Genomic DNA, 264,952 nt, shown 5'->3' with positions numbered 1-264,952 from the left:
CACCCCATCTCATGGTCCAGGTAGGCATTTTCCCATGAATTGCAAGATAAATTGTTCCTTGCCCCCTGCTGCCTTTTGTAACACTGGGATTTGAGAATAGCGTCTGATTTCCAAATACCTGCCAAAATCACAAAGCTGTTATGTGATAAATTGGCTTTTATACAGAAAGTATATTTTATACAAGGAAAATGTATGTTGCAAAATAATTTATGAAAAAGTGAAACTGTAATGTAGAAATGCAATATGGTTTTATTCCTCTGCAAATAAAATCTAACGTCAAGTTCCTTTGTCTTTTTGTAATTTGTAGCACATACTGAAATCTTGGTAGGTTTTGCCATATATTATGTGCATTACATTACATCCATGCTACTGGAGGTGGCACATATTATAGCCATGTCTTCCACTGATCCCGGGGCGAGGACACATGTATGTATTATTGAGGCTCCAGTTACTCCTTGCACCTGTTCTGCTGTCTTATTTATTGCTGTACAGTGGTACCTCGGGTTACATATGCTTCAGGTTACATACGCTTCAGGTTACAGACTCCGCTAACCCAGAAATCATAGAATCATAGAGTTGGAATAGACCACAAGGGCCATTGAGTCCAACCCCCTGCCAAGCAGGAATAGTGCTTCAGGTTGAGAACTTTGCTTCAGGATGAGAATAGATATTGTGTGGCGGTGGCGTAGCAGCAGTGGGAGGCCCCATTAGCTAAAGTGGTGCTTCAGGTTAAGAACAGTTTCAGGTTAAGAACGGACCTCCGGAACGAGTTAAGTACTTAACCCGAGGTACCACTGTACTGTCAAATTAGGGGTGCCAACAATTCATTTGCTGTTAGAATGGGAACATGATAAGGCAGTGTGCCCCTTTGAGGCAACATGAATCCTGGCCCACATGAATCCTAGTCCAAGCGAACATAATTCTGAGCCGTCTTATCTGAAGAGTCACAGATCCCTGTGATGTGGATCTGCTGGAAGGTGCCACAACTGAGCTGAATCCATTCCCTTCTGAGGTTGTGCCAGGGCGCTGACAACCTAGGAAAGACAGATTGCAAATCAAAGAGGAGCATAATTTAGCATCCTAAGATGTGTAGTTCCTCCTTGAACAAAGCACACACTCTCCCCAAACATCCCTCACCCGTATGAAATCCGAGCAATCCAAGCCGAGCCGCTTCTTGCTGAAAATAATTGTCACGACAAACACAATGGATGCTGTATTAATCAAAACTTGGTTCGAAATGAAATGAAATAGGCAGCCCTTGCCAAAACTCCCCATAAAAGTTCAGTTTCAGCACAAAGCTTTCATTCATTGCAGTCGGTGGAACCCCTGGCTATAGAACTGCCTGTGGGGGAAAGACTGTGTGGCAAAGTCTTTGACATGTTCCTTTTCTCCACTTCTAGAGCTGCTTCCTTGTTCCTCGTTCCTTTGCTGCAGACGTTATACCTACTGTGTGTGTGCGCAAATCCCACTAACCGCTGATTAAGCTGTTTGTTTGCGAGTTGAAAGGTTTAAGCTGAGTAATGTTTCCTTGACCTCGCGCGGTATTTGAGACGTAAGTCTCATGCGAGGCTGGAGGGAAGGAGACGGGGAAGATTAAGTGCTGGAATGGCGCTTTGCTGGGTGTTTTTCAAACTTCTTGGAAAGGAAACAAGTGACTGAAGGGCTACGTGAAATGCACGGAATTTGTTGCAGATGATTGATGCTAAACCCCATGTTTTCTGCAGAGTAATCCCAACATGATTTGTGTATAACATACCGTGTAAAATACTTAGAACATTAAAAGAGAGAGAGAAGCAATGTAGAGAAATTTGAAGCACGCCATGTTTAGTGAACAAAAGGTGAAGAAAGGGCTGCATTCAGAGGAGTAGATTATCATAGATTCATAGAGTTTGAAGGGACCCCAAGGGTCATCTAGTCCAACCCCCCCCCAGATTGTGGCAGCATGGTGTAGCAGTGGTTGGAGTGTTGGGCTGGGACCCAGGAGACCTGGGGGTGAGCAAGCCAGTGTGGTGTAGTGGTTAAGAGCGGTAGTCTCGTAATCTGGGGAACCGGGTTCGCGTCTCCGCTCCTCCACATGCAGCTGCTGGGTGACCTTGGGCCAATCACACTTCTTTGAAGTCTCTCAGCCCCACTCACCTCACAGAGTGTTTGTTGTGGAGGAGGAAGGGAAAGGAGAATGTTAGCCGCTTTGAGACTCCTTAAAGGGAGTGAAAGGCGGGATATCAAATCCAAACTCTTCTTCTCCAGCCTGAGGACAGCAATCCATTCTGGGCAGCCTTCTGAGGGCCACATGCTAGAGGTCGATGGGGCCAGAAGTAGTTGTGGGTAGAGAAGTGAATGGAGATTGTATTTTTATACAGTACAGTAGGCTAGTTTCTTTACACTTGCCTCTCTATCCTCCATTCAGACTTGGAAGAGGCATTATCAGAGTTCAGGTTCATATTCCAGCCAGGAAAAAACATTCAGGGAAGATATGAAACAAGGCCAGTATGGAGTGTGTGACATGGGGAAAGTCCCAAGGGCCATACAAGGAAACCAGGAGGGCCACATTTGTCTTCCAGGCTTGAGGTTCCACACCCTTGAAGGATTGCCAGGTTCCACACTCAACCATGGAGTTTACTGGCTGACTTTGGGATAGTCATTATCTCCCAGGCTAACATACCTCACAGGGTTGTTGTGAGGATAAAATGGAAGAGGGAAGAGCCAAGTATGCTGCCTGGAAAATCCTTGAAGGTAAGGTGGTATGCAGATGTATTCATTAATATTAATATGTGATTTCTTTAGTTTCCAATGGACAGTGGAGCCAAAGAGACAGAAATGAGCGCATTTGCACTACAAATTTAAACTGGTTTTGAAATTGCTTAATCCTCATAGTTTTTACCCCACCTACCCTGAACTCTGTGAACTGTCATTTGGGAAGTTTGCTAATTGACAAAAAAAGGAAAGAGAGAGAGAGATTTAAATCATGTAGGAGTTGCCATTCCTTCCTTAACAGATATTTCTTATCAACACACTTCCTCTTTCCAGTTAAATGTTAAGACCCTAAAGGGATATGTATCAAAGGTTAAAAAAAAAAAAGGCAGTTGAGTATTCTACTTGTAAACTAGAGGAGAAATAAACAATGTTCACTAATCAGTCAAAGTTAATCACTTTAAACACTGCAGCTATAAGCACTCACTGCAAAGTATGTCCCAGTAAGGCATATCTTCTGAGTATACTGCCTTAAAATAAGACAGCAATTCCCATTGTTTTCAGTTAAATTCCGGCATTAACACTGACACTGAAATAAATGAGATATAAAAGTGTTTTAACAGGGACGCGGGTGGCGCTGTGGGCTAAAGCCTCAACGCCTAGGGCTTGCCGATTGAAAGGTCGGCGGTTCGAATCCCCGCGGCGGGGTGCGCTCCCGCTGCTCGGTCCCAGCACCTGCCCACCTAGCAGTTCGAAAGCACCCCCGGGGGCAAGTAGATAAATAGGTACCGCTTACCAGCGGGAAGGTAAACGGCGTTCCGTGTGCGGCTCTGGCTCGCCAGAGCAGCGATGTCACGCTGGCCACGTGACCCGGAAGTGTCCCCGGACAGCGCTGGCCCCCGGCCAATAGATGTGAGATGGGCGCACAAACCCCACAGTCTGTCAAGACTGGCCCGTTCGGGCAGGGGTACCTTTACCTTTACCTTTTAAAAGTGTTTTAAGTTTGTATCTTGCCCAGTATCCTTCAACATTGGTACATAGTTCGTTTCTCATTACTTAGATAACACAATAGCTGGCAGTGCCAAGAATAACAGACCTCAGAAGGAGATGTTAAACAAACATGGAAGAAGTCGCAGCAATTGCTCACTAATGATATGTGACTGCAGGATATTGTCATTCCTTTCTGACATGCTCTCTCCCTTATATACTACCAGACAACGAAGCTAGTTGCAATATGTGCTAGGTAGATAGGGAAATAAATGAATGTGGCAAACCCACATAATCTCTGTTGCTATCTTTTAGACTGACTCTGCGCTATGTAGTTGGTGAGATGGGGCTAGGTTCACCACAATCCTATATATTCGCAGCTCTTAATTTTTGCTTAGCCGATCTGATTCTTATTTTTCTGCAGGCCCATAAATTTGCACAATGTCTGGTCACATGACACAAAGATCACTATTACTTGAATTAAGGATTGTAATGTGTGGGGTGGGCAGGTAATTCTTTCTGTGGTAACATGGAATTTTCATACGGCTGTAAACTTGGCTCCGGGTCATCAAAAACAACCCTGTTAAAACATCAAAGTACATTAAACCAGATGGAGAGAGAGTTCTCAAGAATGAGAAGGCGCCAAAGGGCTTTGCAGTGAAGATGGTTAAAAAATCAGTAAGGATGCAGTGCTAAGACTGGGTAAGCAAGGCCTGACTCTTCAAGGTGCTGGGTTCAATCTACCGCAGCGCCTAGCGGATCAGGGCCTTTGGATGTTGCTGAGGGGAGCAGGGCCCGTAAGCGTCAGCCCAGCTCTGCAAGGCGTTGGGTGAAACCCACCCCAGCGCTAGCCGAGCGGGGTCATCTGGTGCTGCTGACTTGCACCTAGTAAATAACATAAGTGTCTACTCAAAAGAAAGCCGCAGTGAGTTCAGTGGGCCTTACTCCCAGGTAAGGGTGTGTGGGGCCACAGTGTTTTATCTAGGCGGCCAGAGCTCCTCCAGATGACAAGATGTTTTTGCACCTAGTCAATGAGGACCACTTGCTTTTTAAATTTCTCCCATGTATACAGAACCCCCCATGCACCTTTTGGACTGTGTCTGTAGGTTTCCCCCTCTGTGTCAAATAACTGGGGTCAAATAAGTGTTGTTTACTTTTTATAATACATGGAAGATGGATCTCCCTCGGAAGGTTCTGGACTCTTCTTCCTTAAATGTTTTTTTGCAGAGGTTGGATGGCCATCTCTCAGGGATGTTTTAGCATTTCATTATGTCCCTGTCATTTTATGTACAGTGGTGCCTCGCAAGACGAAAAGAATCCGTTCTGTGATTCTCTTCGTCTAGCGGTTTTTTCGTCTTGCGAAGCAAGCCCATTGACGGATTAGCGGATTAGCGCTTTTAGCGTCTTATCTGCTGATCGGATCAGCTGATAAGCGGCTTAGCAGCTTAGAAAAAGGGGGGGAAGGAAAAAAAACCAGCAGGAACTCGCAAGACATTGTCGTCTTGCAAAGCAAGCCCATAGGAAATTCGTTTTGCGAAGCACCTCCAAAACGGAAAACTCTTTCGTCTAGCGAGTTTTCCATCTTGCGAGGCATTCGTCTTGCGGGGCACCACTGTAATTGTATTTTGTATAAATTATAAAAATTACAAATAAAACATGTTCTACTTACAAACAAAACATTCAAATAGCTACCTTTCTACCAGCAGGATGGGGGGGGGGCAGGGGCATGGATGTAGTCAGGATTTTTGCTGGGGGGAAGGCTTTTGTTAGGGAGGGGAGAACCTCAGATTTGTATTGATTTTTACTTATTGGGGGGGCAGTTGCCCCCCTGGCTACGCCCATGGGGGGGCACAGGAAGGAAACAAGGTTGGAAGGGGTCCACAGTAGGAAAAACGTTGGGAAGCACTGCTGTAAACTAGCTAGGGAATTAATTAACATTCCACTGGCTTTTGAAGATGCAGATGTTTACCCAAATGTTCCCTTGATCTCTCAACCTGAGTCTCCTGTTTTAATTGCTGTGTTTGCTTTAATGGGATTGTTTTATCGCTTATTTAAAGCAGCGATGTTCCTATTCCAGTGCTATTAGGGGATTGTTTTCTTTTGTATTTTAATTATGGAGGTTTGTGTTTTAATGTGTGTGTAACTGGTTTTTCATACTCCGTTAAACTAATTAGAAGCCTATTTTGTCATCAAGCTGCATATCCATTAATTTATTAATTCATTCATAATTAATAATGATTTAATTGGCTGAGCTGGATTTTGGGGCAACTCCCTAGATGATGGGCGAAGGTGGGGCAGCCATCACAAGCTATCTAATCTATCCACTCAAGGCATTGTGCACACAAATGGAAGTCTAGGACCAATCTCGGATCCCCCTCCCCACTCCCGTGTTGAATTTATAAATGCCAGGGTTCTGAGATCATGGAATTTTAGAAATGGAAAGGTCCCTGAGGGTCATCTAGTCCAACCAAGATGTCACACATTAAAAACTTCCCTGAACAGGGCTGCTTTAAAATGTCTTCTGAATGTCAGGTGGTTGTTTATCTCTTTGACATCTGATGGGAGGGCATTCCACAGGACGGGTGCCACTACCAAAAAGACCCTCTGCCTGGTTCCCTGTAGCTTTGCTTCTCGCAATGAGGGAACCGACAGAAGGCCCTCGGCGCTGGACCTCAGCATCCGGGCAGAACGATGGGGGTGGAGATGCTCCTTCAGGTATACTGGGCCGAGGCCGTTTAGGGCTTTAAAGGTCAACAGCAACACTTTGAATTGTGCTCGGAAATGTACTGGGAGCCAATGTAGGTCTTTCAAGATCGGTGTTATGTGGTCTCGGTGGCCGCTCGCAGTCACCAGTCTAGCTGCCGCATTCTGGATTAGTTGTAGTTTCCGGGTCACCTTCAAAGGTAGCCCCACGTAGAGCGCAGTGGTCCAAGCAGGAGATACCGTATTTTTTGCTCTATAAGACTCACTTTTTCCCCTCCTAAAAAGTAAGGGGAAATGTGTGTGCGTCTTATGGAGCGAATGCAGGCTGCACAGCTATCCCAGAAGCCAGAACAGCAAGAGGGATTGCTGCTTTCACTGCACAGTGATCCCTCTTGCTGTTCTGGCTTCAGAGATTCAGAATATATTTTTTCTTGTTTTCCTCCTCCCAAAAACTAGGTGCGTCTTGTGGTCTGGTGCGTCTTATGGAGCGAAAAATACGGTAACTAGAGCAATGCAGGAATCTCAACTAGATCATACATGACAGATGGCCATCCAACCTCTGGTTAAAAACCTCCAAGAAAGGAGAGTCCACCATGTCTCGTGAGAGTTTGTTCCATTACTGAACAGCTCTTACTGTCAGAAAGTTCTTCCTAGCAACTGTTATTCAGAAGCGATGCTAGAGGCATAACATATGTAGTTATCAGGGTAGTGGCCTGGATTGGAAGCTATGACTGCATGCACTGATTCCTGAAAGCTGTTCCAGCTCTGATACTGAACTATTGCCATGTTTTCCTTAGCAAATCTTCCCTCAAAAATGGATACAGGCCAGTGGCACATATCTTTATAAAATTCAACATCTGAAAGCTTTTGTTCCTTGGATTCCTGGCTCATGCACAATCAGTTTGTAACTGGAGAAAAGAATGGTTAAAAGTGCTGCGCAGATCTTTTTCACGCCTATAAAAGGTGCCCCAAATTAGCCTGAATTTAGTTAGCTTCCCTGGAGTCTCTGCAGACAATGACTAAGGCTCAGGCTTCCTTTCTCAGCAGTTGGATGGTGCAAGCGTTTCGAGGTTGCATTTGCCCGGCATCCTCCTTCCTTAAAGACATATGTCTGGTTGTGCAATTCAGACTTCCACTGTACAGTCTGATGGTATTAAGTGACAGGTTGTTGAAATTTATAGCTGAAACACACAGTTTAGAATTTCCGGTCTCATATTGCAATGCCTTTCTCCACACTCTTATCGTAATGGAGGGAAAGAAGAAACATTTGAGAGGATGGAAGAAAGAATAGTTTTTAAAAATAAGACAGACCAAACTGGGGAAAGGTTATGTGAATGTGAGGGATGATTGCAACAGGGATAATTACTCTCTTGAGATTGCATAAACTCCTCTGCTGAACTTTTATGCTAGTGGGCGGCCTGCCTGCAGCAGAAAGGCCACAAATGGCTCTGTCCTGTTGCCCTCCAGAACTTGCTGAACTGCAGCTCCCATCATACCTGGGCATGGGCCATGCTTGCAGAGGCTGATGGGAGTTGGAGTCCCACAACAACTAAAGGGCCACAAGGTGCCCACCGCTGGCTAAGCTGTTATGTACTGAAGTTCTCACCCTGGGCCAGCAGGGGGATACTGTAGATAGTTTTCACTCAGGTCCACATATGCAAATACAGTGGTACCTCGCAAGACGAATGCCTCGCAAGACGAAAAACGCGCAAGACGAAAGAGTTTTCCGTTTTTTGAGTCGTTCCGCAAGACGAATTTCCCTATGGGCTTGCTTCGCAAGACAAAACGTCTTGCGAGTTCTTGCGAGTTTGTTTCCTTTTTCTTAAAGCCACTAAGCCGTTAACAGCCGCTAAGCCGCTAAGCTGTTAATAGCCGCTAAGCTGTTAATAGCCGCTAAGCTGCTAAGCCATTAATAGCCGCTAAGCCGCTAATAGCCGTGCTTCGCAAGACAAAAAAAACGAAAGACGAAGAGACTCGCGGAACAGATTAATTTCGTCTTGCGAGGCACCACTGTAAGGGATTGAAAGTGACATTCAGTGATTGGATAGTCACAGAAAATGGTTCCTGTTGCGTTCTTTTTTTTTTTTTAAAGATATTTATTGAAAATTTTTAAGATATAACAAAAAAAGGAGAAATAAACATACAAAATGAAAAACAGTTAAAAACACACATTAATTTTCAATAACATAACTTCCATACACTTATTTCCTCAGACCTCCTCATACCTCCCTTCTTTGTATTCCAGTTTGATTTGTTAGTTCAGCAAATCCTTACCATTAAACTTTTACCCATTTGTGAAACTTCCCCCCCCCCCCTTATCTCTTAAAGCATTACAGCTGGAAACCGCTTAGTTTCTATCCAACATCCTTCTAACATTCATTAATTTTACAATGTTTCTGTAAATAGTCTTTGAATTTCTTCCAGTCTTCTTTCACCGACTCTTCTCCCTGGTCTCGGATTCTGCCAGTCATTTCTGCCAATTCCATGTAGTCAATCATCTTCATCTGCCATTCTTCCAGAGTGGGTAGATCTTGTGTCTTCCAATACTTTGCAATAAGTATTCTTGCTGCTGTTGTTGCATATGGTTCCTGTTGCGTTCTAGTGGAGCTCTATATAAGCAGGCTGGCTGAACCCTTCAGTTCAGTTCTGTTCTGGCCTGTGAATAAACAAGAGCTGTTTGAAGAATTGCTGTGTCGTCTGATATGTTCACCCACAACTTAATATAGGCAATGGCAATATATGGCATGTCTGTAAAGGAGCCTTTGGCATAGAGTTAAATCTCATACTCTAGTGACATTATCTCGTACATTAGATTTATGATGTGGCACACCTGCCAAAATATTTGCCACCACTGATTTAGATGATTTTCTGCAGCCAGGGCAATAACGTATAAACCCATTCTCCTTTGAATTGTAAAGATATTCTCCCAGACGTCTCCCACCTCACAAGAGAGGCCAGAGAAGACAGTGCCAATCACTCGAGATCTGGAGGGCCTGGAACAAGACCACCAGTATGGGTCCCCATCCCTCCTTGCTGCAGGAGGCTTTTGTCAGTGGACCCCCTTTTGGCACATGGGCCCCTGGCTGATGACCAATCATGCCAACCCTAGCGCCAACCTGTCTTGACAATTTGGCCCAGACCAATGTTTAAAACTGAGATTTTTCAGGTATTAGGTAGGTGCAAAAATGCATTAAACAGGAATCCAGGCTCTTTGGACATTTGGCAATGACATCCAAGTTCTTTTCAATATCTGGAAGACTTGTCACAGCCAAGAATACTGGCTGGAAGACATGTGGGAGGGAGAGACATGGAGGAGCCTTACATCATTGGTCCATGTAGCTCAGTATTGTCTCCACTGAGTGGTAATTGTAGCTCTGTGAGTGGTAAGCTACAGTTCCCATGATTCTTTGGGAGACGCTTTAAATGCATGGTGCGCCTGTGAAGTAAAATGTGGATTAATTTGCTTTTGTACTATGTTATTCCCATAAAATGCAAATAAACCTCATTTTCAATTAACTTTTTGTCTGCCTTCTCTGCTTCCAATAGCCAGTTTTACCACATAAGCCATTTCCCATACTTAAACTAGCCATGAATCAGGAGATGGTGGGATGGCCTTTTCCCATTTTTTGACACAGTCATAAAGAAGGGGAGGAATGGCATCATTCCAAGGCACCGAAAGGTCATTCTCTTTTGGGATCATTCCCCATGGCATCAATTTAAAAGAATGGGAATTAGGCTTGGGTGGATATTAGGAAGGGGTGCTATATAGCAAGAGGAGTCTGTGTCATTCAGAATAATGGGCACTGTATATAAAAAAACAACAACCCAGCCATATCGAAACGCTTGACTACAATGAGTCAAAGAGAATAAATATACTGACTGTACAGAGTTCTAATGAATATTCAGCTAAGCAGAAGTCAGTCTTCAGTACAATGCCCAGATCAGCTCAGATATTAGGCTAGAGATCTAATAGGGAGGGTCGCAAAGACCCACGCATAAAAGGAACAAAAAAGAAATTAAAATACAGTGGTACCTCGGGTTAAGAACTTAATTCATTCTGGAGGCCCGTTCTTAACCTGAAGCTGTTCTTAACCTGAAGCACCACTTTAGGTAATGGGGCCTCCTGCTGCCGCTGCGCCGTCAGAGCACGATTTCTGTTCTCATCCTGAAGCAAAGTTCTTAACCCGAGGTACTATTTCTGGGTTAGGGGAGTCTGTAACCTGAAGCGTCTGTAACCTGAAGCGTCTGTAACCCGAGGTACCACTGTAGATGTCTTTTGCACACTCGTCACAATAATACTTAGCATTTATGCAGCACTTCTGAGCGTTCAAAGCTAGCTCTTATGAATATGTTCCCCTGGACACTGGTTGTGGGAAACCACAGGAGGGAAGAGTACTGTTGCACTCAGGACCTGCTTGCAGGCTTCCCACAGGCATCTGGTTGGCCACTGTGAGAACAGGATGCTGGACTAGATGGGCCACTGGGCTGTTCTTACATTCTTTCTTCATATGCATTGTCTTGTAACCTATGCAACACTCCTTTAAGGTAAAGGTAAAGTCCAGTCGCGAACGACTCTGGGGTTGCGACGCTTATCTCGCTTTACTGGCTGGGGGAGCCGACGTTTGTCCGCAGACAGTTTTTCCAGGTCATGTGGCCAGCATGACTACGCCGCTTCTGGCAAAACCAGAGCAGCACATGGAAACACCGTTTACCTTCCCACCAGAGCGGTACCTATTTATCTACTTGCACTGGCGTGCTTTCAAACTGCTAGGTTGGCAGGAGCTGGGATCGAGCAACAGGAGCTCACCCTGTCACGGGGATTCGAACTGCTGACCTTCTGATCGGCAAGCCCTAGGCTCAGTGGTTTAGACCACAGCATTGCAGATGGGAGGACTGAGGTTGCATGAAAAGCTCTGACTCACTCTTTTAAGATTACCATTTGGAGAAACAGCAGTGGGATGGAAATACTGACCCCACCCTGATAACAGGTGCCCCACTGGACCCATCCCCCTTAACGTGCATGTGTCTAGCATGGGAATCTGCAAGGGGGCATGCAGCTACACGTGGAGCACATTTAGCTAGGCGTGTTTACATGTCTTCTCTTTGCAGATGTTCATGGTCAATTTGTGGGCATTGAGGGCACGGGCTCAGCAGGGTGTGTATTTTGGGCACCAGGGCCAGCAAAGTTGGCTCACACCTTTTCCTCAAACAGAAGTAAACAGGGATAGAAAAGCTGCCCTAAAGCCACCTAGTAAGTTCGTGACAGATGTAAGATTTGAAGTGAGGACTTCCTTCCTCACAATTCACTCTCTTAACCACTACGCTACCTTTGATTCAGAAAGCGAAGATAGAATAGTTACTGAGTAAGTGAACTGGAGGCACAGGCACAGAGTTGTGCCCAACATTGCGGGGGTGGCACGTGACGACTGTTGCACCAGGAGAGGCTGACTAGGCCTCCTCCCAACATTTGTGTGCCAGGCTGTGTTGGTCGGCCCAGGGTGACTTCCCGTCAGGCTGCATGGCGTCCAAAGATGACAGAGTAACACCCCATCAGACCATACAGTGTCCGGAGATGCGATGTCATGTCAGGGCGACATCCCACCAGGCCTCCTCTCCCTCCTCAAGATTGGGGGGGGGGAGGGTTGAGCCCTGTATGATAGGACATGGTGGGGCTGTAGAGGCCTCAGCCCCATAGAGTTGGTGTGCTTGACTAGAGGAAAGTGAAGCTAACTCATATTACCCTTTGCTTTTATGAATGATCTAGGCCACAAGTTTAGTCCATGTGATGCCCTCCCATCACCCCTAGTCAGGATGGCCAGTGGTCAAGGCTGATGGGAGTTGCAGTCCAGCAATATCTGAAGGATATGGAAGGAACACTGAACGAATAAAGATTGGCTTGCATCACTTTTGACCCACTGCACATCACAGTCTACTGGTATCACTGCAATGCATCATCGTTTTCCACTGTCGCACAGGTCACACAGATATATTTCATAGCAGCAACTTTAACACACGCACACACGTATGTTATGGCTTCAACACCAGTTGTGCTGTCTGCTGATGGTCTTCTCAGCCTCTTCTCAGGAATGTTTTTCTCACTCTTATCTTCAACACAAGCTCCAAGGTCTCACACAGACTGTTACTTTGGTTCATCAAAATTCCACAGCCTCACACGGAGTTGGACTTTTCCATTGCTGTATTCCATTTGGGCTTAGGAGGCCTAGATTAACAGAACCAATCACAATTGCATGACATCCTTTTAAAACCATGTGTAGCCATGTGGCCATCAAACATCAACAATAAAAACATCAGCAGTAAAAACAACACCAGATATGTCACATATACACACTGGACTCTCTGAAAAAGGAATTATTAATTGTCTTCTGTGTGAACAAGTTCTTCCTGTCATTGCATGTGTCACCACTAAACATGGTTAAATTGCTTCCTGAAAGGTGGGTTACCTATTCAGCACTGGCAATGCTTTCCGTAAAATGACCAGTGGCTACATTTGCAGCGCAGAGGTTGACTGACTCTGCAGAGAATGTTGCAGAGCAAATATAAGCAGCGCTGTGGTTCTGGGTTGTGGCCAGGCTGATGTCATTTCTGCTAAAGACAACAATGGAAGCTTAGAAACCGCCTGACGATAGCTGCACAGCCACAAAGACTGGGTGGCTGTGAGGAAAGGGAGACACATCATTGCAGCACTTAAATTGTGTGCTGAAATTTTCTACCATAAAAGGATCTCACGTACAGTGGTGCCTCGCAAGACGAAAAGAATTTGTTCCGCGAGTCTTTTCGTCTTGTGATGTTTTTCGTCTTGCGAAGCACGGTCCGTCGCAACTGTGCCTCTTCAAGCGGCTTAAAAAAAAAAAAGCGCAAGACATTTTCGTCTTGCGAAGCAAGCCCATAGGGAAATTTGTCTAGCGAAGCAACGCAAAACCGAAAAACCCTTTCGTCTAGCGAGTTTTTCGTCTTGCGAGGCATTCGTCTTGCGGGGCACCACTGTATGGGTGTTAACCAAGACACATTTGTTCCCTGCTATATTAGGGAATGTGCATCATTATTCATATATATTTGCATTAGTTTTCTGATCAAGTACAAATGGGAAAATTCTGTAACCTCTCACATCACATTCTGGGCTTCCCCCCGATACAATAATACAGAGACATGGGGCACATTCACATTTGAAACACATGACTTTCCCCAAAGAGTCATGGGAACTGTAGTTTGCTAAGGGTGCTGGGAATTGAATATTTGTGAGGGGAGACTGTAGTCCAAAACATCTGAAGGACACTGAGTTGTGGGAAATTTAAATGGTAGCTCCTAGACCCCCCACTGGGAGCCACCTAGTATTGCAGGGGAAGCACTAGAAAAATGGCTAAATAATTCGAGGGTAGGCGTTAACTGTGGGACCTGCTAGTTTCTGACAGCTACTAAAGATACTATTAATGGCTACAGGCCACAATGTCAGTGACTACTAGGCATGATGGCTCTGTTCTACCTCCCCATAGGCCTCTGACTACCAGTTGCTGGAAATCGAAAACGGGGAGAGTGTTGTTGCACTCAGGCCCTGCTAATGTCTTCCTACAAGTATCTGACTGGCCACAATGAGAACAAGATGTTCTTAAGGATAGAGCATGCTGATACTGGGCTTCCTAGTGAGCAGTCTAGAACTGTTCGTGCTAAGCCCTTAGACTAGAAAGGAATAGGTGCTTTCAACATCCCTCTCTTTGAAACTGATAGGCAATAGGGAGCTTCTGGACTTCACAGGCCTTGTATAAATGCTATAAGGCCAACTTTTTTTTGCTTTTTTGCTGGCCAAAAGGATCAGGCAGTCCTTATCAGCTCTGCTGTATATTTCATGCTAAACAAAACACAGTTTTCTGCTTATTTATCAATAAAGAATTGTAGCAGTGCCACAGAAATCCTTTTGTTTCCTTCCATCCCAATATTTTCTGAATACAGTCATTTGTTCATGGATGATGATGATTCTCTGTAGAAACAGACTTGCTCTGCTTCAATTGCCCTTCAGTTCCAGGAATCCTTCTCACAGCATAGCTGTGGCTGTCACTGCACAAACACTTTGAAAACGGGGAAAACATCTGACCAAAAAATGTAAAGTGCCTGTGGATTAAGTGCTGTTAAAAATCCATTTCCCCACTGCTGAGCTAGTTAACTGGAGCAGACAGGAAGCTCTTCCAAGTCTGAAATAATAAACAAAATAATAAAGAAGTAATAAGCGCTGCTGAGAAGGAATGTAAATAATTTGATTGTGCCAATTGTCATATAGGTGGAATGAAGCGAAAGGAAGAAAGAGATCACGGTGTCAAAGGGGGTTGCAATCCTGAGCACAATTACATTCCTGAAATTCTGAAAATCCCAACAGGATTCCAACTTCATTTTCATTCATTCATTCATTTATTATATTTCTATGCCGCTTTTCACCCACGTGAGTCTCAAAACGTCTTACATACAATAAATAAGAACATCACAATTGCAACATAAATCATACAAAATAATTATCAAATCATCAGTACAGTGGTACCTCGGGTTACATATGCTTCAGGTTACAGACTCCGCTAACCCAGAAATAGTGCTTCAGGTAAAGAACTTTGCTTCAGGATAAGTACAGAAATCGTGCTCCGGCACTGCGGCAGCAGCAGGAGGCCCCATTAGCTAAAGTGGTGCTTCAGGTTAAGAACAGTTTCAGGTTAAGAATGGACCTCCAGAACGAATTAAGTACTTAACCCGAGGTACCACTGTAAAACAGTCACTTTCTATAAAACACTATTAACAAAACAACTTTTTAAAAATAGCCTTAAACAGCACAACTACAAGAAAAGTCATACTGTCAAAACAACATGCAGGATTGTGGTCCAGGTTAGGATACTTCAAATGTTGGAAAGCTTTCATTTTCAAAACTTAAGTCAGGATCTAATGGAGCTCATGTGCTGGAGCTCATGTGCTGGTCGTGTGTTGCAACTACAGCCCCTTGTGCTTACCTTTAAAAGCAGCTTCAGAAATAGGCAGGCGACTCTCCAGTGTGGGATTCAATGTGATGCCAAGGAGTGCAGGCCAAAGGGGGTCATTCCCGCTTCCTCCACTCAAATGTTGGAAGATTCAGGACAGACAAAAGGAAGCATGGTATACAATTCACATGGTACAGTGGTACCTCTAGTTACAAACTTAATTCGTTCCGGAGGTCCGTTCTTAACCTGAAACTGTTCTTAACTAGAGGCGTACTTTCGCTAATGGGACCTCTTGCTGCCGCTGCGCCAGCGGCACACGATTTCCGTTCTCATCCTGGGGCAAAGTTCTCAACTCGAGGTAACTCTTCTAGGTTAGCGGAGTTTGTAACCTGAAGTGTTTGTAACTTGAGGCGTTTGTAACTCAAAGTACCACTGTATAGAGTTCTCTCGCATTAGAGGCCACCAATGTGGGTAGCTTTAAAAGAGAATTCGACACATTCATGGAACATAAGGCTATTCATAGCTCCTAACCTTGGAAGATATGTTCTACCCTCCATGGTTGGAGGCCATATGTTTCTGAATGCTAGTTGCTGGAGACCACACAAGGGGAAAGTGCTGTTGTTCTCAGGTGCTGCTTTGGTGTTGTTCCTAACCTTCTTGTAAGCTTCCTAGGTGTATGTCACGGCCACTGATGGGAAATGTGAAGAGGGCTCAAATAATGGACTGGGTCAGAGGTGGGAAACCTCAGGCCTAGAGACCCACCCACCCTTCTCTGTGTCTTCCATGGCTGGAATGTGTCCCTTGAACTGTGAAAATGCCTCTTGCTTTCTGGTGTGTGTGTGTGTGTGTGTGTGTGTGTGTGTGTGTGTGTGTGTAAGTAAACCTCTGGCTTTTTGTGGCTAGAATGTAGCCTACTGAAGGCCTTCTTGGTAGTTGTGCCCTCCCTGTAGAACACCCCCCCCATCAAGATGTCAAGGAGATAAAAAACTATGTGACTTTTAGAAGACATCCGAAAGCAGCCCTGTATAGTGAAGTTTTTAATGTTTGATGCATGCTTTACTGTGTAGTAGATGTAGTAGTAGGGACGCAGGTGGCGCTGTGCGTTAAACCACAGAGCCTAGGACTTGCCGGTCAGAAGGTCGTGGTTCGAATCCCCGCGATGGGGTGAGCTCCCGTTGCTCGGTCCCTGCTCCTGCCCACCTAGCAGTTCGAAAGCACGGCAAAGTGCAAGTAGATAAATAGGTACCGCTCTGGTGGGAAGGTAAACGGCGTTTCCGTGCGCTGCTCTGGTTCGCCAGAAGCAGCTTAGTCATGCTGGCCACATGACCCGGAAGCTGTCTGCGGACAAACGCTGGCTCCCTTGGCCAATAAAGCGAGATGAGCGCCGCAACCCCAGAGTCGGTCACAACTGGACCTAATGGTCAGGGGTCCCTTTACTTTTATCTTTAGTTGTAGTAGTAGTAGTAGTAGTAATAATAATAATAATAATAATTTATACCCTGCCCATCTGGCTGGGTTTATTTTGGGGCAAGCTGCCCAGAGTTGCTGGGACAACCAAGTTAGATGAGCGGGGTACACATAATAAAATTATTATTATTACTATTACTACTACTACTCTACAAAGAGGCACATCCATAGCTCTGCCCACTTTTTCCCTGGCATCACTCACCACTGGCCTGTGGCTCCCATTAGGTTGCCTTTTCATCACATCCAGAAGGACTCACTGAAACTAATTCGGGGGGGGGGGGGGACTTTGAATCTTGTCTGTATACGCATTGGAGTCAAACTGGCAGGCCTCTCCACCTTCTGCAATTCTAACTGAACCAAGCATAAATATTTGAGTCTTTGCCACCACACCTCAGTGATATTTAAGTTAAATGGCTAGGGGAAACTGACAAAAAAAAATGGTTGCAAAATGAAAGATGATCTCATGTTTTTTTTGAAAAGGATTCTACAAGGAGAGAATATAAATTTCAGGAAACATACAGTACATGAGAAAAATTTTGCTTGTTCTTTGCTTCTGGATGACCTTTAGAAACACTGTATACTTTGGAACATTAATAAAACAATTATTATAAAGAGTTTCAGAGTGTTGCAATATGGGTCATATTTTACTGCATCAATTTTGTATGTTGCTTCCTGCTGCCCCTTGCTTTGGAAAAACATTGCTCTCTGCATAATTTCCCCGTTAACAACAAATACACTAATATTCTCTATTGTATGTCTCACATGATTTATTAGCCCATGGAAATAAAATAAACATGAGTATACCAGCCACTGTTTAGCAATCTAAGTCATTTGTGACCCATCAACACATTTAAAAGGAAAGAGAAAGAGAATCACTTCAGCTTTACAAAAGCTTCCTTACCAACTTGGTTGTCTAAAGGTAATACCTGCTTGTCATAGGCAAGTGGCTATTTACAAGCCACTTCCCCCCTCAGTGTATTTCAAAGTCTTGTTTACCTTGCAAACAGGGGTCTGGAGAGCCACACTAGGGTAAAATGCTTGGGTGTGTTGAAGTTTCAGAAGGAAAGCAATGATAGGGAAAGAATTAAGCCCTCCCCTCCCATTCCTTCTCTGATGCAAAGCACCTTCAGGGGCAATTAACATCGAACTGCAATTGTCATGTGTGGTTTTCACCAGGTCTATGTCCAAAGAACGTATTTGCTCACAGCAGCTACCATGCCTCACTGTCTCCTGTTCCCCTGTTTCCCAGCCCTACATTCTCCTTATGCTGTATCCATCCTTTCCCTTGAGGTGTGGAGGCAGCTTGCCTAGTGGTGCGTGTAGGAAGAAGAAGAAGAAGAAGAAGAAGAAGAAGAAGAAGAAGAAGAGGAGGAGGAGGAGGAGGAGTTTGGATTTGATATCCTGCTTTATCACTATCCGAAGGAGTCTCAAAGCGGCTAACATTCTCCTTTCCCCTTCTCTCCCACAACAAACACTCTGTGAGGTGAGTGGGGCTGAGAGACTTCAGAGAAGTGTGATTAGCCCAAGGTCACCCAGCAGCTGCATGTGGAGGAGCGGAGATGCGAACCCGGTTCCCCAGATTACGAGACTACCACTCTTAACCACTACACCACACTGGCTCTCAGGCTGAAATTTCTCAGAAGATAATTTTCTCAGAATTGTCTTTTTTGGCCTCTTCCCAATGCTTGGAGAATTCTGCTTTCCCAGAGAATATTCAGTGAAGACCATCAGCATAATCACTATTTCGCCATCTGCAACTGAGATGGAGAATTTTTGGGGCCACTTTCACCCAGCCCTAACATACCGAAATACAGTAAAACATTACATCTTACTGAAGAGAGATTGCTGGTCAGGCATGGTTCTCCACTGCCCTTTCCCCCTGGAATTGTACAGTTATTCAGATGGTGATGATGACTATGATTAGTCAGTCTTGAACAGGTGCTTCCCATCACCATGTTCCCTTATTTAGGCCATGTTCTTAGAAGGCCAGAAACTTACTATTTTATATCAAAGAGGTTCATTCCTGGAAGCCAGCCAAAATCTTAGAAGTATCAAGCATAACAAAGACAGGAAGCAGACAGCTCAAGCGCCAAAAATTCCAAAGCTTGCCAAGATATGCATTTGAATGTGTGTGTTTCTTGGGGGTGGTGAGGAAGGAATGGAAGAAGAGAGTACTACAGACAGCAAGGTAAAATCAGCCTTAAGTATTGAGTACAGAAAGGTCATTCTCAACAGATGTTTAAACTGCTTTTGAAAAGAAGAAGTGGTAAACGAAAGTGTATCCAGGTGTTCTGGGTTTTGCATTTCCAGATTGGGTTTGTATAATGAAATATAAAAAGAATAGTGGCTGAATTATTTTAGTGTTTGTGACCGAGCTCGTATACTCAAAGTGGGCTATGTGTTTGCATTAGCTCTTAGCTCTTGCCTTGTTAACTTGGTTTATTGTACCTTTTGGACTTACACCAGAGAGATGTAGATCATGGGTGTACCCAGTATTGTCTTTTGGGAAAGAAAACATGGAGGCTGCATTCTATCCATGCAAAACCCAGAGGTTTCTACATTCCTCACCCCACCCCATTCTTTACCCAGGCAAGCTTGAAGCGCTATCACAGTTCAAAGACACATTTCAGCCAGTGCTCAGAGAGGGTGTGGAGCAGGGTGAAAGAGGGTATGTGTGGTCTGGAAGGAGTCTTGAGAGCTGGAGAAAGAAAGAGGCCTGCAGGTCTGCATTCAGCATGTGGGCTGGAGGTTCCCTATCCCTAGTTGCTGATTTACCTACTGCTTTTGGAATTTTAACAAAAGAAAATGAAAAGCTAGCAGTTGCTCAGTTCTTTCTCCAGCACTGGGAAGAACACACAGGTCCTTTGTGAGGAGCTCAGCAGAGGCTAAATTGTTCATCTAGTGCTTGGAAGGCCTGCTGCTCAAAATCCTATAGGCACATAGGACTCTGCCCTATAATAGTCCATCTAGTTCAGTATTGTCTACGCTGACTGGGAGTGACTCTCCAGGATACTGAGGATATTGTGGTGGGATCTGCCTGGCCTGCCCTCACTATTAAACACTGTGTGTTCAGGTGAATGTCTGAACACAGCTTGTGAAACCAGCTGATGAGTAAAAAGATTGGCAGTGAAAGTCCATGTCTTTAAGCTCTGTGAAGGGTTGGTAAACCAACTTCTACTCTCTTTAACTGATGCCGTTTCCCCTTCTTGCCTTAGGACCATGTATGACCACAGCAGATCAAGAAAACAAAGACCTTAGGCATCAGTTAAAGCTAGAATTACTTAAGTATCTCCAGTTTTAACCAGATGCTGGAAGTTTACTAATGATGTAGCCATTGGCACCTCCAGCAGGAGAGTGCGCCAGGACACTACTACAAAGAAGGCCCTGTCTTATGTCTCCTCGTAATGTACCATATCCCCTGTCAATCTCAGAGCCTAGACTACTCTATATAGCAACAGGTGTTCTGGACAAGTACCTGGGTCATTCAAAACTTTGTAAGTCAGAACTATTGCATTGACTTGGGCCTGATGAGGTATAAGCAGCCGGGGCCAATCCCACAGAATAGGTGTCACATTCTTTCATGCAGAAGTATCTGTCAGTACTCTGGTGATGGCATTCTGCCCTAGATGCAGTTTCTGGACCATCTTAAAGAGAAGCCCCATTTAGAGTGCACCACAGTAATCAAGACATAAGTTGGAGTCCAACAACATCTGGAGGACATTGGCTTTAGAAGGCTGTTGGTCTTAGGGGGTGAGTTGAGGTACAACAGAATGCCTAACCTTCACAACCTCATGATGTTTTTCTGAAGATAAATAACTCCCATGTAATGCTGCTTTGAACTTCTTGTAGGAAAGATGTAATAAACACAACCAAAAAATCTTATTCATGATTATTTTTTTCAAGTGAGTTGGGTAACCCTTTCTCAAGACTTCATTTATTAAATTCTTTGAAAGTTCATAAAGGAGAATGAAGGGATTGTGAATTGCTTCCAGTTCCATAAATTTGGTTGTTGACAGAATGTAGAATATAGCAGGATTAAGAGTGTCACCTTTTGGAGAAAAGTACAGCTTAATATTATATAGGGTAGTGATTTAATTTATCTCACTGTCAGATTTCTTTTACAGTGAGTGTGAGGTATGGGGATTTCAATAAAACCAGAAAGCATACAATATTTTATGGAAACCTGTTTCCTTGGCTGAGCCCACATCAGTGCAAACTCAGCATATGAAACGTATGTGTACACCAGACTTTCTTTTGAAAAAATATCCTGTGGGAGCCCACATCAGCAAATATTTGAAGGAGCTGATGCATTTGCCAAGATTTAATGACTCGCATGTGTGGCTAGTGGCATGTGTGTCTAATGTATCACTGCTGTTTATTGTATGGCTTTTGATATATATAATGTCAGAATAAGAACAGGAAGAGCTGGTGTGATGTTTATTTCAGATAGCTCAGTAACTAAAATGCAATCTCCCTTGAATGAAGGGCCCTTTTGAATAGGAACATCGGAAGCTGCCCTATACTGAATCCACTCAATATCGTCCACACTGAGTGGCTGTGGCTCTCCAGAGTTTCAGATGGAGGCCTCTTCTCGCCCTACCTGGACATTCCAGGAATTGAACCTCAGACCTCCTGCATGCAAACCAATTGCTAATACACTGAACTAACAGCACTTCTCCTCTGAATACCCCTGAGGAACCCAGTTCCTCCAGAGAATGAGACCAAACTCTTATCAAGTGGGGATGCAGGGCTGCTGTATCCCAGAAACTCAACAACAGAGAACCCCTGTTACGGAGACCAGTGAGACAGTCTGATCTGTATGCTCCTATATGACACCAGGGAGGTCACAAGACCCACTTTGGTCTATTGTGAAAAGGCTTCCTTGCAAATCTGGCTGCTTCTCTCCTTTGGCACACCTCACATTCCAGATTCAGGAACTACTGTCAGCTTGAGTACAAGGCACTTGTAAAAGGTCTTCAGTTGCAAATCTCTTAACAGAAATGTTTTCTGTTGAACATGTATTTCAATCTTCAAGGTTGCCAGTACAGTGGTACCTTGGGTTAAGAACTTAATTTGTTCCAGAGGTCCATTCTTAACTTGAAACTGTTCTTAACCTGAGGTACCACTTTAGCTAATGGAGCTTCTCGCTGCTGCCGCGGCGCAATTTCTGTTCTCACCCTGAAGCCAAGTTCTTAACCCGAGGTACTATTTCTGGGTTAGCGGAGTATGTAACCTGAAGCGTCTGTAACCCAAGGTACCACTGTATTAGGTTTGACTTACCAAAATTGCCACCTCAGCCTCATAGGCAACTGTGACACACATTTTCTTCTTTCCAGTCATTGATCTTCACAGCTTCCCAGAGGTAAAAAGTGGTTTCAAGAGAAGGCAGAACAGCTCAGAGCAGCCTATGAGCCAAGCCCAACTAACCAACATGATTTTATTAGCTCTGATTTTTAATTTGAACCTGCTTCAAAAGTAGAAAGTAGTTCTCAACTGCTCTGGTAGAGGCACCCTGTGAAACAGAACCAGCATATTTATTGCTATTTTCTGTGGAGCTAAAACAGTTTACCAAAGCTTTTTAGAGGTAAATTTAATAAATGCTTGAAAATAAAACAAAACAAAATATCCTGATGCACCGAATTAGATATTGGGCATTTGGACAACAATGGATATTTGAGTGTGGGTTTCCACTTTAGTTATATTTTTGAACCAGAATTAAGCTGTAGAACTATAGCAGAGACCAGGAACCTGTAGTCCTCTAGATGTTACTGAGATACAACTCCCACCAGTCCTAACCATTGGCTGTGCTGGCTGCAGCTGATGGAAGCTGGAGCCCAACATCTGGAGGACCACAAGATTCCCCACCCCCGAACTAAAGGAGAATACTTTCCATATTATGTCCCATATGGTACGCAAAATCAATCAATCAATCAATCAATCAATCCAGAAACATTCCAGAACTGTTGCTGTTAAAATCCCTATATAAGTTGAAGAGCAAAGGCCATTTGAATATTCATTTCCAATATTATTGACTGAATTTCTGCCTGTCTCCCTCTTACTAGTCCCAGTATCTAAACCCTGGCTAGAAAGATAATATACAGGTTGTCTTCATCAGAGCAATTTAGGTAACCTTACAGCATGACTCACCCCACAGGCTAGTCCTAATAGCTGCAGAGGAATTTGAATCCAAGATGTTTTATTCATTGCACCATGACTGCAAAGCAAACAGATTGGCTTATTTACAGGCTATCTTTGTTAGCATGAAGAGAAACTGAGGTGGCAATCCTATACATAGGGTGGGAGTTATTTCCGAGCCAACAGGCACAGGACTGTATGGTAATCAATTTATTATTTGAATATCAAAGTGTCACCAAGACAGTTTATAAGACACAAGCCAGGCTTAGCTTAGAAAATTTTCCCTTACAAAACAATTAAAGGCTGTCCAAACCAGGCTGGAGGTGGTAAGGAGCATGAAAGCTATTCCTATGACTAGCATGTCACTTTGATTCTGAGAAATCCAGTGATAACCGGGCTCCTGAATCTGGGGCGGATCTGTCTATTTTGGTTCTGTCCATATCTCATTTTTCCAATCTTAACTTTTGTGTTGGATTGTGATTTTCTTCTATTGAAAAAAAGTTTGTCAGGATTTTAATATATGTTCCTCCTAATCTGCACATTTTTGTATGAATTCTTGCCTAATATTTGTTGGATTCTATTTTCATTAATATATACATTTTATGTACTTTCCCTGCAATATACACATTTTTGCACACCTTATCCTCCTGAACAACTGCATCACAAAATTAAGAAATGTGCAAATTTCAAAGGACAGCTATGTTTCAGTTTGTATATTGTTACAGGAAGTGAACGTTATTGAATTTCTCCCCCAACTTTATCCAGCCCCTCATGTAGCCCATCATCTAACTATTTGCATGCCTCTTTTGGTGTGACAAGAACAGTGCATTCCTCAGACCTTTGATTGTCTCAAAAACTATTGCTTCTTGATTAATAATAATAATAATAATAATAATAATAATAATAATTCAACTTATACACCACCCTGTACCCAGAGATCTCAGGGAGGTTCACAACAAGACCAAAACATATAAAATCAAACCAAAAGCAGTAACCCAAAAACTCCCCCCTCAATGCTTCTGCTATGTGAGCATGGCCTGCTATAATTTACGGTGCAGAGAAAAGCTCCCTGACAACTGTTTTCAATCTTTTCCTCCTTTTACCTTGCCATCTGCATCTAGTTGAAAGCCTTTCTGCAAGGTAACATTTATGTGTGCAGGCTGAGCTTGTCTTCTTAGCCCATAACTTTTGACCCACCACGATGGCATCTCGCCATCTTTTTCCCCTGTGATAATGGAAAGTTCTTATCTATCTATGTTTCATCCATGGATAACCAAAAACATGCCAATGGAGAGAGAGAGAGAAGGAGTAAGCCGAGCTACTTTGAAGCTATGTTATGTGGCTGGGATAGATTAGGGCTTTGCGGTATCTGGTCTTTGCATGACTACATGGTGGAAAAGACACAAACAGCAGGCAAAACCAGAAGAAAGAAACTCTTCAACTGCCCTTGAGATGCAAACCACCCAAATGGTAGGAACAGGGATAGCTTGCTTATGTGGCAGACAGTATGGTGATAGTGCTCATCTGATCTCCCAGCAGTGGACTTACAGCTGATTACCCTAGTAGTGGGTGGGGTGAAGCAGCAGGGAGGCCAATGCTATGTAAACACACCAGCAAGAGTGCTGTCATGGTTTTGCCAGTGTGTTTGCCAAACTCCCCATAGCCTCATTCCTCCGGCTCTCCTTTGTGGTAAGCATCAGTGACTCAATTGTCAGGAGGTCAATGGAGTGCTACCATCCCACCATGCCATCTGCTATTGGCAGCAATACTGTGCAAACCTGGGAGCAAGCTCAATGGATCCTAACTTCTAAGTAAGCTTAGATAGGTGAGATGGTATATCACAGATCTTCTTTTTCTCTCTCTTTCTTTCTTTCTTTCTTTCTTTATTGAATTTATTTATTTATTTGGTTTTTCAAATTAAAGTTTTACAATCACATATCCAACATACAACACAGAAACAAGATTCCAAAGAATCTGGACTTCCCTCCTCCCCTTTGTGGGTCCTATTGTGAATCGTTTCCTCCTGCATCTTTTATGATAATCCAAATCTTTCACATATCCATTATGCCCACAATTCACCATTAAACTACAAGTGTTATTCCAATCCTATAACAATTTTAGCTGTTTACAATGGTTTTTGAGATAAATTTCCCCCATTCCTTAAATTTTGGACTTCCTGATTTCTGATTCTTCTGGTCATTTTAGCCATTTTGGCATAATCCATCAATTTAATCAGCCATTCTTCTCTGGTAGGGGCTTTATCTTCTTTCCATCTCTGGGCCAATAACATCCATGCAGCTGTGGTAACATACATAAATAGTCTTTTCTGCTCCCTTGGGATTTCGGCACCTAGAATTCCTAAAAGAAAGACTTCTGGGTTTTTTAAGAAAAAGTTACTTTCAACATTTTTTTCAACTCATGTATCATTTCCCAAAATTATTTTACTACCTTACATTTCCCGGATCTTGTTCCTACTTTAGCTCAAGCCAAGGAGACATGCAAACTGTTCTAAAATGATGGAACAGAAGACAGGAGTGTAGAGCAAAGTTTATCTGACACTGTGTAATTCTGCCTGCAACCAATCTCAACATGGCTGCTGTTCAAGGTCTCTCATTTCTGGTGGTGTTTTCTAAAACTGCTCCCCCCGCCCCACTGCACTCACTCATGGAACACTTGGTTCCCACTTGCCATTACATTTCGGCATCTAAAGAAAATATTTCTCTTCAGAATCAAGAAAGTCTCTTCCAGCTTTGTGGTCAAGGTCTTTTTGGAAACACATGGAGACAGTTTTGGTTTTCTCCTCTGTTTGTTTAAAAGGTTTTATGTAAGTGAGCCAGGTCTTTAATTTGAGGCCACACAGCTTCTATAACATCGCTCTATTCACATGTAACTCTGGGGCTGGAGTTCAGTAGAAGAGGTTTTGCTTCAGGCGGCAGATTCTGGAGGCAGCAGAGAGCTGTAGCAACAAGAAGTTGGAAGGAGAGAGCTGTGTAGGTCGTATGTCCTGCCCCCCTATGCTAGCTTGCTGTCCTCAGGTGCAGAGGAAGACACTATTCTATGCTCAGTGTTAGAGTAAGATTCAACTGCCAGTCTAGTCAGTTTTTGTACATGGTTGGAGGGAGGCGCCATCTTTCACTTGCCCTCTGGAAGCAAAATGCTTTGAGTGATTCTCTAGCAACTCTCAGGTATGAAGTTCAGCATTTGCTCTTGTTGTGCATTTTTTTTTTACCTCAGAAAGAGTGCATAGTGTGCTTCAGGGCTGCAGCAGTTTTTTACCTCAGAAAGAGTGAACAGTGTGCTACAGAGCTGCAGCATAATTGTTTCCTAGAATGCTGTTTGAGAGGGAAGAGGTTTGGTAGCTGACATCACTTTTCTGGGGAGTGGGGGTTAATAAAAGAAACCTGCCTCTGCCATAGCAAATGTCTGTTTTCTCTGAACCATCATAAAAAGCTTCTTTTGGGGGGAGGATGACAGCTCTTCAGAAATTGTGCCCCCTGTTTCTCAGTGGACTGAAACAACCTGCTCCAAATTCAGTCCAAATATTTGTTTCAGTCACATTCAAGACAATGCTATGCAGTTAGTGTATTAAAATCTGCTACCTGGAACAGCCGAGAGTGCCAGTTTGTAAATTCACCATTTTGTGATTATTATTGAGAAGAAGCCCATGCCACTCACCTGCCAGAACTGTAAAGTTCAGTGTGCCAATGAAGAAACCATGCGGGTTTGCATCTGTTTCTGCCCAGTGTAAACATCCCTTTGCCTTGAGACTTTATCTCCCTCTTATATTACACATTTTAACATAATGACTAAATTTGCCACTTTTTTGACATTCTTTCACATTTGCAGCAGGACAGGCATTTATGGTTTTGGCTGATGCCAGTTTTATAGGAGGCATGGAAACCTTTTTATGCCTGTACTTTTTGACAGTGCTAAATCTAAGGCTGGCAATCTTTTAGCTGTTATAAAATGCATTTTCATTGTAGGGAATTCATTTATTTCTCTACTGCTGCCAGACTTTCTCAGTTGTTTTGTAACCACATCCTCCCCCTGCATATATATTCTGTGTGCACTCCAGAGTGAAATCTGCCTCCCTCAGTAATCTGGCTCTGAGTCTGCTTGACTTGATGCCACACATTATGCCAGAGTAGTCAATATGGTGCTGCCCAGATGTTGTTGAACTACGACGACCATCATTTAAAAGATTATTGAGTTCATTATCTGAGGCCCTTCTTCATGTGCCCCCTCCCCTTGAGGTCCAGGGTGGGTGGGGGCACTCGACGACACAAGAACGGGCCTTTTCTGTAGTGGCTCCCATTTGTGGAATGCTCTCCCCATGAAGGTTCACTTGGCTCCTTCATTGTATATTTTTAGGTGTCTGGCAAAAATGTTCCTCTTCAGCCAGGCCTTTGGTTGATTAATATTCTACAGCTTTTAAAATGTGTCTGTGGGAAGAAGGGGGGGGGTATTGCTTTGCTGTTTTTGCTTTAATTATTTACTTGTGTTTTTATCTTGTATTTTATTCTGTGAACTGCCCTGATATAGTGTGTTCAGGTAATTGCCTGGGTGAGGGGCCATTGGGAGAGAACAAAGGAAGGCTGATGGGCTATTAAGAAAACAAAGGAAAGGGGGCTCTGTGCTGGATAACAAATGGGTGGGGCTCCTTTTCCAGCTCTTAGATAGAGGTAGAAGGGCAAAGCTGGAGGTGCGGGCAGAGATTGCTGTGATGTGACCTGGAGGAAAAAAGCTGGAGGTTGGGAAGGCAGAGAGAGTGAGCGAGAGGCTAATTTCTGCTTGAATCCAAGGCTGTGGCTATGGGAGAAGCAGGACCTTCTTGGGGTGTTAATGCTGTGAAGCCCTCCATCACAGGCTCAGGTGTAAATAATACGTGTAAATAAACCATAAAGACACCATAGTCTCCACTGTGCTTCATTTTCAAAAGGAATCACTAGCCCTAGGTAAGTGCCTCATACCCCTGGAATCTTGCACTGCACAGAGATTGCAGTGGCATGGAACAGTATGTTGAATCGTGTAAATGGGGAGATGGGTGTTGCATTATTTTTGTAGATGGTATAGCAGTGTGGTACAGTGTGCAACTTCCGTTTTAATTCAACTTCCATTTCCACCTCCTTGTGGAAGAGCAATGTTCCATTCGTGCTAGTCGTGATGGCTATATATTATCTCCAGTATCAGAAATTTTATGCTTCTGACTATCAATTGATGCAAAACAATAATTGGACAGTACTTTTGCTTGTGGATCTCCTCTAAGCATCTGGTTGGCCTCTGTGGGAACATAATGTGGGACTAGATGGGCCTTTGATCTGATACAGCAGGACTCTTTTATGTTCTTTCACTTAACTTTTGTGATCAAAAGGGTGCTAGCACGGAAAGAACTCCAAAAAACAGTGAATGAATTGCTCAGCTCATATATCTTTGATGCATGTGAAAATAAAACACCAACTTATTCTATTATCTATTTTGTCAAAGGGTGAGATCACAAAAGGAGCTTGCATTTCACTAACCTGCCAGTGTTGGGAAATACTATGTAAAATAGATAGGCAAAGTGTGTCATTAATAATGCTGTATTATCATGCCCATCTGTCTTTAGTTTTGGAACCAAAGTGCTGTGTTACAGCAGCTGCTTTCCATTTTTCTCTAATAATTACTGTGATTAGATGATTTAATGTGGTACTGCATTTAACATTCCTGGTAGTAACACTGACTCTGATATCTGCTTATAAATATAGAATACTGAAGAGCAGAATAAGAAAGCATAGAACAAAGGATCTATAAACTCACATTAACGCAAGTCTGGTTATGATAAAGAGGTGCACTTTTCCTGAATATGTATCTCCTCCCAATATGTAGTTTATCTTCAACTAAGATACTGGGTAGTCTTTATTGCAGAAAGCTGTAAAGCTTTCAAATTGCAGGCTGGTGTGGTTCCAGATGGGCATTTGTTGTGGGATTGGTGCTGTTCAGCAAAATGCCAGCCCAGGGAAAAACAGATAAGTTAAAAAACAAAACAAAAGCAAAGCCTGTTGCTAGTGAACCGTTTGTAATATCTCAAGTCAACAACATGTTTACAATATTATGCTCTTGTCTAGAAGCACCCCGTGTTGGCAAAAGCATCAAATTTAAGACAATTGTTTAATTAAGACAGTTGCTAAGGCTGGAGCACATGTCATGTTAATTCTTAATGACTGCAATAAGTCCATAAGTCAATTCAAGCAACATTTCCAAATGGCTCTGAGTTGAAAGGCAGGACTATAGAGAAGGATCAACGTAGATAATACTGAGCCAATGATTTGACACTGAACACAACCAATTAACCACATCTTCTGTTCCATTCTAGGCCAAGTATCAGTCAGGTTCCATTGTGCGAAATATTCTTTTGGAGTACACTGGAAATCGCTGCTACTTCCAATTCAGAAAACAGCTGTTACATATGACACATGTAACGTTCTGAACTTTTGGTATGAAAAATAAAGTTGCAGGATATGGTGCAGGCAGGACAACCATCCTGTTTTACCCAGATCTGGCCAGAATAGCAAGAGTTGATTTCGCATGCCTTTGGAATGCTGCCAGACTGTTCAATGATATTCATGAATCATCTGTCTCACTAGCTGTCTGTTTCACTGCGCATAGCTGAAATTAATTAGATAAAAGATGAATGTTTTAAAAGAAATTAACTGATTGTATCACACCCTTGATATATCTAATCACTTCATTTCAAATATATTTTTATAGTATTTTCATACCACTCTTCTTGGAAAACTACTGGGGCTGCAGTGCCTTTATGCCATTTAGTGCTTAACAGCTCTAGGGTTCAGCTGGATCAGACACACACACCATTCTCTGTCTTCTATCCAGGCAACCAATAAGTATTATCAGAGTTCAAGCCAGGGCCAGCCCAATACATTTTGGCACCTTAGGCAAACCACAAAACGGCACCTCCCTCCCTGTTAGGGAAGAAGGGGTGAGTGTAGATAATCAGAAAGATCAGGAACAAATGGGGAATAAAAATCTACCACCCCTGTGGATCCTGCTGCCTGAGGCTGTCACCTCACCTTGCCTCTTGGGTGGGCTGGCCCCAAGTAAAGGACACATTCTAGCTAGGCAAACACACTCATGGAGGTTATAAAGTAAGGCTATTGGGGGGTGACCTGGGGAGAGTCCCAAGGGACCACACTTAGCCCCTGGGCCCGAGGTCTCGCAATCCTGGGGGAAGTTTGCCCATAGCTACTCTGTTAAGAGCCTCACTCTCTCTCCCATGTTCATATCTTTATCTGTAAAATAGCAATAAAATTCACTTACCTTGCAGGGCAGGTGCGGAATGATAGAGATAAGATCATAAGGCATTTCACACATCGGAAGTACTATAAAGAAATATATATAATGAAGTGCCACTGGGGATGGACAACAACCAGGGGAGGAAATTACAGCCCCAGTGAAAAGTTTATTTACATTTTTTTCCTGTTTAATCAAGTACAGATCTCATATTATGCATGCTCAGGACTCCTTTGGGAGCAGTTCCAGCTAAGGTTCATTGGAAAAGGGGGGGGGGTGTATTGTAGCAAAAGATAATATAATCAGGCTTAGACTCACTGAAGGAGAACTGTAAAAGTTTGGAGAAATGGCAAGCCGTAAGTCAGGGCAGCTGGCTTCACTAAAAGCAGCAGCTATTCATCCACCCTTGCCCTAAGAAGCAACTGAGTTATTTCAGTATGACTCGTAAAATAAATACAAATGTACCAGACACACAGTATTATTCCTAATTTAAAAATGGCACAATGCATAAATAAAAAGTAGCTATTTCAGACTGGGCTTTCTCCTACCCCCACTTTCCTTCCTTTAAAAAAAAGAAAATCTCTTGTTGGTTTAACCATACACTAGAATTATTGGACAGGAGAAATTGGAAAGAATGTTCTGGATCTATGTCTGATTAGTTAAAATAGAAGACTGGGTCACATAGACATACTCTTGGGATCCCAAAACGGTGCCGCCAAAAGCAGCTTTTTCCTGGTGTTCCAGCCCAAGACAGGGCTGGGAAAACCAGCTTTCCAAATGAGCGGCAATGCTTTGTTGGCACAGTTGTTCCTCTGCTTGAAATAAAGAAAAATACTTATGCCATGTAGATAATCCCATAATTATGGTACCATTTACAGTATGAGTTACATTCTTTGACCCTTGTGCAAATTCTGTTGGAGGAATGTTAAATGTTGGCAATCAAACTCAGTGTTGCCACGATCCAAAAACATATTGGCAACTGCAGCAATTTTCTCTTCCTGCTATGCATATATGAGTGTAAGTTGCATTTGAACTCCACAATAAACCATGGTTCATTATAATGGAAATAAACCTAGGTAAGCCTAGGTCTTTCATCCTCCGCACTCTTCCTACCTACAATGTGGTCACACGGACTTTGGAATCTTTCACTTCTGCTTTTGATTAACTGTACCCTGTTGCCTTGTCTGAACCTGACAAGCTGTGGTTAATCATAACTATGGTTTGTTTGAAACAAACCTACTTCACGATTACACGAGTAAGGCTTGAATTCCTAGCTGCCTTGATGAATATTTGTGACCAAGAAATATCCATGCAGTTCATCCCTAGATCATTCTTAGGTTGACTCTGCCTAATTTGGAATTCTCAAGGATCAGTAGCTATAAACATTATCATGGGAACATTTTATTTACATTGTGTAAAAATGTGACCTCAGAATCACTGCAACCATCAGCCTTACTGATTTGAAATGGCATTTCCCTGACAACAGTTTTCATGATAACCACTTGTTCAAAGTGCAGCCAAATGACAATGTCAGCATTCAACTATGTCCAATGCAGTAATGGAAAAGTAACAATATAGGGGCTATATCTGTATTTATGAGAATGAGTCAGCCTAAGCATCACCTTAGCGAAGTGTTTCTCAAACAGTGGGGCAAGACCCACCAACGGGTCTTGGGCCACTTTCAGTACCACAGCCTGCACTGTCCCCTAGTCATACTATAGGATAGGCCAATGCCAACACTGGCGTATTTAGTTAAGGTGGCCTTTAGATCTATTACCAGCTACCATGTTAAGAGCAACTGAAGTTGGAGGAGGAGGAGGAGGCCATTCAGAGCAGAGAGCAAGATGGGTGAACAGTAGGCCTGGAATTTACAGTTGTGATTAGAATTTACAGCTGCGGCGCCCTCCCATCAGATGTCAAGGAAATAAACAACTACCGGTATCTAACTTTTAGAAGACCTCTGAAGGCAGCCCTGTTTAGGGAAGTTTCTAATGTTTGATGTTTTATTTTATTTTTAATATTTTGTTGGAAGCTGCCCAGAGTGGCTGGGGAAACCCAGCCAGATGCGTGGGGTATTATTAATAATAATAATTAATTACTAATGCATATGCTACATTGTGCCCTACACAATGGTTAAGACAGTCTTGACATCTGTTCCTTCTTCCTAATAAGGAAGGGAAAACTCCTAGCAAGCAGGAGAGGACTACACCCATCCTTAGTTCTCTCTAAAATATAATTTGTAACATAATGCATACAATAGTTATTATACTTAGCAATGTACAGACAGACATTGTTGCTGTCTGCCTTTAATTAGGGAATTTGTTTCCCCCTGAAGACTCACCAAAGCCTGAGTTTGAACATCTTCTGGAAATGATGTAAGGCATCATTCAGTCTGGTTTTCACTTTCTAGAGACAGGGAGTGTGTTATTGTGATTTTTATGACTGACATATTGTTACCCACCGAAATATTTGTGATGGGGTGGTGTAACAGGTTGTAAATAAAATAAATGAATCATATAAAACATTAGTTCTCATATATCTATTTCAACTGACTATTCTTTTAAAGCCAACATTTAAAATGTTCCTGGCTCCCATCCATTGTGGGAGGGTCCCTAGCAGAGCTCTTCTGGGCTAAACATATTCCAGAAAATTCTCACAGATACTGTTTTGAGGCATGTGAGAATTTGTTTGTTGCTATCTGCTTATTCCTTGGTAATTGTTAAAGGGGCGTTTATCTCCTGTTCTCACCCATGTCCTTTCCTAAAATGAAAACAATCCACCTTCATTCTCCATCAATACAATTCTGTACATTTTGCACTAGTTAATATGTGAATGCTCAGCTGCAGCTTATTACACTTTTCCTTTTCCTTGGCACACAATTCTCTTTACAGTTCTTGTAGCTACAGCCGTCTCCAATTTTTCCTTCCATGCATATAATCTGAGGCTGGTTGCCATGGACCTGCATCTCAGGCCAAGCTTTGTTCTGGGAAGAAGCCACACCCTAATCTCTTCCTAAAACTGATTTTAGGACATTTACGTACTTACCATTTGCTTCCCATGCTGATTGCTTCCCCCACTTATACAGTTATTAGGGTTGCAAGTTTTACTCATTTGAATCCTGTTTACTCAGCAGTAAATTAAATGCAGCTTATTCAAAAAGAAAAATGAAAAGTATGCACAGGACTGCAGGATGTCAAGGACTGGCAGGGCTCTGACAAGTGTGTGACAGGTTAGGGGGCTGAAGGCTGACCCAGGAGAGGGGCCAGTGATTTATGGGTTTTATTGCCACTTGAGAGGCAGGAGCCAGGGGGAAAGGGAAGGGTCTGAGCAATCAGAGACAAAGGTGGGGACACAGAATGTGTCAGAAGCAGACGAAAAGTCTATTCAGGCAAGGGGTGGGCTGGTCGAATCCCCACCATACGCAGCCCACAGCCCACTGTCTCCTAGAACCACGAGGGGCTTCATGCAGGAAAAGTCTCATTGGACCGGGGGGGGGGGAGCCCAGGGCGTGTGGGGAGGCTGCACCCAACAGCCTCACCAGGCACAAACCTGGAAAAGTTAACACCAGCTATGTAGATTCTAGAAGCATGTGCACATTTGTATCCTTAGGAGCTGCTGTAAGTGTGTACTTTCATTAATAAAGAACTAACTAACTATTGGCCATTTGCCTTCCTTAGCTGGGTGTGCACAGGACAGAGCCTTTCTCAGCTAAACTTTTAAATGCAGATTTGGTCCTGATACAACATAGTGGCTTTGAGGGTGTGGAATATGTCAGACAACTAAGAACATAATAATTTTCCTGGTATGTATGTATATGTATGTATGCATGCCTGTATGTATATTTGTTTGTTTGTTTTCCACCCATTACCACAAGGGCCCAAGGCAGGTTACAACAATTTTAAAATCCAATATAAAAATAGTTAAAACAATCAAGACAATAAGGTGGGTTCTAAAATATAGACTCAGGTGTCAAAGGCAGTTGATATAAAGGTGCCTCTTCAGCATATAATGAAAGCTACTCAATGAAGGGGCCTGTTGTAAGTTCTATAGATCTGTCATGGAGAGGTTGGTGAGATGATAAGGAGGAATGGAAAGAGTTTGAAGAATTGGAAGAGACTGGCCCAGGGAGAGAACCTGGGACTCCAAGAGGAGTCTGACCTCAGACGCTGCAAGGATCCCAGAAAAGCAGAACATTCCTTTTCTCCCATGAGAGCGCAGCAGCCATTTTGGGTGCTGTGTTCTTGAGCAATTTTATGCAGAGAACTTGCCCTGGAATAAGCACATTTGGGGGGCTATGGTCTCAAATGGTACCCAAAAACATGAGTTTTCAGGCACCATGAGACCACAGCCCCCCTCAAGTGCTTTATTTAGGACTGCATGCAGTTTTGGGAACTGGGAGAGCACGGCCCCGAAAAAGCATGTATTTTGGCCTCCGTGATCTCATACGTGTCAGGCGACGTATGCAGGAACACAGACGGGAAGACGTGCATCCTGGTTTGGGGACTCAACATGTTGGAGGATATGTGACTTGGGGAGAGTCACAGAGGATTGGGAGATAGAGTTCAGGAAGTGCCTACTGGCTTGCCAGAGGACAGGCCCACTTGTACGATATTGAACAACTGTGGAAGTGGCTCTGGCACCTTCCCCTGTCAATGAAGAGCCTCCCTCTTCATAGAGGCACCCGGGGATAGGTCTGGCTATGAGCTGGCCGAGTCATCTCTGCCTCCATCTGAAAGGATGTAGAGATGACAGTGCCCGTGTCAGTTGACCATGCATGCCCAACCACTATGGAGGAGTTCCCATTTGCTTGACTAGTCTTGAGGCTCATAAGTCAATCATGCGAAAAAGCTGTGCTTGCTCTACTCTTTGAAGGGAGAGTGCAGGGGGCCTGTCAAGTGTTGAATCAACATCTTAGCTAAGCATATTTTACCTGTTTGTACACATGCTGGGATGCTTACCGACTTCATCAATAAAACTTTGAAATCCTCCAGTTGTGGTAATGGTTCAAATTCTGAGTCCTAGTGGGTGTGCCAGGACAGTGCCAGGTGCCCCCCTGTAGAGAAGGAATGCTGCTACAGATAATTCCCTTTCCCTTCAAATGAATGCGGACAATGGAACTACCAAGGAGCCCCCCCCCCCCGCCAATCTAAACACACAAGTGTCTGAAGGGAATGAGACTTTTTTCAGATAATTAGGGCCCAAGTCATATGCAATAACCATGAATTGGGCCCCCAAACAAACAGGCAACCAATGCAGCTGTTTCAAAACAGGATTTTGTGAGTTCTAAACGGAACCCCTGCAAAGTAATTTGCCTGCTGCATTCTGGCAAAATCTTCTTGAGTCATCACACATCCTTTTTCAGACTGACTGAGTGCAGAAATAGGATATAGAGGTTCCTCAAAAATCCAGATGGCATAGCTGCGAGCAATACAGTGTCTTTCAAGTGGTCAATAGGTGACAGATGTCAGACAATATTATAGATTTCTCAAGGGAACATCTTTTTTCTTTTTCCTTTTAAAATGATGCCAGGAATAATACCCTTCCCTTGCTGGAAAATGGTGATGACACAAGATTATAAAAAGGTATGGGAATCCAGATATTTATAGGGAGAGGATATAAGGAAGCAGACTTTCTCTCCCAGCACCCTGACTTTTGAAATTCCTTGTGAAAAAAGCTTATATTTTAATTTTTCCATTATTCTATTGATCAGTCTTTTAGGAAAACTTCTATTATTATTTTATTGATCAGTCTTTTAGGAAAACTTCTCAAGACTATTGGCATGATACCTATACGTAGGTGCACATGAAATGGCAAAAAAAACTTTTAGGACTGATAGGTGTATGCATTCTACTCTTTTTCTATAATGTCATCTGTCTCTTCCTGCTGTACTGTGAATATGCTTTGGATATGGTGATGACATTAAGTTCTCTGGAGAGAGGGTCAGTGGATGCTGGGGGTAAGGGGGACTTAGGTTTTTTTAGTTCTCTGAATACTGTAAGGTGATATTATGTATTTTTTGTTTGTTTGTTTTCTGAATCTCTCTCTCTCTATATATATGGAGAAGAAAAACACCATCAACTGCTCTCCCCCCTCCCAAATCCCTCATGACCATGCCAGCCAACCCCCAAACTCTTTTTTTAAGCAAAAATTTCAAATAATTAAAAAATAAGTTAGGGAGATGGTGAAAGCAAAAGTTATTTTGTGGGGTTTAGTACGTGCACAGAAGATTCCTGTTTGGCACCTGTCATGTCCAAATGGTCTGACTCAGTGTAAGACAACTTCCTATAGTCCTATGTGCCTAAGTAGGGTCAGCTGACACTAGTAAAAGGTGCTTTGAGGCCACCTGGAGCTCAAGCCTAGAAGCACCCCTACATTTCAAGCCTACTCCTTTAAGGGGGAATAAAACCTCTTTCAAAGCAAGTCGAACACCACCTAACTGGGCAGAGAAGCCATTTATAAATTGTACTTCTGTGTATGATTGGCCCTCATCCAGTCCATGACCATTAGTTTTACTAAATACTTCCTTCATAGTTCCCCTACCACAGAGCGTTGCCGCTTTGGCCACCAGCTACATACAGTAGCTACTCATTTTGGTTTAGATGTGGTAAGTCGGGAAATGTTGTCATGCTTCCCTTAAAAACCCTTTTCTTATAGGCCTGCATTTGTCAAACGTATAAAATAGCAAATCTGCCATGGTCTAATTATAGTAGCTTGTAGCATTTGCCAATGGTTTGCTCAGTCTTCCCCATTCGGTAAGCTAGGAAATAACTCTTGTAACCATGGGTTTCTTCCCAATGGAAAACATTGCTTTTCTTCTGGAAACTATTATTGCTGTGAGCAGAGTGCCAGTAAGATTCCATGGCTTTTATCCTAAAGTCCGGGGCTTAATTTGAGTGAGGGCTCACCAAGGTTCATTCTCAGGCTCCCTTTGAAATGCTGAGTCCCAGGCGACAACATAAAAAGTATCTGCTTTGAGCTTCCATTTATGCAGTGGTGCCACCAGGGAAGAAGCCCAGATCCCCACTTGGTGAAATGAGTCAGAGGTCTTCAAGCAGGGCTGGCTTATCACACTATGAAAGAATACACACACTACCATCTAAAATAGGAGAGAGGCAACGCCAGGCCAGAACATGATGTTTTGCTAGTCTTTTGTTTTGTCTTCCTTCCCTAGTTTTTGGACCCAGAAGTATCTGGCTGGCTAATGTTGGAAACAGTATTCTGAAGGAAGTAGCTGAATCCTTGATCCAATCTTGTGGGGCTCGTCTTATGTCCCCGTATACTCAGAGTAAAACCAAGCACGCAACACTTTCAGAGGTTTCGTCACAAGAAATTCAGCAGCTGCAAAGGCTTCAGATTACAAAGTTCCACAATCACCCTAAAGCTTCAGGGCTAATGTCTGGGAGGATCTCTTAATTCCTTGCTATGTATGTAATTCTCCCTTTTATCTAGTATACAATTATGGGTCTTCCTGCGGAAAAAGAGAATCATCCACTCTTCAGCACAACCCTACTGTGGAGTTGTGAAGTTACAGCACCAATGAGATTAGATGCCAGAAGAAGACGAAAACGTTCTCAAAGCATTTCTACACATGCATGCAGGCAAAATTAACTAAGGGTTTAATTTTTATTGTATCATTCCACGCTCCCCTTCATTCCAACACTTTTGACTTCTACTAGCCTTTGGCTTGTGGAGAACCATGTGGAAATGGTGGAAAGAGGAATACATTTGGCAAGCCTCAAAAATGACCATGGCTCCTAGGAGCTTCCCTCCCTGATCCAAGGGAGGTCAACAAGGGATCAATATCAGCTTCAATGTGGAGCTGATTTTCACCAGGACTGCAGCACAAAGGGAAAGGCCTTTTCCATTTTATTGAAATAGTTTATTTTTTAATTAAGTAGCATATAAATCTTGCTATTTTTTTTTAAAGTGTCATAGAAAGACCCATTCCTACTTTTTGCGTGACCTTTTCAAGACAGCCACTGCAGATTTTAGGTATTGAGGATATTTTCATAAGAGGGGATTCTGAAAGATCCAAATCCCAACTTATGGATACTTACAAAATTAAAAACGCTGGTGTGTTTTTAGAGCATCTGTGGCAATTGGGAGACTTTAACAATATTTTGATTACAAGAAGCACTTAGAGATTCAGTGACCACAGAATGTCATCCCTGAACGTTAGAAGGAGAAGCCCAACAAACGTTAGTCACCAATGCAGCTGAAAGAGCTATTTGCATCTCAGTGGCACCATAATAATTACCTTGCCAATTTGTTTAATGCTTAGAACTGGGTGTACCTCACAATCTTGATTAAAGCTGAGTGCAGATAATGGATTAATCAGCATAAGGGAGCTTAATGGAAATGGCCTCGGGAGAGCACCAGGCACTGTGTGTCTTTTCATGCACAGTGGCCTAACACTGCCCTGTCTGTGTCTCACCATGCGTCATGCATATCTATGTCACACGCAGCAATGTCACATCCCCCCCTTGCTCACACCCACGCAGACAGGTGCATTGTTATGGGGCACAGGCAGGTTAAATACTTTCCCCCCAGGGTCACATTATGCATGAATGCCACCCTGAATCATAATCACAGCCACAAACTCTACTCTTGTTCTGTTAATTACAAGCTGGGTTTTCTTTCCTGCCTTGCCTAAATATTACAGCACAGTGTTGTTGCCAGTGTTAGTCCACTTCAGAGAACACCCGTTGAAAGTAATGGGCATATGAGGCACACTCATTTAATTTATTAATTTATGAAAATATAGGCATATGCCACTGAATCATAAAAATATATCAAAGCAGTTTACAACATTCAAAAGATTAAAAAAACCCATACAATAAAAGTGTAAAAATTTAAAAACAGTTGAAAAGCAAAAAAGTTTTAATAGGTTTAAGTCTGAGTAAAAATTGGATTACAACTCAGCTTTTAAAAGGGCAAAATGTCTGAAATGGATTGGCTCAGTTCATTAAATGTTCCAGTTAATATGAATCTTAACCTTTCACATACCGTGCAAATAAGGGTTTCTAGAACTCTGTGTCAATATTTTATAAAAAAATTCCTTCCAGTAGCACCTTAAAGACCAACTAAGTTAGTTCTTGGTATGAGCTTTCGTGTGCATGCACACTTCTTCAGATACATGTGTGTATCTGAAGAAGTGTGCATGCACACGAAAGCTCATACCAAGAACTACGGTAACTTAGTTGGTCTTTAAGGTGCTACTGGAAGGAATTTTTTTATTTTGACTATGGCAGACCAACACGGCTACCTATCTGTAATCAATATTTTATGTTTACATGGGTAGCAGCACCAGGGGAGGCTGGTGCATTAGGTTGAAGTGGGCACTGCCCTACCTACCAACCTCAGTCTGCCCTTAGCCAGCTCCCACCTGCCTGCTGTCTTTCTTACTACCAGCCAGGGGTTGTCTCTGCCTGACATTGCCTTTAGTTCTGTCTCCTGTTGGTCTCCCTGTCTTATCAGTCCCAATGGGTACCTGCCACCGTTGAGCAGCTCCTGTGACAGGTTTTTCTCTTCCCACTTGTATCATTTAGGGTTGCATACAATGCTTGTCCTACGCAGCACAGACCCATTGAAATTAATCACGATGACTGACTTCTTTCCATTAATTTAAATGGGCCTACTCCAAGTAAAACTTAGGACACATTCCCACCGTACGTTTAAATCACTGTGATGCCACTTTAAATAGTCATGGCTCCCCTAACAACTCTCAGCATCCTTCACAAACTACAGCCCCCCTAATTCTGGGGGGGGGCTTTAGTTTGTTAAGGGTGCTGAGAGTTGGTAAAGGTAAAGGGACCCCTGACCATTAGGTCCAGTCGTGGCTGACTCTGGGGTTGCAGCGCTCATCTCGCTTTATTGGCTGAGGGAGCCGGCGTACAGCTTCCGGGTCATGTGGCCAGCAGGACTAAGCCGCTTCTGGCGAACCAGAGCAGCACACGGAAACGCCGTTTACCTTCCTGCCAGAGCAGTACCTATTTATCTACTTGTACTTTGACGTGCTTTCGAACTGTTAGGTTGGCAGGAGCTGGGACCGAGCAACGGGAGCTCACCCTGTCATGGGGATTCAAACTGCTCACCTTCTGATTGGCAAGTCGTAGGCTCTGTGGTTTAACCCACAGCGCCACCCGTGCCCCTCTGAGAGTTGTTAGGGGGATCCTATTGCCCTCAAGGAGCTACAATTCCCAGAGTTTCCTGAGAAAAAAGATGGACTTAAACTATATTAGAAAGTTCTTCCTAATGTTTAGTTGGATTCTCCTGTTTAGTAAGTTGAATCTATTGGTTTGGGTCCTACCATCTGCAGCAGCAGAAAACAAGCTTGCTCCACCTTCCATGTGACAGCCCTTCAGATATTTGAAGATAGTCTTCCCCCAACCATTCCTAAGAAGGCTTGATTTTCAGACCCTTTGCCAATTTGGTTGTTCTCCTTTGTACACATTCCCACTTGAGGCCCTCCACCGAGCATGTGGCCCTGGCAAATGCCCACCTTGCCAACCTCAATGGCCATCCTTATGTTCTCAAAACTCTTATTTTACAGAGCATCGCTTAAGAAACAGGAAAAACCTAAGTAGCTCAGATAACAACCTTGCCTCAGTGCCAATTTAAAGTAGGCGTATTTTTGTTTGTATGTTTGTTAATGGGCAGAGAGTGAAAAGTATACGAGAAAAAAAATCAAGAGGAGAGAATAATGCAGAGGAAAAACAGGAAGATTTAGTTCACATTTTTTTGCTAAACATTGCACAAAAAAGCAACTGTGGAAGGAAATGGATTTCTTCTCTCTGTGTTATCTGTTTATATATGAAACAGTGTGAACATTTGTGACCTAGTGTCAGGGGAGGAAATGTCCATGATCTTGAGTATACGCTCCTAAGTTATTCTTGATTCTGCCAGTTCTAAAACTATAACAAACAGAACAAGGAGGAAAAATAAATCCAGGCGAAAGAAAATTCAGAGAAACCCATCATCCTCCCATTTCACACAGAACCGTAGGACTCAATCTGCAATTTGGCTAAAGGCAGGCACTGGGTGAATAATGAACATGTTAACAAGGAATGAATCATTCATTTGATGAAAAAATGTCTATATTGATTGGATAAATTATTCACAATGAATAATTCACCCATTACCTTAGTTGAAGCCCAGGGCCATTGCAGCAAAAGACTGTTTCAGAAAACTCATTTCTCAAGTCAATGTAAACGAAATAACCTTTTCATCTAATTATTATGCATCTAATACAACAGCTATTGGCTGCCTGGTACATCCCTGATGTTTTGGACTACAACTCCCATTAGCCCAACCAGCATGATCATGGCTGCGGCTAGAGTAAACCAAGGCTCTGTCCTACTGGCTGGTGAAAATGGGCCAGCCAAAGTAAGAAATCAGAATGCAGAAACATTGAGGGTTTTTTTTGAGGGGGGGGGATTATTGTCTAATGTTCCTCTAAGAAACCGGGCCAGATCCTGGTGATCCTAATCAAAGTCTCAAGAGCAAATTCTGCATATTTCACAGGCCACAAGCTACTTTCAAATCCCACCTGCACAACAGCAGTAGCATCACTGAAAGACCAGGGAAGAGTCAAACAATTGGTTAAATAACATAAGAACAACTTCCTGGATCAAGCAAATGGCCCATCTAGTCCCAGCATTCTGTTGTCACAGTGACCACTCAGGTGACTATATGGGAAGCCTGCAAGCAGGACCTGCTATCAGGCTTTGGGGAAGTGGCTTCCTCTTTCCCTTTGGCCGTGGATAAGCAGAACAAAGCAAAAATAGTCTCTTACCATTTAAAGAGATTTTAATGATCACAGCGAAAGAACAAAGAGTCCATTCTTAGAGTAAAGGTGCTCCCAATTAAGGTTAACACCCACTTCCCCCAAGTCACCTTCATCACTTCCTTGTCTTGCAACCTGATCTCGCAACCACTGTGCCTTCCGTGCAGCTACCTTATCTAATCTCCTGGACCTTGGACTGAGTAGCTGGACACTTTCCAGCAAACCAGAGTGTTGTTGTTTAGTTGTGTCCGACTCTTCGTGACCCCATGGACCAGAGCACGCCAGGCACTCCTGTCTTCCACTGCCTCCTACAGTTTGGTCAGGCTCATGTTTGTAGCTTCGAGAACACCGTTCCACCATCTTGTCCTCTGTCGTCCCCTTCTCCTTGTGCCCTCCATCTTTCCCAACATCAGGGTCTTTTCCAGGGAGTCTTCTCTTCTCATGAGGTGGCCAAAGTATTGGAGCCTCCACTTCACGATCTGCCCTTCCAGTGAGCACTCAGGGCTGATTTCCTTAAGAATTGATACGTTTGATCTTCTTTCAGTCCATGGGACTCTCAAGAGTCTCCTCCAGCACCATAATTCAAAAGCATCAATTCTTCGGCGATCAGCCTTCTTTATGGTCCAGCTCTCACTTCTATACATCACTACTGGGAAAACCATGGCTTTAACTATACGGACCTTTGTTGGCAAGGTGATGTCTCTGCTTTTTAGGATGCTGTCTAGGTTTGCCATCTCCTTTCTCCCAAGGAGCAGGAGTCTTTTAATTTCGTGGCTGCTTTGACCATCTGCAGTGATCATGGAGCCCAAAAAAGTAAAATCTCTCACTGCCTCCATTTCTTCCCCTTCTATTTGCCAGGAGGTGATGGGACCAGTAGCCATGATCTTCATTTTTTTGATGTTGAGTTTCAGACCATATTTTGCGCTCACCTCTTTCACCCTCATTAAAAGGTTCTTTAATTCCGCCTCACTTTCTGCCATCAAGGTTGTGTCACCTGCATATCTGAGGTTGTTGATATTTCTTCCGGCGATCTTAATTCCGGCTTGGGATTCATCCAGTCCAGCTTTTCGCATGATGAATTCTGCATATAAGTTAAATAACCAGGGAGACAGTATACAGCCTTGCCGTACTCCTTTCCCAATTTTGAACCAATCAGTTGTTCCATATCCAGTTCTAACTGTAACTTCTTGTCCCACATAGAGATTTCTCAGGAGATAGATGAGGTGATCAGGCACTCCCATTTCTTTAAGAACTTGCCATAGTTTGCTGTGGTCGACACAGTCAAAGGCATTTGCATAGTCAATGAAGCAGAAGTAGATGTCTTTCTGGAACTCTCTAGCTTTCTCCATAATCCAGTGCATGTTTGCAATTTGGTCTCTGGTTCCTCTGCCCCTTCGAAATCCAGCTTGCACTTCTGGGAGTTCTCGGTCCACAAACTGCTTAAGCCTGCCTTGTAGAATTTTAAGCATAACCTTGCTAGCATGTGAAATGAGTGCAATTGTGCGGTAGTTGGCGCATTCTTTGGCACTGCCCTTCTTTGGGATAGGGATGTAGACTGATCTTCTCCAATCCTCTGGCCACTGCTGAGTTTTCCAAATTTGCTGGCATATTGAGTGTAGCACCTTGACAGCATCATCGTTTAAAATTTTAAATAGTTCAGCTGGAATATCATCACTTCCACTGGCCAGAGTACCAGTGGTATGTTAACATACCGGAGTATGTTAACTCTATTTCTCCTGGTTCTTCTTCTCCTAGCTGTTTACCACCCAATTCTTCCCAACTTTTTTCTTCTGAACTATGTCCCTCTGCGAACCAGTGTTCCAAATCTATACTGTCCCACTGTTTCTGGGAATATTCAGGATCCTGACCAGGAGCAGGGGGAGGGGGAGGTTCCCACCATTCCTCATCTGTGCAGCCCGCCTCAGCACAATCCCTGATATCTGAGCACAACAGCACTGACCCTCCCTGTGGTTCCCAGGAACTGGTATTCAGAAGCATTACTGCCCCCAACCACAGAGGAAGAGCATTGTTGTCATGGCCAGTTACCATTGACAGCTTTATTCTCACTGATTTGTCCAATCCTCCTTTAAAGCCTTCCAAGTTGGTGGCCATCACTGCCTCCTGTAGGAGCCAGCTCATTATCTTATGATAATGAAATCGTATAGTTAAACGTTCCAAATATCTGGTATATTTTTACGTTTAACCTTTACATGCGTAAGAGTTCCCAACTTACAGCATGGCTAACATTACAGACTGTGATCTGAAAAGCTTCCGGGGATGTATTTTAGAAATATTTAATATAGCACTGGGAGACAAGTTGCAATTCCGCACAGCTGAAAGGTGTTTTTTTTTTTTTTGTCACAGAGATCAATCTCAGTAGATGGGACTAAGCAGGAGACATTGAAAGAACCAACCCTAAAAGCTGCAGGGTGTCTCCCGAGATCAATGCCCAGGCCTCTAAGTGCTGTCTATGATACTTTCAGCAGATGGTAGAAACAGGTCAGCATTTTGAGAGGAAGAAAGGGTGGGGAAATAAGATCAATAATACGCATTTGACTGCTAAATGCAAGAAATGCCATCCAGTGTAGAGTTTGTGATTTTCTACCCTCGGAAAGAATTTCAATCTCATCCCTTCATTCAACTCAGAGGCTCTGATGGTTCTGTGTGGCCGCAACTCCAGTTTCCTGTTTATGCAGTGCGACTCGTTTCAATGAATCAGCATTTCATCCACTGTTTATTAGACTCAAGAGAATTACACAGCATGCGGCTTCTTTGGACATAATGTTTTTCACTAGCTGCTGGATGTGACCTGTTCCCCTCCCCCCTTAGGGGTTCATTCTGACCCTATGTTTGCTGCAGTTCTTAAGACAGATATTTTATATCTGCATGGGATGCTTTGTCAGGAGCTCACGTTGCATAAAAGCCTTGCTTGGCAGAAGTGTAGCATGGGGCCCCAAATGGAATACCAATTACCACACTGGCATCGCTCTCCTAACCCTACTTTAAGATAGCTTTCAAAGTGGTTCACTCATAAATCTCTTATCCGGCTGCAATCTCTGACTTCACCCAAAGGCTATCCACACAACATTTTATAGATTAGCTGATCTCATGGCTAGATCACCTGAGACCCTTCTTAGTGATCTAACCATCTGCCTGAGTCACATGATAGTTTTGTAAGTCATCCTTGCATGACTGCATCATGCAGTGTTAGCTTTCCCCACACTTGTTTTAGATAGAGGGAAAGAAAAGATAAAAATATTGTGCTATGAGTAACTGGGAGAGAAGTTAAGAAAGTATAGTACTACTCAGACTACCCTGGAGAGGGGAATTGTTTAATTTGCTATTAAAAATATACAATCCCTCATCTCTTCCGACCAGTGGCATAGCGTGGGTTGTCAGCACCCGGGGCAAGGCAAGTAATTCGCGCCCCCTAACCCGTGGATTTGCGCCCCCTAACCCTAACCCCCAGATGTTGCGCCCGGTGCAGCCGCCCCCTGCACCCCCCACGCTATGCCACTGCTTCCGACCAAAGGCTTTTAAATGCATAGTGCTGCATTATGTCCATAACTCAGACAGAAATCCTATGTACACTTAACTGTGAGTAAGCCCCATTGAACACAATGCAACTAGTGAGTAAACATGAAAGAATCACACTGTCATTCTTTGACCCTGTCGTGTCAAGCTGTTGCCTGTAATCTTGCCAGGTCCTGTAATACAAGATAGTTGTGGTGAAACAGAAAACAAAACAAGTGGATGCTGTAATGTAGTGACCAATTCTGAAGTACATCCCGTTTTGTTTGTCACAGCCATGCCGCCTCACAACCACACGCCTTCTGAGGTTATACAACGTTCTAAGATTGTACAATATAATAAACTTATAATTATACAGCAACAGTAATTAAGGATGCATTGCAATAATCAATGTACATCCCTATGTGTTGCCTTTCAGCTAGATTTACTATGGGCAAATGATTTGGAGTGCTCCAATATCTTATTTTGGAATGACTTAACTTCTGCTTCCCCTGAAGTTTCATTGAATGTGACAGAACTTGCACACCATTCTCCTGAAAGTGAAACACCTTCAGGTATCTAAAGGGCTGTCACATGGAATTCTCCTGTTCTGGAGGGTAGGACCTAAACCACTGGTTTCAAGTTACAAGAAAGGAGATTCCAACTAAACATTGGGAAGAACTTTTTGACAGTAAGAGCTGTTCAACAATGGAACGGACTTCCTTGGGAGGTGGTAGAGTCTCTTTCCTTGGAGGTTGATAAGCAGAGATGGGATGGCCATCTGTCATGGATGCTTCACTTGAGATTCTCGTCTTGCAGGGGGCTGGACTAAATGACCCTCAGGATCCCTTCCAACACTACACTTCTATTATTCTATCTTTGAAATCAGTTTCATCTATGTATTAGCCAGGGCACTGTATAGGGGGTAACTTAATATGGTGGGTGGCCACCATGGATGGGAGCTGAGCTTGACTCCTCTTCAAAAGCAGCACTGACACCTACCACTAAAAAGTCTGGCTGGGAGGGTGGTGAATGACCGTGCAGGCTTGTCTGCCCTTTAAGGGGTCCTTCTAATCCCCTGGGGCCCTTGGCAAATACCTAATCTGGCCAACAGCTGGCACCAGGCCTGCTCTCAGCACAAAATATTGGGCTCATTCACATGGTTGACGAAAGACTGCAGTTTGAGATGTAGCAGTCTTGACATTTGTGGAATCAGTCTGTACTTGGAAATTCTAGCATCCAAAGGAAAGTAGTTGCCTTGCTTCCAACACATTAGGGACATTCTTCAGCTGGAAAGGCAGCAGTGCCGCAGCTGTGAAGCTCATCTATTGTTTCCCTGTAAAAAAAGAAAAGAAAGAAGTAGTGAATACTTCTGTTCTGAACCAGCAATTCCTCATCAAAAAGAAAAGGGCAGTCAAAGTTAGTAACAGTTTTAATATTGCTTTGATATTAGTTATACTTTCTACTGTGATCTGCATATGCAAAAGCATTGGCAAAATTACTGGTAGATAGACCTGGGACTTGGAATGCCTCAGGCAGGGCTGGCTTCTGTTAAACTAACCAAACTTTTCATTTAGCAAATTCCCCACTGAGTTCAGTGGGACTTACTCCCAGATAATAATAGTAAGGTAAAGGAAAGGTACCCCTTCCCGAACGGGCCAGTCTTGACAGACTCTGGGGTTTGTGCGCCCATCTCACATCTATTGGCCGGGGGCCAGCGCTGTCCGAAGACACTTCCGGGTCACGTGGCCAGCGTGACAACGCTGCTCTGGCGAGCCAGAGCCGCACACGGAACGCCGTTTACCTTCCCGCTGGTAAGCGGTACCTATTTATCTACTTGCCCCCGGGGGTGCTTTCGAACTGCTAGGTGGGCAGGCGCTGGGACCGAGCAGCGGGAGCGCACCCCGCCGCGGGGATTCGAACCGCCGACCTCTCGATCGGCAAGCCCTAGGCGCTGAGGCTTTAGCCCACAGCGATAATAATAGTACTGTATCCTTAAAGCACAATCCTGGCTACTTCTACTGAAAAGTAACTCCAATTGTTTGCTAAGTATTGCAGCCTGAGGCTGCAGTTCTAACCCAATTCCCTAGGAGTAAACCACAGTGAATTCAGTGGGATTTACTTCCAAATAGACATGGTTAGGATTGCAGCCTAAGTAAATCATAAATCTTGACCCATGGGATTGTCTCCCAAACCTAAAATATTTGTTAGGTTCTTTATTTATGTAAAACACTGAAGAAACCGACAACGCTTTCTTTTGAAAAGAGAAAAGAAAAAACCAGGATGCAATCTATCGCTTAAATTATGTCATCATAAAAAAAACCCCACAGTGTTAACAGGAATGTACGAAGGCAAAGATAAAGGTTTAGTGATTTAAAAGATTAATCTAGTTCTTCTAAGTATTGCAATTTTTCCTTCCTGATTCTATAATCCTACATGGAATAGATCCTCTTTTTACATTCTTTTTGATATCACAAAGAACTCATTGTAGTGCAATATTTATATTCTCCCGAGAAGGTGAAAGCAAATCCTATTGTCTTTTAATGTTATCTCCAAGTGCAACAGAACTGTAATGAATTAATGTGCAGGAAAGGCAGGAAAGTGGTTATTGATTGGTAGTCATCAGGCACAGACTGTCCTGTAGTTTTATTACTTAGCATGAGTAGAGAACCTCTTTTCTGTCTCTCTGATATTGCAGATATATGTACCTCATTTCCATGAGAGAACAGGGAGCATGGGATTTCATACCTGCAAATGATGCTGTACTTAAAAGTCTTTCCAAAGCATGCTTCCTAAAGGAAGTAAGTTTTGTGTCTGCAGTATAACCATAGTGGTCACACTTTATTTATTGTTAGAACCCTAAAGTCCATTAGTTGGAGCCAGGTGTAAATTAAGGGGTGTGTGCAGACAAATACAGAATTAAGGAATATGCATCTCTGAGCATTGTTTTTACATCAGAACTGAATGTGCACCATGTTTCATTTCAACAACATTCCTTAGGTCAGGGCCTTGTTTGTTTGTTTTTGCTGTTATAATCAGTGGTGTAGCTGAAGTTGGATCTAGGCAGCCCTATCATTAGGTAGAATGTGCCAGCTGCCTCAGGCATCAGATGCTAGGGGGCGGGGAAGTGTTGAAAGGCAGAGCTGTGTATGCTAGCTTGATTTCTCAGATATGGTGCAGGATGATGCCCCATCACCTGCCTTGAACTATGGTTCCACTGCCAGGCTTCTGAAGGGTGAGGCCATCATATTTTCTTTTTCCTTAGGTGGTACAGTGATTTGGAGTAGCCTTGGGGCTGAGGTATAGAACCCCCAAGCCCAGAGCCCCATCAGTTGGCTGTCCAGAGAGCAACAGATGATGGGGCAGTGACAAACAGATCCACCTCCAGCATTTGAGGGCATGGGCCTTCGATGCTGATATTGGTCACTGCAGCATTCTTTCTTACTTACTGAAAAATACAAAACAAAACACCTTCAGTGGCATGCACATAGTTCCATGTGGTGATCTTACGATCTTTTTACTTTAAACATATATTATCCTCCCCTACCACAAAATGGTGTCCGGGCAGTGAAACTAACTGGCAGCTGGTGCAATTCTTGCAGTACTGGGGTAACATGATGGTGATATTTGGTTCTAGTGAGCAGTCAACTGGGAGTCAGAAACCATTGCCAATCTACTGCAAGTCACCCCCAGATCTACCTTCTGTCTGCCTTGGAATATGGGAACAGATGGAACAAATATCAAATGCATACAAGCATGTTCAGCTTGTCAAGCACCCAACCTACTATGTTTACTTATATCACCCCATAGTCAGCATCACTGTGGCTTCCACAGAGATTTGTAAGGAGCAGTTTTATACGATTGTCCGACTTTTCCCATCAGCATTTGAATATAGGATATCAAAAACCAATACAGATTGATGGAAGCTGTGAAATGTTTAGTGCTTAAAAAAACCCCTGCATATTCCTACACTAGTGGAGGTCAGCCCAGTAAAAAGCTGGGTCCTTGCCTACTTTAAATTATATCCTGTTTTTATTTTGTGGGACCACCAACACCAAAGTGTTATTTGTCAAAACGTATTTGGGGAATATTTTTATGGCGTTGCTGAGATTTTAACACACACTGAGGCTCACCAGAAGCTGGGCACAAATGACTACATTAGATATTACATAGTAAATATGAGATTCCCAACAGCAGTTTTGCAGGTGGGTGGTGTTTGTTGCAGGGGATTGTCGCTCAGTTCTATTAAGATCAATGTATACCTGTACAATCCCAACCCCATTTACTTGGGAGTATGCCCTGCTGAAATCAACAGCAAGCACTTCTGAGCAGATGTGGTTTGGATTGCACTGTAACATACAAGGTGTGACCGGAAAGTTTGATGAATGGTCACAGAAATCAGAATATTTGAACATACATACCTTACAGGCCTTCAAAGTAGCCCCCCTCTGATACAATGCACTGTTGACAATGTTCGTAGAACTGTTGGAAACTTCTGGAAAAGTCCTCTTTTCGTACTGCTTTCAGTTGCCTCATCACAGCAGCTTGGACGTGTAATTTCCGTTTTGGAAAAAGAAAGAAATCCATTGAGGCCAGATCGGGAGAATAAGGAGGGTGGGACAACTCAGTAACCTCAGTAACAATTTCATGCAGAATATGCCATTCTTCCGCCATCATTCGGATGGACAAATGCTAATCCCGCATCAATATCTCACAAACTCTGTTGACATTTGCTGCCGTTCTGCTCATTGACGGCCTGCCAGACCGAGTCATCTTTGATGCTTTGCCGCCCGTCATGGAAATGCTTAAACCACTCATACACTGTCTTTCGAGTTACAGCTTCATCTTTGTACACAGTTATGAGCATTTTGTGGGTCTCCAATGTCGATTGCATGTTCAAATATTTCTTGCTGTCCGATTTCTGTGACCATTCATCAAACTTTCTGGTCACACCTTGTATTTAAGTCCCATTGATTTAAATGAGTTTTAGCCTCCCCCAGCTTTTATTGGATTGCCCACCATTGGCATTAAAGTGTTCTTGAGTTTTACTGTGGCTCATATAATTTCTGAAGCATGAAATGCTGACCATGAATCAGGATGAGGAATGGAATCATTACTTTGGCACAGCAGGACCCCCATAAAGACACCAGAAACATCTCTATTGTTTCATTACATAAACCTGAACTCCCATGCAAACCCCATTAAAATGTAGTCTATAAAAGCAATATAAACATGGGCACACTCGAAGTTTTGAAACCTTCCCATAAGGCTGTGCTGTACATACTAATGCACTACAAAACTATATGACTTTGGCACAGGAATGAGGGCTCGGCTGATGTCTACATAGTGAAATCTCAGCAAGTTGGTGTTATTGCAAACACTTCCACAGCCTTGGCTGAAAAATGTGTGAGGCCTGCGATGATTGCTTTGGTAGAGCACATACACACTTGTCTAACCTCAACTAATTAACACAGCAAAGTATTTAAACTGTGATTCTGGATCAACTTTATTTGTTGCACTGCAAAGCCCCAAAATTTTCAGAGCAAACTGCTGCAATCAAAGTGTTGAGTTTTCTGTTTCATGTGGGAGGTTGAATTTGGAGAGGCGCCAACAGCAGGAATGCAGGAAACCAGACAGTGTGTTGTAAGAGTTGCTCTTTACTGCAAGGTTAGTGCTAACAAGGTTCCTGGTGCATGAGTAATCACAGGAGAACACAAAACCTCGTGTTCTCTTTAGTCATCAGAAAGTGTCAGCACAATGAAAAGATGTCTTAACAAAGGTCAGCTGTAAGAGGCTTTAAGCGAACCACTGTAAAGTCACGTGCCCTGCTAGTTACATGAATCAGGGAGTGTTCAGATGGTTCTTAGAAGTCTGCCCTGGAAGGTCTCCAGCTTGCCAGGCATTTTTGTATCTTTGCTCCATTTCCCACAGGCTCCGACTTTCCACAACTTCCAAGTATAACTCTTTCCATTTAATATTAGCTGAACTCTTTTTTTAGGTTTGGCTACTTCACCATTCCAAGAGATCAAGCTGGGTAACAATGCATTTAAAATAAAACAAGGAGCAGACAATATTGCTATGGCTCAATCAAAACTACAATGAAACTGCAACCTTCCACTTGGGAGAGCTCTCAGAGTGGAACCATCTGTTTAATGACAACAGTTCAAAATAATTAAGGTTGCAATCCTAAGCACATTGATTTGGGAGTAAGCTCCAGTAGGGTTTACTGTTGGACCAACATACATAGGATTCAGCATTTCATTTTGTCCCACTAGTGCCATAAGACTTGAATGGAAAACAGGATTTTTGTGTGCATTTTATTGCTACCAGACAGGCACACCAACTCCTTGGTGCCCTAGTCCCCTCAATATTTTAAATAGGGGGGGGGACAAGACACCCACAAAGTGCTGAGGTAGCATGAGCACATGTCCCAGTGATGGCATGTGGCCCCAGGTACCCACAGTCATAAGGGCAAGCTGTGGCTGCTGCTACCAGATACGGAGATGTCAAATTAAAGCACAAAGTGCGAAAAATTACAAAAACAAAAAAGACCAAAACAAACACAGCAATTTTGCCACTGCCGAAAAACAACCAGAAACTCCCAAAAGACAAAATCTGGAGTGAGCAAATGCTGCTCATTAACTTCTAGTTCACTGGCCATTGCTGCTGTGATGTCACAGATGTCCAAAGATCAGAGTTACTTTGGCTATAGTGCCAGCGTGGTGTAGTGGTTAAGAGCAGTGGACTTGTAATCTGGTGAACCAGGTTCGCTTCCCCGCTTCTCCACATGCAGCTGCTGGGTGACCTTGGGCTAGTCACACTTCTTTGAAGTCTCTCAGCCTCACTCACCTCACAGAACGTTTGTTGTGCGGGAGGAAGGGAAAGGAGATTATTAGCCGCTTTGAGACTCCTTAAGGGGAGTGAAAGGTGGGATATCAAATCCAAACTCTTCTTCTTCTTCTTCTTCTTCTTCTTCTTCTTCTTCTTCTTCTTCTTCTGTGTTTTAAATGTGCCCATCCATTTGAAGGAGGATGTTCCAAGATAAGACAGGGCAAAATGTGAGAATGATAACCGGTCTGGGGGGTATTTATTTATTTTTTTGTCTTGTGGATTTGTTATTTACCGATGAAAGTTCTTTAATTCTGATGTGCAGGGAGTTCAATTCCACTTGGTCACTATCTCCTGCCACCCCGATTACATTAGAATAAAGATGTCTTCAGGGGTGTTCACATGTTACATCCAACCATCATACAATCTGTGTACCTGTGTATACTGACATCTGAGCTGTGCACTTGTAGTTATTCACATGTAACCTTTACCAAATGTACAGTTTGCATACCTATGTACCCACCAGCTGATCTGTGAAAATCAACAAGCATATTCTCTTACACACGAACACTCATACATCTGTACAGATTGTACCTGTGTTCAGTGTAATGTGTGAATGAGTCTTCTGAAAGACTCAAGGGCTTGCTATAGCATTGTAGCAGGTCAGTCCACTAAAAAGATATAAACACAACTGTCTGAAATCCAGTCTGTCCCCTACCATAAGCTGTGGAAACAGCACAACCATGCACTGAATTCAGCAAAGCAAATCGTATAGGCACACTTCAGTGTACTTAAGAAGCCACATCCGTTCTTAGCACGGTACAGTGGTACCTCGGGTTAAGAACTTAATTTGTTCTGGAGGTCCATTCTTAGCCTGAAACTGTTCTTAACCTGAGGCACCACTTTAGCTAATCGGGCCTGCCGCTGCTGCAGCGCGATTTCTGTTCTCATCCTGAAGCAAAGTCCTTAACCCGAGGTACTATTTCTGGGTTAGTGGAGTCTGTAACCTGAAGCATCTGTAACCTGAAGCATTTGTAACCTGAGGTACCACTGTATCATTCAGTGTTTAGGGAGAGAAGCAGCTCAACATGAAAAGTTACCCATTTCCCATTAAAAGAAACAAGAAGTTCCGAGCAACAGTTAACTTGTGGTCACTGGCAATGGAAAACATTCCATTGAAAACAGTAACAAGTTGCGGAATGCAACCATATGAACAGTTATCCCTAAGCTAAGTTACATGTTCACTCCCCTTCCCTTGGGTTTTTAAAATCTGACTATCATCCTAAATTTGCTGGGAAGATCCAGTGACAACACTTACTAAAATGAAAGCCAGTGTGTTACTCAGTGCCCCATATGCATACATAACTCATGGAACAATCTATTTGCTTGGCCTTTATCACAAGGAAAGTTCAAAGGAGAGTGGGGGAAAGCCCTGAGTTTTTATGCAGAGGGAATGCTGCTAAAGTCCCTTCAAACCTGTTCTTCAGGCCTCTTTCACTGTGTCTGCAGATCTCATGGAAGGAATCTCTTTTCAGCTAAAAATAATGTGTTCCCACTTAAAGGACGGTGTAAACATGTCTGTCCTGGACACTGGAGAACGAAGCAGAGGTTCTGAGGAATACTTGAGGAATACTGACCCTCAACGCTGCATAATTGTATACCAGTTTTAAAGAATTGTCATTTAAGGACTGGTTGTCTTTGTATCAGAATCTTTTCAGAGAACTTTTTCTCACAACTCAGTTAAATTATGAATTTTGCTTCCACAAGATGTAGAAGACAAATTCATTAATGGATATGAGCCACAACTGCTATGCTCTACCCCACTGTCAGAGGCAATATTACTGTATACCAGTTGCTATGAATCCTAAGTGGGGAAGAGAGCTGTTGCTCTAAAGTTGCATGTGGCTTGCCCATAGGTATCTGACTAGTCAATTTGAGAAGAGGATGCTCAACAAGATAGGCCTTTGGTCTGATCAAGCAGGGCTCTTATGTTTATTTTAGTCTGGCCTATGTTTTATTATGCTTAAGGTTAAAGGGTTTTAGTGGCAGTTAATGCTGCTGCTACTACTGATGCCTTTACTAGCTTTGGTTGTTGATCTTATGATGTTTTTATAATGTTGAGTTGTGCCCAAAATGATGGCATATAAAATGGCTGTTATAAATAAAAATATACAGAGGTTGATTTGTGCACCATCTTCACACATCACAGCAACTTTGGCCTGCTCTGTGTAATGGCAGGCCTGCTAAACATCTGAAAGACATGCACTCCTAGTAAACTAGATTGCCCCATAATCTGTTGGGGGGGGGGAGCAAGACTAAAGCTTTGGAGTCCGCACATCAGTTTAGCATTAGAAGTTAATTTTCTTCACCTTTTCCCTGTATCCGTGATGAATCCATGAAAAACAGTGATGAAATACAAACATAATATACGTTGGATAAGTGTCCAATAAAAGAGCCAGAAGCTGAAGGATTGTTGCATAAGGAATTAAAGAACCTTCCTCGGCAAATATAAAATCCACAAGACCAAAGAAAAATGCCCCCCCCCCAACCTAGTATGCATGTCTGAGCATGGTAGGTTCAAAGGCTGTGCTTCATCCTCAGCTTGTTGGTCACGGGACAAATTCCTAGTAGTCCAGGTATCCTATGTACAGTAGGATGCATAATGTCACATAGATTTGTTTCAGGATACTCTAGAATGGTTTGAAAGTGAAAATATGATAATGCACAATGTACACATATGTACGGAAGTACTCACATTATTTCTTTACTTTAAATCATCAGACTTAGTAGGTAACCCTTGTGTGATTAGATGGGGAATTTGTCTTGTGACTGCATTTTTTTTCTTCCTTGGTTAAAACCAGGAAATGAAACAAAAAAACAGCGAAACCAGGAAGACTAGTGCCATGGAACAACTACTATCTCATCTTACAGCAAAACTTACAAGCTTGACTTTTGTTATGTCAACATGATGAATTGCCATTACTCACTCTCTCTCTCCCTCTCCCCTTCACACAACATGCACATACATAAAAAATGTAGTTAATAAGAGAAAGAACCTGGTAAATTTTCTTGTATGGGTGATATTGTTCCCACACCTGTGCTACTAGAGTTGCAAAGTTCCATATTAGCAGTTGCTTTAAAGCTGGAAGTAAGCTTGTCCTATGAATGCATGGTCCCACACAACCACAAGGATTTTTGTTTTCTTTTTTGTTTGCAGCAGATCTACTTTTAAAACTGATTAAAGGAGTTGCTGGTGTTTGTTTGTTTGTTTCAGTACAAGTGGTTGTTATTTAAGGAACTAAAATCCAAAGCCCCTTTGGCTTGCAGAAGCAGTTGGGTCCTTCTGTGGATTAGTTAATTACATTAAAAGGAAACAGACCTATAGGATAAAGACAGTATTTCAAAATTATTGTTATTTGACTTAAGAAATTACAATTAGGGGAACTATTTTAAAAAAATAATAATTGTGGGGCTTAGGTAAGTCCTTAGGCACACTACAATGCCGCTGCTGATATTGCAGATGGCCAAGGCATATTATGCCACAAAGCACACTCCTACAGAGGCAGTTTTAGGATAGTGTGACTGGTTTGGTCGCACTGGCAAATTGTGATTTGCAAGTTTCAGTTGACAATGCAACACCAGGTTTATGACCAAATAAATCAGCTGCCATGCTAAGCAATTCTCACAAACAATACATACATACAAATATGAGCCACTGATCCTCTATTCTTATCCCACTGATATACTTCAGTATTCTTTTATTAGATAAGTGGTCCAAAGTTTCTATTCAAAGACATGTTACAGTGAAATATTTTACGTTGTCATGTTAAGAAAGGAAATACAGCAGTGCTGATTTCTTACTTGTAGATTTAAGATTCTGGTACAAATAATAAATAGTATTTTTAATCAGCACAAAGTCTAAAATGATTTTAAATCCTGGGTTTTTTCCAGCCAAAATTTATCATAATACCTAGGTGTGCAAGTTACATGACAAGTTATTTTTCAGTCACTGTGAGGTTTGAAATCAGGCCCTATCAGAGGTGCCAACCCTTCATTCAATCAGTCATAGAAATGTGGTTTACTAGAAAATAATAATAATGAAAAACTGTAATTCTAAAGGCACAAAATCGCATAGCTGCTCTAACAGGAATTTGTAAACAGAGAATTGGCTGAATTTAAAAATTCATACCGAAGAGAATTTTAAAAAGGCATCTGAAGCAGGCTTTTATCTAACCAACTTCCTTAAAGACCCAAAAGGTTTTGAGGTCTACAGCATATTATGCACTAAAATACCGTATTTCAAAAAAGCAGTAAGGCAAATAGTATAATCATTATTTCAAAAACATTACAATGGTAGTGTAGGCATTTTGAGTATAACTTAGTTACAATGTGTAGTACAGTTCTCCACTATATAGGCATAATTATGTCCTCCTTAGGCAATTTTAGGTTCAGTTGGACTCCAGAACAGATTACAAAATCATCCTTGTACACCATCCCAAAAGGTGTCAAGAGATACTTGAGAGTGGAGTTTGTATCCGTTGTTCATTCCATCCACAAGCTTAGAAATATCCATTATTTAAAGTCCAAGAATTAATCATATTAAACACTGTCATACTTGTGAAGAGCTTCTTCTAACTTCTGTGTCACTTTTTGGAAAAAAAGTATTTGCTGTTGTAAGAAATGCTGCATTTGTGATTTGAAGTCTCTCACTCGAATTTTGTGAAAATGGTGAATTTCTGCCAGGGTGGCAAAAGAAATAATGTTACAACGATCCTGAATGCCATCGGCTTTCTGAACCTCCATCTTCCCTTCTTCTACATGCCGCTTACTTTCCTTCACTTTGGTAAGGGCTCCTGCATAATGAACAAAAAAGATATACTGGAATTAAAAGATGACTGGAACAAGTCTAATTAAAAGCTATACTGCTAATTACGCTTGCTGTTCACAGTCTAAAGAATTCTGAAATTGTTCCTATATTCTATGACATAATAAAACCTTTGCTTAAGAGATTTTCTCTGCAATACTTCATAGTATAACCAGTGTGCGTTCTGCATGTAGCACCAAAGTGCTTACCATACCTAGACATGGTTTTGAAATCTTTTTTTTAAAAGATCAATTGTAAGCTGCCTTGGGCTGAAATATTTACCTTACCCTACAAGTCATCTTACAATTGTTTGCTGTAAGCAAACTCCACCTAGAATATGCATTTCAGATCACCAGTACTATGTACCATACTTACATCACTTTGCTGCAAAATACAAGAGATGACTGAACTCAAGGGTGATCATAGCTTTTCTTCTGCATGATTACAGGTTAATAGTTGATGACATTATCCTAAGGTAACACCTTTAACATATATATATTACATTTTCACATTCAGGGGTAAACAAGAAGTGAAAAGTGAAGAAGAGCTCCTGATTGTTAATTCAGCTCTGTTCATTTCATGAAAAGTAATATTATAAACACGTTTAATGAAGATATGTGAATTCTGGAGTGCTCAGTGTGGCCACAGAAAGTGAGCAAAGAAGTGAGACTACTATTCCCGCAATTCTGTGTTTCTGTAAGACTTTCAGCCCAACAAGCCTGAATTTATAGCCACTGCTCAAGTAAATAAGACAGATCCAATTTTACAAACTTCTAGATTCCAGTTGTAATTTCACAGCAATCTAAGCAATTAAAAGGCAAAATCAGACTTTAGAATTGTCTCCATAACTTACATACAGCTCTCCTTGTAAAACTTTCAGATAAAAAAGGCATAAAAGAGGTTAAATGTTCAACACATTGCAAACATATTTTTGTTTGTTGCAACGGAATTTGTACATTTCCAAATGGTGTACACTTCCCAAAGTTCTGCCCAGGCGTGGCTCAAGTTTTCTTTTCAGCACCTTGGGTGGGAAAAGACACAGGCAACCTCCTATCAACAGTGTCCCAGAAGGTTGTATATCCTCACAGAGAATTGTGGAGAATGCTGACAGCATCGGATACGCTGAGGTCAGGGGGAGAGACCATTGCGGCAAATACCCCTTGAAATGGGGACCCCTAAGCAACTATCTACCTCTATGGTCAAGTAAGTCCCATACTAAAACTTTTGTTTTCTTTTTGTACAGTAAGTAGCTACAGTAGGATTTTAACTGGCAGCTCTATACAAGGATGATTTGGCCAGCTTGGTTCAAAAAGGATGCAGCTGCTACCAGATTGGCCTAAGCCACTTCCTGAAAACATGTGAGAACCACATGCACACCAAATCCAGTTTTAGAGCACTTATTTTAAAGCTTTTAGAATCCTTTCCGCACCAATTTATCTGCTGAAGAACTCTTCCAAATTGCAAGGGATTCTAGAGCATGTTCTCCTATGCACAGTGAGTTCAAAGTACATTGACAATTCTCAAGAGTGCTTTTGGAAAACACACTCAATACTCCCCTAGGGGTATGCATAAAAGGGAAAAAACAATTATGGTGGAAAGTTGCTTTCCAGGGAACTTTGCCATTATTGATTTTCTCACTGAAAAGCCTAAACTTGGAAGGAACCCTAGGGTCCTGAGGTACCAGAACAGTCTGAAAACTACTGCCTTACTGGAATGATAGGACCAAAACATAAATCTAATGAATGAATGAATGAAGAAATGAATAAATGAACTGGCTAGGTCTGGCAAACAAAGAAGAGTCCTAAATCTGTAAGGTATATTCAAAAAAAGCAAACAGACAATGGATGAATGGGTTAGATATCACTTGCATATTTTCCATTACCACTTCTGAGTCACACTGAGTCACAGAGAACTCACAGGATCTTTAGCGAGACATTACTGAGAGATGTATAATTTTGAGTCACTTGACTGCTTTAGTTGCACATTTTCAAAACAATTGTGGATCAGAACTTCAAAATCCGATTAACACAAAAGGTGAGCCATCTCCCTGAATAAAAATGTTTGTTTAACTAGTAAAACAGATTTAGGCTAAGTTTGACGTACATACAACATCTGGTTGTTGTCAGACAAAGAGTAAGCCTTATTTGTTTTGAACTTTTTTCATTTTAAGTAGTAGACATGCATTTCCAATTATTTATGCACAATATGCACAAGTAATGAGAGAATACTTCAGCTAGGATAAACAATGCAAGCTTATGGCCATACGTACCCTGCACTGGCACACAGAATGAATAAAACTTACCAACTGAAACAATGAGGATTTTATCAGAACTCTACCAACTAACTTAAGCCTGCGATAGCTTTCCATCATGGATCGTGGACCACCTGCTTGCAAAAAGTGAGGCTACATGATGTATACACAGCCAAGACTCAGCTATATGATCATAGTAGAGCTATAGTGAAGCTTCTACAAGCACAAGAAGAAATGATGCAATTGGCTAAAAATGCCTTCTCTTGGCCTCATGACATTCCTGTTTCCCCTTGGCTGTTGCAAGCAGTGTTCTGTTTTAAGTATTTCAAGATGTATTATTCTTAACAGCAGCTCTCTTTTTAAATAAATAAAAACTAACATCTTTTCTTGTTTTCTGGCTTACTTGCTCCTGTAAATAATACTTCTAATAGTTTTCAGACCTGGATAAGGCTTGGCTGTATTGCTGTAGGAGCTAAAAATGTTTTGGCTGGCTTTTCATCAGAAACGTAAAAACAAAAGTCCTAATAAATATACTGTAGCAGTGCCATGCCAACTGACAGTGGATCTGAAGGAGGAACTAACAGAATCATTAAATGAGCTTTTGAACTTGCAAATAAAATTGCTATATTTTAAAAATACATAAATCAAGAATGTTAGTATATTTCCTGTAGGCTGGTTGAGGTGACATAACCTGGTTACCAGCACTTACAGGCTGGAGAGTACTATTTCTGTGTACTATAAACTCTCTACCAATCCCAGCAAAAACTTTCTTATGGCAGTCAAGAGTAGAAACAAATATATGTTTTGGCCCCAAAATGATCTGCTTCATAAATCTGATTTTAACATCACTAGATGCAAATCACAAACTGCAGGACTCTTAATGGATTACAGAGTACGACACCTGCCTCAAGGAACAATTTGAAGAGGACTCTGTGCAATTCTGTTTGTCCTCCATCAGGCATGGAAGTCACTGAATGTTAAAAAATATATAGTAAAGAGTTTCTCTTCCTGAATTCTAAATCAAACTATGTAAAAGCAAAATGCAGGTGCATGTATAGGCACACCAGCTGAAGATATGTACTAATCTTACCTCAAGTTATGAATACTTACTTATTAAAAATTTAAAAACAATAATTATTTGATGGAGAACCCCCACTAGTAAGAATCTCTAATCTATATAGTGGAGTAGGCTAGATACAACAGGTCAGGATTTGGACAAAACAGTGGTAGGCAACCTGTGCCCCTCCAAATGTTGGATTTCATCTCCCATTTGCCCTAGTCAGCATGGTTAAGGATCAAGGATGATGGGAGCTGTAGTCCAGCAACACCTGGAAAGCCACAGGTTCCTCTTCCCTGCTGTGCAGCAATTTTATATGACAAACTTTAAAATCCTAGGTCAAAGCAGGCAAAATTAGCCACCTTCATTTAGAATCTTTAAACATTCCTTTAAACCAAAGGAAGAACATTTATGGCTTTAGATTAAAAACACTGAATACTGCTATACAAATCACACACTTTACTTAATGCAGAAATACAGTTAACACAATTGGAAATGGAATCAAAGCTGTGAAGTCAAATTTTCATTTACCTAATATTAAAGGGGTTAAGATCAAAGACCAAATCACTTTGAAATCACACTTCCAGTTAGCCACTACACTGTGAAAAAAATATGCTAAAAGTGAAAGTCACTAATGGTCTACCACAGCCTTCCCCAACCTGGTCCCCTCCAGTTGTTGGGAGTACAACTTTTGTCATCTGTGACAATTTGACATTCCAGCTGGTGCTGATGGAGGTTAGAATCCAACAACATCTAGAAGGCACCAGGCTGGGGAATGCCCATTCACCCACACAACAATTCAGATGCTGCACTTAGTATTATTGAATAGAAAATTCTGGTGCTTCTGCAGTATCCTAGCCAGCTGAATCATAAAGAGCAATAGTCCTATTGTGTTCACTGAGACTATCCATGCCAACTTACAGAACATTATGACTCATACAGGTTTTGTGGCAAGATGGTTACCTTAACTCAAAACAAGTAGGCTTATAAAAATGAAGTTGCAGCTCAACATTAGCTTTTCCCTTCCTTCCTTCCTTCCTTTTTTTTTTTAAAGGAATGGGAATTGGGAAGTTTCACAAGGATATCATTAATGACAGTGGATGACACCCAACTGTGCTGGACCACTTGCGGAGCAGATTTGCTTGCACTACAGGAGTTCCCCTTCCCCACCCACTATGTGATCTAGGTTTGGGGGACCCTGTAGCAGGGATATAGGTGGGGATGGGAGCAGCTGGGAAGGGAAGAGAGGAGGGTTAAGTCATGCTGAATCTACTCATACAATGTACTTTATCATCCTAACTTTACAGCATTTTTAGAGTCACTCATTCATAAAAGCTGAAATGGAAGTGAAAAGTCATAGAATAGTTATCAACCTCTATTTGCTACAATGTTATTTTTTCTTAGAGATTTTTATTTTCCCCCTTTAAAACACAAATACCCTTCTTTCTTATTCAGCAAATTTTAAAATATAAAAAACTCAGAGTGACACATTGCAAATTCTACTATAGTGGACAGTTTAGACTGCCATGGGCATATGCAGCAGTGTAAGGGAGCTAGTGTAAAAAAACCCTGTGTTTCTATTTTAACTTTTGGAACAAACACCATCCTAAATTTTTTATCCTGTCAATGCAAGTTTTTAAATGTACAGTGGTGCCCCGCAAGACGAATGCCTCGCAAGATGAAAAACTCACTAGACGAAAGGGTTTTTCGGTTTTGCGTTGCTTCGCTAGACGAATTTCCCTATGGACTTGCTTTGCAAGACGAAAACGTCTTGCGCTTTTTTCTTAACGCCGCTTGAAGAGGCGCAGTTGCGACGGACCGTGCTTCGCAGGACGAAAAACATCGTAAGACGAAAAGACTCGCGGAACGAATTATTTTCGTCTTGCGAGGCACCACTGTACAGGCTTGAGAATGGAAAGCTAAAATCAGTGGGGGGTGCTGCTATTTGGGGTATCCACCAAGTTGCTTTTATTGTAGCACTTCTACTTCAGAACCCTTTCATCACAGAATTCAGAAAGTACTCCTTAAAACCCATGAGAGTTCAAAGATCAGTGTGCATAGTCTGTATTTATTATAGAATGTACAGTGGTGCCTCGCAAGACGAAATTAATCCGTTCCGCGAGTCTCTTCGTCTAGCGGTTTTTTCGTCTTGTGAAGCAACCCTATTAGTGGTTTAGCGGATTAGCGCTATTAGCGGTTTAGCGGCTATTAGCGGTTTAGCGGCTATTAAAGGCTTAGCGGATTAGCGGCTAAAAGGCTATTAGCGGCTTAGAAAAAGGGGGGGGAGCGAAAAAAAATCGGAACACTCGCAAGACGTTTTCGTCTTGCAAAGCAAGCCCATAGGGAAAATCGTCTTGCGAAGCAGCTCAAAAACGGAAAACCCTTTCGTCTAGCGGGTTTTCCGTCTTGTGAGGCATTCGTCTTGCGGGGCACCACTGTAGTCTGGTTTGAGAATAATTTGACCAATAGTGTACACACACCAGTAGGAGTTTTTCTTTACTTCCCCCAGTACCAAATACCCCAAAGGGCATTGTCACTGGTGTGCCTGTATACAGTATCCCCACCCTTGCCCCAAGATCCTTTTTAAACTGCTCTTGTGCAATCCCCAACTGCTTTCTGAGCTTTTACAGAGCAGTTATGACATCAGTTTCTGTGTGTGCTCACTCCTCTAGGTACTGGCCACCAACCTGAGCTTTCAGGCTGCAAAGAAAATAATGGTCTTTGATGTTACAAAGTAGGGGCCAGATTACTTGCTCCTTAAAGAAAGCCATTCAGTATAAGTGCTTTTGTAGTTTGTTTTGTCTCCTGCTGACTGCAATTAGTGTGGGACACATTATCTGCATAAATCTGAAGGCAGATGTAGAACAACAGCCTTGCATCAAACAAAACTCGAGTTTGCAGTCAGGTTCTGTCGATGAAAATTCAGATCAGAGGTTTCCACTTTTGTGCTGAAACCTGATCCATGAAATTCATTATCTTTCAACTCTGGCAAAATGTCACACTGATTTGAACTTTTTAAATTATCAGTTGCTTCAACATATGTTCCAGCTTTAGTAACAGACAGTTAAGAATTTGGCTGACAGGTTGTTGTTTTTTAAACAGACATGCACTAGGAATTGTAAATGTATTTCCTAATAAAGTTGTAGGCGGTGGTTTCTGGCTGAAATAAGGAAACACTTTCATGTTACCACTTATGAAGAAACCCCTTTCCTTCACTGCAATACCATCACACATCCTAGTCCACTACTTACAAAACTACACTCCATGCAAGAACAGGTACAAATGCTTAAGGAACCTGACTCGTAGTTACGCAGAAAGAAACAATGCCTGTGGGAAACAATCATTAGGAACTTCAGCTATTTCAAAATTAACACACAAGGCTTTCGTAGGCCCAGTAGCAGAAATGTACTTATTCAACTGGACTTGCAGCTTGTTTCACCCTAGTGGATTGTGATGGGCAACCTGTTAATCCTTTTGTGCTTTTATGCTTTCCATGTGTGGTGGTGCAAACTGAATTTACAGCCTCTCTAGTTGGCAAAGCAGAGCTGGGAAAAATTTCTGCCTAAATCCCTAGAGAGCCAGTTTGAAACCAAACACCAGTCTAAGTTAACAGTGCTTAGTGCAAATTGATTGAAATCATTATCAAGGTACTCATCATGTTTAGATTTCCATGTTTTTCAATGTTCAAACTACTGCAACTGACTTACAAGGTGAAAAATCTAACAATTTCCCTCAATGCAAATTACAGTGGTGCCTCGCAAGACGAAAAGAATCTGTTCTGTGATTCTCTTCGTCTAGCGGTTTTTTCGTCTTGCGAAGCAAGCCCATTGACGGATTAGCAAATTAGCGCTATTAGCGGCTTTTAGCGGCTTATCTGCTGATCGGATCAGCTGATAAGTGGCTTAGCGGCTTAGAAAAAGGGGGGGGAAGGAAAAAAACCAGCAGGAACTCGCAAGACATTGTCGTCTTGCGAAGCAAGCCCATAGGAAATTCGTTTTGCGAAGCACCTCCAAAACGGAAAACTCTTTCGTCTAGCGAGTTTTCCGTCTTGCGAGGCATTCGTCTTGTGGGGCACCACTGTATTTTGGTACATAATAAAAACTCACAAAAACAAACATTTCAGGAGTTCATGCCTGCTTTAATTGACCATATGTGAGCTGCTCTGGAAGCTTTTTTGGCTCAAGAGCGGGGCATAAATGCTCTAAATAAATAATTTATTATTATTATTATTTATTGAATTTATATATCTCCTACACCTGGGGGTCTCAGGGTCTCATTATGAGTGACTTAGGTGACAAACCAAGATTTATCATGAGAGTAACTTCACTTAACTTACTTCTGAGTACACATGCATACTATTGTGCAGTTGAGAAATTTACCAGACTTTGGGAAAGTGTTTCACCCCAATACATCAAATGTTACTGGATACTTTCTTGCGAAATGTTAGAACAGTATTTTCCCCCAGCTTTTTCACTACACACAAAAGGACCAATGCATCATTCTCAAAAGTTTGTAAATTTTAGTTTAGCTTTCTAGCCAGCCCTGATATATGCTTGTCAGTGACCCCTGTGTTTATGTCAGAGAACTTGGAGGACAGGAGCTATGGCACAAAATCAATGAGAGCCATATTTGTGTGCCTTCTGCCTGATACAAAATAGATGAGAGATCCATCTTCCACTCCCCACCCTCCCCCAGTTGGTAAAGAGAAGAGTAGGAGGGTCCACACATGTGGCACTGCGGATGGGAATTCATCCTTGCTGTGTGGGTATATGGAAGGCTGCTCACTTCCATTAATAACATTGCAGGGGTGGGGTGGGGAGTGGAATGAAAAGGAAGTTCTCAGAAATATTTTCACACAGGCAATGCATCACTTTTGGCAAGCTAAAACCCTGAGAGAATGTTTCATTGGTCTAAACTACATTACAGTGCTAAGAATGGGCTTTAAATCAACTTTAGTCTTTAATGGAGTTTGTATCTGTATGAATGGGCTACCAGGATAACTGGAAGAGAAACTAGCACATTATCTATTAACCTTTAAGATGCCTCCTATTGTGCTGTCATGTATGTGAGCAAGCATGGCTTGCTTCTCAATTCTATACAAAATTTCATCAACGATTTGATAAACTATGCTAACTTAAAATAGATTATTACCATATTCCATTTTCAGCAACCACATAAACACTTTCACCCACACCACAGCTTGCATTTAAAAATTCATTTAAAGCTGTTTACTTGCTTAACTAACTATACTGATACACCCTGTGACCAGTCACAATTATTGCAGATGTAAGTGAGGGTCGTAAGTGAAGCTCCTGGATACCTGGTGTTATTTCCTTTAACCCTCACAACTTTAACAAAAAAACGGTCTAGCTGTCATGTCCCCTAAACTATGGACAGAGATGCTCACAACAGCATCTTAATGCACAGATACATATGGAAAAGGGTGATCCTTCAACCTTGCTCCTAAGTGTAAAATGTTTCACAGGTCAAAACTTGTACAGTACTTTGAATTGCACTAGAAACAGACTGGAGTATAGTGGCATAGCACTGGCCTAAAATGCTCATAATGCCCAATCCATTAGTGAGCTACCAGCCACATTTGTACAGGCAGCAACCATTTTGCACGTGTTCAATTGGCACATGACTGGGTCATTTTGGACCTGGAAAATGGTGTAACAGGAGTGGGGCATAATGGGGGGGGGGGCTTATGCATGCTCTGCAGACATGCGCAAGGGCCAGGAACTCTACCCCGGTTGCCTGTACTAAGTGCAGGTTCTGTATTGTCTTCAAAGGCAGCTCCACATATGAGTAGTGCATTAGAGTAGTGCAACTTGGAGGTCACAAGAGCACTGAGGCCATGCTATCTCTGAACAAAGAGGGTTGCAGCTGGCATACCAGCCTAAGTTGGTAAAACTTAAAAGCAACTTGCACTTCTAATGACAAATTTGGATCAAGCAGCACCTGTAAGTGACAAACCTGTCCCTTCAGGAGACATGGGACCACATATAGCACAGGGTGAACACTGCTCCCCTATTTGGTGACTGACTCAATTCAATTGTGATGTCCTAGACATGGTAGATGCCAGCAATTTTATCCTTGATTTGTTTTTTTTTAGGTTGTGCTAAGTTTGCAAACACATCACAGTGGACCTCCAAGAGTTTAACATCGTCAGATGGGCAGAATGCCCCCCACCATCCCAAAAAACTCCAACAGACAGTAATGTGAGGATATATAACAGTGTTAGAAAAGAACTGCTTCTTTGCTGTCATCACAGACACCGAGTAGACTTAATAATGAGCTCTAACACTGTAGATTCACTTCAAGTCTTCTACCATTTGCACTCTAGCCATCTTCCTACTTGTTTCACTGCTCCAAGGAATACCAAGGAGCTTACTGAGTTCTGCCCAACATAAGTACTATTGCTAATAATAGTTATTATGTGGTCATGAAAGGCTCTACTGATTTTATTACAGGTTGTATTTATTTTATATTTACACACTACCCTTCTTTTAGAAGGGCACAGGGCAGTGTATATAGGTTTAATCCATTTTATCCTCACAACAACCCTGCAAGGGATTTACTCAAAGTCAATAAGTAAATTCAAATCTGAGCAGAGCTCTCAGCCTCTCATCTCCAACTCCAGAGCATTATCCACTATATACACTCCATTTTGATAAACAGCAGATGGCTTATATACTTAGAAAATGAAACAAATATTTTTGAGAAATTGTTTAAGCAGTAGCATGCTATGTAAGGATTTGAGTGAAACACTGTAAAATGCTGACAAATTATTGAGGAAGTGGGTCAGACATGCATCATCTGTGACTCAGCAAGCCAAATGTAGGTCGCCAGGCATGTATACTAGCCTAGCAAGATCTCAATAAACCTCCTGTGGGTTTGGACTCAAACAGGGCCTTCTCAAACACCTGGCAGGTCACTAAACATGACCAGTAGGTTGTGCTTAGTTTGAACGGGCACATTATCTTGAGATAATGTCAGCAGAAAACTCTGCGGTGGGTTTACATCTAGGCTGATTTACAGTATTTAGGCACACAAGTAATACATGTAAGGTGGCCAAGGAACAGCTTGATAATATCTGCACTACAACTACTTCCATTTTTAACTGGCTTAGTGCCTGCCAACACGAATCCATGGCACACATTAATTCTACTCAAATGGGCTGACTTACAAGCCAATCTTTTCAAGAGCTGGCAGGTATCCATTATTGCTTTTTCCTTCATAAGACAAACCCTTACCCCTATCCATGTAAAATAACTTGTATTTAAATCAATAATCCAGCTACAATTACCGCCCCAAGCGAAAGCACTTAAATGATAGTGAAAATGATAGTATGTTTTCATATTTTAAATGTTTTCTGAATTATGATGATAGTGCGAATGAATAGCATCCACCATGTCCTTTCTTGTAGCACGATTGTAAAGGCACACAGCAATCACATTGTCCCTGAAGGCGCAGGCAGCATTTCAAATGAGTTTGAAGAATGGCACTGTAATGCAATACATAGCCTATAACCTGATAGAAGCAGGTATTCCTTCAAATGGCAATTTTTGAAAAGTTGTCTATATAAAGATTAATAATCATTAAGAATCATGAAGCACTTGCATGTTCATGGTCCAACTTGCATTTTGCTGCAACTACTGTGAGAAATTAGTGTTCAAATGTGAAACGTAGGTTAATAGTATTCTCAGAGTGTCATTATCTTTTATCATCCATCATTTACACAATTGGAAAACCTTGTACTATAATCCATTGACAAAACAAGTCAACCTCTATTAAGATCAACAGCATTGATTACAATGTATTTGGCATTAATATATAAATGCAACCATGAGAGCATTTATCAATACACTACCATCAAATGCTGAAAAGGTTTATTAGCAATGTATTTATAGGCTCCTAGCATGTAATACTCAAGTTACAGTTGATTTCAAGAACAACTGTATATTCCTGGAAGACCAACCTCAACAGCTTTGAATGTCATGTGAAAATTCCCACCTCTCTTTTCACTGTGTTTTGTTATATTAAGTTTTTCTATCTGGATGAAAAATAGTCCTGACTGGAGTGATAACCAAAAAGGATGACATTTTTATCCTTGGCCCTTGATATGTGGAACACATTAACTGATTAGAGCTGCACAGAGAAATTAGACACCAAGGTGATGAACACACTGTCAAGAATGGGTACTAACTTCACAGCTGTATCTGCACAGAGGAAGTCAAACCTCATCACATAGCTCTGAATTGTATTAGATTGTATTGTATTAGATTTCATTTATGTAAACTGGCCTAAAATCTAAAATAGAGAAACATTAGATCAGTAGAAAACCAGGTGCAAGGAAACAAAGAGAATCCTACATGCCTTTGAAGAAAATCCACCCCAGAAATGTTAGCTACTTATGTACTAGATGGCTGTACATCTTTGACCAAATCTTACAAAGTGGTTATGGGAACAAAGCCCAAGCATCCAAATCTTACAGGGACTGAGAACCTGCAGCCCTGCAGCTTGTTGTTCAACTCCCAATTCACATCAGCAGTACTCAGCAGGGCCAATGGTTAGGAGTGGTGCAAGTTGCAGCTGAACAATGTTTGGAGGGTCACAGGCTCCTCATCCCTAATGTGAACCTTAAATCCAGACAGAGCAGAGAGTGTATTTGTTTTTTCTTAAAAGCTCCTTTGTGATACACATTAATGTTCATTTAATTAATGATCCAAACAACTCATATGTGGCTTGAAATTAATTAAAGTGTTCTGTGGCTGAATTCGCCTTGCTAAAAAACCCTGAAGCTACTCACAAGGTACACAGTAAGCAATGGTCTCTCTGACACAATTAAACAAGTATACTCTTTTAAAATACTGCTCAGTACCTCACTACACTCCTGTTTTACAAACAAAACACAAATCCTGAGTATGATAGGCAAGTAGAGTTTCCCGCTTGGGGGAGCAGGGTAGGGTAATAACATACCATTAAGGGTTTGAAACAAGCTTCCTTATATGCAGCACTTCCTTAATAACTTGAGTCCATAAATCCTAGCAGAAGAGTCTAACTTCTGAGGCAGAATTGTCTCCAGTGTTTTACCAAAATAAGCATATTGTGCCACCTTAAAGACTAACTATTTTATGCTGCCATAGTCTTTAATAAATTTATAGCCCAATCCTATAATGCTTACTCAGAAGTACTGAAGCTTATGCCCAGTAGGTGTGCAAAGGACTGTGGCCTAAAATCAAATCTAGAACCAAATTTGACATGAGGTTATCTTCAATAACTTGGCCCATTATATATACATATTGGTACAAAGAGGAGAAAAAGGCAAACACTGGGGGGCAAAAGGCAATGTAATCCTGATGGCAGAACCTATGACATTTCCATACAAAGGTCAAGTGTATACTGTACAAGATTAGCACAGTGACCATTCATTATTCGTCTTTGAGGTGCTACAGGACTGTTTAGTTTTGATGCAACAAACTAACAAGGATATTATACTCCTCTGGAACATTTTACTACAATAACTCAGAAGTCTAACTTCTATTATACAAATTTAATTGGGTGAAAGAGGTAAGCTGATATAGTTAAAACTACATTACCTTTCTGGACATGGATTATGTCTGGGAAATTGGCCAGATGTCCTTGATACAGAGCTAACAAATCCATCACTGGATCGAGGTCCTGTCTGGGTTGCTCTGCAAAGAGTTCACCAATAGCATCATAAGCTTCCCCAGTGAAGGCAATGGCCTGATTGAGGCCAACTGAAAAAGCCTGCTGGTCCATCTCAAAGGCTTGGCTGAGGCCCTTGAAGGAATGCCCCACTTTCTGGTACTCCTTCTTGAAGCCAGTAACCTGCTTGCGAGCAAACTCATTGACTGTCTGGTTCAGCTGAATGGTGCTGTCATCCATCTTCTTGGTGAAGCTCTTGAAGCCATCAACTTTACTTTCCACCTCCTGCAGGTCCAGAGCAGCAGGACCACCAGCAGGCACACTAATTGTGAGGAAGAAGTTAGCGCCCACCATCTCGTCCTTCTCAGCCTTCCGCTTGCCCTGCTTCCAGGCCTTCTCATCGGTGCTCGGGCAGGTGAGGAAATGCTGGAAGGCATCGCACTGCGCAAGCACCGGGTGGCTACACATATGGTCCATCCACCAAGCCAGGCCTTTGCGGCGTTTGGAGATGAAGTCCTCCTCAAAGCGCCCCGTGGCCTGCTTCTCTGGCAGATGCGGCACCGAGATGACCGGAAACTTCTCCACCAGGCGCCCATAGAGCCAGTCAAAGTGCTTGTAGCGCCGGTGCACCTGCTGCCCAGTGTGGCTTGGCACCAGCTTGTAGGCGATGTAGCTCTTCATGCCCTTGAATTTGGTCTGCTTGGTGGGGTCTTCGATGGAGCACTGGAAAGGGTAAGGGTTCTCCTGCCACTCAGGCCCGTAGGTGCCCAGCACCACGCACAGCTTGTCGCCATCCTTCACAAAACCCGACGCCTCTCCGAGCACGAAGGCCTCGCCACCGGATTTCACAAAAGTGGAGAAGCGGTTCAAGTTGCGGCTCACCGTGGCCGAGCTCTTGGCGCCACCAGCGGCCGGGTGGTGCAGGTGAGCACCGGGCTGACTGCCCCGGGAGCTCAGCGACAGGTCGGAGCGGGTGGAGAGGCGGTACCTGCCAGAGGAGCCACCGGGGCCTCCGACCCCCATCCCTGCATTTTCGTAGTCCGGGTACGAGCTGCCCAGGACGCCCGGCTCGTCCGCCACCGTCGAGCTGTCGTCCCAGTCGTCGTCCCAGTCGTCATCGCTGCCTTGGCTGGTCTGATAGGAGGACCCTCCGTAGGAGGGAGGCACCGCTTGGAAGGAAGAGAAGCCCGACGTGGCCGGTGGAGGAGGCAGCAGCTGGAAGGGCTCTGCCGGCGGAGGGAGCTGCTGGTGTTGCTGCTGCTGGTGGTGATGGTGGTGCTGCTGCTGCTGCTGGGCCGGCGGAGGGTTGCTGAAGGCTGTGGCGGGCGACGTCGCCGCCGCCACCACCGCCGCCAGGGGCTCGAAGCCTCCGCCGGGGACATTGGCGTAGCGGGCCGGGGCCGGCACGGGCAGAGGCGCGGGGGGCTCGGCCACGGGCGCTCGGATGACCTGCACGTAGGAGGCCGGGAAGAGGCCCCGGTCTCCGCGGCTGTTGACCCCCTCGAACCAGCCCTCGATCTCCTGGTCGCTGCACAGGCTCAGCACCTCGTGCTCCCGCAGGGAGATCTCGCCCGGGTTCTCCGACTTGAAGTCGTACAGCGCGCGGGCCCGCAGCAGCGCCATGGTCCCGCCGCCGCCCAGCCGGGGATGGGGGACGCGGGCGGGCCGCCCCACAGCGCCGCCAACCAAACGCAGCTCACGCCCCCCCCCAACCCCCAGGTCCTGCCCGCCCACTCGGCTGGCGGCGCTGCTCCCTTCGCCTGGAGGCAGCAGCGTCTCCTCCGCCTCGCCCGCCGGGACCCTTTTATTCTCCTCACGATTCGCCCCTGCGAGTTCTCTGCCTCTCTCTCTGGGACGCGGCGGCGGGAGCGCCTCCCTTTCTTTCCCAGGCCGTGTCGGCTGCTGCCCTCCCTCAGCGACTGAAGGAGGGACGAGGCAGCCCCGTCACTGGTATCGCCAGCAGCTGGAGTCCCCGCTTCACCTCGTCCGAGTCGGCCGGCTGGGCGGAGGGGTGTGCGCGAGAAAGGCAGAGGGAGGGAGGGAGGGAGGGAGAGGAGTGCGCGCGCGCCCGCGTGTTTGTGTGAGTGCGTGCGTGCGTGTGTGTGTAGAAGGGGCCGGGCCCGGGGGATTGTCCCACGTCGCCAGTTTTGCTAATCCAGAGCCGAGAGGCAAGGACTGGGGAGCCGAGCGCAGAGCCTCCGCCCCCATCGATTGGGCCGGGGGCGAAGAGGGAGGGGGCGGGCTGCCGTTTGGGGGTTGTGCTTCCCGTGGCCCCCGCCTGCCCTCTGGCGTTTGCCTTGGGAGAAGCCGCTGCATTCGAAAGGCTTGAGGGAAGGAGAGCGCGCGCGAGAGAGGGAAGAAGGCGGGAAACTGAGGAGATATTTACTTCAGGAAAAGTGCCGAGAGACCTAAATTAGGCGGGTAAAAAGAACAAAAACAACAACAACTCACCAACATGAGCTACGACCCTGAGTAGGGAATGGCACACACGCACCCCCCCCAATCCCCCACAACATAGTTCAGTTTACTTACGGGTAAATTTAGGATTGGGTTATTTGGCTGAAATTCAGAGTTGCGCAGTCCCACTGAGCACAGTAGCATTCCCTCGGCAGTAAACACTCGCAGGATTGGTTTGCAACTATTATTATTATTAATATTTGCAGCGTTACATTCAAATTGCTATTTAAATCAATATGCTTACAGTTTCACATTGCTTTATAGAAAATTAGGACAGAAATGATTTATTTAACTAGTTACTGGAGTTATGGTATGCTATACGTGTTATTAAGCTACAATTTTTGAAATGATGTTTAAAAACAAACAATTATAATCTCCAAAACAGCAGAACCTTTACTGAGGGAGGATAGTCTATTAGGTTGGTCCTATAACCTCGGTTCCCCCCCAGCTGCCTTCTTACTTATAACCATCTTCGTGGGTCTCCCTGTCTGATAGTTTCCTTCTTGTCTCAGGTTGCCTTTCTCGAACTCAGTAGCGAGAAGGATAGGTAAAGGTAAAGGGACCCCTGACCATTAGGTCCAGTCGTGACCGACTCTGGGGTTGCGGCGCTCATCTCGCTTTATTGGCCAAGGGAGCCGGCCTACAGCTTCCTGGTCATGTGGCCAGCATGACTAAGCCGCTTCTGGCGAACCAGAGCAGCGCACGGAAACGCTGTTTACCTTCCCGCTGGAGCGGTACCTATTTATCTACTTGCACTTTGACTTGCTTTCGAACTGCTAGGTTGGCAGGAGCAGGGACCAAGCAACGGGAGCTCACCCCATTGCGGGGATTCGAACTGCCGACCTTCTGATCGGCAAGTCCTAGGCTCAGTGTTTTAACCCACAGCGTCACCCGCGTCCTCTAGTGAGAAGGATAGACAGAGACAAAACTAGAATTAGTTGGCTGTGCCCTTCATGGCATCTGGCCCCACCTTCCACTGGTCTCTGTGCTTTCCATCCTCCTAGACCCAAAAGGCACCAGCCACCACTGTGAGTAGTGGGCATTCCGCTACGAAGAATGCCTTGACTTTCATGGCTACTGGCTACACTTCAGATGACGGGGGAGAAAGATGCTCAAGATGGGTGAAAAGATAGATCTGGGACAAGACAGCCCATTAGGAGACTGCAACTCCTTTAGGGCTGTAAAGATCAAAAACAGCACTTGAATTGGGTTGGAAAACCCACTAGGAGCCAATGAAACTGACACAATGCTGTCATGTTATGCTTGAAGTAGTAAGCTTCTATTAAATATTCTTGGTGCTGCATTCAGAACTAGTTTAGCCTGTGAATGCTTTTCAAAGGCAGTCCCCCACAGAGCACACAGAAATAGTCTGAATTGGATGTTATTAAAATGTGAGTGAAAATGCGCATATCATTGCTAACCAAGAAAAGTTTCAGCTATCATCACAGACCTAAACTGGTAAAAGACACCAGATGCCCCTGGCAGTTGAATATTCACAGACAGCATTAGAGCCAAGACTACCTTCATTCTATGAACCCAATCAGGCTGTAACCTACTCCTAGATCAGGTGATTCCCCAATCATAAACACCTCTCTTATCCATATTAAGTTTCACTCTATTTGCCACCATCCCTAAATCACTGATCACAACCTTAGTTCTAGTTACAGGTAGGTAGCAGACCAACACAACCTTAGGCTCAAGACACTAAGTGCAACCCAAGGTGTGATGGCCAGGAGAAGTGGAACTAGGTGTAGATGACACTTTACTCCAGATTTCCTAGGTGACTTCTCAGTGGTTTCATGTAGCTGCTAAATAGCATGTGGACACAACGGATCTGCTCAGAATTGGGACCCACCTTTAGCCCAAACATGAATTTGAGTATGCAGTTCTTAATTGTTTACAATATATGTGTATGGTGGTAGCTGCAGAATGTTTTTGTAGTCTAAAGCCTCTGAGGCTGCCTAACCTTCAAGTACCCAGGGGGTTGTGGTGCATCCTAACTGCTTGTTCTGTATAGTCCCTGCCCAAAGCTAAATCACCAGTTGTGACAATATAAATCGAATACAAAAAATCAGAAATTGTGACGAAGAAGATAGAAATTCAGACCATCAAGACTATGAGTGGGATCTGGGGAAAATACCAATCACATAAACCAACATAATAGAAAAAAACTTCTTATTTTTCTATATCTAGGCTTGTATATGGGCAAGCTTGAAGCCACACTGAGCCTCATTTCTGCATCCTACAAATGACTGAATAGGAGGAATTTCCTTAGTTGTCTTGCAAGCATGTGCTTCCCATAGGCCAACATAGGACATAACCAGGATTTCTCATGCACTTTCCCCCACTCTCCAGGCAAAACATGAACTCCCACTTCCAGGTAGGAATTGTTTTCTGTTACTTACTAAGTCTCTTCCAAAGTACAGGCAGCAACCATTTTGTGCACATACAATTGATGTTTGACCGCCAATGTGCGGGTTTTTTTAGACCAGGAAGAGGGTGGGATGGGTAGAAAATGTTTGCAGAATATCTGAAGAATCATGTTAAACAGATTAAAATGTCAGCAGGGCTGGAGTAAATTTAGCGGTTTAAAGTAAAGATATAATGAAGAGGAAGGAGAATAAAACATGGAATAACCAGAATATGCAGTTGTAATGGGTAAATATATAGAGCCATGGAAAGGGGGAGGGGAGTAGATGATTATGATTGTATGAGTAAATTGAATGGAATGTGAAAAAAATTAATGAAAAATGTGTGTGTGTGTGTGTGTGTGTCAGTAACGAAACTCATGCAAAATTGTCGCATCTCTAGTTTAATGCTGTACCATTAAATCTGAAGCATGGTTGGGAGCATGCCATCATGACACTGACCTTGGTGGCATATAATATGGCACCTATATGTATTTATTTGGTTTGTATCACTCTGTTCTTCCTCCACAGGAGGTCAGGACTTCTTATAAGTGTCAGCTGCTTTCAAACTACTCTCTGGGCTGTACTGTTACCTCTATTTACAAAATAAAAGAAAAAGGAACTAGAAAAAGTTCAGTTTCAGTTCCCTAGTGGCTTGTAGTGTTCAGGTGTTCTAAAGGATTTCTTGATTCATTCTATTTTAGTAAATCTACTGGATTGCATTCTTTAATTTCATTTTATAGATACTTTGTCTGAATAAAGCCTGCAGGTTAAGATTTTTGTACAGTGGATGCTTGGGTTGTGATCTGTGCGGGATGCAGGTTCGCAACCCGCAGCGATGCGTCTTCACACGCACGGGTTGCGATTCGGAGCTTCTGTGCATGTGCGACCGCCAAAACCTGGAAGTAACCTGTTCAGGTACTTCTGGGTTTTGGCAGTCTGCAACCTGAAGCGTCTGTAACCCGAGGTATGACTGTATTTGTTTTTTGTTTTTTTGAATGTTGAAATGTAAATATCTTTATTGTTTTTAAATAAATACATTTATGCCAGGAAAGCAAACAAACCAACATACAATCAAATATACAAACTATAAATTGACAAACAGACAGAAGCAATATATGAAACAACACAATTCGTATAACTAACATCCTTTGTACTCCCAATGATGTGAACAATTGTAAAACTTGTAAAACAATAAATTAAAAATGACTTCCAATTAGTCCCGCTGTACTTTATCTGTTGATTATCTTATACCGCACAGTTACCGGTACATATTTCTTATGTAGAGATTTTTGTATTTGTTTACAATTTCTTTTTGTAATGCAAAAATAATTTTGACACTGTTATTAGTATAAGACATTTAATTTGTATTGTATTTTGGAATTTTTATTTTGTTCATCCTCAAAACTCTGATCTCATATACTCTTCCATTTTTGTAGTAAGTATATCATTGGTTTCCGTGTGCTGCGCTGGTGCTGGCTCGCCAGCTGCAGCTTTGTCACGCTGGCCACGTGACCCAGAAGTGTCTTCGGACGGCGCCGGCTCACGGACTCTAGAGCGAGATGAGCACGCAACCCTAGAGTCGGACACAACTGGCCCGTACGGGCAGGGGTACCTTTACCTTTACCTTTATAACATTGGTCACTGTTTCCATATGGCAATGCAGTATGTCCAACTTCAGTTCTTGTCTAAAAGGTGGGGATCAGAATGTATGCATAACCAGGATAAAAAAGGGGACAGAATGTATACATGACGAAAAACAGTAGTAGAAATTATAGAAATTATAATTGGTTGTGGAGCACAGGAGAATATGTCTGTATTTGAGGATGATTACTGGCAGTAAGGCAGAAGCAACAGCTTGGTTTTACTATCAAGTCTAAGACTCTGCGGTGGGAGAGTGCTTTCTGATTTTGTGCACTTGTACGGTTCCAAGGGTGCCAATGTGGTGGCAACTCTCCTGATTTAGTCTGGATGTACACACTTAGAGTCAGTGTAGTGAAGAGGTTAGTGATGGGTTTAGACTAGGTTCAAATCCCATATCAGCCACAAATCATGTTGAGTTGCGTGAGCTAGCTACCATCTCTCATCCTAATCCACCGCAGAAGATTGTTGTGAGGATGAAATGGAGGGGAAGTTGTATGCCACCCTACCTCATTAATACTGTGTTGTACTGTGTAAACGGTACAACATAACAGTTTCAGAATAGACCTCTGTATGTAATAGACCTGGCTGTGTGTAGATACATAGTTATACTCTGGTTTTTCCCCCACCAATGTAAATATTGACCACCTTAGAAAAATGTTAGAGGGTAAAGCTGCAGAAATAACTTTGTGGATTGGAAGGATTGGGTTGGAAGGATACTGAAAATGGGCTTTGAGTTTGCACTCTGTCCATAATATAAATATATAAATAGACTTCACTGATATGTTAAAAAGCTATATATATATATATATATATATATATATATATATATATATATATATGCAGGTTTTGGTGTCTTCGGGTGTCTTCCCGTGTAAGAGTCGGGGTGTCTGTGCGACGTTTCGACGAGGTCTCACTCGTCATCTTCAGGCTGGTGCTTTCGGCTTCTTGTTACTGGAACAGAGCAGAGTCTGGTGTTTGAGTTCCTATAAATACTGTTGAGGGGTGTGGTGTATAGCCTCCAACGTTCTGGGCAGAGAGGAAGTTCCTAGATTAGTGTGCCTTTTCTTCTTTTGTTCCTTAATTACTTGAGGGATATCTTGGGTGATTTCATGAGTGATATTCTGAATATCACTGGGTGGGTCATTAAGTGTAGATTAGTTGCTAAAGCTTTCGTGTCTTGACCTCTTGAGCTTGTGAAGAGTTTTTCTGAGAAGATGGCTGTGCTGCATTTAGTTGTGCTCTGGCTTGGCTTCGTGTATAGGGGCGAGCTGTGGTTTTGTGCCTTGTGTCAGCCAGATCTGTGTAGGGATTGCAGGGGGGTGCAGCATCCGGAGGTGCCACTATAGTTTGGCTACTGGATGGAGTCTGTAATATGTCTGTGGAGAGGGTCTGGGTTTGGGTCTGGTGTGGTTGATTGGTGACGGCGTTCTGTGTGCCTCTGGTTCTGGTGTCGGTTTTTGTGGGGAGGGCTAATTTCCAGATGTCTGGCAGGCGGGACGTGTCGTCACGCTTGTTCATGTTGTGAGGGTGTTTCTCTATCTCGATGGCTTCCATGATTATTCTCTTGTGGTGATGTTTTCCAATAATTTATATATATATAAATTATTGGAAAACCTCAGTAACACCAGTGATATAAAAAACCTCAGTAACACCAGTGATATAAACTTGACTGGTCATGTGTTTTATATGACCTTGTCATGTGTATTTGCTGTTGTTGTCAGAGCACTCTCATGAGTTTTTTGCTCCAGGGGAAAAATACTGTAATTAATGGGCTGCCTGGAAACATATAAGCAAGTAGCAGGCTGAACAGGGGAACACTTGTTAATTTTGGGAATTTTGTTCTGTGTTCAGCAGTGCTCTGAAAGTTGTGTGAGTCTCAGCCAGATATTTGGTGCAAGGAGAGCTTTAAAATTATGGAATACATACAAAGTGTTTCTAAGGAAAGTCTCCAGTACAGTACACCACACATAAAGTTCAAAGTGTTAAAATCAACACAATATATTCCATCTGTTTAAAATAAAAATCTTTAAGCTGCAACTCTCAGCCTTCATACTTAGAACTATGGCATTGAAATCAGTGGAATGTAGTTCTGATAAATACTTAACATATTGCTAGGTGATTTGCGGAGCAAAGGACATTGTCCATTCTTCAGTGTTCATTTTAAAACACCATGAAATGAGTAAGAGGTGATAAAAGGTAGGTGCAATAGGTGAGGGAAGGCAAAGGTCAGTGCAACAACAACATAAAAGGTACAAGTGGGACCTACTTCTGTTCAGTTAACCATGCTTTTTTCTAGGCTGTTCCACTCCATTTCCCTTCCCAGTTTTACTGCCCCCCCACCCACCATTCCATTGAACGTGCTCATTCCAGACTGGGATTTTTTTTGTTTTCCCTCTCCCCTAAAGTTTTGTGCATTTCTGCAAATCATGGGTTCCAGCAAATCTGCTGATATAACTCCCTCTTCTGTCTGGGTGGTAGTATTCTGCCATTCACCCCTGAGCTTCCGAAGTAGCAGGGCTGTTAACAAGATGATACCATGAAATATTGATTCAATTTGCGATTAGCAGTGAGATATTTAAACCTATTTCTTTTATACAGAACACAAAAGAAATGTTTTTAATGGATGTTCCCAACGAGGTGTAAAGGCCTTTGTGAGTAGATGAAATAAACATTTAGTTGTGGTAGCCAGACTCAGGGTAAATTCAGATTTGTATGTTCATTGCTCAGAGTGGAACTAAACTTTATGTTATTGACATTTTTAGTTCTTGTGTAGATAATAAATAACTTGGGGGCAGCAGCTGGTGATAAACCAGCATGGGACTATAATGAAGGGGGATTTAACTCATTGTTTGTGCTTTAACAAAAAATTGGAGCTCCCCTCCCCCAGAAAGAAACCTGTTTATAATGCTACACAGGACCACGACATGGGCAGAGTTAAAGATCCTCTTTCTCAGGACTGGCCAAATACACTTTACTGCCTGAAGCAAAGTAGCAAATGCTACCCCCCCGCCCCGCCTCCCACCAAATTAAGGAACAGAGCATCCAAGTCAGGCTAGTTATTTGGGAACCTGAGGCAGATAATCCAATAAGCATCTCTTCCCCTCCTTGACAGCAAAAATACAGTAATAATAAAGCTCCTGAGCCAAGACACTATGATTCATTATTTCTCTTACAGGATGGCCCTTGGTTTGTAGCCACTAGCTACACTTGTGTGCTACAGTCTTTGCTAATACTGTTCCCTTTCCCCGTGTTTTCTCCACTTCACATCTAGTATGTTGCTGGGGGTGTAGGAAAAACAAGAATAAATTGAAACATCACTTTATTTACCCGCTTGGAACTTGAAGAGAAATGAACAACCCAAAAGTTGTGTGTGGCTCCCAAGTCGCAGGATAGCTACTACCAATCTGCTATACCTCTGAATTAATGGAATCAAATAATTCATCTACAATATTTCAGTTTTGTGATAGGGTAATATGTTGTTGTTGGTTAATATTCTGTGATAGGCTACTGTGATAGATGGAGTGTGTGTGTGTGTGTGTGTGTGTGTGTGTGTGTGTGTGTGTGTGTTGGACTAGATCAGTTGGGGAAACCATGACTCTTGTGCAACTGCCTTAATTACTAACCAGTGTCCATTTTTATGGAGCTGGAGCTGGAGTTCCTGCCTGACTCTTATCAGTGATCTGGACATAGACTTGGGGGCTGCAGGGGCACCAGATGGGGAACCATATCAGGGTCAGAGCCAGAGCTGACTGCTGAAGATAATGAGACCATTGCATCTGAGGCTGTTGGAAAACAGCCGCCAGAAAAACCTCCCAGATCACTGGATCTATAGGGCTAGAGCCCAGCCCTGCACAGCCACCTTTCCCTGAAAAGCCAGGTGTCTCCCACCATATATCACCACTCCAGCAGTTTAGGGAGTGCACCAGAAGAAAGGCTCTGATACACAGGGAGAGTGCCCGTCTTCATGCAAGAGGATTGGCCCTTAAGGCTCCGGAGTTCTCTACAGGGTGGTGGAGTCTGGAGGAAGTAGTCCGAATACAAAGGCCTCAGGCTACTTCCAGCCCTTGTTGGAATGAATTGCTTACTCTGAGCTATCTGTGGTTTGGGTGCTTAGCCTTGCTGCTCACCCCCATCCTTGCTGTGTTCTCTGTGGGATTTGGCATCAAACAAGTATGAAACAGCTCCTCATCCCTGGACTAGATGAATTCAAAGGAAGTAGTGCTACTTAAAAAGAGCATGATTTAAACTTCCAGGAGAAACAAAGTATACTTTCAGTATATTATGAATTGGCTTTCTTTGTTTTAAATTATTTTATTTAGCTCTAATTGTATCAGTATTTCATACAGAACTTTAGAAACTAATGTACGTAATGCCACTAGGGGGCACCAAACGTTTTAGAAAATCAAGCTACCAGGCTAAAAGCAGAGAAAATATATACTGCACCGTAATACATGGTCTTTCAGCAATCAGTGAAAATAAATGCTGAAATATATTTGATCACCAGTAATTTTTTATCTTATATACATTTGAATAGAACTTGGATTTGGGGGTTCAGCTGAACATGAAAGTCTTGATTTTGAGAAATAGCTATAGCTATCCTTGTAACTTTTAACTTTCAGTTCTTGTGAAATTTATTCTTTGTGTAAAGAAATGGCTCTATCCTGGTGATACTGCATGTATTGGATATAGAGGCAGGGAACTCAAAACCTCACATGCTCCTCTGCACTACTGCTATTTCTTTTTGCTTCTGCTGGCACTTGATCTTGCAGTTGTAGTGGATAGCCAGAGGAAAATGTCAATGCAGTGTGCAGCAGTTATAAAAGCAATAAATTCTATGTTAGGGATAATCAAGAAATGGATTGAAAATTAAGCTGCCAGAATTATAATACCATTATACAGATCTGTGGTGCAACCATACTTTGAATACTGTATTCAATTCTGGTTGCAAGTGGAGATGTGAAGGAGCAGGAAAAAAGAACAGAAAAACCGAGAAATTACCCCCAATTTTTCAGTTTCTTTCCCTGAGCCTTCTTCATATGCCACCACACCTCATAAAGGATATTGCAAGTCTTGAAAAGGTCAGCCAAAATGATCATGTGATGGGAACAACTTCCCCATAAGAAAAGATTACAATATTTGGAGGTCTTGAGCTTAGAAAAATGGTGACTAAAATGGAACATGATAGAGGTTTATAAAATTACTGATGGTGTGGAGAATGTGGATCAATAGACTTTTCTCCCTCTAATAATACTAGAACAAGGGACATCCAATAAATTTAAATGTTGGAAGATTCAGACAAAAGGAAGCATTTCTTCACACGGCACATATTTAAACTGTGAAATGCCCTCTTACAAGATGTAGTGATGAACACCAATTTGTATGCCAGGGAAGAGGAGTAGCACCAGCCCACTCCTGTCTGTCCCTGCAGAAGCAGGGCAACTTGCTTTCCATGGTGAAATCCCACTGATACACACATGTAACATGAAGTCTAATAGTCTAGGCATGTGAGGAAGTATCGCTTTGAGACTGGTGCAAACAACTCCAACAGCCAATTTTAAGAGATTTTATTAAAAGGGTTAAGAAGGCAAAAGGGAATGGATGTATGGGACGGCATGTTCCCATTTCACCACATGAGGCCCTGCGCTCCCCCCCCCCCACTGCTGAAGCATCCCTTACCTAGGTTGTGCAGTGGTGGCATGAAGTGGTGATGATGCTAGCAGGTTCTGGTGAGCTCTCATGAGATCTTGTCTGAAACCAGTGCTGCTGGGGACCTACAAGGGTGCTGCCTTGGGGGTTTCTGCTGCCCGAGGCAGCTGCTTCACCCCACCTCATGGGTGGGCTGGCACTGGGTGTATGAAAATAAACAAACATTTCAATTCTACCTATCCTAATATTACTACTTACAAACAGTGTTTCTTCATGGACAATGTAGTATCTTGGGTGGTCAAATGGAGGTTGAGGGACAAGGAAGCTCCCATTGATGCCAATGGAAATGCATCTCTAAGTTTCTTGAACCTTTTAAAAAAATGCAAACAGCAGCTGCAGGGCAGGGTAGGGGCAGACAGGCTCAGGATTACAGGGAGAGGGTCAACACTTTCCTCCTTGTTGTGGTCCCTTTGAAAATCATTGCCCAAAGCAATGGGAGGAGGGAAAGCTGCAATTTGCATCAGGTGCTATTTAGCCCTGAAAACCCTTCTGAGCCAGACTCATCTTTGACATGTCAGAAATGAAGTTATGAAACTATTCAATAAAATACATTTTTACGGATTGTATGCCACCTTGAGTACTGTAATATGAAAAGGCAGTTTACCAGTGAAAAGCAAAATACTATTTTGCAGACTTAGTGCTGACACACACACAGATCATTCCTGAGTTCATTATAAATAATAACTCAAAGTATAGTTTTCACTGTATTTTATGAGAGGTGATTTGCTTTGCTCTAACCATATGCTTTAGAATTTTGAAAGAGTAACAACAGAACATTTCCCTGGAAACCAGAGTTACCGGTTCTGCAGATATTTTGAACTTGGATAAGTAATTTCTGTTGAGAGTTGATACCATGTGTGGTTTTGAGATGAGGAGGGTTTAAAAAAGTGGAAGTACATCAGCATTTCTCATCGTACAGTTCTTCTAAGACAGAAAAGGTAAGTTGTCCAGTTATCCAGATGAAATACAGATTCTAATGTGATGAAAAAAAGAGGGTAGTTTATTTGACTGAATATGAAAGTAGTCAGGGCTTATTTTCAGCTGGAACTCACTTCTGGCACCTCTCAGGTGGGTGCCATTGCCATTATAAGTGAACAAGAGAGACGTTCATGATGAGTTCCAGCATCTCTTTTTCTTAAAAAAAAGAAAGAAAGCACTGAAAGTAGTAATACAGTTAACTTTCTAGCTTAGAAATCTAAGTGAAAAAGAACTTTGTCATGGACTGGTTAGATGCAGAGGAATGATGGGAGAAACCAGCTGGGGAACCAACAAGCGAAGAAGGCTCAGAGCTTGGCAGTGGTGGAGGAAGCCGCTTGGGTGCCTGGGGCAGCATGAGCTACCCATAGGGGCAGGGCGCACCGCGGGGCCTCCGGAGTCTGCCTCCTCCCCCCACTCAGCCGCCCTACAGCTGGGGGGAGGAAGGCAACGGGTGGACCGTTCGCGCAGCACGGAGCCTGCACTTGCCCAAGCCACCGCGTCTCTCCCAGGACAGTGATGGTGGGACAATGATGAGTGATCATAGGGAGAAGTGGTAGAAGACTGGGTAGAGGAGGTGTCAGAAAGCAAAGAGGTAACAGCACTTATAGACCTGGGAAAGTCTGGGGCAGAGAGAAGTCCAGAATCAGAGGCAGAAACTGAAGCAAGGAAGGAGGAAGGTCAAGAGGCAGAGATGGGTCAGGCTGGTGAAGAAATATGGTTCATTTACACGTATTTACACCTGAGTTGAAGGATGGAGTACATCTATCTTGTTGTTGCCCTCATAGTTTCAGCAAGCTTGGGCCCAGAGCAGAAGACTGCCATGCTCCCCAGTCTGTGTGTACAGCCTCTCCCAGCCAGCTCCACATGGAGTTCTGTCTGCCCCCCTTTCCAAAACGCCTTTTTTAAAGGCAAGTTTTCCTTCAGCCTACACTACCACCCACTGCCCACATGGAACTCTCCCTCCCAGGTTACATAATCAAACACTGAAATCCTAAATATGCCCTTTGTCTCTGCTCATCATCCCCTCATGGGAGGAGGGGCTCACGCTCGCACAGGGTAACTGTTTGTGTCAATTGCCCATTACTTTCCTTGTACTACATGATGGTTTTTCTCCCCAGGCAGTTCCAGGCCAGGAAACTGATTCAGTCTGAATTTTTACACTGCTAAGTTGTCTCACACCTGGGTGAAGACTTCAAGTATTTAGTAATCTTCTACATTTACTAAGTCTAGAAATTAAGGGAGGAGGAATCTGGTACCCAGGACTTCTAGGGGAATCTGTCCCCCAATTCACAACAATATGTTATTAAGTGCATTTCTGCTCACAATGAAGCGTTATATGTGATTACATTAAAGCTAACAGTAATTGTGTGTGTTGTGGGGGGGGGGAGTCCACCACTAATCTATAGTTTTGTTGTAAACAAACCTATGTTGATACATCTGTTCTTCCCACTAGTATTCCTTTCATATTTTTTTTCCTGATAAAACACAGTGCGAGAACATACTAGCACATGTCAGAAGGGAATGGTACTATGAGGGAGGTAACACATTGTACATATTAAAATTTTGCTACCTCTGTTGCTAAATTGCTTCATTTGTACGATTGCTATTAAGCAAATTCTTACCACATTCTAAGATTTAAGTTGCATCAATCACTTTCTCTGGGGAACTGCGAGCAGCTGATCTTTCTTAAATGTGAATGAGGTACTGTTTAAAGCTTTTTTAAAATAATGATTGTATAGCTGTGAAATATGTCAGCTGATTTACTTTCATTATCTAAGAATTACAAGCCAAAATGACTGATGAAATACATTTAAAGTCACTTCCTTTCCCATGCTAATCAGATTAATATGTGAATTTTGCAGATAACACTAGCTTCAGTTCCAAGAATCAGAACTGTGAAAAGGCTTGATTTACTCAAAAAACTGTTGTGAAGTATCTTTCAGTTCAAAGTGCTAAACTCATTGATTCAAATACTTAAGTCTTGTATGCAAATAATTTTGTTTGATTTCTATGAATAGATGTCTACTTAAGTGAGTGGAAGATGGAGAAACAAAACGAAAAACATCTTCTTCTAAGTTATCCACCTTCAGGTTTTTATTCTACCAATGTAGATTTTGGTGTCAGGTTCTCTTTGCCACTCTGCCCCCACTTTCTCCAAGCCAAAAAAGGCCTTCCCTTGGGAAAAAGGGAGATAGGGGTAACAGATGACAGGAGGCAAGGCTCTCAATAGTTGTGAATAAAATGTGAAACTTTAATTAGGTTAAGTACACAATGTTATGTCTTTTAATTTGAAGGGAAACCTCATGTGATCTACTTCATGCTGAACTTAAAATAGAAGTGCCTTGTAAACATTTTGCTCACTGGGTGGTTTTGGCTATCTAATCTTGCTGTGGATAAGGTTTGAAGGATGATACTTTTGGATGGGGAGCATTATTGTTCATTGGCCTTAAGAACTTTAAAAGAAAATATTTTCAAATTGCTTAGTATAACATGCAGAAAAAATATACTGCCAGGAACAGTTTTTGTGATTGCTTATAAATATAAGCTGCTTAGGAAGTTTAATATGGCTTGATGACATCTGCTTTGCAATGTATACAATGGCATCCATGGGCCCAGGCACTTGAAGAAAGCAAACAGATACTTTCAAAAGACTATCACTGTGTCAGACTGTGCCTTAAACTATGTATGTCATGCAGTGATATGGAACTCATAAAATCTCACAGTACTACTTATGAGCAATAGTGGTGCTTTTTGCAGACCTCTCATAACTGTGTCTCATCAGATTAGAAAGTGTCACGTGTAGCACTTATACTGTAATACAGGCACATCCAACTCTCAAGAGACTGTGATCTACTCCCAGTATTAAAAAACTGACAGTGATCTACCCATTGTCATTGGAGGGAGGAGGAGTGTGTGTGGGGTGAGTGGATTGCCCAGAGTTGTTGAGGTTTTTTTGGATTAAAAAAAGGTAAAGGGACCCCTGACCATTAGGTCCAGTCATAGCCGACTCTCGGTTGTGGCGCTCATCTTGCTTTATTGGCCGAGGGAGCTGGCGTACAACTTCCGGGTCATGTGGCCAGCATGACTATGCCACTTCTGGCGAACCAGAGCAGTGCATGGAAATGCCGTTTACCTTCCCGCTGGAGCGGTAATACTAATACTAATACTAATAATACTAATACTACTACTACTACTACTACTACTACTAATAATAATAATAATAATAATTTATTATTTATAGCCCGCCCATCTGACTGAGTTTCCCCAGCCACTCTGGGCGGCTCCCAATCAAGTGTTAAAAACAGTACAGCATTAAATATTAAAAACTTCCCTGAAGCCTTCAGATGTCTTTTAAAGATAGGATAGCTGCTTATTTCCTTCACATCTGAAGGGAGGGTGCCTATTTATCTACTTGCCTTTTGACGTGGATTGCACAGGGTTTTTTAGCTCTCCCCCCCCCGTAACTTTATGTACACGACAAGGATCCCACGATCTACCAGGATCAGCCGGGGATCTACTGGTAGAGTGTGACCTACTGGTTGGACATTCCTGCTGTAATATATCAACCCTTGGAAATCCAGTTGCAGATATTTCATAAAATGTTTTGAGATTATCATTTAATATTGGTCCCCCCAAACTGTAATGACTTATGGAAATACATAAAGAGAAACAAAGAGGGATAAAAAAATGCCAACTCTGATTTAATCCAGATTTTTCCTTTCTGAAGAAAATATTTTTTTTTTTTTAAAAAAAAGTTTGCTCCCAACTACCCATTTGTGATCTCTCAACAACCTGTTAAGATTAACCTGCAGATCAAGCCCCTGCTTGGAAGCACTATAGTATTCTCTACTGTTTCTTGTTGTTGTTACTCTTAAGTTACTCAGTTGCTTTCCCCATTTTGTATGGTTCCAGATGCATGTTTGCCTTCATAAATTTTGAGCAATTTGCAGATCTTAAACTTAAAATTAACCTGATCCAGCTAATGATACACAAAGAAAGAGGTGTTTATATATGCATCATCCTGCTGGGAGTGTAAAAGGCTGCTGAGCTGGAGACAGAATAGAATTTCAAGGCAGCAATCAGTTTGCAACTGTGGTTCATTCCAAGCATGCTTCCAAATCAGTGACAATACTGATCACCTCATAGATATGGGGATGTAGTCTTGGGGGCTGGTTTAGGCACTCCTTTCTCCTTCCCATCCCCCCAATTAAGTCCTCCAACTGTGCATGTAGCTGATGGCAAGAGCTGATTTGGCATTCTTTTGCATCAACAGTCTTAGTCCAGGTAATGTAATAAAATTAAAAAGCATCTAGATAAATTGCAACAATATTTTATCTTTTAATGTTTCCAAATGACAGGTGCCCGTAATGAGAGCCTGTATTTAGCTTGGCTCTTTCTCCTTTGAATTCCTTTACTATTCATAGCTCAGCAGTCATACTTATTTTAACTACACTTGAAAGGAGCAGACTTACTTACACAGCTGCTGTTCTCCCAAAAGCAGAATGTTGAAGTATTTAGAAGAGCATATATAACAAATCTTTGCTTTGGAGAAAAAACACTTTGAAGATCAATTGTTCAATACTACAATACAGTATATTAATATATCTGGGACTGAGAATTTATTGTTCAGTTTAGAAATTGATTTACCTCTTCAGGAGTAGGAGTTGTTATAGTTGCTATAGGGCAAACTTTAAAGAGAGGTCCACCTGTCTGGTTGGTTTACTTATACACAAATTACTTCTTCGGATCATGGCCACAGTGCTAATAATGCAGCAGTTTCCAGCATGAAAATCCTATTTCAATAAAAAGTATGCTCTAGGCTTAAATCTTTTGCCTCTTGAATACAAGTGCCTTAAGATTCCAAATGCAGCTTCCTGTTTCTGCTCTTCTTTAGTAAAACCTTCCCTTTACACATTCTTTTGCATCCATCTTGTACATCTTTTCAAGCCTTCATGCTGTTCTGTCAGATAGCCTTGTTATGAATGTCCGTACATCAGCAGCTGTTGGGAGCAAATACTGTCTTTCACATCAAACAATCAAACTGGGTAAAATATGCAAAGGCATGTCTTTATCTTCATTGTAAATGCAGTTCTGCATGCAGAGCACCACAGTACATAATTGCTTAAGCTATAGTAGGAACAATATTGTCTCACCAGTAACAAAAAGTCTATAATTCATTTCTTGTTCAGGGTCTTAGTTTCAATAACCAAAATGCCATCATGGCAGAAAAGAGCATTCAGATCTTTTGTTTCAACTCTGTCTGGCAATTTGTATTGTCTAGTAAAGCTTCTGGCTATAAAGCCATGTTCATCCATCCTGGGTCCATGCTGAGCTTTGATCAGGAGCCAGCCTTCAAAGGTTTGAATGATAACATCTTCAGGACGGAACTGCACAACATCTAGTAAGACTTGAAATTTAGGCTTTTCTTCATCTGTATGGTTCTGCTCTTTTTCAGCAGTACTCTTGACTGTATGTATATTCTTTGTCTGAGTGGCTGAGGCTGGGCCTGGCAAGGCGTACAGAGAGTGGTTTAGTTTGCACGCATCCAAATCTTGATCAGCAAAATGCTCCTGATAACGTATTGGAGTTTCCACCCAATGCCGTATAACTACTCCTTCCATTGCTGAAACAATGTTGATAAAGCCGCTGCTTTGTTTTGTTCAACTGGAACAGAACAGTCTTGAACAGAGTAGTGTACCCTTTCCAGTTGAACACTCACTTACATACTAGTTTATCAGTTGAGATAGTGTATTATTTTTAGCTCTGGCAGAGCTTATTGCTTCACTGGGTGTGACTCAAATCCAGAGGCATGCTGCATCTTTTGACAAGCTGACAATTGACCACTATTTATAGGACTTGCGCTTGAGCTGCTTTGAAGGTTGTCGTTTTCATTAGTTGGCATTTGTATGGCATTATTCTACACTTTCTCTTTTTTGTTATGATTCAGGGTACATCAGTATATTGTGGTATATGCCCCCCCTATTTATTCTTATTTCTTTTAAAACTATACTGTTACAGTGAATGCAAGTTGTTTATGCTGTTGCATCATGAGCAATAAGTTGATTTCTCTGGATGTTTTCTTCAAGTACAAAGCTTGAATCTGTTTATTGAATGGGTGTATAACATTGCCACTGGAGGTTCAAGTGACCTTGATGATGTGGAGTGCCTCTTTCCAGCTCCATCTGATTTGCTAGCTACACCCTCTTTTGGATAGAGGTTTCCTGGTCACTGTAATTTATTATCTTGTAACTTTCAGACTGGAGTATTATAACATGCTTTACATGGGGCTGCCCTTGAAGATGACTTGGAAACTTCAACTGGTCCAAAATTCAGCAGTCAGGTTATTGAGTTTCCATTTAAACTTGCATAACCCCTGTTTTTTAAAAAAAGATATACCCGTTGCTCTTTGCTTCTGGGCCCAATTAGTGTTATAGATAAAAAGCTAAAGGACCTCTGGATGGTTAGGTCCTATCAAAGGTTACTATGGGGTGTGGCACTCATCTTGCTTTTCAGGCTGAGGGAGCCGGCGTTTATCCACAGACAGCTTTCCAGGTCATGTGGCCAGCATGACTAAACTGCTACTGGCGCACGGAGGATTGTGTTATAATCCTAAATAAAATAGGACCCAAATATCTGAAAGATTGTTTCCTTCCCTGCAGAATTTCTCATGTGTTAGAATTGGCAGTGGAGGCTCTCTTAGTAATTCCACCACCCTCCGAAATCTGGGGGCAGCCTAGGAGAGGACGTTCTCTATGGCAGCCCCTAAGTTGTAGAATTTCCTCCGCACAGAGGTGCACTTGGCACCTTTGTTATATAGTTTTCATCGTATGCTTGACCCTGGCCTTTGGCAGCTGAGATATATATTTTAAGATCCATACTACTTTCTTGAATGTAATTCAGTTTAACTGTTTTAACATTCTATTTATAAATAGTTATAACCCATCAGTCCATTGGTATCAGCAGGGAAATTGGTGAGTTCTTTTAGCCCTAGGAGGTGAAGAGAAGAATCTGTAGATCCACTGAGGCTACCTGGGTCTCAAGCACTACAGGGGAAGCCAAGATTCCAATAATTTGGGGGGTGGATAGGTTTTCATCACTAAATGCAAGACTAGAAATACAAAGATAATTTATTTTGCTTCTTATGGTCATTAGGATGATGAAGGAGATCTGAAAGGACCTGAAATCCTGCTCTTGTCCTTTGCCAGTCTTCCAGAGCCTTCTTCCTGGCTTCTGAGATTTTGCCAGGTATTTCTACTACATTGGGGGGGGGGGGGAGAGAATAAAATAAAAACCCAAACGAAAAAAACATGCTTGCTAGATTGTATCCTTGCTATCCTCACATTAAAGAACCATGCAATTTATAAAGCTGTGTTCAGGAGATAACAGTGTGTTAATTGCATAGAGGCTTTACTCCAGCTCCTTTGCTCTCAGTACATAGATAGTTTGAACTTAAAAGGCCTGGTGAACCAAAGGAATTTTTACATTCTTATAAAGAAATGGAAAATATTTTCTGTTAACCATTATTTGTTAAATTACCCTGGCGAAGATTTTTGTCACGTCAGTTACCTGGGCTATCAAATGTCACAATCTTATAAAAAGAAGTCCCTTTTGAAAATGTCTGTTAACATTATTACTTACATTAGCTCAGTTAACCGTAGCTTCACAAAAACTGAGAGGTGCCTTTATAAACAAACTGGGAGACTGGTTTTATTCTACAGATACACTGAAATGCATGATATGATTTCTGAGTCATATCAGCAATGTATTAAATCTTATTTTACTTATTGTAGCGGCCGGTATTTTGGTGTGAGAAAAACACAGATTTTTTTTTACTCCAGCCAGCTGAAAATGTGACAGCCCCTTCCAGTGACATAGGCAATCTGCAGCGCTACTTGGCTGCTTTTTTCACTTCTTATATTTGTTGTTGAGGCAGGGACACCTTTGTTTTTGTTTTTTTTTAAAGTAATATTTATTAACATATCATAAACAATCAAAAACTTCAAAGTTTAAACATAGAATACAAAAACCCAAAAAACTACAAAAATGAGAAAATACAAAACAAAACACATAGAAGTACACAATAGAGAACAGTTAACAGAATAGAGAAAAAAGAAGAAAAAACACCAAAAAACAAAACAGAAAAAGATTAGTATTTTCATATCTTATACTTCATTCACTAGTTTCTTGACCTCCTCACACCTCCCTTTTTGTATTCCAGTTCAGATATTTAGTTCAGCAAATCCTTACCCTCTATCATTTATCCTTACTCAACATCTTAATCTATAATAAATATATATTTTCCACCATTATCAATCCATATTTACATATTCTTGTTAATCTTTTAACCAACACCACTTGTTTTCAATCCAACATCCCTTTAACAGTCATTAATTTTACAGTATTTCTGTAGATAGTCTTTAATTTTTTTCCATTCTTCTTCCACCGCCTCTTCTCCCTGGTCTCGGATTCTGCCAGTCATTTCTGCCAATTCAATGTACTCTATCACCTTCATCTGCCATTCTTCCAGGGTGGGTAGATCTTGTGTCTTCCAATACTTTGTGATGAGTATTCTTGCTGCTGTTGTGGCATACATAAAGAAAGTTCTATCCTTCTTTGACACCAATTGGCCGACCATGCCCAGGAGAAAGGCCTCTGGTTTCTTCAGGAAGGTATATTTAAATACCTTTTTCAGTTCATTATATATCATTTCCCAGAAAGCCTTAATCCTTGGGCACGTCCACCAAAGGTGAAAGAATGTACCTTCAGTTTCCTTACATTTCCAACATTTATTATCGGGCATATGATAGATTTTTGCAAGCTTGACTGGTGTCATGTACCACCTGTAAATCATTTTCATAATGTTCTCTCTTAGGGCATTACATGCCGGAGGCAGAGACACCTTTGAAGTACAGGACAGAACTGGTACTTAACATCTGATAACAAATAGAGCATGCTGCATGCTCATAGAAAACTGTAAAAATAACTCTCTCTACTTTTGGCAGTCAGCTTGCTATTTCAAATGTTTTAAAGAAAAACTGTCAACATCAGCACCATCTAGTATGTCCCACAGGCGGTCCCATTATAGGGCTTAATGGCATCTTGAATGTTTTGTCCAAATTATTTTAGCTTGAATATGACAGTGATTGCTCTAATGAACTCAAGTAGCATACCGTCTTGCTGCTCAGAAATCCTTGAGAGCAGATAGCACTCTGGAAATTATTAATGGGCAGGTCTGTGCAGGCCACAGTAAAGCACTGAATCTGGAAGGAAAAGTAACCAGATGCCAAATCTGTTTTGTGTGAGACATATTTCTACAAGCCAGTCATGCAAAGTATTGCAGATTTTGGAGTCTGATCATGAGTTTATGTGCCCTAAAGGATGATGTGATGTAAGTTTCAAAATAAGTTATATACATAGTAACAATACTTTGTACTTAAAACATTTTATGTGCTTTGCATACATTTCAGTAATCCTTGCATAAATGCCGTACTACAGTACTATTATAGCCCTATGCTGTGTGTTGTGAGAGACAGAGAAAAATACAGAAGCTTAAGGCCACCTAGTAAGATATGGAAAAGTTTTAAGTTGGGTTCTAGTTCATAGCTAGTCTTTCAACCACCATTCTCAGAAACATGAATCCTTAAATATATGAATAATGGCAAACACTCTGCATTTCATTTGGGAGAAAGCTCAGGTGATGCTGGAAAGATAACTGCCTAGGTAGGGAAAGTGATCAAAACTTTAAAATGTTATGCCATTAAGTTGGATTTGTGGTGCAGAGGGGTTCTTTTGTGCTTCTTGGTTCAGCACTTTGATTTTTTGGATATTAAGCACTAGGCCACTCTTCCTATGGTGAATAAACTCCACATGAGTTTACTTGTGCTCATCGGTAGCTGCCAGGATTGTGGAGTAATTGATATGGAGATGTTCATAATGGCAGCGAGTCATGGGTTAAATTGTTATGGCTGGAGCAGAGATCATTCAGTAGAGAGGCCACTTCCATTTAGCTCAGTGTTTCCCAACCTTTTTTGGGCAAAGGCACACTTGTTTCATGAAAAAAATCTCGAGGCACACCACCATGCCAGATGGGGAAAGGTCATTTTACTTATGTAAAAAAAAAATAAAAAAATAGTAACAGCATAGAAGGTAGAGAAGGTAGGACTCGAACCAGTGGATTCACGCTACAATAAAGATTTTGACTAAACATGGGAAAGAACTTTCTGCTGGTAAGGGCTGTTCAACAGGGGAATGGTCTCCCTCGGGAGGTTTTTCCCTTCTTGGAGGTTTTTAAGCAGAGGTGGGATGTCTGTCTGCCATGGATGCTATGGCTGAGATTCCTGCACTGCAGGGGTTGTACAGTACTGGATAGCCCTGGGGATCCCTTCCAACTCTACGATTCTATTAGGATCCCTTTTATAAAAGAGAGAACTTTAATGGCACGACCATTATTTATTTCGGCTTCTCCCAACGGGGCCACGAAGGATCAGAAAAGCTGAAGAAGAGACCCTTCCTCAGAGGAGGCGGGAGACCACCGGACCCGCCGAGGAGGGGAATCCGGCCGCCTTTCCCTCCAGAGCTTTGCCTTTTGCCCCGGCCAAGTTGCGCCGAGGGCGCCTTGCGGGCTCTGCGTGGCTTCAGGCGGAGCCTAGGAGCCACTTCCCAGCCTGGAGGGCAGGCTGTGCGCGGACCCCGCCACTCTCGGGGCGCGATCCAGACCTGGCTGCCTTCCACGGCCAGCAGAGGTAGGCCGCCGGCTTCTAACCCGGCGGAACTGGGGCGTCCCGGGCGCAGCGCCGCGCTCCCCGCTCCTCCCGCCCCGCCCCCTTCTCCCGGGTGCCCCCTCCCTCCTTTGTTCTCCGGAGCCCCGCCTCCCCCTCTGCCCCAGCTCGCCTATTGGCTCACGCAGCCGCCACTCAGGTGGGGGCCCGCTTTGGCCGCGCTCCCCGGCCGCCGAGAGAGAGTGGGAGCGTGCGGGGCTGGCTGGGTGGCCGGGCGTCTCCTTCCCTGCGCTGCTTCGGCCGCGTCTGCAGCCGCCGCGGGACCAGGCGGGCGGCCAGTCATGCCCAGACACTGCCAGCCGCTCGGAAGGAGCCGTCGCTCCGCCGGGCAGCGCCTGCCTGCGCGCCCCTCGCTCCCTGCGCCGAGGATGGCGGGGGTGCCGGGCGCAAGGCAGCGCCGGGGCTGCTGGGCAAGCGGCAGATGCTGATGCAGTTTGGGGAATTCCTGTCACAGGGAGCAAGGCAGAAGCGGATGACGGGGCACGTTCCCCGGGGGAGCAGTGCCGGAGGATTAGCCCGCCTCGCCCGCCTCCCTCCCACGGCACACTAGGCAACGTCCGGCGGCACACTAGTGTGCCGCGGAACACCGGTTGGGAAACACTGATTTAGCTGAATTCCTGTCACAACCAGAAATGCCAAGCCATACATGACAGTTGCTGAATCTAGGATCTCTGATACTCAAGGTGTAAGAACAGGTGGGGTCCAAATTAAGGAGCAAAATGAGTGCACTAGAACCTTATCCCTTCCATAGCTTACCTCCTTGTAGTCCATTGCCTGAACTCCTTCTCCTCCCTCACAGGCTTCAGGACTGGAAGTGAGCCCTTGGAGAGAAAAACATCAAAGATGGTGGGCTATGGAGAAATAAGTTGTGGCTGGTCAGGGTTCATTTTCCCTCACCCATCCACTCATTCCTTCTCCTGTTAAGTTCTCATCCTATCCCACAACACATAACCCAGCATACCTGAGTTTTAAGCACATGAGTCTGCAGCCTTCTTATCTAGCAAAAAGATGATTTATGTATTCATGATTGATAAGTCCATCAGTTGCTATTGGTCATAATGTTATGTGGTGGTTATATGGCACTTCTATGTCTCAGAATCCCAGTTGCTGGACAGCAATAGGAGGAGAAGCTATTGTCTTCATGCCCCATTTGTGGACTACCATGAAGCATCACCTTGCTTGCTTGCTGTGGGAAGTAAGTGCTGGACTTGATAAAGCTATGGTCTGACCTTGCAGGACCCTTTATGTTTTATGGATTGCAGTTTAAATGGCTAAACTGGCCCTAATATAAAGCTGAACCGAGAGCTCAGATCTAAGATATTGCAAAGGGATTTTCAAGGCAGTTTAAAATTAAGAATGAAGAATTTTAAACTGAGACAGCAGCAATGAAATATCAATAAAACCCTACTAAAAAGCGCCACCTCAAAAAGAGCAGTGTAGGTGTGGTGGTCAATAGAAGCCCTTAAAGGCCAAGGAGCTTTCTAAACATAAAGGTTTTAAGTCTATATAGGGCAAAGTTGATCTCTCTGGGGAGAGAGTTCCAAAGTCTGACTGCTACACATTTCCTTAACTGAGATTTTCAAATGTTCGCTGATATATAAGTGAATTATTTACTTATACTTTCTTGAAACATGTATCCGTAGCACAAGTGATCAAGCACATGCCAGAGTTTACTTTCAGTTTCAGTTGATTTCTTGTATTAGGAAGTTGCCAAAGGTATCAGGGAAGGTCAGTTAACAGTTATCGTCCTTAATAATGTGGCACCTAAGTCAGGGTGGTGAGTGCTGCAGGAATAAATAGGACATATATTTCTAAATACCACTCCAATTCTAATAATGTTTGCTTAAAAGTGAAAACTCCTGATTTTCATGCAATTTGGGAAATCATGTGTGCTGAAGATTGTAACTGAATTGCATTAAGGTTTGGGATGTAAAGAAAAATGTGGTTACAACAGAAGCACAATTTATTTGGAGAGTAGAACAGACTGATTCAATGATCCGTTGCCCCAAAATAGCTATAGTAGACATAACTGGTGCTGTTTGTACCAGCTGCCTCAAGGTCCCATGGGCCAAAATGCTACTTGTCTGGCCTTATGAGTGGGATGAAATGGCCATTGTATGGCTGTGCCATGCAGAGACTAGGGGGAAATACCAGCACACTAGAAGTGTTGTAAGTTATTTCTTTATGCATTTTCCAAGAAAGTGTATTTTTGGCCTGACAACTGGTGTTATGACACACACTTATGATATACAACAGAGATGGTAAATATTTGCTTCATGGGCCAAATCTAGCCCGCCAATCCAGCCTATGGCACTCTCCCTAGGCCACATTCCTTCCTCCTCACTGAAGGCTGCATTCTGCCCCCTTCACAATTGTATTAGCAAGTGAAGCTTGTATATGTGTATGTGTGAATAGATCAATGAATGTATAGTTCGGTGTTTATGCTTTGACCCCACCATCACTGATACACGACCCCAGTCACTTCTCTCTGAGAAAGTCTGGTCCATAAGTGCAAGAAGGTTCCCCACTTCTAGTGTAGCATTAGACGAGAGACATTTACCATATTTTCCTGTGTATAAGATGAAGTTTTTTTGCTAAAAAATATTAGTAAAAAAATTAGGGTCTTATACACGGATGGTGAATGCACAGGGGTTTGGGCAGGCAGTCTGGGCTCAGATTCGGGCTCAGGCTCTTGAAATATTGTAACCCTAACTTTGGGTGACCTCTGCAAAAAAAGCTCAAAGTTGTTCTGTTTGATGTTAAAAATACTGATTTTTTAAATTTTGGGTTCTAAAAAATAGGGATTGTCTTATACATGGGAGCATCTTAAACACGGAAAAAAACAGTAAGTGGAACTTACCCTATGAAACTGAATAACAGAATCAGACTGTTAGAAACATCTTCTCTGACCAATATTTGCTGCCTTTGATTGTTTACTGTTCTTTTGTGCCAATGGATTGTAAGTACATCACATTTTGAAAATAAAAACAAGAGGATTTAAGGCTTAAATGAGAACTGTAGTAGGGCTAGAACTGGGGACTGCAGGAAATTTGAGATAGATACACTAAAACAGATTGACATCAAATGACCTCTGTACTTGTGTATCTCTTGGTATGTAAGCAGTATATAAATAAGTAAATAAATAAATAAATAATACTAACAATTCTCATCTAGTGATGTCATTCTTAAAAGGAATGTATTTTGTTCCTTTACTCAAAAAATAAAAATAAAAAAAAATAGGCAATGCAGATTACAGTTTGGCTCCTCAGCTAAATACAGCCACCATTCTGCTGCATTAGTATAAGAAACCAATAGAAAAAAGACAGTCACGGAACTGAGAAATTGCACAAAACAAATGAAATACCGTGAAAATCCCTGAAACGAGAAGTAATCGACTAGAAATATTATCTTGTGGAAATCAACTAAATAATAAAAATCAAAAAGCTTAAGGGAAAAAAATATAGAAAAACCTAAGATAGAACAAAGCCTTAACGGGATGCCGGCTACAAACCTCGTTTCACTGAACTATTCAGTTTCCTCAGAAGGAAATAGAAAAATCATAAACTTTAAATGACCAAAATTAAAACAAGGGTAGAACCCCAAAAATTCTGATGTATTATAATCCTAGCTCAACCTAGGTAAAGCAAAGCGCAGTAATAAAGGATTAAAGACTCAAAAGTACAGTTTCTAATACTGAATTTACAAAAAAGGTTTGAAAACCTACTGTATTTTTCACCCTATAGGACACACTTTTTCCCCTCCAAAAATGAAGGGGAAATGTGTGTGCATCCTATGGGGCGAATGCAGGCTTTCGCTGAAGCCTGGAGAGCGAGGGGGGTCGGTGCGCACCTGTCGGGTTCCTGCCGGGCTCCCAAGGCTTGCGGACAGCAGCCTGCATCCTGAAGCCTGGGGCGCGTTGAGCAGCGCGCCCCGGGCTTCAGGCAGATATCCGCAAGCCTGGGGAGCCCGCGGGAGTTATAGGGTGAAAAATACGGTAAATAGCAAGTATTAAACAAAGCCAAACTTGAAGAAGGCAAAGCACAATAATAAGGGGTTGAAGACTCAACTGTGAAAATTCTAGTGCTGCTTTTACAAAAAGGTTTAAAAATCTAAATGACACAAATTCAAAGAAAGGAAAACAACATAAAGCTGTTTTGGGTTTTGAACAAACTCGAGAACAGGGCTGAAACGCTCCCATGGTCTAGATGTTACTGCTGATGATCCAGCACAGATTCAGTTCCTGGAATAGCCAGCATAGCTTCCTGGTGAAGTAATGACCTAAGTATGGGTCATTGAGGTAACAAAGGAAGTGACTCTGTGCCAGAGAGCAAGTTGGTGGGCCCTCTCCCTCAATTGTCTGGTACTTAGAAAGACAAAAGCCAGTGTTAAGATTTGCGCTATGTTAGCTGGAGGCTGGACAGCTGGGAGACACAGCTATATCTGATTTCTGTTGGAATCCAAGGCTGTGGCTATGGGAGAAGCAAGGCACTTTTGGCGTTTTAATGCTGTGAACCCATCCATTGTAGGCTCAGGTTGTATATATGTGTAACTAAACCATATATCATAAAGACACCACAGTCTCTGCTGTGCCTTATTCTGAGGAATCCAAACCCAGTGTAAGCGCCTGGAACCCTGGAATCTTGCACCACTCTGAGATTGGGATGGTGTGCAGCAATATGTTGCAGTGCTTAGACATTCTTAAGATAGCAATGTGCTGCATGTCTTACTGATGTTACCCGTCAATTTAGAACAGCACTACCAAGATTCCTGGATTCCAGTATATTGAAAACTTGCAGATGCAGTAATGTACTTGAAATGTAGTACAAGTTCTAAAGGGCATGTTAGGATATATAAAATACCTTTATAAGAAAGGATCTGTGGCATACAGAAGAGGCATGGCCTGCAAAAGGTAATAGATAATGAGTCTGTGTTGTTAAATTTTATAGCATTACATTGCTCTGCAGCCTTACTCCTTAAAAAATCAAAACAGAACTGTAAGCATAGACAATACAAGTTGAATGGCACCCTCAGAAATAGAAGTTTATTGAACATTCAGTCTGGAGAACAATTGTGTATTATTTGAAAGTTCACTCTTCGTTTTAATGTTAGTTGGCCTTTATAGAATGTAATCCCAATTTGGAATTTTGATACTGTGGGACCTGTACAGTTACCAAAAATTTGATCTCTAAATTCTAAACACATCCCCAGGAAAATGTATTATACTGACACCTTGTGGTTTGGAAAAAATACCACATGAATACTTTAGCTTTCAACCTTTTCAAGTCCATGGCTCCATTGACCGACTACATTCTTTCTGCAGCACCCCTGTAGGATTCAGGTGCCCAGTTATGTCTCCCCTTTCCTGCAGAGCTGGCAGCCTCTCACCTTTTTTCAAACATCCTCCCTTGTGGAGTGTTCCCTCAGCCTCCTCTCCTCTTCTTGGGAGTCCTCTGGGCAGCTGCTGCAGCTGTTGCTGATCTCTGAACAGCATTGCTCCCCTGCCCCAAAGAGAGATACCCCTTACTTACACTGCCCCACATGGGCCTGGGACTTGTCTGTCCATTCCCAGCAGCAAGGGCTGGCAGACTAACTGGCTGGGCTCCCTCTCCCGCTTGCTTGCTTGCTTGCTTGCTTGCTTACTTTGATGCCACATCAGCTCGAGGCACCCAGCATCTGCTGGCCGGCTCCAGACGCACAATTTACCTGGGGAGCTTGTAGCCAGGGCTACTGCAACAAATAGCTATGCAAGCCTTTGGGAGGCAGAGGCACGAGAGGGCATCAGAGAAGGGAGGGAGGGAAGGGAAGAGGGACAGAGGCCAGTGTTGCCTGTGGCACCCCTGACCATCATTCAAGGCACCCCAGGGTGCCATGGCACACTGCACTTAGCTGTATCTATTAAATTTGTTTTGTATTTTGAGTTACGCACAAGGAGACACATTTTCCTGTAATAAGATTTCAGTATGGTGTAATTAGGCTGTAGAATTGTGACTTTGGGCAATTTATCTTTAAAAGACTGCTGTGGAGAACGAGGCTAGCAATATCTTGCCGTTTTTGTGTGAGTTGCTGCAGCTGCTAGTCAATAATATTGCGGCAAGCCTACAGATACAATTTCATTCTTGCAATTCATTCCCAAAAGGGGGGCAGGGTATGACAAGCACAGAATTAATTTTGCCTAATATGAGAATGGTATTGTGAAATCACAATAGCTTTGCAAAGACAACACTTAGTTGTTGCTGACCTGCCGGTAGGCATGGAAAACTGATTAGCTTTGCCCACAGGTTTTAAAATTCCTAGTAGGTTGCAGTTAGCTTATGGCCTCCGGTCAGATGTTAGATTCCATCAGCCCCAACCAGCATGGCTGATGATCAGGGCTGATAGGTGTTACAGGTCAGCAACATCTGTAGGAACACAGGTTCCCTACCCCTACAGTAGAGGACACAATGTTGCTACTCTTAAGCTAATTCGACAGTCTTCTTAAAATGCGGTGCTTAGAACTGGACACAGTACTTTAGATTTTGCCTGACCAGCACAGAACTGAGGGCAACTGTTACTGCTGATCTGCAATGTATGTTTCTGTTCATGCAGCTTAAGAATGTGTGAGATTTTTTAAAAGATAGATAAAGTATAAGTAAAACAAATGCATAAAATAAACTTCATTGGGTTGGATCCTGAAATAGTTAGTCACACCTAGGGCAGATCCATACCATATATTTAAACACATGCTACACACTTCAAAGCACATGACTTCTCCCAAAGAATCCTGGGAACTGTACTTTGTTAAAGGGTGATGTGAATTGTAGCTGCAAGGAGGAAACTTGAGTTCCCAAGACTTTTGGGGGAAAGTCTGGTGCTTTAAATGTATGGTGTAGATCTGCCCTTAGTATGCAATCATATTCAGCAATTTTCATTTCTGCAACAAGTATGGAACTTAAACAAGTCAAGAGTACAGTTGTACCTCGGAAGTTGACTTCTGAAACGTCCGACTTCCAAAGCGCAGCTTCTGATTGGCTGTAGGAAGTTCCTGCAGCCAATCGGAAGCTGTGGAAGCCCCGTTGGACATTCGGTTTTCAAAAGAGCGTTCAAAAACTGGAACACTCACTTCCGGTTTTCTATTGTTCAGGAGTCGGAATGTTTGACTTCCAAGGCATTCAGGAGCCAAGGTACGACTGTATCATAGTTTTCATAGATTTTAATGGGAATGAAGTAGGTCTTATGCATGCTTACCTGGAAGATAATCCTATTTCTAAATGACGCATACTTCTCAGTGGATATGTATTGGAGTTCACTAGTCTGGATTGAATCCATTATGTTTTTTGGGTTTTTAAAGATAAATTTAGATTTATATACCACTTTCTTACAACAAAAGATTTCCCCACTCTTTAGTGCTTATGGGTTACCCTTTTCTCTCTCCCTTTCTCAGAATATCACTTGGGATCCTTCCATTTCACCACTCTAGAATAGCCACACTTTTTCACTCACAGTTTGTAGTGGAAGAGCAGATTGGGGTAGGCCTAATATATGCCATTCCTGAGGCAAGCTTGCTCTCTTGACTCCTAAATTTACCACTGTTTTCTCATTAATTTGCATCAGTCTGATTTTTGATCTGTTCATTCATTCAGAATTGCTCTTGCCCAGTTCCCAATTTATCTACTCTGTGCTAAGTCTCTTTCTCCCCCTGTTTTTCTCTTCTTGAGATCTCTCTTCTGCTTTTAATGGATCATGCTCTTTTTCACCAATTGTTTAAGCTTCTGATAATGGTTCTATGTTTCTCTTTTCTACTTTTTGTTGGTGTTCCCCAAGTTTCCATTTAAGTTCACTTCACCCTCTTGGCTTTAATATGTTTCCAACACTGAAAATCTTCCACTCTTAATGTTCTTTGCCTAATCTCATTCCTTCCTTAACTAAAGTGTATTATGCTTTTTCTGGAGAATAAATCAGAAATCTAATTTGTATATGACAGGTAAAAAATGGTTATGGTTAATTACATTTATACCATCATATATATTTATTTAAATTTATTATTGGCCATGGTTAAAATCTTATATGATATATTATTGATTTTATAACTTTTGTTTCAGTTAGTAGGTTGTTCTAGTCCAAATGTGAGTAAATCCAAAGTAAAAATACCTTTTCATAGAAAAAAGGAAAAATACACTAAGATACTGAGGTCACAGTCCAGCAACTCTAGTGCATGTTTGGAAGTGAGCTTTGCATGCACAAACATGTACCGTAATGCCCTCAGGGGCTTACTGTAATATAGAAGAAGAAGAAGAAGAAGAAGAAGAAGAAGAGTTTGGATTTGATATCCCGCCTTTCACTCCCCTTCAGGAGTCTCAAAGCGGCTAACATTCTCCTTTCCCTTCCTCCCCCACAACAAACACTCTGTGAGGTGAGTGGGGCTGAGAGACTTCACAGAAGTGTGACTGGCCCAAGGTCACCCAGCAGCTGCATGTGGAGGAGCGGAGACACGAACCCGGTTTCCCAGATTATGTGACTACCGCTCTTAACCACTACACCACACTGGCTCTCAAGGAAGACATCACATGCACACAGATTGAGAACTGCTGCATGCATGCACACATTTTCCATAAAGAGAAAAGAAAATTCCTGAATGAGAGGGGCTCTAGTTGAGCTATTAAACTAAATTAATACCCAGACATGACTCTTCAGAGTATTAAATTAATGAGATAATTTTCTCAATGTAGCCTTTGCTTCTGCTACAGTAGAAAGTAGTAACTTACAAAATATTGTCACACAATTAAAAGCTCCTGTTACCTTGAGAGTAGAGGAACAAACCATACTTCCTAGTTTGTTGCCTATAATTGAATGCACTGTGCCTCGTTAACACCCATAACTCACCTAGATGCCACAGTTGTCTGCTGTTCTTGTTTTGCCTAGGGCTGTATTCTGCTTGTTGCTTTCAGAACACACCGTGAATTAAAAGACTTTACATAATGCAACAAAAATTTAAAATGTTACAGTAGTCCTTTTATCAACTAGTTTTTTTGTCCTTCCCCCTGACACTGACACTTAAAGTATGAGAAGCTAGGAGAAATAATTGCCCAAATGATGAGTTCTAGTGAGTGAGGTGTCACAATTGGGATGCCGACAATTTCAACTTGGTATCATGATATAGCCAATGTGTCCCAATCAATGGTACTCCACTAACTGGATGCTCCTGCAGGAATAGTTTCATACCCCCCCCCCCAAATCTGCTCTGGAGGATTGTTGGATCATCTGGGAAAGTGTGGAAGGTGGTACAGAGTACAGCAGAATACAGCAGAGAGAAGTGGGGGATTGCTGAAAATTGCTTCCTCTTCCTTCCCACTAGTGAGTCCAGTAAGCAGACTGAGAGGCTCTGCTGGCTTGGAGTTTTATTTACACATGGAAAGTGCCCTTCATTGACAGAGGGAGAAATATGAATACAACCCATTATCTTTGCCACAGAATTTTGACTAATGGAACAAATGTTGGCTAAAGTACTCTGATTTTACTTAATTGATATCAACTGAAGCAATATAACTCAGATAAGCAGCAATGCAAATGAGAATATTTAGACTGCAAAGTAGTGTTCCTGGAAAGGAACAATACAAAGCTAGGCTAAACAATGGAAGACCTGTAGACTCAGTTCCAGCTGTGTTTTAATTTAGAGTTGCTACTTAGCCTGAGAAGTATGCTGGAATTATTATAATACGTTAGAATGTTGGACTAGTTCAAATCCATCTTCAGCCCTTGTCCTCACTGTGACCGTGACTGTGACCATAAGTATATCTCAGCCTGAGCAACCTTGACAGGATTGTTGTGAAGACAAAATCAGGGTGGATGGATAAGGCAAAGGGGAGAACAAGGTGTACTATCCAGAGCATTCTTGGGGGAAGGGTAGAATGAACATGTTATTCATAAATAAAATATTGCAGACATTAAATATGGTAATAGCATATTCATACATTTCTGAAGCATCAATGAGGACAGATAGATGAAGGTGGGAAATTGAGGAAATGGTGTTTCTGTTACTAACAGGGGGAAAAGATGCTTGCCACTATCCAGCATGGCTAAACATATTTAAAACCATTGAAATAAATAGGTTTAAATGTGCCTAACATGTATGTGCAACAATTCAAAGTGGGCATGGATTCTGATTTCATTAATGCAATCATAGAATCATAGAATTATAGAGTTGGAAGAGACCACAAGGGCCATCGAGTCCAACCCCCTGCCAATCAGTTGTGAATAACACATAACCTGTTGGTATATTGCCCATTTTATTAATGTTTCAGCAGTGATTTAGATTGCAAATCACAATGTCCTGGAAAAATATTTATATCACCTCATTCTGCCGTGTGTGTATTGTGCATACATGCCATATTTTGGACAAGGAATGAAGATTCAGCTTAAGATATAACTGAAAGTCATTCCACATTGACCTAGTTTCTTCTTTTTTAAACCCTGATTATGTGAATTGGCCATTAGGGAGGTGTCCTAAGGAACATCCACTGCAAATGAAATCTCCTTACAACACAGACATTATGAATATATCATATGCATCCAGTGTCATAGATGAGAGGAAGCTGAACAACTTGACTAGCAGCATTCTTAGCTTGACATACAGTTGCTTAATCTGTTTTCTTTTTTCACAATATGTCGAAAATGTGTATAGGAGGCAAGCTTGATGTATAAATAAATACTTTCAAATACTTTCATCAAGTGATTTGAATGTATACACTTCGTTAGGCATTTAACTACTGGAAGCAGATTTTTTTTGTCTCAGTGTTGTTGTCTCAGAATTGCTCTCAGAGAAAACCCAGATGCCTAGATCAGGTTCAATGTCCTGACTCCAAAGAACATTCTACAAATATTGTGTTGGCGTCCATCCACCGGGGTGAAGTGAAACCACTGGATAATCACAGCACCTGTTGTGACTGAAAAGTCTAGTAACTCATAACTGCTGTCTCCTGAATTGTTTTTGTTGCGTTAGCAGCACCAAAGTGACCTTTCTGGGATGCAAGCCTGGGTAGTATGTACAGAGGTCCTGGGCTGCCCAGATGACAAGACCTCAATGATGTGGCACCAGCTAGGCTGCAGGAGTTGCCAGAAGGAGGCGTACAAGACAATATTCAACCATCTTAGGACTTCACTCCAGATTTTACTGGTGCTCACCATGAAGTTGTTACAGTAAGTGCCACACTTTTTAACCAAAAAAGAGAGAGGTGCTGGGACTGTGTACTCTTGAGTACCCCCTGAAAAAAAGCACTAGGTTTATTCCTTAGCCTTTTCCTTTCCTGAAGATGTCCTACAAGACAGCAGGTACAGATTTTTCCTCTGTGTTTACTCCCAAAGCCTTTGTCACAAATGAGTATAGCCGCAAGGTAGTGAGGTTTAGGAACAGAGTTTCTTTTTCCTAGTGTAGAAAAAAGGAACTGATTTATATTTCTGCAGTATCAAATTGAAAGAAATTATCCATTTATAGTACATATTTCATTCTCTAGTATCTTATCAGAAACGAAAGTGGGTGAAAATGATGTATTATGAATATTACAGACTCTTAAGCAATAAAATGCTATTTGAGCACTTGCTGGAATTCCACTCTAACACTTAGGAAAGGTATAAAAGTGGGAGATGAGGTTTGCTGACTCAGTCAGCATAACAACCAACAACACCTTTACAAGTATTTGAGTCCTGCATTTCTAATGTTTCTTCATAATATTGTTACATGGCACCCCAATCTCCATGAGGAGATGCTGTATCTGCATTTCCAATTTCTCAGTTGAAATGGTAAACTTAAGGGTCACCAATCAAATGACCTGCTAATGATAAAGCCTGAACCAACAATTTAGAAATTCAAGGGACTAAAACTTTTCCCCAGTTTGTTGAGCAATAACAGAGTTTGATTAATTTGACTAGTGTGCAGACCGACTGCCCCTGGTAACTACAGCAAACGATGCAGTAATAATAGCAACTTGCACTTACTCTTTCTTAAAACACTGAGGTTTATTTTGTATGAGCTGTTCTTCAATGCTAGAATTAATCATTATTCACTTGCTATGGCTGAGTATAAAATCTGAGCCTCTCATATATTTTGGCCTCTATTTATTGAACCCTGTTTTGTTTTTTACATTTCCTGCTGTTATTCTGTTATTAAAGCCAAACAATCACTCCAGGAAATGTGGACAGGGAGGAGGGTAGTTTGAAATGAAAATGCTTTCCAGCTTCCTTTTTTCCACTTTTCTGTTCCTTCCGCCATACCCTCCCTCAGATAAAAGGGGGGTGTACAAAGCCAGGAAAGTTATGTGGAGATCCTTGTGTGGATGGGATCTGTTTGACTTAGTCTGAGGCAGCATCACCAGAGCTTATCTCCCAAACATGTATTTTAAGGCTAATGCTCAGCCCTGGAACATGATAATGATGTGAGGCATGTATAAAATACTAATAGGTACCCCAAACTTGCCCCACACCTGAGATTAAAGAGTTTCTAAAGCAGTTAAGTGATTTTAGTGCCAATTTTGGCTCTAGTACCTTTCAGAAACTGAGCACTAATTCCGAGGAGAAAAGGAGAGGTTAAGGCAGAGGGCCTTCTTGGTAGTGGCACCCTCCCTGTGGAATGTCCTCCCTTCAGATGTCAAGAAGTTAAAAGAATTGCACAACTTTTAGAAGACATCTGAAGGCAGCCCTGTATTGGGAGGTTTTTAACGCTTGATGTTTTTATGATATTTTTAGATATGCTGTAAAGCTGTCCAGAGCGGCTGGGGAAACCCAGCCAGATGAGCGGAATACAGTGGTACCTCAGTTTGCGAACTTAATCCGTTCTAGAAGTCCGTTCTTAAACCAAATCCATTCTTAAACTGAGGCACGCTTTCCCTAATGAGGCCTCCCACTGCCGGTGCCCTTCCACCGTTCAGCTTCTGTTTGTAGACTGAGGTAAAGTTCACAAACCAGAGCACTAATTCCGGTTTTGCGGAGTTCGTAAACCGAATAGTTCGTTAACAGGACTGTTCATAAAGTGAGATACCACTGTATAAATAATAATGTTGTTGTTATCTTCCTGTATTTGCCCTTGTACCATGACATATTCCATTTTATGGAAATTATTCCTTTACTATTCTTGCATGTTAGAACACATTGAAACACACGTGTAAAGCTTTCTTTAATACTTTGCTGCTCTCAAGTATCCTAACTGCTGTGGCAAGCCTGTCCAAGTTACTTCTGTAAACAACAGCTGTGGTTCAAGTGCAGTCCTATGTCTTCTTGGTAGCCACACCACACCTAATATTGTGGGACTGTCTGAAGAAGGGCCTCAGCTGAAGTTCTTAGCGTATGGGCAGGCACATCTGAAGACAGTCAGTCCTCAAATTATACTGCATAATTTTACACTTCTGATAATTTTTTGTGTCTTTGTGCATACACAGATTTGTAGTTGATGCATGCCTTGGATGTATAAGGTTCCAGGTGTATTCTCTGGCACCTTTCGTTAAGGAGCCTGGTCAGCAGGACTGGGAAAGATCCCCACTGGAAACCCTGGAAAATGAACAATTCTTGATTTTATGGACAAGTTAACAATATAAGGCAGTCTCATCTATATGAAGGGAGCCCCTCCCTGCACTTTTACAGGCCAAGTGCACATTTTAAAAAGGCAGTAATGTAGAATTGCTTAACTCTGGGTGTGTGTTTTAAACAATTATGTACTTTTTGTGCTGCTATTCATGTACATTGCTGCTTTAAAAACATTGCACACTGAATAGCACTTAAAAAAACCAACAACCCACCACCACCACCAAGCATAATACTGACTATGCAGCAAAGGGCCAATCATGTATTCTTCCACATACCACTAAATGCAGTGTTAAAATACTCAAATTAGCAGCTGCAAATTAAGGACCTACAGAACTTGAGGCAAGCAATTAACGTCTGTGCCTATCTAATTGCTGCTGATCTTAGCAAGAGAGACCCTACTTATGCATTATGTAATTGATGGTGGAAAGTATTGTCTTCAGCCTACTAAGCAAGACTTCACTGAGAAGATGATTAAGCAGGCAGAGGGTTGCCTATTGTGACCTTGGGGCTTCTTCAGTGCCACCAGCCCTGGGCTTCTGCAAGGAGTGCTCCCCACATGAATTGTAATCCATAGCCCAGCCTTCATTTTTCAGAGACTATCTAGTGTTTGTAGAACTTGTGACATGAGGCAAAATGCAGGTACTATGCAATAAATAAGAATGCAATTTTTCTTAAGGTTTTTTTTTTTGCAAGAAACTTTTGGAGTTTAGGAAAAGCAGACCTCACCAATTAGACCAGGGGTAGGCAACCTAAGGCCCGTGGGCCGGATGCGACCCAATCACCTTCTCAATCCGGCCCACGGACAGTCCAGGAATCAGTGTGTTTTTACATGAGTAGAATGTGTCCTTTTATTTAAAATGCATCTCTGGGTTATCTGTGTTTCATAGGAATTTGTTCACCCCCCCCCAAAAAAAAAAAATAGTCCAGCCCACCACATGGTCTGAGGGACGGTGGACCAGCCCACGGCTGAAAAAGGTTGCTGACCCCTGAATTAGACCAATGAGAAGGCAAGAGTGAAACATCCAATGTGTTTTGTTTTTAAGCCTTTTCTGCTGGTCTTCCCTGGTGGAGAAGCAGAGAACAGGGTTACAATACAGTATCAACACCAGTTGCTGGGAATTGCAGATGGGCAGAGTGTTGTTGCGCTTTAGGTTCACCTGGTTGGCCACTGTGAGAACAAGATGTTGGACTAAATGGGCTATTGGCTTGATCCAGCAGGGCTCTTACGTTCTTATGCTACTCAATGGAAAACAACTCAGATGCAGTATTCAGGATTTTACTGTAGTTGTGATTGGGAAGTAGTTTCAAAAACGAAAGGAAGCAGCAATGAGAGGTCATGAGCTTTCTTACTCCAGATCTTACATTTAGGGAGAATAGGTAAGGTTCCATTCCCAGAGAGAGCAAGACTTTATACAAAATGTATTGGTGTAAAAAAGTTACAAGACAGACAGTTTGGATCTGCTGCAGGGATCTGCTGCCACAAGCAGGGGATTGATGACGAACGAGTGATGAGTGCTTTTGATAGGTAATGTAATTTTGGGGAGGACTCCAACAGCAGCGCAGCAGGAGATTTGAGGTGCAGCTTTCAGTTTTCTTGTATATAATCCAACTGCCTTGCTTCCAATTCATCACTGGGTCCTGGTCTTGCAGCAGCTCTGGTTCCTGCCCCACCCCAAGCTGTTAAATCCCTGCGCATCTTGTGGTGGGGTGGAGAGAAGTGACAAGAAGTCAGTCTATATCACCCGCCAATGTAGCCTCTTTCAAAACAGACAAAGAAAAAAAGGGGAGAAAGTACCGGTTAACTAGCGGAGGAAGAGGATGCAGAATGTAAAACGGGTTTCCCACTTGCTATTCGCTCTCCTGGTCCTCCATGCAGTGCGCTGCCTAAACACACACACACACACACATTATATTATGTATAATATTTTTAAAAACCTCAGAAGTAAGCTCTTATCGGTTTTTACTGCTTCTTAAGTGTGGTAATACCATACAGCCGTATCCCATGCACGTTCATTTCAGTGGAGCGCATTTTGGAGTAAACGTGCATACGACTGGCCTCCCTTCCTCCTGTAGTCTTATCATGCCTTCCTCTTCGACCAGCTTACCTCACAGCATCTTCCATCCCTTTCTAAGTCCCTCTCCCGTGCCCCTCTCCCTGTTCTAAACCACTCGTGGTATTGCAAAGTCTGTGCCAGGGATCAGGAGCCTGTGGACCTCGAGATGCTGCTGAACTACAATTCCCATCAACCCTGACCACTTGCCATGTTGGCTGGGACTGATGACATCTGGGTCACAGGTTCCCCTTTCCTGGTCTGTACCGGCCCAGCTTTGAAACCTGCATCCTCCCCGACCCCCTTTCCTCGCCGCTCCTATTGCCGCCCTCCCATTCATTCCTCCCCTCTGCCCTCCTGCCGCTTTTCTCGTGCCTTCCTCCCGTCAACTCCCCTGTGCGTCCCTTTGACGCACAGCTTGCCCCCTTCGACCGCCTCCCTCCCTCCCACATCCCGATCTCCCCCCTTCAAGTCCCTCCGCTCCTCCTATCTGCCTTGAGTTCCCCCACGCCCCAACCAAGTAGGGAGGCTGGGAAAGCATGTGTGTCCCTTTAAGAGCCTCCTTTCTTCGCCTCACGTGTATGATCAGCTGACAGTGACGCTACAGGGGGAAACTCTCCCTGTTCCTGAAACATCGGGCGCTGCAGCGGGTTGCACGGGCGCCTGGTTGGGCTGGGCTCGTGTTTTGCTTCTCAGGCGTCTGCTGGGTCTGGCTGCAAAAGCAGCGCTGCTAGCGTTGCTGAGTGCTTGCTCGCTGAGGCTGAGCGAAGAGGGAAGCGTGCCGGGTTCTCGCGTGCAGAGACGGTGCAGGGCGAGCAGCGGTACATTGGCAGCCTCGGAGATCCAGTCCTTGCCCATCCAGTTACTGAGACCGCTGACCGAGATCTCCCTGATTTCCGCCCCCCGGGAAGCTTCCTCACAGCGACGGCAACTCCATACCGTAGTCCCTGAGATTTTTCCTTCCTTAGGAGCCGCTGAGACGACAGCCACTTCTTATCAGTCTCCAGACGTTTTCACCCACCTTGAGACTGCTTGATAAGAAGCAGGCTACTCTGTGACCTATTAACGCCTAATCCCAGTTGTTACCCTAGTTCATGGATTATCTGGTAGGTACTTGACTTAAACTGAATGAAATCGCCCTTCCCAATACATTTCTAGTTTGTTTCCAATTCTGCACGTTGCTATGTCTTGATCTCTGTATGCTTTTTTTTTTTAATAATGGTTCATGGTGACAGCACATGATAAAAGGTCTCTTGGATTTAACAGAATTGTTTGTGCTTTTTGAATAAGTGAAATTTAGTTGTTCTGTGAAGGTCCTTTTAGCATCAGTTTCACAAACAAACCGGAGTTTCTCTCTCTATCTCTATTGTTGACAGGGTAGGGTGATGGGAAGAGGCTTTCCCTATTGTGTCTTGTGAGCTCTCGATTAGGAAATTGCATTCCTCACCCTCCAGGTGTTTTTTTTTTTATCAGACTTAAAACTATTAAAGGCCAGTGAGCAAGAGTGGTTTTCCTAAAGAGGACTATAGTCCCACTCATTTGGTTATTAGACTTCTAAACGCCTGACCTCTGTCACTAATTTTCCTCCTAAATGTATAAACAGAGGGAACGCTTGAATGCATCAAACTGGAACTGGGCATTTGTAGTTCTTTACCTGACTAGTTTGGTATTCAGCAGTAACACTTAGCAGTCTTTAATGACTGTTGCCCTTATTTGTACAAAAAGAGATTTTATCTCGGGTGTTTGCTCCAAGGTTGAATGACTTTTCAGGTTCATGAAAACACTGGCAACTACAAATCCGAATTGCGGTTACATATGAAATAAGAACTTTACAGTAACGTGTTTGCTTGGATGATTTTTCAAATCTAAAGTAAAACAAAACAAAGTTTAGCTAACTGGTAGTAAACAAACACACATGGTTTGGTTTGCTTGTGTGTTGATGTACTTTCTGTTGCTGGATTTATGACTCTGGAGTATAAATAAGCAGTGATGTTTTCCTGTGCTTTTCAAACAACTCACTTCTTTGCATTTCAGAATATATCTTGCCACTTAATGGTTAACACTCGCTTGCAAGTAATTAAAGTAAATTATAAGCTATTTAGTCATAAAGTGTTAGTGTTCTGATATGCTGCTCCATGGAAGAGGTGTGAATTGCTATGTCTCCTTGGTTTCAGATTCTTATAAAGTGGTTGAGAAGTAAAGGAATATATGAAGAGATGCCAACTTATGTGACCAACATCTGTGCAGACTGCACCTGTGAAACTTACATTATAGTTTCTTGAAATTTCACTGCTTGAGTTCTCAAATTGTCAAATCCTCATAGGAAAGGCCTGTGTGAATAAATTGGCCCATGAAATCTATGTGTAAGATTGGTTTAATTATCCTAACAGGAGTTAGAATTTTTTTACTTTTTGATATTTTGAGGTGGAATGTGCTTCTGTTTGTGAGACCAAAAATATTTTTTTGGGTGGGTGGGGGCTTGCTTTTAAATAAGAGTTACCTTAAAAGGCTAACAAATTTAGTATGGTGTAAGCTTTTGTGGGCAACAGCCCATTTCACCAGATGTATGAAGTGTTATGCTGAGTTACAGGTATATAGTAACATATTTGAGAGGAGGGGCAGAATTGTAATTGTGAGCTCAGAAGGAAATGAGATGTAGAAAGTCCAGATACAGCGATAATTATGTAATTAACAAAACTGTAGCTGGTGAATAATATCCTGGTATTTGTATACCAATGGACACATAATAAAAATACGCAATTAATGCTAATAAAAATACAACTACTTTGTCCCAATTCAATTCACAGGAGATGGAATCCACCCAAGAGTTTGCAAAGAACTTAAGTGTGAAATTGATCTTCTCACAAAAATATGTAACTTGTCTCATATATCAGCCTCCATACCTGAGGATCAGAAAACAGCCAATGCAACACCAATTTTTTGAAAGGGAACCGGGGAGGATCCTGGAAATTACAGGCCAGTTAACATCTGTCCCATTAAAACTGGTGGAAAGTATTTATAAAGATAAAATAACCAAGCATATAGAACAGTAAGCCTTATTGAAGCAGAACCAGCATTGCTTTAGCAAGGGAAAATCCTATATCACGAAACTATTAAAGTTCTTTGACAGTGTCAAGAAGCATTTAGATAGAGGTTGACATAGTGTATTTTCAAAAAGCTTTCATCTTGTTCATAAACAATCTAGAGTTAGAAGTGAGCAGTGAAATTGTTCAGAGTAGTTAAAACAAAAGATCACAAAGATTTCCAAAAGGACCTCTCCAAACTGAATAGGGAAGGACTAGGAATGAGACCAGGGGTCCTTCACTGCCAGTTTAGACCCCGGCATAAGTGGATATGTGAAATTAATGGCCCCCCTCCCATGTGCATCACTTTACACTTGTTTACATTGAACTGCATTTGCCATTCAGGACAGGTAGAAGAAAGTACTTCTTCATACAACACATAGTTAAACTATGGTGCTTGTTCCTACAGAAGCCAGTGATGACCCCCAACTTAGATAGCTTTAAAACATGGAGGAGAGGCTTGTGGAAGGTAACTAGCCATGAGCTGTTAGCAGTAATGGTTCTGAATACCAGTTGCTGAAAATCACAAGAAGGGAGTGCCGTTTTGCTCAGATCTTCCTTGTATGTTTCCCACGGGCATCTGGTTGATCACTGTGAGAACAGGATGCTGCGCTAGATGTGCTATCAGCCTGACCCAGGACCCTCCTCTTATGAACTTATTGTAATTTGGCACTTTCATGATCTCCTTGAAGTTTTTTTGTTATGATGTTCTGTATTGTTACTAATCTACAACACATACTGGGCAATGGCACTAACCTCTTGCAGGGCTTGCTTCCAGAGAGCTCACCAACCTAAAACAGTTATTCAGCAGTAATGGCAGTTGACAAAACAGAAATACAAACAAAGAAATTAGTCTCTATTTATTGGCCAACATGTTTGCCAACTGTGGCAACACTATTACGGGACATAACAATGTCATTTACAACATTAGGGATTCATTCACCTGCTCGTCTTGCAATATGAGGTATGCCACCCTCTGCCAGCAATGCTTTTCTTGGCAAACAAACCAGTCTTTGTACAAAGGAATAAACAGACAGAAATCTGTCATCAAAAATGACAATGTTAAGAAACCAGGGTGGGGGAGACTTCGGCATCTGGAATACTCTGTAACTGACCTTAGAAGTACCAATCTTTGAACAAAGAAACTTCAAAGCGAAACTGGAATGTGAAAAAGCTCATTCACAGTTCACCAGGAGTTTCAGTTCTATCAATTTTGGACTGAGCTTGTCAAAGGTGTGTGTTTTTTAAAAATTAATGCTACATGTTTTGATTGGCTTACCAGTCATTGATCACCAATGACTGTTTTGTGAATGATCACAAAATTATCACTTTCAGTACTATCCCACATTTCATTTACCATATTTTATGCTCTATAAGATGCACCAGACCACAAGACGCACCTAGTTTTTGGAGGAGGGAAACAAGAAAAAAAATATTCTGAATCTCAGAAGCCAGAAGAGCAAGAGGGATCGCTACGCAGTGAAAGCAGCAATCCCTCTTGCTGTTCTGGCTTCTGGGATAGCTGCGCAGCCTGCATTCGCTCTATAAGACGCACACACATTTCCCCATACTTTTTAGGAGGGAAAAAGTGAGTCTTATAGAGCAAAAAATAAGGTACCTCTAACCTCTTTCTTTCTTTCTTTCTTTCTTTCTTTCTTTCTTTCTTTCTTTCTTTCTCACTCACACACTAAGACACACCAACCTCACCTGTAACTTAGGATCTTAGTTCATGAAGTGAACTGTAGTCTGTGAAAGCTTATGTCATAATAAATTGGTTTGTGTTTAAGGTTCGGCAAGACTCTATTGCTTAAAATGGGAGCAGTATTTGACCGAAATAGATTTCTATAGCTTTTTGGTTAGCCTACCTTACTGCATCTCCCTAAAATGAAAACAAAAACGAACAGTTTACTGCTGAAAAAGAATAAAATGGTGAGGTCTGAGAAAGTTTGCACATTATATTTATGTGTAAAGGATTCATTTGTCTCCAAAACATTTGTGTTCAGTCTTTATGCTGGGAAAGAAGATGTTTAACGAGATGGTATGTTTGTTTTTAAGAGCTTAGTTAATGGACCACTAGTAATGAACTTGAATGTTCCAAGAGCAAGCATGCTGCAGCTCCCTGGAAACCTGGAGATTTCTCAAGTGATTTTCTAGAAACTTGTATGTAGATAAATCTGTCTCTCGTGTGTTTTTGAAGGAAACATTGAAATGCATGATTTTTGCAGAACTCTGTTGAACACTTAGTATATTTAATTGATTTTGAAATAGGCTCATGTATGTGGGAAATTTACAAAATGCTCTTAGCTGAGCTCAGACTGACCTATTTCTCAGCTTCTTGCCCTTTCCTTCTGCTGTCTTACTGCATGCAGCCTCACTGTTTGCTAATGGTGTGCGTTGTGAAAATATGACACACTTGCTTTTCTTTCTTTTAAAATGTACCTGTATCAGTTCTTTTTCTGCCGTAACTCACCCAAAGGATGGTGCCCTATTATATTTATGATACCTTTTAGGAAATGTGAGACTAGAATTTCAAATCCCTACTTTTTGACATGTCTAGTTATTATGGGTTGGTAGTCTGCTTGATTTGCTATGTATGAAAGGAAAGACAGAAGAATAGGGTTTGGAACTTTAATATGATTTCTTTTCCCACTTCTTGCCAAAAAACCAAAAACCCCAACCTCTTAAACAAAACTAAAATCAGAACAATAATCATAATGTGTGCATGGTTTGCCATCTTTTTCAAAATGGCAGATTCAGCCTGTTGCATGTTCAGCAGGCGGTGGCTTTGGTGGCCCTAACTCCATAGAATCAGGTTGCAATAATGCTAATGTTGGACATATCTAGTGATGGATGACCAACACTTCTAAAATGTTGGTTGCCTAGGCCATGTAAATTGCCTCATTTTTGTTTTAAAAAGCTGTCTAGAAAGCTTCGTGGATAAATCTGTGCTAGTAGTTGGGCTTCAAAATCAAGAAACTTATAATTGCATGAATGATTTACAGCTTCCAATATAAGTTTGTCTATAAAACTGTATTTAGCTATGTTTGTATCTAGAATAATTTAGAGAAGTGGCTTTCAAATGGTCTCTGAAGGGAATCCGAGGTTCCCTTGGAAACTGATCAAGTATTCTTCAGTAGGAATAATAGTAGTTGGTAACAGCAGCCAAGTATCCCTGAAACATTCCTTGGCTACTGCTGCCAATTTCCCCCTAAAATAATCAGTATTTGGGAGGTGTTGGATATGTTATAGCATATCATCTCAGCTGGCAGATGATGGTGAGGGCCAGTGTGTCACCCGGTGTGTCACAGGGTCCATCTATTTGTGATGGCAATGAAGTGATTTCTTCCCCAAATATTGCAGTTAGCTTTTGAAAGAAAACTCATATTGGTATGTGTGTGTTTATGTGTGTGTGGGATTTCACAAAGATTGTGACTGTAGAGCAGAGCTTTCCAAAGTGTGTGTCGTGATGTTAGTGTGTTGGCTGCAGTGTGTAGGTGTGTCATGCAGACGCTCCTTACACTCCTCCCTGGGCTAGAAAGGGGTTAGTCTAACCTCCAGTTTTCTAGTAAAACCGAATTACTGTGTCACGAAATGATGCATGTCTAAAACGTGTGTCACTGACATGAAAAGTTTGGAAAGCTCTGCTGCAGAGGGTGAACTTTAGCACTCGTCTCCTGGATGCTGCAATCCAGATACTCCCCCACCACTGGACCTGGCTTTTAATTGTTAAAAAGGACATGTTGTAAATGCTAATCATATTGTTAACATCAATTGGTAATTAGACCCTACAGTCGATCACTGTTTTGAGGTGGAGCACAAGGAAGAGAGAGATGCCTGAGTTCATGGCTAGTCTTGTATCCTTGTGGGGGCAGATGACAGGGCAAGTGTTGATTTTGTTCCCCTGGCTATGACGGATGAGTGATGTTGTGCCTGGGGTGAGTGCAGAGTAGCCCTGGACTCCAGCTCTGTCACCATGGTGATGGTGACATCTACCTCATACTGCCATCAGATATGTTGATTTCATGGAAGAGGAAGCAAACAGCAAGATTAGAGTCATGGAGGAGAATCCCCAGAGCTCTAAAAGGCTTGAAGTTTTGGGAGGGGAAAAGGAGGCTGATGGAGAAGCCCCCCTCCCTACACTCACTAATGTAAATTTGATTCCTAGTCAACCCTCAATAATTCAAGAACAAAAATATATCTCTAATAAAGCCATGAAACAGAGAAAAGTGGCAAATAAAAACCAGGCTTATGATTGTTTTAGGCCAGGGGTCAGCAAACTTTTTCAGCACCCTTATCTGGACAAAGATAACCTAACTTGTTGTCTGTGGTCTGGTAACCTTTAGGTTAGATTACCTTAACACACTGTATATGTGAGGCTGCCTCTGGTGACAGTTTAGAATTTCAGCTGGTGCAGAATTTTTGTGGGCAGTTTGCTTACCAGGGCCAGATGGTTTGGGCATACATCACTGTTTCTGGCCCAACTGTACTGGCTGCCAGTCAGTTTCTAGGCCTAATTCAAAGTACTGGTTTTGACCTGTAAAGCCTTAAACGGCTCGGGACACCAATACCTCAAGGGTCCACCCTTCCTCATAAGAACCAAACTAGACCCTGCAATCATAAACTGAGACCCTTCTTTGTGCGCCCCCTCCACAAGAGGTTCGGAGGGTGGCAACACAAGAACAGGCCTTTGGTGTGGTGCCCCCCCATTTGTGGAATGCTCTCCCTAAGGAGGCCCGTCTGGTGCCTTCATTGCATACCTTTCGGTGGCAGGTAAAAACATTTCTCAATTACCAGGCCTTTGACTGATTAAATAATCAATGTCCTTTTAAATATGTTTGTGGGGGGGAGGGTTATTTGGTGTATGTTGTTTTGGTTATTTTGTGTGTTCATTTTGTAGTTCTGTGTTGTGAACTATCTTGTGATCTTCAGATGAAGGGTGGCATACCAATTTAATAAAATAATCATAATCATAAAACAGTATTGGATCATTATAATTTTTGTACACTGAGAACAAGAAAGTCCTGATTTGTAGACTGAGAGAACTGAATATAAGACCCAGATGCATGTTTAGAAATACATCAAATCAAGAGACAATTTGACATGTAAAAGGGTAGAGAAGGTCTTAATTCTGACAAACCATTTTTTATAAGTCCTTGGTAAACATGACAAATATGAAGAAGCAGACTCAGCAACAGCTCAGAAAATAACATTAAATAAATTCCATGTAGTATTCATTGAGTTTCTTTGCCCCCCTTCTTTTTCCTCAGCTCTTTTTATAGAAATGATTGGTTATGTCTGCTTCGCACTGTGGAGGCTGGAAGAGACATAATAATTTTCAGAGTATCATAAATAATTTTCTTATTATGATAATGTTGATTGATTATCCTGTTTTGGATGTCAAGGAAGAGTTCCCTGGGAAGAGATATTGATGGTTAAACAACTCTTGAGAATTGTAGGTCTGTGAACTACAGTTCAGAGGTTTTTTTTGGGGGGGTGGGAGAGCCATGACTGTTTAAAGTAATTTGATAATGCTTTAAATTTATAGTGTAGATGAGGCTTGAGAGTGTGCTGCCTTGCCAAAGGACACCCGGTGAGCTCTCAGCTGGGGACCTCTTGAGTCTCATTTGTGTTCAATATACTACTATACCAATTAACAGCTGGATTAGTTTACAGAGGATAATCAGGGCTCATTTGAAGCAGGCTGTATGTATGTTCAGTGCACCTTGGCAGTTGTCACTCTTGGTAACTCCAGCTTCTTCACATCTGTTGTTGACATGGATTATTGAGAGATCACCTGAACTGTGCAATTTTCATGCTTTCAGCATGGAGTTAAATGATACCTAATTTGTTTCCAACACTTAGCAGTCCTTGGTCTCTATGCACTCACACATTTGGCTTCTGTGCCTATGCAGAGCAGTGTTCAAAAACTTTTACAATCAAACCAGAAAGATATTTTTGGTGTAGAGGTCTGCCACAGAAGCTAGTGTGCATGCCTGTTAGGGCATGGCCAGCATTTTCCTGATGGCTGTGCCTTGAGTTTTTGGTAATTTCCTGCCATTTCTGTATATCTGTGGTGTGTATTACAACACTTTAATCATATGTGCTATACAGTGGTACCTCAGGTTACATATGCTTCAGGTTACATACACTTCAGGTTACAGACTCCGCTAACCCAGAAATAGTACCTCGGGTTAAGAACTTTGCTTCAGGATGAGAACAGAAATCGTGCTCCAGTGGCGTGGCAGCAGTGGGAGGCCCCATTAGCTAAAGTGGTGCTTCAGGTTAAGAACAGTTTCAGGTTAAGAACGGACCTCCAGAACGAATTAAGTTCATAACCAGAGGTACCACTGTAATATGTTTTTGAGACCTGTCTGTTTTTTGTTTGTTTTTGGCTATAGCTTGCATTCAGACTCTTCTACATCTTGCTGGAGGGAAGGTGGTAAAAGAGGATCATACTTCCACCTTTGTATTTCTTCTCATGCCTGTGGCCATTTTAAGAAATGCTAAGGGTATGGGAGCAAATTCCCTATGATGGCCAGACACAATTGATGCCTGTTTTCCCAGTGAAGAACTCTTGCCCACATTGCCAAAGTCAAATGCATACTGATACGAAAATACTGCTGCTACTTTATTACTGATATACCCCTGTGGCTGTTCTTAAATCAGTGCAGCCCTGTGTGATTAGGAATTGCAATAAAAAATCTTTATCTTTTATGCAAGTAAAATTAAATCAAAAGCTTACAGAAATACGTATGTATTGTATTTTTTTTGTTTTGTTTCTTTTTTTAATAAGGTATTTATTAAATTTTCAAAAAAAGTTACAATAATAATAATAAAAAAGAATAAAAAAAGAAAAAAGAGAATACAAAATACAAAAAGTAAAAACAATTAAAAACAAATCAGTCTTTCCATATCTTGTCTTTCATTCACCTGTTTCCCTGACCTCCTCACACCTCCCCTTTTTGTATTCCAGTTCAGTAAGTTAATTCAGCAAATCCTTTCCCTCTTTGTTTTTATCTTAGTCCTTTGTCTTAATATGTAATAACTGTATATTCTCATCTGTTAGCAGTCCATTTTTACATACTCCTTATAACATTGCTACTAAAAACCCCTTAGCTTCATTCCGACATCATTCTAACATTCATTAATTTTACAGTATTTCTGTAAATAGTATTTAAATTTCTTCCAATCTTCTTCCACCAACTCTTCTCCCTGGTCTCAGATTCTGCCAGTCATTTCCGCCAGTTCCATATAGTCCATCACCTTCATCTTCCATTCTTCCAGGGTGGGTAAATCTTGTGTCTTCCAGTACTTTGCAAGAAGTATTCTTGCTGCTGTTGTGGCATACATAAATAAAGTTCTATCCTTCTTTGGCACCAATTGGCCGACTATGCCCAGGAGAAAGGCCTCTGGTTTCTTCAGGAAGGTATATTTGAATACCTTTTTCATTTCATTATAGATCATCTCCCAGAAAGCCTTAATCCTTGGGCACGTCCACCAAAGGTGAAAGAATGTACCTTCAGTTTCTTTACATTTCCAACATTTATTATCGGGCAAATGATAGATTTTTGCAAGCTTGACTGGTGTCATGTACCACCTGTATATCATTTTCATAATATTCTCTCTTAAGGCATTACATGCCGTAAACTTCATACCTGTGGTCCATAACTGTTCCCAGTCAGCCATCATTATGTTATGTCCAACATCTTGTGCCCATTTAATCATAGCCGATTTCACCGTTTCATCCTGAGTATTCCATTTCAACAGCAAGTTATACATCTTTGACAAAATCTTGGTTTTGGGTTCTAACAGTTCTGTTTCCAATTTTGATTTTTCCACCTGGAAGCCAATTTTCTTGTCCAAATTATATGCCTCCATTATCTGATATAATGAAGCCAATCTCGCATTTTATTTTTTATTTTTTCAAAGCTCTGCAATTTCAATCTGTCTCCCTCTTGTTCCAAAATTTCCCAATATTTCGGCCATTTGGCCTCCATATTGAGCTTTTTCTGAGCCTTCGCTTCCATCGGTGACAACCACCTTGGGGTTTTATTTTCAAGTAAGTCCTTATATCTTATCCAGACATTAAACAATGCTTTCCTGACAATATGATTTTTAAATGCTTTATGTGCTTTGACCTTATCATACCACAAATATGCATGCCATCCAAATACATTATTAAAGCCTTCTAAATCCAAAATATCTGTGTTTTCAAGAAGCAGCCATTCTTGCAGCCAGCAAAAAGCTGCTGATTCATAATAAAGTTTAAGGTCTGGCAGGGCAAATCCACCTCTTTCCTTTGCATCCGTTAGTATTTTAAATTTTATTCTAGGCTTCTTGCCCTGCCAGACAAATCTAGAAATATCTCTCTGCCACTTCTTGAAGCAATCCATTTTATCCAAAATTTGCAATGTTTGAAACAGAAACAACATTCTAGGCAATACATTCATTTTTATCGCAGCAATACGGCCTAGCAGTGAAAGCTTCAAATTTGACCAGATTTCTAAATCTTTTTTCACTTCAGTCCAGCATTTTTCATAATTGTCTTTAAACAGATTCCCATTTTTAGCTGTCATGTTAATCCCCAGGTATTTCACTTTCTTAACCACTGTTAAGCTTGTCTCATTCTGAAACCTCTCTCTCTCAATCGCTGTTAATTTTTTCTCTAAGACCTTTGTTTTTAACTTATTCAGTTTAAATTCTGCAATCTGACCAAATTCTGTTTTGTTTCTGTTTTTTAAAGTGGAGCTATTTTATAATGGGATACGTTGCAAGAGGAATCTTCAGGTTGGACTTTGGAACTTAAGTAACATTATAGAACAATAATATTTATCTACTGTTGAATCAAGCATCGGCTTCAGTTCTGTGAAGTGATAACTTAGGTTTTATGTTTCTAGGGGAAACAGTCTCTCACTGGCTCCCTGTGGACACACATTGCTTATTTATTCCTGCATGATTTCTGAGAGCATTCCTTGGTGTGGATAGTTACAATATAGCATCATGACTTAGTTCCCTGTTGCTTGTTCCAAGGCTTTGATTAAGCATCAAATGAAGGTGCCTGGCAGTCTTGAATGTTTAACTTGAAACAACTTGTGAGTGCAAATGTTTTGTTTTCTCTTTCATGCTCACCATGTAAACTCCTTGCAGAAAACTGCAGAAAACTGTAAGTAAATGAAACTTAAAAATGGCCCACCATTGAAAACTTTGGCTGCTTATTGAACCTTTTCTTAAGAAATCCTAACTGACACACAGCACAATATTCCATTTCAAAGCCTGTCTTTTTGTTTTAAGTTTAGAGCATGAAAGTCCTAAAATATAAAATAAAATAAAATAAAAGTAACTATAATCAGGAAACAGGTCTCCAATTTCTAGGAGATCTGGTGTCTGAATGGTGCCAGGCCTGTGTAGACTTGTCATCTGTGAATCTTGTATTCCAGGAGAACCCCTCTGTTGTTTCTCAGTGGTAAATCTGCCACTGGTAGACTTGCCATCCAGACAACATATTTCCACCCTCCGCTGAAACTCTTGTTATTTTCTGGCTCTTTTCATTCCTTGTAATCCGTAATTAGTTGAACTGCTGCTATACACAGCCCCCCACCCAGGTAACTTTTAAAATATCACAAAGGTCATAAACCTCTAGCATTTTCTGCTGCTTTCCTCAACAGCATAGCAAGCCTGGGGCAGACCAAAGTTGTTGACCTTTTTTTTTTAGCTTAGGGTGGCCAGCTATGTTTTGCCACTCCTCCCCCTTTTTATAGTTTCTTATCATCACAAGAGATTTAGACTCTCCAGAGTAGGACACATGGCCGCACTTTGTTGGCTTTGTTCACATCATGGCAAGCCATGGTTAAGCAGATTGCTCCCACTTTGCTCCTCTTATGGAGCAAGTGGGAACAACAAAACACAATCCTCGGCTTAACATTATTACACCCCAAACTGGACTTTTGGTTTGTTTTTCTCCAAACGAGCCACAGTTGGTGAGCCATGAACAGACATTGGCCTTAGATTGTGGTTATTTTGGAGCCCAACAGAGTACAACACCTAGTTTGGATGTATGCCAAAGATTGTGTTTTGTTTCTTCCACCTGCTCTAGGGGAGAACTGGAGTCGGAGTAATCATGGTTAACCATTAACCATGGCTTGCCATGGCACGCAAACACACCCAATATTTTATGAATTAATATGGTTTTTCATTGAAACCTGTTGCAATTCTTTGCTGTAGTCTGTGGCAAAGGGTACCTTTTAATTATTTGCTGTTTCAGAAAACTTTAGAAATCTGTGTTGCATGTTCCAGTTACACATGTAAAAATACAGTATACATTTGGATGTTCCTTAATTATAATAGTGGGTAAAGGATTGCCCTGCTTACTTTTCATAACCATACATTTATCCTACCCTTTCTCAATTTTCTTATCATAGGCCCATAGGAATCTCTTGCAATATTTTTGATAGCCTTCACTCACTTTCTTCATAACCTGCTTAAAATACACAAACATTAAAATATAAATATCCATGGCTAAAACTGCAATTCACACCCCCTTATCCACAGGAATACTTTTAGCAATAAGCATTTATTTGTATGGCTTTCAGACTACCTAAGATCTGTCCTCTGTTGGACACAGTAGATTGCTGTGGGTAATATCTCTAGAAAAGATAAGTGGCTCTTACCTAGGCTACAGTTGGAAGCTAGAGAACAGTCCATGCTGCCCTGAAAGTTGGTCTGTTCTGATAGGTGAGGCCTGTCCTACATATATAGTCTGTGGAGCTGAGGTTACCATATGAGGGACATTTAAATATATATATTTCCATAGTATTTAATTGCTGATACGTCCAATTGTTTCACTGATAATACCTGTGCAAATTTTGCCAGCTTTCTTAATGTGTCTTTCCAAAACCATAAGCTGCAGTGGTTCAGCATACCATTGTGAAAATTGACCATAGCAAATCTGCCTGCTGAACAGTAAAAAAAGAATTTCTTTTCTATGATGACTTCTCTTTGTTTCTTAATTAGGATTGTGATGCGTAGTTCTCCCGCCACACACACACACACACACACACAGATTAGCTGTTTGCTATTGCCGTAGTTCACACTGAAAAAGCCCCCAGGGCTTTCTTATGCATTTTTACAGTATATGCATTGAGAGTGCAGTCATTGAGTCAGCCCACCTATGGATATAGTTAGATATTTCTAAGCCGTTTCAGCCACTGTGCTAATGGGTATAGCAGCCACTTGCTGCAGATAAATTGTTAGATGGGCCTGTTTACCCATTTCATAATCTATGTGAACAGTATATCTAAAGTATTTGAAGTGGAATCTGACCCTCTGTATCAAACCAATCTATTATTAACTGTGCTAAAGTAAGAGCAGATACTAAAAATACTGGTTCTTCATCAGTACTTAAGAATATTACTATTATTATTTATTTCATTAATGAATTACTTCCTATGGGACATCTCCAGGTGATTTGTAGTGCAATGTAAGGTACTTTCTGTTATGCGTAATGGTCCACTCTTCAGCCCAAAGGCTTAGTGGAGCAGATAACAATACAAATGCTTAGGATAGTAAAAACAGCATGATAAAAATGGAAAAGCAGCAAGATAAAATAGAAATGGCCCATGTCATACTGGATTATCTTTTTAGATCTAAATATACAGTATACCTTGGATATGAGGTCCAGACAGTGGTTTTTGCAAGTCCTACAGTTGCCAAGAGACATCTCCTCCACCCCCCACTACACTCGGGATTGTACATGACACAGGACATAGGCATGCCACACTTAGCTATTGATCTGTGAGCTATGTATGGAGAACGATGCTGTCTTGAGCAGGAAGGATTACAGATGACTGGATAGGACAGTAATGTCTCCTGAAAAGACCCCAAATGGAAGCAAAGGTGCCCGTTGACCAGAATTCAAGTGACTTTTCACTTTTGTTTATGTTTGTCAATTATATCACTCCTCGCAGAAGTGAACATTAGCATAGGATCAAAGTGACTTATTGAGATGGATCAGTGTTTCCAAACTCTTCTCCCCATGGATCACTTGAAAATTGCCAAGCGTCTTGGCAGACAATGATTTTTCTGCTTGTTTTAGTAGAAAAGATAGGATAGTGACCTATGTCAGATATGGAATACTTTCTATATAAGGCTGAATTCATTTCTGGAGGGAAGCAGCTTTAATAATTTTTTAGCTGTGTGGGTTTTTTTCATTTTTACAAAAATGCTGCTGAAAGCAATAAACTGCTCAGGACTCAGCTATACATCTCCAATTAAAACGTTTTAAATGAGTTGCAAAGTGCAATATACAAATGTGACACTAGATGGTGACAGTGAGCTATGCAAAATTCAATGTACTTTTCAAAACCTTTTTTTAAACAACAACATTTTCACAGCATTTTTAAATATGTGTAGATTCCACCTCAGTTTGTGTTAAGGAGTTACTATAGAGAAGCTACAGTCTTGCTTGTACTTGTTCTTTTAGCCCTCTTGTAAAACTAATTACAAACTTAACCTTTCCCTTTTGTATGTGATGGCTGAATATATTTATTACATTTTCTAGTCTTGTTATTCACAAGGGTGTTGTACAGATACACAGTAAGTTTTATATTTAAGTTACACTCATTTTGTATTTATCTTGCTTTTGTTTGCAGCTGAAAAGCCTTATTATTGTAGCATTCGCTAAAGGTCAAAAGCAAATTAATTGTGTGCTGAATAAGAATTCAAACTGAAGTTACATAACCTTTGTTGTATGTGTTGGCTTCCCTACTAAAACAATGACTCTAAACTTCTCGTACCAAGCTTCATCATGTTGAAATTTAGCTGAAATTTCCTTGTACTGGAAAATTGAGGGCTGGGAGAAACCTCAGTATTGCATACACTTGCTAAATTTTCTTTCTTAAAAGCTTGTTTAACAGAAATATGCACACCAAAAGCAAGTTGTTTTCTGTGACAGCAAACAATCCAACTAACTAAAGCAATTGCTAATAGTAGCCTTAGAACAACCTAATACAGTTACAATCTGGTTTTTTTCATCCAAAATCAGATGCATGCTAGATACAAGTCTTTAAAGCTCAACTTTTAATTATATTTGGGAGACAGGAAAGTCATTGTCAGTACACAATATAATCTAAAAGTTTTATTTTAACTTATATTTTGTAACTTTGGTTTGTTAATTATATCTTATTTAATGACACACTATCAAAGATGATGTAAAAAACAAAAAAGTAATTAACATTGAAATATATAGACAGAGGGAGGTAAGCTAGTGTACTAGATAGGACTTTCCTGTATTGCAAGTACAGTATAAGTTCAGCTTTATAGTTTTGCATCTAAACCATATATCTTATAGAAAAAAACAAACCCAGAGCATAACTGTAGGTGGGTGGTATTCAACTAAGTTTATTCAGAATGGACCAGCTGAAATGGATGAACATGACTAAGGGTCATTAATTTCAGTAGGTTTACTCTGAGTAAAGATTAGTTGCATACAACCCATTGTTTTTTAGCTAGCCAGATTGTTGTCACAGTTAACAGACAGCTTGTTTTGGTATGCATACAACTGAAAGAGATACTATTTATTGAATGCTTTCAGCGCACAGGAACAGAAGAGAAGGTTAACTCCCTGCTGCAGAAGAGCTAACAATCTAAGTAGGGCTGCAACTTCAAAGGCACAAATTCATTCTGTAATCCTCTGCTCTTGTGTACCAATATATATTGCCCCTCCTCCTTGTCAACTGTCAGGCAAAATGGATCAAAATACGGTTCTTCCATGATCGATCAGGATAAAAAATGAACCAGTCAATCAGGACCAAAAAGGAACTATTTTTGTGGCCTGCGATATCTCTCACATTTACTAAGGAAGCAATTAGTAGCACAAATCATGGAATCACCAACGCACTGTGCAGGTTTAGTGTATTGTGTGCTGTGCCCACCTATCTGGCCTGCACTCATACATAAAATCTCAATGTAAAACTTTCAAAATGTGAAGGAGAAAATTTTATATTTTTAAGACACCAAAGTTTTCTGCTGTCCCTGAAAGTGGGACATTTCTTAAAAACAGGTCTGTCTTTAAGAAATACATGGTGTTGCCAAACCAGGTTATGAAAAAGAGAACTCATTTATGTCTTTCTGAAATATATTGTTTCATTCATATGACCACTTGAAGCAGAGCTCTAACAGGAATTTGGGGGGGGGGGATGAGGCCATATAAGCAAGGAATATAGTAGCCCCGTATAGGTCTGTGTTTGAGCTTCTGATCTAAGATTCCTTTCCTCCTTCTAGGCAACTTAATGGCAAATGATGTCTGCATGTGTACATATATATGTTTTTTGTTTGGGACAAACTACTCACATAACACTTCTTGGAATGAACTGCTTTTATGAGCCTGCCTCAGTAGTGCTGTATGAAAAAATAATGTGGACAACTTATTTCTATGTCACTTTTTCGTATTTAGGTGCTCAGGGGTTCACTGCAAAATGTAATCATGAAAGCTAAAATATTTTTATGGGCACAAAACCCTGTGTTGATAAATACAGTTTTAAACTAGAATAGGCACACACACCTTCTTTCAAAATATGGTGGTACAGTGGGAGGAACTGGAGCCTGTTATTCTGGCCAACCTTTGTGCACCGTTATTAAAAAATTCCTGCAGCCTCCCAAGATTAAACTTACGATGGGAAAAAACATGTGGCATAAACCTGTGTTTCAGAAGAAAAAAAGCACACTTTTATTTCTTATTTCTTCCCTTCCCCCAGCACTAATAATACTTGGTAATATTGTATTTCAATTTCTTTAGAAAATGTCTGGATGTATCCAGCTTTCATATGCTGTTTGTAGAGTTGGCATTTACACGGTAAGCAATATGCCATCTTTTGATGCAATGTATGCTCGAGTCTTGCAAAGTGAATTCTAGTATTTGTGCCTTAGATCCTCTGTTGTAGCTACTCTGTATTTCCAGCCCGTGTATTGTGCTTAAATTGTGTCCTGTAGAAGTTGGCTTCATGTGGTGAAGTGTTTGGCTTTATACATTTACACAAGTTCCTTAAGTTGTTGTTGTTGTTGTTGTTGTTGTTGTTATCCATCATTACTCATGTATATTCCCTTTTTGAGGATACAAATACTTCCAAGGCAATTCACAACATTTTGACTTTAAAGCTAGGAACATAAATTACACAGCTATAATAGAACCTATCTATAAATCATAGCAGTTATATCACACCCTACAAGCATTGAGCAAAAGGCAAACTAGTGCTGCCCCAGTTATGACCCAAGACATGTCCAAACACATCACAATATTTATAGCTCTGCCAAAAGCACTGATTGAATAGATCTTGCATGTGTTTGATGGGGTGGGGGGAATTATCTGATGAGGGGACCAAATAGGGTTGCACTGCTTGTAGCAAGCATCCTCGCTTCTGATGACTACACCTGCAATAAAGGTAAAGGTACCCCTGCCCGAACGGGCCAGTCTTGACAGACTCTGGGGTTTGTGCGCCCATCTCACTCTATTGGCCGGGGGCCAGCGCTGTCCGGAGACACTTCCGGGTCACGTGGCCAGCGTGACAACGCTGCTCTGGCGAGCCAGAGCCGCACACGGAACGCCGTTTACCTTCCCGCTGGTAAGCGGTACCTATTTATCTACTTGCACCCGGGGGTGCTTTCGAACTGCTAGGTTGGCAGGCGCTGGGACCGAGCAGCGGGAGCGCACCCCGCCGCGGGGATTCGAACCGCCGACCTTTCGATCGGCAAGCCCTAGGTGCTGAGGCTTTTACCCACAGCGCCACCCGCGTCCCTATTGTTAACTGAACTGAAAGCGCTGGAATGGAAATAGTGTTCCTAAGGTTTTATAGAGTCCTGGTTTTTTAAAGGTGAAAAGCAGCACTATGAATCGATCCTGGAAAGCTAAGTGGTTACCAGTAGAGCTCTTGTAATATTACTGAATTGTATTAGGACTGGATAAAAGCTGTACCACCTCAGTCTAAAGCAACTGCAGTTTTGGACTGTCTTCCAGAGCCGGTCTATGTAAAGTGCCTTACCGTAGTGAAATCGGGCATTTAAAACAGTACCAATGTCCTTATTTTCTGGATGGGGGTACATTTTGGCATAGCACTTTCTATCAGAATCAAGCATCATCTACTATCTGCCACCACCATCAGCACCTGTATTTCTGGATTTCAGAAATACCTCCAAGCTGTGAACTTGTTGCTTTGGGGCAATGTGTCTTCATCCAGGATAGAAATATCTACTAACTTCTCCAATCACCATAAGCATCTCTGTCTTCTGTGTATTCAATATCAACTGGCTCACCAACTATAGACAGACAACTGAATACTGATTCTTATATTACTACGCAGCATGGTTGTTGCTTTCACATGAGAGTTAGAATCATAGAATCATAGAATCATAGAATCATAGAGTTGGAAGAGACCACAAGGGCCATCGAGTCCAACCCCCTGCCAAGCAGGAAACACCATCAGAGCACTCCTGACATATGGTTGTCAAGCCTCTGCTTAAAGACCTCCAAAGTAGGAGACTCCACCACACTCCTTGGCAGCAAATTCCACTGTCGAACAGCTCTTACTGTCAGGAAGTTCTTCCGAATGTTTAGTTCATGCATTTAAAATGGGGAGACCCAATGGCATGGGTAGATCATACAATTACTTTCTATGCCAACATTGCCAGCCTCCTGGAAGGTGAAGCACTGCTGTAGGAAGGAACTGTTCTTGGCCCATCCCATATTCTCTCCCTATTCCATATGTTATCCATTTAGTTTGGGACCAGTCACACATAAGCAGTCAGCTTTGAGACACTGCTGTGCATTGCCTTCACCAGGAGCACTTGTCCCAATTGTGGATGTGGATATTGCCTACACATGATGGTATGCACAAATGTAGTTTGGAAGCAATGTCCACATGCTCCTTGTGATTGTTCGGTTTACCTTCGCAGTACTTAGTGCTTATGACCGCAGTGCACATATATAATGAACATTACAGGAAGGAGGCAGCTTATAATAATAATAAAAAATAATAATAATAATTTTTTATTTATACCCTGCCCTCCCTGGCCAGAGCTGGGCTCGGCGGCTAACACCAGTAAAATTACAATAAAAACATAATGGGGGGGTGGGGTGGGGGGACGGACCAATTTAACATACGGGTTAAAATACAATTTAAAATGCAGCCTCATTTTAATAGTAGCCCATAGATCAAAACCATAAGGGGAGGGAAACATAAGGGTCAGACCGAGTCCAAACCAAAGGCCAGGCGGAACAGCTCTGTCTTGCAGGCCCTGCGGAAAAATGTCAAGTCCCGCAGGGCCCTAGTCTCTTGTGACGGAGCGTTCCACCAAGTCGGGGCCAGTACTGAAAAGGCGCTGGCCCTAGTTGAGACCAATCTAACCACCTTGCAACTTGGACCTCCAAAGTGTTGTCATTTGTGGACCTTAAGGTCCTCCGCGGGGCATACCAGGAGAGGCAGTCCTGTAGGTACATGGGTCCTAAGCTGCATAGGGCTAATTTATTTATTATAATAATATCTATTATTTATACCCCGCCCATCTGGCTGGGTTTCCTCAGCCACTCTGGGCAGCTCCCAACAGAATAATGCGTCATAAACAGTCCAGACTCATATTGCCTGAGGAGGAAGAGTGTAATCCTAGATTGGGCAGATGTCCAGCAATTGTGTAGGCACAGGCACATTAAAGGATTGCTCTAGGTATTGCTGCATCTCAAATTGAGACATTGTACCTTTGTATAATAATTTTCAGTGTAGATTCTCCTTCCTTGAACTGTCGGCCTAAGAAGGTAAGCTCCCAACACAACTGGACATTTTGGATGTGAGCTGCTGTTGCAGACTTATCTAATTTGGAAAACTTTAGAAATAATTTGAAAAAGATACTGCAGCTATTGAATTAAAGAACAGTTGTGGGTCCTTAATTGCACTCCAGAATCTGTCTGGTTCTATGGCAGTTTGGCAGAGGAATGCCATATCCTGTCCTCTTTATTGACTTGTCAGTTCATTTTGCTGCAGCTTTCAAACTTCTTTGGAAGTCTCCCTGCTAAATGCTAATCTAATTGGGCTGTGTTTGTCATCTAAGAATTGACAGGATTACAGCAGGGAGTTTTAAAGCCATAAGGGCAGAGCAAGCGACCTGTGTGTGTTCTCTGCCAAAGGCTGGCCCAGTAACTGTCATGAGGAAAGTGATGAGGGAACATATGAGCAAAGAACTAATGGATGCTTAGGTGAAAGTGTGAATGTGTGCAGCCCTTTGTCTTGGCGGAGGGTGGTGTTTGTGCTCATTAAACAGCTGATATCTAGCACTGGAAGGAAGGGACTATAAATACATAATATGCACTATTAAGCCAATGACTGTCATTTTAGTATTGGTATTCTGTCCATAAATTATATTATCTCCCCTCCCCCCATTGCAAACATGGGGTATGGCCTGGTTTTATTTACCGTATTTTTCACCCTATAAGACGCAATTTCCCCCCTCCAAAAATGAAGGGGAAATGTGTGTGCGTCTTATGGGGCGAATGCAGACTCCTTGGCTTCAGCGATAGCAACGCGAAGCCTCTGAAGCCTGCGCTCCGGAGGCTTTGCGTTGCTTCCACTGAAGCCAGGAGAGTCTGCTCTTTGAGGCTGGCAGTGGGGAAAAGCAGCGCTTCCTTCATCGCCAGCCCCAGAGGATGGGGGGCAGCAGGAAGGCGCGTGACGCCTTCCCGCTACTCTCCAACCCTCCCTTGGGCTTTTGGGGGAGATGGGGGAATTCCCCCACCTCCTGCAAAAGCAGGCAAAAGCCGCACACTCTTTAAAGGGGCTCCGCGGCTTCTGCGGGCTTTTCTAGGAGGTGGGGGAATTCCCCCACCTCCTAGAAAAGCCCGCAGGAGCCGCACACCCTTTAAAGAACGAGTGGCTCTTGGGGGCTTTTCCCCAAGGAGGGAGAAGGGACTGACTGGCCGTTTCAGTCCCTTCTCCCTCCTGGTCGAAAAGCCTGCAGGAGTCACGCGGAGCTCCTGTGGGCTTTTGCAGGAGGTGGGGGAATTCCGCCACCTCCCGCAACAGCAGGGAGAAGGTCTTGGAGTAGCGTACAGGCTGTGTGCAGCCTGTCCACTGCTCCCAGAGCTGTGTGTGGGGGGGAATCATATTTTTTCCCTTGATTTCCCCCCCTGAAAACTAGGTGTGTCCTATGGGCCGGTGCGTCCTATAGGGCGAAAAATATGGTAACTCTTTTTGGTTTTTATTTTACAATGTACATTGGAAATGAAGAAAGACATTTTTAAATCCTGTGTAGTACTGTTCATGGAAAATGCAGAGAACAGAATCTTCTTCTTCTTCTTCTTCTTCTTCTTCTTCTTCTTCTTCTTCTTTTCCCTGAAAGGGGCTACAGTGGCACCTTGTAGACTTTGCATATTGAAGGGGGAAAAAAATATGAGCAAATAGATATTCACCAGAAATACGCTATAGCCAAGATTAAAAAACCCCCAGTATATTATCGCAGGAAAGCAGAACTATTTATTTTCAGCTTGCTATTAAGTATGGGCGGTTCCGGATTTATGTATAAGCTAAAGAAGCTATAGCTTAGGGCCCCACTCTCTTGCCCGCCCCCCAAAAAAATTAAAGGGAAAAAACCCGGATGTACATTTCCAAAATATAAGATAAAAAACAAGATAAAACTTACATACAGCACAGTGTTTTATGTTGTGTAGGCTCCTATGATGTAAGTAATGGGCCCCGCCTGCTAGCCTGCTCCCTAAAATATCACTGGTTTGCTCATTTCTATATCCAGCCACTCCCACCTGAGCACTTCAGAGCTGGAATTGTTGTGTATATGTATGAGGTTCCGACTGTGGGAGGGGGGAGGGAGAACAAGAAAGTGCTATATGCTTGCATGTCTCGTGAGTGTGGTATGTGTGTACGCCTTGTATATGTATAGTGTGCCTATGCACACTAGCCATGCCAACCACTGGCAAGTGGCCATCACAGGGGTGGCATCTACTTTAGCATCCTGTTCTCACAGGATGGCCAACCACATGGCTGTGAGATGCCTGCAAGCGGGGCATGAGTGCCACAGCACTGTCCACCTGCAGCTCGCAGCCTCTGGTCAGTGATAGAATTATAATGCTTTCCTTCTAGATTCTGAGAACAGTGACAATCTACTGTAACCAACCTTGTGGATTTATTTCCCCACAACCACTGTTCTTTTCACACACTGTGATGAACACAAAGACTGGCCTTCTATTAAAAGTAACTTGAAATTTTATTATGAAAGGGTACTTTGTTGGTGAAATTATTCACTCATTATAAGCACTTCGCTTATAACAATATATACATATTTATGTAATCAAACAGACTAATATAAAAGTGGCACTAGCACAAAATTAGCAAAAGTCAGCTTAAAAGCCATAGAAAGCAGGACCTGTATAAAATCAATAAAGGCACTGAAAAAGCTACCACTATAAACAGAATAGGGACGCGGGTGGCGCTGTGGGCTAAAGCCTCAACGCCTAGGGCTTGCCGATCGAAAGGTCGGCGGTTCGAATCCCCGCGGCGGGGTGCGCTCCCGCTGCTCGGTCCCAGCGCCTGCCCACCTAGCAGTTCGAAAGCACCCCCGGGGGCAAGTAGATAAATAGGTACCGCTTTCCAGCGGGAAGGTAAACGGCGTTCCGTGTGCGGCTCTGGCTCGCCAGAGCAGCGTTGTCACGCTGGCCACGTGACCCGGAAGTGTCCCCGGACAGCGCTGGCCCCCGGCCAATAGATGTGAGATGGGCGCACAAACCCCAGAGTCTGTCAAGACTGGCCCGCTCGGGCAGGGGTACCTTTACCTTACCTATAAACAGAATAGTTCTAAATGTAGTGTCAGTCTTTTAAAGCCAATATAATGAAATGCTTTTGGAGTGAACTCATACAGTATGGAAAAGTCTGCATTTTGTTATTTTCCATTGCTTCCCATTGTGGGGGGAAAAGGAAAATAAAATTACAATTTATCATAGCTTTAAGGCTATATCCTGTGCACTCCTCCCTTTCCTATTGTGTGATGGACACAAGCAGGAAAAAAAACCCCAAATGCATAATAACAGAGGAAAATCATCCCCCCCCCTTTCATATTGCATTCCACCATCCATCTGTTCGGTCGTAGTTAGCCTTGGTGTACAATGATTTGGCTGGCGATAATAGGATTTTCTCCTGCACCCCAAATTCCTGTGGTTTAACTAATGCTTAATTACCTGTGAGAGGTAGTAAATCCCAATGGATACAGTGAGAAACTTGATAAAATCCTGTTTCTTTGTAACTGATGTGTATGCTCAGTAACAATCATTTTGCCTGTCCTTGCCAGATAATAATCCACTTCCTCGTTCACAGCATTGTGTATATATGCTGGAGGCAAGGTAACATTGCAGATTCATTTTAGACCAGGAGTGCGGAACTCCCTTAGGCTTGAAGGTCACACTTCTGGGCAACTCTCTGAGGACCACACACCAAAGGCAAATGTGCACCCACTTTAAAATGTAATATAAATGTTACCTTTTAACAGTAGGTTAGGTTTTATAACTCTCTTGCACAGCTCTCTCTGCCCTCCATCCAGGCAAGCAGGAAGTGTTGCCAGAGGACATATTCCAGCTAGATAAAAACATTGAGGAGGGTGTGAAGCAGGGCCAGTGAGGATTGTGGCCTGGGGAGGTTTTTTTTTTCTTTTCTTGGTAGAGTTAGCCAGATAAAGAGGTCTGGGGGACCACATTTGTTCCCAGCCCCTGTTTTAGACTCTTGTTTGAGGCTGAGGAAAAACCTTTTCTAAAAGTTATCTGAGGAACATGTGGATGGACAAGAATTTGTAAATAGGTCTTTGGGTCTAAATGCAACTGATTGTCAACTTGATCATGAAGAACAGTGGTTGAACTCTTGTGTTTCCACAAAATCTTAGCAGAAGCTCCTGGGTGTTTTAAAGGCACATTCTCCAATGAATGAAACTTCTGCTTCAGTGACCTTCATCTGGTCTCAATTTAGCATACTCAGCTAAAGAGCTCTTTCGTTTTTCTCCTTCTGCCTGGCAGTAGCAACTGCAGCATTAAGTGACAAGGAGAAATGCAGTGGCTCTTCATTTTGCTGTTGCTCAGTAGTCATAGTAATGTATGAATTGCCATTGCTTTGGTAAGTGAATGAGGTGATAACAAGGTTTTATTTTAAGTTTGTCTCTGGTAAGCATAGGGGATGTAAGAGACTGACTAAAATAATCAAGGGCAGGCTAGGTTCTTCTTTCCTTTTCTTTGATGGAATCTCTACTTCATGTTTAGTATGGTAACACTGTTTGCATTTCTAATTAAAAGCTAAAAGTTTGCTTTCAGCGGGCTGAAGTCTGTTTAAGCTCCGGGTGTGGTGCTATAAACTCCTGCCGTATGTATAATACTGGATTTTGATGTTGTTTTAATCCTTTCTAGGAACTTCAGGTGAAAGGCAAGTAAGAATTTATAAATAAAATAAAATCATGGGCCAACATAGCCATCTGTGTTTGGATTCTTTTTGAGTATGGTTAGACTTTCCTTGAAGGTGTGTCTCTGGGGGGTTGCCAAGATGGGTTCTTATCCTTTAGAATTGTGTAAAAATGGGGGCCTGCTGCTGTGATATGTAGTTTGGGTCTAAAATGATTTCTTGTGTATGAAAACTATGAGGAACCTATGGTTATTAATGCTTCAATGTCTGCTTTTATTCTAACCACTAAAGTTGTATAAAAGGAGCAGACATTTCTTTTAAAAGTTTATGCATTCAAAAGACAATCTGTTTCTTGCTTGGGGTGGAAATCCGCTTTGTGGGGTGTGAATGACAGGAAGCAAGTGCTGACTGGAGGCCTCCATCAGTAAGAAATAACTCTAGTAAAGAATATACAAAAATGGCTTAAACAGGACTGGACTGATTCTCTAAACAGGATGCAGATATAAATAATCCAATGCAAACTAGATTTGTAGGAACTTTCTCACGCACACCATAAATGTTCAAAGCATAATCCACACATCTTCCAACTACAGTGGCTTCTCAATGCATGAGAAGGAGCACTTACTAAGCGTGTCAATTCATTGACTACATTACTGTAACCTAGTGTTTTCTTACGTGTATTATGAAATATGAAGACTTCAAGTGCTTCAAAACTGCTTGTAATGAGGTAACATTAGTGCAAACATTGCATGGTTCTTCAGTATAGTTCTTCATGGTTTTAACATACTAGTTTCATGGTATATAAAACTCCAGGAATGTTAACATGGAAGCAAAAGTCTCCCAGGATATACAGTGGTACCCCGCAAGACGAATGCCTCGCTAAACGAAAAACCCGCAAGACGAAAGGGTTTTCCGATTTTTAGAGGCTTCGCAAGACGAATTTCCCTATGGGCTTGCTTCGCAAGACGAAAGCCCATAGGGAAATCTCCTGGGACAGCGGGGAAACGCAGCGCACCTTCTCCTCTGTTCCCAGACCTGTCCTGAAGGCTTGTGGTGGGAGGTCCGGGAACGGAGGAGAAGGCGCGCAGCCTTCCCGGGGCTTGCGGTGGGAGGAGGGTTTTTCCTCCCCACCGCCAACATTCAGAACAGAGCGCCCTTCGCGCGGGGCAGACATCTGCAGCTTGGGGAGCCCTGCAGGACTTCCCCGCGCAGCTTGCAGAGCCCTGCGGAGAAGTCCTGCAGGGCTCCCCAAGCTGTGAATGTCTGCCCCGCGCGAGGGGCGCTCTGCTAAAGAGCGCCCCTCGTGCGGGGCAGCAGGCTGCTATCCGCAGCTTGGAGAGCCCTGCGGGGAACTCCTTCTTCCCCCGCCAGCCTTCAGAAAAGGTCTGGGGACAGACTGTCCCCGGACCTGGTCTGAAGGCGGTTTCCCTAGGAACGCATTAATTGATTTTCAATGCATTCCTATGGGAAACCGTGCTTCGCAAGACGAAAAACTCGCAAGAAGAAAAAACTTGCGGAACGAATTAATTTCGTCTTGCGAGGCACCACTGTACATCTATGTGCAGCAGTTATGTATGTTTCCAGTGTATATCAAGCCCGGTCCAAATCCCATTATCATCAGGGGCAGAGCCTCTGGTTTTAGGGTAACTGAAATGAACTCTAGGCTTCTGTCAATTGAATAGAATTGTTTAATGGTAATTTTGGTTTCATTGAAAGCACTTGGGTTTAGCCATATTTGTCAACACAATGTAATTCTGTAATTGAAACAAACTGAAAAATTACACCAGCGCAATCATATGGCATATAAGCACTTAAATTACTCCATTAAAAAGTTTGTGGAATGTGCTTATCTTATGGTTTGCATTATAAAATTGCTTATAAAAAGCCATGCACTCAAAGGATTTTTGACTTTTGTGTTTTAATTTTTTATAAAGCAGTTATCTATGTTTGTTTTTTATTAGGACAGAACATTCTTTTTAGATCTTGAGTCACTTTGTGCACTTTTTTTTTACAGCATTGTTTCTTCAGCAGGGATTTTCAGCCTCTTCATATGCTAAGCCCTCTAGAGCTCCGGGAGTCCAAACTTGTTTGTTTGTACCGTGATAGGTATTTTGTCATGTTGATGCCAGCAGATCTAGTCACCAAGCCAGAAACAGGAACACCGAGTTTCTTTTTGTAAATGTAAAACAGTTATTATCATAGAAGAATTATGATTCTAGTGTTTTGCCTCTGCTTTAGTTTCTTCCAGATAGTTACAATCTTGTGCTGCTGGTGATTGCCATACACATACAATTCTCATCCCTCTTGCTATATTACTCATATCAAGAGAAAATTAACTGTGATTGAAAGGGCTGGTTCATCCCATTTAGTTAGATTTACTCAAACCAATATTGAATTGGTAAGGAAGAATATGCAGTACCTACATTCTAATGAAGAAAGAGAATGATGTATCTGCCTATTTTATAGGTGTCAAAATCTTTTTTACTTTGCGTATGTAATAGCAATGGATCGTATAGTGCAGGGATGTCCAACAGGTTGATCGGGATTGACTGGTCGTTTCCCAGGAGGTTCCAGTCGATCATTGTTGATCGAGCTTATTTTCCTTTGCTTTTGCCTAAGAGCATCTGGCTCCACCTCCTCGCTCCACCCTCCATTTTTGCATGATCGCTGGAACAGAAGACGAAGTTTTCGCTGTGAGGCAGATGGTTTTCATTGTGTTCTTTTGATGATCGACTAACCCCCTTTCCTTTTGCCAGAACCTCCCCCCCCCACGGAACTTCCCTCCCTAAAAAAAGCTCAGCAACTTTCACCTGAAAACCCCCCCCCCCAATTTTTTTTTCTGTGAGTAGATTGCAGTCTCTTGGGAGTTGGACGTCCCTAGTATAGTGAAATAATGTACTTGAAATTAATTTAAAGCATAAGTTAATGGTAAGTAATGTGTTCAAGAACTGAATAATCTTAGGTGACTCAGTGCAGACATCATGGAACCAATTCTCATTCAATGGCTGGATGTTTCAGAGTGTCTCCATGGTTGTCTTCCCCCATTCTTCCATGGTTTGGGATAGCCATAGTTTGCTATGATATGGTGATATCGTGTCTGAATTGGGCATAGCTGCCTACAAACTAGGGACTGAAACCACACTTGGAAGTTCCTTGGTTGGTTTGGATTAAACTAAACTATGGTGAGTAGCCAACACAGTTTGTTGTGACATCTTGATTGGGCATTTATGATTATCTTAGACTGTGGAAGAAGGGGAAAGATTGCATGAACCGGAGGAGCAGCTGTAGTCAGGGATGCTGTAGTCATGGCTTTCGCGAATTTACAGGGGTTGGAGTGAATGCTCTTTGATGTCATTCCTTATTCTACAGTGCTCTCATTTTCCAAAAAACAGTTGGGGGGGTTGGCTCTATGTCACCTGAATTCTTTTACAAAAAATAATAACTGTGCTTTGGACATACTCAGTAGGTGTTTACGGGGAAGGGGAACTCATTTTGTGAATAACTTCAGAACAGTTCAGATTGTACACCACTACAAATCATTCTGCTGCAGTGTCCCTCCTGCCCAATGGTTCGGCCATAGATGTTTGCATTTCTCATTTAAAACTTTCAGGGAAAAGAAGAAAGAGAACAATCTCCAGGAAGCAGCAAACAAAGCTGTAATTCTTCCTGTTTTAGAGCAGCAGGAAGGGCAATCTTCAAATAAACCTATTTTGAGAGCTGGGAGGTAGGCAAACCTCTCAGCATATCCTGGTTTTAATGGTCAAGTGACCTGCTTCCCAAGAGATCAAGCCTTGTAACTTCCCAGCATTCACCAAGATAGCAAATGGTTTGATTGTACATGATTATCCAATCAGAAGCCCTGCAGTTGCAGGTTGTAAGTTTAATATTTAATGCTACATTGTCTAATCAATGTGACCAAAGTTATAGTGAAGAATGAGTGATTGAGTAAAAAGGGCATTATCAGGAAGAAGCAAGCAAGGAAGGAAATAGGTACAGTACAGTACTACTTTTCCTGGCTGTTGCTCTTCTTCTTTCCAGTAATTTGTAATGCTTTACGTTTTTCAGGTGTTAAAAAGGGTGGCACACATTTGTATATTATGTACTTTGTGCTTATTTTGTTGACTTTTGTCTTTGTTATATTTAAACATCATCGGCAACTGCTGATGTAGTTGTCTCTGTGAACTGTGTCTCTTCTGTATAAGCTGCTTGGGCCTATGTGCACATTTTTGCTGCTTTAGGTAAGACCAATTGAGATCTTGATTAGAATAGCGGTGTGGAGGGAATGAAGCTAAAACAAAGGTGACAGCATAACATATTTTTGCAGACCAGTGCTGGAGTGTGCCAGACTTCTGCTGACAGTTGCTCACTTTCTCCCCATTTCAGTTAGATTATAGCAATTCATAGTCTACGTCTTATGTGGGCCCACCAACATGGGTAGTAAAAATAAAAAAAAATCCTTCCAGTAGCACCTTAAAGACCAACTAAGTTAGTTCTTGGTATGAGCTTTTGTGTGCATGCACACTTCTTCAGATACACTGATAGCCAAGTGTGCATGCACACGAAAGCTCATACCAAGAACTAACTTAGTTGGTCTTTAAGGTGCGACTGGAAGGAATTTTTTTATTTTGACTATGGCAGACCAGCACGGCTACCTATCTGTAAATGGGTAGTAAAGTTAGTAGAGAATTTAGTGGAAAGGTCCAGCTCCTGATCCCATTACTGGTTGTAAAGTTCTCCTCCTTTCTTGCTACCTGCTATCTGCCTTGCTCAAGATGAAGACTACAAGGACTGTCCTACTGCTCTTAATTGGTAACACTGAATTTTATTGATCTCATATGTTAGGGAACTTAGAATTGTTTTACAGCTAGATAGGCTGGAGCAGGCTTCATCAAACTCGGCCCTCCAGATGTTTTGAGACTACAATTCCCATCATCCCTGACCACTAGTCTTGCTAGCTAGGGATCATGGGAGTTGTAGGCCAAAAACATCTGGAAGGCCGAGTCTGCGGAAGCCTGGGCTGGAGAGAGTTAGCGGATTATATTATTTACACTGGTTGATTGTTTTGTGATTCCTACATATTATATCCAATTGCTTTGTTGCTTTAAATTCAATTCTTTGTAGATTGTTTTATTCTAAAACATTTTATCTTAAAGTATTTTATCTTTTCTTCTATTTCTATACATTTTATTTTCTGTGTAAGTTCTATAAACATTCATAATTCCATTTCATATCATTTTCATAACATTTAATAATACTATTTAACTTTCTATATCAATAAACTGAGTGATTTGTTGCGGTTACAATCAGGAATCTGTGTTGTTGTTTTTTTTGCTGTGTAAGCTGTGCTTCATAATCCACTGGGTTGCTACTTAGCAAAATTCAAACCTTGGTTGGAATCCAGTGCATTGGCTAGGTTTGTTATGGTGTGCACTGATATTGATTGTATATCCACATTAATACAGGCATACAGCTCTGAGCTCCAAGGATTAAGGAAAGGTATAGATGTAACAAACTAAATTGAATTTATACAAATTCCAAGGTATTCTTTAATGATGAAAAATTGTAAAAAAAGAGAGATCTAACCTCTGTCTCTAGATGTTGTGTGATTACATGGAAATAAGTCTGATTGAACTGAATCAAACTTTTATCCAAGTAAACATATTCAGGACATCAGCCTTATTTTCCGCTTACTGGGTGTGTTACAAATAAATATGTAATACATCACAATGCTGAGGAGTACTTTTTTCAAACTGCAGGAAAGAATGAACAAAGAAAGCAAGAACCTTAGGAATTATTTCCTTTGAAACGCTAACCGGAATCATGTAGACTCTAACTTTTAAAATTCAAGATGCAATTTATTTTGAAATGTCTATCCAACAGTATTGAGTTACCTTTTAGATTTTGTTCTCTCCTAACTCCATCTGAGGTGCCTTTTACTTGGTAAGGGATTAACAACCTGAATTTCTGTCAGCAAGAGAGCACTTAAAATCTTGAAACAAGGCTAGTTGCACAGCTACTTACATATTTTCAAAGTATGCATTGTACCACTAGAGGGTGCAATTTAATCTTTAATGAACTCAATGGCATGTGAATAACTTCTTGCCCAAACTGCAGTACAGTTGTTAGTTAATTGGTGTAAACAACTCATAATACTTTGACATTATGTGAAACATAGACATTAGAGTATGTTCACCTGGAAAGTCCCCGATCTACCTAAACATTACATGGATTACATGGATTGATATAGCATTGTAGGTTGCTATATCTATATTCTATTTTTTTCCTTTTCTTTAAATTATCCTTTTAAAACTGCAAGTGAAAGAAAATAAACAATTATGTAGCAGATACAAGATACTATAGGCCATGTGTAACCAACAAGCCTTTTAAGTAGAGATATATTATCAGATTCTGTCTCTATTGACTAGAAATTATTATTATTAATTTGATTTCTTGCCTGCCTTCACTGCAAGCTCCCACATTGGGTTACAATAATTTAATTTTTTGGTGTGTATATTTTAAATGTTTTTATCTTTAAATTGCTTTGGGGTGTTTTATAGGAAGCTATTCATAAATGAAATAAGACAGAATGCATGTACCATATTTTTCGACCTATAGGACGCACCGGCCCATAGGACGCACCTAGATTTTTTTTGGGGGGGGGAAATAAAGGGGAAGAAATTATTTTCCCCCCCAGGCGCGGGGCTGGGGCGGCGGAAGCCCAAGCTTCCCCCTCCCCCAGCCCCCAGAACGGGACCCAGAGCGATGCCAAAGCTGCGTGCAGCTTTGGCATAGCTCTGGGAGCTTGCGGGGCTGGGGGAGGGGGAAGCCCCCTGCCAGCCTCCAAACCAGGTCGGGAGACAGCGGGATGGCGCGCTGCGCCTCCCGCAGTCCCCCGAGTTTGCGGGGCTGGCAACGGGGAGGAACAGGCTTCTCCCCCCCCCCGCCAGCCTTCTAACCAAGTTGGGGGACAGCGGGATGGCGGCGTTCCGCCTCCCTGCTGTCCCCCGAGCTTGTGGGGATGGCAGTGGGGCTCTCCTGAAGCCTGGAGAGCGAGAGGGGTCGGTGCGCACCGACCCCTCTTGCTCTCCAGGCTTCAGCGAAAGCCTGCATTCGCCCCATAGGACGCACACACATTTCCCCTTCATTTTTGGAGGGGAAAAAGTGCGTCCTATAGGACGAAAAATACGGTATATACAAACAGTTAGCCAGAGCCGGGAGAGGCATGTATGTAAATCACTTCCATGTGCTCTTGTGGAGGGGATGGTGGCCAAATTTCTTCCTTTGCAGCAGCAGTCCTTGGGGGCACTGCCGTTATAACGTGAAAGGGGGAATCACCATGGGTGCACAGTGATTTGGGCCCAGCCTTAGGAATTATTTGTTATTTATTTAAGTCATATACCGCCCTTCATCAAAAGATCTCAGAGCAGTTCACAAGATAAAAATACAAGAGAAAAGCACAAATAAACAGTTAAGACAAAAACAACAAAACAACCACCACCCTCTCACAAACACATTTTAAAGGCTGGAATATTAGTAAGCTAAAGGGCTTGGTTGAAGAGCTAGCAAATGATAAGGAGTTACATTGCTTTGCTAATGCAGCTGTGAAGCAGATTACTCTTGTTGGGAAAGGAACAGAAGCAGAACCTGCTTCTCAAACCTCCTTCAAGGTTTGTGAGTGAGAGTGACCATTGGTCCAGAAACTACATAAGATTCGAACCCTAAATTAACTGCCCCCTCTGAAGCACTGCTGCTTGCATCAACCAAGGGCACGAGGGGTGTGAGTGTATTTTCTCCTTGTTTATTTTCTTGTGCCAGCTGTGTCAGTCCTCCGTCTGGGACCTGGACTGGCATAGTATCTAGCAGATCCTTAGCTGACCTCCCATGCTTCATTTGGGAGGCCTCTGCTGGCTACTGTGTGAAACACTGTTGGAAGTAGTATTTCTTCTACTTTCTGTTGTTGCAGAGTTTCCACTGGATCCTAGCTGGATTAAGGATTAGGATTGTACCTTTCCCTCTTTTTTTTAGATCACACACATATGTTATGACAAGGGTAATATTTGAATAGACATTTTCCACTGTGGATTAGAACTGAGGACAACAAGTGTTGATTCTATGGCGAGTGTCACCTGCAGTTTTTTAAAATGCTCATATTAAAGATTATACAAAAAAAATCTGCTTGCTGTGTTATCAAGCTTATTAAATGGTGTCCCGTGTGTTTTTTTAATGCAAAATGCAGGTAACTATGATGGATACATTTTTTTCTGTGCATCTGATGTAAAACATAGAAAGGAAAAAGGGGGGGACTTTTCATCATATGGTGGGAATGAGAACAAGCTGAGAAGTATTGAATTAAAAGTAATGACTTAATGAACATTTTTGGGAATCAAGTTCCCACTAAATCCACTATTTTTTTTAAAAAAAACCACTATTGATGTTAGGGACAGGTAGGAGTCCAAAGGGTGGGCAGAGGAGGCAGGAGGCCAGAAAGATGATCCAGTGGAAGGGGCCAGTGATTTGTCAGGTTCTGTACCGCCTATGAGGCAGGGGGAAGAGGAAGATTATGGGCAGTCAGAGATGGGGGAAGAGGGGAAGAAGTTGCAGGAAGGCACAGAGGTGGATGAGACAGTTGCAGAGGGAGAGACAGCCCCAGAGAGAGTTGGGCCACCCCGTACCCCAGTGTCTCTAGGGACAAGGAGGTCTTAAAGCAACAGGAGCAGCTGGAGCTGCCACTCAGGAAAGTCACCAGTTGCTTGTGTGCACTACGGCAGAATAGGGGGTTTAACTGTGCTGGAGGAGTGGTTGTGCTGTTGTACCAACTGTTTGGCTAGAGTACAAGTCTGAAGAAGGAGATTCCTAGCCCAGCTATTTAGCATGAGCAGTGCATGTGATTCTTGCAGTTTAGGAGCTGCTGTAATCTAGTGCTTTGTCTAGGGGTCAGCAAACTTTTTCAGCAGGGGGCCGGTCCACTGTTCCTCAAACCTTGGGGGGGGAGGAGCCTATATTTTGAAAAAAAAAAAAATGAACGAATTCCCGTGCCCAAAAATAACCCAGAGATGCATTTTAAATAAAAGCACACATTCTACTCATGTAAAAACACACTGATTCCCGGACCATCTGCAGCCGGATTTAGAAAGCGATTGGGCTGGGTCTTAGCTTGCCTACCCATGGCTTTGCCTATAATGAACTAAACTTCTAATTGCATGTCCTCTCTGAGGGCTGGGAGTGCTCGGGACAATTAAGAGCACAGATAATTAACTTTCTTTATAGTCACTGTGATGAAGTTGTTATATGTTTGCAAACTCTACTTTCAATAAAAGAATGATTAGACAGGCAAGAGGGTGTTATTAATAATTTGAGTCTTTTTATTTATAAAATAATTTACTATATTCAGATATGTCATCATGATTTTCAGCATTTTGAACAAAGTTTTAATTTAGACCCATGCATTAAATGATACCATTTAACTTGAGAAACAAAGTGAAATGGACACAGATGAAATTTGATATTGTTCTTTCGATGAATTTGGTAAACTGATTATAAATATTATGCTAGATAAGTCCTTTGTAATTGTATCTGAATCTAAAAAATGTAAAGTAGCAAAATGCAGACTGTAGCTAGAGAAAATAAGGCGTCTCAGGTTGCTTACAGTGTTGATTGTGTCTTAAACTAACACTACTGTGTGTTTTCCTAAGTTTGCAGTAATATGTTACAAATGTGCAACGTTACCAGGCCAGTAACTTTCTAAGCAAGAAGTCTGAACATGAAAAACGCATCAGAGTAAACATCGGGATGTTTGTATAGATGTATGGAAGAAGGGGGACAGGGGTAACTAATTATTTTCCTGTGGTTTACCTGAACTAGAAAGAGAAAGAATGTGCAGAATGGGGATGGCAAATATATGTTTTCTGTCTAAATAAGTAGATGATCATATCCAGTTAATTTCACATGTCCCCAACCTTGAGCCAGTTACACTCCTTTTCAGTTTAATCACTTCACAGTGTGGTCATGAGAATAAAAGGAGGGTGATTGAGAACTGTGAACACTACCTTGAAAAGTTTAAAGAAAGTACAGTAGAAACATGCAGAATCGTAGCATCATAGAATTCAGAAGGGACCACAAGGGTCATTTAGTCCAACTCCTTGCCTGCAGTGCAGGAATCCTTTGCCCAATGTGGGGCTCAGACCCATGCACCCTAAGATTAAGAGTACTAAATTAAAGAAATAATATGTTGGGATGGCGATCAAGGAGCTTTTTCTAATAATTCCACATGACCTCTGTCCTGAAACTACAGTGGTACCTCAGGTTAAGTACTTAATTCGTTCCAGAGGTCCGTACTTAACCTGAAACTGTTCCTAACCTGAAGCACCACTTTAGCTAATGGGGCCTCCTGCTGCCGCCGCGCCGCCGGAGCACGATTTCTGTTCTCACCCTGAAGCAAAATTCTTAACCTGAAGCACTATTTCTGGGTTAGCGGAGACTGTAACCTGAAGCATATGTAACCTGAAGCGTATGTAACCTGAGGTACCACTGTACATACCTGGCAGGCCTATTTTTAAGCCAAATATTTGCAGCAGGGGGCAGCTATGTATTTTTTTCAAACCATTCACACTGATAGATTCCCTGCAAGCCTCCACTGTGGAAAGGCAGCTAACAACCACACTGTGGTGAAGAAGATGCTTCCGTCGTCTGGCAGCAATTCAAGCGTACATTTCACGGAAGAAATGCACTTATGTGAGCTTGTTTCACTAGACCAGGTGGAGGCTGGATTCCTGAACTGTTTTCTTTTCTTTTCTTTTGGCTGATGCCTGATGGTAGACATTTTACTGTCCAAGTCATTTGAGCATCATTTGCTAAAAGTGGGAACCCAAATATATTCTTTGGAAGCAGCATATGCTGGTATATTAAAATGGTCATGCTGAAAAATGGTTCCATCTTTCCAACATCCCACCACATCTGGACGTTGGTTTTCTAAAAAGGAGGCAATTTCCTTAAGACTTACTGGAGATTAGGATCCATAAAAGAGAAATAGGGCCAAAAAGAGTTGAGATCATAATAGAAAACAAAACCTGAAGCCCTTTGTCTGCAATACGCCTGCTTATTCTAGCCTAAAGAACCTGCAGAGAAGGTTGGGTATATTTGCATGAATGCCTTTTATCTAGCCATCAGTTTTCTTGTGAATAATGGGCCACAGCCAGGGTTGCCAAGTTGAATAAAGTATTAGGGGGCCCCAGGTAAGCCCTGCTCTACATGACATAGCACACACACACACACCATTTGAATAGCAATGCCTATAAACTTGGGGGACACTGCACTCCTCAAATATTTTATTGGGAATGAAGAAACCTCGGCCCCTAGGAGCTTGCCTAAAATCGATGATGGTCAGGCTATGGCAGGCAGCTTTGCAAATGTTATATGGAACAATAGGGGAAGTGTTGTACAAGGACTGGGTGTGGCTGTTTTTGGTGGTGGTGAGGATGGAGATACCCAGGTAATGGAAAACAAAAATGGATTTCTGAGTAGAAAAGTAGTATGGGAGAACATATCAGATAGCCCTTTCAGAAAAGCTCACACACCATAGTAGATAGCTGATAGGGCTAGTAAAACAGGATAATGTCTTGGGAATTTGATTTCCATTCTTCACATTATTGACAGGGGGAAGGGGAAAGCTACAGGCCGCCATTAGTTCACCATTTATTTTGGAGACACCCATTACCTTGAGGGGACTGTTGTTTGATTAATAATGAGATTCTTGAGGTGTCTGGGGACTGAATTTGTGCTGTCTATGATTTATGGAAAATGAGTGTAACAAAGACACTACATGTGGTGTTTCTTGGCTTTGTTTATTGTTGTTTAAATTTTTAAAATTTTCAAAGAATTACAAAGGCAGTCACCCAACTCTGTGCTTCAGATGCCCCACCCTAATACTGTGAGAGGGAGAAAGGTCTCTATTATCTGTTAAAGTAATAAATATTTTTGTTGCATCCTGATGTTTCCAAGGAATGACAAATATTTGACCAATGTGCGCGCGCGCACACACACACATACTCACTCACTACTCACTCAGATGGAGTGGGGGAAGCACAGTTGCTTATATTACATTATCTTATGAGTAGATAATTTCAAGATGGCTGCACTTCATGTCAACTGAATGGATTTGCTTTGGCATTGTTGTCTGCACAATTACCTTTGTCAAACATCAGTAGTTGTTTTTAATGGCATTTTGAGATTTCATGGCCTCAGTGATATAGAATAACCAACCACCAAACTAATTGGGTGGCCTTAAAAAAAGCCCTGGTCTCTGGACATGGTTCATCATGATGAGACAATAGCATTGTGTCACAGCCAGCTGGGAAGACTTGGATTTCTAGAATTGTCTTTCAGAGTCAGGCCACAATCCAGAGAGTTGCACAACCAATTCTGCACATCCAGTGGGATCTTCATGTTTTCTTTCTCTTCTTATCAGCTCTTCTCTTCCACATCTCAAGCTGTTTTTTCTTTTGGTTTTTTTTTTTTAAACTTCAGGGAACTTAAGAAGCAGTTTACAGCAAACTGCAAGGAAATTCCAGTTAGAATGAAAGCCCCACTTGGAAAGAACCTTCCATCTGTCAGGAGTAACCAATATTTCTGAGGTGAGGTGTGTGGCATCCAGAGACAGTGAGTGCCTGGTGTTGGTAGTCTTGAGGAACTCCCCACCCCCGCACCCCCCCGGAGGGAATCACCTGGTGCACCTACTTTGTTATCTTCTTGGCACCAGAAGAAGACTTTTTTCTTTTCCCAGGATTTCAAAGTTTCAAGTTCTGCCTTTGAACTTACTTTCTGCTGAAGTCAAAATGTCCCAAATAAATATATATGCTGCCTATTCCAACCAGTCTGGCTACCTCTTGCAAAAAATAGAAGTCCACAATACTTTCCTATCCTTTTCTTTCACAATCTAGTGTCAGTTGTGTTTCTCTGTATAAGAAGCAAATTGTTTTCTAGCTTCCTGCCAGTGCTCTATGCACAATAAACACATATCGCTTACCTGCTAACGATTGCTATCAGGAGCCAAAGATGGATCTTATATAAAGACCCTTGACCCTTTTCATTTCTGTTGGTTGTGGGAAATAAAGAAGTACATACAGTAGGACAGCAATTAACACAGGGGGTATGTGCTCGGGACTTGCACATAAATGCAAACCCACACAAAATCAGAATGATCCCCAGAACCACTTCCACTCTCGGCGGTCTTCCTGTGACAGTTTCTTCCATTCCCACCCCATCCTTGCTGACACCATAAGACCCATGAAAAGTTTGGCCTTAAGTAAAGTGCTGCGAAATGATATCTGTGCTACAAATGACAATTTGGAAGAGATCAACAATTTCCATTCTTCCAAATTTCAGGAAAGAACACCTGTAATTAACTTTTATAGATGCAGTCTCCCCCTGCCCCATTCTCTGGAGAAAGTACCTAAAACTGTCTACTTATACTATGTTTTGGTGCAATGCTACCTAGTTTAGATAACCCGTGTGTATGTCACTGCTCACTAAGATAACCAGACAAAGCCCTACTCCTCATACCAGCTTTTCGTGATTTAAAATCTAGTTGATTTTTTTTAGCATAGCAGTTTTCCCCATGGTGTCCTCAGAATTATGGAACTTTAACATCAGTTCCTGTCCTTCACAAAATTTTAGGAAGACTTTTCTATTCAGGTTGATGCCAACTGAATAGAGACTTATAAAAGTATGTTTGATAAAGAAGCTGTGTGCAATTTATTTAATAGCAAATGGCATTGATATCATTTGGAGAAAAGCAGAAGTAAAGGCTGAAGGCGCAGGATACAGAATGTCCCTCTGAATTATAAACCATTTTGCAAACCTTGTGTGAATATTTCCACACATACCCGCAGAATTATGGGAGGTCAAAAGTGTTACTGAGAAATTTAGAATGTGCAGTGCAATGCAGAAAGCAAAGAGCCCACTTTTTCAGGCAAATGTGGACTGGTACTGCTGTAATTATGAATGGAGGCCTATTTGGGCATGATTCAAATGTTACCAGAATGGCATTGGAGCCGCTTCTCTGACTTCTGGTCCCACACTGTTCCTTTAGCATCTGTAGAAAGAAACCGTATAGGTAAGCAGAATGATTCTTCCCCATGCCAGTGTTTTCAGTAATGTATGAATCTTGCCCCAGTGTCCTTGGTTCTGTGCTATTGGCGAACTAGCAACCAGCAGTCTCTACAGGGCTCACTGGGAGTTCTTAATCCACCATTTTGGAATTGCTTGGTGTAGGAAGCTACAAAAGCTGTTGATTGTTTTGCTGTTTGCATTTGTTGTTTATGCAAGATTTATGTGCTAAGAGGAGCTGGGATTGTTTTAAGAAATGTCCAGCGGGAGCAAGGAAACACTTCTCACTAATCTGTTCCAATGCTGCAATGCTAGTGGTTTCTCAACGGCAATGTTTCTCTGTAATAAGAGCTCTGCTGGGGAAAAGGAATATGTGTTTCAGTAAACCTGGTCTTATTTTTATTTGACATCTTCGTAACTATCCTCCATTTGGAGCCCACTGTCTTAAAGATGAACGTCCCATAGTGCTTTGTCTGGAACAAAATCAGTTGGACTGTAGTCTGGTAAAATCCACATACGCGTTTGCCAATGTAAGATTGTAGACACTTTGTTTTTAAAGAACAAGTTGAGCAAAGTTTATTATATGGGTCAGCAATTAATGATCCCTGGGCCAAATTTTCCTCCTCCCTCCAGTTGCAAACTCAGATGTGAAAGACTGGTTTAGACAAGCCGTGGCCTTGGCAACTGAACTTGCCAGCAGGACATGCTGAAAGGTAGCTGTTTCTGCATAGATTCTGCAACCATGTTCAGCTCTATATACGCTATTTGCAGATGCAATGTGCCTTCTGGGATAGCACTTGACTACATTACAACTAGAGCATGGGTAGGCAAACTAAGGCCCAGGGGCTGGATCCGGCCCAATCGCCTTCTAAATCCGGCCCACGGACGGTCCAGGAATCAGCCTGTTTTTACATGAGTAGAATGTGTCCTTTTATTTAAAACGCATCTCTGGGTTATTTGTGGGGCATAGGAATTCGTTCATTATCCCCCCCCCCAAAAAAAAATATAGGCTGGCCCCACACAAGGTCTGAGGGACAGTGGACCGGCCCCCTGCTGAAAAAGTTTGCTGACCCCTGAACTAGAGAATTATTGTTAATGTTCAAACTCTTCAGCAGGATTCTTTTCAACTGTCTTATTAATATCTAATGAATGAGATACATAATAAAAAATTGTAAAATTATTAATGATGAAAGATGTGGGAAGATTGTCTTTCTCCCCTTCCTTCTTCACAGTACCATAATTTGGTGTCACCCAAATCAGTTTTTGAACAAAGTATTTCACACACTGCATCATTGACTTAAGGAATGCAATGTTGCAAGATGCCTTGATGGCTCCCTGTTTAAAGAGGCCTTTAAAAGGGGGGAGGTAGGCCAATCTATGAAATACAGTCCGATGAGTGGCAAAATGGAAACTTCACATGGAATGTTTCTCTGAATACCATATGCTGCCATCAGCAAGAAGGGGTAGCTGCTTTTGTGCTTTTCTGGTGGTCTTCACAAAGGCATCTCACTGGCCACTGTCAGAAACAGGATGCCGAACTTCATCCAACTGTTCTCCATGTTCTCATCATCGGATCATTCTGTACTTGTTGACAACCTCATGTGAATAAAGAGGTCTAGAGATTACATTCCTTTAGATTGGGGTTAGGTACACTTCCAACCTGGACACTCCATTCCCACCCCCCTTTTAACCAGAGCCCTGAAGCTCACTGGCTGGAATAAGACACAAAATAGCCAGTTAAGGAAAGTAGAGTCCTTTGGGCAGGGCCTTTAGGAAAGGTTCATTATTGTATAAGCTTTCCATTTTTCAGCCACCAGTCACTTCTATCCCTGCATTAAAGCACTGAGTTTTCTGCTGTGGACCCACTGATTTGCAGGTAGTATTAGTCTCCCTCTGAAAACAGATCACCCAAGAGAGGGAGAGGACACAGACTATAGGCAGTTTCAATATTTGCAATAAATATGGTCAAGATCAAACATATAAGAAAACCTTCAAGACAGAAATCATGTACCCATTTTGCAGATGGGGTATTCTGGGAGAGAACTTGACCCACCATGCTAATGAATCCATGGCAAGAGACTCAAGCATAACCCACCCCAAAAGCTGCGCATAATCAAAGAGCATAAGGGGCAGAAGACATGCATGGACACATTAAAGGTGGGGCAAGAAAGTTCTGGAGGAACCGCCTGCCACTGAACTTAAGGCCCTGAGACTGAGCAGCTACTGTAGCTTCTCTTACCTTTCCCATCAGGATTCAATCAGGGTTAGCTAAGGGGAGAGTCACAAGCTCACACCATGCCATAATGTGCCAGTGAGCATATTAACATTGTGAATTACAGGGTAGCCACAGGTTTCTGGGCCTCCTCCTCAGTCTACCGCTTTATGCCAGTGCATCATGACCAGTTCCTAATCCAGTGAAAAATAGAGTGCCTACCTAATGCTTGCCTGAAAATTCTGCTAAGCAGCTGCTTCTGCTTTGGACATCACCAGAAGCTGAGAGACCAAAGAACAAAGGCTAGCTGGCTTCTCATTGCCCAGTTCAAATACTGCGTGCCACTGCTCAACCCAGCGCATCAGTAAAGCAGTAAGGGCTACAATGGTCACACTGAACACTACTCCTTGTTTCTCATCACTTTGACTGTCCTAGTCAGAGCTGAGTGCAGCCCAGACTGCTGTAGCCAGCCTGGCACAGATTGTCAGACAATCAGCCATTTGTGATCAATCTTCTGCCTGTCTCTACTTTAATTCTGTCTGTACAGCAAAGCCCCATTTGAATGGGGATGTATGTCATTAACTTTAGGTCTGGGCAAAAAAGACATGGAAATTATAATTATTTCCTGCTCCTCTGAGGGCTTTAATTGCTGAACCAGGGCTGCTGACACAATATGAACTAGTGCAAATGTATTACAGTGGTACCTTGGTCCTCAGACTTAATCCGTTCTGGAAGTCCGTTCCAAAACCAAAACGTTCCAAAACCAAGGCCCGCTTACTCATAGAAAGTAATGCAAAATGGAGTAATCTGTTCCAGACTTTTAAAAATAACCCCTAAAACAGCAATTTAATGTGAATTTTACTATCTAATGAGACCATTGATCCATAAAATAAAAGTAAGAAACAATGTATTGCAGTCACACAGTCAATCAATCAGTAGCTGAACTGGGTTCCACACAGTCACAAAAACAAAATCCCCGCAGAAACAAAAACACAAAATAAATAGCGAAAACAAACAGACCTCAGTGTAACACTCAAAACGGAAGTGTGGCACTCAAATTGGAAGCGTAACACTCAAAATGGAGCATGTTCGGCTTCTGAAAAAAGTTTGCAAACCAGAACACTTCTGGGTTTGCAGTGTTTGGGTTCCAAGTTGTTTGTACCAAGGCGTTTGAGAACCAAGGTGCCACTGTATATTATTACACTGTTTGAATTGGTTGGAATTTTGCATATGGATAAGATCATAATCAAGCACAGTATTTAAGAAGGAGCAGTGAACTTTTCTTACATTTTTAATCCGTAGTTGGTGATTGGCATATATTAAATTGGAGTTATTCAGCATTGGCATATATTAAATGGGAGTTGTTCAGCATTGACACTGCACTGACCCCAGCAAGAATATTTATTTGTTTGAAGTATCTCTAGGTTGCTCTTTGAGGAAAGGGAGCCCTCCTAAGGCAGCTTCTAAATAGAAAACCACAATATATCATTTCAACAAAGCAATATCTTAAAGGAGCATTTTAAGTATTTCACAATTCAGTCTTAGAAATTGTATTACTTGAACCATTCAAGAAATAGTTAGAACCAGCAATGGTATAGCTATTACAGAATAAGAAAATTGGACATTTCCATCAAACATGTCTCTGTTAAAAGCAGCTTCGAAACAAGGCCTGTTTAAAAGCCATACAATATGAAGCAAAGGAAATACCTGTTGGCAGATAGTTCCACAGACAGGAGGCAACCACTGAGAAGCCCTTGCTTCTTGTGCTAATCATTAAAAAGACATTTCTGTACTGTTTCAGCTAGCAAACAGAGTAAGAGCAATTTTGTGGCTGTGTACATCCAGCTTTGAATATATCAAGAACTAGTGTGATCCAGTGATTAGATACTGAATATATACCAAAAGGACCTGGTTTCAGATCTTTCCTGTACTATACTTTTCTTAAGTAGCTTTGGCTAGCTTTCACCACTAAGAAAGAAGATTGCTTAACCACACAATAACATTTGTGTGTGTGTTTTTTAACTCTCAGTTTCTCACTTTTAAAGAGCTTGATTTGCATAAGTTGTGAGAATAAAACAAGATGCAAACTTTACAGAACTTTGCACCATTGCTTGCAACATCCCACAAAATATTAGGAACCTAGAGTTCATGTGAGGTTCACAGGCTCTTATTCACTTGTGATTCCTGCTTGTCCTGGGTAACTGGCATACTGCTGGAATGTAGTAGCAACAACAGTGTGTTAACTTCTTTAAATTTGTCAACATTTCCCTAGTTCAGTAACTTGAGGAACACACTACAGTACAATGATTCTCCGGTTAGGTTTATCTCAGGCGTGACTTTAAAGGTAATGATACTGAGCAGTAGATGGCGATGTTGTTCTGCTGTGCTGAAGCTTCTGTAAAGTTCAGCCCTGACTTTAAACCCCACATCCTATTCTTTGCTTCTACTTAGGCATAGTTGGGGTTTTATTGAGATCCAAGACCTGGTTACTCAGGAACTGACTTTACACCACATTTTCTTCAATATGCTGTGCTATACCTGCATTTGAGACTTTTGACACATAACCCGCATGCAGGACTAAAGTTTAGGTCTTCGTAAACTATGCTGTTTATTAAATTTCACGAATCAAAATGGGTTTCTCTCCGCTGTTTTCTTCCCACTCCCCTTTATGGGTGTATCTTTCTATGCTTGATAGCAGCACATGGGGAATTTAAAGAGAAGTTGTTTACAATATGGTTAGAATATGTGTAGGAGAAAATACTAAAACAGCTTGTTTGCACAAGTTATGACTGGTTATGAATTATGATTTCAAACATATTTTTCTAATAGCTTGAACAAACATTGGTATTACAGTCGGTTTACTTGCATTTGGGAACAGAAAACAAGGAAACAAAAATCCTAGCAATACCCAGTAGCTTTACTATTTTATTGGATTGCAAGAATAGTTTTTCAGATGATGAAATTATAGTGCATTAAACTTCAGCTGGCTTAGAACAGTGGTTCCCACTTTCTCCCCAGCAGACCTTTTTAAAATTGCCAAGGGACTTTGTGGACCAGTTAATGATTATTCTGCCTGTTGTTGCAATTGTAATGTACTGTGCTAATGCTGTATAGTTTTTAATTGTATTTTTTTATAAACACACAGTGGACCACTTAAATTAAGCTTATATCTCACTAGTGGTTCATGGACCACAGTTTGGAAACCCCAGGTTTAGAAATAACTGTATATAGGTGAGGATATTTTACTGTTGATTTAGAATAGTCAAGACATTTTTAAAAGCTTCTTGGACTGATTCACTGTGTGGAATATTACAGTAATGAAATCTTACTTCTGCATAGTATCGTGAAAATAATAGCTAAATATTAACCTTAACACAAGTTTGATACAACATATAGAATGAAACAATTCAATTGAGACATTTCTGGCATAAAACACCATATTCATCCCTTTACTTTAATAAATAACCAGTGTAACTACCCTTGTGTGATGCACTGTACATGTTAAATGGTACTCATGAGTTTTGGAACTAAGTTCTACTGCAAACTGAACTACACTCCTGTAGTGACAAATGATGGTAATTCTGGCCACATGCTTTCTTTTCTGTATTAAATTGCATTATTCTTTGCTTTATGTTTGAAGTAGAAATTGGTATTCACAATACTGGTGGCTCAGGCCAGAATCCAAATAATTTAGAATTTGTTTGTTGAATCCAGTGGATCTTGAGGCCTTTGCCACATGGCAAACCAGGAGAAATTTCAAAAGCTGTATGTGATATGTAAGAGATTCAGAAATGCACAGAAAACAATGCCAAATTCCTCTAGCCTACCGCAATATGCTGCTTTTTTAAAAAAAAGAAAATTCTACATTGTTCATTAGATCCTCCCCACAGCATTTGAACAGTATTACTGCCACACTTGCACATCATTTGCTAGCTCCCAAGGAAGCATTTTATCTCACATCCTTGAACTATGTGTGTCTTCACTGAACAAGCATAATTTGTCTGTTCCTCTTGAAACTCTTCTCTGAGATTAAATATGCAAAATCAGCATAGTGGGGAACAACCGTCTGGAGGAAAAGGCCATCGCATTCTGGAAATTACCTGTTAGAATCTTGTTGACAAACTGAAATAGTCAGGGCAAGGGTCTTCCGGAAAGTATGGTCCGAATATGTCTTGCAGTAATACAGACACACCATTCAAGTTGGAGGGAAGATTTTATTTTATTTGGGGGTGGGGGTGGGAAAGAAATTGCCTCTGCAGCCAGACTTGCTCTTTACATTTGTAATACTTAAACAAGTTCAATAGGGGGCCCTTGATGCTTTGATCTAATGCCACAGTACACTTTTTAATGAGAGAAGTTTGGAATATTGTTGTAATACAGAGCAATCTAACAGCTTATTGTAATAAACAGAAGAGTTACACCTAGGAGACCCTTCTTCTCTTTCTGTGTGCTTGGTCTGAAACAGGTAATTACGAAAGGCCTCGGATCAGTTTTGTAAAGGCGGCTCCCTGATGGGTGCCATGACTGAAGTGTGACATGAGCCTTTTCCAATACAATGGGTGGCCTAACATTCCTTTAGAAGGCCAAGCTCATTAAATATTCTGTTCTCTCTCTCTCTCTCTCTCTCTCTCTCTCTCTTTTCCACCCCCGCCTTTCCCTCTTCATGCACTTAGCTTGAGTCTGAGCGAAGTCTGAGGTTTCTCTGCTGAGGACTTAGCAAAATTGCTTAGAGTTCTCAGATTGAATTTTTTATGTGTATGACTTCATGATGGCATTAGCATGCGCTTTGATCCATGTGTGAATGGCACTGGGTCGGCTCTTATTGCCATATCCAGATGGTGTTACGGGGAACAAACAGTTGTGTTTTAGGATTTCTCAATAGACTGTCTAGACTGGCTTTGTAGCAGACAGATACAGCCACCCATCAAATTAGCGTTTGTCAGATTTATGGTAATGGTTCACCAAAGCCTTCCTGTCACTGACATTAAGATTTACGCCGCCAAGTTATTTTGTTTTCTACAAGATATAGGGAGCCTAATTTATTTACAGAGCCCCCACCGCTTCCCAAACTCGGATTCAATAGGAACCACTTTCAGATGGATGGTTTGTGTTTTAGAAATTATTAAAAATCAGTGACTTGCAGCTGGATGGACTGAGGAAACCTTTTATTTCCCCTTTCAGATAAGACGGATGTGTGTTCTTTTAGTCAGTGTGTCCCATATGCTGCTTTTAGAAAGAAAAACATGTATGTGGATTACTGCGGCTAGAGTTTGAACTTTCATGTTACACTGGAGTAACATGAGCTGCTCCCTTTACACAGTGGGAATAACCTTTTGACAGGCACTATGTCCATTCTCAGTGGAAATGTTTTTCCAAGTCTGGCCAGAGCGCCTTTGATCATACCACCTCAAATGTAGGGGTCATAGCTACTATGCAAGGCAAGAACCATTAGCTGTTGACCAGAGCAAAAGATAAATTGGAGAGTAGGGAGCCTTTGGGCCGGGGGGGGGGAGGGGTTGATGTGTGTGGGGAAAGAGATTTAAATGGAAACAAAACTCCCTGGGACTATCATTCCTTCCTGCTAGAATATCAGGAGTAGATAAGTGTGGGGGTTTTTTAATGGCTTGTATGACTGTTTGAGAATTCTGTTCACACCAACACTGCAGGCTACTTTTATTTTTCCAGGTGACAAAGAAAGGGACTGGCTGTTGTTTTAATCCAAATATGTAATAGTAGATGGTGGATGTATCACTCTTCTCACTAAGCACGTTTAGCTTTTTTTTAATGGAGACTACAATTTTGGAAGTATCTTTTTCCTAGTTTCTCCAGTCGCTGCAGTGTAAAACAGTGGGATTATTTTTTGTATTTTTCTCCCACATAGCAATATGAAACAGAAAACTATAGTTTATACAGAAAAGTATTGGTTTATACATGGTGTTCATTGTTTATGAAATTACGTGAAAGGTAACAAAGTCATTTCCCCCTATTCTCCCATGTAGTGGATACATTTTAAAGGTGATATCTGATCCCAGGACACAGTATGCAGATGCTGATGAAACATACTCCCAATCTATACCTTGTGGAGAGAGGGGAAAAAGCGTGGAAACTCAGATTTTGTCACTGGCAACAAGGTTTCACTTGTCTTATGCACCTGCTTCTTACAGTGGCTTCTAGTACACCAAACCTGGTCAATGAGCTCTCTCATGTTTCTTGTGCAGCCATTGCCAAAACAAGCTAAATAAATAGTTCTCCAGAACCTGCAAGCAGATATGGACACCACCGTGTTTCCATGTGGTAGTCATGTTTTTTGCACTGTTCAGTTGCAGTACCATATGGAACAAAACAGTCAGGATAAGGAGTGCTGGAGACCACCAGGAGCTACAAAGAGTTGGTGAATGTGCTGTGTTCTTTGTAGGAAAAAAAATGACTTGCAGAAGTAGAAACAAGAATTACTAATAAAATACAGTTAACAGAATGGCAGTTGCCTTGCCCTTTCAACACAATTGAAAATAGTATTACTATAGTAATTAGGAGATTGAAAACATCATGGTGTTAAGCCTTACAAGAGATTGGATGAAGTCCAGAGCTAGTTAAAGATGTGTAATCTGTTTATATCTGTAAGTTGAGTGCTTATGGCCCATTGATTTCAGGGAAGTTTAGGCTTCTCTGACTTTTCCGTTGCTGGTACCCACCAGGTTCTTGTAAACAGAAAAGATAACTCAAAAAGGCTGGAGTGAAAAAGGTACTTGAAGAACATTCTTAAAATGACTTTAATTTATTGCCTTTCAATCATCTCCTAAAAACAGTTTCCTTGTTTTGCACCTGCTTCTGATTATTGTAATATTTTGGACCCTGCTTCTGGGACTATTCATAGGTCTGAAGCACAAGTATAAGCAAGAGGTAGGTAAAAAGGTAACATCTAGACATGAAAAAACTCATATACAGGTATCCTCATCAGAAAGTTGGTATTGTACACTTGGTGTCAAACCAGAGTGAGTTGTTGCAAAATGTGTGCAGCAACCCTGAATGATTGATTGATTGATTGATTGATTGAATGAATTTTCTGAACATCATGATCTTCAGAGGCCATGCTTTGGGTGCACCTCCCTGCTTTTGGAGGGGGACACAATTAGAGATGGGAAAACGAGGCCTTGTTTTGGTACCCCAACTTTGGAATGCTGTCCCTAGGAAATGGCATTTTGAAACCAGGTGAATACTTTTTTAAAAAATTTCTCAGGCCTTTTAAATATTTTTGCTTTTTAATTTTTCTTTTTTACTCATTTGGTCTGGTGAGATTCCATTTTTGTGCTACTGCATTTAACTGATTGTATTGTTTTGTTCTTAAATATTTGCCAATTGTCCTGGAAGTCTTCAGACTGAAGGATGGGATATTAAGTGCAGTGAGTAAATAAATAGCCTTGGTCTGTACAAGGAAGTTGTACAACTTCAAATGAAAGCTTTTGGGAGGCTGTTTATTTAAAATGAACTGAACAACGGCTTATCTAAACTCTGCTTGCAAATATAATAGTACATTGCATACAGAATTCGCAGCACTGAAGCCTCATTCTTGCATTTTAATAGTTTTAAACTATCATCAGGATGTCTCTTCACCCTAATCTGGACATGTCAGGTTAAGTAAAACATTGGTTTTATGACTGCCTATAATTTAATTTGGCAGGGCATAATATCTATTTTGCTCATTAGCACCCCCAATCCAATAATATAAAGCTAAATAAAAAGGGTAGAATAAACTTTGTGCATCTGTTTCTTTGTATTTTTATAGTCCTGCATTGAACAAGATGTCTAGTCTTCTGTAGCCGCATATGATGTGGTACTTGTCTGGCTTTTAGATAACAAACGAAAGAACAGTGCCCTTTAGAAAACGACAACGTCCTGTTCCTTTCATTTACTTGTCCTAGACGTATTGGAGCTCTTGCTCTATTGCAGAGGGCACCGTGATCTGTTTTCTAAAGCCCATGCCTTTGGCAAATTGTTGTTTTTCTGCAGTCAACATACAATAGTAATCTTAATGCGCAGCACTGTGTGTGAATAAGCAAATATAAAAAACCCCAGGCTCAAGACTGTAAAAATATTGTGTGTTTTTCTAAAGACCAAGACAACAGAAAGGGCTAGTCACTGAAGTGGATAGCGGCTGTAATAGAGCGGAAAACTGGGGTCTCCTCAAAGAAGGAAGTGCTAGGATACACATGCTTTGTAACAACATTGTCTGGCTCAGTTTCTCATAAGGGTTTTTTATTATTAACAATCTGCCCTATTGTGGACAATAGTTGTGAAACAGTCTTCTGAAATTTCAGCTCTTTCCTAATTAAGGAGAGGAATATTACAGGCACAGGAAACCTTTATTCCACCTGCAAAATTCTTGTTGGAAGACACTGGTGCAGTTAAGTAATTTTAGATTGTGCACTTCCTGGTGATATGCTGCCCACCCTTTATATGGGGATGTGTATCACTTCACTGCTGTGTGTGGGAGCCCTCCTGCTTATTTTGTAGACTGGGGCCCTAGACCTGTGCCCCAGGATCCTGTAACTACATCACTGTTCAAAGAACAGGTTTAGACTTGTGTTTAGGGCTACTGTTGAAACTCCTTAATTTATAAAAAAAAATCTTTAAACCTATTATTCAGGTAGCTTCATACATCAGACGTTTTTAGCTTTATATCAAACCTGGTTGTATATATTATTTGCTAGAGTTTGCCACATACATTTAAGAAAAAAGACATTTCCTTCTACTTCTTGTGCAATAAAAACTTTGGAATAGAAGCATATAATACACGATGGAAAAGTCAAAAGGTAACTCATCACTGACCTGGAGAAAGTTTATTTGTAGTCTTTAAAAACTGTTAATGTCGTGTGGAATCTCTCTCTCGTTTGGCTTTAGGAATCTCACTTGTGACTCAAAATTTACAGGACGAAAACACAGCATTATGCTGTACAGATTGGTGAATTGGATTAGAACTGAGTTCACATCACACATTCAGAGTTGGCATGGTATTTTCAGGGTTCCGTGTTCCTGCAGAAAGATTTGTGTGTTTTTCTACCTACTTTGAAAAAGTAAATTTATCCCAGTTTTAGGCTCCCCCCCAATATATGTCTCATATCTGTGGAAGTTGTGCCCATAAAACTGGCACAAACGGTAAGATGTGTAGTTTATGTACTGAGCAGTCAACATGTAACAGTCAATAGACATTTTGCATGTGTTAGAGACAAATACAGCTGAAGAATCTTGACACATTGAAACTAGATCTCACTAACTAGTCAATGGAGTGTCATCTCTGCAATCATTTCAGAGTTGTATTTACAGAGACTTGGCAGAACTAAGAGGAGGTTCTGGTCTTATTTTAATTCATTTTGAGAAATCTTTTCTTTATGGCCTTTTACACTTGCTTTTTTCTTTGCCATATCCTCATTGGAGACTGGGTCTTAATGATGGTCCTGACATGGGTGTCAATAACAAAATACAAAAATGTATGTGCTCTACCATTTATGAAGGGCACATATATTAACAGCAACAATAGTAATAGTAATAGTAATAGTAATAATAACTGCTACTTTCCCCTTCAAGACATGCAAACAGAGACCTAATCCTTCCTCATTGTCTGTTCACATGTGTTTTTGACATGTGCATTGTACTGGGGTATCTGCACTTCTCAAGCTCTTCACAGCTGCAAAGGGCAAAAGAGGGAGGGTGTGCCTGCGGCACTGGCGTCCCTTGCCTTAGGTGGTGCAGACTCTTGTGCTGGCCCTGCAAATGATGAAATATTATCATTATTCCAGAAAACAGTATCCTGATAGGCAACTAGTTACGTTTGAGGAGTACTATGGCAAAGCACCTGGGGGTGAAAGGCCAGAACCCCACTTCCTGCCCTCTCCTGTCTCAGTGAGATGCCTCTCATTCACATCCTCTCTTTGTCTTCTAGATTGATACATTTAATTCTAGATTAATACATTTAATAAGTCAGTAGTGTGGTGTAGTGATTAAGAGCGGTGGACTCGTAATCTGGTGAACTGGGTTCGCTTCCCCGCTCCTCCACATGCAGCTGCTGGGTGACCTTGGGCTAGTCACACTTCTTTGAAGTCTCTCAGCCTCACTTACCTCACAGAGTGTTGGTTGTGGGGAAGGAAGGGAAAGGAGATTGTTAGCTGCTTTGAGACTCCTTGTTGTTTGTTGTTGTTTAGTCGTTTAGTCGTGTCCGACTCTTCGTGACCCCATGGACCAAAGCACGCCAGGCACTTCTGTCCTCCACTGCCTCCCGCAGTTTGATCAAACTCATGCTAGTAGCTTCAAGAACACCATCCAACCATCTCATTCTCTGTCGTCCCCTTCTCCTTGTGCCCTCCATCTTTCGCGGGATATCAGATCCAAACTCCTCCTCCTCCTTCTTCTAAATTAATATTTTTTTTCTTCTAGATTAATAACAATCTTGCAGGGGACTATAACCTAAATAATGTTTCAAATATCCCCTTTTTCTAAACTGGTACCAGTTCTTGGCAATTGAGGTGCTCCGGCAGGTGTTTGGTGATTACAGGGCAAATATTGTTGGGGTAGATTAAGGAGTTTAATAGCATTGACACTCAGGCTCTTCCTTAATCCATACTGAAAGAATTCCACCATTTCTTAGGCTGATTCGCACATGATAGTGGCTACATGAAATGTTTGTGTGAGTATGAAATTGCTGCTGGGCTCCTGTGTTGGCTATGCTCACAAGAAAGGGTTTGAGTGAAATGGAATTTCACAGGCTTGGTGTATAACTGATCCTTTTACAAACAAGTTGGGATGGCAGAGGCATCTAAATTAGTTTTAAAATACAGTTAGTAGCCCTTTAAATGTTATTCAAATGCTTGGTTTCTACGGTCCTATTGATTGGTTGGCATGCTTCTGTCTCGGGAGACAATGGAAGAGTGAGTGTTCAAATTAATGCTTGTTTAGTTGGTTGTAGTTGGCAGTTGTAGAATATTTATCAATACATCTATGGTACTCACAAAACAGGGCTCAGTTAGCCAAGCTTGTAGCATACTTTATTCATGAATCATATTGAAGAAGCTTTTCTAGCTTACTTGAAGATCTGTAAAAGGATGGCTTTTAGCACAGCTTTGTGCTCCAGGCTATTGTTGAATAATCTGCGCCCATCTTTCATTTTAACAGGAAATGACAAGGGGAGCTGTTTCCTCAGCTTCTCCATATTTATATTCCTCATTGGTTTCTTGTGTTTTTCCATCAGTGGTTTGTTTTCTCTCTCTTCAGTCTAAGTAATGTTGTCTCTAATGTTGCTAGTTTTGCTTGCTTCTATCTTCTCCTGAGTTTTCATTACAAGAGCTTTTGAGACTCTGTAATTGGTAATCTGGGATTTAGGGAGTATGGTAGTTTGTGTGGGATGAGGTAGCATTTAATGGTTTGTGCAACTTTCCCAGGATTCATTGCCCAATTTCTTAATACTTCAGAAAAAAGACGCATCAACCAGGCCAACCCATGTCCCTACTTACTGAAACCATTTTCTACAACAGGTAGGGAATGTGGGAACAGACCACATCCAGCTCTAGGGATGACATTCTTGATTTAATGAGCTATCAAAGGATGAAGCACAGCATCCACTTACAAATCTAGTGACCCTTCTTCAGCTGTTAATTTGAAATCCTAACCTTGCTTCTCTACGATTGGCTTGTGCGGAGGCAAACACTTGGAATAAGATGGTTCAGAGAGAGCCTATTAGATTGTAGAAATATGAAAACATAGAGCAACAAAATAATAATAGATGGAGGCAGATGTGTAGGTAGGAACTGTCTTCTATATTAGACAGTTTTTTCCTACACCCTTCCCTATTGTCTTTCACATTCTTTTGCTCACTTCATGTTGTACTGAAATGATGTTTGAATCCCAAAGTGACCCAGCTGACTCAGATCCTTAGCTAAATCAAAGCCTCTGCCTTACAATAATATAAATCCTCCATGGCAAGCTTCTTCTGGCTACATATAGGAAGAATGGGGATAAAATGTATAGCATTTTGTGTATCATATAACAGTGCGGATTTTGTTTGGTACTTGGGAATATTGCATGTTAACATGTACTTTGCTAAAGCAAGTGCTGAAGTATAGGGCCTTAATCACCCAAACCTTTTGCAAAGCCATATACCGTACTTTTCCATGTATTAGGCGAGGTTTTTTTTACTCCAAAATAAAGTAAAAAATGGGGGGGTCATCTTATACATGGGTAGTGCAGAGGGGGGACGAGCGATTGGTTGCATCCGCGAGTAGGATCTAGCAGTTGGGTGGGTGAATGGTGTCTGAATGGTGTCTGCTGCAAGGGCTGTTTTGGATTGGCTGCTGCTTTGTCAATTGTGTGTGTTATTTGTGGATGCGTAAGGGGCTGCTTTGGACTGGCTGCCGCCTCTGCAATTTGGCTTGTTAGTGTTTGCCAGTTGGGTGAGTGATCTTTGTCATTCCCCACCAATAATTGCTCAACAACCATGGACATCCCCCCTTAAAAAAGCTCAACAACTCTGGCCTATTCTCCCCCAAAAGAGCTCAACCACTTTGGGCCATTTCCCCCCATTTTCTTTAATTTTAGTCCCCCAAAATAGGGGGCGTCTTATGCACGGAAAAGTACGGTAAATTACCTTATTTTTAGTGAGATGCCATTTAATATAATGATGATAAGTATAATTCTGCCACATACCTTGCAGCAGGGGCTGGAGCCCACTGTACGCTACCTATCACACACTCTTTTAATAAATGTATTGGGGATGAAATGTAAAAATAAATAATACATGTTTCATTATACAGACTAATTACCAATATAAAGAAAGGAGAACCATTGAAGAGCCTTGCTCAACCAGGCCAAGAACCCGTCTAATCTAGCATTCTGTTTAGTCAGTAGCGAACTAGATGCTTATGGGAGGTCCGCAATAGCCCTCTTCTACTGATGTTAATTTCAGTCGATTGACTCTGAGCTGAACTTAGTTGGATACAACCCATGATCTGTAACGTGGGAAGTAATCTTCAGCTTTGTTCACCAGCTGACAGGTTGTATGAAGCTCTGTTCTAATGGCAAGGCCCTGCTCTATATAATGAATCTAGGTAACAAGTTGAGGCGTTTAAAAAAATGCAGTTTATTGTCCCGTAGCTATATTTACTGTCTGGTTCTAACTACAATAACAAATCAACTGTAGTGATTAAGCTAAGAAATACTGTGTTGTATAAACACAGGTGCAGATCTGTTAAGTATGAAGGTACAACCTTTATATAACTGCATGTTTAATGTTCAGAATCTTTTCTCTAAAGCACTATAAACTCCAGCAGCAGGTTCTTGAGGTATTCTTACCACCTTTGGCTCCTGATGTGTTAAGAATTTATTTGCCTTTTGAAATCTATTAAAAAAATTCGACATAGTCTTAGAAGGCAAAATAATAAGTCCCATAGGAAAAATGAGGTTTTGTTTTTCAGATGACCAATGGCTTTTAAGATATCGCAAAGGAATAATACATACAAGTATATTGCTATTAATATAGTAATCTTTTTTTTGAAAAAAATAGGTTTTTATTGAAAAGTGGGAAATGATATATATTTTTAAGAAGTAAAACTATATACTGAAGCCACCGAAGCATGGTAGGGAGAATACCATATCAGTACATCACTGGAATGGTGCTGAATTATACAAAACAACAACTATGCCATAAATATATCTGACCACATCTATCTATCTACCTATCTATCTATCTATCTATCTATCTATCAATCATCTCAGGAAACTTTTAACCAATTGCTGATTATCAGAAATAATAGAATGCCAGTCATCTATAAATGAGTCTGAGTCACCTTGCCCATTATAGGCACAAATTTGTTTTGTTAATGTGGTCATTAGTGCAAGGGATCATATTTTTCTATATTACTGTTCTGCTGTGGAAGAGTCTTCACTCTTGCACTGGTGTTCTTGTTCTATTCTTGCTACCAGCAAAGGAAAGTTAGGGCTCTGAACTTCGTCTCATAATATTTAATATCACTGATTTAGCTGTAGGTACATAATTATGCATAAATGTAACTTAAGCAAGGTTTTGCCTCCAGGACCTGGTGATAGTATGGAATGAACCTTCAAATAGTCCCCTTAAGTTTAACACTGTTGTTGTTTAGTCGTTTAGTTGTGTCCGACTCTTCATGACCCTGTGGACTAGAGCACCCCAGGCACTCCTGTCTTTCACTGCCTCCCGCAGTTTGGTCAAACTCATGTTGGTAGTTTTGAGAACACTGTCCAACCATCTCGTCCTCGTCGTCCCCTTCTCCTTGTGCCCTCAATCTTTCCCAACATCAGGGTCCTTTCCAGGGAGTCTTCTCTTCTCATGAGATGGCCAAAGTATTGGAGCTTCAGCTTCAGAATATGTCCTTCCAGTGAGCACTCAGGGCTGATTTCCTTAAGAATGGATAGGTTTGATCTTCTTGCAGTCCATGGGACTCTCAAGAGTCTCCTCCAGCACTATAATTCAAAAGCATCAATTCTTCGGCGATCAGCCTTCTTTATGGTCCAGCTCTCACTTCCATACATCACTACTGGGGAAACCATAGCTTTAACTACACGGACCTTTGTCGGCAGGGTGATGTCTCTGCTTTTTAATATATCAACTGGCGATTGTATCTTTACAGCAACTTTTATGCTTTCATTGTTTCTTTGAATGATGTAATGTATATCTGAGGTTTATTGTCTTGAATTTAGCATCTTGCCTTTAATTTCTGTATAAATTGGAAATATGAAGATGGTTGATAGTTATTCTCACTTGAGACAACCATAACAAAAGATTAAAATAGGAGGGAACTAGGTCATTCAAGCCTGTTGTGTGATTTGGCATACTTGAGGAAGGAACTCAAAAGAGGCAGGAAGGGCTTCCTTCATTAAGTTGTTGGCTCCGTGAAAGGGCATACAGTATAATTTATCAAATGAAGTAGTGCATTTTATGATTAGCTAGTCATGTGATATTGATTAAGTAAATGGATTACTTGTTTTCCTAGTCTAATAAGAAATATGTTGGCTGGGCAACAAGCAATGATCCTAGTCCTCTTTAAAGAGAGTGACAAATTTAAGAATGCAGTCTTATGTGTGTAGTGAAATGTAGTGGCTAAAAATCTTTTGAGAAACATACTGAAATGTACCTGGAACAATTCTTTGAATGCAATGATATGGCAAAAACAGGGTGTGCTTTAGGCCCAATTCATCTGTAGTAATCTTGATTCAACATAGTAATCCCGTTGACTTTTACCAAAATTCTGTTTGTCTTCTTTCTTGGACATTTTAAAAAAAAATTATTAATATTAAAATTGTGTGATATTAAATATTAAATCTTCTTCTTTATGTTTTCCTCAACAGTGTTTTCGAGCACTTTGCTGCAAAGGGCCTCCACCACCACGACCAGAGTATGACTTGGTTTGCATAGGTCTCACTGGCTCTGGCAAGACTAGTCTCCTGTCTCAGCTCTGCAGTGAAAATAGAGATAATATAGTATCGACAACAGGTAAGCTAATGCTTTATGTAACTTCTTAAACTAGATATATATTTAAAAATTGTGGCAAAACTATTTGGCTTATTTCAAACCAAAGTAAAGTGTGTGTTTAAAGAATGCTTAACATCTTCCATTGGGGTAAATATCTGAATTGCAATTCTGTGCAAATAATATGAAAGTTGCCCATTTGAGTATTTAGTGTCTATCCATTTAGCTGCAGCTTGTTGTGTCCTTTAATAAATAATAATTCAGATGTGAAGCTGTAGTGATCAAGTATATAGGCAGGATATATTTACTGTATACCAGGAGACCAGATCTTGTTAGACTACAACTGCCATAATCCCAAATTATTGGCTGTGCTGGGAGTCCAGCATTTGGCTTCCTATGCTGTTTATTTTGCATTTCTCAGCATGCCCCTTAAATAACAACTCAAGGATATTATCTACCTATTATATTTGAACTTGCTGTTCGGTGAAACATCTCTATTTCTTTGCATTAAACCTAAAATATGGATGGCCAAACTACACATCATGTGGAATTCAACATCATGCTATTACAAATGTTTCATCTGCACAAGCATATCAGCTTGCCAAGTGAATCGATCCCTGTTCGCCTCCCCCCTCGCACTGTTCTGGGGATTCTTCCTTGAAAGCTGATTTCAAGGTCCGCTGGAGGTGTACAGGTGGAGATGGGAGGAAAGCCCCATTGCACAAGCAGAAATCTTTGTGCAGGGCTTTTGTTGCTGGGGTTCATTAGGTGTTTTTAATGTGAAAACAGCTGTTTGTTTTTGGGCAATAGTACAAGCGGAGAAGCTCAAAGCCTTTATCTCTCTTCTTTGGTCTCAATTAAATCCTCTCCATTCCAGGTTGTGATAAGCTGTGAAGGGGGAAACCTGAGAACTTTAAGCCTTTAGGCTTTTTAATTTCCCTTCTGGAGTATATAGCAGTGTTTCTTGGGGGGTTACTTGGACTTAGCTCTGCTGTGGTCCTGATCCAGTCATGTATAAGACACTGCTGGTTTTTCAGAAAGAAAGAAAGAAAGAAAGAAAGAAAGAAAGAAAGAAAGAAAGAAAGAAAGACATGGAGTTCCAACATCATGTGTAGTTTGACCCCAAGACAGATTTCATGCTAAAGAAGCCCTTCAGTTAATTAGTAGCTGCTGTAGGAATTTTGGTATATTTTCATATTGTGTTTTAAGAATGCTTATCACTGAAGAAAGTTGATGGCACCCTTCTGATCCAGTACAAATGCAGGGGGTGCGGACTGAGTATTGTATATTTTAACCAAGCCTTTAAAATAGGGAGCTTACTTTACACACAGAAGGGTTTGTTTATTCACATTTGCAGAAATTGACTGGGATGGACAAATAAGATGAAAAGAAAGGACACGCATGCTCATCTCTGGAGGGGCTGCAAAATGGATACATAATATGTGTAATATGTTCAGTGTCCTACATATGTACAGTACAGAAAAGTATTGTGCTTATCAGAACATCTTAGACAGTGTTAGAAACTGAGATATGAAAGCTAGGAGCTGAATGGCACCTTAAACCTGGGTTATGGCTGCCAGAACGGAATGTCTAGGCACACATTTTTATAACAAGAATATAAAGCTGAAAATGAACAAACTGCAGCTAAAAACTTATATTAATTTTTCACATGGTCTAGTCCGCCTCTGAAGACTCCAAAAGAAAAAGCCATACTTCCCCTGCCTGCCCCCCAATATTCTTAAGAGGGTCTCTTCTTCAGTCCTCAGAGCTGGAAGTGAGGAGGCAGAAAAAGGTCTACTGTTGTTCCAGCAGTGGCAGTTTTAATCTGAAATCTTAGGCACAGTACTCCTCCCAGAGCTCAGAAACTGCTTGCATTAATGAAATCCCCCTTTGCAAAATGCGCCTAAAACAATGGAAGTTTTGAACACTGGAGCTTATGTGTACTGACATATAAATTCTGTCTTTGTTTATTTTGATTTACTTTATTAATGTTGAAAAATCAATATAAATGTTTTGGAGAAGAAGAAAATAGCCTAGGCAGGATTTGAGTCTAACCTCTGCATTCTTACTGTTTATTGTGTGAAATGTGCACTGTGGCAGTGAGCAAAAAAATAAAATAAAAATACAATTGGTAAGTAATTGATTATGTTGCCTTGTATACTCATACCCAGGAGAAGATGCAACATTGGATGCATTTGCAAACTAAAGGGATTCACTCAAAACAATTGAAATAAGTAACCAAAGCTGCTTAATTTTAATGATTTCTGGAGGGTTAGGTATGGAAGCACCAGGAGTGGGTCAAATCTATCCCATAGACTCATAGAGTTGGAAGGGACCCCGAGTCCTCTAGTGTTACTCAAAGCCAGCAGTGAGGTCCCCTACACATCACTGACTACTCTCTTTTCCCATATGGGTAGTAAACTTGTCCTAAAGAAAAACTTGACTACTGCAGAGGCCTGTACATGTAGTCTGCACTGCAGCTGAAGGGTTCCAGGGAAACTGGGAAAGCATCACTGTAGACTGGGTCATTTGGCCCTGATCCTAGGTACTGGGTAGCTGGTGAATGGACTAACGGAATGTGAGGAAGCAGTGTTTACTGGATTGGCCTCCTGCAGATACCTTTTTAGAGAAGTCCAGCTGCTCCAGTTTAAGGAACTGGAGCAGCTCTTTCTAGATTGGGAGCAGCTCTTTCTAGATTGGCACCTTTCCATCCTTTGTCTTCTGCCACACCCTTAACCCACTCACTGCTTCAGGTTTACTGAAATGTATATCGAGTTCTAATCCTAAAAAAAACGTTGTGCCCCAGGTGTCTCTGAAAATATGTAATGATACATTATTTTTGAGTTTGGGAGGCTCTGAATTTTGCATTTAGATATCAGTTTGTACAATTTCTCATTACAGAGAGATTAATTTGATTTCACAGAGTGGTATGAATTGAAAGAATGTAGAGAGATAAACAGAATTGGAAAGCAACTGATAATCTTCCATCAGCCTTTTGAATCCACTGCCGTTGTACCTATTATCTGGATGGAATAAGGATAAACTTTACAATCAGCTAAAATAGAATATGGAAAACAGAATTTGGAAGCGTGTGTCTCCTCTGCTTCCTTTCCAAAAATAAAAAAAATGTCCCTAATTCTGTCAAAATTATGCAAAATACTGTTACACTGTTTTATTTTATATAACTATCCTGCTTCTATGATTCATGTTTTGAAGTAATTCTAAATATTTTTGGCAGCAAAATGATTCTTGGAGGAATGGAGGAAAGGGAAGGGCCTGGGATTAGGGAAGGGATTAGGGAGAAGATAACTTTTGAAACCTTGCCCAGGCACTTAAAGATCACAAGAGGTTGAAGGCCCAAAGCAGAGAGGAGTACTACTACTATTAACAAGCATACTGCTTTGGATAGTCTCTGCACTGCAAAAATTACTAACTTTTTTTGTTCTGATTTCAGGTTTTAGCATAAAAGCAGTGCCATTCCAGAATGCCATCTTGAATGTAAAAGAGCTTGGAGGTATAACACTATTAATCAACTGAATATCTGACTGGTAGTTTTCCATTTCTTGGTCTCTCTCTCTTAATGATAATAAATAATACTTTATTTAATACTTAACAAGCACCTGTGACCGCTAGATACCAAGCATAAGCTTAAAGGAGTACAATCTAGAGCGGACAGGATGAAAGCAAGGGAAATTCAGAATAGCAGCTGAGGTGCAGAGCTTGCATTTCTACTTTGCAGTGCACAACTCCCATAATTTATGTATCTACTTAAAGGGAGGAATTCAACGTAGCATTATGGCAGTTCTGTCAGCGCAAGCATTTCAGCTTGCCAGATGGAACGACCCTCTCCCTCCGCCCCCAGCATGCTATTCTGAGGGTTCTCCCAGTCAAAGCGGGGAGGAGGGGGGATTCATGTTGTGCTAGCAGAAGACTTTCTGCTGGCTTCTGCTAGTGGGACTCATTAGTTGAACATGGCCTGCAATAGTGATCTGGCTTTTACTTCTGTCTTATGTCATGTATTGTGCAGAGATGGATTATTGTACTACTGACACTGGTTCAGGACTAGTAAAGCATTAAAAATAAAGTCCATACAAATGCTGGGAATGTGGTATCTTGAAAGAGTGTGCACCCAGAGTAAGGAATGAGAATTTTTGAAACTTTAGCCAAGACAGATCCCTGAGTAGCAAAAAACCTGAGAACCTCCTAATTCATATGAATGGTATTGTCAATTTAGGCTACTGTATTGAAGTACACATTGAAGAGATAGTTATTTTACTTCATTTAACAAAACGCAGATACTGCTTGAGTGTAGTAAAACCTATAAGTACAGTGGTACCTCAGGTTAAGTACTTAATTTGTTCCGGAGATCCGTCCTTAACCTGAAACTGTTCTTAACCTGAAGCACCACTTTAGCTAATGGGGCCTGCCGCGCCGCTGGAGCCCGATTTCTGTTCTTATCCTGAAGCAAAGTTCTTAACCTGAAGCACTATTTCTGGGTTTGCGGAGTCTGTAACCTGAAGCATATGTAACCCGAGGTACCACTGTATTAAAATGATCAATTAAAAACAGTTAAAAACAATAAAAAACACTTAAACATAATTTAAAATAACAGTAAAAAAAAGACTAAAACATGTCAACACATATGAGCCTGGATAGGCTTAGCTAAACAAAAATGTTTTAAGCACCCCAAAAGTGGTACAGTGAAGATGCCTGCCTGATGCCAATAGACATGGAGTTCCCAAGTGTAGGTGCTACCACACTAAAACTGCAATTTATTACAGCTGCAATTACTTACATCTACTAAGCAGACTCTAGCCAAGATACTAATCCACAATTATTAAATCTCCATACCCTGGTACCTCAGTTGTTGAATGTAATCCATTCCGGAAGACCGTTCGACTTCCGAAATGTTCGACAACTGAGGCGCAAAGGAAGGCCGGCAAAGTCAATGGAGAAAAAAGAGGGGGGAAACGTAGCGGAAGCCGTTCGACTTCCAAGGCGCGTTCGGAAATGGAAGCAATTACTTCTGGGTTTTTGGCGTTCGGGTTCCGAAATGTTAGGCTTCCGAGGCGCTTGAAAACCGAGGTACCACTGTATCCATTGTTTCCATACAGAAAACAGTTCTGTATGGTGATGCCCCTTTAATGGAAGTATTGCTCTTAAAAGTAGCTAATGATGAAATGCTTCCCATTTGGCGATATTGCTCAAGTGGCCAATGGCCCAGCATACTGTCTCTGACAGTGGTGGTAGAACATAATAATCATGGCCGCCAGTGGCCTCAGATAAAGGAGGAAGCTGTCCAAGGCTGCTGTCTAAGTATTTATTTATTTCATCCATATATTCATGGAACAACTCAAGAAAGCTTATTGGGAACCAAAGGGGAAAAAACAATGAGCTGTTTAGTTTGCCAGTAGTATCTGCCTATTCCTGAACTGAGAATCTTCTATGAACTGTGTCTGAAGTATTGGATGTGATACTGGTTGGAAATCTGGTAATTTTCCCAAGACTGAGTTGCTTATGAATGGAAATCTTAAAGGAAACTCGAAATAGGAAGGGAGAGGCGAGTAGAATCTTGTATATTGATAGAAATCAGGACATATTGCGTCTCTGGCAAAATATGTTTGCTGTATTCAATTCCAAACAACTTTAGTTCTGTGGCTGTTACAAAAGGCAAATCTTTTAAATTTTAAACTTATTTAATAAGGATATATTTACCTATATGAAATTCTTGCATGTTGGTTTCTGATCACCCTACTGATCAACATGTTAATGATCTCGTTTATGCATTGAGTGTGGCTCCAGAAAAATCAAAAACTTTATTTTCAATTTTACATTTTGAGGAGACTCACTGCATGGGATTAAATTGGTCAGCTGCTAATCTATCTGTTAAATGCTGACATAAATTGCAGATGAAAAAGATTGCTTGAGAAACATGACTCTTCTCTTTTTTCCTTTGAAGAAAAAGTTACTGTTTTATTTAAACAGAACTCTCATTTATGTAAGGCTTGCAGTCTGCTTTTATTTTTGCCGGACGCTGACAGCCTTCTATGAGGACATTGGGTTAGTGCCCAATATGGTGCTTAGCAGTTGCATAAGGGCAAAATTTCTGAGTTGGAACAGACAAATTGTCCTGTCAGTTCATTATCTGAGTAACAGACAGCTGGAGATGTTTCAGGGGAAAGTAAAAATGAATGGAAAAACAAAAGGCAAATTCACTTACCCTTTTTAGTCCTAGGGTTGATAAACTGCTATTGGATGATGATGATGATTTGCAAGTTCTATTCTCTCTAGATCAGCTGAAGTTCTTCCAGTCCGTATAAAAATTGGCTCTGCAGAATAAGTAGCCTTTAAAGGAGCTGTACGAAGGGTTAAATGCCATTTTGGAAAAAAAAATCTTAAGTGGTAGGTGGCATTGGATCTGTGAAGACCTCTGGCAGGAATTATGAGAATAGTAGTGGAGTGTCTGGTAAGGAAGGCAGGGACCAGTCCAAAAGAGAGTTAAAAGTGTTTAAAAACCAATAATATTTGTAAATTGGGAAGTGAAGCCATTAAATAGAGCAGAGAGGTATTAGGATGAGTGTACTACAGAGAGATGAAGGTATTGTGATGAAAGTGAAGAATTTTTATTATTTACATATTTTTATCCAACTTTTAAAAAATTCGCAAAACAGGTAACACTTAAAATGTCAAAAGTAATGCCAGAAAGCAGTAGCCATATTGGTATTAGGAACAGAGAAGATTGGCCATGTTTTAAAGACCAAAGTATGTCCCATTAAGTTGATAACACTTTACTGAGAGTGTGAAAGGTTAAAATATGAACATGAGTAGGAGCAGAGATTGACTTCGCTTATTTTTATATACAAGCTGTGGAATTAGTTATTAATTATTAAATTTGCATACCACCCTTTATCTCAGGGCGGTTCACAGCATCAATTAGTTGATTATTTAAATGAGTACTTAATCTTATTGTTCTTTTTGGTCTGACAACATTTCTGTTTTTGTTTTGTTTTTAATTATCATTAAAGGAGCTGACAATATTAGGAAGTACTGGTGTCGTTACTACCAAGGATCCCAAGGAGTAATATTTGTATTAGACAGTGCCTCTTCAGAAGATGATTTAGAAATTGCTAGAAATGAACTGCACTCTGCGCTTCAGCATCCACAGTTATGCACTTTGCCATTTTTAATATTGGCCAATCATCAGGACAAGCCAGCAGCTCGTTCAGTACAAGAGGTATGTTTAACACAGCAAGGTCTTATATGCTCCTAGTTATTTGCTGTGATGGGAAGTGTGTGTGTGTGTGTGAGAGAGAGAGAGAGCGAGAGAGAGAGAGAGAGAGAGAGCGTGTGCACAGACACACACTCTGCACATGGACCTTTTGTGTGATGTGCAGGACCTGTAAGGGTTTGATGAATTCTTCTTTCAACGCATCTTGCTTAAGGGGAAAATGATGCTTTTAACTGACTTCACCAAAAGCTATTGAAAGTGCCTGCCTGCATTGTTTATTTGTTTGTTTTTTAATCTGGGATATTTTTTTTGCTGTTAGTTTAATCTTGTTTTCATTTTTTGAACAACCTTAGCACTCTCTGTCCTCCAATGCGTGAAGCTCCCAGCAATATACACACTTCTGTATAAAAGCTTTTCATGTTTACTCTCATGCTAATGGTTAGCGGTTAAGTTGCAGTTCCTGCTCCTCATATTTTAAAAATTTAGCACAGATTTCCAACTCCAGGAGGGTGAGGGTTAATCTTGTCTATAATGTGGTTACTGTGAGGAATGGGCAAAACTGTGCATTTGTAATTATGGTTCCATAATTTGGTCTACACTGAACGTTTGATCGTGGCCACCGGCCTGATAAATGGTAGGATTTTCAACAGGTGTTCGTTCCCAAATTGCAATGGAAGGAACATAAGTGAACCAGCTCTCTCAAGTACCCTGGAGTTAGACCTGTTTAAGGGCTTTAAAGGTGAGCTCTAGAACCTTGAATTTAGCCTGGAAACAAATGAGCAAGCAGCAAGGCTCACATAATACTTGTTTTATGCACTTCCTGCAGCTAACACCAAACATTAACCTAGCTGTCAAATTCTGGGCCAATTGAAATTTCCAAAACCGGAACAAACTATCATAGATTAAACCTGCTCTATCGTATGTGTAGCTTCATGCAACTGATGAAGTGGTACTGTAGTCCACGAGAAGTTAATCTGCAACAATAAACCTGTTAGTGTTTGTACTTCCCCCATTTCTTTCTTTCTTTTTTGTATCCTTCACTAATATGAAAAGTTCGCAAAAGTACATGTGTCGGTGTCATAGCTCAGTGGAAGAGCATATGCTTTGCATGCAGAAAGCCCGGAGTTAATTCTCTTACATCTCAATGTAGGGCTGGAAAAGACACTTGTCTGAATCCCTGGAGAGATACTGCCAGTTCGATGGACTAATGGTCTAACTCAATGTAAGGCACCTTCTTAGATCTCAGATTAGCTTTTTAAAAGAGTTGACTCGCTGTAGACTTAATCCTTTCACAGAAGAAGAAAGACAAAAACCTAACTCAAACAAGAGTTACACTTCTAGTTAAAGAGACAAATGAAGCCTAGGTGTTCCTTAGTTTCTAGCAGTAGAAAAATCAATTTTCTGTGCTTAATGCAAAACGGTGCTCATTAAATTATGCATTTATTGAAAGAGGGATTTAGTGCTGTCTTGTCAAAATACGTGGTCTTTCTTTTTGACATTTCTGATGTGTGGTGGTGGTGGTGTTGAAGCTAGGAGAGTGCAACTGTTGATGGGGATATGTGAATTCAGAAGCCCATACCTTTGCATGCACGTGAATGGGATCCTTGGCATGCAATGCTGATTTCATTATTTAGGTAGATTCCTATTGATGAAGCAGTTCTTAAAGTATCCAGGTCGTAGGCTGTTTAGGAATTTAAAGGTCAACATTATTTCCTCTCTTTACTATATATGCATTGGGTGGCCTGTTTCTCAGATATGGTTACCAATCTTTAATATGGTGATAATAGTGACAGTGGTACCTTGAAGGGCAATCTTGAAGACCACAGAGCATTTTCCAATCTGAAATGTTGTATGAATGCTGATTAGTAGTTCCAAAACCCTTTTGCCTAAAACTATGCAAGAGCCAAGAAGATTCTGCAACAGCTGTTAGTGGTATTGACTTGTGGGAGGTATACTGTACGTTTTCCAAATTTGAAGCTTTTTAAGCAAATATTTTTCTTTATATATGGCATTTTTAAAAATAGCATTGTACAGATTATTTATCCAACCCATTAAGAAGAAAAACACATGTAACTTAATTTGCAAACCAAGGAATCAGATCCATAATTTTTGGTAATATTACTTGCTTATGTGAAAAGCAATGTACATGTATCCATACCCTTAAAGTATGTTAAAAACTTGAGAATTTTTATAGCTTCTCTATTCTATGGCTTCCCTTTTTGGGGGGTAAAGTTTATTATTATTATTTCATTTTATAATATATATAAAACATATATAACAATTATAACTACAGACATAAATTAAAAGATGAAAAACAAAGCTATAAAATAGGCATGTAGAACAAGTAGTTGCATATGAGTTAGAATAACAAAGTCTATGTAAAGACTGTCAACTTTATCGAATCATCAAGTATAGTTCCAATTTTGCCAGGCTTGTGAAAAGAGTTGTCTTGAAAATGATGGTCAGCTGCTTATGTCATAAAGAAATGCAAAAACATTAAAAAAGTCTCTGGAGGTTCTAGTCCCTGTCAAAATTTCAAATTAGGTGTGATTTTTAAAATTATAGGTATATTCCAGAGTGGGTGGTACCAAATGCCCAGTGTAAGATTGTGGCTTTTTTCTATTGGTTTGCATGCTGCCAAGATGATATAGAATTCCAGTTCTTTTGATAGTATATTTACATTGATGACTTCCTGTTTTAACATTGAACATTATGCTTTCTTATTTGATCATCTTAACAAATTAAGTTAATGTTTAGAAATGTGCTGCTGCTTCTAAACACATGATTTATACAGGAGGCAAATCACAGAGAAAAACTCTTTTAGGGGTCATATTTAATATTCAGCAAGCCAGTTTAGACACTGAGGAAGTAGGGATTTAAAGAAGCATGACTTGCTCACTGTTTGTTACCTGTAGTTGTAATGTAATATCCTAAGCTGGAATTTCCTTGCTTATCCAGAATGATCTGCATGTTCAAAATCTCTGGAACATGATGAACTTCCTGCATTGAGAAGTCCCTCCTTCAGAGGTTAATATTAGAAACAGGACTTCAGAGATATGCTTCCGAATATGCTCTGTCCCTTGGGCCTACAAGTAAACTTTGCAAAATTTGAGACTATGTGCTTCAACACTCGCCTTCCAAAAAGAATTCACCAACATCACAAAGATAAAACTCTGCCGTATCCAGTAGATACCTAGGGTACAAATAACCAGAAACCTCAACAAACTATACCACCACGATTAGAAACCCTATGGTGACAAAATCACAAAGACCTGAATTAATGGAGTAATCCTAACTTCACTCTCTCAGCTAAAATAGCCATGATCAAAATGACCAACCTTCCAAAATTAACCTACTTATTTCAAACCCTTCCAATCTGGATTCTACCAACCCAATGCCGCAAGTGGCAGAAAAAACTACACTCGTTTATCTTCTCACACAAAAAGCCACGAATAAGCCCCAAACACCTGCACCTCCTCACCTCAGAAGGAGGATGGGGAATCCCCAACACCCAACTATACTACATTGCCAACCAAGTGTGCCACATAATCCCATACATTCTAGAAGATGAGACAAAACAAGAGGTACACTTGGAGAGAGACATAATCGAAAACACTCCCACAACAGCATACCCTTTCCTCTAAAACTGAACTGGCCCTATTGAACATCTTCCAAGATAACAATGCTCACTCACACCATAAAGATATCATAACCCACCTACTCTCAGCAGCCAGAAACATCATAGCCAGACACTGGAGGGACCTGTCAGGAATAAACGTGGAACACTGGTATCAAGTAGTATGGGAAACAGCCTTACTAGAAAAGCTAACCAATAGACTGAAACTGACATGGGGAGAAAGAGAAGAGGACGCCTTCACTCCAGTATGGCTCCTCTTTATCACATACACAGCCCAACAAGACAACAACATGAACCCACCCACAGCATATGATTCAATATGGCTAACTTGACCCAACAGCTCGCACCCCACACGCACAAACAAATCCCACTGCAGCCAACCAAAGACAATCAACCACACCCTAGGCCACCCCAACTTCTCTCACCAACAAAGAAACATAAGAAGTAAACAGAAAGAGAATCTACCCAAGTGACACTGACACAAAAGCCCCACACATACACTAAGTAAAAGAACATAAGCTTTACCACCCCACTCCTCTCTCCCGTCCCCACTCTTTTCTTCCCAACCGTATACTGTATATAGCACCAATGTCTCACAACAAATCCAAATGATCTGTAGAAAACACAACCTGAAGAAAGAGACAATGCACGTGCTTCAGTAAGTGAGGAAAATCTTTAAGGAAAAAAAAATTAAAAAAGAAAAAAGAATGTGTTCTGTCCCCATTTGTCCCAGTGTGGGTTTTCATATGTGGATGTCTCCACTCTGTTGTTAGAACCCAGATGGGAGCAGCCTAAAGCCATTTTAATAATCAAGAAAGCCTTTATTTACACAAAACCCTTCTGTTCATCAGTGTATGTTGTATCTTCTCTTCAGTACATTAAGTTCCGGCTCTCAATCCTGATACGTTATTGAACAAGCTGTTTTTTAAATAGATTGAGAAACCCCAGTGCTTCTTAAGGGTGACTGAGAAGCAGCAGCCTCTTGGGTCAAATCAGTTTGGCTTTGGTTTATTAATTTGGGGGAAAAGAGAAAATCTTTCCAGTCTTAGCGGCAAGCCTTACCTATTTTCTGGGCATCCAAATAGATCAGTTGATGGGGCTGTATGATGAGCAAAGTGTAGGCTCTTTCCCAGTTAATTAAGCATTCCATTTTCTGCTAATTACTATAATGCTGCCTTTGTTTTGAATGGCGTCCAGGAACCTTTGTCTGAATGGTTCTATAATGCTGTCTAGGAAGCTCTTATAGATACCCATTGAAAATGTACTCCATTGAAAACCCATCTGGGCCTTGTGCTTCCCCTCTTTTTAATTGCCTGTTCAGACTTTTTTTCCTTGTCGACTCACAGTTTTGTGTGTGTGGCAAGCTTGTCCATTCTGTGGAGTTTGATTTTTATCTAGGTGTTCTCTCGTGGGTTTTGTGGTGGGTTTTTGTTTTTTGCCTACAGAGGCTTGTTGGTTGTTGGACCTGATGATATGATTTGCTAGAGTTTGACACACACACATTTGTTAACCATTTGTCTTCTTTGTTACCCATGCATTACCTTTTGCACATATTTGAGGATTTTCATGTGATAATAATGCAAACTAAGTCTGTTTTAGTCAAACTCTTAGTTGCGTTTTGGTGTAAATAAATGTGAAGCACCATGCCTTTCCTCCATCCCAGACAACTATGTAGTGAAGAGTATCAGAATAGGAAGTCAGTTACAACCCTGGTATCATCATCCTAACTCAACAGGAGTCTTAAGCCCAGTGGCAAGACTTTGAATTCCCTAGGCCAAGATAAACTACTTAGCAATTCCCTTCATTCATATTCCTTATGCAGCCCTGACTACACCCAAATGCTATACCCTTGATGTCTTGAGGGATCAGCTTACTGTGCCACGCGAGGCTCCTGGAAATCAGCAACCTTCTGTTTTAAACAAGTTGTTGGACTACTATTACAGACAATTGAATATAATACGAATTTTGGGCGGGGTGCTTCCGAAACTGTTGGTTTTAAGAGGTTATCTGTACTTACACAGCACAACATTTAATGAAGCTTTCACTTCAGGAAAAAAATAACAGTTCTAACACAAAGTAGCTGCCAGATTTTGTCTGTCATATGCTGGATGGGTTCAAGGTTCTAAATCAGGGATGGGAAACCTGTGGCTCTCCAGAAATTATTGGACTACATGTAATTCCCATCTTCCCTTACCATTGATTATGCTGCCTGGTGCAGATCTGGAAGGCTATCCCTGCTCTAAACCACTGGTTGCTAGTGTGGTTCAGAGTCAGAGTAGCTTATAGAGGCAATAAGACTTGTCCAAATGAAGAGAACCATAAAACCCACAAACTTTGGCAAGAAAAATGTGGAAACAGACAGTAAGGGATGTTGAAAAAGAATTTGATGAACACGTTGCTAAAAACATTAAGATGAACAACAAGAAGTTATTTAAATTTATCAATAGCAGGAAGCCATCTAGGGAGGTGGTTGGGACCCTTGGAAGATTTAGGGCGGATCCCAGTGCCTGAACTAACCTTTGTAGAAGGGAAGTCTTAGGAACTGAGGCAGATAGTGGTGACAATAGATGAAGTTCTACGCTTATTAGGCAAAATAAAAACTTACAATTCAACGGGTCCAGTTGGCACCCACCCAAGAGTTACAAGAAGTCAAGTAGCAGACTGTTAGATCGCCTCAAAGAATAGGCAGTGACCTGGAAAGCCCTGACCTGTGGAAATGGTGATGAAGACATGGAACTGGATAGTGAGGGGCCAAGAGGAAAGTGGGTCTGTATTTTCCCAAACATAGGGCCTAAGGACATAATGGGATGTGTGGGCTGGTTTCATAAGACATTTAGAATCTTCTGTTAGTTGACTACCTCGTAGTTCAGTACTTAAAATGCCTTGCCCCCTTCCCTTCCTGGTATGCTGCAATTACCAATTGGTTCAAAACAATTTTGGTATTTAAATGTCATTATACCCAAACAGTTAAATATACCTTAGCAAGCTAATTTTATATCCCTTATAAAGCAAACTTTAAAACAATAAAAAGTTTCAATTTAAGGGGGAGACGGCAGTAATTAAAATGCATTATTTATCAAGAAGGCTATATCTTTTCCAGGGATTTCCAATTTTTATTTCCAATAGAACATTACACTATTGCCCAAAATTAATTGAAGGTTAAATATTTCAGCAATGGGTGAGGGGAGATAATAATTTTTTTTACAATCATTTATAAAAGTCAAAAGGTGAAAGGGGTTAGGTTATCCCCAGTGCTATTTTTTAAGGAGAGGGGCCAGAACTCTCCATGAATGCCTTTTCTTATTCAGTGGTACCTCGGGTTACATACGCTTCAGGTTACACACGCTTCAGGTTACAGATTCTGCTAACCCAGAAATATTACCTCGGGTATTCTTGTACACCATGGGTGGCTCTGCCACCCTGGAGAAGCCACTTGTGGTGAGAAGATAGCATGTTCAGCACTGCATTCTGCGATCCATTGATACCTGAATGCAGCTGTGGCAGTTCTTCTTGCAGGCCATTTCCTCACCCTTCTTCCTGTTCAGAGGGCATTTTAAAAACCAACCAGCTTTTTCTGTTAAGCAGGTTTAGCTTTTGCTGAAACAAGTTGTTTTGCATGCCTATATTTTGGCTACAGCCATTCTATCTGAAGGGCCCCCGTGACATGGGATTCATCAGGGTGTACACGAATTCAAGAGGTATTGATGTGATCATGCAAATTCAGCATTTATGAAGAAAAAAAATAAGATTTAAAAAGCTGTTACTGCAGTCCCAGAAGGATCAAGTGCATATGTATGGGAAATATGTGGAAATTAGTTACGGAACATTGAGGTTCAGCAATGAAATGAAATATTGCAAGAGTTCTGGCCAGGACCTGTCCTAAGGCTGTCATCCTGGCAACTTTACAATTATAGTGCATTCCACTTACACTGGAAATGTATGTGATATACTGCTGCTGCTTATCTGGGTACGTTGGCCATAACCTAACTGACCATTTGTAATGAATAACAGTTACTAAAGCTGATGTATTTGTGCCATTCTCCCAGCATGGTCAGCTAGGTTATATAGTGTGTTCTAGCATAATAAGAGTTTACTATATTATATTTAAATCTAATGTAAAAAAGATACTGGTGTTGCATCTACTACTAGCTTTTAACTTGTAGAAAGAATATGCTATAATTTGTAAATGTTGCTGCCAAGTGGGATGCATTGAATTTTTGAATTAAAGATAATGCTAAGGGCAATGTCTGTTCCATTATTTGTTCTGAAATGTAGTCTGTCTAGTGTATAATGGCACTTTGTTAGAGGAATAGGAAATCATTCTCCCCTCTCATTTCTACAGTGAACAATGATTCAGCAGCAGACAAGCATACACCCTCAGAGAAACGTGACATACCAGCTATCCAGAATCTAGAAACAATCTTTATACAGCTAGAAGCAGAGTAATTAATATAATTAAGTTCTTGTAATGATTATTTTGCCAGAACTGTATTCTATCATTGGTCGTCATTGAATTTGAGGACATAACTGTTTTGTTCAAACACGTTATTGGAAGTCTGTTATGTAATATAGCAATACAGTTTTATTCAGGGGAATAAGATCTGGAATACTATTTTGGGACAAAGCAAAACTGATTTTAGCTAACTATTAAGCTTTAATATTTAATTATTTTCCGAAAGGTGTTAGAAATGTGGTAGAACACGCCTTCGACTCTGTAGTCTTAACTAGTAGCCTGGACAATGGCTGCAGTGGAAGCTTTGCTCTGGTATCTGGCTTCAAGCCCTGTACCTGTGACTGTGCTATACAAATACGTTATTTGTCAGGTTTCCAGTTCCCCATAAATATCAAGCTTAGATCCAGACATTCATTGCTTAAAGAAGACCCATTTGAATCAGTATAGCGCTGTCCTATATCTATATTTTGAAATACTGGAGAAAGCTCTAAGTTCCAAACTAGCTTTGCAAAGCTGCATTGCATGAAGACTGGAATACATTTTATGTTCCCAAGAGCAAGGCATTGGAAGTGGGGAATTTAAGGTGACCTTCTTGACGTTCAATCATCAGCAGTTATTAACAGAGCAATTAAAAGAAATAAAGTGATAACCATTTCAGCAGTTTTAGTTGGCAAGTCATGTTCTGGTACTCTTAATTCTCCAGTCAGTGTGAGCAATGAGAAATACTGTGGGAAATACTAAATGTACACCATAGCCATCCTTTTTTTGGTCTTGGTGAAAACAGAGCCAGGCCGCTCCTTTTTGCTGAATATAGTAAATATAATGAATATAGTAAAACAGCAACAACAATTTTCTCATTCAAGAACACAAATGTGAGATTCCAATGCAAGAATACAGGTAGCAACCATTTTTTTGTGTGTTCATTTTGTGCATGGGACACTTTGGACCTGGAAGAGTGCCAAACAGGGGGCGTAATGGGGCAGGCTTATGCGCATTCCACAAACGCATATGGGGGGGGTCATGAATGCAACCCCTGTGCAAATTGGGGGTTGCCTGTAGTAGAAAATCTGCAAAGAACACGTGTGTGTTTGTATTAAAGGATAATACAGTTGTACCTCAGGGTACATATGCTTCAGGTTACAGACTCCGCTAACCCAGAAATAGTGCTTCAGGTTAAGAACTTTGCTTCAGGATGAGAACAGAAATTGTGCTCCGGTGGCACAGCAGCAGCAGGAGGCCCCATTAGCTAAAGTGGTGCTTCAGGTTAAGAACAGTTTCAGGTTAAGAACGGACCTTCGGAACGAATTAAGTACTTAACCCGAGGTACCACTGTATCAGAATATAAAGACTGTACATGGAAACTGAACCATTCTGTGATTTGTTCTGAAGCATATATGACTGCCAAAGAAACAAAACTGCTGCTTTCATTTTTAATACAGTGGTTCCTTGCTTCTCGAACGGCTTAGTTGTTGGAACAAATCAGCTCCCTAATGCCAGAAACCTGGAACAAAGTGTTCTGGTTTGTGAATGTTTTTCGGAAGTCAGATATTCAATGCAGCTTTCGCTTGAGTGCAGGAAGCTCCTGCAGCCACACCTTGGTTTTTGAATGGTTTCGGGAGCTGAACGGACTTCCGGAATGGATTGAAGTTCTAGAACCAAGGTACCACTGTAGAAGCTTGTGTCTTTTGCAGTGGAAAGTGCTGAGACAACAAATGCAGGAAATTAATCTGTAGTTCTGCATAGTTTTCTCTAGTATGTGTCTGTCTAATATGGATTCTGGACTATGTTTCTACACCTTTTATAGGGCAGTCAGATAGCATGCTGTTTGCTATTAGCTTCTCCCCCATTGTTCATAAGAATTAGTTTGTGGTTTAGCTGTTCTGCCAAGTATGTAGAAAAACACAACTTGCTTACTGTTTTCTTTGGGCAACCTCTTACTATCAAAGATTATTAAAAGCATTTCAAATGTAGAGCTGGCTGTCAATTCCATTTCTCGTGGTTACTTTTGAAGTTGCTTCCAGAACGTTAGATTGCTTTTCCTCCTTTGCATAGGTGTTAAATAAGGCCACTTTAAATGTTTCTCCACAAAGTTGATTTTTTTAAAGAAAAAGTTTGACATTAGTTACTGGAAATCATACATTGTTTCAAAATGCTGGCTGGTTTTCATCACCTTGGCTGCCAGTCAGAAAGCTATGATACAATGGCATAATAGTACTCCTCACTTAAGAAGCTGTATCTTGGAATGGAGAAATAAGTGAAACCTAAATGTTAATTGCTAAATAATTATGCATTATTATTTGGGTCCAAGAAATGGCATTAAAGTGTTCCATGGTGTAGTTCCATGGTTGGCAGTAAGTAGATCCAAGTTCAGCCAGTACCTTGAAAGAGGCTGAGATTCTATGGGCACAGTTCTTGGGTTTCTGAAGAAAGGCCAATAGACAGATATAATAAATAATCCTTAAAGAAATGGAAAACTGAGAATGCTAAAAAAAAGGAAATTGACTTTCCACATTTTGAAAGGGTGAAAAAGCTTCAAATGGTTGCATATCAAAATGAATAAAAAGAGGGGAAGGTTGTGTGATTGTATTCTGATTTATGACACAGAATAGTTTGGGGGGGGGACTTTCCTCATCCTTTGGTCTCTTTTGATCATTGATCTGGGTGACCCCATGCTCAGTCTTTCTTTCCTTCATGTATGGTTTTGGGGTTTTTTAAAGTGTCACTATCATTTGGGAACTCCAGGCGGTTCCACTCCACTAATCTATGATCTAATGAGCAATAATGTAGGGTTACAGTGAACATTTTGTTTGCTTTGATGGGAGGATGGCTAGACAGAGAGTGGGAGAGTAGTAGTATCTGTGGAGAAGAGATGCAGTGTGATGGAACAGTGTGAAAAAGACTTGTTAGACCAGAGTAGTAAGCCTGGTTTATTTCATGACAGGTCAGGGAACACCAAAGCAAATCTGCTGTTCATGTACAAGGTTTGAAACTCTTCTGTCCAAAAGAATTCTTATTTCTGATACTTTGGGAATTTTTGCACAAGCATGTGGTTGGCATCATAGTTCCCAAAGGTTTGGAATGTTAGCTTTATTCGATCATTTTGCTTTAAATGTAAGTATAAACAACCATGCTAATGGTTGACGGTTTTGTGTTGGTAAAATAGTAATTTAAGCACTAATGCTTTCATATATTAAAAAGAATATTGATAATGGCGTGCCTTTTATGACCACTTATTAAATTTTATTTTTTGCCTTGAAACTACATTGGAAGCAGTGTTGAACACTTGGGTGTTAAGAGAACTGAAGTGATGTGTGCATATACTTTTTAAGCTGTTGCACTGATAGTGGTTGATGTGTAGCAAAGATTATTTCTGGCCCAGCTGTCATTTACAAAAATGAAAGTGCAGTCTTCCAAGCTATGTTATTGTTCATTCAGGCGTTAGGAAGCCAAACAAATGGATGCTCTTAAACAGTAAGGCACACTTTGTTTTTGTATTCTCCTATAAGTTTAGATAACTAAGTCTTATGCCCACTGGATCACAAAACCAGCTCTGTGCATACTTTAGACAAGGGTTCTGAAACTAGGATCCATGAGCTTCATTCAGGTAGTCCATAGCATGTCTGTATAAATGCAATTAAAAATCATATTGCATCTAGTACAGCTGATTGCAATTGCTACAATGGGTAGAAAAAACATTAAGTGGTCCACCAAGACCCATGGCAATTTTCAAATTGTTCACGGGGAATTGTGCCATGGACCACCTGAATAAAGCTTGTGGATAAAAGGGTGCTAGGAACAAACCCCCTCTTTCTATGTGCAGGGGAGCTTTGAGACAGTTTTTTCAGGAACCCCACTATCCAAACTGATGGAAGACATCTTCTCTATCAGTTTATGTAGGGGTTAATTTGAAGGGCTGCTGGGAAAAGTAAAAGTTCAGTCCCCACAGAGAAGACCCTTGCCCCAAACATCCCCTGTGGAAAGGAATGTGAACTTTCAGTCCTCAGCAGCACTTTTCGTACTTGTAGGCCTTGTGCAGGGGGGGCAAGGGGGTTGGACTCAATGGCCCTTGTGGTCTCTTCCAACTCTATGATTCTATGAATACCAGTGAAGAAGTCCTTGCCATTGAGGCATGCTGAAATACTACGCACATGGCAGGGAGATTAAGAGCTGCGCCCACCTCAGTTCTTTCAACTATTTGAGCAGGAATGTTCACATGATCAGAACACTCCTGCTTCAAACTTTCACCCCATCCTTAAAATGTAAATCGCATAAAAATGTGCAAACTGGTCTCCTTGTATTTACCAAACAGATTGTACATATGTGCACCATTGGATTGAATGGTAAGAACCGTTCTACATTGGAACCATTTAATGGAGTGAGGGGTCTCCCACTGGAAAGCTTCAAGAGATGGCTGGACTGCCTGCTCTTGCGGATGCTTTGCCACTGGGTTTGCTGCACTGATTCCTCTTTCGATTCTGTGATTGTGGTTTTCGCAATACAATATCACTGAAGGCTTTAAAATTTCATAAAAATGTTGTTGGGAAGCTGCCCCTCTCCCCAGAGCATAAATACCATACTTTTGCAGAAACATGAATGCTACCAATGACTTGGAATACCAAAGGATCATGCACGGTAGTCTTTTGCAATATTTATTTGTGTACCCAATCATTGTGTTGCTGCCTGCACTGCTCTTACTTGTAGTACTTCATGGAACATTTCCTACCTGGTAGCATTTGGCTGGCTATATAGGCTACTTCCAACCCACACCCCTTCTCTTGGAGCTTACTATAGGCACCTGCACCATTTGCATGCTGTTGTAAGTCACTGGAAACTATCCAGTGAAAGTATGAAAGTTTAATTACAATGTTGGCCAGACATCACAGAACTGGGTGTAAGAACAGGAGGTCTATGTTCCTAGCTTCTCTGGAAAGGGGATTAAATTCTTTCCATAAGCTACCCCATATACTCCGGTAATGCCAAATTAGGATTTTATTTGTCATTTTAATTCTTAGTGAGTATGCTATCTAGTTGAGATATTAATACTTTCTCTCCCCACTCCTCACAGACAAAGGGTTTTACATTATCTCACTCTTGTGGTTTAATTAAGTGCCAGTATCTTCAGTGGTGCTTAATTGCTAGTAAGTGTGTTTAGAATTGCATCCATAGTCAAACTATCTTGTACAAAAGTTGTGTCCTTTTTAATCTAATTCTTATTAAAGACTGCGTAATGTTTGAGCAACTGAGATGTTTAATGAGATTTATAGGTATTTTTAAATAGTTCACATTAGATGCTGAATTTTGGTCAGGGAATTGACCGACCAATGGGGATTTTGAGAACTACTGAATAACAAGAATTATCTGCATGCCAAAAATAGGTAGGATGTCTGGAAATTGGCTATAGGCAAATTGGCCCGCATATGAGATTTTCTAGATAGAAATGGTTAGGCGGATGATTTCTGAGGTCAGAGGGGCTGAGAACTAACACTGAGTTCCTTAATGTGTTGTAGTCACGTTGAATTTTACTTAGGCAGCTGTTTTCAGCTAGAAAAATTTTTCATGAAGCAGCAGATTCATCTTCTTGAGGTTCTCTGCCCTTCTACCATTTGCCTCACAACTGTCTGACTTCCACACTAGTTCACAATCGGAGATCTGACTTTCAAATTAGTGATACTGTGGCCCATTCCCTTAAGACTATAGTGGGCTCATTGTAGTCATTCATGGAAATCTTAGGGTTGTAGCCAATTCTGCACAAGCAGAGTTCCACTCATCCTCTCCTCTCCTCTCCTCTCCTCTCCCCTCCTCGCTCCCCCATCTGCTTTGAAAGGTTTTGAGAGTGTGTGATAGGCTGCAGAGGTGAATAGAAAGAAACTCCATTGCACAAGTGGAACAGAGGTATTGGTGCCATCCCGTACTCTCCTACTCAGAAGTTACTCCTTCTGAGTGTTTATAGGACTGTGCCTTCTAATTCTGTTGCTAATTAAATGTAAACAGTACATTTGGCCTTAGAAAAACAAGCCTATTCCCTTGGAAAACTCCACTTTTTACGCTTCAGGAGCCTACTGTGTTATAACAATACCTCTCTCTTCTTCTGAAATATTTATATGCCAAGTCTTCATGAGATATTTCAAAAGCCTCTTAGGGTAAAAAAGAACTGCTCGGAGGAGGAGCTGGCAGAACTTGTGTTCCAAGTTGGAATCTATATACTGTTTTATGTACTGTATATGCTTTTTTTGGTCTTGTGCTTTTTTTGTTCTTTTGTGTTAAAGTCATTAGACATGTCTACCAGCTCACCAGTTTTATTGCTCCATAAAAGAGTGTTTAAAAAGCAATTAATGGCATAGACACATCTCGTACAACACAAGATGTAAGGTTAGCACTGGTTCTCTCAAATAATAGAAGGTTTTGTTCAGCATGTATCATAGTTACTACTTTTAAAAAGACAATGTGAAGACCACCATAGCAGCAAATTAAAGCCCCCTGGGAGCAAGCTGCGTGTTACTGAAAGCTTTAGCAGAGATGTCCTTCAAACCTTGAAGCCTTGCAAAATAAGATGTGATTTACTGTAGAAGTCTGCTTTCCTGCTATAATTTATATTGGGACACTGGCTGGAGAAAATAAACTTATTTTCCATCAGAAAAAGTTATGTGGGCAATACCTAGATATATCAAATGTAAGGCACACAACATACAAGGTATGAGAAGGATTACAGCTAATTATACAAATAGCTCAAATGTAGTAGTACAAAAAGTATGTTTAACTTTTAAGCTACTAATTAATTGCTGTTCTTGTTTTAATTGTGTATGTGTGTGTCTGTGCGTTTCTGTGTACATATAGACTGTGAGCATATTTCTGGCACGTTATCAGATTAAAATTACAGAATGTTCCTGAGTGTAATCAGATGAGACATTAGTTTAAAAGTTACGTTTTGCTAAGTTATCAGCAGTGCCAAGAAAATTCTACCTTGCTACTACAATGTTGTGTCATATTAAAATATATATTACTTGCTACATATTGGTATTGGGAGTGCAGGTAGCTGCTACTGAGTCGGGGCCATTGATCCATCAAGCTCAGTCTACACTGACAGGCAGAGACTCACTTCCCAGGCTTTTTGACGGAGGACATTCCCAGCCATAACTGGAAATGTTATGAATTGAACCTGGGTTCTTATACATGCAGTACTCTGCTCCTGAGCTATGACATTCCCCTTATAAATTTTCCTGTGCAGACAGTTGATCCAGTGCATAGTAGGGGATTGCATTGGCTGACCCTGTCTCCCTTCTAATTTTGTAACTCCCAATCCCCTCAGATGGTTGGATGTATAGGATGCTTCTACATAGTGTCCAAAGAACACGCATGCTAGAGAGATAGGGCTAGCAGGCATGAATCTTGTTACTTATGGTATGTTTGAGCAAATGGCTATGTAAAGTAAAGGAAGATGTGCTGTCCCATATTAGGGCAAAACCAAAGTGTGCAAGCTTTTTAGTTCTCCAGAACTCTCCATAGTAAACATAGCAAACAGAAGGTGGAAAGCAACATTGTGTTAAGACTATTGCCCTGTCAGGCAAGTAGAATGCATGTGCTGATGGAACAATCTCCCTTCTCCTGTCTGCTATTGGAGTTCTTCTGACCCCACAGAGCCAATTTGTGGAGGTCAGAATGGGGGGAGGAGAGGGGGGGAACCCTATTGTGCTAGCGGCACTCATTGTGCTGACTCTTAACCAGGCCTTCTTTATCTTTAGGCAAAATGCATAGGTTTCTTAGTAGGTGGAAAATGGGAATTAACAAATAGTCTTCACCATAAAAAAGAAGACCTTTAGGGTCTCTAGTCTGTTAGAACTCAGCCGTAGATTTGCAGCAGTATATGGAAATGGCATAGTTCCTGGGGTGCAGCAGGTAGTTGGCTCTGCCTCCTGAACTACCAGTTAGTATTTGGTTCTGTCACATACACATCAACCCTGCATACAGCTACTGTTTTGTATCTGGCTCCAGTTGGTGCACTGTGGAGTTTTAAAATAAAAAAATTCCTTCCAGTAGCACCTTAAAGACCAACTAAGTTAGTTCTTGGTATGAGCTTTCGTGTGCATGCACACTTCTTCAGATACACACGAAAGCTCATACCAAGAACTAACTTAGTTGGTCTTTAAGGTGCTACTGGAAGGATGTTTTTTTTTATTTTGACTATGGCAGACCAACACGGCTACCTATCTGTAATGTGGAGTTTTAATAACACAAAGTAATTATTACTAAAATGCTGTCATTTGTTAATGAGGGTTTCATTATTTTCCTATCTGTTGCTGAGTATTTGTTGACACTTTAAATAAAATTGGCACTTAAGATCCACGGTGTATTTATAATCAAAGCTCTAATATTAAATTTTTGAAAGCAATTTACACTTTTCATGATATATTTATGAGATATGAATGCATTTCCTCAACTCTGCATTGGTTTCCAATGTTTGCTGAAGATTTGTTTGCAGGCAGCCATTTATATTATTTTTGAGTGATTGACCTCAGAAGAATTTAACTGTCTGCTAAGATATGTTTGTACATGTGCCTGGCAAGAAAATTCGTCTAGCAGTAGACCTTTAGATCTTTGCACTGCTTTCAAATTTCAACAAATGTGTTTTGCTGTAGCAGCGAGTGAGTTTGTTGCATGGGCTGAACGAACTGTGGGGATTACCTAAAAGAACATAGTAATAAAAACAAAACTTGAAATATCGCATTACATTCTTTTGAAATAATAAAAGGGGTGTTAACAAGATTGATGCAAGCTGTAGCTGACAAAAGTTATCCATGGATTCCCTTACAAGTTATTAGCTGTATTCCCATAGCAAAGGTTATGCTGCTATAGCTTATCATAACATTAGCTTACATTGTACACTTTTTACCTGTCTGCAGTCTAGTTTCAGGCTTCCACAAAAGTTCAGTTGTAGGGACTTATTAAAATCTTTATGAAGGAAGCAAGTATTACAAAGCATTCCAATTTGGATTAAATTATTTACTTCAGTATAATTAAAAATTATATATAATATCAAATTCAGTCTGCCTCTGTGTTCATTGCTTTTGGACTACAAAGAACTAATGAGAAGTATTAAGAGATCTGTAGAGATATTTATGGCATAGTCTGGAAGGTAGTGGCTTAGTGTAGTGGTTGATGTTCGTCTAGGACATGGGTAGGCAAACTAAGGCCTGGGGGCTAGATTTGGCCCAATCGCCTTCTAAATCCAGCCTGCAGACGGTCCGGGAATCAGCGTGTTTTTACATGAGTAGAATGTGCCCTTTTATTTAAAATGCATCTCTGGGTTATTTGTGGGGCATAGGAATTCATTCATTGCCCCCCCCCCAAATATAGTCCAGCCCTCCACAAGGTCTGAGGGACAGTGGACCGGCCCCCTGCTGAAAAAGTTTGCTGAGAGGACCTGAGAGATCAGGCTTCAAATTCCTGGTCAGCCATGAAGCTCACTGTGTGACCTTAGTCCAGTCACCAACTCTGTACCTAGCATACCTCATAGGGCTGTTAGGGACACAGATAACCTTTGAGCTCCTTGGAGGAAAGGTTGAACATTTATACAGTTATAAATGAGAGAAAGAAAGGGCCCAAACTGCAAAAGCGATATGGAAGGAATTTTTTTTTTAAAAAAATGTAATTTGGGTTATTACAGCTTGCTTCAGAATGTAACCAACATGTCTGCAATAAATTATATCTACTGTGTAAAATAGGTTATATTTGTGATACAGGCACTTTGTCAGGATAGTTGTTGGGTTCTCTGCTGCTGTTGCTAGACAATTTTACTGGACTAGTCCTCTGAGGGGCCAAGCAGGAAGGCCAAGCTGGTGTTGGGCATGAATTTCCAACATTGTGCCATAATCCCCCTCTACCACCACTTCAGTGCAGCGTGGATCATTTTGGGTGATCCCCAGACTCCCCGCTTTCAACGTGGTCTGCTAGGCTTTTCCTTGTCACTGCTTTCTTGCAGAGCTGGGAATGATTGTTTTGTTTCCCGAGGGTCAGGATTGCCTTGATGATGTGATGTCAGGTTGTTTGCTGTTTTCACTTTGCCTTTTTCACCCCCATTTTCATACAAGTTTTGTTCTTCTATTTTGTTTATCATGCTGGTTTGTTGTTTGTCATGGCTTGTAGCTGAAGCACAGTGCTGGGCTGGGTTACTGGCTTTGAATTTGTTATAAAGACACTTGAATTTACATTTAGAAGCAGGGTGGGTCTGTTTCCCTGAAGGAATTAAATGGTTCAGTAAAGCATACATTCTTTCCAACTCTTGGATATGTTTTATACGTAATGATTCTCTGTTTTAGAATAGGGGTAATGCACTGTTGTCTTCAAACACCATACATTAGATCCTTTGCACCCACACCATTTTTAGGTTGGACAGGAAATCACAGGCTTGTTCTCCATTTTAAACATGTTTTTAAAGCCATCTGGAGAACCTGGGCTGAATGTATATTAGCACCCTATTTATATTACTTTTTAAAAAGACCTTCAGCTGATAAAGTTTGTCGTTGGCTTGGTTTGGTGTATACTTCAATGGTTGCTTTGGAATTGTCCATTCTTTTGTTTTTGGTTTTATGCTAATATTTTTATTTTGTGACTGGCTTTAGATTGTGGGCGTTTTTCATTCTGATATTTGATCTGTTAGCCACTTTGAGTTTCTCTAGGAAATTAGACAGAATAGAAATTTTAAAAAGAACAAAACTATTGCCTTACTAGCAATTGGAGATCTCTGTGTCCTGAAGCAAGGCAGAAACAAGGAAGCCCAATCCGGGAAGCTGGTGCTCTCAATGTCAGTCTGAGAATATTTTGTAGCATTTGTTTGTGTTGATATTTTAAATTGTAATCCATTTTATGTGTTTGGGTAGAAAAGCAGTACGTATATAAAAACAATAACTACATAAAATAATTACATTGCAATCCTAACCCTACTTAGCTGCGAGTAAGCCCCATTGAATTCAATAAGACTTATTTCTGCAGTCTTGCATGGTAATCCACATTTGCCCAGATTTAAATTTTTGCTATACCCAAAAAAGAGCAGCTTAATTTACAAATCATTTTGTTTTGTTTTCTGTTCAGCTCTGCCCTGCAAAATAACACATATGCTGTTTTTAACATGTGATTCTGTTGTATTTTACTCTATAATAATAATAATTGTTGGCAGATGATATATTTTACTAGAGATACCATTGCTCAGTACCAAACAGACTTTCCAGTTACTGTGCGGATTACCCCTGTTAGTTGTAAAATGTTTTGATCCTAGATTTCAACATACATCAATGAGGGAATAGAATTCCTTTAAATTATGGATGTTGTTGTGTCTGTTGCAAGAGATTTGAAATTCTTCCTGTTTATACAGCCATGGGCAATTTTAGCAATATGTTTTGTCACCTGTTTGTTCTCTTAAGATGATCTGGAAAGTTGATGAAGATTTTTTTTAAAAAAAATTACTTTGAGGCCTTAACATCTTCAAAATAAATGTACATATTGTTAGTGACAGATTGCTAAATTTGGCTGTAGACACTTAACTGTATTTCGTGCCAAAAGTAATCCAGATGTGCATAATTTATCCTGCTGCCATATGTGCACTGACATGTTTTTCTATAATTAACTGTCTGTTTTAGTATTGCTAAACAGTTAAATGTTTATCAAAAATCCTTTGGAGTAGTGTTTTATTTAATACCATGCAAAGTCTTGTATTCTAAATTGGATGGGGAAATATATCCACGTGAGAGTTTCCAGGAGACAGTTAAGAAAATGCTGAGCAAGCCCAGCAATAATGCCTGGTTGCTGCTTATCAACTTCAGTTTTTGTTTCTGTAGTCATCACCTTGTCCAACAAATTTTATCTCTAATTGTAATTTCTTAGCAGAAAGGTCATACTGTTCAACCAGAACAAGCATGATATAAAACACACCTATTTGCTCACAGACTGTTGCTCATTACTTTTGAAGAACTAAATATTTCAAGCTACTACAGTTGGAATTAAGCAGCAAAAGGAAGCTTGTATAACTCTGAAATCTGTTTGCATGGAAGGAATTGTTTTATCTTGCATAGTTAGCTGTACACCTGGTGCTTGCTCTCTCGCTGCCTTGATCATTTTATTTTTTTCCAGATCATCACAGCAATTAAGCAAAAGTCTGCCGGTTCGAAGAGCTGAAGCTTTGCCAGACATGTGTTAAAAGAAATCAGGCAGCAAATGAGAGGGCAGGGTGCAATCCTTAATAGATATTCCAAGCACGGTCTGTACTTGGACTTAAGTGCAGAACTGCAGGGTGCCACTAGAGTTCCATCTGCAAAACAAAGGTGGAGGATCCTAACCTTAAAGATGCAAACAGCTGTTTATTAGTTTACTGGTAAGGACAGTGCTTCTTGGGAAAGGTACTTTCTCTTTTGCCACCACTAACTGATGGCAAAATATAGGTGCATACCTGTATTAGCAGTAGACCAATGGATCAATTGCAGAGTAATGCATCAGCAGATCTCTGGAGCACTTGCTCCTCCCAGACTGTGAAATTAACTTTGTCTCCTATTAGTGATGATAGCTGGTGTGCACCAGCGTTGGCTTTCTTTGTTGTGCTTGCATCTGTCTGTGCTCGCACAGTCACAGGGGAGCTGTGGATTTAAGGGACACGCTTGGAATGTCAGCTGGACTGGGCACCAGGCTAACAGGTGCTGGGCAGAGAGCACTGACATACTCAGAAGTATCTACTAAAACATGTTAGATGAGAATCAGAGATACAGGAAATACATTACACATCCAGGGTGAATACAAAGTGGGTTTCACTTTTGGGTTATGCTTGTATCCAGTGCTGTGCTAAGTAACGATCCCATCAGTGCAAGGATTTACACTTGTATAACGGCATTTCACACACACACACACACACCCCCAGCATAGTCATGTGTGCCCTAAATGTGCTTGCCCAGATAGATATCTAGTTATTTATTTCCCATCCTTCACCCTAAGGTCCAAAGGCAGACTACAGCATTAAAAACAATATTAAAAACAACTTTTCTTTAAAAAAGGTGAATCGTAAAAGCATACCAACCTTCCACAATTTCATACCTTCAAGATGTTGCAGACCAATGATCAGGGTTGATGGGAGTTGTAGCTTGCAGGTTTAGGGCAGCACCTGGAAAGGGGAAGGCTAGTTTATAGATTAGGATCCTAGTTTATATTTTCCAAAACAGATGATGATGAGATGCGCCTGTGGCCATTTTATGTGATACAGTGACTCCACCACACACATTTTATTTCATTGCCCATTCTATATATAAAAATATATGACAAATATTTGGCCCCCTTATTGAAGGAGGGGTCACACTATCATACCGACTCTTCCAGGGTGACCTATCTGTTGAATAATTGTAGGAATGACATTGTGGAGAATGTGGCAGGTCTTTTGAGTGACACCATGTAATTATGTCACTATAGGTCCTAAGAGCTACCTTTATATCTTAGGATGTCTGGACAATTTTATCCAAAAGTACCTCCTACTGTGTTTCGTTACCTGTGTTGTGTTTCAATCCATGTATACAACATACTCTTACTATGCCAATAAAGGAGATTGATTGATGTGATACAAGCAAGTGGGGTATTGCAAGTTATTATAGGATCTGGCACCAGGGTCTTAATCAGTGGCCCTAAATCAGGTACAAGTTATTCTCACCTCCCCCCATTCAACTGTGCTAGAGCTTCTCCAATCAACTGTGGACAACCCTAGCCAAATAGAAGAGATGCAGGAAGGCATACAACTTGGGCTTCAGCCTGAAGAGAATGGGTTATTGTAGTACTGTTGAAGCTAATCCATAAGATAGGGTGTAGCTGCTTTTTAAATTAACAGATAAGTATGTATATTAATCCTAGGGAATGCAAAAATTCACTCAAACCTGTCCTAGCTGGGCTTGCATCCTAACAGTATTATGAAGAAAGAAATATGGAATAGGCTAAATGCATTAATCCTAAAATGCTCATATAGTTGCCTTAGAAAATCTCAGTGCATCCTTTAGGAGCCATAACTCATGACTTGTACTTAACTGCAATGTTTATATTGCTAGGAGTCTGTGGATAAGATTTTGCAAAAATTTGACTTAGAGAACAAATGTTCACTTGGCTTTTTTAATTGTAGCATTTTTCTGCCATGGCAGTAAAAACCTGAATGAAACAACATCTTGAGCTGGTTTGCATGACATGGTGTCAGGGACTGGCTGGATGATGAGGTGTGGTGGGAGACACCAGCCGGGAAACCCCTAGAGGAGAAAGGCTCAAAGCCCAGGGATTGGTGGTGGGACACTGAGGGAGACCTGTGGGATGCTTGAAGGGGCAACAGGATTTAGTGAGCAGGGAGAGCCTGCAACAGGAAGCAGTTCAGACTCAGAGGCTGAAGCAGGAGGCTCCAGAAGCAAACAGGGAGCCTGCCTCTCCTACTGTGACAAGCTCCCCTCCCACCTTGTCTCCAAGGACATGGCCGAGTGGTGCGTAGGGCAGAGCAAAAGAGATGCCTAGACATAGTTTGAGATTGCTTGGAAAACATCCAGCAGAAGAGTCTTAGAGGGGGTGGAAGGCAGGGACCGCCAGTCCTGGCAACCACTCCATAGGGCAATACCTACAGAGAGTGTTTCTGATTATATGTTCACTGCTTTGAATAAAAAGTTAATGTCACCGACAACTGGCTCTGCTTCTTCAACTGACCTGCATCTGACTCCAGCCCTGACATATGAAAAGCCAAACTCTGGGTTACGAAGGCTGGATGAAGATGTGTGCTCACAGCCAGTTTGCTTCTTCACTGTCCAGTTTATTCTTGTCCCAAGCTAAGCTAGGCTAGGGTTTGGCTTAGCGTGTTGTGTGAATCAGGACTCATGGTTAAGCTCTCTTCTCACTAACCAGGAGCTGTAGGCTAACCAGAGACAAACTGCAAGTCCTGGTTCAAATGACATGCTAAGCAAAAGCTTGAGGAAGGCACATAGCTCAATGGTGGAGCATATGCTTTGAATGCAGAAGGTTCCAGATTCAATCCCTGACATCTCCTGGTAGAGGCCTATGCCCCAAACCCTAGAAAACAGCTGTGAAGTCAAAATAGACAGTTCTAAACTAGATGGGGACGCGGGTGGCGCTGTGGGTAAAACCTCAGCGCCTAGGGCTTGCCGATCACATGGTCGGCGGTTCGAATCCCTGCGGCAGGGTGAGCTCCTGTCTTTCGGTCCCAGCTCCTGCCCACCTAGCAGTTCGAAAGCACCCTTAAGTGCAAGTAGATAAATAGGTACTGCTTTCTAGCGGGAAGGTAAACGGCGTTTCCGTGTGCTGCTCTGGTGCCGGCTCGCCAGAGCAGCTTCGTCACGCTGGCCACATGACCCGGAAGTGTCTCCGGACAGCGCTGGCCTCCGGCCTGTAGAGTGAGATGGGCGCACAACCCTAGAGTCGGACACGACTGGCCTTCGGGCAGGGGTACCTTTACCTTTACTTTAAACTAGATGGACTAATGGTCTGACTCAGTATATTTATGGGCACTGTCACTCTTGTATTTGCTCACACATAGGCCTCTATAACCCTATTTCTTCATTAAGCTGCAATTTTTCCTAATCTGCACAAACATTTTCATTTAAATCTTTGAACTTCAGTAGGGGGAAAGCAGGCAGGGAACAAAGTTCCAATCTGGGGATATGAATCAGTTTGTGTGGGGGGCTTCCGGGTTAGCGCCATCGGCAATGGCGTAGTTCCTCTGACCGAGAGGAATCCGCTCCGTGAAAGTCAGGTCTTGCCGCCGCGGCGAAGGCGGAGACCCCTCAAAAATCCCAGGCAGAGGAAGCCTGGGAACGTGGGATTCGGCTGACACCAAGAGCACCTTCCCTACTCGCAGGGAAACCCCTTTTCGGGGATCCGAAGTGACATGGGGTGAGCGGCGCGGTGTTTTGAATCGACTGCTACTTTTACGGAGTGAAGCCGCACAGCCGTTGCCGGAGAGCGCTGACTTTTTTCCTGTGGACAATTGGACTCTAAACAAGTACCCGTGAGTAGAACGGAAAATTGGACTACGAAACATTTTAATTTGGCACCGAAGTGGGAAGGTTCTAAACAGAAAGTCTGCCTTCTGCTTTTGTAAATAGACTGAAGCAAAACTTTGCAAGCTAAAGTCTGGAAAGTCGTATATAAAGGACTAAGTTTCCTTCAGTTATAACCATTAAAACCCCTCTTGGAAGCAGGAGAAGAGGGGGGGAATCTTAGATTGTTTAAGCCTGTAGGAGAGAGAGTAAAGAAAGATAAATTTCCACCGTTTCAAACCTGGGAACGGGGTGTCAGAGACAGAAATTTTTGGGGAAGTTCATTGACTATGAATGGAACGTCTTTTGACAGATAGTTAAAAAAGAGAAACATATTGATTCCAATGTTACCTTTTGCATTCAAAAGAAACAAAATATTTGAAAAATGAAAGTAACTTTCTTTTGTTGGACCTGCTTTCAAAAGATGGATACAAATAGAAATTGTCTCCTCTAGAGGGAGCTTGTTAAACTGTTGCTGGAGTCGATCTGGGGATTTCACAGCTGTGGAGATTAAGGATCGTGAGACCAGACTCTGACCTTGGATAAAAATGTGTTTAGAAGAAGTTTTGGTGCTTGCTTTTTGCAAGACAAATGCTTTGTTGGAGCAGCTGCATGAGAAGATGGATTTGATGACTGTTGCAGTCAAAAACTTTGGACAAACGGTGAATACTCATATAGAAACCATTCAGGAACCAACCCAGGAATCTGTTTTGACAGGGCAAGTGCAAGGGCAGAAGATAATGGAGGAGGTTGCTGTTGAACCTCAAATAACACAAATGGAGAAACCTGAGGCCCTGCAGGAGCATAAGCTGCTGTTTTTGAAGACTGAACCTGGAGAAAGTCAGACATGGAGAGAGGGAGTATCATTTGGTTGGGAGATGGGAAGTTGGATGGATCCCCCTAGGCAGGGACGTTTTGGTTTTTGGGATTTGGTTTTGGGCCAGGGGGGGTCTGGAGTTGCGGGGGCTCTTAACTTTGGAGGGACTTTCAAACATGCTTTTAAATACTTTCTGGACTACAGTGCTGACTGTGGAGAATGGGCTGATCTGTTGAGGGGAGACGGAGATATTGTTGGGTTGGAGTCTCCCCGAGACCTACTCCTCAATGAGAAAGGAAAGAAATTAAGAAAAAGATCAACAAAAGACAAGGCAAAGTGCAGGTATAAACAAGAAGAAGATCTGCAGAAGGGACATGGAAAAGACTTAAGAGCCTCGGACATAAGATCACCAGGTTGATGGACTAGATGGAATGGACAGTAAGGACTGACTTAACCCGAGACCAGGAAGAAGAGACGTTGGATGAGGATTGGAAGAAAGTTTTTTTTAAAAAAAATATTTTGAGAATTAGTGTAAAATTAATGAGTATTAGGAAAAATGTTGGAATGAAACTATTTGGCTTTAGTAGAAATGATATAAGGAGTTATGTATAAATAGGTTTTAAGTTTTAAGGTATTTTATGGTAAGATAAGGTTAAAATAAATTAAGGTAAATTGAATGACAGAATATAGTGAAAGATGGAAAGGATTTGCTGAGTTAATTAATAGGTTAGACCGTTAAGATAAATTATTTAACAAAAATTGAGAAAGATGGAAAGAATTTGCTGAAATAATTAATTAAACTAGAATACAAAAAGGGAGGTGTGAGGAGGTCGATGAAACAAGTAAATGAAAGATAAAGATATGGAATATTGGATGTGTGTTTTAATGTTATTGTTCTTTTTTGCTGTATTGTTGTATTGGTTTTTATGGTTTTTTTTCTTTCTTTTTTATGTATTGTAATGTATGTCTTGTTAAATTTTTTTGTTGTTTTCTTTTCTTCTTTTTTCTGTAATTTTTAAACTTCTAATAAATATCTTTTTTTAAAAAAATGAATCAGTTTGTATGGGGATTCACAGAAATAAATTCCTCAAACCTTTTTAAAGATATTGTAATTTGTCATTGTTATTTAATATCTGAAAGTAGGATAAACTCATTCTAATGTTTGTGAAAACAGTTTAGATGATAAGATCGCTAGTTTTCATGCAACCTGCTGTTTCAAGGTGTCGTTTTGTCATGAGAAATGCAGTAATTTGGTTGAATATATTGTTTCTGTGAGGCTATCTTGACTGGAAAAGGGTAGCAAGTTATGAAATAGTCTATGTTGCCTCCTTGGGTGAATGTCCCTAACAAATTCTGCAAAAAGTGCCTTTTTAAAAATTCATCAGCCTCAAAATAAACAAAAACCTATAACATACGTTATAGTAAATCATACATATAAATAAAATAGTGCTTCCATAATGAAGAAGGGAACGATGTTAAGGTTCTTTTTGTCTCCTTACATGCTGAATAAATAAAGAGCTGATATTTTAAATTAACAATTATAATGCCATTGCTATAGATATCTCTTGAAACTGTTTTATGTAGCTATTAATGCTGACTAAAGTGTATAGAAAAGAGGATCTCAGTTCTTCATATTTTGCGCAGATTGTTTTATAGCTGCATTAACATGGCAGTTTATTCCATTTTCATGACTTTTCCTTAACTGTTAAGTTCTGTATTATATTTGAGCTTTCACACAATATAAAAGCCACTTCTGTAGCTCATATCTGTTATTTGCCTCCAGAAAAAAGATCCATTTGCCAATAATGCGCTATATTCCACGATAGTTCTGGAAATGCCTTTTACACCGTGTGAAATCTCAACTGTAATGTGGAAATTAGCAGTTAAGGAAACCTTGTGAAAATGGAATAAACAGCCACGTGAATGCAGCCAAAGATTTTGCTGGATAGTTTGAGCGTTTCATGAACAAGTTTTTATTGTTACTCTCATAATTGGCCAATAACTTCCTATTTCATGATATATTGATGTTAAGGTGAGAAGATTCATTAGTGTTATTCATCTAGTGTTTCTTCATGGAACATTCTTATGAATGTATATATTGTTCAAAAAGCTAGTGGATGCTGAATTCTGCTAATCAGTGCGTGTCAGTCTCAGAAGGAAGCGTTGAAGAAGTCATCTTCAATAGATGTAACTGAGCATTTACTTAGTGTCTAAGTCTTGATATGAATGACTTAGTCCTGTGACCCAAAGCAGCAGAGTTCATCAATGAGTCGATCCTAGAAGAAGCAGCAATTAAAAAAACAACATCTCTAATCATTCTTCCAGCCATATAGTTGATAACAGATATACAGATGTACTACGAAACAAATATCAGTCACTGGGACCTCGGTGCTTAATTATGAATTGTACAAGCAAGTTTACCAATTGCAGTAGGGTTTGGGCATGCCTGACTTTCTGTTTGTTGCACAGTCTCTTAACCTGAATTGTAATTATATTGCTCCAGTCCATTGTAGTCTTCATAATATGCCCTGTGAAAATCTTTCAAGCCTTAAAGCTTGTATTTGCATATGTAAGTTCTTGTTAGCAGTAGTCCCTTTGATTCATTTGCAGCATTTTAATGTTGCTTCAAGAAGTATCAAATGCTTCCCTTGAAAGGGAGATTACCTCTTGAAATGAGTAGCAGTGCTAGACTTGTAAGGCAGAGTTCAGGAGGTCATTCCCAGGTGACAGAACAAATCCATAAATCACATTATAGCATCTATCTTTAAAATGCTTTAAATCTATCTAATTAGTAAGCATAACAAGCTACACCCTTTTGGAATGATCATCATACCAATAGGCAATTGCTAAATTCACAGAACAAGTGTAGGTTAACCTACAATGTCTGACGTGCCCAATTATGTCATTCCTTTCTATCAAAATCCCACTTTCTTCTCATCAGCATGCCAGTGTTAAGAGTTTTAAGCTTTAGAAACACCATGCTCATCTTTTAGGAGTTTGATGACCACCATTTAAGTCCTATTTAATGAGGCACAGGAAGAAATTTCTGTTTCAAATCACCTGGGTGCATATGATGCTTCTCATCAGTTGCCTTGCACAATTGTTTCTCAAACTTGTGGGCATAAACACTGCAGCCCAGGTCATGCAAGAACTTTTTGGTTAGACCAACTATAGAAGCAGTAGCCCCAAAAGTAGTAATAATAGTGGGAATGGAGGGGAAGTCTAACAAAACCGGAAGAAGTAGTGAATGTGGAAGGAGCAGGTAGGATGAAAGAAGCTGGCAATTTGGGATACAAGTTAAGTGTGACAGGAGATGAAACTATAGGAGAAGAGTGAAAAGTCCTTTGAAAGGCTTATGGAGCAGAAGAGGGCCCTATTAAACATCAGAACCCTTCCAATGAAAGTTAACCATTATATGTATGGGAGAGGGGCTTACAAGGCTATATTAGCTGTACAACTATTCTCTAAACTGAATGAGTGTCATCTGCCAGATACATTTGAGTTAAGGGATACCTTTCTGTGTAAGAGAAGAAGCAATTCTTTAAATATTGATAACACTGTGCCTACTGAACATATCATCTGCACCTGAAAATTTTTCCTAGTAAGTAGCAAGCCTGCTTTGACCAATTGGCTAGGCTACTCTCTGGGAGGGTGGGACTGGAAAATTGTCTGTTGTGCTGGTTCCCATTCTTGGCTGCATTTGTATACCTACTTCCCTAGGAGAAATCTTCATTGAACTCAATGGGACTCACATATAGAATTGTTCACTTAACCTCACACCCCACAAGCACATATTCAGTCAGGCAGACACACATATTTAGACAGTCCCCCTGATAGTCTGCTGATCAGCAGAGGAGTGTCAAAGTGTTTAATTCGCATTGCGACACTGGGCCACTGGATAGGAGAGGCTGTTCTCCTATCCCAGCACTGCTTTAGGGAGGAATTTTTTTCCTTTCTTCCCATCACAGTTTTGGGCTAGGAGGAGTTGAACCTTTTCTCCTAAACAATTACTATGATGAGGAAGAATCCTATGCTTGCCTTAGGAAAGTGCCTCTTCTCCCTCTGCTATTGCAAGAAGGTCTTCGCGCTCATGTTTGCTTTCCTGATGTTCTAAGACCAGTATTCGAAACTCCCATTCTTCTAGGCGCATTTTGCGACAGAGAATTTCATTAGCATGAGCAGTTTCTGAGCTGTGGCTGCAGTATTGTGCCTAAGATTTCAGATTAAAACTGCAGAGTGGAAGGAAAGGAGGACCTTTTTCTGCCTCCTCACTTTCAGCTACTATCTGAAGACTGGAGAAGAGACCCTCTTAAGAATATTAGGGGGTGGACAGGGGAGGGACTAGACCATGTGAAAAATGAACATATTATTTTAGCTGCTATTCATTCATTTTCAGCTTTGTATTCTTGTTATTAAAAAGTGCACCTAGACATTCTGTTGTTGCCCCCCATAGCCTAGGTTTAAGGTACCATTTAGCTCCTAGCTCTTATTTCTCAGTTTCTGACACTGTCTTAAGACATTCTAAGAATGGCAGCATTCCAGAGGGAAGAGAGGTACTTTCCCGAGGTAGGAAGCTCCTGGTGGGCTACTAGAAGTTGGGCAAGATCCAGGCTATGAGCAACAGCCCCCCCCCCCACTGCTGTATAGGTAACAAAGGAAATAATGCATAATGTGTACAGTGTGACAGAATAATGCAAGAATGAGACAACATTGAAAGCAGAATTCTATTTAGCTTTAAATTAACATAGTTAATTTAGTCAGATGAGCAATGCTGTTTAAGATACAAATGAAGAAGCATCAGTGGGTAACTTTATTTAAATTGACATTTTTCTTGCTGATTTAAATAACTGATTTCAGTCAATCCATTCTGTAATCTGTTATGGTGTCCTGCTGGGAGTTAAGCCTTTATCCGCAGGTTGGGACAACCCAGGACTTAGAAACCACATGAACTTGAAGGGTGGGTTTGAGAATGGTGAGAAAACATCTGAGGCACTCAAATTCTTCCCCTTCATCATTCCAGTAACTGATGGAACTAGCTTCTCAAAAACCTCTAATAAGCACAACAGTATTTTGGTGGAATACATTTCTCTAGGAAAAACAACATCCCTCTCCGGAGTTTTGAGTGAATGTGTGTGTGTTTGGAAGGATCAGTAGTTTGGGGGTTTTTTTTAATGCACAATAATGAGTAAAGTAAGATGAGAGTCTCTTCTCTCAGCACCTCACCATGCAAACATGCCCTGCCATCTAATATAGTGTTCGTGTTCTGAGCCACTTGGGCCCAAAGTGTAACATAAATAACTTCAGTTGAATTTGAAGTGGCATTTTATTGCTCATCACTACCTATTAGTTGATCAGACGTTGCTCCTACTCTCCTTCAAAAAAGATTAACTTCCAGAATTCTCCCTGGTGAGTGTAATTGTGTATGCATCTGTGCATCCGCATATATATTTGTGTGTGTGGCTAGTTTTTGTGGGAGGTAGGTTACCACTTTTACTCAGATGCAAGTCACATTATCTACACCTACACAAACTCTTTTACTTCGTGTTTATATTCTTATATTTTAAGCTTAAGCAAAAAAGGGGCCACCATAGATAACGTGCAGCGATGAGGGATAAAAATGTATGACAAAGAAGAACCATGGTGATATTGGCCTGAGATAGCCAGCAAAGGTGTAAGTATTTTTTTTAATGCAGTGGTTCCTCAAAGAGGAAAAAGTCTGAAGAACTTATATATATGTAGTCATAACTGGAATAATTGTTTTAGGTCATCTTTATTGTTCATATGAAATTAAATGATTAGTTATTCACACCTGTATTCTGTATGGACTGGCAATAGTGAGTGCTTCTGCTAATTTTAATATGAACATAGTGTTCAAATTCATCAATCTATCTTCAGATGCATATCAGGAAGAGTTAAGCCTTTTTGATATTAACGTAGCACCAGTTGGAAATAAACAGACTATGATTTCAGTGCTAGACACTGCCTTAAGGCAAAAGAAATTACACTGTCATGTGGAGGATATGTAGCTGCTGCTATTTTGGTGTTTCATTTCTTTGTTGTCACATAGTTGAAACTGATCCAGATGAGGAAGAAGTGGAAACTAACAAAAGATGATTACCTGCATGTGACTGGCTATAGGACTTTTAGGGTGGGGGTTGGGTGAGAGAGAAAGCAGTCCTGGAAGTTTGTTCTAAACACTTTCCCTTTCCCTTGTACATTCTTTGGGGGCATAAGTTCTGAAGAATCAACACGTATTTCAGAATATGACACACACATAGCAAGTTGTGAAAAAAGTTTTTGTTCTGTCCTGCCTTCTCTCAGAAGTTTTGGCCAGGTGAAATGGTTAAGGTAAAGTATAATGAACAGGTCACAGGGTGCACAGTGAATTGTCCCCAGACGTTGGTATTTACTGTGCCATGTACCTCGCTTTAGGATTTACATTTTTCTATGCTAAGCTTGAAGCCTCAGAACTATCTCTGAAGTCAAGAGCACAACATTACAGTAATCAAATCTTGAGCTTACAAAGGCTTGGAAGCCAGGTCTTGAAAAAGTAAGTCTCGCCAAATGTAACTGATAAAAAACACACCTGCTCCATGCCACCACAATCCAACATCTAGTCTTTGCAATGTAGAGTTTCTGGGAATGCCCCAAGATACAGAATAGACACTGAACGAAGGATAATTACTGGCAATGTTAGAGCTAACATTACCAAGTACATGGAAGTAGTCAGAGGCTAAATTATATTTATCTTTAAAATTTATGATTTTATTGCATTCATCTTGCCAAGAAATAGTGTCATTGTTGCTAATAAGGATAGTATTCCAAATGGCAAAGCTAATTGACAAATTTCCCCATTTGTTTGGCTGTTTACTCTTTAAAAGATAATATTGCTCCAACAGATGTTTTTGTTGGCTGACTGTGGTAGAAGGAAATAAATCACACAATGTATTTTTGCTGTTAATTAGGAAGTAGGGCCATAATGATTACATAAATTTGTATGATCATTGGATCAGAATGGGGTGCACAAGATCATTACTTTGTTTACTCTGGCTCCTCTATACTTGGAACAGTGCAGAATAGTTCACATAATCCAGAACAATGGGGTCCCCCATCCTATATTTTTGTGCTTCTAGTTCTTGTTGCCTAAGTGCAGAACCTTACATTTGTCCCCATTGAAATTCATTTTGTTAGTTCATTTTGAATTCTGATTCTGTCTTCTGCGGCATTAGCTACCCCTCCCAGTTTGTTGTCATCTCTTCCTTCATCCAAGTCATTTATAAAGATGTTGAACAACAACGGGCAGGACAGAACCCTGTGGCTCCCCACTTGTCACTTTTTTCCAGGATGACAAGGAACCATTAATGAGTACTCTTTGGGTTCGGTCAATCAACTTACTACAAATCCACCTAACAGTTGCCTCGTTCAACCCAGGCCCTGGAGATTTGAATTCATTAAAGTAGCTAGGTGTTCCCTTACTACCTCTTTTCTTGTTTTGGGCTGCAGTTCCCTTCTTACGTCATTCTGTTATCACCAGGTTGGGCATCGCTTTCCCTTTGGGTGAAGACAGAGACAAAGTAGGGGTTGAGCAGTTCCACTTTTTCTCTGTCACCCAACAGCATTTCTTCATCTTCCCCACACAGAGGACCTACCACTTGCTTGTTCTTCCTCTTACTTCAGACATAGCCAAATAAACTTTTAAATATTATTTTTAACCTATTTTGCAAGCCTGAGCTCATTCTGAGCTTAAGCCAGCCTGACTTCCCCCCTGCAACTGTTGACTACTCGTGTATATTCCTCTTGTATATATGTTTTTTAAATCACAAAATGACTGGAGCAATGGTATCTACAAAGATCAGAGCTAGTTGTTTGATGCTTTTGCACACATAGTCCACTGAGGAATAATTCCCATCAGTGAGCTGCGGTAGAAAGCTGTAGATGGTCACATAGTGGCAACCACTAGGAAGGGAATCTCCCTGCTGGTGGGTATCAAGTGCAGTACCATGCAGAAATAACTTCCTATACCCATAACAAGATTTGCCAACACTGTTTAATATGGGAGATCTGTTTTTGCTAGAATACTGCGATTTTAAGCATGGTATTGTTAATTAAATGAGTAGGTGTGTGATAATCCTTAATGGGGTTATCTTAGCAGTTTTCCTTTAGTGTTTGAAACTCTTGCTAGCACATAATGGAAGTCAAACAAAACTTCAAAAGCTTTATTAACTAAAAACACAGCTGACCTCTATGTATGGTTTGACACTTCATCGGTAAGAATGTGTACATTTACACAGCAGTTATTATTTACAACTTTTACCTGTGGCTGTCTAAAGCTAAGTAATTTTAAATCTGCTAAAGTGGAGATCTGCGTAGATGGTTGTTGTTGTTTAGTCGTTTAGTCGTGTCCGACTCTTCGTGACCCCATGGACCAGAGCACGCCAGGCACTCCTGTCTTCCACTGCCTCCCACAGTTTGGTCAGATGGTAGACACTTGTTAGATGGTAGACGCTTATTAACACTGATATTTATGTATTTTTTTTCAGGATGAAATAGATGGTATAGCTATAGCACTTGCTCCAATTAGGCATTTAGAATGATCTTCTGTGTGCTATGAGAAGCTGTGGTATATGTGTATATATGTGGATTTCATTATATAGGGTAAAAAGGATAAATATGAGAGATCTTTTCTTTACTCACACCTGTCAATGCTGGACTCTAATGTGTGGTGGAAAATTGAAAGGCGTATTTCATAGGTCCAAGGAATTCACTCAGCCAGCCTTCTCAAACCTTACGCTTCGGAGATGTTTTGACTAGAAGTGCCATTAGCTTTAGCCAGTACGGCCAATAGTCAGGGATGATGCAGGTTGTGATCGCCGAAGAATTGATGCTTTTGAATTATGGTGCTGGAGGAGACTCTTGAGAGTCCCATGACTGCAAGAAGATCAAACCTCTCCATTCTGAAGGAAATCAGCCCTGAGTGCTCACTGGAAGGACAGATCGTGAAGCTGAGGCTCCAATACTTTGGCCACCTCATGAGAAGAGAAGACTCCCTGGAAAAGACCCTGAGGGCACAAGGAGAAGGGGACGACAGAGAATGAGATGGTTGGATGGTGTTCTTGAAGCTACTAGCATGAGTTTGATCAAACTGCGGGAGGCAGTGGAGGACAGAAGTGCCTGGCGTGCTCTGGTCCATGGGGTCACGAAGAGTCGGACACGACTAAACGACTAAACAACAACATGTCTGTTCCTTGTTTGGTTTTTCTCCAGTTCTGTTGTAATTTCAGGTAATTGATTCTTGTTCTTGAGCATTTTTGTTGGCACCCTAATAATGAAAAGTACTAAACTCTGTTTCAAATGATAAAGATAGGAAAAGATGCAAACATGCTAGTTATTTGTTTGATTGCAATTGTTGGTGTCATTGCACCAGGGTACATTAGCTGTACCCTGTTAGTTAGCCTATTTTAAAGTGTTTTGGTGCCACACAGGCATCAATAGAGTTGCTATGATAGTATTTCAGTTGCTGTTTTGATGTTTATTTATAGAGCTGAGATGCTTTTATATGTTGATGGAAGAATTTTAGCATGCTTTAAAGTTATGCCATTAAAATACTGTGAAATATTATGGAAGTGTACCCAGAGTTTCCTCATCAGAGGTTACAAGGAAAATATTTTTCCTCCTTGGTCAATTATATATTTATTTTTACTTGGCCTAAATAATAAGGGTGGAGTAACTTAAAACCAGGCATTGGGAAGTTAGTAACTTGAGAGCTTTTAGGATGCAGGCAGAAACGTTTTTATAGTTGTTGCTTTCAACATATATTTGTATTAAATTCTTACAACTTCTGTTAAAATTATATTTATATGCTGTATTTTAAATGCTGTGTTAATTGAAAAAAATGTAAACCTTAATACTGATTTTTTTTTTGGTCTTACGAAGTAATGCATTATTTAAGAGCTGCAGTTTAGTTTAAAGATCAGTGTGTGTTTGTGTTCAGTGAAGTTGAGTGACAAAGGCAGTGCATGTGTATAGAGATGGAATTAGAGAAAGAAAACAACACTGCTTGAAATGCATAAGGGGCTTCTTGGGGGAGCCATTTGGAGCTCTAGTTTCCTTTGTCATTATTTGCTGTTGCAAGAATATCCTTGGAGGTTTCTTTGTCCTGGTATGCTATCCATATTTGCGCCAGGTACGGTGATGAGTTGTACCAGGATAGTATTTAGGTCTTTCTTGCTTAAGCTTCTTTCATTTCATATTTGCTCAGACACTGATAAAACTAAATGCAAATTCAGTACTTCTTCCGAACAATTAAAGCCAGTGCTTTCCCCCCTAAAAACTGTTCAGGGGTACTCTCATTTTGACTCAAGAAAATCACCATTTTATAGTTCAACTCGGGAAAAATAAACACAGTAAAAGTACAAAGATTCACAAAGTGTTTAGGGGTATGCGTACCCCTGCACCTCCCCCCCCGAAAAAAAACACTGATTAAAGCCTTGCCATTGCAATGCATTTCGGAGTAGGTTACAGAACCCTTTTTTTCAAAAAAGAAGAGTAAACTGGTTAAAGAAGAAAAAGAGTTTGGATTTGATATCCCTCTTTATCACTACCCTAAGGAGTCTCAAAGCGGCTAACATTCTCCTTCCCTTTCCTCCCCCACAACAAACACTCTGTGAGGTGAGTGGGGCTGAGAGACTTCAAAGAAGCGTGACTGGCCCAAGTTCACCCAGCAGCTGCATGTGGAGGAGCGGAGACGCAAACCCGGTTCCCCAGATTACGAGTCTACCGCTCTTAACCACACTGGCTCTCGAAGGATACTAGAACAAAATTAAGATATAACAAATTGTGGTGTGGTTGTGGGTGTTTTCTTTTAGCCTAAAACTATCTCTGGATTGATGGAAGATGTAATGGCATAGAATCTGTGCTATATTTCTAGAAGAATAGCATATCTCTAACTAAATTGTCCTAGAGTGAAAAATGCCCAAGTAAATCAGTTTGTCTCTGCCTAGAGTTATGGGTAACTTGTATTAATTTCCCAACTATTTCATATTTGAATAGCCTATGAATGTGTGATGATTTGAAGGAAGAGCCTGAAACCAAAGAATGTGGAAGTTCTGTCTTGTCCTAATATAACCCACTAATGTGATGGGTGTGGTTGGAAAAATGTGAGCAATCAGTTGTAAGTTGAATCAGTGCCCATCCTAGCTGGTGAAAATCAGCCAGGAGGATCTGAGACTGTTATCCAGTATGTTAACACATTTGTTCAAAGTTGCATTTGTCAAGCCTTTCCTCAAAAAACAACACACAAAAAACGATTTTTGTGTATCTTTTCTGAACAGTTGAAAACCATCCTGTCTTCTCCAGTCTTCTGTAATGTGAGAAAAGGCACTCATCTTGTAGTGTGACTCAGCTGATGCCATTCTAGCTATAGACCTCTGTATGGTGCTGGGATATCACTTATATCATTGGCTGACTAAGCCTTTTAGAATCATAGAATTGTAGAGTTGGAAGAGACCCCAAGGGTCATCTAGTCCAATCCCCTGCAATGCAGGAATCTCAACTAAAGCATCCATGACAGATGGCCACCCAACCTCTACTTAAAAACCTTCAATTATGGAGAACCCACCACCTTCCAAGGAAGGCCGTTCCACTGTTGAACAGCACTTACTGTTAGAAAATTCTTTCTGATGTTTAGTCGCAATCTCCTTTCTTGTAACTTGAACCCATTGGTTTGGGTCCTATCCTTCAGAGTTGGAGAAAACAAGGTTGTTCCCTCTTCCATGTGACAGTCCTTTAGATATTTTAAGGTGGCTATATGTTGCTTGTTTCCAACGCCACTGCCCCAAACTGAGACACCAGAACAGCAAACTTCCTTTTAAAGCTCTACTGATGATTTTGACATGATGGTGATTGAATGCCATAATTATCAGTTTGAGCTGAATTTGGCATAGCTACACGCTGTGTTCAGCACATAGATTAACTGTTCTAGAGTGTCTTGGCTATAGAAATAGGTATGAGCTGAGTTGCAGACTGACTACATACTAAACCAAGTGCACAGACACATATTGGACTCTGCTTCAGGCTCTGTATACAGTTCAATCATCACCTGCTGGGAATATTTCTGTTTCACCAAGTATCTTTATGGCATTGATTGAATACAGTGTTGGCCACTTATTAGGTCTTTTATGATTTTATAACGCTTCTGATGTTTTAATCATTTTATTGTCCACCACATGCTATAGTTTACAATTTACATATAAATATACAGGACGTACCATCAGTCAGAATCTGAGAGTGCTAAGTAGGATGAAACATTGCCCTGACTTCATTAAAGGCAAAATTCCTCTTGAACATTTCTTATAAGTTGTTTAGTTAAACCTTTTAGTCACCATGTTTTAGTCACTGTGTGAGCTACAATATTGTTACAGACATATAGTCAATAAGTCCATGAACAATTCCATATAATAAGGGAGAATTGGATGACCTGAAACACTTGAGTACTGACAATAGGATAATGACCACAACTGTTATGCAGATCTAGCTTGGAAGCATGTCAGTGCCTATTAGAGCTATCACAAGCACAGTCTTGGTGTTATCTATTTGCCTCAATGAAATGACATACTAAATAGTAGAACAGAAATGTGCCAACTCTAGGGCATATAATCTCATGTTTCATTTCAAATCATACCTTTAATTCCTAAAATCTGATAATTTCATACCAGAGTTGATTTAATATATTTATCTGCTTCCAATAACTAATAAATGCATTTGGACCTCTCAGAAGATCTCAGAAAATGTTAATCTGACCGGAGAGGTTTGGACCAAAAATAATGTAAGGCTATGCCTATAGGGGGATGTGGGTGGCGCTGTGGGTTAAACCACAGAGCCTAGGACTTGCCGATCAGAAGGTCAGAGGTTCGAATCCCCACGACGGGGTGAGCTCCCGTTGCTCGGTCCCAGCTCCTGCCAACCTAGCAGTTCGAAAGCATGTCAAAGTGCAAGTAGATAAATAGGTACCGCTCCGGCAGGAAGGTAAACGGGGTTTCCTTGCGCTGCTCTGGTTTGCCAGAAGCGGCTTAGTCATGCTGGCCACATGACGTGGAAGCTGTACGCCGGCTCCCTCGGCCAATAAAGCGAGATGAGCACCGCAACCCCAGAGTCGGCCACGACTGGACCTAATGGTCAGGGGTCCCTTTACCCTTTACCTTTATGCCTATAGGAAGGAGAATTTGATTGCAAAAGTACTCTTCCACACTTGTGATTCCCAGCTACTGGTATTCAGGCGCATACTGCCTCCAACAGTTAAAACAAAGCAGAGTCCTTGTGACTAGTAGCCATTCATAGCCATGAAGTTGTCTAATCCTCTTTGAAAGCCATCCAAGTTGGTGACCATCACTGCCTCTTGTAGGAGTGGATTGCTTAGTTTAACTGTCCACTTTTGTCTGTCCTGAATTTTCAACATTCAGCTTCACTGGATGTTCCTGAGTTCTACTGTTAGGTGAAATGGAGAAAAACTTTTCCTTCTCCACTTTCTCCACACAATGCATAATTTCATACACCTTTCTCATAGTTTTATAGACCTCAATAATTGGTATTATGTGTGATATAATTATGCAAGATGCTGTTAATGACATTAAAGTCTTCAAAAACCTAATAGGAAACTGTTTTTTCTCCACGGCAATGTAGATCATGTTGCTTTCAAGATTTAATTCTTTGTTTATCATGTAGTGATACAATGATTGTACACTGAATGGTACTCTTAATAGACCAAGCTAAACATAATTAATTCCCCCTTGGCAAATACCATGTTCTATAGTTGAGCTAAGTGCATACTGTTTATAGAGCCTCAGGGATTTCACCTGAATTTCATTGGGGAAGTTTAAGTAATATACAGATGAATCTGCTGTTCAGAAGGGCATCAAGACAAGATGGATGCAGAAGGTTTCCCCCCCTCTCCTGTGTGTGTTTGAACCATATTCTTCACAGTTTTTCTATATAGTATTAACTTGTTTGTAAATAGCCAACACTAAAAAAAATTAGAATAAAAGAATGAAATGTGCCAAAAACTGTGTGGATTTAAAAACTTTAAAAAAAGAAAGATGCCTAGCAAAGATTAAATCAGTGGTTTAATTCTCTTTTAATTTGCATTTCTTAATAATTCTTCATGGTCTCTTTGAACTCCCACACAGGATTCTGCACCCATAGAATTCCCTGATTGGAAATAATTGTTAGGGAGAATGGGATTTGCAATTTGTATGGCTCCTGATTCCATTTGGGAGGCAAAGGAACTGATATATCCTGTGTTCCCTAGTAGGAAATGATGCTCCGACTCATGCTCAAAAGTGTTTCAGTTAAAAAGAACATTCCTGTTTCCCTCCCTCCATCCCTTATTCTTCTCACAAAATATGAAATGAAATGAAATTCCCTTGTGTTCTCCTTTCAATATATCTGTAATGGTAGCTAGTATTTTATTTAGAGGTGTGTGTTTTTCATTCTTTTACTGACCCATTCTTGGTCAGCACAGGGTCTTTTTTCCTGTGATGCATTCAGGCACCTTGGGACTGAAGGGGTGACAGGTCCTACAGTACACACTGAGTGAGAACAGCATTTTCCTGACAGTCCTTCTCCCTGTTTTCTCAGCTGATGCTTTTTACTTTTGGGGGAAGACTCAGTGATGTGCTGTAGTCTTTTCGATGGGTCCCACAACACCTATTAAATGGAACCATCATTTCCATTTAGGCTGCACTCCTTCCTCCTGGCCTTCATTGTTAATTGCTGTTCGTTTTTTTCTTCACCCTATTTGGGTGCAGCATCAGAAGGTCGGCGGTTCGAATCCACACAATGGGGTGAGCTCCCGTTGCTCTGTCCCAGCTGCTGCCAACCTAGCAGTTCGAAAGCATACCAGCGCGAGTAGATAAATAGGTGCTCCTGTGATGGGAAAGTAAATGGCGTTTCCGTGCACTCTGGCTTCCATCATGGTGTTCTGTTGAGCCAGAAGTGGTTTAGTCATGCTGGCCACATAACTCGGAAAGCTGTCTTTGGACAAATGCCAGCTCCCTTGGTTTGAAGTGAGGTGAGCGCTGCACCGCCATGGTTGCCTTTGACTGGACTTTACTGTTTAGGGATCCTTTACCCTTTTTTTATTTACCTTAGGTGGCTATTTAGATGCTAGCAGCTGCAGTGGCTGTCTTATTTTTGATGGGATTTGCCATTTTTTTGGCCCTCTTTTTGTTAGCATCTTCATCCGAGATGTTCAGAATTCACTTTCTCCTTACTGTGAATCCATATGGCCAAAATGTGCTTTTTACTTTCCTGTCAAAGAGTTGCTATCTCATTAGTGACTTCAACTTGATGAACTATTTCTTGCAGCAGCATCTTAAAGTGCATGTATTTGTTAAGCCAGCTGTCAAAGCTTCTTTCTAGTCCTATTCCAGCTAACATGTAAACTGTTTGAACCTTAGGCTTCTTGTGACTTGCATCTCCTTTCCTCAGGAAAGCCTTTCTGGTTGCTATTGTTATTGCATGGCATACAGGTGAACTCTGTGACATCCTCCATCACATCACTCTCAGGATCTCTCTGTAGAAACTGCCACCATAGATTGGGTTATGATGCCTTTGCAGTGATCTTTAGGCAATTAACAAGTTAAAATATCAAACCAGGAAATATGTACTTAGCTCCTCCCCCTCCTTATTGGAATCAGTCTTTTTTTATTTTGCCTATATTCAAAATGCCCATGTGAAACTCCTGACTTCTTTGTCTTAGTTGTTTCAGGCTCGTGCATTATTTCCGTACTTAGCAGTTCCTGTTTCAATCTTCTTTTATTTATTTGTCAAAACTGCTCCAGTTGGTTCCCCTTCACACACATCTAACATTCATCCCAAAAGTGCGATCTCATTTTCACTGCCAGCAGGAACTGATTCTCCCTTCCCTATGCCCTTCTCTTGTTCTTCCGTGGGGCAAGGTGTGGTACTCTCTGGATGTCTGTAGAGAACTGAAGAGCTACATTCTATGGAAAAAATATGTGTTGAGCAAGAACAAAATACCATGAATGTGAACTCTTCTAAAAAGTTAAAAGGGAAGAGAGGTGCATATAGGATTATCACCAGCACACAGTGCCACAAGTTTATGGTGAATTTTCTGGTCAGCATTTTATGTGATGATAAAATGGAGAGAGGAGATCCATGTACGCCAGCTTGAGCTCTTTAGAGGAAAGGCGGGATATAAACATAATAAGAAATTCAGGGCTTTTCTTAAAGAGTAGAATTTTAAATGGTAATAATAATAATAATAATAATTATTATTATTATTATTATTATTATTATTATTATTATTATTTATTATTTATACCCAGCCCATCTGGCTGGGCTTCCCCAGCCACTCTGGGCGGCTTCCAAAACAATATTAAAATACTCTAATACATCAAACATTAAAAGCTTCCCGAAACAGGGCTGCCTTCAGATGTCTTCTAAAAGCCTGGTAGTTGTTGTTCTCTTTGACATCTGGTGGGAGGGTGTTCTACAGGGAAGGCGCCACTACCGAGAAGGCCCTCTGCCTGGTTCCCTGTAACTTGGCTTCTCACAGTGAGGGAACTGCCAGAAGGCCCTCGGTGCTGGACCTCAGTGTCCGGGCAGAACGATGGAGGTGGAGACGCTCCTTCGGATATATTGGACCAAGGCCATTTAGGGCTTTAAAGGTCAGCACCGTCACTTTGAATTGTGCTCGGAAACGTACTGGGAGCCAATGCAGGTCTTTCAAGACCGGTGGTATGTGGTCTCTGCGGCCGCTCCCAGTCACCAGTCTAGCTGCCGCGTTCTGGATTAATTGTAGTTTCCGGGTCACCTTCAAAGGTAGCCCCACGTAGTGTGCATTGCAGTAATCCAAGCGGGAGATAACCAGAGCATGCACCACTCTGGCGAGGCAGTCCGCAGGCAGATAGGGTTTCAGCCTGCGTACCAGATGGAGCTGGTAAACAGCTGCCCTGGATACAGATTTGACTTGTGCCTCCATGGACAGCTGTGAGTCCAAAATGACTCCCAGGCTGTGCACCTGGTCCTTCAGGGGCACAGTTGCAGTATTATTCTGGATCGTGATTGATACGGGAAAACCCCATGTGTGAATTATATATTCATATATCCAGCCTTCAAAGCACAGTAAGCCACAAGCATTGCACATCTTTTTGTTCAATTATGTACACTACATACACCTTGCTTCTTGTCCCCCTTGGGAGCCAAGAACAAGGATTCCCTATATTTCCATTCTGTTCATGTTCACCCCAAAGTCAAATGATGGCCAAAATTTAAAACATGGAAAAATAGTATTTTGTTCCACGGAGCTTTTGGGTTGTTTATGGTCCAAATCTACAACAGCTCACAGTAAGATTTCCCACTGAGAAACCCTGCCATCTCTTCAGCTACCATTTTCTCCATATCACTACTACTATGAAAAAGGGAGATGGGCTATCACAATGAATTCTGCTGCTCATTCTAATAATATCTTAAATGATGTCCCACTCTGTTATACTGTTGTATGCTTGGTGGCATTTAGCTAAACATTAAAAAATCGGATATGAGAAAAGTAGGTTGCAACGCTTTGTGGAGAAAGTGTTGAGATTGCTATTCAGTGGATAGCTGCTACAGTGAGCCATGTAATGATATTGTTGTTGACATTGTCTCGAGAGACAATGGAGTACACCTCTGGGGGTGAAGTCAAATGTTAGCAGCACCAAAGTGACGTCTCTGGGATACAAGCCATGTGTATGGAGGTCCTGAGCTGCCTAGACAACAAGACCCTCTCTTGGTCTCGATGATGTGGTCCAAAGGAAAGCAGAGCAGTACATTTGGCACCAGCTTGGCTTCAGGAGTTGCCAGGAAGAGGCATACAAAATTCTGTTCAACCATCTCAGGGGCTCCAGAGTTGTATAGGGTCTACTCTTTAGCCTTTTCTTCTTCCAAAGGTGTCCCTCAAGGCAGATGGTATGGATTTTTCCTTGGGGTTTACTCCCAAAGCCTTTCTTATGATTTAGTATAGCCAGAAGGCAGCAGAGGTTTAGGATCTGCATTTTCCTTCCCTTAGATGGGCTAGGTTGATGAGTTTCTTCTGCCCTGCCACGTTCTTGATCAATCTGTGGTTCTTTAGAACTTTACTTGGAGTGTGGCAATCTTCTATAACCCTTAATTAAGTCATACTTTGAAATATCTTTGTTGTCAGTACGATATAGATTTTTCAACTCCTACTATTTCAGGAAGCTGCATTTAACAGTATGTTTTAGTGATAAGACACAAGTGGCTAATAGTGACCAAAGCTTTTAAAGAACAAAGAGTTCAGTAAAGCCAAAATAGGCAAGAAACTGATCTCCTTCCTCAGCTAGTTTAGTCTACGTGTAGTATTGGAGTGTGTGCCGTTTATAGTCAAAACAGTACATGAAGCTATAATGACTTTAATACCTCTTCGGTTCCCCTCTTTTTTTTCTTTTTTGAGGAACCTTTTGCTTAACTGTGTTGGTTACATATAGCTTCAGGAACATGGGGTTAGACTTTACGGTTTGTTTAGCTATGAAGGGATGACAGACTTGTGCGGGGGATGGGATGGTAAAGGGAGCTTACTTTTGGAATGTAAATACATGTAGAGCTCGTCTTCTTTTGTTTAGCATCTCTTTAAACTAAGACAAAAAGATCAGTGCATGAATGAATAGCAGCATGGTGAAATACCTAAATGTTTGAGTTAAAATTTTTGGATGTTTGAAATCCTATTTGGATCCTTTTCCCAGATCGTAGTGCATTCATATGCACTCAGCAGGAAACTTCATGGAGATACACATTTGAGCAGAAGGTCTTTGGCGGTGTCTTTTTCTTAACTTGTGTCTTTTCTTCTTTTGAAGAAAGTAATGGCTTAAGTCTGACTGAAGAACAATCTTTTTTTTTTTTGTACATTCCTTATAAGGATTTACTTATGGTTCACAGATTTTTTATCCACCATCTATGTCTGCAGTACTTTGGATTTTAAATAGTATATAGCCTACTGCAAACAAGAGGAAATGCCAAATTAAAGATTTAATGGCATATTGCTCACTGATAAAAGGTGACAAATTATATAGCAGCCAGTTAAAGCTGGTCAAACACAATTTAAAAAATTATCAGGATTTGTTGTGCACATGAAAAATGGGGGAGGGGGGGAATTGGTGAAGCTGCCAAATTTTGAAATTAATCTAAGCATTAGGTTGATAAATAAATGAATATTTGTTGATAGATGTTCTTAGGCATCATACATTCCAGGGTTCAGATAAGCTGAAAATTTTGAAGCACATGCGTAACTTTAAAGCACTCTAATAATCTTGAATAAGTTTGGTATTGGCTTCTAGCAACAGACATATCTTTTGTTCCTGTGAAGCCAGTGGCTGGGGAAACATTAGCCTTTACAAATGATTAGGCACCAAGTCTAAAGAAAATGCAAGTCTCTTAACCTCTCTCCACTCATTTGCCTTAGTTACACATTTTTATTTTCCACTACCCAGCTTAATTTACAAGGCAGTGAGCAGATTTGTTTATTTTATTTTTTTGTCATTGTATGCTTTACTTTTAGGGGACATAAAAGAAAATGGCTGAAAAGAAAAAAGGAGACAGATTTTTCTTCTTCATGTGTATGTCTAATATGCGTGGTCCCTTATACTGAAGTAGAGGGATAGAAGGCTGAGTCAAAATCAAATCAATGCTAATAATATACAATGCAGACAGTACCTCCATTTTGTGTGTGTGTGTGTTTTAAGTTCATCTTCCACATCTTTTATTTATTTACCTTTATTTAGTGGAAATATAATATTGTACTTTTAGTATCTAGCATTATTTTAATGTTGCTAGGGGAAAAAACATGGTTTACTGGCATTTTATAGAGGGTAAATTGGACGTAACCAAATGAGCCCAGGAGCCCTTCCAACAAGGAAAGGGAACCTTTGGATACAACCCTATATACATTAGGACTTAAATAATGATGGGGATTTCACTGGGGAGGGAAATTTGGTTTCATATTTTTGTTGGAAGCACAATTGTTGATAGATCCATCTTATAATCTTTGGCTCTTATTGTTATAATATAAGATGGATAACATCACTTTTCTAAGATGGGTGTTCATGGTGTATTATCTTCATAGAGTGCAACAATAAGTGCATTCATGTGCATTCAGTTTGGATGCTCACAGTAGAATTATGAGCTGTTGGTTTAAAGTGTTTGTATTGTCTAGATTCAGAGATTGCTCAAGATAACCTGATGTCTCAAGGGAAACTTGTGTATACTATCCTAATATGCTTCTAACTTGAGAGAAGACTCGGTTACAAACAATCTCCCCCCCCCCCCCCGTCCTCTGTAAGATTAGCTAAATTTATCATTTAAGACTCTCATATTTTGCACTCTCAAAATGATTTTACAACAGTAGTTACTGGAGAAACACGACACTTTTGAAATATGGACAGCTTGTTAAACTTTCTGTTATCTTTAGTCCTATTCAGGTCTTGGTTTCCAAGCATGTGAAGAGGTCAGCAGGAACACATGGGGTTAATCACAGCCCTTCAAAACATACAGTTTGGCAACATCCACTAGCTCACACGTAATTGGCCCAATCTGAAGAGAGTTCAACTTGCATTGGGTTTCCTCCAAGGGGTGGGGATAGTCTCACAGGTTTCAGTTGGCCTCTTCCTGTATTGGGTACCCATGGGTACTGAACCCCTAAACAGGACCCTTGTTGTTACCTAATGTGTTCTTTTAGGCCAGCATCTTCTGATAAGTCTGCACATGATCACCTAAGGACCGTACTAAACACAGTGTCTTTCACACCATTAGCAACAGTGGAAATGGCTTTTTAAAAAGTACATTGGAGGCATGGGGATGATCTGATTTAATTCTTTACTCCCTGCTGCAGTCCTGATCTGGATGAAGCCTCTTGCATTTGTTGTTTGTACTGGAAGAAAGCTCCAATGGGATCTCCTCCACCCAATGTAAATAGCAAAAGTGGGGACTGGACCTGAACTGGGGCCAGAGTGGGAATGAAGCCTTAAAGCCCCCCTACCCACCAGGCCTGAGTCCTGATCCAGATCAGGACCTTGCACCTGCAATTTAGTGTTTAAAAGCCATTCATGCTTGCTAATTGTGCAAATAGCACCACATCTGGTTTCAACCTTAGCTTCACAGTGCTTCATTGACTGACAAATATTTGGATTTGTGTTAAGCACTGGCAGCTGGTGCCCAGTAGACCTGCTGGGGCTGCTAGGATGTCACAGGGGCATGGCCAAGGAGGTCATGGGGTCATGGTCAAGTTCTGCTTTTCTCCCCACCAAGCTCATCAAGCAGCCACACAGGTTTACTGTAGCAGCAAGTTTCACACGTTTCTCCAGTATTCCATTGGGGTGGAAACTTAACCATTCACCCAGAGTAGTTTATTCAGATGTTAACACTGGAACAATGAGGTCAGTGTGAAAAAGACTTGCACCCACTTTTTCTTAGCATGTCTGATGACACCTAAAGACAACTTTGGGGTGCCGTTTAATTTTGTCTGGTACCCCAAGCATCTACAAAATCCTTCTCTGTACTTTGTGGCCAAATCTGCATGCATTTTCTATTCCATGGTAGGTCCACATGAATGCAGCAGGGGCTTCCCTATTTTGTTTTAGGAGGAAGGGGGATTTTCTTTGCAGACATAGTAGGAATTCCCTATCAGGTACTGGACTGAAGAACAAATGTAGCCTTGGTAATGTCCTACAGAAATTCATGAAATGGAGATCAGAGAAGAAGTGCTGGAATTTGACTCTTTAAACATTTCCCTTCTTTAATACAAACTATTTCTATCTAATAGGTTGTTACAAAATTCCCAGCTGGTACTGATATTCTGCTTAACAATAATTTTTTTAAAAATAATAATACTTTTATTCTAAGTGAAGCCCTAGTCAGTAAAGGAACACTGAGGTACTTTCCAATAATTGTATTTACCACTCTTTTGTTACATAAAAATTCCATAAGGAAAATGTCTCTGCAGGGTTGCTGCAGTTTGCCAAAACAAAGAAGAATTTTCTTGCTTCTTAAAAAAGAGGGGGGGGGGAACTGTTTTTTCCTCAGTTACATATATCCCAAAATAGGACTCATGCTCTAGTCCCCAAAAGCTTATGGTACAATAAATATATTAGTGCATCAGACCAAACACAGAGAAAATAGGCTATTAGCACCTTAAAGCCTAATACTTTCCCTGGAACTGGACACAATTTGTTAAATGTTTTATATTATAATTTGCCCTCTTTGTGTGAGGGCAGGGAGGGTTTGCAATATTTCCTGTTGCCACATAAGATGTATTGCTTTGGGGGCATATCTGCATACTATGGCTTGGATTTAAAAACAACCGTGCACTGTGTTCACTGTACAGTGGTACCTCGGGTTAAGTACTTAATTCGTTCTGGAGGTCCGTTCTTAACCTGAAACTGTTCTTAACCTGAAGCACCACTTTAGCTAATGGGGCCTCCTGCTGCCGCCGCGCCGCCGGAGCACGATTTCTGTTCTCATCCTGAAGCAAAGTTCTTAACCTGAAGCACTATTTCTGGTTTAGCAGAGTCTGTAACCTGAAGTGTATGTAACCCGAGGTACCACTGTACTCACAAAAGCAATTCGCGTAGCTTAAAGAGAGTAGACAGAGCAGCCTAGACTGTGCACAGCAATAAAACCACTCGCTCATTTGCAAAGCTAAGCAGGGTCCAGTATTGTTTCAAATTGGAAGAGGGATCGTGTGCTGAGATTCCTGCATTGCAGGGGGTAGGACTACGTGACTATCGGGATCCCTTCCAACTCTACAGTGCTATGAGTCTGTGATCTGGCTCCTGATGTTCCAGATAAGGGAGTCTCACTGTTTCCCCAACCACTACCACAAGGCTACTCAACAATCATCTTGTCCCTGGAGAAGAGGAGCTAATTTTTAAAAAGTCCCCCCCAGTAGCTGTTTTATTATATAGCTCAAATTTATGTTTGTTGTTTTAAATTGTTTTGCAAGGTTTGCCTGAAAGGCCGTTATACAAATATCCTAAATAAATAAACAAAAACTCCACATGAATTATATGGACTGAATGTAATTTAAAATATATAATTATATATACATGAGAGCATTTCAAGACTGGTCTCTAATTATTAGGTATTTTATAGATTTCCCACCTCTAACTATAGTAGGTATGCTAACGTTTTGAAAAGTTCTGTTCCTGACAGAACATCATGAAACCCTGTCACAATCTTGTTGCACTGAATCTTACGTAAGGGTGTAAATGAAACACGCTACTGCTGTATTTGGTGGCACCTGCGTGTTTCGGTGGGTCCTGCTTGAGTCATTCTGAATGTTCTGATGCAATGTCTTCAGTCATTGCAGCTTCCACGCATATTACCGTAGTGTCTGTCAGTGAACAGAACTGTTCAAGCTAATGGCACATTCTTCCATTGGTGCCACTGATTGTGAAAGATTGTTCGCCCCTATGTAGTGTCTTCCATTCTTGCAATTCTCTTCTGTTTGTTCAAGCAGAAAAGACTAGCCCAGTAATCTGTAACAGAAATGGTTGTTAAAGGTGCAGTGGAAAATAAATGTGTGTATATTACACACTCTCTCTCCCTGTTTAAACATATTCATCATCATAAAATCTGGCATGGGCAGAGAAGTAGATAAGAGCCTTCAGAAAACAAGTTTGTGGATATGTATATTCAGCTTCTCCCTAATTATAGATAGCAGCTCTCCTGAAAAAAATGGGCATGTTAAGTGCCATTTATCTTCCAGTTGTAACTTTTGCTTTGACCCATATGAATGAAGCATTTTGTCTTCCTTTATATCTCTTGTATAAATTCACATTATAGGGCATCAATACAACATCTTCTGTTTCTGCAAATGCAGTAGAAGGACAGGATAAAAAACAACTTACACCAAAAAAAATGCGGAGGGGGCTGCAGGGAGAAGGGCAGCCACCAAAATGGTATTCTGCCCCTATTCTGTTGACAAATTTATTTCTTTAGTAGAGAGAAAACATTGGATGCAACATTATAAAAATAAACTAATCATTACACATGTTCGAAACTATAAAGGTGTTGCATGAAACTTTATGCTTCCTTACCACCCAAGAATTGATGCTTTTGAATTATGGTGCTGGAGGAGACTCTTGAGAGTGCCATGGACTGCAAGAAGATCAAACCTATCCATTCTGAAGGAAATCAGCCCTGAGTGCTCACTGGAAGGACAGATCATGAAGCTGAGGCTCCAATACTTTGGCCACCTCATGAGAAGAGAAGACTCCCTGGAAAAGACCCTGATGTTGGGAGAAGGGGACGACAGAGGAGAAGGGGACGACAGAGGACGAGATGGTTGGATAGTGTTCTCGAAGCTACCAGCATGAGTTTGACCAAACTGCGGGAGGCAGTGGAAGACAGGAGTGCCTGGCGTGCTCTGGTCCATGGGGTCACGAAGAGTCAGACATGACTAAATGACTAAACAACAACAACAAACCACCCAAGATATAATTCTTTTAGGAAAAAAGCAAGGCCAATGAGATCTTCCAGAGGAGCTGTTCTATTCTCCTTGAATCAAAAAGTTCTGCAGTATTTTGTTATGGAGCAGCACTTCTATGCAGATCATCTGCGGCTATGGACAGCCATCAGTGTTAACACTTTTGAAGGTCTGGCTGTTTCTGCTGAATCTTTAACAGTTGCAGTATGATTTTGTTTTTGTTGACACCAAATATCAATAATTGAGGATCTCTTATATTGTGTGGGCTTCCACATGAGCAGATAGAGTGGGTTGGATTCAAGATCTGGAAAGCAGAGTTCTGCTTATGGACAGAATGCTTCTGACACCTGCTAATGGAAAAGGGAAACTGATTCCCCCCCCAATTTCCTCCTTTTCCCTTCAGAAAACAGTGAACAGTGTGGGAGGGGATGCAGAATTGCCTTCTAACTTTAGTAGAAGTCTTCACTAGAATGAAGGCCTTTGGATTCACGAAAGAACTCTTGCTGTGAGTGAAAGAGCATCTTTGGATCCAGCCCACTGTTTATAGAGCAGGGTTCCTGTATTGGGGCTTTGCCACCAAAGCAACAAAAAAATGGCAGCTTTATGGAGAAAGGCAAGAGAAAGTAGAGCAACAGTAGAATTTGCAAATGCAATATACCGTATTTTTTGCTCTATAAGACTCACTTTTTCCCTCCTAAAAAGTAAGGGGAAATGTGTGTGCGTCTTATGGAGCGAATGCAGGCTGCGCAGCTATCGCAGAAGCCAGAACAGCAAGAGGGATTGATGCTTTCACTGCGCAGCGATCCCTCTTGCTGTTCTGGCTTCTGAGATTCAGAATATATATATTTTTTCTTCTTGTTTTCCTCCTCCAAAAACTAGGTGCGTCTTGTGGTCTGGTACGTCTTATAGAGCGAAAAATACGGTAATTGTTCTGAAACATTTACCTATCCTAGTGAATTGACACTTGTTACTTTTTACCATAGGTGGTAGACTTGAGACCTGTTCAAATGCAAGCCCGTGCATCCAGAGCAAATAATCCTGTAATGAAGTATGACAGTGGTCTGTTTCAACATTAGGCAACATTCTATGTTTTCTTAATGATACTGTGGATGGTTCTGACATGCTGAATGAGGTCTGCTATTAAAACAAAAGATGTTTCTGCCTTGTACTGCCTTTATGGGTGGCCGCATTGAGGAGCTGCAAGTAGCACATTATTCTAGCTAATCCTTGATTTCAAATCATCTGTTGTATAGAAAACTGGCCTACTCTTGCACTATGAGCAGGTTAATGAAAGCTAAGTAGCTATAATAATGCTCCCATTTGCAAAAAGAGCCTCTTTAATTGTAACAAAATTCCAACACAGAAAATACTCCTATATAGGATTTACTGTACCTATTTAAACATATATCTAACGTGTGATCTTACAGTTAATTTACTGTAAATGGCTATCGGGTGTTGGAAGCTGACATAGCCCACTCTTTTATAGGATTACCATATTTATGATTTGCACTCATGTACCACTTAAATTTCCGCATGGAAGTTATCCCATGATGTAAGAATCCTGTAATCTGCTTAGCAGACCCAAAACTTTGAGTCTTTGTCAGTAAACTATATAATAAGGTATAGCGATGCTAGTAGATTATGCAAATGGAAGCTTTAGGGCAGGAAACACAACTCCAGTAAGGAACCACCACAACGAGTCAACGTTTCCAGTGCAGCAAGGAAGAACTGGTATTAGTGACAATGAGGGGAAAGTGCATGGGTCAGCAGAAAAAACAGCTGTCTGATGACAGCTGCAAACAGACAATATCATTGACCCTCTTGAAACATTGTCAAAAAAGTGTTGTAAATAAAGATGTCATGCTCCCAGTTGGTTTGTCAAGTAGTTGGAAAGCTCACTATCCATTGGATACTTAGTGATTGTTGCCCGTTGTCTCTTTGTTTCATAGAAAATAAAGGTGGAAAGAGTGTTGCATTCTAGTTTCCACATTTTTTAAATTGAGCCATAGAGAAAATTATAATATATGCAGCACTACAATTTATTTAATAGATATGTTGAATATTTAGTTATAGCAGGTAAGGTCTCTAGTTTTGAGCTACACATTATATACTTTATATTGTAGTATATGATCTAGATGAACTCAACCTATTTTCCCATTCCATTTCCATGCAGTAAACATGGGAAACAAAAGCATAATTGCCCTTTCGACCAGTGATGACTCTGGTGGTTCAGTTTAAGCCTCCTCCAAACTAATGGGAACTTCTAAAACACTCATTGTTAAGAAAAGTAATACTGTCAGTTTCTGACAGAAAACTTTTCATTCTTGGGAAAATAATTTCTCTTTAAAGCAGGGTTGTTACTCATAGATATAGATACACCAAAAAGGAAAAAAACAAAACAAAAATACAAATAAAAACAGTGATAAAGACAATATTAATTACAAATTAATTTTGCGATAAGAACTGTTGCTCTCTAGTTGTAATAAGCCTCCTTTAAAAAATAATTTCATGGGTGGCCTATGAAAAACCTTGATTTGTTATGAACTATTACAGTTTCCACAGCTGCCTTTTAAAATAGTTTTAAAAACTAGCAAACATTTCTAAATTGCTGATCGCTGGTGTTATGTATTATTATTTTTTGCTTATTGGCCTCCAAAAATGTTTGGTACATATGACAACAAAACAGCGTAAAAGTTTAGATAAGATAAGTGACATTCTAACATTACCACTATGAGGAAACTCTTCTTGGTCTTATATGAAAATCCACATCATGCACAAAATAGAAATATCCACACATCCTGCTGAGATATAAGTGTCCCTTTGTATCACCGTGGTTGAGTGTTTCAGCACATTTTGCCTTGTTCCCACAGGACAGCACAAATATCTATGAAGCTTCTGTAATCAATGACAATTATCTTGAAGCTAACATATTGACACTGTTGCAGTTTGTTTGCTCTGCTCTTGATAATGCCTAGTTTGGTTTCTTAAAGCTTTACTAAAAAAAACACTTGAATGATACATAAGCTGCTCATAAAAGCACACCTTATATGTCTACTTTACATGCATGTTGTGTGGAGGAGTTCAAGCCTTTGTGACCTTTTTGAAAATAGTTTTTCTTAAGCTAACTGTTTGTATCACAGCTAACCTAGCAGTGTTAGTTATTAAAACAATATGAGGAACCTGATTCACCATATGTACTCTTTGATTAGGAAATGACATGTGGATGCTAGTTCTGCTCATCTTGTGTGGATTATTTTCACATTTTTGCACCCCCTCCCCCAGAATCTTCTGGTGAAGGCTAGTTAAGAAAAGTTTTAAATAAATACAAATATATGAATTCCATTTTATCTGTAGCCCTGTTCAACATCCAGTACCTAGAATGGTCCCTCATTAATTCCTAGTTAATGCCAGAGCTCTGTGCAAGTAGTTTCCAAAGTAATACTCTAATCTTGGGCTTTCTTACAGTGTTTTGACAATGACAAGCTGTCCCAGGAGCTGGGATGGAAGAAATAGTTGTAGATGAAGTATCCAGTAGAAACCTACTTGCCTGGACAGACATTGAATGTCTAGAGCACTAGATGACCAATGAACTTATGTGGGAGTTGGGGTAGTAGAAAGACTTTTAATAGAAAGTTAAGAGCCTATTTTATATATACTGTATATATAAACAGTTTTCCACCCTTATCTAAAAAGATACAAAAATTAATATGTAAGTCATAATAGTTAATGCTCCAGTTATGTCTTCATTGAAGCATATTGTTACCAAAATTTGTATATAGGGATTTTCGGGGTGGGAGGAACAAACACAATGGATTGGATATGAAACAGGTGATCAACATTATCTGGGCAGGGTTTAGCATGTTACATAAATCTATCCAACAGTTCATAGTGGAGAAATCAATTGGGAATCCATCTCAAACTAAACTATATCCAGTTTGATGGTTCTGTGTGTGCAGGCTCATTATGCAGAACATAATAAGATCTTGTAAAGTTATGGCAGCTTTGATGACTTGCATATGCAATGTAATATATAGCAGAGATTTGCGCTGAGGTTAGGAGGCATTCAGTCCATATCATTACTTAATATTGTTGGCTCATTGGCCACACCAGTTTAATTTCTTGTTACAAGAGATCAGCTTTCCAGTAATTTCAGATAAGACAGTTTAGCTAGCTGACCTTTTCATATTGTTGGTTGGGAGTTTTACAGTAAGGCTTGTACCCAGAGTAAAACACTCACTCTGATAATCAGAATATATGCAAATGCAAGTGCATTTACCCTTTCCTGTATCTTGGTTCTTCAGAGTAAGATGCAGGATGCAGAAGCATGTAGGTGAGAAATAATGGTAACAACATAAGAAGAGTCCCCTGCTGGATTAGGCCAAAGGCCCATTTAGTCCGGCATCCTGCTGTCACATTGGCTAGCTATGGGAAACCCATAAGCAAACCGTGAAGACAACACTCTCCTCAATTCTTCTCACCAGCAGGCGATGTACACAGGTATAACACCTCCAATACTGGAGGCAATATACAACCATCAGGGCTAGTAGCCATTGATAGTCTTATCTTCCATTAATTGGTCTAAAACTCTTCTAAAGCCATCCAAGTTAATGACCAGTACTACATTTTTTGGCAACGAATTCCATAGTTTAACAGTGCATTGTGTGAAGTAGTACTTCCTTTTACTGTCCCGAATTCTCCAACATTCAACTTCATTGGATGGGGCTGTGTTCTGGTATTATGAGAGAGGGAGAAAAACTTATTTCTATGCACCTACTCCACACCATGCATACATAATCTTATTCCTCTATCATGTTTTTATTGTTGTCTAGAAGTATATTGTCCAGTACACTGTTCTAAGCATGCTCTTGAACAAGTGTGTACTCACTAGAATTCTTTGTTTAATAAAACTGAACCACAGACTCAATCACAAGCTGATTCTAAATTTCTGAGTTTCATAGTGGGGTTGTTTTTTTGGGGTGATACTGCTATTCAAGAAACAAACATCAAAATTCTTCCTTGGGCATAACCAATGATCTAATAATATTCCTCTATAAACAAAATATTCCTCTTTAAATAACGACGACAAACGCTTTTGGTTTGATGAGCTTGCTATTATGACTCTTCCTTCTGTCCAAATGCCTTTTGTGGGGTGCGGGTGGGGGAATCAGCCTGAACTTTATAAATGTTTACTCAAACAAGATGGTCCTTCATGCTTTGCTTGAACTCAGTTTTCAAACTTGCAACTTGAAATGACCTTTCTTTAAATGGAGTCAAAATTTCATGGTTCAGTAAATATAATGAATATGTTGGCCTTCATCTGTACTTGGTTTATAAGTTTTATGATTAAGTAAATGCTGGGCTTGGTGCTTAAATTCTTTGGACTGATTAGGAAGTCCCTTTAGGTTTCTTTGTTGGCTGCTTATTTTTGGACTCTGGATTGGAGTTATCTGTTCTGTTGTTATCTGCTTAAACTGTGATGACTTATTATTGGGCTATCAAAACAAAATTAATACCTGAACTTGTTCATCATTTAACATTAATGATTTGTAGTTCATCATCATTCCATGATTCAGCATAGCATTTGTGAAATCTAAGGTTATCTTAAAATGTATAAAATCACCCCTTGTTCACATCGGAAACTGCCCTATATTGCTTAATCTAGCACTGTATTTGTCAACTCCAACTGGAAGTAACTCTCCAAGGTTCAGATTAGGTCTTTCTCAGTCCTGGTTTTCAAGATCCTAAAGATGCCAGGAAATGATGCATGCACTACCACTGAACTATAGCTGTCTTCTGCTCTTATATATTCAGAACTGCTCTACTACTACTACTACTACTACTACTACTACTACTAATTTTATTATTTATACCCCGCCCATCTGGCTGGGTTTCCCAAGCCGCTCTGGGCAGCTTGCAACCCATAAAAATTGTAAAACATTAGACATTAAAAATTTCCCAATACAAGGTTGCCTTCAGATGTCTTCTAAAAGTCAGATAGTTGTTTATTTCCTTGACATTCCACAGGGCAGGTGCCACTACCGAGAAGGCCCCCTGCCTGGTTCCCTGTAACCTCAAGTTCCCACAGTGAGGGAACCACCAGAAGGCCCTTGGAGCTGGACCTCAGTGTCCGGGCAGAACGATGGGGGTGGAGACGCTCCTTCAGGTATACTGGGCTGCGGCCATTTAAGGCTTTAAAGGTCAGCATCAATGCTTTGAATTGTGCTCAGAAATGTACTGGGAGCCAATGTAGGTCTTTCAGGACCGGTGTTTTATGGTTCCGGTGGCTGCTCCCAGTCACCAGTCTAGCTGCTGCATTCTGGATTTGTTATAGTTTCCGGGTCATTACTCAACTGATGTCTCTTTAAGACCTCCTAGTGATGACCTTTACAATACTAGAACTCAGTTTGAATTTTGTAGCCTGAAGGAATAGATTGTGGTGAATTTTAAATATGTTCTAGGACCGGGAGTAGCCCTGCAACTCTCACAGCCAATGGTAACGGAAAAGGGGAGTTGAGGTCCAACTTCTGGGGAGTCACAGGCTGCCTATCCTTCCTTTAGGACCAGGAACTCCTGTATATTAGTTTCAGTGTGATTTCATTGTGGCTACATTATGACTTCCAATTCCCTGATGATCTCCCAGTGGCTTCATATAGAAGATGTTGAATAGCCTTGAATAATGTGTTAGCATGATTTACATCCAATTTGACTCTTTCTAATTCAGCATTAAAAAATGAATCCGTTGTGACCACTGCAAAAGATAAAGTATGATTCTAGTCTTAATACAGTGGTACTTTATTTTTATTTTATTCCACATTTTAAATGCTTAGATTTTTAAAAATGCTTAGTTAGCAAACACTTAATTGAAAAACAGTTTTTCCACCATTTAATATAGTTAATTTTATTTTACCTTATTCCTATTGTGTTTAAACTAGCAAAAAGCTAGAGGAATAGTATCACTTTCCAGATACTGTTGTTAATTTTTTGGCTCTTGCTCTTTCTTTCTTATCCCACAGGATAATCCACAACTCTACAAAAACATGAGTCAAATGCATTATAAATTTCCCTAAGAGAATCAACATCTTTTCCAGCTGTTTGGATGGTCTGTCTAAAACCTAACCAGATATCTCCTCTCCCACTTTTGTTTGGGGCTCTTATACTTTGATTTGCTTAGTGTTATTGATGGTCTGGGCCAATAGTTTGTCTTTTAGTTTTCTTTGCAATTCTCAACTCTTATCATAGAATGTAAAATGATCTATTTGTGAAAAGATTGCACTGTGTTCAACTATTTGCATCCATTAACATAAAACCCAGTGTCAACAAAAACCTTTTTAAACTTATCCCAAGCCAGTTTTGAATATTATTTATGGAATAAGACATCTCTGAAAGATTATTGCAAATAGATTTAAACTTGTTTTGATCAGATTCAGATAGCTGCACCAAACACTGTAACAGATCCGTATAAAAATCTCTGAGCATTTCTATTTTAAATCCAATCTTGGCCAACAACAATTTTATAATTTATGAAGAAGAATGTATTTGCAATCATTCCAATTAATACTTTCTTCTATTTTCTCTGGCATGTGCATGTGTACCTAGTTGTAACAGCTTTAAGCATTGGCAAGCAATGCAGTATGCTGCCTGAAGGCTGGAACCAGGCCTCTAAAGCTTTCAATCTGAATCGGCAAAAATAAGCTTGTCTCCCTAGCTGTGCTCCCCAGAAGCATTTTATATGGCCTTTATTAAATCTTGACTGGAGAAATAGGCCTCTGACATAATGTCTATTTGTAGAAGGTCATCCCTTAAGTGTGTCATGTTTAAGTTCTGTTCGTTAGGGAAATACGTTATTCATTTAATTATAACTCAGAACTGTGATTGGAGGAGACATACATCTCTGTTCCGCAGTGTATTGTGCTTCCACTGAAATTCCATCACTGTCATTTTATATGGATCATATTGGCCATAGATAATTTCATCAGCCAGAGGTCTGATGGGAAAGGACAGTTTTTGCTTGGTGCCTAAAGCTTTGTAGTGATGGCACTAGGTGAGTCTCCCTGGGGAGAGCATTCCACAAGTGGGAAGCCACCACTGCGAAGGCCCATTCTTGTTTTGCCACTCTCCAGGCCTCCTGTTGAGGGGGCACACAATGAAGGGCCTCAGGTGATGATTGCAGGGTCCAAGTCAGTTCACATAGGGAGAGGAAGTCCTTGAGGTATTGGGATCCTGATCTGCATAAGACTTTATAGGTCAAAACTAGCAGTTTTAATTAGGCCCGGAAACTAATTGGTAGTCAGTGCAGTCAGGTGAGGATTTCTGTTATTGTGTTATAACCAGTGTGGTGTAGTGGTTAAGAGCGGTGGACTTGTAATCTGGTGAACCGGGTTCGATTCCCCACTCCTCCACATGCAGCTGCTGGGTGACCTTGGGCTAGTCGCACTTCTCTGAAGTCTCTCAGCCTCAATCACCTCACAGAGTGTTTGTTGTGGGGTAGGAAGGGAAAGGAGATTGTTAGCCGCTTTGAGACTCCTTCGGGTAGTGATAAAGTGGGATATCAAATCCAAACTACTACTACTACTACTACTACTACTACTACTCTTCTTCTTCTTCTTCTTCTTCTTCTTCTTCTTCTTCTTCTTCTTCTTCTTCTTCTGTGCTCAGACTATCTGGCCACTGAAATCTGCACCAGCTGCAGTTTGTGAACTGTCTTCAAAGGAAGTGCCATATGCAATGCATTATAGTAATCTAACCTAGAGGTTACCAGAGCATAGACAACAGAAGTTAAGCTATCCCTGTGCAGATAGGGGCATAGCTGAGCCACCAGCCAAAGCAGAAGCAAGGCACTCCATGCAACCAAGGCCACTTGAGCCTCAAACAACAGTGATTGATCCTGAAATACCCCCAGGCTATATACCTGGGGGTATTTCAGAAGACGTGTAGCCACCTCAAAAACAGGCAACCTCCCATCCATCAGGTCTAGGGAACCACCCACTAACAATGAATGGCTGTTTCATATGTTCTGTATCTGTTTCAGCTAAACAGGGTTGCTTCAGCTCATCCTTTGCCACTGTGATGTTACTGTTTGCAACTCTTTTCTATTTTGTTCTTTATTTCCTTTTTTAAAAATGAAAACACATTCCTTTTTTCCTATGTTCCCATCTGAATTGCTGGCCCAGAGACAGATTTTGTGTATAAAATCTGAACGGAAATCTTTCGGTTGTATTCAGAACTCAAAAGCCTAATACTTGGGAGTTTCAATGCTGTTTTGCGGTTTTATTATGGCCATGGTATTTATCAAGTCACAATCTCCAGTTATTTTCCAAAGTAAGACACCTGAGCCTGCTATGGGACAGGGGGCATAAAAGGACTGTGCGTTTCAGGGCATAGATAGAAATGGTTTGCAGCTGCCTTGCCCCTCCTGCACAGGGAATTTCCTCTTTAATGTAGGGTAAACGGTTTTCCCCCTGTCTTTCCGTACAGGTGTTCAAATCTTTGCCTGGAGATCTGGCTCCCTAGTTGAGTACATTATGTATTATTACTACTCCAGATTTGCCAGCATGAAAGACTTGTTTGAGATTGCTGAGATATTAACTCTTCTTTTGCTAACTTGGTGCTATGTTCGGGCTATATCTGCCCCATAAATGGAAAACAAATGTATTTCAAAGAAACTTGATTTCTTTTTCAACCTCCCTCTGCTATTTTTATATAGGCATGTGTCTTTTCCCCCCCTTGCCACATGAGAATGGCAGAGAACGTCTGGTATTGCATGGGGGAAAAACACTTGTAAGTTCAGGATGCATGTATGTTGATATTTTCATGTCTAATTGCCCTTACCAGAAAACTGCTTTAGGCAATGTTCCAGTCTCTATTATTTCATCATTTTGAACAGTGAGAACTATAGTTACCTACTTTCCTGGAAATACATTCTCTCCACACCTTCCGCCTACAGATTGGAAAAGGCAGTGGAAGGGGGAAGACTTCCTTTCCTTAAGTTAAACCCCTTCAAAGGGATTAGGATAGGGATATTTGTCCCATGAGTTATATAATCATTATATTGACAGCTGAAACCGTACTATTCCCCCCTCAGGAGCTGTCTTTACTGAACACGGGCATGTCAGTGGTTGGTGGAATAAAGTTATCTTATATTCCATCAAGTAAGCTATTTCAGATAGCAGATGAAGCTTAGTAGTTCTACCAAAGGGCAAGTTCAAACTTCAGCCCTTGTGTTCATTCCTTCATTCATTGGTTTATTAATATGCCACTTTTTGACCCAAAAGAGCACACACACACACACTGGGAACAGATTAATTCAAAACAGCATATGCAACTAATCTCCTAAAGATGGGAGGGGACCCTTCCCCTCTCCCCTCCCTGTGGCAGAGGCACTTAGTAATCTCACCACTTACTGTGCCCATCACTTCATGCAAAGAGGGAGATATAGTTGTTGCTGCTGCTGCTGCTGCACATGCACCTAGCACTTCTGATTGCTTTTCTAGCCTCTCTTTCCTGTTCTAAGTCCCCCCCTTCTTTTTCTGCCAGACACACCTTCACTCTTTGGAGCCCCAAACACCAGGAGCATGTTTAGCACTAGTTCTGTGTTTTTTTGAAGCACGAGTTGAGAAAATAGTGCTTAGCTCATTAGGCACTGTGGAAATGGCATCCGTGTACATTGGAACACTATTTTGTGCAAATAATTTGATTGAACGTGAGCTACTAATTCTCTAGTTCAAATCGTATATCTGGCATGAACTAATCAGTGGCCTTGGGGAACTCGCCATCTCTCCGCCTTAGGCTTTTCTCTCTCTCTCCCATCTGCAGGATGGAGATCATAAGACTGACATATCTTACAAGTTGTTTGTAAGGATTACTGAGATAATGCATGTGAAGTGCATTGGACACTCAGAAAGCACTCTGTAAATGCTAAATATTTTACTATGTTGTGCTGTTACCACCATCTTAAAGTGCTATGCATATTTTGAATCCCTGATCAATTAGTTCTGAATAGAGCTGCTTCTTTTTTTGTAAAGTTTCTCTGTTTTGTGCTATATCTTAAAGGTTGTTGTCTCCCCTGCTTTTTATTAATATGTTTGTACTAGCTTTGATTAATTAGTCTGCAGTTAGTTCTGTCTATTACGTATATGTTGTAAACATACCTACTCATGAATCAGGTGAAGGCATCTGATTTTTTAATTTTTTTAATGTGCTAAACAAATTTAAACTGACTGGCAGCCATTTGGAGAGAGAAATCTACAGTGGTGCCCCGCAAGACGAAATTAATTCGTTCCGCAATTTTTGGCGTCTAGCGAATTTTTCGTCTTGCGAAGCACGAAATCCCATAGGAATGCATTGAAAATCAATTAATGCGTTCCTATGGTCAAAAAAAGTCCAAACAAAGCCAAATTTGGTACAACAACAGTTTATTAACTGCTCTTTAAAGTCACACATACTGTAAAGAGCAGTTCAAAAATTTAAGGGAAAATAAATTAACTTTATAAACAAAACATGTCTTTGTTTTTAGTCAAAGAAAAAAAGCCGCGAGACGTTTTCGTCTTGCGAAGCAAGCCCATAGGGGAAATTCATCTTGCGAGGCAAATCGCGAACGGAAAAAACTTTCGTCTAGCGAGTTTTTTGTATTGCGAGGCATTCGTCTTGCGGGGCACCACTGTAATAAAATGCAATAGTAAGAAAAGGAAGTTGATACTAGCTCTTTCACATGCTTTTAACAAAATAAATGCAAAATCCTTAAAGTATATTTTGAAAGTGACAGTGTACATTCTTGTACAGGAATGTGGAGGGGGGGTAGCTCTGCAGTTTGGCCCCTTGTAATGAAGTCAGGGCATTGCTAATACTTTGACAGTTGGGTTCTATTCTGGCTCATGACTTTTCAGAATGTTTTAATCATTTGTACTACCATTTTCTGTCATCATTGGAAGCACCATTTGAAGAATGAGGTTTCACAGCTGTGATGGGGAACATTTAATTTGCACATGTAAACTGAACCTGTTTACTATTCATGTGCTGTTTTAGCTAATCTGGGAAGCTGAGTTGTAGTTTGGAATGAGGTAACATTTTATGTTGTATATCTTTAATGAACAACTGTTTGACAAGCTCAATTTTTCAAGTAATGTGCCGCACTATCCTAGCCATTGTCTCCCCAGAAGTAAGTCATATGAAATTAAATGAGACTTTCTTCAGGTACACACATATATATACATACACACACATTCACGTGGGAATAAGCTTCATTGAACAATGGGAATGCGGTGCACCTGAATTATATTAAAATAAGAGGTATAACTGATGTTAAGTTGCATAAATGCCAACAGCATAGCTGCACAGTGGTTGTTTTGGGAATCATGTGACTGCATATTGCACCTGAAGTTTGTAATCTACATAGCCCTGGGACTCTAGCCGATAGTAATCAGTTATCCACCTTTAAGGGCAAATATGGGTGATGCCAAACTGCATCTAATCTAGCATAGTGGCTAAGAGATTGGGCTAGAAAACAGGAAGTCCTTGGTTCAACTATTGAATTTACCATGAACTCACTACAGTAGTTGCTTGTTACTAAGCAAGCAAACAATACACTCTCTCGACCCCTCCTCCTGCAATATGGGCATAATAATACTGAATTACCCTACAGGGTTGTTAAAAGAATTACAAAATATGTATGAAGTACTTTGAACACTCAAAGGCACTATATATATGCTAAATATTACAGTCTTACTGATTGTAGAGATTATAGTAATACATAGGGATGTAGGGAATCTCTAAGGCAAGAATCGATCAAGCATTTTGTTTTCCAACTGCTGCTTTTAGTTACTTCTTGGCTACATCCCTGATTTGTATTTGTTTTATTTGTCACATTTGTCTCTAGCCCTCTTCCCAAAGTGGTGTAGGCCAGTGCAAGTCAGTACCTTAACTAATTTGAATATAGCCACACCAAGAGTTCTCATTCTCAGTCATGTGTTGGCTATGAAATCTGATTTCACAATACAATAGTAGATAGTCCTGTAAAATCTTTATCCCAGATGGTATCGGTTTGGGATTTGGTTTGATGTGTGTGCAGCTGTTGATTTAAACCATTGTTATATTTATAGTTGATTTTTCTAGTTGTTTTTATATATGCAATTGTTTTTAAAGATGTAACTTTTATATATGTCATTGTAAATTGCTTTAGGTGGCCTCATGGGAAGTGACTCATAAATGTAGTAGTAGTAGTAGTAGTAGTAGTAGTAGTAGCAGTAGTAGCAGTAGTAGCAGTAGTAGTAAGCAAGACAAGCCATGATCCTCAGTTCAGACATAATGCTAAGCTAGAGATCATGGTTTCATAGAATCATAGAATTGTAGAGTTTGAAGAGACCCCAAGGGTCATCTAGCACAACTCCCTGCAATGCAGAAATCTCAGCTAAAGCATCCATGACAGGTGACCATCCAACCTCCTGTGCATACTCATTGCAAATAGGATCCTCCTAATTGAGGGTCCTGGTTGCGCAAGGGCACTCAGGGCACACCATTGGAGGGGTGTAACCCCAAGCCCTAGCCCTAGCCCTGGGATCACGCCAGGCTGTCTGGGCCAATCGCCTGGGGGTGGCGTGATCCCAGGGGCTGTTAAGAAAGGCAGCGCAACGTAATTGGGGGTACTTGCTTCTCACTGCCGAACACCCGCCCCCTTCCCTTGTGTTAGGCAGTGTTGCTTTGGCCTTGCTTTGGTTTGGGTCGCCTGTTTTAGAACAGGGGCTGGGTAGGAATTTTTCCATTTGGCAGATTGGCTGCAGCCACTTGGTTTTCGCCTACCCCCTCAGCAATCGCCACAACTTGTAAGGTGGTGGTTAGGCATTGCATTAGCGCATTGAAATGTGGGGGAGGGGAGGTGCAGCCATCACCTGCCCCTCCAGGAATAGGGTATTCTGGTAAAGGAATTTGGGGGTCCTGGATCTCGTCCGAAATCCACTTGAGGGGCTAGGGCCATGCCAACACCACAGGAACCCTGGGGTGAGCTTTGGTTGGTCTTCATCAATGTTGCTCCCTCGTGTGGTTTACTCTTTTAGATTACCAATCAGAAAGGTGGAGTCAGATATAGTTTGGAGCCAATACTGCTCACATGGTTGTATTAAATAAAGTTGTGGCCAAAATCTGCCCAAAATTTAAACTAAAATAAGTGTCAGTGTGAAGTTATTTCAAGGGGGGTGGGATCCTGGGGGCCTCGAAGTGCAAACCATTAACTATGGTTTACTGTGAAGTATAAGCAAGACCAGTATAGACAAATTTACATGGCTGGATTCAAACTTTGGCTTTTATATCATACTACTTCTGAGTGCCAACACTCCTGAACTTTCACAATTAATAAACTAAACTGCAATAAACAAAGATGATTGGCTTCAATGTTTTCTGTGGATGAAACACAACAGTTCTGCTATCATGTAAGAAATCTGACCTTGTTTTTCATTCAGTAAGAATTGGGCATCTTGATATCAAGATCTGCCATTAGTAACTATCCAAGCATACATAATAACCTTCCCTAGAAAACATGTACATGCATACAGAGTTTTTCAAGACCAGTCACAATTATGGGGTAGGGTGATAATGTATTATAGACTTGTTGCTAACAAACTTGCAGATTCTGCGAATGGGAAACAATATAATCACATTCCACTAAGTACTTTAAATATCTAGGCCAGTAAGCAGAAATACATTCTTTATGTAAAGTGAGTTTGAAAGATGTATTTTCTTTTGTAACATAGCTATGAGGTGTGGTCATGTTAAACCTAAAGGGCATAGGCTTGTTTATGGTGGTTAATCAGCTTGGCAGACAAATACAACGTTCTGCTTCTACTCTTGGCAATAAATTGTTTAAATCAACTTGTTACTACTTATATTCTTTATGAGCAGGTATCTAAGTGACAAGCAGACATTGCTCCCGGGTAAGAGTGGGAGGATTGAAAATAATTCATTTCTTCAGTATGTAGAGACATTTCAGATTCTAGTATAACACCAGAAACAAGTTTTGCATTTCTTCAGTTAGAGGTCAGTTACAAAATAGAGTTGTGCTTATTGGGCTAAAAGCTTCATTTGATTCATTGTGCTATTGCTGTAACGTTGTGAGATTGTACACATTACTCTGTGTACAGATTATTCTATGCAAAGTGTTACTGTACTAGTACTATGGAGGCGTTCAGGTGTGGTTAGTTCACATCTCCCCGCCCCTTGAAGGAGATTTTGTATGTAGCAAAGGGTGATTTCCCACACATACTTTTCCCTCCTCACAAGAAGGTGATTTCCCCACCCCTCCACCCCGTGCATGTTTTTTCCTCTTGTGGAGGTGGAGAACAGCTGCTTGCTCTTAGGGGCATATCAGTAAGAGAGATGGTTCCTTTCACTTAGAATGAAGTTTATGAGATTTCTTGATCCCTGTGGTTACATAATCTTGGACCAGCTACAAGAAAAGATTTGTCTTCTTTGCAGGCAGACTTTACCTATGATGTAGCTATCTGTTCCTGAGTAGGCCACCCATGAAACACACCAAGCTCACCAAGTCTGGTTAAGCGGCCCAGATGCGTTCCTTCTCCCCTCCACCCTGCCGATAATCATTGCTTCCATATAGTTGTCGTGTATGCTAGCAGCACAGCTCTAGCTGCTTCTTGTTGATGCTTCTCAATCAGTCATTGGAGGCTATGGGAAGTCTACTTGTTTTAGGTTGGCCTTCAGGGAATTAAATCTATCCTGAAGCCTGTTCTGATACCTGCTTGGGTTTTCTTTCAGTGATATGCTGTGTTTTGAAATGATTTTATGGCTGCCTTTGATTGTGGGGATTTTAATTGTTTAATTAAGAAGATAGTGACGTTTTAACTATGTGGCAAGCTACCTGAAGCAGGGCAAAGCTACCTGAAGCAGCGTTGGCATCCACCAGAGAGCAGCAGGGATGTAAAAATGGGTGAAGACCACAGAATAGAAAGTCAGAGAAGAGTGCTGGCCTGCTCAGTCATTTAACTAAGAAATACTGGCATTATTAGCTTCACTGTACCACAACAGCTGCTGCTGTTTGCTTGTCCTGGGGACAAACTGGATGTGACTTACGAGATCTGTGATTGGATTTCCAAACATTCCCCCCCCCAACTTAAAAGCAGCTGTGGGTCCCCCTAATTTTGATTGGAACTGTTGTACTGGAGGAGAGGGTGTTTAAACTTTCCCCTTCACCCTTGCACACCCTAAAAAAAAAAAAAAAAATTATACATAGTGCCACTTGGTGTATCCATATTTTTCTTCCTCAGCAGAAAAGATTTAGATGGGGGGGGGGGTCTGGGTTCCCCAACTTTCTTGAAGTGGAAAAAGTCTGGAGACCCAAGCACAAATAACCCAGTGCTAAATTTATTTTAGCCCTTAGTTGATCTGCTTCTGAGCATTGATAACACCATTACCTTGTGAGTTTATACTTTTTTTTTTGAGGCCAGTAGTGCACAGAGAACAAAACCTGGCAAAATTCATTCATATTCTATTATAGCTGTTGGAGCTAGAATTTCACAGAAGTAAAAGTCATCCAAATTGGTTAGTGGATGAGAAACAGTCAGTAAGTGAACCCCTTTCTACAGAGTCTTCATTGGGAGAGTGTTCATCATGGTGCAGTGTTTAAGGATCCATATACACCTGTACTGTTTTGTAAAGTAATTCTGTTTCTTACAATAATGAATTGTAGCATACACAGACATACTCATTTTGGAAGCTGCCCCGTACTATGTCAGGTTATTGGCTACACATAGCGGAAGGTATTTTCACTTGCAAATATACTGGAGATCAAACATTGAAATACTTGTTTAGTTTTCTTATAAGAACATGACTCTGCTGGGTCTTATAAGAACAAGACTCTGCTGGGTCAGGCCAATGGGCCGCATAATCCAACATCCTAATCTCATGGTGGCCAACCAGACCCCTGTGGCAAGCCTTCAGGTAGGACCTGAGCATCCTTCAGTTGGGCCAGCTCTTTTGTGGTCGGCTCCTTTTGACTTCTGGAGGTGCAGTTGCAGGAAGGGGCATTCTCTCTGTGAATAAATAAATCTTCAGGAGAAAAAAGAAAATGCATTGCATGTTTCTAATTGGGCACAATAATACAGAAGTGAGCCATTTGACATAGTTTTGCTGATAGGCAGCCAGGAATAGCTAGTGGCAGTTTGTTAATTAGGCTCTGAACCATTTCGAACAGTCTAGTGTTAAAGTTGTTATGCACGCTGCTCTTTGTGTGCTTAAATGGGGAAAGAACGGTTTGTTGGCATCCTGTGTGTTAATGTTGGTTGAGATTATGTTGCCACTTTTACGTTGATTCTGTGATACAATAGCAAATAGTTTGCTAGATTTGGTATGACCTTTGGACTTAAACAACAAAAAGAGTCCTCTAGACATAGCATTGATTGATGTACTAGCTGACACTGTGTAGAGTTTTAAGATACTTTTGCTTCATTTTTAACATGTATTGCTTTTTGTTTGCACACTTTACCTATAACAAAGAAAGTTGCTACAGATAGCTTCATTTTTAGCTTATTTCTGCCCAAGATGCCTTGCTTGCAGAACTGGTATCCCTAATCAGGTAGGTCATAGGAACTATGCATTATCTCTCCCTCCCCCTTAAATCTAACTATCCTTGTAATCTTGTAGAACTAATGCATGTATGTGTTCTGTCCATTAGTTTGGCAACTCACTTCTACCTATGTGGTCCTCTTAAGTAACAGGGCACTAAAGCCATTGGAGATGTCAGGTTCTGATGTAATTCCACCTTTGGGTATCTGACATCTGGTCTTGGGCAGCTTGAACAGGGTATATCTGTCCATTTGCCCTAAGAAAAAGCAAAAAGCTCCATATTTCCGCATTCCTCACACCTTCTCCTCCTCTTCTGCTGTCTCCTTGCTATCTGTCTCTTCTTGCATTGTCACTGCAAAAAATATCAGAATTCAGCATCAAGTCAAATACAGACAAGTGCCAGTCTTGCATGGCTAAACTCTCTGACTCCAACAGCCAAAGCAAGTGCCTCTTCTGAGTGAATTCCATTTCTGGAAACTTTCCAGCACTGTCTACAGTGAAATTAACTTCATCTGCCTAAGAGAAAGTGGATAATTGGGGAACAAGGTAACACTCACACATTATTTGCTTTATGATGTTATATTTAATAAAAGAAAATGCTTATCTCTATGTTCATTTCCCACATAGTGGACATCAAGCAGCTCTTTGGAGCAATAGTGCCCCAATTTCATTAGCTATGTGAGGGACCACAGTGGTGTTTGAAATTTGGCTGGTAACTTTCAGTAAGCCTCGTTGCTTTAGTGGGTATGTGTAAAACATGATAATGCCCATTTCAGCTATAATAATTCTAGCAGGCATTAAGTTGGAGGATTTTTTAATTATTATTTTTAAAACCTATCCCAAATCTAGGATAGGCATTAAGTTGGAGGATTTTTTAATTCTTATTTTTAAAACCTATCCCAAATCTAGGATATTTTAATTTAAATACAACTGTGTATACTGTTTATATGCTGAAATAAATTTTGTAGATGTCTATATGTGGTAGTGCTTTTAATGCGGCTTATGCTCGTTGTGGCATGGACAGTAGTCGGTAAACAAATTTCCAAAACCTGAATGCTATCCATTTTGGTTTATTTCTTCAGAGAATTGGAACATGAATCTCAAGGTTTTTGTTATAAAATTTTATGGTGTTCTATCAAGTCACCTTGGAGGAATTAATAGAGATGCAGTTGAAAAAATACATTGTCTCTGTGTCTGGGAAAGCATTCATTTGGTCCTGGCATCATTGGGGGATAGAGGGCTCATTCTAAGAAGAAAATAGTATCAGGACAAGCCGTGGTGATTACTTACTATGTTGGCTGGCCACCCTTATGTAAATTACCACTAAAAGAAAAATAAGCTAATTACTAAAATAAATCAGCTCCTATAGGTAATAATACTGATTACAAAATATGGTATCCAGTATTAGCCCTGCTCAGAGTAAGCCTATTGTAGTTAGTGGACCTGACTAATTTAGGTTCATTCATTTCAGTAAGTCTACTCTGAGTAGGACCAGGATTGGAAATAACTCCAAGTTAAGATCTCAAATCAATTTGGTAGACTAATTCCCAGGCATGCAATTTAAAGGTGTTAAAAGTTTCTGTTTGTTGGCAGAGAGATGAAGAGGTTACAAATATAGAAGGATCTGTTTTAATGCAAAGAGATGAATGGTCCATTTTTCATAGAGTCTGCTTTGGCTTTCCTGCCACTTCAGACCGTGGCATTAGCCCCTTCACGTTGCTTCTGAGAGTGCTAAACTAGAAGCAGTATTGTAAACAAAGGGAACAGGGAAATGATATATGCAACTGAAGCAGTGCATTACTCAGTTCCTTTCCATTTTAGACAGCTGAACAGCTCCAGCATGTTGCATACTGCCATTTAAACCCACCCGCTGAAAGCAAAAGCATCCAGGAAGACTGTGAATGGTGGTCCCCCCCCCCATAAGAATAGTTATGTTTCGACCTCCTGGAACTTCCTTTAGTTTTTGTTTTTTTTTAAAGCAGCCACCAGAAGATTGGTTTATAATAGAAGAGTTAAGGGCATGGCAACTTTCCAAATTCCCATAGTCGGTAAACCCAGATGTTACCTGTCAAGTTGCTCATAGCTTTAACAGATCTGTCACAAGGTCAGACAAATACAATTTCCCCATTACTTTCCTTGGCTCCTTTTCTTAAGTCTTCAGTTAAGATCAGTGGAAGAGTTGAATCACAGTCATTGACCTCATGTATTTAGTTACGTTGCTTTACTCTGATGTTTTAAAAAATTCAGACATATATTGGGCTTTAAAACACAAAGAGCAATATAACATAAACCATTTTGTGGGCTTGTGCCGCATGCTTTAGTCTATTTCTGCAATTGGCGTATGATAAGAGCCTGGCTCCCTTTAATGTGTTTGTGTGTTATAAAATGCAGCTTCAAACATTGTTATGGACATATATTGATTGATAATTCCCAATGCATTTTTTGAAATATCAGAATTGTAAGAGAGGAAGTGGAAAATACATATAATATGGGTTATAGGAACTGTTGTTGCTTGTCTGTCCATCTCTTGCATAATGTTCAACATCAATATTGGAATATGTATACAAAACACAACTGGCATGATCTAGCTAGCCAACATGAGGTGCTCTTAGTATTTCAGTGTAATTGATCCACAGATGTACTTTAACTTCCTTTGAAATAGATGGAAATTAAAAGGGTTTCCTTCTGAATGGATTAGGATATTTCTAGTTTCCAAGTACATTCTTCTTGATGTGAAACTCTTCTAGAATTTGTACTTAAGTATATTGAGCATATTGTTTTACATTCTTTTACATACGTTCTGTTTTCGGTTGGGTAGATTAATGTACCCTGATATCGGGTACTAACTACACTCACACATAACGCGCTAAGCCAAACCATGGCTGGCACAAACACGCTGGCTCCCAAGAAGGAAATTACAGCTCATTTTCTCCTCCCTAGACGTTCTAGCTCAGTGCAGGGATGACAGCTAAGCTAACATTTGGCTTAGCTTGTCACCCAGACTAGGCTCATGCTTGAGCAAATTGTTTCTTCTTGGCTACAGATCATGGTAAAGAAAGAAGGGACCTTAACTACTATCCCAGGTTCAGATAACATGCTAAGCTAAACCTTAGCTTAGCTGCCCTACTACAAGGAATCCAAATGCTTCATAACCTTTGGCATTTATTAACGTGTGCATTTATAAGTTGCCTTTAAAAAACTAGCTGTCATTGTGTTGTATATTTGAGTAGTGAAATGATTTGTTCCATAAAGGCCTATCATCTAGTCATGGATTTGTCATGACAGTTTGAAATATTCACATACAGTGAAAACTCCTTGTTGTGACTTATTCTCACCCATAATTGCATGGTTTTGAGTAGCCTTTCGATTCTTCTAGGATTTCCAAGCACAGGTATAAATGTAAGACATAAAGGAAAATATCTTGATGCCAAGTCTAGTCAAATTCATTTTCATTTGCTATAAATATTGGGCTGTCTTGAGTCATCTTCACTATCATGTAGCTGAACTCCCAGTTTGCTGCACACATTTTAATTTGTCTATTACTAGTCTGCTGCCAGGCAGTAATAAAAATATATTAACTTTCTGATCAAATGTTATGATCTCTCTCATTTTCTTTCTAGATGGTTTATTGTTCCACATTATTCTTTAATTTGTTCATTGTTAATAGGTTTTAGTATCTTATCACATTGATTTGGTGCCAAACAGCTATCTTTTGAACATCTGTTCAGGCTATTAATAGTCTACACTTTGATTTTTCAGACAGTTGTAAATGTGAAGCAAAGGCACAAACCTGGCTCATTACTTTTCAGTCCTTATTTCTTTTTTATGTTTAATTTTTATTGAGTATAGATTGTGCATACATATATTCTTGAGTTATTTACAACATAAATCCTTAAATTAATACATTATACAGTACATCTACCCATACAAATCTTTTTCCACCCGTGACTTCCCACCACCTCACCACAGCTTACATTTCAGTCCTTATTATTCAGTATGTATGCACCTCTCTTAGCTCTTTTATGTGCAGGTCCTTCTACAGAAAAGCCTGAAGCTTAGGGAACATTTTTGTTTGAGTGGCTGCAAGTGGGTGGAATTAAACTGATATTGTGGGGACAGGCTTGCAGAATCCGTTTTGTGATTTGGGAGAGGCATCATAGAGCCTATTTAAATATAGCTATTGAGATGCATTTACTGTATGTGTTGTAACTTATCTTAAACCTCCTAAAAACATACAGTGACATCAACCATATAAACAGAATGAATGTGGATTTGTGTCATTTACAAAACCAGTTGTCACTTGTTACCTTTGCCATTATCTTTGTCATCTGGACCCCCTTTTCCTTTTCTCTTCCACTATTTAAACCGAGGGTGTAAATACTTTGTGATGGGAACCTGGATCCTATGTATGCCTTGGAGCACTTTCTTGACTGTTTATACTGTCTGTGCACTCCTGACAACTTTCCAAAGTTCAGAATCACAAGATTCACTTGCTTCCCTTGGAACCTCCATCACAACTGAGACCTTCATAGGAAGCCCTCCTTGTGCTCCCATCTGCAGATATTGGCGGGGGCAGGTGGGACCTTTTCCATGGTTGCTCATGGACTGTACAGCTTTTCCCCCAAGGAGATCTTCCTGACATCTTTTAGTTTGTTTGATGTATTTTAGCTGGGCACAGTCAGTGGCTTAAATTCTTTTTGTTTTCCTTCCGAATCTGGTAATACATTACATTTTATGGCTCTGCTCTTCCTTCTGGCATGATTTCATATGGCTGGTATTAACAATATTGTAATTTGTTGTATTAGTGTTTTATAATGTGTCTTATAGTATCTTAAACTGCCTTGAGTGCAATTTGTAGAATGGGGGCATATATATATATATATATTTGCTTTCGTAGATTTTCACGGGTACAGGAATGCAGGTTTTGGTGTCTTCGGGTGTCTTCCCGTGTAAGAGTCGGGGTGTCTGGGCGATGTTTCGACGAGGTCTCACTCGTCATCTTCAGGCTGGTGCTTTCGGCTTCTTGTTACTGGAACAGAGCAGAATCTGGTGTTTGAGTTCCTATAAATACTGTTGAGGGGTGTGGTGTATAGCCTCCAACGTTCTAGGCAGAGAGGAAGTTCCTAGATTAGTGTGCCTTTTCTTCTTTTGTTCCTTAATTACTTGAGGGATATCTTGAGTGATTTCATGAGTGATATTCTGAATACCACTGGGTGGGTCATTAAGTGTAGATTAGTTGCTAAAGCTTTCGTGTCTTGACCTCTTGAGCTTGTGAAGAGTTTTTCTGAGAAGATGGCTGTGCTGCATTTAGTTGTGCTCTGGCTTGGCTTCGTGTATAGGCTTCGTGTATATTCGTGTCTTTTCCAACACATGAAAGAAACAGGACACGAAATTAATTTTGCAGATTCCAAATTGCTCTTTAACATGGAACATCACCACAAGAGAATAATCATGGAAGCCATCGAGATAGAGAAACACCCTCACAACATGAACAAGCGTGACGACACGTCCCGCCTGCCAGACATCTGGAAATTAGCCCTCCCCACAAAAACCGACACCAGAACCAGAGGCACACAGAACGCCGTCACCAATCAACCACACCAGACCCAAACCCAGACCCTCTCCACAGACATATTACAGACTCCATCCAGTAGCCAAACTATAGTGGCACCTCCGGATGCTGCACCCCCCTGCAATCCCTACACAGATCTGGCTGGCACAAGGCACAAAATCACAGCTCGCCCCTATACACGAAGCCAAGCCAGAGCACAACTAAATGCAGCACAGCCATCTTCTCAGAAAAACTCTTCACAAGCTCAAGAGGTCAAGACACGAAAGCTTTAGCAACTAATCTACACTTAATGACCCACCCAGTGGTATTCAGAATATCACTCATGAAATCACTCAAGATATCCCTCAAGTAATTAAGGAACAAAAGAAGAAAAGGCACACTAATCTAGGAACTTCCTCTCTGCCTAGAACGTTGGAGGCTATACACCACACCCCTCAACAGTATTTATAGGAACTCAAACACCAGATTCTGCTCTGTTCCAGTAACAAGAAGCCGAAAGCACCAGCCTGAAGATGACGAGTGAGACCTCGTCGAAACGTCGCCCAGACACCCCGACTCTTACACGGGAAGACACCCGAAGACACCAAAACCTGCATATATATATATATATATATATATATATATATATATATATATGATAAATAATGCAAACAGCCCTCATCACCTGGCCTACCAACTTTCCCCTATATAAGCTAGTCTTCCCTTCCGATTGAAGAAACATTCAGCCTCACACAATTATAATTGCATGAGGCAAGGGAATGGGGCTAGGCACATCTACAGTGAAGCAGCCTCCTGAACATAGCCTTGCAGCTGATAAACACAACCAGCATCTCTTTGGCTGTGGGATGCAGGGGCTTATGCAGGATGGACAAGTGGACCCACTCACCTGTCTTGCATGGTTGTAGTCACATGAGGCAAAATGCCCAAATAAGGCCAGTGAAGAGCACTTATAAGAAACAAACAATCAGAAGCAAGAGCCTGGTACTTGATAGGCAACTTGTTATAGTTACCAGTTCCTCATGTCCTGCTCCACAGAGGAAAAGAACGTCCCACCATGCAAAGTCAGACTACATAACACGAGAAGTGGCCTCTACTATCTGTATTGTCCACATATTCATGACCCGACTCTCTTGCTCTCTCCATATGGTTATCAAAAGAAAAATGTGATGTTTCTACTGTGCTCATTCAGACAGTGCTCAGTTATATCAATAGCTGCTCACATGAGCAATTCAGCATTTGAGTACTGATCTGCACCCCTTCTTACTGTAAACAAGAAGTCACAGCTAGTGAACTAACTTGCTGTGCTCCCTTATTAAAGGATATCACTCAAAAAATTTACACTTAAAATGGGTTACTGTATTCTTCAAATGGCTCTTGAGTTCACCTGGCTCTATTGCACAGATTTTCCTTGGCTTCAGACACTGAATCTTCCATCGTATTCCGCCTTTGTAATTTAATCCACTTCACCTCTGTTTAACCTTACAACAACTTAATCTAGATGCATCCCAATACTAACATATATTAAAATGACTTTGTTCAATCCCTCAACAAGTGTTCACCAGCTGTACTACTAAAATAGATAGGGCAACATCAGTATTGACCATATTACTTCAAAAATGCAGATGCCAAGTTTATTCAAATCTGCTTTGCTTTGATGTTATCTGCATCAAAAATAATTCTGAAAATAATTCTATGAAGATATAGAATTCAGAAAAATGAAGTTGATAGCTAAGCAAGAGGGCACTGTGCCATCTCATGTAAAGTAGCAGAGGGGAGACCAACTAACACAATTACAGTAGGAAAAATAATTTAACATTTTAGCAGACTGTCTCTTCAGCATGTATGGTGTTAATATTTAAAACTCATTGAATCATGGCACTTTTTGGCAGAAATTAACGATACATCTCTGTTCTGTTAGCATATGTATATTTGTGTTTCGTCCCCAGCAGTTCTTCCAGGAATGACTTGGCAGCCTCATAGCTACTATGTTAGTGAAGTTAATTGTCACGGCAAAATGATAATATTATGAAGCTAATACTTCCAGGATGTAATGGAGACTTTGCAGTCTCCAATAGAATCAAATGTTACAGACAGTCTGGGTTTTTAGGGTGCATTAATTTTGCCGAGTTGCTTGTCTGCCTTGCATTGACACAAGCTGCAGATAGGATGGCAGATGATCCATGTAAAATAAACCTCCCATTATTCATCTTGGCTAGGATGAACTGAGAAATATTTTTGAACCTCTTTGAAAATGACTCTGATATGGGAATTGCAATTCTTGCTGTGTGTGTTCAAAACATACACAAGTATTAATTGTCCTAACTGTTGAACAGTTTCTGGTTCCTTGCCTCTCCCTCAAATTCATATTCTGTACTGCACATCTATTGCAATTTTTGGCAGTCATATACTGTACATTTGTTTAGTCCTTCCAGCTTGGCTACATCATTTCTGATCTGGGCACTCCTCACAGCCCACTCGTTTCTTGTTATATTTTGTTTTTGTTTTATTCCAGCCTTCAAAACCAGACAGGATGCTTCATGCATTTTCTGATGCTGAAACAAACTTCCACCTTAGGAAATCTGTGTAGCCTCTCATGTAAACATACTACAATACACAAAAAAAACATACCGCTGTGTTATGACTAATTTATATACTACTTTTTGACCCAAATGTCTCCAATCAAACAATCAAAGCATAGCAAAATCGTAGTAAACAGCAAAAAACAAAAATGCAATTGCACTGAAAACATATTGGGAACATCTGCAAATAAGCAGAAGAAACATCAATCAAGCCAGCCCTGTCTCTCAACTAGGATGTACACATTCTCCTCCCCATCCCTCACTTTGGAAGACACGTTCTACCAATCGGCTGCAGCTCTGGAGCAGAAACCGCCTCTCTGTCACTGCAACCAACAGACAAGATATTCACTAATCTTTTCCAAAATGGTTACTCTTTTACTTTAATTTTATTTAACTGTCTAAGAAGCATATGGTTCTTGTTCAGTGCTTTTGACACAGTTGTTCATTATTTTCTTCTTTCTTGCTCTAGTTTTAGCACTTTGTGAAATTTTTCTTCTCATACAGTATTTCTACCATAGTTACCATGCGTTCCGCCATCAAGAATACATTCTCCCTTTCCTTTCTTCTGTCTATCAGGGCTCCTCAAGGGTCAGGTTATTTGCTTTTTTATTATCTATCCTTTAGATCAGGGGTGGCCCACTGGCTGGATCAGGTACTCCAAGCCGTTTGAAGTGGCTCACCTGGATAGCTCAGTCAGTAAAACATGAGACTCTTAGTCGCAGGGCTGTGGGTTCAAGCCTCACGTTGGGCAAAAGATTCCTGCATTTCAGGGGGCTGGACTAAATGACCCTTGTGGTCCCTCCTAACTCTATAATTCTTTGCCCAGTCACCCATGCACAGGCTTCCGCTGACACGACTCATTAGGTAAATCCCCACCCATAGATCTCTCATGGTGCTTTTGCACTAGCAAAACACCATTTTCTGCTACGATCACTAAGTGGTGAACATTCACTTGTGTGAATCAGCCCTCAGTAGCTAAAAGTATTTTTAAATTAAGTGTTGCCAGTGTTGATGTGCTCAAGAAGGCTTATAGATGTCTGTCCTAGATAGACTTGGCGTCCCAATAGTCAGAGAATTTGCAGCCAAACCAAATTCTGGGCATCTTTTTTGGTAGCGCCAAACCATGGGAAAGCACAGGCAACATTTTCTGACAGAGCCTAAAGCTATGTGAAAATTAACTTACTAATAGAGTACACATTCACAGACAGACAAACCTTTGGGGCCCTGGAAGTGTGGAAATACTAATTACTGCCACAATTTGTTTTGCTGGGTGCTGCTTTGTATAAATAAATGTAACAGGGTTATTATGACATTTGGTACAACTGAAGAGATGTTTGGTGTGGTTTACCAGGCAGTTTTTAAAAATACAATAAATAATTAAAACAATAAGTTTATAACAGCAGAACTTTTAAAAATAACATTGGAAAATAAAGTAGCAAGTCAGCAATCCTTAAAGCCTGGGCAAATGAAAAGGTCTTCATCTGGTGCCAAACAAGAAAATAAAAATTTAAAAAATCACTCAGCACCAGGCAGGTTTCCCTGGAGAGAAAATTCCAGAGCCAGGGCGCCACATAGCAACACAACACCATATAGCACCAGAATGCAACATGGAGCTCCTTCATGTACTATGATCCTAACAACTGTATGATTCAAACTTCTTGTTGTGTATCTCTAAAACCGTAATTGTGACTTTCTGCAACTTGGTATGTGCTGTTTTTTGTGTGTGTTTGTGTGATTCACTGTTGCTTTAAGGCAACAGGTTTCCGCAGTTCCTGACCTGCATAATTGTTGAACAAATCTCTCCCCCCCCTTAGTGTAAGCCCAGGCAATTTGCTCTTCTGTCTTACCTGTACAGTACCTTGATCGGTCCTCACACACTTTTTAAAAGAATATAAACGTACTTACCAGTCGGGATATAAAAAAAGTAAATAGTTGTGCACACGGAACAGAGTTTGGGGCATGAATTTCTCATGCAGCAGTACCACCACCTTCCAGTGTTGCATGATAAAACCAAAGCCGCCAAGAGAAACACATATTTGAATCCTGACCATATAAATCACAGTTCATTATAAACTATGATGCTATGGCCTCCTCGTTCTCCTTCATCTCCTCTGAGTCTGAAATCAGAAGAACCATACTCTAGGCATGTACTGGCATTGGAGAATCACTCTGCAGCTGCATTTGCCAATTTGATTTGAATTTTCTATCTTCCCTGTGGTGGACTAGGCACACTCTGAAACCAGGCATTTTTATTACCTCTGTGTAATCTGAAGCTTCATTTCTTGTTGTTCTCCTGACACTTATGCCTGTTTCCTCTTTCAGATTCCAATGTGGCACATTGCCTGTGGTGTGAAAGACAAGATGAAGAGAGATTCATTCCATGAATCTGTCTGCAGCTGGTCTTATTTTAAAAACAAAACAGTGTGGCTGGCACTCTTTGGTGGGTGCTAATCATCCGGTGGCACAACACAGACTAGCCTTTCGGGGTTTGAAATTTGAATCTACTCCAAAGCTTGAACTTTTCCAGTTGGCAGAACAGTTTGCTGTTACATTATCTCCCGGTGCTAGTGTATAAACATTTTTGTAGCACATATTTATTTATTCTTCACTGATACTCCCATTACCCTCTTTTCAACTTGGCATCTTGCATTTCCAGGGGAAAATGTCTTATTTTGGAGTACAAATAGAATAATAAAAACAATAATTTTAGTTCAGTTGACTTTCTAAGGATGCAAATTACTCATTTTGGAGCTATATGAACTTAACAGTGAATGTGCTCTGAATGAGTGACAGTTTTGCGGCATCACTTCCAGAGCGTCAGTCCTGCTGCTAATGACATATAAGGGATTTCTTACAAACAAACCTTAGTTCATAAATCCTACACCAGGAACTAGCGGATAGGTTTTTTTCCCCAGGCAATCATCTTTACAAGAATGTTAAATGCACTGTGTGACTTGTTTGCTGTGAAGGATCCTAGAGATCTCTCTTGAAGGAAGTGGGAATCATCTCTCTTTTGGGTTATGGAAATATCATATTCTCTCAACCCTAAAACCACAATCTCTCATAGGGAAGATGCAATCTCCCTCCAACCCAGCTAGCACATCAGTTCTAATTTAGTGATGCTTAGAAAAAGAATGTAAGAAGAGCCCTGATGGATGGAGCTAAAGATCTGTCTAGTCCCACATCCTGTTCTCACAGTTGTTATAGTTGTTGTTATTAATTTTATTAAATTTATATACCACCCTTCTTCCGAGGATCACAGGGCAGTTTACAGCATAAAAACATAAAAACACAGTTACTGATCCATAAGAAGACCTCTCCTTTTATTCCATGACTTTTAAGTTTAAGTTTGGTGAGATGCTTTATCAAAAACTTTTTGAAAGTCTAAGCACACAGTGTTGACTGGATCACCTCTATCTATATGTTTGTAGGCACTATCAAATACCCTTAAAGGGTTAAAGAGACAAGACTTACCCTCACAATGCCATGGTGGTTCTGCTTCAGCCAGACTTTTATTCTTCTCTATATTTGCTTGGTAATTTGTTGTATAGGTATCATGGATATCTGATAAATTATGTATATGCGACTTAACAAATGGTGATTAAGTTCTGCTTCATAGTCGCACTCACACAGGTCATTTTGTCCCTTTCCATCTTATTTTTTAAAGAGATGTTTAGAGATAAAGTGCTACCATATTATAACACTTTGAGGTCCCTTGTTATACTCACAAGCACTGTCGTCCATGAATATAACACCGTATCTCGCTTTTGGTGCTTGACTGTGGCCAGGATTTAAGCTGCAAACTGTCAGCCATGCACAGAAATCACATACACTGTGTCATATTCAATATAATAGTATTTACAAGCTGCTCCTACATTTAAAAGATTTGGGTGACGGGCGTTTTCCTCCCAGTTCCTTATCTTATTTTTTCAAATACATTATATTGTATGTCTTTGTGATGCTTTAGAGGGAAGCTGTGTGGTGAAGTAACACTAGACCTTACAGCCCTTGACATGGAAATTGCAGCATAATATACTGGTATGCAGCCTCCTTGGTTCCTGCATGGGACATGGCTATAGTTGATGAGTTTCTCATTCAACTAACCCTCGACCTCATAAAATTGGACCCGTACTTGAAGCCCACCCTTTATAATGCCAGGTTTTTTTCTCATTTTCAGCCCATGCAGTTAACTTGTATCTAGTTTAAAAATAGTCTTTTAAAAGAATCAATTTCATGGTGAATGCATCTAGTCAAACAAGCCATTTAAACAACATATTACTCGTGTGTAGCAGACCATTTTACAAGTACCTGATAGTTTTAAAAGCCTGTGTTTCAGACAGGGTAATTGGTTGTCTCTGATATTCGAGTTTGGGACTTAGACTCATTAACTTATTTCAGTGAACAGAGTATTGTCCAGTTTTGTTGTATACCAGGTGCCATTCTTAGTGCCACTCATATTTTTTATATAATACAAATAGGGTTCAAGAGTAGAGGCTTAACATTGGGACACAAATAAGCTAATTAAATGCTGTCACCCTTCAGGCTTTTCACTAGGTGTGAGATATCTCACAATATATCTAATTATGATCTCTGTACTATTTAAGTAAAATTGTCATCATCTCTTACTCTATATGTGTATTTGGCTTTGTAATGCAGGTAATGGCTCGGATCCAGAAACGCCTTGCGCAAACAGAAAGGAACTTCCGCAAGGGACCCCTGCCAAATTCTTCTGATTTCCTCCTCCTGCTCCCTGTGTCTCATCCCACCTCCCATATCAGAGGGTTCCTTGATCCCCAGGAGTGTTTGAGCAGGTTCAGGGGCTATAGCTCCCATTGCTTGAGAAGAGTTCCACTCATTCTTCTTTGGATCCAACTCGTTGTGTATGTGTGTGGTTTTGTGGCTTAAAAAATTTGTACTGCACATAGTAAGATTGCTTTGGGTAAAGGAATTCCAGTATCCATAGTTATCCTACATTTGTGGGTCTCTCCATTCACTGCAATTGAAGAATAATTGCCAAGCGCACAGTTTGTCCCCTCCATGCAGTAAATGCGGTATGCTCTGGATCAAGACAGTGGAATAAACCATTACAATCCAGTTGGGAGCAAATGTTTCAAATGCATGTGCTATTTGTCATTATCTATTAGGTAACGTTATAAAATGGCACTAGCAAATAGAGCAGGGCAATTTTACCAGCGTTGGCAGAGTTAGTAAAACTGGGGTGGTAGTGTACATGTAGTTAAAATGAGAGCTGTTTTACACACACACACACACACACACACTACAGGAATCCATTGATCTTGCATGCTGATAGCAGTAGCTATAACTAAAGCACTGACACCAGTGGCGGACTTTGGGCTCTCACATTTCAGCAGCACCCTGTGCAGTACCAACATTGGGCGTACCCTCCCCACCTCTTGCCTTCCATTCTAAGGCATTGTTGCGGTGCCCCCCTCTCGGCTCAGTGACCAGTACAGCAAACTGGTCGCACTCCTCTAAATCCACCTCTGCTGGCACCCCTTGACCAGATTGTTGTTACCACACCTTTCTAAGATGATTTGCTGTCTCTAATGATTTCCTTTTATTATTTGCAAAAAATGACTTTTCTTCTCAGAAGTCTTTATCATTCAGTACTGAAAGGAGGAAGTGAGCCATTCATTTGGGGTTTTTATTTAGAATATTCAGTTATGCTGACTAATGGGGACGTAGTTGTATGTGCTAGGTCATGTGGCTGCAAAACAAGTCCAGATAATCACCCCTCCATCACATAGCTGTCAACTTACAGATTTGAAAATAAGGGACCAGCAGCCTTGAAAATAAGGGACCAGCAGCCAAAATAAGGGACCTGCAGCCTCACCTGTTCCAGGCATTCCAGTCTTCCTGTCCTCCTGCAGTCTGGTCAAACTCATGCTGGTAGCTTCGAGAATACTGTCCAACCAACTTTGTAACCAGAGGTTCAACTGAATATAATCTGAATCACATGCACCACAAGGCCTATGCAGCCTCAACTTAAGATGGCTCCCCTGCCTGGCTTTGCATTGCAAAGTTTGCAGCAGCACGTGCAACAAAATGGCGTCCAGCATTCAAAAAACCCCTCAGCTTGCATTAACTAGCCACACACTAGGCATGCAAGCTCCACCCCCCAGTCATTCTTAGACTTCTTATTGGGTGAGCAACACAGCCAAGCAACACAGTTGGAGCCTCCCTCCTCCCTGGCCGGCAGAGAGGGAGGGAGAGGAGCTGCTTCCTTTGAAATTTAAGGAACATCATTTAAGGCACATTTAAGGGACATCCATCAATAAGGGACAGCAGCGGGACATGGCGCTGGAATAAGGGACTGTCCCTTCAAATAAGGGACACTTGACAGCTATGCTCCATCACCATGCTTGGCAGTATGAGGTGCTTGTGCTCTTATGCTGTGTTTGGTTTTTGCTAAACCTGGTGCTGTGCATTATGGCCAAACATCTGTCCAGAGGACATTGTTCCAGTAGTCTTGTGGTTTGTTCAGATGCAACTTTGCAAACCAAAGCCATGCTGCCATGTTCTTTTTAGAGAGATGAGACTTTCTCCTGGAAACCATTCCAAACAAACCATACTTGTTCAGCCTTTTTCTAATTGTACTGTCATGATCTTTAACATTTAACACACTGAGGCCTGTAGAGCCTGAGATGTAACTCTTGGGGTTTTTGCAATTTCTCTGAGCATTGCACGGACTGACCTTCCTTGTTGTGAATTTGCTGGGACGTCCACTTTTTCCACTTTTGAATAATCTTTCTCACTGTAGAATGATGGACTTTACATTCGTTGGAGATAGCCTTAGAACCCTTCCCAGTTTCATGGGCAGCAGCACTTGCTTCTCAAAGAGCCTTGTGCCATCTTTCCTCCTTGGCATTGTGTTAAAACACACCTGAATGCTCCAGACCAGCAAACTGCTAAAACTTTGTCTTTTATAGAGGTGGGCACACTTGCTGATGATCAATTAAGCAAGGGCATGTGATTAGCAGCCCCTGTCTGCTACTTAGTCTCTTAATTCCTATGGCAGCAGAAAGGGTGTACTTAGTTTTTCACACATTATTTCTCCATCTTTATTTCTGTTAAATAAATTATATCACGGTGTAATATGTCATGTGTCAATCATCTGTGGTTGTATTTACCTAATTTTAAGACCTGATAAGGAACAAATGATTGCTATTATGTCCTGATATGTAAAACCACAGAATTCAAAGAAAGTTCACTTTCTTTTTCTCATGACTATACCTCCAATGTAGAGTGAAGCTGGAGAATCTTTTAACTGCTTTATTGGAGACCTACATATACTACTAATTCTCTTTATCACTGTGGCCAGAAACTGTCTCTCTCGTGTGTGTGTGTGTGTGTGCACGGTAAAAAAAAATGTTCATAAGAGCAGGGGGTGATATTACTAGAGTTTGGAACATCAAAGACTGTCATGAAATTATTAATTTCCTCTTGTTGCAGCAACTACCATGAGTTAGGTTGTCAACATGGGTACTGTTGTCAGATTAATAAAAGCAAAAAATTTGGGCTCTGGTTGATTATTTATGTTACTGAGTAATGAGAATGAATGGTGATTGTCTAAAAGGTTTTCTTTTAGTCATTGCTCTCTGTAAAAGAACAAATTAATATTTAGTATTTTCAAATAATGTGTTTGAAAATTCTTAATTCCAGCAGGTAGTTTTACTGTCTTGGTGAATACAGGCCCATGTATAATTAGTGAGGCAAAGAACGCTTCTCTTCCAGGAGGGGTGTGTGTGTGTGCTAAGCATTCTTTACATTAGAGGTTTGTGAAAATCTCAGGTTACTCAGCCATTTTTGTCAGCTTAGCACCAGCTGGCTTTGTTATCAAGTGGCTGCGCTAGATCCGTGGTTTGTTATGCTTTGTATAGCTTTTGCTTCCTCTCTGAATATAGTTGTCAGATTGCGTTTGCTGAAACAAGCCACAGTGGTCATTCGTTTTGCTTCAGAATATGCGGTTAATGTACTATCATCCATGCAAAACCTTCATTTTCAGCTAGCCCAAATCATAGCATGCATTCCTATAATTATAGTTCAATTCAGCTTCTTAGTAGTGTATGTATGAACAGCATTATGGAATTTATTACCTAAGTGGGTTACATTTTTAATGATATACTATTATACTTTGCCTTCACTATGATTGGAATTTTTTTTGAGAGCGAGAGAGAGAGATCCAAATCCCATTGTCTAACTGTTGTTGCTAATTTAGCCACAATAAAACTGATGTAGAAGGGATAATTTGGTAAGATATCATAAGTGTATAGATAGGAGAAAGGGAGCATATTCTTGTGTGTCTCTTCTAACAATGCATTTTTTCAAGCTGCTTCTAAATTATTATTCCTTAATAACCCAAGGAAGTGGTTTAGATGAATGCTGTTGTTGCCATTTGTTTCATTAGTGTTCAAATTATGTTTATCATAAAAAATCTAAATTTAAATAAAAGTCTTTCTCTTGCCTTTCTAAATGGTAATATCAAGGATTTCATCTGAAGTATGTCTTTAAAGGAAAAATTAAATTCATACTTTAGCTAACAAAATTAATCTTCTCCATTTTAAATCACTTTACAAGTAAATAAATATTGCATATAGATTGTATCTTGGTTATAAATATCTTTTTAGGTATATTAGATTTTTATAGATACATAGGTCTGCCATGGGTCCAGATTTTCCCAGACATTACAGGGATTTCAAATGCAGAATTGACATCCAGGGGGTATTTCCTGGATTTTAAGCAAGTCAATCGAAATTTCATGGGGTTTTTGGCATTTTTGTAAAAAGAACAACAACTACTACTACTTTGGAGGAGTCCTGATTTTTACTTTTTGAAATATGGCAATCCTAAAATATAGTACTATATATATTTAGATTTTAGTCCTTCCCCCCTCGCATACACTCAGTGCCTTGTACAGATATTTGAGAAATGCCTGCCAAGGCATTATTCTCCTAAATGGTCTTAATCACTGTCCAAAGAGCTTGAAATAATGAAATGGGTTCCTATTGTAAAAAAGATTTTTGGTATCTGCTATTACAAGTGAGGCTAATGAAATCCATTGATATGTTGACTATTGGTCTGAGAATAATAGAATCGTAGAATATTGCAGAGTTGGAAGGGACCACAAGGGTCATCTAGTCCAACCCCCTGCAATGTAGGAATCTTTTGCCCAAGTGGGGCTCCAACCCACAACCCTGAGATTAAGAGTCTCATGCTCTACTGACTGAGCCACAAGTCATTCATAAGATAGTTTGATCTTTCACATGCAAACTTGTTAGAAATATAATGAACTCTTTTTATTCATTATAGAGTTACAAATACAGATGTTGTCACTATGGCCGTTCATTTTATCTTTAGCTGCTCTTTTGTGTAAAATTAAAAGGTGGGCCGGGGGCTTAAAAGTTACAAGTCCAGAGGAATAATTGAAGGGTCTTATTCAGCTTTTACTTATGATGCTATGACTGTAATCCACACGAAACATCTGATTACGTATGATCAACACCTCCAATGTTGTTGTCAAGGAAATGGGTGCACTGCAAGTTACCATGATAAATACATTTTCTCTTGTTCAATATATTTTCAATAAATATATTTCTCTTGTTGATAAATATTTTGCATTTTTCAACAACAGTACTGCAGGTGAGAAGTTAAGTTCTAATTCTGAAGATGAAATAATGTGTTTGATAATCAGGGGTGGCCTGTATCATAAATGAAATCTAATTCTTTGAAAGATCTTCCTGTGCTTCTAAATGTATTGTTAAAATGGTGGTTCCCAGCAGATCATTCACCCCCAACAAAAACACCAGCATGTCACTGCATATAACCTATTTCAAGAACAGCTGCAAAGTAATTCTAAAAATGAGCGTTCAAGATTCTTCCAACACCTTCTGTCTTGAAAAGAAAAGTAAGCCGAAAAGTAGATACAAAAACTGATTTTTCGTGTTGCTTTTTTAAAAAACAGATCAAAAAGTATTTGGAACTTGAACCACTTGCGCGAGGAAAACGTTGGATACTTAAGCCCTGCTCCTTGGATGATATGGAAGCAGTAAAAGACAGCTTTGGCCTGCTGATAAATTTACTAGAAGACAGAGACCTTGAGCCTTCAAGAATGTGAAGAAAACTCAGATGATTCTCAGACAGCATTGTTCCTCTTTGTCTCGCCTTCAGCTGAATTATGGTTTGGTATACAGAAGACTGTGTTAGAGCTTGCAATAAATATATTTTTGCATTTAGCCTGGAAAGCCTGTTTATAAGTTCTGTGAATCAGGTTTGTGGTTCTTTTCAGTAATGTTGTCTATGCTGAAATGGAGAGAACCTTTAGTTTACCAACAATTCTGTGTACCGTATGCCATTTTTATGCATTGTTGTTAGAAGAACCTTAATGCAGAATTTTGCTGCATATACAAAATTTAAAAGAATCTGTAACTGGATACTAAAAGATCTAGTGATGTTCCTGAAAAGAAAATATGTTTTGCAGGTCTCTGGCCATTACTTGTGTAATTATGCGGGATGAGCACACAAGCTATCTGGAAATTATAGTTGCTGAGAACCACAGTAGATTCTCCAGCCAAGGAACACATTTTTTAATGCAAAGACTAGTCAGAAGCCTTATTGAATGCAAACACCTACCTTTTAACATTTACAGTTTTAATTCTTTTTAGAGACGAACCATTGATTTAGCAGAAGGTGAGGCAATGACAATAGGCATATCAGTATTTTGTTATCCATCAATTTGGAAGCATCTCAAGTGCTCAAAAAATAGCCTTTGTAAATTGTAGATGTCAGTTAAGCTGATGATTGTGTAAAATTGTGGTGAAATCGGGGCTAACTTCTAGTACAGATAACGGAGCATGAACAATAAGCAGGTTTAAATAATCACTGGATGTATTCTATATAACTAGTATTATGCTAGAAGTCCTAGAGGCCATGGAATTATTTTTATTTTTAAAAGTCAGTGTCTTGGAACTATACTCAAAAGTCTGTGTTTCTTAAATACCCCTATTTTCAGGGGATCCAAGCTGTACCAGACTGAATGTTGGTAGAAAGCTTTTCACCCAGACCATAGTATGTTTTTGTTGTTGTTTTTGTTGTATGTGACAGCACTCCATTTAGTTCCAGGAATGTATACCTTTCTCTCCCCAGGTTTACCTAGTCTTGAAGCCCACAGACTGCTTCAGAGCTCAATACTGCCTTGGTTGTAGCAGTCAGTGGTGCAGCACTATGAAACTGGGCTCTCGGCAGTGGCATTGCTTGTACCAGGATGGGGGAAGGACAAGGCATCAGCCAGTTTGGAACAGTGCAGGTGCACAGTGGAAGCACCAGATTGGGCCTGCCATTGGGCCTGCACCACTGTGTCCTCACTGCCATCATGCCTCACCCACATTTCATCCCAGTAGGTGTGTTCATGTGTTGAAAGCCACCCAGAGTGTCTGGGACAACACAGCCAGATGGGCAGGGTATAAATAATAAAATTATTATTATTATCATCATCATCATCATCAGTAAGTGGCAGTGGCACCGCTGTCAAGAGGCCATTCGTCCCACCAACCACTCCTGCATAATACAGCAGTGGATAGCTTTTCATAAGTTGTGTTTGAATGTTGAATATTATATTCCTCTACCAAGTACGGAGTGGAATAGATCTTGGTAAAATATTGCAGCATTGGTGGTTTTGTAGCATTTGGACATCTTTCTGTATTTTTAGCTTTGTTTTGTTTTAATTTCCAAAGTTAAATGCAGAATATCTTCCACGTGTAATTTTTGTATAATTTACTCTAAGATACTATTGAAAAGTGAAGGATGTCAAACAATTTCTCAATATATAATGCACTTTGATCTGTGAACCTACGTTTTTTATTTTTATTTTTTAATAAACACCATTGGATTTTTTTGGGTAACATCTGTCATAAGCTGTGAGTTGCTTGTGAAGAATGCCACATAGTACATTATTTAGTAGTCGGGTGACTGCTAAATAGGATGTGGAGCAAAGTGGAGAAAGAGAGCTGAGAGTGATCGGAGGGCCCGGAATTCTGACAACTAAAGGTATGTATTCATTTTGCCATCATATTGTACCCATTTCCAACCTGAAGTGCACCTTTTATAGAGACTGGAGCTTCAAATATTTAAAAAAGTGTTATGATTTATCTCCGATCAATAGCTGCCTAATTTATTTGAAAGAAATCAGTGGCATGTGAGTTGGGCTATGGTTCCTTGCATTGACCCAGGTGGTTCCTGATATGTTATTTTTGACACGGTTGAGGCTTATGTGTGCATTTTAAAATGCGCAAATAAGAGGGGATGTGCAGACAAAGAGGGAACAATATTCTCACTTGCTTTTTACCCCTTAACTGATCCCAATTTCTGTTAGTTCAAAGGAGTGTCTTCACCAATAGATGTGCCTCAAACTGTTGAAAGGGATTTGCCTTCTAGTTGTACTAGGACCATCCACTACTATTAAGGGCTTCAAAACTATAACAAAAGAAGAGCTGAACTAGCAAAACAGAAAATAAAGCTTTAGCCTCATTGTAGTGCAAATATAGACTAGGGTTGGAATCCCATGCTCACTTTCTTGAAAGCCCCATTGAACCCACTGGGAGATTCTTAGGGTTAAAATGCATAAGGATGGGTTGCAGAACCTTTATGACAATACCTAATGACAGGGCCAGCCCAAGACATTTTGGCACCTGAAGCAAACCATAAAATGGCAGCGCTCCCAACCAGCGAAGAAGGGGTGAGTGAAGATCTACATCAGGAACAAGGGAGGAAATCAAGGTCTACATTGCGGCCCCTGTGGATCCTGCCACCTGACTTGCCTCATCTTGCCCCTGCCTAGTACACAGGGAAATATCACTTATCAAACATTTCTGATGAAAATTCTTAGATAACTCCATACTGCATTTCATACTGCAGGGTGAAACAATACCTCATATCTGCTAAAGGGTGGCAGAGAAGCCCTTTCTTTTTCATTGTTCTTTGGTGGTTCTGTGTGGTAGCTGAATTTAAACATCAGTAGAACTTTGATGCGTTTAAACTCTTCATTAAAAGAACACAGTTCATGAACTAATGCCATGTTTCTATCTAAACTGATCTTGAATGTACATTAAACAGCAACACAGTTCTTCAGGCACTTCATTGGCCTTCATCATACAGATGAAATGAATCCCATTCCTAAGAATCTGTGGAAATTCATTTAAAAATGAACATTGTCTCTTTTCTTTTATTTACGAAAGATGTTGTGGTGTAAGATCCTTATAGACACCTGTCACACTGATGTATGTGTGTGCATGAGTGTGTGTGTGCGCCTGCGCTGGGGTTTTTCTCAGACCTATGACTGTCTATACTAGTTTGACAGTAAGAATATAAACATGATCAATCTGTATCCAAGAGAAGTTGTTTTGACAGGCCTTCTGACAGACATCAAATGCTTTACAACTGTCAGTGACTCCTTGTGTCTATCAATTCTGAGATTCTCACTGTGTTGTTTCCATGTTTATATCCTGTGCTAATATTTCTGGAAGTGCTAGCCTTTTTGAACATCTTTAATGTGTTCAGTATTCTTTATCCTCCTCTGTATAATGTGTCATGTGTCTCAGCTTACATATACAAATACTGTAAAAGAGAAATACGTGTCGTAATACTGAGCTTCTTGCATTTTATAAGTTATAGATGTTAGCAGATTTTTGTACTTAACAGAGTTGCTTTTTATAATGCCAAATAATTTATATTACCCAGGTTTGTATATTAGTTAATAGCAATGGTTGACACAGCTAACCCACCATATATCTGATTTTATACTAAAATTACAGCATTGATACTTACACATTCATGCAGGCAACTTTGATGCAGAAAGAACTGTTTGTGATTTATATAACTTATGCTAACCAAAATGGAAATAAATGCTAACCAAAATGGAAATAAATTCTCTGTAGAACACATAAATATGAATGTTTCCCTCAGTATTAACATTTAGAAGTGTGTTTCGTTTGTAAAAAGTTCATTGACCTCGTAAGTTCAGGGCTGTTTCTTGCAGAAGCCCAGTTGAAATGCACAAGAGCCCAGCCACTCATTTAGCAAATATAGTGAGATTGCAGAACAGGCAACTCCCTGTTTAAGCAGGGGTTGCATTTCTGGCCCCCACATGCATCGGTGGAATGCACATAAGTCCATGCCACCCCCTTTCCCAACCACTTTCAGGTTCATGGCAATGTGTGCACATTCATGTGTCAGTGAGACGCACAGAAAATGGTCACTGCCTGTAGTTATTTACACTGTCATTATCTCAATAAAAGTAGTATTGAATGATGAAAAGTTTAATCATGAAAAAATCTGTAGAAAGAACATTTATGCTGGAATACTAGTTCCAGTAGATCTTGCAAAAAGATAAGACAACCAAGCAGGAATCTGGTCTTTAGCTTTCCTGAAAAATCAACGTGGATTCTGAATTTTGACATGCATAAAATCTGTCAATTTCAGTTTCTCCGAGTTTCTCACTTCTCTCATTGCTGTTCTTCCCATTTCCACATTAGTTTATAATTGCTCTTTAAATGTCCGCATGAAAATGCGGACATATTTTTATGTGCATTTCATCTACTAAACACAGTTTTGTATGTAATCTTGCCTAGTGTAATGCACACTAATATAAGCATTGTTTTGGTTGGAGCACTGTATTGCAAAACGTGCAGAAAAGCAAAGTTTTAAATGATTGCTTTTTTCTGTTTGTGTATTCATTTGAGAAATGCAAATGAAGTAGCTTCACATTAAAATGCAAACAGAGTGGATGTTCTGTATGACCCCAGGGAGGCCACTAACATTAGATTCACATCTATAATACGGGGAGGGAGAATCTATTAGATAACCCGCCTTAACAGTTAGTGTTTCCTTTATAATATAATACTACCTTGTATCTTACAATATATCAATAAAATTTTGTGTATGTATATAAGTCCACTGCTTTCCAGGCAGTATCGAGGGGCATTTTTTTGCCTTTCATGTTTTATGTGCATTGCTGCCTTCACACAACAGCTGGTATAGCACACAACCCTCCCAAGTTGAATGCATATACCTACTTCATATAAATCACTCCTTAAAAGAAATATCAGTTAAAAATAGACAATATCAGCTGTTGTGTGAAGGCAGCAATGCACATAAAGTGTGAAAGTCCGCAGTCCACGTATCCACATGTCCAAAGTCCTCCAGAACATCCAAGCTGAGGTCCATCAACATGGGACATAGCTGTCAACTTCCCCCCTTTTTTAAGGGAAATTCCCTTATTCTGAATAGGATTCCTCGCAAGAAAAGGGAAAAGTTGACAGCTATGACATGGGCAGTTGAGCAGACACAGCACCTCAGCTTTGTTGCCCTTTTATACTTTGCATGCTGATTGCAGCATCTGGGCTTGATGAGGCATATGACCCTCACCTGTTCCAAGCCTACTCCAGCTGAGGAATCACACACTTCCTCCTGGAG

At 41.0% G+C, this 264,952-nt stretch overlaps 2 protein-coding genes and 3 long non-coding RNA genes across 11 annotated transcripts; 3 read left to right on the top strand and 2 right to left on the bottom strand.

Annotated features, from left to right (window-relative positions):
- Window positions 1–24,882: 24,882 nt before the first annotated feature.
- Window positions 24,883–29,377, top strand: LOC309514577. The gene is made up of 3 exons (XR_014212071.1): window positions 24,883–26,137; window positions 28,697–28,754; window positions 29,305–29,377. It is a non-coding gene; the product is annotated as an uncharacterized lncRNA (long non-coding RNA).
- A 112-nt stretch (window positions 29,378–29,489) lies between these two features.
- Window positions 29,490–32,100, bottom strand: LOC309514578. The gene is made up of 3 exons (XR_014212072.1): window positions 32,024–32,100; window positions 30,267–30,328; window positions 29,490–29,597 (listed from the first exon to the last, which is right to left on the bottom strand). It is a non-coding gene; the product is annotated as an uncharacterized lncRNA (long non-coding RNA).
- A 1,886-nt stretch (window positions 32,101–33,986) lies between these two features.
- Window positions 33,987–56,386, top strand: LOC309514329. The gene is made up of 2 exons (XR_014211930.1): window positions 33,987–34,041; window positions 55,224–56,386. It is a non-coding gene; the product is annotated as an uncharacterized lncRNA (long non-coding RNA).
- On the bottom strand, window positions 56,089–71,886 carry SNX18 (sorting nexin 18). The gene is made up of 2 exons (XM_082241985.1): window positions 70,137–71,886; window positions 56,089–57,215 (listed from the first exon to the last, which is right to left on the bottom strand). The coding sequence occupies exons 1-2, from the start codon at window positions 71,827–71,829 to the stop codon at window positions 56,962–56,964; spliced, it is 1,947 nt and encodes a 648-aa protein (XP_082098111.1). The 5' UTR covers window positions 71,830–71,886; the 3' UTR covers window positions 56,089–56,961.
- A 1,915-nt stretch (window positions 71,887–73,801) lies between these two features.
- Window positions 73,802–259,719, top strand: ARL15 (ARF like GTPase 15). Of its 7 annotated transcripts, none has more exons than XM_082242250.1 (6): window positions 73,802–75,043; window positions 90,552–90,644; window positions 166,962–167,106; window positions 170,537–170,596; window positions 174,108–174,316; window positions 259,449–259,719. In XM_082242250.1, the coding sequence occupies exons 1-6, from the start codon at window positions 74,996–74,998 to the stop codon at window positions 259,599–259,601; spliced, it is 708 nt and encodes a 235-aa protein (XP_082098376.1). In that variant the 5' UTR covers window positions 73,802–74,995; the 3' UTR covers window positions 259,602–259,719. The 7 variants fall into 7 exon arrangements, with proteins under 7 accessions (XP_082098376.1, XP_082098379.1, XP_082098375.1 ...); XM_082242249.1 differs by lacking the exons at window positions 73,802–75,043; window positions 90,552–90,644 and adding exons at window positions 110,310–110,882; window positions 157,595–157,782; XM_082242253.1 differs by lacking the exon at window positions 90,552–90,644 and having other exon boundaries at window positions 73,804–75,043.
- The last annotated feature ends 5,233 nt before the right edge of the window (window positions 259,720–264,952 follow it).

This window comes from Podarcis vaucheri, assembly GCF_965113315.1.
Source record: "Podarcis vaucheri genome assembly, chromosome: 11".
NCBI classification, from domain to species: domain Eukaryota; kingdom Metazoa; phylum Chordata; class Lepidosauria; order Squamata; family Lacertidae; genus Podarcis; species Podarcis vaucheri.
Note: the sequence above shows the minus strand (reverse complement) of the source record. Positions and strands in the feature narration are given on the sequence as shown.

What these genes read in the sequence shown, in the direction of transcription:
- SNX18 (XM_082241985.1), bottom strand. Translation starts at nt 71,829, where the DNA reads ATGGCGCTGCTGCGGGCCCGCGCGCTGTACGACTTCAAGTCGGAGAAC. An exon ending in CATAATCCATGTCCAGAAAG is followed by an intron (nt 57,216 to 70,136) that starts GTAATGTAGTTT and finishes TTCATTATGCAG; the next exon opens with GAGCCCTTACCAAAGTGAAG.
- ARL15 (XM_082242248.1), top strand. Translation starts at nt 166,021, where the DNA reads ATGGATAGGTTTGATCTTCTTGCAGTCCATGGGACTCTCAAGAGTCTC. An exon ending in GAATGTAAAAGAGCTTGGAG is followed by an intron (nt 170,597 to 174,107) that starts GTATAACACTAT and finishes TTATCATTAAAG; the next exon opens with GAGCTGACAATATTAGGAAG. An exon ending in CAGCTCGTTCAGTACAAGAG is followed by an intron (nt 174,317 to 259,448) that starts GTATGTTTAACA and finishes TTTAAAAAACAG; the next exon opens with ATCAAAAAGTATTTGGAACT.